Consider the following 288358-nt stretch of genomic DNA (forward strand, 5'->3'; position numbering starts at 1 on the left):
GGGAAGTGTATTCTCTAAGAATGCTAGCTTTCTGCGCGACTTGCTTCCCCATTTGTCTCCAATTTAATCAATTTTACCTGAACTACTAATCTTATTGACTAACTATAGTTATGTCCCACCTTATGCCCAACTGCCTTGTGAATTCCGTTTTCCCCCCACCTTGAACCTATCTTGCCCCATGATTTTGTTCTATAAAAGTCCCTATAAAAGACAGTCTCTGGCAATCTGCTCGGGACCCCTTCTGTCTCTCTTCAGACAGAAGGTTTTTCTCTCTCAATAAATATATTCTTCTCTTAACCTCTGTTATTCCTAAAATTCATTCTTTAATTTTAGAGAACATGAACTCATACCAAACATAGTAAGTTAGGAGTGTCATTCCCCTATATCATTGCTGATCTTCCTGTCCAAGCTGTCCAAGAGTTGGGATTACTGGCTAGTGCCACCATACCCAGCTAATATAGATTATTCTTGTAAATTAACACAGTAGCTCCTGGATTTTGTAGAAAAAGACTGGAGAGAAAATGAGATACTTTCAGTCTTTGATATTCCTTTATATTCAAAATGAATTTTGGCAGCAACAGAAAATCCATTCCATGGCATATGGATTTATTAACAATAAATATTAATAATAAATATTTATTAACAATAAATAAACATATTAACAATACCTGTTTGCCAAGAAAGTTTCACAAAGTCCGCTTAGGAGCGTGATATCATATTCCAAGGTATATTTTGAAGATGGACCAATCAGATTTGCTAAAGAATTGGATAAGAGGATGCAATAGAAAAGAATCAAAACTGACCTCTAGGTTTTGGTTCTTAGGAAGGGGTTAAATGGTGGGGAAGAAAAGAGGAAAGAGGAAGAGGAGGAGGAGGAGAAGGAGAAGAAGAAGAGAAATAGATGGAATTCTACTTTTGAATATACTAGGCTGAGATGTTTATTTTACACCTGAGTGGAGCTGTTGAGTAGGCTCCTGGACTTCTAAGCAGAAGATGAGCCTGGATAAAGACATATGGAAGACATCGGCTGTAAACTAACAGCTGGTATTTAAAACCATGTAAGAGAACTGCAAAGAAGTAAAGAGAGCTGGGATTTGAGCCCACTGAGGGAAAAGCTGAGAGAAAGGAGTGATGGGACTTTGGCTGAATGGGGGAGGCAGTCCCAGCCAAAAGTATCAAACTCAGTTAAAATACTGTGTCAGCTCTACTCATGGTTCAATTTTGCTGGACAATGGACAGTTTATAAAGAACATCTCAAGCCTTATGGTTATATCAATTGCATCTTGATCAGAGAGAGGAGAAATAGAGGGAGGAAAAGATAGAAAGGGATAAGGCTTGAGGTACATATAAACTGTGAATTTAGCTTCACGATAAATTGAATTATTTGACCAAAAAAGCTGTCAAGTCTTGAATTAGCAGTTCCTGAATAAATTTTAGGTGTTTTAGGTGAGTCCAAATGCATGCTAGAAAAGAGAACAACACTAGGCGGTACGTGTAAGATCTTTGATTGCCTTGCACATTATTTAAGCTTACTTCGTAGTCTTTTTCTCTGGAACTTGTTTGAGCTATTTCGCAGGCCTCTACTGCATGTGTTTCCCCGTGTCTCTGCTCTCTTCTCCTACAAACATGGGGTGGGGGTGGAGAGAAACCAAAGACACAGAACTAATTGCGTTCCTCTCTGTTTGTAATTCACCTATCTTATGCCACTGTGTGTTATTTGATTCCATCAAGCTTTGAACTCCAAGTCATTGAGAGGCACATGTTACCATTTGCTCAAGGCAGGTGGGAGATCAGGTACTTAGTCACTGCTTTTTTTTTTTTTTTTTTTTCATTTTTTCATTCAGTGTTGGGGCTTGATCCCACCTCACATGTGCTAGGAGATCCCAGACATTTAGATCAAAGAGTATAAGGAAAGCGTATAGAAGAGGTGTGAGAAGAAATAGCCGTAGAGGACTGTGTTCGTTGGGAAAGTTTATAGGAACGAGGACAGAGCACAGACGCAAAAATAAACACATGGCTCCACTCTTACTACAAACCTTCCATTCATTACCGTTTTCTCGCTAATTTCTCCCATTGCCTCTTTAAACCTGAGACTGACTGGGTCTGACTGGCCAATCAGAGCTTAGTTTTCCGCAGTCGCGAGAACCTCCAGAGCCAATGACAGACCGAGGCTCTTTGGTGGGGTGAGACTTGCTGCCTGAGAGCGGAATCCAGAGAGAGTGCAAAACGATTGGGCGGGCCTGAGGCTTGATTGGCAGGTGAGCGATCGCCAGTTTTAGAGCGGAAGCGCCGCGGGAGGCGTGCGCGGGGAGGGGGAAATAGGCGGGGAGATGAAGCTGGAGTTAGCCAATGGATGATGCAGTACGTGTAGACGGAAAGGTAAGTCACCATTGACGGCGCGGATATAGCACGTGGGCGGGGTTTAGGTGCAAAGCACTCCAGGAGCCGCGTCTCTGAGTGTGTCCTTTTCGTAACGGTCCGCACCTCCTCCTGGCTTCATTCATTTCTTCCTTTTTTTTTTTTTTCATTCACGGAGGTAGTGAGGCCTGTTCAGAAGCCATGGAGAGCGTTTTCCCAGCTGCCGGCTTCCTGTACTGGGTAGGCGCGGGCACCGTGACTTATCTGGCCCTGCGCTTCTCGTACTCGCTCTTCGAGGCCTTTCAACTCTGGGGTGTGGGTAACGAGGCGGAGGTCGGCCCGAGGCTCGGTGAATGGGCAGGTGAGTCGGACGCAGCGCGGCTTCCCTCCTGCCTCGGCCCGGCCCGGCTAGGCCCGGCCCGGCTCGGCCTGTCCACGGCCCCCTGAGCGGTTCCGGGCTCAGCGCCGGCGCCCCATCCCTCCCCAGCGCCCTCTCCTTCCAGAGGCGCCGCGTCCCGTGCTCCCGCCTAGCTTGCGGGCCCCGCAGCGCCTGCCGAGACTGCTTGGGGTCTCAGGATGCCCAGATGCATCCGTGGCTAGACTCCCGGAGTCTCCAGGGCCCTGGAGCTTGCTGGACGCGGGGGAAGTGTGCCTTATCTCCCTGGGGCTGGTGTCATTAAAGCTATTCCGGCTGCGCCTTACCGTCTCAGTCTGCCCCTTCTTGAGTGCTTTTAAAATAAGAGTAAGAACTCCACGTGTTAGGAAGAATAGGCGCTTTTGATTTGTTAGGGTGAGGATTGGGAGATGGGAGTGTGGGGACACAGAATTTCAGCAATTCCGAATCTTGGAACCTTGTCTCTTCTAGTTACGTGTAGTCGCCCAATGTTTGATACAATTTACAAAGTTGCCTGAAAAAAAAAAATCTCTGCTAAACAATTCCGAAGTCCCAGTAAATAGCAAGAACTATTGCTTCCGCGAAGCGATAACTCCATAATACAATCAGAAATGCTTTTTGCAAAAGGACATTTGTAAGAAAAAGTAACCCCGCAGAGTGAATTAAATAAGTACATTTTGTTCCATCCAGTCGGAGGGTTTTTAAAAGTGAAGGACAAAAGTCATTATCAGAAAAGTTGGGAAAATTACTTGTTTGCCCTTGCTTTACCATCCTTTGCCTTTAAAAATTTCTTTATTTTTCTTGCTTTGGCTTTAAAAACAGGTGACTGTTTATATTTGTGGCTTTCTGATATGACTGTTCATTTTCATGTTTTGTAATTGAATGTTCAGTTCCCAAGTATTTTTATTGAAGTTTGGTGTCTTCAGTGGTTGCTTGTAGACTAAATTCAAGTAAGATACCCAGATAATGTTACTTCTTGTTTACTTTGTTCAAAAGCATTTAAACAACTTAGTAAGAAAGTTAACCTTTGGGACTGTAACATAAACAGAATATTTTAAGTAGAAATGGCTTTGTGAGATCTTTGTGTCATTTGACACAACTTACGGAATAATACTTTTCACAATCACTTGTTATGCTTTGATAGTCTCTGAAGGGAAAGTGCTCAGTTTGATTTTGATCAAGATTATAATTTCATAAGTGACTCACCCAGGTTGGAAAATATGACTAAAGAATTTGGCAACAGTTGCACAAGACAGTAAGTCATGGAGGATCAATTATCAAGATAAAATTTGTAATTTTCTTTTCTTTTTTTTTTTTGTCTTTTTCATTTTTTATTGGTACCGGGGATCGAACTCACGACCACCTGCTTGCAAGGCAGGTGCTTATGCCACTGAGCTAAATCCCCAGCCCCAAAATTTGTAATTTTCGAACAAAGACTACTGTTAATAACTTTTTTTCTATTTAAAACTGACCATAGTGACCAGTAACTCCTATCTATGTGACTCTTTAGTGAAAGGCAAAGCACAAGTAGCTCTTGGATTGAAAAGTTTTAACCCCAGGGGAAAGACAATTGGTAAACAAAGAAGGGTTTATAGAGGTTTGAGAAATGAAATTTGAACAAGAACATTGTGATAGCAGAGAGGATTGGGGTGTTATTGTTGAAGTGAAATACTGTCAAGTCCGATTTTCCCTGGATTACTGAGAAATCTTTCTTAAGCAGAAATAACCAATTATTTTTTATAGCATTAAACATGATCTGGATCTCCAAAGAAAATAATTTTTTAGTCGTGCCATATTTAGGGAATCTTTCAAAAACAAAGAAAATAAAGATTAGCACATTTTAGACAATTTTTTTTGGTATGGCAGATTGAGCTGAAATGGTTTGAAAAAAGAACTAGCAGAGGTGACAGTTGAATAATTAGGGTTAAATCACGATTAAGAAATAGATTATTTGTTCAGCCGGTTACGATTTTAGAACTTCTATTAGTAAGTAGTACTCATAAGTGTTCTCCCTTACAAAATTGCTATCTTAATCTCAAGTCTGTTTATTATTTTTTTTTTTTTAAGTCTGTTTATTCTTGTGCAACCTTCTTTGAACAAATGTTAGTGACAGACAACATTAGGGAAGCTTTCCTTTCTTCTGACTCTGATATCTTCCTTTTCATAATAAATATTTTAAAGTATTGCATAGTAATGTATGTTGCATTGATAATATATTTTTATTCTTTCTGTTTGTTTTTGGCAGTGTTGGAGAGCAAGATTAGCACCATGTGCATGTAAGGCAAGTGCTCTCCTGGTGAGCTACATGCCCAGCCCTCCTTATTCTTAAATCTCATGCGAGTATGTTTCATTGTTCCTCCGATTTTAGTATCTGAAGGCCAGGGATTGTGGATCCTCTTTTTTTACATTTCCTATGTTAACTATCACATTGTTAAAGTGTTAGCTCTTCTAAACATGAAATGACAAAAAATTTGGTGGGGAGGGTAGGGGGGTGGGAGGGGGGGTGGGTGTTGAAATTCAAGTATGCTTTGTAATCAGTGAAAATATTCTAGGCTACAGATTCCTTAAGCTAGTTAGATTTTTAAAGCGGTACACTCATTACTTGTCTCACTTTCCTTCATCTCCTCAGTGTTCTGTATTCTCTCCAGTAACATTCCCACGCCAGGGAACCTTGGTTCCATTGGGCCCCTAATAAGTGCGTTTAGCCAGTTTAAAGAGTGAAGATACTTGCCCATCTGTCATTGTCACAGGGATACTGTATATCCTAGAACAAAGCTATCAGGAGAAAGGGGAGCTGCAGTGTGAAGATCTCTGTAGCAATCAATCAAAAGAAGATTGCTGGTAAGTATGGGCAGTTTGTACTGAATAAGGGAAGGGACAGTTACCATTGTAGAGCCACGAAGAATGTAGTCTGTGGAACATGGTTTGAGCACAGGTAATTTGCACTTGTGTTGTTTCCATCACTGAGTTCATCTAAAATGACTGCTATTGAAGTAGAGTGGATAGATACAGAGGCAAAGAACTCACACTTCCAAAGTCCTGATATTTGTAACTTTTAAAATTTGATTTAATTTAATTTTTGGCACAGGGTCTTGCCGTGTAGTTTGAGCTCTCCTTGAGTTTACTGTGTGTAGCATAGGCTTGCTTGTGTCAGTTGTCTGTCTGTCTCAGCTTCCTGAGTGTTGGGGTTGTAGATGTGTGCCTCGGTGCCTGGCTAGGTTATTTGATAACTTTAAACACAATGAACACAGATTTTTAGTTTTTAATTTTAGTGCTTTTTAAGTTTTAGCGTTTTTTCCAGGTAGCAGAGTAAAGGATCCACTAACCATTTAGTGAGTTCCATTTTTTAAAAGCTTTATTGAGATAAATTTCAACTGTACAATTTACCCACTTAAACTGTACAGTTCAGGATTTTTATGATGTTACAAGGTTGTGTAGCCATCCTTAGATCTGATTTCAGAATACTTTTTAAAGGAGGATACCTTTTACAGTCTTTTACCTGTCACTGTCACTGCCTAATCTCTATTCACTCCAGTCCTATTCAACCATTAATTTACTTTTGGTATAGATTTACCCATTCTGGACATTTCATATAACTTGAATACTTTAACATGCTTAGCATAATGTTTTCAAGGTCCATGTTGTAGTGTGGAATCATTTTTTATTGCTGAATAAATGCCCTTCTGAGGAGTAAGGTTTGAACCTTTGCCGCTGGGTTTCTGCTCTATGCATCTACACAGCAAACCGTTAAGATGTTGCAGCTTAGGTGCTGGTGAAACTCCCATGGTGGCTCCCGTGTTTTCATCTGGTTTTCGGGGAAACATGGTGGCTCCCATGTTTCCCCAAAAACCAGATGAAGGTGGGCAGAGAAACAAACTTAGTCTTGTGAGTTGTTGACTACTTGTTTGTTCTGCATTTCAGCATCCAGAAAGGAGTCCATGTGGCCAAATAGGTCAAGTTCTACAACTTGGAGTTAGCAGGTCAGCCTTAAAATACTAGTACTGTTAAAGGCTGTGAAACCAGAAGACCAGCTGGGAAACCAGACCTAAAAGCAAGCCTTCATCCTTGGACCAAATGAGAAAGTTTTCCTGGACTTAGACAGTACTCTGTACTCTCCCCTCACCCACGCCCGCCCTGTTGTCCTTGCCCTGTTTTTTCTCTTCTTTAATGTTCAATCCCAACTCCTCTGTTTAGAGGTCAAACCTGAAACCGTGAAAACTCACATCTAGACTTGAATTCTAACTTCCCTATTTACTAGCAGGTTCTATAAGATTGTTGTTTAGGGTAAATGAGAACATATTCTATGTAAATCAGGTGGTGCAGCGTCTGTCCTGTAAGTGCTTACTGACATCTTTTTATTAAAAATAATATTAGCTTTAGTAGCCTCATGCTCCAGTCATTTGAGCTGATTGTCAGAATAAGACTTGGTAAGGAAAAGGAAGAGAACTGTATCTTCAAAAAACTTTGGAAACCATTGCAACTGAGTGTTGAGTTTCAAAACTGATTTTTTTGTTTGTTGAGTCGAGGGTAATTTTTTCATCCACTTCACAAAAACCTGCCAGAAGATTTAGATGATGAGATTTGTAAGTTCAGAATACATGGATAAATGGATTTGAGTAGGTCAGTCCTACTGCCATTAAAGGCTGTTTACAGAAGAGGGTAAGTTAAAACAATTTTAAATAGTGGAGCCGTCATTTCATTTTCTGTGTTACCAGCACAGATTTAAAATACAGCAGTTCATCTGAACATGGTCCGAGAAAGAGAGATGAAGGTTGAAGTAGCAGGGAGTGAACCCTCCCTGGGCCCGGGGGAGAGAATGCTAACACTGTTCTGTTGTCTTGTCTCCCACGCACGCACAAACACTGTCATTGGATGCCTGCTGTGCGCCTTCTAAGAGCAGCAGCAGGATGTGGGGAAAGGCAGTCTGATGAGTGGATTGTCGCGGATGGACGGCCCCTTCTGTGACAACTGCTGAGGGGAGGGCAGAGGGCTGCCTGGGAAAGTGATGCTGAGCAGAGCCCTCCAGGGTGAGTGCGAGATGGCTCCAGGACAGGCGGAGGAAGATCCCCGAAAGAGCGTGCGCTCAGGAAAGCAGGCTGGAGTGGTGGGAGTATCTCGAGCCTGGAACAAGTAGGCGTAGGTGGAAGGATGTTCTCTGGGGCATAGGGCCTTGTGCATGTGCAGGTGCTTATACCACTGAGCTAAATCCCCAGCCCATGTCCTGCCTTCTTGAGACGGGGTCAGACCGAGTTGGCCAGGCTGGCCTCGAACTCACGATCCTTCCATCTCGGTCTGCCAAGTAGATGAGACTGCAGATGTGTACCTCCAGGCTTGGCTTTAGAATGATTTCTTTAATAAAAATATTAATTTAAGCCTTAGGCTGAGGGATGCCAGTTTTGTATACTTCTTGGTCACCTCACAGATGCCATTTCTCTTTGGTGGAGGTCTTATCACTGTGCTCCAAAAGTTCTCTTACTGGGGACTGAGTGATAGCATTGTTGAATGAGGCTTGAAACTAGGTTGTCGCTCTCTCAGAGTTAACTCCAGAATACCACATGTGACAGTTGAGTAGCCTGTCACAACTCTGTATCAGAGGGCTTTGTTTTGTTGATTTGGTCTAGCAAACAAGACATTTGGTATACTAGGGAGACCCGTGCTTTCTAAAAATTTACTTTAACACCAGAAGTGAGGTTATTTCTATTTAAATAACCTAGTTAAAAGAGGAAGGGAGGGAAGGATAGATAAGTTATGAATGTGAACAACGATTGCCTCTCAAGGATATTTCATAGGGCAGTGGGAAGCAGTGTAGCTGCTTTTGGATTTGACTTTGCAGTTAAGGGGTGGGGGCAGACTGTCTGACTTTGGCAAAGATCAAACCTTTGAGCTTAACTTCCTTCAGCTTTTAAATGGGGGTGACTTCAGTGTTGTGATAATGAAATGAGATGTAAGTGACATTCTGGTGGTGTCCTTTTTTTTTTTGTGGATACCAGGTAGTATGTATTTAAGAACTTTGATTTGTACAGAGTACTCTTTTTTTTTGGTCTTTTTCCTTTTTATCGGTACCAGGGATCGAACTCACCACTGCCTGCTTGCAAGGCAGGCGCTTATGCCACTGAGCTAAATCCCCAGCCCCCTGTACAGAGTACTTTTATTTGATGAAAAGAGCTTATTGAAACCAAGCAATGATTATAGTTCACTCAGCAGACTACTGTTGAAAATCCAAAGTTATAACCAGATCAATTAGGAGATGATTAATGGTACTGCAGAAGAATTCCTTGCTTGATGCAGACTTATTAAGCTGTTTCTTCATGTATGGCTCACCTTAGTAAATCAAAGATAGGGTGGACGTAGAAAAATTTGGTTATGTGCAGCTAACCAAGTCATCCTTGAGTCTTCATCTTCTCATAGGAAATCCCCTGGCATCTAACTTCAAAATACCCAGAACCCAGTCATTTCTAAGCCATCAAGAGCTCTTGTTTTAGTAACAGCCTTCTGTCTCTGTTTCTGCGTTGGCTCTCTGTAATTGAATCTCACACAGCAACTGGAGTGATATTTGGAAAATTTAGGTGAGATATATAATGCTCCACCCACATCTCTGGTAGCTTCTCATCCTGTATTGACAAAACCCACAATCCATCAGTTGCATTAAACGAGGCTTTGAACTGCTTACCTCCTCCCTCGGACCTCGCCTCCATGTCCTTCACTCCTGTTCTCCTCATGGACATGTCCTCCATGTCCATGCCCTCTTACTTCTCTTCTAGCCACACTCACCTCTTGCTCTTTCTTGAAAAGCTTGCCATGGCTACGTTGGGGTCTTTGGTTTTCCTCTTCAGAGAATGCCCTTTCCCCAGATACTGTACCCATGGCCAGCTCCTCTTGCCTCATTTAGGTCTTTGCCCACATATCCTTCCTGAGTGGAACCTGTTCTTCCACTTTGGAAGTGACAGTCCTCTCTGCCACTCCCACTCCAACCCCTCTTGCCCTCCTCTCCTTGTCCTCCTTATCAGCATCTGTCGCCATTTGCCTTCCTGCCTACTTTGCTCATGTACCAATGTGTACACAGGATTGAATGTAAGCATCACGAAGGCAAGGATTGTTATTTTTTTGTTCACTTTGATATGTCACCTGCCTAGGACAGTGCCTCTACCTAGTAAGTTTTGAGATATATATGAATGAATGCACAAATATCTATTAAATTAGTCCAGTGTTGTTGAGATTAAGGAATAATATATTTTTGAAGTGTTGATTGAGGTTAAGTGATTTTAGTGGATGTGAAATGCTTAGAACAACACCTGACACAGTACATGCTATCGAAATGCTAACTTTTCTTATGATTGTTATGTCTACTGTAACTTTCATCTGTAGGAGTGATTCTTATGTATACCTTTCTCATTTCTAAACTTTTCCTTGAGTTTCTAGTGGCTTATAAATTTGCTTCTGGATGTTCGCATGTTTTAAAATTCAGCTTTTCCACTCTCTCTAACCTGCTTGGGACTTTATTATTTTTGTTGATTTTATCACCACCCCCAGAGGTCAACATCAGGGAAGGCAAATTCAAGGGCCCCAGGCAGGTAAAAAACTGAGTTCAAGACCAGCCCAAACTATAAAGCAAGATCTTATCTCAAAGAACAAAAAATCAAATTATCTTGTGACTGGCATGTTTCACTTGGAAATGAGCTATTTTTTGTTTTTTGTCTTTTTTTGTACAAATTATTTTGTACACCTTTTTTCCCCCCTTTAAACTGCAAGTGCTACATAGCTGCAAAGCTGGACTGAAATACACCAAGGTCAGGTAGACAGAGACTGGTTGCAGAGCCATGATAGTAAGGGTGGAATAATAATTTTGAAAACATGAAACAGTGAGATAAAAATATGTTCTTGAGTGGTAAGAAGCTAACCTTCGTCTTTGGTTTTAGAAAATTTAAAGAGAACTGATACCCAACCACATTTGATAAATATCCAGAACCCAGTCATTTCTAAGCCACCCAGAGTGCCTTAGAATAGACCAGTAGATGACTAATAGAATAGTGTGAATAGAATGTAGCAGTATACTTATTATTAATCTGCACATCTTTCTGAAATTGTTGGGAAAAGATTTTGTTTTACTAAGAAAGATTTTCCCAATTTAAGTAAAACCTTGCTAATTGGGAAGACTGAGATAAATTGATGAAAGATTAAGTTCTAAGATATATTTCCTGCCCCCTGTCCCCCAACTTAAGGCCTGATAAAATAAACCCAAAACTTCTAGAACCCTTCTTTCTCTTTTCTTGTACTGGATGTTAAACCCAGGGTCTTTGCACTGAGTTATATCCCCAGCCCTTAAATAAAATTTTTTTTAAAATTTTGCAGCAAGAATCTTTTTATTTTTTATTTTGAGAGAGGTCTTAATAAATTACTAAATTGATCTGGCTGGGCCAAACTTGCAATCTTCCTGCCTCATGCTCTCCATAGTGCTGGGATTACAGGTGTGTGTCACCATGTCCAGGCATACTTTTTAAATTATTGGAGATGTGGAACCAAATTCTCTGGAAAATCTCTTGTGGTAAAGATACAGATTGGTGAAGATACAGAATCATAATTGCAAGAAAGTTAAAGGTAGAGCATTGAGTATATAGTTTGTTTCATAGAAAGAAATAAATACAAGTTGATTGAAGTGTATCAAAATTTAGTTGGCCATTTCCTGTGAAACCTGAGACAATGCAAAAGTCATAGAGACAGAAAAGAAACCAAAATTCCAGTGAAACCTGAGAAAATGCAAAAGTCATCAGAGGCAGAAAAGAAACCAAAAGAATAACAGAGCGGAAGGGGTGTTAGCAGCCTCTTCAGTTTAATGATTAGAGAAACATGTGGAGGTAACCTGCTCAGGTTACTATCTACTTAGGGAATGGCCAGGTGAGATGGGCAGAAGGCACAAAGGTGGCCATGTGTGTGGTACATAGATTAACAGCAAGCTCTGGCGGCAAAAGAGAGTTGCAAGGGATGAATTAGAGGTAAAGCAGAGCTAATCCGTGGTACCTGCTGAACATCTCCAACTGAATGCTCCAAAAATCCACAATTCCTAGAGCATACACAGTATGATCCACCGAAAATTTCAGCCTTTGGAGCATTTCGGATTTCATCTTTGTGGTTCAGGTGTGCTCAACCTGTAAAGTCTATGCAAATATTTGAAAATCTTTAAAACTCCAGGATCTGGAACATTTCTGGCACAAAGCATTGCAGATGCTCATCTTGTAATTGTGAGGATGGTGGCAGCACTAGACTTCCTCACACACGGCTGTAACTAGCAGGAGGAAAAACAGCCCTCTCTGTAAAAGGCCCTAAATTTGTGAAGAAATGACAGGCACCTCTGTGACCATTGAGGGGACCTTTATGCCATACTTTGGTACATCCCACAAGAATGGAGGTTTTATTCATTGCATGTCATGGGAAGAGCTAAGTTTGTCAATTCAGTATCTCTTCCCTATAGCCTCCGTCCAGACTACTGATTATGTTGATGGCACTGAATTGCCAGAGGAATATTGTATTGTTTTGATAGACAGTCCTCAAGGGGTCAGAAAAGGGTATATAAAGGGTATATGTCTTCTTGAAATTTAAATAATCAGTTTTAAAATTCCATTAACATTTCTAGTATGTTGGAAACTCATTCTCCAGATTGTTTTTTCTATATTGAGTGGCATTGACTACTCACAACCAAAGTAGCTTCCAGAAGAAATAATGCCATGACTGCTTTAATAATAGCTGAAATTCCAGTCCTACCTCTGCAAACAGTGTTGATGTAGTAAATAAGCTCCTCTAATCTTGCGCATTCTATCTTACATTTTTGTTGTGGAACATGTTTCTGCTGCTTACCTGTGTATTCCAGTACCTATCCTTGTTTGTCATGTGAAAGGAGTGGTGATGATTCTATGGGATAATGTAAAGAAGAATGAACAAATAAAATTAAATAAAAGCAGGCTAAGCAGATGAATCCCACACTTGGAAAGTCAAGGCAGGAGAATCACTCCAAGTTTGAGGCCATCTTGGACCTCATAGTAAGATAAGGCCAGCCTGAACTGAATAGTGAGACGGTGCCTCAAAAAACCAAAACAAAACCCCCCAGAAAGCATCCAGCTGGACAACAACATTCACACATTCTGAATTAGAGGAGGTTGAATTCGTGAAATGTTATTGTAATGAGGAATCTGAATTTACAAAGTCCTTTTTAAGTACTGTGAAATGATTTCTGCTGCAGCCCTATGAGGCAGGGTAGGGTTGATTTTGTTACTCTGTGGATTGTGCCAAGGACACACTGGAGACAAGTTTAAGGGTTATGCAACTATAAATGGCAGAAGAAATTAAATCTAGAATTTTTGGCTCCAAACTTCATGTTCTTTTCAGTTTACTCCAAAGTTCCTGAATAAGGGTGCTTTTCGCTGGGTGTGGTGGCCGATGCCTGTAATCCCAGTAGAAGGGCAAGGCAGGGGGATCACTTAAACTCAAGGCCAATTTGGGATATATATAGTACGACCCTGTCTCAAAAGAAACAAAAACCAGCCCCACGAAACAAAAACCAAAAAGTGGTTTTTAGGTTAATTTGGAATTAACCTGCACGAGCTCACAAGCTGGAGTGTTGATTCAATGTTGCTTGGGTGGGAAAGGTCTATTTATGTCATGGCAAAATCCAAACTCAAGTGGGTCATAGGACTCAGCTTGGTGTGCTGCTTAAAAATAGATTCTAGGGCCTCAGTACAGATCTTCTGAATCAAAATCTCTTAAGAGAACAATGCGGGGGAATTATTTTTTAACAAATCAGACTGTTCTTTATTTTTTTTAATTTTTAAAATTTTTTAAAAATGCCTACAGCACCCGGTATTCCCAGGCGGTCTCCCATCCAAGTACTAACCAGGCCCGACCCTGCTTAGAAATCAGACTGTTCTTAAGATGTCCTGTATTTAGGGAAACAGGCCTGTGATCAGGCAGGATGGTAGTAGATCCTCCATGGAGACTTTAGCCACATGTCTATTCTTTATATCATGGCTTGGTTTATAATAGTGATAAAACTTGCCATTGATTTTAGAAGTTAGTATTTGCTCTTAATGTTGACAGCCAACTAGGGATTCTGTTAGAGGCTAATACTCTGTGTGTTCTTGACAAAGAATTAAAACAAAGCAAAACCTTTGGAACCTCAGAATATGCTATGCATTGGGAGCCACAAGCAGAACATCAAGTGTTTACCAGTTAGAGGATGGAGGTAAAGGTAGGCAAGTCAGAAAGAATTCCTTGGGCGAATTCTAAATAGTACAAGTTTGAATTTGCTTTTGGTTTAAGTAGGTCCTCTGGGCATAGCTTGAAGGCTTTGGAAACAGTCTTAAAGAATTGAGACAACAGCGTTTGTTCTTTGTTCTCTATGTTGTGTGTGTGTGTGTGTGTGTGTGTGTGTGTGTGTGTGTGTGTGTAGGCCCCATGTCTTAATTTTAAATTACATTTAGAAAAAATAAAGTTTTAAGTCTAAGTCTTTCCTTAAATGTGGGCTTTAAAAGTTATTTTATTGTGCAATTAATGTAAGATACTTTTTGATGATGATTTTTTAAAGAACCAGTGGGCTGAAGAGGATAGTTAATTTTTTGAAAAAACTTATGAATGATGAAGAAGGAAAGTGGGCTTAGAGTCATCCAGAAGAAATCTAGACTTCAGTTAGCCATTTGAATGGAATGTGGTTACCAAACAGAAGAATCCTGTAATTTATTCAGTACAAAGGTACCCATTGTGCTGGTTATATGCCAGACCTGGACCTGGATCTGGCTGGACCTGGAACATAGTGTGAGCTGGCGACCCGTGGCTTCTACCCATAGGAAACAGATGTTGCATATACAACTGTAAAGAGCTTGTAGAAGCCAAATTTAGGTTTATTTTTTGAAGAAGAACATTTAATCCAAGGTGCGAAAGAAAAGTTGTAGAAAAGAGACAATTATGTTCATAATGGTAACAACAATGTTAATTAAAAATTTATTATGAACCAGGTGCTTTTCTAAATATTAGCTCATGTAATGTGCACATAACCTATTAAAGTTATTTCTATTTCTGTCTCCATTTTACTGACTATAGTGAAGCTAAGTATTTTAGCTGAAGTTAAAATATAGACAAGTAAGCAGTCTGCCTAAAATCACATAATCACATAAAGTGGAGGAGCCTCTGGAAATGCTTAAGGAGAACTTAACTGAAGTTTGAGTCTCGAACATATTCTTGTAGTCACTGTGCTAAACTGCAGTGGTAACTTAGAGATGGATAAGTAAGGTGTTTGGGAGTATTTCAGAAGTAAAAAGGAACATGATGGATGAAGACCTTGAAGTGAGTGAGGACATTCTAGGATTGTTTTTTTTTTTTTTTTATCTGTACCAGGGATCGAACTCACGATTGCCTGCTTGCAGGGCAGGCGCTTATGCCGCTGAGCTAAATCTCCAGCACCCAGAATTGTTCTTGTTAAAAGAAAAAAAAAAAAAAAAAAAAAGGACTGCTAGTCCTTGGAGGAAAGTCCTTTGAGGAGAGAGGCCAGAGATAAGATTAGAGATTTGTAAGCAGAAGGCCCGAAGCTAAAAGATGTGGTGGCCAGGGCAAGGTTTTGTTTATCCTAAGGCAGTGGAGACCTTGGCAGACTTTAAGCAGCAGAATATTATGGTCACATGTATATTTTGGACAGTTTCCTTTGGGATTTTGGAGAATTGACATGGAACAATCCAGGAGTTTGCTCATTTCTTTCCTATGTTGGGCATTCATGGCTTCCATCATTTTCACATAGATGCTAGAAACCATGTTCACATTCATAAAAAGATCAAACAATGAAGGAGGAAAAACAGCAACAAAAACAAACAAAAAGAGAAAAGTCCACTTCTAGGTTTGTGTTTGCTGGTAGATAATGTGTGGAGACAGAGTCCAGATTGATTTACCCCAGCAAGCCATCTGTAGCTTTATGATAGGGTAGTGGATAATCTCAGTGACCGTGAGACCTGTTTAGCCTACAATCATCAGTGTGCCTTCTGTGGGCTCAGACTCAGTTGGGAGCCACTAGATGGACCCAGCAGTTGCTCTGAGTTCTGAGCTCAGCTGGCCCCTCTCCTAGATGGCTACTGGCCAGCGGCTCTCCCAGGGGATGACAGCCTCAGCACTCGCCCCCAGCTAGTGCAGTCCTTTACATCTACTGCTCCCCTCCACCACTGTGGCTTTTCAGGGCTTCTGGGGCGCCAGCTGTCACCAAGTGGCCACGGGTTTGAACTGCTCCTCTTGTGCAGTGAGCCCTGTCTCAAGGCTTTGTTGGCCACCTCTGTTGAAGTTTCTTTCTTTGCTCTCCCCATGGGCTTTAGTTCTCACTTTAGATGCTTCCTGGATGCAGGAGACCAATTCCCTCCTTCATGTGGTCCTTGCTTTGCTATGTTTCAGTGTCTGGGTGCCAACTCTCAGACTTTCTCTGCACTATACCATCTTCCTGGAAGTCCCCTGTAGTTCAGTGAGGGAACTTATTATTTTCTATCTTAACAGAAAGTAAAGTGGGAAGTAGTACACTGGGGTTTTGCAAAACTGAAGTTCATATGCTGTTTGTTAGCTGTGAAATCTGTGATCAGTCCTCTTGTTTCTTTATTAGTCACTATCCTCACTTTGTTTATCTGCAGAGTTAAGAGTCTCTGGAAGTGCTATAGAAATGCACAGCATTATGCACAAAGTTTTGGGCCTTTCAATTAGAGATCTAGAAATAGAATAGTCCCATGATTTGATCAAATTGTGTGAGGTTCAGATTGCTTCAAGATTTATTTTGGGATCTGTAGCAACTTTGTTGTGATCAACACCTGATTTTCTTTTTGATGTAAATAATATATGTCACTTTTAGAATATAACTAAAAGAGGTTTTTTTTCCTTACAACTGTGCTTCTGAATTGAAAACTGAAGTAGTTTAACCACTTTGTTAAAGAAGTATCTTAAGCTTCAACTTTACTTTTAACATACATGAAAGAGGGAAATGGGATAAACATACAGTTAAATTACTGCTTATGCAGTGTCATTTTATCAGTGGCATATCTAGAAGAGTTCCATTCTTGACACAACTGTACTATTGATATAGGGAAATGAATTTCCCAAACTACTAGATGTCCAGTATGAGTTCATGTTCTCTAAAATCAAAGAATGAATTTTAGGAACAACGGAGATTAAGAAGCAGAATATATTTATTTTTTTTTTTAATTTAAATTTAAATTTTTTATTTTCATTTTCATTTTTTTTTGGTACCGGGGATTGAACTTGCGACTGCGTGCTTGTAAGGCAGGCACTTATGCTGCTGAGCTAAATCCCCAGCCTTCAGAATATATTTATTGAGAGAAAGAATACTTCTGTTTGGGAGAGAGACAGAAGAGATACTGACTGGGTTGCCAAAGACTCTTGTCTTTTCTTGGGACTTTTACAAAGCAAAACCACAAGGTGAAATGTCTGGGATGGGGAAAACATGGGCAGTTGCAAAGCAGGTGGGCATGAAGTGGGACAGAGCTATGGTCACCCAGTAAGATTATTCAGGTAAAGTTGATTAAATTGGGGACAAATGGGGAAGCAAGTCACCTAGCAGGTAGGCATGCATTAAGAGCAGTGACTTGCTGTAGGGGGTTGGGATGGTGATTTGGCTTCTTCAAGGTGACCCATACTTATTTAGCATATCAATCGGTAATGTTTATACTCTGGGTGTAGTGACATTTGTTTTGCCTTTTGTCTGGAGATCTGACCTGCAGCAGAGGTGTCTTATCTCCTCCAGTGTTGCACAGTATCTGGTCTTCTGCACTGGCTCTTTGGAAGGCCCAGCCTTGTCTGACTGCCTATAATATTTCTAACTAACTCAGCTGCCTGTAACACTATATAAGCAGTGATTACAATGATTATAATCAATTGTTACTCGAATGGAACCAAAGTCCCATGATTACCATCTCAGGCTAAAAGATAATTTAGTTCTCTTTAGCTAAAGGTTTTTAAAAATTATTTTCATCTTTATTTAAGCTCGATTCTTATGAGTTATTACATTGATGACAGAAGAGTACATTTTAGAAATTTACAGGAAAATACCAGTTTTGAAATGAAATACTTTTCAGAATGTGCCTGGAGTCTTAACTTTTCTGAGGTAGCAGAATTTAGGACCTGTCTATTGGTTTCCAATTCCTACTAATATTCACACAAAATATATTCTTTTGAGCTGGGTGTGGTTGTGCATGCCTGTAATTGCAGCATTTAGAATTTAGGAGGATCATTGAATTCAAGACAGTCTGGGCTACATGGTAAGACTGTCTCAGAAAGGCAAAGAAAAAAATTCTTTGGTAAGTGTGGGTTTAAAAAATATTTGTTAATATTCCTTCATATAGAACCATTTACTTTTCTCTCATGTGTACCTATGTTAGTTTGGGTTCTAGAAGCAGATGCTGAGATAGGGATTTAAGCTCAAGCAATGGATTTGGAAGATGATCTTAAGAAATAGAGAGTGAGATAGACAAAAAATTTGGCCAATAAAGGGGCCATTGGCAAGCGCTGTTGTCAAATGAAGCTTAATCTCATCGCAGAACTCTGAAGGTGGTGTAGGAACCACATTTCAGAGTTATCTTGCCTGGCAGCTTGGGTGTTCCTACACCACTGGTGGAGGGCTACTGGTGGGGAAGTGTGTTCGTTAGCACTTTTACTGTGTCTGCTCTGTGCATTGGGTGTTGCTGGCTTTAGCCAACGAAGTACTGGATCAAAGAGATCCATTTGCAATGTGTTCCCCAAAGGTATGGTGAAGGGGAATTTGGCAGGACACAGTTAGCTTAGATACAGTCCCATTGCACGTAATAATTGCATTCCATTTCATTTTCTTTAAATAAAGCAACAAAATAGGCCTGAAGAAAGGGTTGACAAGTTAATTCCTAGAGATAATAAAAGAAATGCAGTACTTCTGAGGCATTCATTGATGTGTGTTATAATCTTTTGTGTGGGTAGAGGTTTTGCCATCTTTCTGGATGGATGACGAATCGGCCTGTTTTAAGTATTTTAACATTTTCTATAAATGCAGATGGCCACTAATTAAAAACTGAATGGACCTCATAGATTGGTATCTGTGTTAAAGTACAAGTTAATCTCTTCCTCTTCATAATTTAATTCTGATCTGAATGGGGGATGATTTGTACTTGGTCAGAATGGGGTGAGTACAACCCTCAGGGAGATCTGGCAAGTATGTTTGGCTGCTTGTTAGTTGATAATCATATATTTCCTCGCTCCTGGGGGCCACACCTCGCTCAGTTTGAACTCATTTTAGGGTCCCTTTACTCTTGCGTGAGGTTGGTTTAAAGATGGGCATACCATGGCACTGGCCAGTGAGATGCAGGAGGGGAAATTCTGTGGGGAGGGTTTCTGAGAAGTCTTTCCTTAGTCTACAAGAGAGGCAGAAAATGTGATGCTAGGAGACAGACTTGGGAAGACTTCAGCACTATGTAAATGTAAGCCCCCTCCAAAATAAAATCTAATTCTGGTTTTGCCAATGGTCAACTTCTTGTCCATAGTGGACTGTTATTTAGTACAGGTATGTTATTGGCTATTGAACTGGGTGTTGTATTGGTTATTGCCTTTGTTCTTTGAGAACTACTGCTGAATGATTCAAGAATATTTGGCTTTTCATTGAACTCAATTTCTTAGAATGCTCGGCTTTACTTTTAAATTGTTTTAGCAAGTACATCATTAGCTGGGCAGTGTGGTCCACGGAAACTGAACTGAGTTAGAAAAGGATTATGACTGGGAATGAAGACACAAAAGCGATGCATGGATATTACTGTCCTTGGCGCATATTCAAAAGCCACTACGAAGTCAGTAGTGTCCATTTTCTTGGGGTATAGTCTTACTCCTGCTATTTTCTCCTATTCATGTATTAAAGTTACATGAACCTATTTCAGATACTCCTGTTTTGGAAGATAATCAGTGAAAAAGAGATTGACTGGTATTTAAATTCTTTTATTTTTGAAGTTGAAATGGTGAGAATACCACCCAAATCACTGAAAAGCTGGAGCAGAGACACATGGACCTTCATCCTTGTTGAGGCTGAAGAGATTTCAGGAGCCAGGAAAGACTGATGTGTGCATATCAATATTGCTAGAAAAAGATCAGTGTTACCTGGCATAGCAGTGGTACAGGACTTCAGAGTTTGTCTTTGTGTGGGAGTTCCCTCCTGGTAACAAAGGTTCAGAAACTTAGATGGAGAGGTGTGTGTGTATGGTATTCTTGCCCATTGCACTGAGCTATATCCCGAACCCTTTTCTTATTTTGAGACCGATTCTCCTAAAGTTGTCCAGTTTAGACTTGAACTTGGGATCCTCCTGCGTCAGCCTCCCAGAAGGCTGGATTTACGGATGTGTGCTGCCACAATCTGGCTTATGGTGATATTTGAATTAGACTAAGTGAAATTGCTTTATTCCTCTCCAACCATGCTGGCTTCTTTGGTGCTGTTTGTATATCTGTAGCACAAACTTTATACTTACTTGTCACTTTGCCTAGAATATCCTTTTTAGAGATATCTATGAATTAAATAAATGGGGAAAAGGGTTGACATCAGTCAGTTGTTATGGGGCAAATGAAATTCTTCTGGAAGTGAGAGACTAGGTCTGGCTTCCATTGAATTATATGAAAAACCTAGCTAGGAATTTTTGGTTTCTTTGGTGAATCAGTTCTAAAATAATATGAATAATTCGTGTCGCCTGAGGGTGTACAAGTCCCTAGGTTCAATCCCTCCACTGTAAACACGCGTGTACATAGACATACACACACAAACCCACCAACCTCCACAGTGCTTAGTGACCTTTTTGAAGATAGTCGCACTCAAGTTATTTTGCTCCACTTGATACTTTACAAAAATTAATTTGAAATCTCTGTAACCCAAAACTAAGTTAGCTTGGGTTATTATAACGGCATTCCTTAGACCCAGTGGCTTAACCGGTAGAAGTGTGTTTCTCACAGTGCTGAGGGTGGGGAGTCCAGGGTGGAGGCTGTGGGGCATGGTGACAGCCGTCTTCTCACACCTCCCCACCTTTGGGTCTCCTCTAAGGGCACTACTGCATTCGCGAGGGCCCCTGACCAGTGACCCCCCAGACACCCCACCCCAAGCTTTGGGAATTCAGGCTTCAACTTTCAGTCCATTGCCAAAGTTATATTTTGTCGCTTGATCTAGTGCAATGTGATATACTGGGTAGTACCCAGAGAGAGTTGTCCTATCACATTACATTTAACAAATTTACCAGTAAGTTGAAGCCTAAATTGTTGTATTCTAAAACAGTTTTTAGAATAACAGAATGCTATTGTTTTATAAGCATCTTTGAAAACTGCATATTTATTGACTTTATCAGGAAGCACAGTACTATCTTTATAATACCCTTTTTCCTAAGCGTATTGAAAATAGTGTATGCTACATTCTTTGGTTTATAAAGAAAAGGCATCTCTATAAAGAAAAGGCAACTCTGGATAAATTGCTAAATAGTGTCCTCTATTGACATAACTCTGAAATGATTATGCAAAAAAATAAAAATAAGCCTAATTTTTGCTGAGAGTGTGCTTTATGTTACCTCAGAAGAACTGAGTGGCTCAATATCCTTTTTTGTTTTTGGTACCAGGAATTGAACTCAGGACCTTGCACTTGCCAGGCAGGTGCTTAGGCCTCTGAGCTACATCCCTGGCCCCAATGTCATGTTCTTGTAGAGGTGTCTTAGTGGGTAGCCAGAGCCAGTAGTCTGTTAAAAAGAATTTCTGTTTGCCTGTGCTCTTGTAGGTTACTCTAAAGTGGGTCATTTCCACCACTGTAGTTCATCTTTTTTTGCTTCCTACCTCATCTTTTATTTATATTTTATAGATAGTGAGTTGGAGCATAATTGCCTTAGCCAATTAATGATTGTCTTTCATAATGGTTTTCAGGGAGAACAGAGATAAATGAAAATCCCTAAATATTACTGAAACATCTTTCCCAATAACAGCTTTAACCTCCTTTTTCACCATACTTTTTCGGGAAGTGCAGAACAGAACAAATTATAGATTTCACCACATTTTCTTTTTAGTTAACTGTGCCCTCCAGTGGAGAAAACACAGGCAATGAGATAGCTCAGGCAGTGAGCAGCAGAGGAGGGTGTCTCTGTCAGGTGAGATGCATGCTGCTGCAGAACTGTGGCCGCATAGAGGCAGCTCTTACCCCTCATAAACAAGAGCGGGTGCATGAGTCTTCCGGTATCTTGGCAGTGATTTGACTTAGTGCCTTTGATGCAGTACTTTGCAGCCTTTGGTCTTTCCCATAGGTCGTATTCATGCATGAAACATCAGACAAATCCGTAAGAGTTGAGAGTAGGAGAGATTGCAGTTTTCCCATAGGATAAACTCATATAACTTTAAAATTTTAAATCTTTTTTAAAGAGACCAAATAAAGCCCCAGATGAAGTGGGCACAAACATATTGCTGCAGCTGCCACAGTTAAAGCACTCAATACTGGGGGCTGACTTCTGCCCCACACTGCTTTGACCTGGAAGGCTGCGAGGCATGGGCCGGGAACACCGGGACGCCTGCACCCTGTCTCTTGGTGCACGGTGGGTTTCTGAACCTGTGAATGGGCCCCTGACAGACGGAGCTGCTACCGGGGCAGCTATGGGCTGGGAACCCGTCGGGGGAGGCACAGTTCTGCAGTGTGGTGATGCATGCATTGTGCCTGCCACAGGCTTGCTCAGAACAGGATTATTCCGTGGAGGCCGGGACAGTAAAGGAGCCTCGATCATTACGATATTACTGTGACTTCAGCTACAGAAGAATTCTTTGTCCGTATTTGTATTCTAAATAATGAATTTTTGTCTTCAGATTGGTTCATTCTGAACTGTAATAACTCTAGAGGGTGCTGATGAGCACCTATGACTTTAACATTTCATGTTGAAGTTGATTTTCATTCTAATGAATTTTTGGGGGGAGGAATATTAGGCTCAAACTCATGATCTTGCTCTTGCCAGGAATGTGCTTATGCCACTGAGCTAAATCCCTGGCTTCAATGAATTTTTCTTTGGGTATCATCTAGTATTTGGGAATAAAAGCATATTTTTTGCTGTTGAAAGAGGCCTCAGCAAAATACTTTGGTTTTCAAGATTGGTTAGTTGTTTTCCACTACATTTTGAAATTCTCTAAAACGCCATTGGATTCGTGGTGTTTCTGTAAACTACTTTTAAACTCTGCTTTTGAATACTTTTTTAATATTTCAAAAACAAATAACCTATTTCATGCATATAAAATATAAATCTAAGTACTAGATTAGTTGGTCATGTTTTAAACTTAGTTTGCAGAGATATTTAATCTTCAGAAAGAATTTAGTAAAGTTTATTCTGAAGTTAGATTTTATTGAATTAATTCTTAAGAGTCCCAAGTCATGTTTCTTCATATATTTTAGCAAGAGGAACACTTTGAAAGTATTAATGATGTATTTGAAGAAGATATCCAGACTTTTAAAGTGAGGAGGCTGTTGGAAAGTTGCCCCTTTAACTCACACGCCAAAGGCTGAAGATGTGCATTAGGGGCGATGACCGGAGCTGGGGAGTTAGCTCAGGGCTATGCATTCCCCTCGCATGCTCCAGGTCTGGCCTTCTCTCCTGCCACCATGAAAGAAGTTTGTTTGCTAAATGAGACGTCCTTAGTCAGAATATCTGTCATTTCAAAGACTGAATTTTAATGTGAATGTTTGCATTCTATAAGCACATGGAAAAATTACTCTCGGACACCATGACTCTATGACTAGGCCGAGAGCCATTTTACAAGAATGTACTCAGTAACCTGATATAAAAACAGTTTTATTCATTTAAGGTAGTGTTGTCCAATAGAATTTGCGAGAGTAGAAATATTCTGTATCTGTGCTTTACAGTTAAATAGTCATCAGCAACTGAAGACTTGCAGTGTGGCTAGTGTGACTGAGGAGATGAATTTTTAGTTTAATTTGAATTTAAAATGAAATGAACAGCCACATCTGATGGCTACTCTGTTGAACAACCTAGATCTAAAATCCCTCTGCCAGATGGTAGATACATCAGGAGTTGAATGATGACTTGGAAGATATATAAGCTTGTCCCTTCAATCCTTTGCACTGTTATAGGCTTGACTGGGCTACTATAACATGTAAACACTGTGATTTCAGAGAACCACACTTACATGGAAGACAGGAATCGTGTCACTGAAACTAAATTGATTCCTCTGTTTAGGTCTAGAATCCTGGGACTTGTTTTTTTTTTAAACTTATTTTATTTTTTTATCATTGGTACCAGGGATCGAACTCATGACTGCGCGCTTGCAAGGCAGGTGCTTATGCCGCTGAGCTAAATCCCCAGCCCCGAATCCTGGAACTTTTAGGAAGCCCACACATTAATTATACTTGCCCATTGGATGTGTCTCAAATCCTGAAGGTTTTTCCTTTGTGCTTTTTGAGTTAAAATATAGATAGGAATGAAGCGACTAATGAAAACAAGAGCACCGATAAACTGGAACTTACAGTTCCCTCCATGGCAACTTATTTGAAAGCTGCTGTGTTATTCTGAAATGTCCTTAAATGTAGCAGGTAAATCTTCAGGCTTTGGAGAGAAAACTTGGCCATTGAAAGGAGGTTATGTTTGGTAAATGATGACCATTACTTGAACAGTACTTTGAATGATTTGAATGAGGCTTTGTATTTTCCCAGAAGGTTGCAATTCTGTCTTTTCTTTGCAATACCAGCCCCATTTTTACAATGAAGGAAACATGATTTAATCAAGGATTTAAGATTCTTTTATTCAACAAACGTTTGTTGGTTCTTATAATCATGAGTAGGTCTTTGTTAAGAATCAAAGAGCAGTTCCTTCCTGGTTGCGACAAACAATTTAGTAGAGGCAAGAAATTTTAATATGTGTATATTTATTTATACATTAAGCTATAGGACCACATGCTCTGTAGTGTGTTCTGGGTGTGTGCATAGGATGCTTTGGAGAGCAAAGAGAAACACTTGGCGTGGTGTGACGGGAGGCCTTCAGGACTGAGGAGTTCCCCGTGAAGCAGACAAGGGAAGGACACTCTAGAACTAGAGAGGTCACGAACGAAGGTGTGAACGTGAGAATGTTCTGAATCAGAAAATAAATGTAGTATACAGAATATACCAGAAAATTCAGGTGCACCAGTTTTACCAGTGGTCTTATATCATCTTGACCTTGTTTTTTTTGTAGCTCAGTTTGAAGAAAGGCTGAGCTAAAAATAGCTCCTGCCACAGTGATAAAGCATTCAAGTAAAAATTGCAAGAATAAAGTAAAAACTAGTTCTAGTTGTTTGGCAACTGTGTGTTATTTGGAAATTGTCTTTATTTATTGAAACAGATCATTAGAGGCCCATCTTTGTTCTCGTAAGAATATATTGTATTCATTCACTGCTGTTTTTCCAGTCGAGAACAGTACTTGGAATATATTATGAGCTCAGGTATATATTTGGTGAATGAAGGAATGAGTGCTGGGTTACTACCCCAAAAGTCATTGTGAAGGCTTAAAAGGTATTCTTTAAAATTTAAGACTTCACGCATTTCTATTATTCAGATTATTCTTTTGCACATATCTCAGTTACCTATTGCTGCGTAACAAATGATCCCAAAACATAGTACTTAAAATAACTCACCCAACTCTATTGCTTTTAAAGTTTGTGAATTGAGAATTTGGGCAGGCTCAAATAGTGGAGACTATTTTTCCATCTTCCACCTGGCGGGGGCATTGCCATGCAGCTAGCAGATCCAAGATGGCTTCACTTTCCTATCTGGGGCTTGACACTGGTCGTTACTTGCAACATCTCAGTTCTCTGTGTGGCCTTTCCACCTAGTCTCTGCTGTCAGCTAGACTAATTTGAGCTTTCTTACATGCTACTGAGATTCCTGTTTTAAGGTTATGAAAATAAAGTGTGAGTTGTTTTAAGACTTTGATTCTGGAAGCTATATGGTATCAATTTATCCCATTCTGTTGATCAGAGCCAGTCACAGAACCGGCCCTGTTTTGGGTGGAAAGAAAAGACCCTACTTTTTGATTGGAGAAGAGCAAATTCCCATAGCAAGGTGGCAAAAGATAGAAAGTGTTGCTGCAGCTACCTCTGGAACGGTGCAGTCTGCCCTGCGAGCATAATAATCCCCATCTCTCCTACAGGCAAAATGCCCTCGCTGCCCCTCTAGACGTCTTATCCCATTAGGACATCACCTTGGAGTCTAGGATCTTATATTTTAATTTTAATTTTTGGTCTTTTTGAGACTGGGTCTCGCTATACATTCCAGGCTGGCCTTGAGCTCACTTTGTAGCCCAGGCCTGTCTCACACTTGCAGCGATTCTCCTGCCACAGCCTCCTGTGTGTACCACCACTCCTGGCTTGGAGTCTGTTATCTTATTACCTTAACTAGAGTCCAATGCACATGAAGTTTCTTAGGCAAGGCTTCTGTGAATCTAGAAATCTGTGAACTATTTAAAAGGATGAATTACGTATTTCTGAACCCCTCCTCCTACATCCAGCATTAACAGTGGTGGAAAACAGTGGAAAACGGCGGGAGCATCAGCGCCACGCCCACAGCGATTGCAGTCCTCCGACGCGTGCTGCCAGTCCTTTTTCTCTGCATATTACTAACCGTGGTTGGTGTCTACTTCTGCTTCTTTGCACTTGTTCTCCAATACATTGCTTTCTGAGACTTTCAGGTCCTGGTTTTTTGCTCTGCTGTTCTTCTTTTTTGTAAAATATGGGCTGTTTGTAGCTGAGTAGACTTTTCAGTCTGTTCCCTCCCAGTGTGAAGTAAGAGATGCACAGAGACTTAAAAAAATCATTTTGAACTGTTTGTCTCTCAGTCCAAAATGGTAGGACCTTTGTTACTATGATTTTCTTGGAAAATTTGAGAGTTTCTTATGAATTTTATTGGGGATTGATTCCAGGACCCAATGCCACATCTGTAATTCCTTTCCAAGAGAGACCTCTTTTTACTTTGAATTTTTCAGACTGTTGTAGTAAGACAGGGTTCTTAAGATTCTCAGAAGACCTTTTATATAGGTGAGGGGTGCCACTAGGCAGTACCTTAAATGGTTCCTGGATTTCAACAAAAGACCTGTGGGCAAACCTTCACATTGACTCCGAGACCATTTTCTTTGCTTTTTTAAAGTGGATTTTTTATTGGTGCATATTTGTCATACATACTGATCACATTTATCATAGGGAATTTGCACCCATACATAATAGATCTTAATTCTTTTTCCCCCCATTCCTCTCTCCTCCTTTCAACCCTTCTTCCTCTCTACTTTTTTTGGGGGGGGGCGCGAGGTACCAGGGATCGAACTCACGACCTCGTTCTTGCCAGGGAGGTACTTATGTTGCTGAACTAAGTCCCTAGCCCTCTTTCCCTCTACTTTGTTTCCATTTTTCCCTTCCATTCTGGTTTATTATTATTATTATTATTATTTTTTTTTTTTTTGGTGGTACTGGGAATTGAACTCAGGACCTTTGTGCTTGCCAGGCAGGTGCGCATGCCACTGGGCCCTACCCTTAGCCATTTTCTTTCTTTCTCTCTCTCTCTCTCTCTCTCTCTCTTTTTCATTCCTTTCCCCTTCCTTTCTGTCCTCTCCTTCTGCCTTGATCTCCTCCCCATTTGAATATATATTTTTTCCCAGCATTTATCCTCCATTTTGCTCCTTATTTACCCTTTGGGTTTTTTATACAAGAGAAACAAGGCAATATTTAAACTTGTGTCTGATTTATGTCACTTAACATCATGCTGAGATGCAGCTGTTTACCTAAAAATGACTTGTTTATTCTTTATGGCAGAAAACTCCATCATATATAAATACCACATTTAAAAAATCCATTTATCTGTTGCATGTGGACTGTTTCTACGATGTACCTATTATAAATTGTGCTGCTAAAAAACATGGGTATGCATATATTACTGTGGTATGATGCTTTTAATTCTTTTAGGAAGGTATCTAGAAGGGGCACAGCTGCATCGAAATGGGAACTTCTAGTTGTAGTTTTTGAGTAATCTTCACACTGATTTCCATTGTGGTTGTACCAATTTACACTCGCACCTATAGTGGAGAAGTGTTCTTTTTTCTCCCAGTCTTGCCAGGATTTGTTGTTAATTGATTTTTTGATGATAGCCATTCTTTCTGGAGTGAGTTGGAATTCCAGTTTGTTTTAATTTGTATTCAGAGACCATTTCTTAAATTAGAGAGACTGTCCTCAGCTGTCTATACTTTCTTTGAATTTTTAAAAAAATTACAAAGGTCCTTCGTTCATTCAGTTCTCTCTTCCTGTTTTATTATATATAATTAAAAGAAGCCATTTGGTACTTAATTGGAATATTTTCAGCTGATTCCACAAGTTAGGCAAATATTCTCTTATATATTTATTAAATTGGGTAAGTCTTGGGTTAATATTAGTGCAGGCAAGAATCTTACCAAATATTCCACCACTCTATTACATGACTTGCTCTTTCTCTTGTGTCTAATAGCAATTCTTAATGGTTCTGACCTGCTTTTCACCTTCCCAGCCTCTGCTGGACATTAGGTCCCAGAATCCAACAGTGCATGTTTTAGGTGGATGTTTTTGACACCTTATTGTTAGTTTAGGTCTCAGTCATCTTGGTGAGGAACAAATTAACCCAAAAAGTAATTGTTTACAATAACAGTCGTTTCACATCAATTCTGTGGGTCAAGAATTTGGGCAGAGCTCACAAGGAATGTCTGAACTCTGTACCATGTAGGGTCAGGTAAGATGGATTTGTTGGAGCAGGAGAACTCAAGGTAGTACGTTATGCGTGTCTGGTATCTATTGCTGCTTTTGGAAGGTTCATCAGGCCAGAGGATCTAAGAAGGCCTTACTCATTCTGGAGAGTCCCAGATCGCCATGTGGCTGCTCATTGCATACTTTTGACTAGAATTCCTTACATGTCCGCAAGATCTCTTAAGGGCCTGGGTCAGAAGACAAAGTAAGCTAGTCCGAGGAAGTTGCATATCCAAGGGAAGGAAAATATGTTTTATTTCCTTGATAGGAGGAATGGCGATTTTACCTTGTAAAAAAAAAAAAGCATAATTGTTACGTCATCTTTAAATATAATCTGTTGTGCCAAATACTTAGAAATTTGAGGGATTTGCTGTAGGTGAGAAGCTAATAAATGATAGCTTTTGCATGTACCCAGCTCGTAGATGTGATTTATTTGGCATTTCCAGAGTTTCAATTTATAAACCACATCAGTTTTTCAACATTAGAAGATTTCATCTGAAGGGTTGTGATCTCTCCTTGTAATTGGGTCCACGCGACCATATGAGTTAGAAATTGCCTGCTTCATTTGCTTTCAGTACCCATCTGGCTCCTGCTGGTATATTAGTGTGCATTCTTTGTTGCTGTAGGTGACTGGTTTATACCTTAGCTTTTTCAAAGGATACAATGATGAGTAAGACAGAAGAGCTTACATTCAACAGGCAGTGAGGAGCTATAATCAATGAAATGAGTAAACAATGTGATCACAATGGAGATGGAACAAAGCAAGAAATGGATAGGAAGTAACTATTATGTGAGTAGTGGGTTGGGTATTTAGCTAGAGTAGGCAGGGAGGATAGTAAAAACAGGCTATTGAATGGAGACCCTAGTGTTGAAAAGGAGCCAATCTTATGAATCGCTAGGGTAAGAGCATTCCAGGCAAAGGGAAGGGTTAGTAAAAAGGCCCACAGGTAGCCCTGGGCTTGGGGTGTTTGCTACAATCCAACGTCTTTGTTAGTGGATGTGAATAGGTAGAAAACATTCAAGGGAAAAATGGTAAAAGATAGAGGAGATGGGCGTAGATGAGATTGTAAAAGATCTGATCAGACATGGAAAGTGCTTTGGATTTTATTCTGAGTTAAGGAGTTCATTGATAATGTGTGTCCCGTCCTGCGAGTAAGTCCACGGAGACCTAGAGGGGGAGTGGGGATGAAAGGGGACAAGAAGAGACGCAAAGAATGGAGATAAGACAGAAGTCCGATCAAGCCTCGTTTATTCAAGGAATGGGTATCAAATATATAGGGTATTGAGGAGGAGGGAGTTGGGTTCTGAGACGTCAGCAGGTAATTAGCAACATGGCAAGACTGAGGGTCATAGGTTAAATCAGATTTCTCATGTGTGGGCTCATAAGCACAATCCCTGAATAGGCCAGGCCAGACAAGCTAGGCAGGGTGCTGCGTAACTACCAAACTTAACTCCTAGGAAGGTGGTGTGACCTGCAGATATAAGGTGGCAGCCATTACAGGGCTTCCCACAAATGTGATGTCATTACCTTTGCAGAGTGACCAGCCACTGTGCCCTGGGTTTACTGCAGTGGCCAACAGTGGAAGCAGAAGGAACATTAAGGAGCCTTGCAGTTGTCTAGGAGAGCTAAGAATGGTGGTGTCTTGAGCGAGGTGTGGTGCTTCAGAGGGTAAGAAGTGATGCTGTGTGGGATATACTTGCGAGACAGAGTACACAGCTCTAACAAAAGTGGGATGTAGAGAAGAAATGAATCAAAGCCAACTTCCAGGCTTGGGGCTTGAGCAGTTGAACACATGGGCGGTGTCATAGGAAGTTTTGATAGAGCAGCAAGCTTGCAGTGAGAATCAAGAGCTTTTGTCTTAACTGTTGTTACATTTGTAGTGCTTACTACAAAAATAAGCTTGTTGATCATGAAAGACTCCCAGCAATGTGCTTTATCTTTCCCTTAGAAAATGTTGCCATTATTTAGATTGAGACACCAACAGCGTTGGAAGGACTATATGGATGTATATTAGAGGATATATTTATAATTTGATGTGTAGCTGCCTACTGTGAAATGATTAGTGCAACTGAACACAATAAGGAATTAGGAAGTGTTTGTTTGAATTAGGAAGAATTGTGAAAACTTCACCTGGTCCTGAAATACTAATTTGTTTCTTTTTTTCTATTCACTTGGGTGTGGTCATAAAGGATCCAGTGTAATTCATTATTCATATTTATTTGCTATGGAGAGTTAATTCATTTTTACTGTTAAAATGGTATCATGTGGGTGTGATCCGAGCTACTTGGGAGGTTAAGGCAGGAAGGTTGCTTGTGTCCAGGTGTTTGAGATTGGGACAAGCTTGGACGCCAATAGCTTGGCCTCATCCCTGAGAGACAGAGATAGAGACGGGAAATGGTAGAATGAATAACAATCAGAGTATTCTAGGAGAGTTTTCCAGAGGCTTGTAACTCTTAGAGATGAAATCATCATTTATCTAAGATCAGAATCATAACTGAATAAGACAACATTGAGTCAGGTGTATGTATTAAAATGCTGCTTGGTGAAGGACAGTAAATTTATTTTTGCATTTTAGCTAACAGCTTTTCATTGTTAGGTTTGAATGTAAAACAAGATAATAGGTTTTCTGCCCCATCTCCAGCGTCATTTGGAGATAGCATTTTGACTAGATTTGCCATTCAAATCAACAGGGCTTAGGGATAACTTATAATTTTATTTTTAAATTCATATTTTAGAATATTATCATAGGATGGTGTTAATACTATGATATTATAATGGGGTTGGTAAGAAATAATCCTTTTATAAAAGGTGAATAAATGGTTTATTGCTATCACCATTTTAGAAAATGAAAATTATTTAAACTTAAAATTCAATATATATTATTATAGAGAACATAACTGAAAACCATGTAAAATATCTTCTCTCACCAATAAAATGTTCAGTTTTTCCTTTTTTGTGAAACCTTGAGTCAGAATGTACTGGTGAGTGAGAGTGTTTATATTCCAGTGGTGTAGCTGAACCAGACAGGTCTGCAGCGCAGTGGTTTATTTTTAGACCTAGGTTGCCATTTTTATCCTGCAAAAATATTCATCAGTATTATGCTGACAAGCCATCAGTTTTATAAATGTGTCACCACCAGATTTTGTTCTTTGTCTCATAGTCTCTCTGACTCTTTTTTTCCCTTTGATTTGTTTAAACTGTTTGGAGGAGGAGAATGTTTTTATTTCGATTCATGTATTAGATACTTCAATTCACAGATTTTCAGCATCCCACGGTTCATTCATCTATCTGCAGCTGCTTAGGCATCTCTGCTTATTGTCTAATAGAAAAGCAGTTGAAGATGACTGAGCTGAAGGCAGGGAACAGAGAAATGTGTACGTGGGAGGCTGTCTTCATGGGTCCATTCAGTTTCTGGCTGCCTTCTCCAGTACACTGGGTTGTGTGTGGTAATTGGTGGTGGTGGTGATTGTGTGTGCGTGTATGTGTGTGTGCGCATGCTCATCTACTTACACAACCAGGGCCTTAGTTACTTTGCATGGAATAGCTGCACAAGGGCTAAGAGTTATGTATATGACAGAAAGCCTACTGGCGTGGGCTGAAAGTGAATCCATAATTTATCTTTAAACCCACAGAACATAGAGCAGTGGTTATTAACATGTTAGGAGACATCTGTACTGCTGTATCAGAAAATTATAAACTGAGTCGCTAATAAACAGCAGAAATTTATTTCTTACAATTCTAAAGGTAGTGAAGTCAAAGATAAGTGGCTGATGAGGGTCAGCTTGTTGGTTAGTGGATGGTTCCTTCTTTTTGTCCTCATGAAGAGGCATATACTCTTTTTTTTTTTTTTTGTACTGGGGATCAAACTCACAACCTCATGCTTACCAGGCAGGCGCTTATGCTGCTGAGCTAAACCTCCAGCCCCTAGGCATATACTCTTAAATATAGTACTTAAATATCAAATTTAAGACCTCGTTCTTGCCAGGCAGGCACTTATGCTGCTGAGCTATATCCCCAGCCTACATTCATTTTTTTTTTTTAGCAGAGTATATTCATGGTCCGTTTTTATGAGACTTCCAAAGCAGGTTTAGTATACATGTGTCTATTTCTGTGGCAGTATTTACTGAGTAGCTAGAGAAGGGTCTGGTATATTAGTTACTGTGGTAGATACTAAAAAGTATAGAAAACAGGATTCCTAACTTGTAGAGTTTACAGCTATTTTAAGAAGGAATGATTTCATGTGGATATCTCACAGACATGGAGATATATAGCATTTTAGGTCAGAGTATAAGCACCGGAGTGAGAAATTCGGGTTTACAAATTATACAGGTCACTTTCTAGCTGTGTTACTTGGGCAACTTGTAGAGCTTTTCAGAGCTCTGGCTTCTTTATAAAATTAATATGTACCTCAGAAGTTATTGTAAAGATTTAAAAAGATGATGCTTATTTAACAGTGTGCTAAAAATACCAGGCACCTTTCCTAAAACATAAGCACACCCTAAATGCTGGTTAATTCATAGTAACAATAATAACAATGACAAGGTGACAACAGATAATGTATTTTTTCAGTATTCTGTAGTCCTTTAACAGCCAGGAATGCTTTCAGCGGTAAATAATGAACACTTGATTAAGGTGGTTTGAATCGATAATGATTTATCAGGCAAATCTGCGGTAGGTTAGGTTGCATATTCATCATTCAACAATACTTAATTGATAACCTTTGTGTCTGGTGCTATTTTAGGAACAGGAGCCTGTCCTGTCCATTAATAAAGACATTATGGCTATCCTCATGCAGCTTACATTCCAACAGGGGAGAGATGGAAAAAACCCGCAATATGGAAAGCTTCCTGCAGGAAGGCCCTTTTCAGTTATGCCATTAGGGAAAGCTGCAGAATTTTTTACCTGAAAGCTAGATGAAAGGAGGAAACAGCTGTATGAAAGAGTGGAGGTACCATCTCAAAATGAACTTTGATGAGGGCGCTAGGTTATCAAGTAGCCAGGAGCCATGAGTAAGATTTTTGTAAGTTTTCTAAATTTAAATATTTTTCATGTTATTTTCACTTTGCATAACACTTAGCAATTAGATACTTAATGATACTAGTATAGACCACTTACATATCAAATGTGCCAAACACATAAAATAGTAATGTTAGTGAAACATAATCCCTGATAGGCTACCGATATGCCAGAAACTACTCTAAGGACTTGGTATTTGGTGTGACTAATCTCTAGGTTAAGTATTTCTTCTTTTCCCATTTTACAGGTGAGGGAATTTTGGGGTAGCTAGGTGACTTGGAAGGGGGTTACTTATCTTTAAGGACAGTGAGGAAAGGAACAGCTGGAAAGACAGCATTTCAACATGATCCAGGCATAAAAGTAATGCTAAAGAAGTGTGTACTGAGTTGAATCCCAAAAGCCCAAGCACAGACAGGAAGGAGATTTTGAAGGCCAGCTTTGGGCCTGGGGTGACTCCTACAAAATAGTTACTCCTGTTTACCTCAACTGTGACTTTGATTACTAGATGCCACATTGCAGTGGTGGGTAGTGTCCTAGTGCTGAGTGAGGGTCAAGCCCTTTCCTACTCGGGGGGACTGTTAGACTCTTGCTGAAGCAGAGTATCCTGGTTGTGTGTTTTCTTACTTGGTTATCATAAAAAAGGAATTCCTAGTTTTAACACTGGCCTTCAAGTAGACTGAATTCCCAAGGTGTAGCACATTTAGGCCGCTCTTGATAGCTCCTACAGAACAAATGTGGGGACACGTCCTGTCTATTAAAATTTCTGTTTGGATTCTTGTACAGATCCTGTTCAAAATTAGAAGCTGCCAGCCTGTCAGAATACAGGTGCAGTCCACTCTTAAAACTTGGTGTAAAAAAATATAAATCCATAAAAATAGATGAAGTGTGGGAGGGGAATATTTGCATTCCAAAGATTCTTAAGGTTTCCATTAAGTTAACTGAGGAGGTTTGCTTTGCATATGAAGCCAAAGAACAGACTATTTATTCAGTATATCAATGTGGGACCACAGTTATTAAAGAGTAAATTACTTACATATATTTTATATTAAGGATTAGTCATGGTACAATGTTACACTCATTCTCAGAGAAGGAGATAGTTGTGTAGCTAAATTTCTTGTGACAAAAGGACAGACCTGTTGAGCAGGAGTCCCGCTGAAGCTGAATGTGGCCCTGTTGATCTTGTTAGACTGAGTGGCCTTTGTCAGAAGGAAACAGGTTCTGTCAGACAATATTCACATAAAATATTACAGTAGTCCTTAGAAATAGCTTCTATATAGCTAACTAACTGAAAGTGACTGTATGTATTTTAGTGAAATCCAGAGTTTGGAAGGCTCGAGGAAAGACTTAGTGTAGAGGGAATTTTGCTTGAACTTTGAGTCTTTTGAAATCTTTAGCATCCTGGAAAAATGACTCGTGAATCTAAGACATTTTGTTGATAAACATTGCTTTCCCGAAACATACCTCTTAATGCTGAGTTATAGCTGTGAACAGAGCTTATTGCTCTGTTTCTTGAAGTGCTTGATATTATAGTAAAGCCCTAAAAAATCCCACAATAATTCACCTTCTCTCCATCCTTTTGTCCATTTTGGTTTTTGATCAGCCCTTTTTTCATTCTCTGCCCAGTATACCTCTTGTCTCATTGAGGCGAGAGAGGGAGAAAGAAAGGGGCTAACTCAAGTGTACACCCAGCTCCCCTGCATCCCATAGACCCCTTTTCTCCAGAAGTGGAAGAGTAGGTTTGGTTCTCTTTGTTTTATATCTAGGAAGCCAGAATTGAAGTACTTTTCTGTTCTAGGCTTTTAACTACTAACTGAATTGAAGACATCAATGTGGCAGTAACCACATAGGAGTTTATGTAGTGTAATTGTTTAAACTAACTTCACATTTGCAGAACATAATTTTATTTGAACTTCAAACTTTAAAACATTTAAAATAAAAAAGCCATTGCACAAGAAATACATTTGATTATTATAGAAAAGTTAGAAAATACAACTAAGTAAAAAGAAAATAAAATCTATATTCTATGTAGAGATAACTACTGCCAAATTTTTGGTATATGTATGGTATTTTAGGGTCTTTAGATTTTTTTTCCCCAACACATGCAACACACACATTTTTTTTAAAATTATTTTTTTTAACTTTATTTTGAAAGTATACAACAGAACAAGACAGAATAAAGCCAATTAAGATCATACAGTGAAATTGGTACAGAACTTCACAGCAGGTTAACGGGATAACAGTAATAGGTATCACAGTATACTTTTGTTATCTTTATAATAATTGTTCTTTCAATCACGTATATCAAATTGAGATGAAATATAGAACACTATAGAACTTATCAAAACAGAATATTGAATAGAGTAGTACCATTAATCAGAAAAGAGCAAAACAGTAATAAAAATATTTGCTTTCAAAGAGATGGTAGAAGGAAGTCCCCCTTATTTGCTATGGTCAACCTCCCAGGAGACGCTCAGATTTCTGGTTCCCATTTGCTAATGGGCCGTGGTGGGGTGGGGTGGGGTAGGGGAAGTGGGATATTTGACTCTAGGCCCACACACATTTTTTAAGACCAAAAATGACTAGTAGTTATTCCTACTTCTGCCTTTGAAAACTGTCTTTTTTATGAGCTAGATTATTGGTAAGCTGCTTTTGGCTCATCATTAGGTAATGGTTATTGGAAATTCTAAGGGTCCTCTGGAGAAATAAACATTGTGGAAACAAAAATAGTCAATTTTGTTGCACACAGTGTTACGATTTGTTCTTCTTAACTGTCTGTCATAGACAACTTATACTACCAGTAGCTGTTCTTCTCTAGGGCCATGATTTTGATAGTTGTATTTCGTTCCTTTATACATAATATAGACATGCCATATGTATCATTGACATGGATATTATATGGGTTGTTGTATACATATACCATAATTATATACTATGTGCTATATATATGTACTCCTACATGTACATGTTTTATAATTATGTGTTATAATTTTGTGGTCCTTTATTGTTGGATAGATACCATTTTGCTATTGTAAGCAATGTTGCTGTACAATGGCATCTTTAAAGGTCATGTTCATTCTGAATAACTAAAATGAAAAGGCAATAAACTATTAAGTTAGTAAGGGGCAGTGGATTGCATTGAAAGGCATGACATTTAAAGAACTGTTTCAGGTGCCCTTGTATCTTAAGGATCAATGACCAAGTAAGAAAAACAGGGACAACTGAACATTAATTGAATCTAACACTGAATTCATAAGTTCAGCAGTGTCTAATCCTGTGACGAACTGACGTTGTTTCAAAACACTAAATAGCAGATTGTTTTAATTTCCAACATACCTGCAAGGTAGGTGAGTAGGTCAGTAACCAACGTAACTGTCACTTCAGGCAGCAGAGAGCTTGTTCTTTGTCCCTCTGAGCTCTAGTTCAGATACTGGAACATTACTAAATAATTTACATTTGAAACTTTGACTAGAGACCAGTACGTTTCTACAGTGCCTTTGTAGAATGAAAAGAGATGTAATACAGAGTTGTAATCGAAAAGTATCCAACATTGCTTATTTATTTGTTTGTTAGTTTGTTTACTTTTTTATGCAGTGCTGAAGATAACATTGATGGCATTGTGCGTGCTAGGTAAGCTTTCCACCTCTGAGCTACACGCCCTGCACAAATTACAGTGGAGATTACATGGGAGAGGAAACTCCTTGAATGGAGGAAAATTTGCTTTCTTTGATTGCATATTGCTTCTAGATAGAGATAGTTGCTACCAGCACTTCCAGACAGAGCTATGAGCTACCTAGCCACTGCATCTGGGAGAGTAGCTTACCTGTGAAGTTAGGTAAGACACACTTCAGATGACAAGCAGAAAATTATTTCACTGCTTGTTAGCATTTTCACCAAGGCTTCACAGGAGAAGTAAAAGTTACTGAAACTAGTTTTCTACGTTTCTTGTTAACATCTATGGGAGAAAAATTGAAAAGAATGTTTGACTAAATTACTAATGTTCTTGAATTTTGAAGGTGGGATAGGTATTGGCTTATTTTGTTTTGAATCATGGCTATGACCTGACCTATGGTGTTTTAAAAACTTGTGGATGGTTTTGTTTTTAAATCTGTTATGTTTTTGTATTTGTTTTAGAAATTAATGATGGCTGAGAAGCCATCATCATGACTTTACATCCGCTAGAGTTCTGGAATCATGGAATCTTTCTTGGCTGTTCATTAGTCTGAGCCTTAGAGTGTTAATTATTGGTCCATTTTCATTTAGTGAGCAGACTCAGGACTGAGAACATAGATTTCCTGACTGCTAGTCAAGCCTTACTACTTTCTGTAGAAAAGAAATCTCTGTAATTGAGAAAAAGAGTGTTGGATTATATTAAGCTCCTTCAGAAGATTCAGTTAGAAGCAAATTTCCTGGAGTGCACACTCTGAAAACTGTGATAGTCGTTAAGTTGCTTAGCATAATTTTATTGGCAGACTTGGTTTTCCTAAACAGTGGAAAGAGGATCTAGCTGGATGTTCTGTAACACAAAGGGATTGTGTGACAGAGTACCCAGGTTGTGGCTTTTCAGGGATGAGTAAGAAAATAAAGTGAAACAGACGAACGCTTTTCTTTTCCTTTCTCAAGTCTGTTAGGACTACTGTGATTTACTTCAAGATTGATACGCACAGTAACTTGTTTCTCAAACTGTGTTTTGGGGACAGCTGTTACGAAGTTCTCCACTGGGCCTGAGGCTTGACAAGTAGATTGATTTGATTCATCCTAGGTGTAAGCTACCTAGGAGTGTAGGAGGCTTGTTTGGATGTAACATCAAAATACATGCCTTTAGGGAGGTGTTTAATGCTTAAAGAGGAAGTGATTATTTATTGGGTGAGTAGCTCAAAATAGAGCTAGTATGTACATTCCTGAGATACGTCAAAAGCTAATGTTTCTTGTTTTAAGCTATAGGACTTAGAATTTGGACTCGTTGAAGTAACTTTTAAGTCAGAAGCCATTTACTGAATGTAAATACCCTTCATAGGAGTAGAGAGTATATTGTGTTTTTTGTTAAGCATGAAATAATCGCGCAGGACAATTGCTGTTTAAATGTTAACTGTACCACGTTAAGAAAATAAAACCAGGATTATGTAACTCATCAGAGGTAGGATCTCCTAACTTTTCCATCAATTTGCTTGTTTTCCTTGGTATATTTCATGCTAATTAGTCGTTAGTATTAAGAGCCAGTTGAAAAGTCAGGAAACTTTGATTCTATTTGTTTGCTTCCAGATATTTTGAACTTGTGCACATTATTTAGTGTGTCTTAACAGGAAGATTAGTCAGGGCATATCCTAGAAAGCAAATAACCAGCCACATTGAATGATTATTGTCTGTAGATCCTAAAAGTTAGGTTATTAGAAAGCAGGTGATGGAATGGCGAATAAAGAAATGTGATTTTCACTGTGAGGGGTAACTTGGGAACAGTGTGAAGCTGATTCCCTGGCGTACTCTGTTTGGGGAAACGCCTGGTGGACTGGCTTGGCTAGAGTTAAAACCAAGACCAGCCTGGTTAAGGAGGAGTGAAAAATAATGTTGGATTTTGTGTTACCAATAGATTGATTAATGAGGAAGAGACTCTTTGGGGGGTATTTGGGTGGGCACAGTATGTTACTCCCAAGTGTGACTGTTACAGATCTGAGTTTAGAAGGCAATTTTCTGTTGTGCAGTAGATTCATGTTCTGGTGACTAGATTTAGGATGATTTGAGTATTGGCCAATCATTTAACCTCTCTGAGATTGTTTCTTCATCTGTAAAATTAGTACCGTACAAAGAGCTTATTTATACCCCTCATGGGTTGTCTAGGCAGCTACTGATTGTCCCTCATACAATGTTGAGACAATTAAAAAGAGAGTTTGTGAAGTGGCTGCCCTTGTGTTCAGCACATATTAGCATTAAGTACATTCAGGTACACGTATAAGGGCTCATTTGCTCATGGGAATAATCCAGATCTGAGCTCCACTGTACGGAATAGCATATATCGAATCATATATTGATTGAAGTTTTTCTGCAAAATTAAAGGATGGGCCGGGGATGCAGCTGAGTGGCACAGTGCCTGCCTGGCAAGCGTGAGGCTGTGAGTTTAATCCCTGGTACAAAAAAAAGATGCAGCAAGAGATACAGCAAATTCCTTTCCTGATCTGGCCCTTAGTAAATCAAAAGCTAATCTTTATAACTTACAAAAAAAAGATTTAAAAAAAATTGTGGTCAAATTCTGATCATGGAAAATTAACCGTTAAGGGGCTGGGGATTTAGCTCAGTGGCATAAGCGCCTGCCTTGCAAGCAGGCAGTCCTGAGTTCGATCCCTGGTACCAATAAAAATGAAAATTAACCATTAAGTACTTTAAGGTGCACAATTCAGTGAGATTTAGTCTGTTATCAGTGTTGTACAGCCCTCACTCCTGTCTAGGTCTGAAATGCTATATATAGAAAGGGCAACTAGTGTTTGTATATAAGATGTATCCATACTGTAGTGTGTACCAGAATTTTGTTCTTTTTTATGATCAAGTAATACTCCATAATGAACATATACCACATTTGGCTTATCTCTTCATCTCCTAATGGATATTTGAATTGTTTCCACCTTTTTGACTGTTGTCAGCAGTATTGCTACAACTGTTTATCTATGTTTCTGTTTGAATACCTTTTTTCGATTCTTTTAGGCACACCTAGGAGTAAAATTGCTGTATTGTGTGATAATAACTCCATGTTTATCTCTTCAAGGGACTGCCAAGTAGTTTTCCTCAGTGGGTATACCATTTTAAGTATACCGTCTTCACCAACACTTGTCATTTTCCAGTTTTGAAAATTATGGCCAACCTTATTTATCATTATACTCTTAATTTGCATTTCTCTAAGGCTATTGATCTTTTATGCACTTGTTAGTTACTGGTATGTTCTGTTTGAGTAAATGTCTATTCAAGTTTTTTTTGCCTATTTTTCAATTGGAGTTTTTAATTGTTGAGTTGTAAGAATTCTTTATAAATTTTGGATTCTGGACCTTTATTATGATTTGCAAACATTTTCCCCATTCTGTGGGTTATCTTTTCACTTTCTTGATAGAGTCCTTTGAGGTACAAAAAAATTTTTGGTTTAGATACAACCCAAGTAAGAGAACGGAGACAGTAGAAGTTAGGTGGTAGGTGACAGAGAACTTGAACTTGAGCCCCACAGATCTGATGTTAGTAACACATGTCATTAACCACTCTTCAGAGTGCATTTGTATTAAAAATATAACCAGAGCCTAAACCTTTCCACTGGGGGGGGGGGTCCTCAATGACCCTATAATGCAGAAGTGGTAACTCTTGCCATTCGGAATTTCCACTCATGAGACCTTTAGACTTTAGCCTTAAAATTTGAGAATCTACTAGAAAGCTACAAAGCAGTTTGAGTCTATTTAATCATGCCAAGGCATGAGAATTAATGGACTTTTAATTCTTATACAGAGGTTTGCATGTTTAAAGAAGATGTGGCATTAGCCGAAATGAATCATTATTTGGAAAGGTCTTCAGTTAACCAAGTAACAGGAAAAACCCAGCAGCAGGTATTCTTGAGTTCTAGAGTCACCAACAGGAACCACAGAATCTGGCCTGGAAGTAGGATATTCACTGTCTTGAGCACATTCTGCTGTTCACAGCTTTTTATTTGTCTCTATCTAAACCCGTGGGTGCTTTCAGTGTGTATTAGTTTGGGTTGGTTTGTGTTAATTGTTCAGGTCTCAAGCTGTTAACTCTGTAGTCTCTGGTGGGTCAGGAGAAGGTGGTGTGGAGGGTGAGCACAGTTGCTCAGGGGAACTTAAAAGGACTGAGTAGCGTGAAGGGGACTCTGTATTGGGGAAAGAAAGGCCTTTGTAAACTGGGTGTTTTCTTTCTGTGGTCACCTGTGGTCTTGCAGAAAGATATGTACATACATCCCCACTCCGTGAGGCTGTGAGAAATGTCTGGGTCTATACATGAACTTACATTTTCTGTAAAATTATTTTTTATTGAAATAGGAGAACAAGTTGTAGTTGCCTTTTCTTATTCTGCATTGCTTCACTGTTTCTCTTTAATAAAAATGCAGGAAGTTGCTGCTGTTTTGTTAACTTGCACCCTGCATTCTTTTCTTCTTTGTTCTTTGTTAAATATGAGCTGGCATGTGTTAGGCTGTGTTAGCATTTGCTCTTAGGGACTTCAGTGGTTTCTAAATTCAGCACAGCTAAGCCTGTAGACTGTTTGCTTGAATCAATCGAGGCTATTTTTAGCAACAAAAGGGAATTGAAATAGCAATTTTCTTTCCATGTAATAGATCCCCAAGAGGAACACTGATGCAAGCTTTCTGTCATTTTTCTGTTCCTCCCCCTTCCCCCCAAGAGCTCAGAGGAAAGGCAGCTGTCATGGTTCGCGGCAGCATTAATCTTTAATCAATTGAGTGTTTTCTGCATTCAGGTGTTCAGGAGGAAAAAAAGGGTCAGAGAAGGAAACTGCTTGGAATAACTAAGCTCTTATGTGGGTTCTGCAGTCAGAGTTTGGTGGGTAGTGGCAGGGAATAGACAGAGGAGCTAAAAATAGTGTGTTTTGCTTCCAGTGTTCCTCTAGTCTATTTTTGATGTTTGATTCTGATAAGGTTGATTGGGCTCTTAAAATATCTGTTCCTAGCAAGTTCAGGACAAAAAAGAGTAGAATATTTTTAACCTATCCAAACTAAAATATTTTTGTTGACTGTATCAAGTCTGGAAGTGGAGCCCTGGTCAGTTGCCAGTATTTTTACATAATCTCTAACAAGCTAGACACTTTTGGATGCCAAGTTGGGATATTCTTTATAGCTGTCAGTTTCCATCTTCTCAAAGGCTTGCAAATTTGGGTTCTGGTGTTATATTTATCTGTGAAGATACAAGCCTTTTAAAAAATCTCCCTTTGCCTTCTCTCTTCTTTCCTCCCCTGCCGCAGTGCTACCCTTGGCCACCCTATGCTGCCCCGACTCTCGGGGATGGCTATTGCTGTTTTCTGCATGCTGTTGAAAGCTACCTTAACTTACCCACTTACTCCATAGCAAAGTGTGATCTGAGGACACCTACTATTAACCAAAAAGTAAATCTTAGTGACATAAAAATAGTGAGCCGTCACTACTTGGGTAATTTAGCTTCCTTTACTAAGCCGTAGTGGATCGGGATAGGGATATAGCTCAGCGGCATAAGTATCTGCCTGGCAGGCCCGAGGTCCTGAGTGTGATTCCCAGTACCCAAAAAAGACAAAAAGAATCTTCACTAAACTGTAGTGGTTAATCTCCCTTTTGCTCAGTCCAGCTCTGGACTATTTTACTTCGTACCACCCTGGCACATAATGAGCGAAGTAGTTCTTTCCAGCTTTGAAAATCAGTTCATTTCAAGGATATGCAAGGAATTCCTTGGAAGTATTTATCTATAGGTTCATCATCAACAGGTTAAATTTCTCTCACATTTTGGAAAATCTCATTTTTTAGATCATTGATTCTGGCTTGGTCTCAGGAGGGGCTGAAGAATATGTGTAACATACATAGGATATATATGTATGATAAAGCAGTGAGCAGCACCGTAAGAGGCGATTTTCCCATTCATAATCTTTCATTCACTCCTTTCATTCAGCAAAGCCTCACAAGTCATCTGCTGTTTACTAGGCACTGTCCTAGCAGTCAGACTGTGACAGCTACACATACCCTGGCCCTGTGGAAGCCGATGTGATGAACTCAGGAGGAGAAGTACAGAGTCGGGGCAAGTAGAGAGCTAGCTGCGAGGTCCCAAGTTAGTCCAGCAGTCAGGAAGGGAATAATGAATGGGAGGGGTGTTAGGGAAAATCTCACAGATACAAGGAAACACTAGTAGGAGCATGTTTCTATTTGCTTGCTCTAGCAAAATACTGTGGATGGGGTCATTTATAAGGACATTTATAAAGAAGTTCATCGTCTCACAGTGCTGGCTACTGGTGAGTTCACATTAAGGTGCTAGCAGGTTCTCTTACCTTGAGAGGGCAGCTCCTGCTTCCAAGATGGCGACTGGTTGCTGCATCTCTGGAAATCCCTGGTGTCATCAGGTGGCAGAAGACAGATGGCCTTCTGTTGGCTCAGACTTGCATGCTGTGTGCAGCTTGTTTTATAAGGGCCTTAACTAATCCCATGCACAAGGAGGAGCTTTTATGGCCTAGATACTTTTTAAAGGCCTTACCTTTGTGTGTGTGCATGTGTGTTATCCAGGATTGAACCACAGGGCTTCACACTGAGCTCCATCTCAGCTCTTTTTAGTTTGAGACAAGATCTTGCTAAATTGTCCAGGCAAGGCTCGAACTGGTTTTTCCTGCGTCTCTCAGCTTCCCTGTGTGCTGAGAACATAAGTATGCACTACCACACCCAGGTCTAGGCCTTTTTTTTGTCATGTTGGTACTGAGTTTCAGCACCCAAATTTCGGGAAGGAAAAAAACCCTAGAAGAGTGTATACATGGGATAAAAGGAACATTTGTGAAGGGAGAGTGTTACATTGGAGGAGCAGAAATCATTTCAGCGTGACTGAGGCAGAAGGTGGTATGAGGCAAGATCAGCTTATAAAAGACCTTGTGCAGAAAAGGGTGCTGGGGAGCTACTGCAAGCTTTAGGCAGGAAAATGACCAGAGTAGCACTGTGCATGCTCACGTTGGCGACCGCGTGGAGAATGGACTGAAGACGACTAAGGATGGGATCAGGCAAGCGGTTTGGGAGGGTTTTGCACTAGTTCTTGTGGGAAGTGAATGACGGGGGCTTCAGGTGGCGGCAGGAGAAGCAGCAAACGGGTTGGTGTTTCAGGTTTATGTAATTGGCAATAAGGCACCACCGTCCCTTCTAGGGAAAGCCTGAGATCCATTGTGTGCAGCATGAATGGAGTGAGAAGGGCTGAAAACTTCATTGCACAAGTCAGTTGTCTGTCGGGGGACAGCTTAGATGGGGTGGTAGTTGTGAGAATTAACTAGGTCATCCTGTGTCTGTGATGTACCTTGACCAGATATTCTTATAATGATGCTATTCAGTTTCCAGGATTTACTGATGTCTTACTCTTGCTTTTATGGGCAATAGAAATTTATTTTTCACTCACTTTAAAGACCACAGCTTTTGTGTATGTTTGATTCTCTGTGATAATCAGTAAAAAAGGAAATGATTAAAGTGGCATGTTAGTTCAGTGGTGTCACCAGGGATCTTGATCCCTTGTGGATTCTACCCTCAAGGAGGCTTCATGGTTCAGGAGATTCCTGTAGCCATCGCTACAGCTATGGCTTCTGCATTGGCTGGATGAAGGTGAAAAGGGGCCTTTTTTTGCAGTCAGCTGCCTTTCAAAAGCTGCCTTTTTAAAGCTCTGCACAACACTGATTGCACTTTTTCCCAAAATTTATTCTGATAGCCACACCTAGCTGCTTTGAAAGTTGGAAAATAGAAATTACCAAAGTAAACATTCCAGGACACAATATGCTGGGCTGAAAATAATTTTCTTTTCCAAAGAAAAGGAAAGAAAGGTTATTCAGGAAGGCAACTAGCAGGCTCTTACAGGGATTGTGTTTGACACCTGAGGTGGGGATGCTGAGGGTAGTTTTTGTATTTTAGTGTTGCTGTGAATTCTTAGTTTTTTTCATTGAAGAAACTACAGAAACCACATACTACTTCTAATTTGGATGACTTGCAAGATGGTCTTTGACTTTATTGAAAGTTGGGCTATTAGGGCAGAAACCGTAGATAACGGTTTACCAAGACTGATGAATCTTTTTATACCTGTCTGTCTGTCTGTCTGTCTGTGTGTCCATCCATCCATCCATCATTCATCCATGTATATCTGAAGTTTAACAGATGACTGGGTTACTTTGGTAGTTACTGCAAATACATTATCACGTGGCTTGGATCTCTTTCTTTCTCTCTCTGTCAGTCTCTGTCTCTCTCCGTATTTTTAACACTGTTTCTTTTACTTGAAATCAGTAAATCTACATTTACTGTAGATTTACAGAAATCAGTGAAATCTGCATTCTTTTAACACTGTTTCTTTTACTGAAATCAAATAAATAGTTAAAAATTTTCTATTATATTTGAAAAAGGGTGGCCTGTTTTAGGCAAATATTGAGTGATCTTTGGCAACACTAACTTTTGAGAAATTGGGATACATGAAGTTTGCTGGCTCAGTCTGTACTATTGTTGTATTTATAATAGGAAAGGACTTATTTTGGAAAGGCAATGCATATCCTGGTTAAAAAATACAAATGGTAAAAAAACAATAAAACGATCTCTTTTCTTTCTCTAATCTTCTAGAAGCAACCAGCAATACAGTTTTGATTTAGGATTGGTAAGTTTTGGTTAGCTTCCTAAACTTGCTGAAGTATTGACTCCCAGATAATGTTATCTTCGTAGAAAAAAAACACACTATTATTTTGGAAAACTAATAAAAGTTAGCTGGGCATAGTGGTGCATGCCTATAATCCCAGCACTCAGGAGGCTGAGGCAAGAGGATTGTTGTGAGTTCAAGGCCAGCCTGGGCTACAAAATAAGTTCAAGATCAGCCTGAACTGCAGAGTGAGATTCTGTTTCAAAACAACAAACAATTGTATAAGATAGATAACCGTATTACTGAGTTTTTTTGGATCACTGAACAAAACTGTTTGTACTCTCACTGTTTGAAAGTCCACTTTGTATGCTTCAATTTTGTAACTTGAACAACTATTTCTAAGATGAGAATATGTAATCTATTAACTAGTGATTTCTTACTGTTTATTTTTTAAATTTTGTATTACATGTATCCTTTTTCTTTTTTTTTCTTTTTCTCCTTAAATTTAAAACAAACAAACAAAATTGTTGAAGTAGGGGGCTGGGGATTTAGCTCAGGGGCATAAGCGCCTGCCTGGCAAGCACAAGGTTGTGAGTGCAATCCCCAGTACCAAAAAAACAAAAAACAAAAAACAAAAAAAAAATTGTTGAAGTTGATTGAGAGATTTTCTAACGATAACTACTATCTAGCACTATTGATGGAAGATAACATAGCTTTAAAGCAAAGAAGAGGTCTTTAAAAACAGAAATATGATGATTTTTATTTTCCTGCACTATTGTTTGTCTTAAATAAATTTAATTTTTCCCACATTCATAAATTTTTTTCATCTTATAATTGCCTAAGATTGACTTTGTTATATTTCTTTTTTTGTGTGTTTGTGTGTGCCAGGGATGGAACTTATGACTGCACACTTGCCAGGCAGGCGCTTATGCCACTGAGCTAAATCTGCAGCCTGTTACATTTCCACATTATTGTCAATACAGGGATGTGATTCTTGCTTCTTGATGCCTGGCCAAACAACCCATACAGTTACCAGTTTTTTGTTTTTTTTTTTTTAATATCCCAACTGGTTTCCTTTTGAATTAATAGAAACAGTAACAAAACCCAGCACTGGTTGAGAGTGAAGTAAACTTTTATTCTTATCCAAGAGAAGGGGAGGTGGGAGATAAACTCACAAATCATCAACCCACTAGAAGCTGGAACATTATAGATACAAAGTTAAAGGAATGAGGGCCAAGGATAGACCAATAAACTAGAAGAGTATTTGTCTTTGGGGAATAGGCAGGGATTTTCTGCAGTCTGGTAATCAACTCTTCACTGCTTTTATAGTTCTTTCCTGTCATTGTCATGGCAGTTGTCCAAGTGTCATGACAGGGGGGGGGTGTCATGGCGCGCAGATGGGATTTTTTTAGTCAGGGTAGAGGTGGCCCAGTGGCCACTCTGGCAGCCGTCTTAGATCCAGGTAGTGGTCAGCCTGCCTGAAGAGAGACTGTAGCCAGCACTGCTGTTCTCAAAGAGAAGCAAAATAGGGAAGGCTGGAAACCAGCCCGGTAATATAGACACCACTGGAGAGGGAGTAAGGAGAAGCCCTGGGCTTCCAGAGTTTTCTGTTTTTTCATATATCATTTTTGCAATTCTATCTTTTCTTAGGAAAAAACTTACTTGTCAGGCAATGTTTGAGTTATATGCAGCTGTGCAGCATTATTGGCTTGAGATGTTTTAGAAAATTGGAAAAATGATGTTTTTAATGTAAAAATATCACAAGGTAAATGTTTAATATTTATGTAATTCAAAAATCATTGTTGCTACCAAGTATTTTAAATCCCAATTATGAAATGATTTATAAGATATAAAGTACTCAAAGTAGATCTTATATATCACCATATTCTTCAGAATCATGCCAGTAATAGAGAGAGACAGAGCGAGATTCTGCAGTGAGTGCTGCTGACCGTACTCAGGGTCTCACACATGCTAGGCAGTGGCCGTACCACTGAGCCAGTCCCCCAGCCCAGCATGATTTCAGTTTGATAGTTGCTACTGCGAGATGATAGTAAAAACAGTCTTGCTGTGAGCATAAAGCCAAGTCTCTGCAAAGTCTGTCTAGTTCCTCATTCTCAACTGAACTTAGTAAACTCTAGTGTAATGTGTTTTCACATGACTCTGGGATGCATCTGGCCTTTGGCCTTTTGGAAATCCACTCTAAAAATTAGAAGAATGTGAAACAGAAAGCTGCATTTGGGTGAGACTAGGGACCCGTCTGTCATCCTCATCTGCATTCACAGCACATGAAGTAAAGAGAGTGGTACCTGACTTCCCTAGAAGCAGTCACCTTGGGCTGGGGATTTAGCTCAGTGGCATCAGTGCCTGCCTTGCAAGCAGGCAGTCGTGAGTTCAATCCCCGGTACCGATAAAAAGGAAAGACAAAAAAAAAAAAAAAAAAGAAGCAGTCACCTGTGTGGTGATAGAGGGGCCACCCTGGGAAGGCACACATGTTTGTCCCTTGGATCTCAGTACAGCATAGGCACTGGACACGTCAGATACTTCACAAAGGCAGGTTCAGGGCTGGGCATGAGCCAGATGTGCTGGAGACTCACAAGTTGGACAGAATAGAGGAGAGATCAGGGGAGTAGAAGATTTATAAATTTAATAGCTGCCTATCCCGAGGACACTCACAGTAAAGAACGTGACCAGATTAGATGACAGATTTGTCTTTCTTTTTTTTTTTGATCTTTTTCCTTTTTATTGGTACTGGGGATCAAACTCACGACTGCCTACTTGCAAGGCAGACGCTTATGCCGCTGAGCTAAATCTCTAGCCCCTGATTTGTCTTTCTAACACATGCTTTATTCACACATCAGTCCACAGCAGACTCTTAGTCTGTGATGCACACATGAGCAGGTATAAGGTCCCATTCCTGGTCCCTCATTTGAATATGAGACCAAATTGAATCCAACTCATTGAATAGAAGTTCAGATTCAATTCAAGTAACCCGGGAGAGTGTGTTGTTCTCCAGTGGAGACTGCAGGCACTCTGTCCCTTGAGGCTAGTGGGTATGGCTTGTGAGCAAAAGCTTAGCCACTCCTTGGAAACAGTTGCATCTGATTAACAGCGCTTTGAGGCTTCTTTATATGTAGTTGTGGCATTCTGTGCCTCATCTGTGTCCCCAGCTGTAGTAGTCAGGCCATCTGCACTTGGGTGTAACCTCAGCTTCTTTGGCCGCTGCTGTCTTAAACGAGTTCTTGAAAGCTGCCCACTTCAGCTGCCAGGACACTGTAACATCATCACAATTGTGACTCAGCCAATGCCATGTTCCTTATACAGCCCAGCTGCTCAGAAGTTAGAAGACTGGATGTTGTGAATGCTTTTAAGAGTCCAGAGAAAAGACAAGAGACTGAGTTTTGTGGATTTGTCAGTAACAAAGCAGATTTGTGTGTTGATTGGTCTCTAGTGAAGTCCACAGTCTAATTACTTCACCTGTGCACGCCTCGCTGGTATTTTAATGGCTCTAAGACAAGACAGGCCAATCAAGAAGGGACTTCTGAGAGGAAGCAGAGTGTAAGGAGAAAAAATATAAATATGTAAACAAATATAATTAATAACTCCAATAAGAGAGGATAGTGGATCTGTAATAACAGCATGGTAAGAGAGAAAGCGTCAGAATAGAGATGAGTTCTTTAAGATTGAAAATTGACAACCTAAATTTAAATATCAATAGAAGAACTTCGAAGATGAGGTTGAAAAGATTTACAGGAAAACAGAACAAAAGAGAGAGACAGACAGACAATTAAGATTAATAGAGAAGATGTTAAGTCCAAATTCTGATTAATAGATTCTAGAAAGAGGGAAGTCTGAGGAAGATATCAAAGAATTAACACAGAAGCTTCCTACAATTGAAGGTCATGAATTCTGAGGCCCATAAATGCCTCACACCAATGAATGGAAAAACACGTACTCTGAGATATACTATCCTGACAGTCTTAGAGTAAGTAATAACCCAGTGATGACAAAGCAGGTACCTTACAAATGGTCTGAAATAAGAACGGTGAAACACACTTTAAACAATTCCCATGATGAAAGATAATGGAGAGTTTTCTAAAAATGTTTTTGTTAAAAATGATTTCCTGCTTAGAATTCTATACCCAGTCATGCTATGATATAGAGGTTTGAATATAGACTTTAGGAAAATAGATATGTGAAGTAAAAAACTGTCTCACACTGTCACATAGAGAGACATGATGACTAAATACGGTGTGATGATTCTGGATGCAATCCTAGAACAGAAAAAGACATTCAGTAATGACTAAGCAAATCTGAATAAGACACGGGCTTTAGTTGTTTTAGTATTGGTTCATGAATTGGGACAAATGTACCAGAGTTACGTCAGATGTTAGTTACAGGAGAAACTGCACTTGGGGTGCCGGCAATACTAACCAGAGCTTCATTTTCTGGTATTTTTTTTAAGTCAAAAAGTGTCAATAAAAGTGAAAATTTATTTTAAAAGTTGTCTTTGTGCATTTGTGGGTAGCTATAGGCAGATGTGTTGCACCATTCTGAGGAAATGGACCAAGATCTAGAAAAAGCATGTCTTAACACGAGAGGCCAAGAAAGCAAACTGCAGAGACGATATTCCAGGAGACTGGGAGAGCGGGCATTCCCAGTGGGAGCAGAATACAAGCCGGAGGTCTCTGGGAAGGTGAACTCTAAGAAAAGGAAAGGGTTGATAATGTGAAAAATTGTACTGAGAAGGTGTTAGAGGATGGGGAAATACTCAGTGCAAATGGAGGAGTAAGACAGTTATGTGTCAGGGAAGACCTGAAACCATAATTATCTGCTGTTTGGCTCAGCAGTGAAGAATGTATTTGTTTAGCCACAATAATTGTGTAACAAACAATTTGAGTAAGTCTTGTCTCTTGATTGTGAGTGGGAGAGGCAACCCTTGGACTTAATCTTAACAACAGGAGTGTCTTTGGAATGGGCCCTCATAGTCTGTGCTGAGATAACTCATGGTAGAACAAGATGGGGAGCGGTTGTTCTAGAAAACAGAAAGATACCTGGCTAGACGTGGAGGCTTTGATATTAGCCCAGCTTCCCAACACCGGGAAGGGGAGAAGGGGTAGACATTGAGTTCTCTCATGTGGCTAGCTTTGTAATGAAACTTGATTACCACTCTGGAGACTAAGGCTGGGAGGAGTTTCCTGGTCATGTGCCTGTTCTGGTCCTAGGCCCAGGGAAGAGGCATGGAAGCGTTGGCTTTAGCCTATATGTCTCGTCATGTGGTTGGTCTTGATTTGTATTTTCTATAATAAAATTAGCCAGAATTTCTTATGAGTTCTTTGAGTTGTTCTAGTGAATTATCAAGCCTGAGAGGCTTGTATGAAAACCCCAAACTTGTAGCCAGTTAGTGAGAAGTGTAGGTAGCCGAGGGACCTCTGAACTGGGCATCTGAAGTGAGGTCAGTCTAGTTAGAGACCATGCTGGAAACTTGTGGGATCTCTGCTCTCTTGACAGTTAATGTCAGAATTGATTTATAGTATTCGGCTATGTAAAGGCTGACTCTTGACAGAGTGTTGTGATACAATTCATTGGGAGGAGGGGAAAATGAAGGAGGATTGGAAATTCTCATTAACTGTGAGTCAATAAGTCATGAAGAGTTGATCAATCAGGTGATCACAGTGTAAGCACAGGATTCAGAACATAGATGCAAACAGAAGAAAAAGCAAAAATAGTTGCTTCTGGAGTTGGTCTAGGAGGGCATAGAAAGCCAGAGTCAGTGCTGATTTTCAGTGTAAGCCTTTTCCAGCTCCTTTGTTTGTCTAACTATGTGTGTGTTACTTTCATATATGACACTGATTTTTAAGAGAGAACTTGGTTGTAGGTTCACAGTAGTTGATGAGGAAACAGATTTGGACACTGGAATGCGGTAGATGGGGTGTACTGAGGATTGTTTTGGGGATAATACTTGTAAGAAACTGAAGGGCGAAGAGCTGAGTAGAGGGAGAAATGAAACTGCTACAGGTGTGGCAGGTGTCATAGTTGGTGCCGCTGGAAGCTTTGAACCTGGGTTAGCCTTCAGAAAAGCCTAAGTGAAGGTAGGGAGGCTCCCCCTGTCCCCGAGTGTATCCAGTCATTAGACACATGCTACCAAGGGCAGTAAAGCAGCTCCCTGTGGGAGAGGGCAGCTGTGGAAGATACACAGTCACAGGTGAGCAAGGAGAACTCTGGGCAAGAGAGGACTTAATACTTCAGTGCTATAAGGGAAGATCTAGGCTGTGTCAGCTTTCTGTTACTGTAACAAATAACCCGAGATAATAACTTAAAAGGAGGAAGTAAATTTTGCTTTACAGTTTTGGAGGTTCCCCTCCATCATCAGATGGACTCCTTGCTCTTAGCCTCTGGTAGGAGAGCAGCGCTTCGTGGAGGGGCACCCGGCAGAGCAGATGTGCTCATACCATGCTCAGATGAGAGGAAGAGGGAGTGTCCTGTTACTGGCTCCTCTAGCCTCCCCCCACCTCCATGAGCAAAGGACTCTCTTTAATACATGAGTCTTTGGAGGGCATCCCAGATCCAAACTGTAACACCGGTGCACTAATACTGTCTACTTCTAATTCCAAAAAACTGGAGATCAGAAAAGGAAGACATGATATCTATTAGGCAAGTTTTAGATCCTCCAGGCCTGCCAGGCTGTGGGCTGTTAAGGACTGGTTTTAGTTTAAAAATACGCTACACTGCTGTAGGTTGGCCTGGGATTGACAATTTTGTAAACAGACATACACACATAATGGAAATTCTGTGTTCTTTTGAAATGTATTGCAGCCAGAAATCACAGACACAGAATATTGAATGACTGTACTGTAGTTTAATTCTTGAGCATTTTCTCGTTAAGGGATTTTAAGCCCCTAAAGTGAGAAATGTAATATCGCCATCAGTTCATTGCTGTAAATATATATGCAGTCTGCTCGCTCCCATTGTAAGCCTAGACAGAATAATCTAGTTACACAAGACTTTGTAAATAGACTTTGTAAATAGTGGTGTTTAGTGCAGAAGAATGTAAGACATTGTACTTAGAAAGCAAAGACCTTTGGGAAGCCAGGTTTGGAAAGCAACCTTAAATCTTGTGTGTTTTTGCAGTTGAAAAAACTAACCTAACTGCAGAGCGTCTTGCATTCAGCAGATGTTCACTGAGCATGGCTGCCTTGTGCACATCCCACAGCAAGGAATCTAGAATCTGGTGGAAGAGTAAAGCCATGTAGACGGAAGGAGCTGCTGTTCAAGATGGAGTGGTAGCATGCTGTAAGGCGTAAGGCTGTGTAAAGCACTTGGGGATGAGAGAAGAGAACGGTTTGCTTCTGAGTGGAGCTGTCAGGAGTGGAGGAGGTGGTAGAGCTTGAATAAGGCCTTAAAAGTCTAAGAGGGCAGGTTCTGAGATCTTGGAGAAAACAGAGAAGCTTGTCGGGGAGGGAGGGAGAGAGGAGGGAGAGGGGAAAGCTTTTCCTTCACTTGAGAAGCATTAGTGAGTCAGTAAGAGGGCACAGTATAAAAACTGCATCCCTGCACCTCCAGAAACACTAACGTGATGAAACGTTACAGAAAGACACCATTGCAGCAATCACGAGGGTGGAGGAGCCTTTGTAGGACGCTGAATTTTATATAGCTCACTCTTAAAATAAGTGTTTAAATCTTTAATAATGTCTCTCATAAGCAAAACTACAGTGACTGGAACACGTGGGTTACCTTTGTGAATGCTGGAGAACCATTTTTTTTGAAAACTGATAAAGATGAAAAGTCTCAACCACTTACTTTGTAATCCTGTACAAACTATCATGGTAACCAATTAACAAGAATAAATTCTCTATGGAAATATTCCAGCTAATAGCTAAAGATGAATGATTGAATTCAAGTGTCACTATTTTGGAATCCCTAATGAAATAATGGATCTCAGCAGTAATCATGAGCGGCTGCTAATATAACAAAAACAAATGTAATGTTGTACATAAGCAGTATCACTTACCGACGCATTCTTACCTGGCCTCCCAAAATCTAACCTGGAATTGACCAAGTGTCAATATCCAAGTATTTGGTGACAGAGGAATATGTTAAATTTTATCAGCAGTATGCAGTCAATAAAAAGCCAGTATAAAACTATGACCCAGTATCTTCAACAAATATACTGAGAAAGGAAGGTAGGGTAAAAAGAGTCAGAGGATGTCTTACTTTTCTTATTGCTAAGACAAAATACCTGACACTCAGAGTGAAAAGGCGGAAAGGTTTATTTAGTTCTCAGTTTTTAGAGGTTTCAGTCTGTAATAGACTGGTTCCAAGCCAGGGTGGCATGGCAGAGGGGCGTCCCAGAGGAGAACCAGTGCATGGCAGGCAGAAGACAGCAAAAACAAGCAAGGGGCCTTCATATAGTGTCTTTCTGCCTCTTTCATCTTACCCAGGCTGCTCAGGGTGGGCAGCACTCACACCCTTAATCCTAGGGTGCTTGATCCTAGCACTACATCACGAATCAGTCCCAGCATCCCACACTGTAGATCAGCCACCCCTAAAAAGCCCCAGCTAGGGCTGCATGAGGCTTTGGGGGTACACCTAGACCCAGCCCATAATAGAGGGAGAAGAGAGGAAGAGGGGAGGGAAGGGCTTGTGGTGAGGTTTTTAGATAGAACTGACAGATTTCATGATTCAGTAGACATGTTAACAAATTTGAAATACGGAATTTGTTGATTCCTGTTACAAATAAATGATTAGAAGCTTTTTGAAACATTTGGGGAAATTTATACTGATTAGATACTGGTTGCTACTTACAATTTTAGAAATATGTATAATACTGTATTTTTGATAGTAGATGCATACTGAAATATTTATGGATAAAATAATACGATGTTTGAGGTTCACTTCAAAATAATCTGAAGTGGGAGGAGGCAGGTGGGGTATAGATGAAGCAAGATTAATCTCAAATTGATCCTTGGAGAAACTGGACCATGGGTACGTGGGGGTTTGTTCTCTGAATTGTTTTGATTTTCTCTCCCTCCTAACCCGCTTCCCAGCATCTTTCTTACATAGTCCTCCAGGCTGTCTTGAACTTACTAGGTAGTCTAGGCTGGCCTTGAATTTGCCATCTCCCTGCCTCAGCCTCCCTAGTGTAAGTATTACAGATCTGCACCACCGCACCTGACTTTTTAATTCTAGCAAGGTTTTTTTGTTTGTTTATTTGTTTTTAATTCTGAAAAGATGATGGCTGAGCTGGAACATGATGAAAGCCTATGAGATACTGAAAGCTGTGACGAGGAAGAATAGGGATGTGTTTGGCATATTTTTGAATACACAGTGTAAATTAACAGAATTGGTTTTTTGACAAATACAAGGAATCACACAAGTTACATTGTAACTTATTTTCCATAATCTGTAAACGATAAAAGTTCAGGGCATTCCTTATCTTTTGAAGCAGGCAACTGTACTCTGAACTTGCAACACATTTGATTCCAGCATTCTAGGGAGAAGATACTGTGGTGTGGCCTGACCTATGATAATTTCTAAATGTTTCTGCTACATGAAGTTCTTGAGGTTATAAGAAATATGCTGTTACAGGTGGTGCATGCCTGTAATTCTAGCACTCAGGAGGCTGAGGTAGGAAGATTATTGAGAGTTCAAGAATAGCGTGGGCTACAAAGTGAGCTCAAGGCCAGCCTGAACTGCTTAGTGAGACTATCTCAAAAAGACAAAATAAAACCATACTTCGCCTTAGGAAACACTTCCCTTTAGGAAAATTAAATCATGCTCAATTTTAGTGCATCAGATGTAGCATAGTAAGTGTGTACTTAAGTATACAATAAAGGTAACACACAGAGATAAATATACAAGGTAAATAATGTTTTTTATGTCGCTGAAGTTTCCCTTGTACCCCTTCTTTGTCATCTACCTCCATCTCAAAGGAAGCCAATCTGACTTTTATCACCATAAATAGGCTCACCCTTTCTTGAACTTCATAAATGTAATCATCGTATGGTTTTGTGTCATACTTTTTCACCCATCCTAGTGTCTTGGATTCAATCATACTTTCCATATATCAGAAGTTCTTTTCTTGTTGCTGTTAGGTGTTCACTGTATGACTTTGCTTCATTTTCCTTATTCATTCTCCTGTAATTAATACTTAAGTACGTTCACCTACCAGACATGAGTAAAGCTCCCCTGAACATTGTTTTGGTGGTCACAGTTATTTCTGTTTTTCCAGAATAGCGGGGCCACAGGGTGAGCAGGTCTTTTTTTCCAGCAGGAGTGGTGAGGCAGGCACTGTGTCACTGAGCTGACCCCTGAGCATTTCTTTAGTCATAGACATATTGTCAAGTATGTATTGTCAAGAGATCATATTGATTTACTGTACACCAACAGGATATGAGAGTTCCAGTTGCTTTCCATCCTTGTCTGTACTTGATATTGCAACCTCTTTAATGTTAGCTGTTGGGAGGCGTATTCGACCCCACATGGGAACAACTGGTCTTGCCCTTTTTTTTATGGTGCGGGGATGGAACCAGGCCTCATGTGTGCTAAGCACACCCCCTGCCACTGGCAGGCAACCTCCAGCTATTGCTCTTTCACATCCAAGTATTGTTACAGGTTTCTTTTTTTTTTTTTTTTTTTTTGGTAATGTGTATTTAATTGGTGGGTTTTAGCTAAAAGAAATTCTCCCTTGTAGTTTTTAAACTGACCTATTACTATTTTTCCTTTTTCAGTTGTCACAGGTAGCACTGATGGAATTGGAAAATCATATGCAGAGCAGGTAGGTGATTTTTAAAGATTTTGCCTCTTGTTATGCTTAAAAATGGAATAATCTCTTACAGCAGTTCTGATTTTTGAAGTTAAAATAAGAAATATAATGTACAGCAATGTTTTAGAGAAAAAATCTGTCTGGTGACAAATACCAAGTTTGTGTGTGTAAACAAGAAATTTTAAAGCAAATGTCTGCAATGTAAAGTATAAAGCTTTCTATGCTGGTTAGTTAGAATTGTGAGAAATTTAGTATAACTTTATTGTTTATTGTAATTGCAGACAGTCTTCAGTTTTTAAAAATCCAAAAGATAGACATAGTGTTATAGGCAGTCAGATATCTAGAGTAGTTCGTAGTGTAATTTTCACAAGGACTGAAGGTAACATACTGGCAGACTCAGGCAAAGGGTTGAAGTCCTCTGCACTGCAGTTAAAAGCTGAACAAGTGAAATAGTTTCAAGATCATTGTACAAAGCAGGAACCTTGGCGCGGTACTCATTGGGTAAGCTTCCCTGTTGTGTCCCTCTGCAAAGGTGTTACCCAGTTATCATGAAGATGCTGGCAGGTGCATTGAATTCCTCATTTATTCTTATCAAAGTTACTTTCTTTTTTCTTTGAATCGGTTTTTTTTATCTTTTTAACGTTTTATTTTGAAGAATTTCAAAACTGCAGGAAAGTTGCAAGAACAATACAGTGGCCACCAAACACTTTGTTATCTTTGTTTTATTACCATTATTGTTATTATCATTATTATTGTTATTTGGCTGGACCACTTGTAAATGAGTTGCAGACATCATGACAATTTACCCTAAGTATTTCAGGATGCATCTTTTAAGATCTAAACATTCACCTTCCTACTGCAATGCAGTGCTCACACAAAAAGTTTTATCTGGCGTGTTACTGTTATATAACCTACAACCCACATGTAAGTGCCCCAGTTACATCCTTTGTAGTTGTTTTTCTTTGTTTCAAGATCTGTGTGAAGACTGCATTGTGTTTGGTATCATATCTCCTGGACTTCATTAATCTTGAAGAATTCCTTACCAGTGTTTTTTCTTTTTTATGGGTATTTTTCTTGTATAATAATGATACTTGAAAAACACTTAGCTGATTGTTTTACATACAAATTTAAATTTGATGGATTTTAGAAGGTGGGAGTGGTGGTGCACACCTGTAATCCTAGCCCTTGGAAGGCTGACGCAGGAGGATCAGGCTGTGTTTGAGGCCAGCCTGGGCTACACAGTGAGTTCAAGGCCAGCCTGCACTATGCAATGAGACCATGTCCCCAAGAAAAAAAGTAATGAATAAGTAAATGAATGAATTAATGAATTTGATCGTTTCCTCATGATTAGTTTCAGGATAAATATTTTTTTTAGCAAGAATGCTGTGCAAATGATATTTATCCTTCTGTGTTAATCTTGTTAGTAGGTACCTAAGTCCATTTGTTCCATTATTGATTATGTTAAGGTAAACAATTTATTAAGATTCTCTCTACTGTAATTCTTCATTGGAAAGTGAACACCATACACCATACATAAGGAGTATGTGAGATGGTGCTTTGAGACTATAAATATCCTATTTCTTTTGTCTAGTGGTTTTAAGATCCATTGGTAATTTTTTCTAATTATCACTACAGTCATTTGAAATGGTGATTTTTTCTAGATGTCTCCTGCATTTTTTTTTTGTCTCCTGCATTTTTAGATTGTGTTTTTCTGTAAAGTAGGGCTTTTTCTTATTTGTCCTACCCTGTTAAAAGTTTTTTTTTTTTAAACTATCAATATGGGCTAATGGATTGTTCAGTGGTTTTATAGCAGATTAATTTCCCAATTACCAGCCTTTGTTATTTTTATTAAAAATGTTTTTCCATAGCTTCATTTGCAGTACCACTCATTACTTAATAAGAGCTGACTTTAGGATTTAGGCTTGGAATATTACTTTACTAAATCACTTATAGCTCACAGCACCAAATTTATTGCTCATTTATAAATTGTGTGGAACAGTTCACTAAGTTTTGTGCAAACGTTTCTCTTGCCCTGTATTTATGTGTCCCTGGGGTAGCAATACATTTTTGTAAAGTTTTTTTCATTCTGTACAACACTTACACAGCATTGGGTAGATGCTTCTTAGGAGATTTTTTAAAAAATTAATTTAGGCAGTTAACTATCTTAGTTTGCCTTGGTTGTCCATAAAGTCTAATACACAAATAAAAACTTAAAAATAGAATATATTTTTAAGAATTGATAACATTTTAACTACTATTTTTGCCAGTCCTCTGTTTTTTTTTTTTTTTTTTTTTTTGTGGTGGTTGTTTTGTTTTCGAGATAAAGTCTCACTGTGTAGCTCAGGCTGTCCCTGAATGCGATTCTGTAAGCCAGGTTGGCCTCAAACTCATGGATTCTTCTTCCTCTGCTTCTTGAGTGCTGGGATTACAAACATGAGCCACTGTATCCAGCCTCTGATCTTTGTTTTATGTGTCCAACCTACAACAAAAACTTTTTCAGAGCTAAGTTTTAACTTAGAAAATAGTAGACATTTAACAAATTTTAAAACCCCAACAATATATACAGATCCAAAATGAAAAGTAAAAGTTACTCCACTTCTAAATCTCTTGGAGATTTAAATTCTTGATTTGTAAAGATAATCCTTTGGGGAATGCTTTCTGTCAATTACTTATTTTAGATTGCTTATTCATTACATTTGGGTTTTTATTTTTATATGAATTATCTGGGTAGTTTTTCTTAGAATGAAGATACATCTACTTTATGTTTTAAAATAAATTACATAAATGTGATTCAGATCTCTTACTTTTTCAGTTAGCAAAGCGTGGAATGAAGATTGTCCTGGTCAGCAGATCACAGGATAAACTAAATCAGGTTTCCAGTGAGATAAGTAAGTTTTCATTTCAAACATCCCCCAATACCAAAGAAATGTAACTAATCTTAAGTTTAATATTTTTCAAACAGATAGTGTTGACAAAACTTTTATATTGTTAATGACATTTTAAAGATGGACTGTCTTTTAAAGTTTTATTTATCTTTCAAAATAATTTCATGAAATAATTTTAGATCTTTTGTAATTTTCTTAAAATGTTTCTTACTGATTCAGTGAGTTCTATTATAGGAGTCAAACTGTATTTCATCACATTTTACTGAAGTGTCTGATTCCTTTTCTATTGCTTCATTTCAGTTTTCTTGAATATGATTTAATCTTCTGCTTTCAGTGTTTTTTAAGTAAACTGAAACATGTATGATTGAGGAAATACAAAGGCAGCAGTACACATGTAAGAGGGGAACTGTTTTAAACTCTGTTCATAGCTATGCTTGAGACCTGGGTTATTATACAGCAGATACTCTCTTAACTGGCTTCTACTTAACCAGATGACTAAATCAGTGCTGCTCACCACCTCAGTGAAACACACAGCTGGCATCTCCTGGGTGCTTGCTGTGGCGGCTAGACTTCTTGACGAGAGGCTTGTATACTTGCACCCTCCTGATCATTTCTTTATCAAGAATTGAGGTGTTTGTTCCCAAACTTATGCTGGATACATTTGTTATCCCTTATTCTGTAAATGATGAAATATTACTATGAAAAGGGGATTTGTTGCTGCTAAAAATATGTTGAATGCTCTGAGAAACAAAGGTGAGGAAAATGGTTTCCTTCCGAAATTCACTGTCAAATTAGAGGGAATCGAGACACAAGTAAAATGTTGGAAAGCTTAAACAAAGTGAAGAAATTTTGATGTCTGATTGTTTTGTAAGTGTTGAGGTTTTTGCATCACTTTATAAGAACTGAGAGTGCATTTGTAAATAGTGTGCGGGTTCAGTGCATGCATGAAACACTGAAGTTGCAGTCTGCGGACCCAGTGTTAAAGACAAGGCTTTGGCTGTGCTCAGAAGATTGATGAATGGATTGCATTTACATAAGGTATAAATTAAGTAAAATAGTTGTGATGGGCATTTATCTCTATGATGCTTTAACTTCTCTGAGGAACCCACACATAGTCCCAATTCTTTGAGATGACAGAGGGTTTCTTCTGTATTTTATTGACATTCGCACCAACATATATCCAGTACTTTATTATCCATTTGTTCCTTCACATGTGTCATTTCCTTTGGCCTGTCCAGCATCCTTTCAGGTCTATGTTTTTGTTATTGTTTCTGTCCAAGCCACGGCTGTTCCTAGCGGACAGATTGCGCACAGATGCCCTGCATCATTACTGTGGATGTGTGTACATGCCGGGATTGAACACTGGGCCCCGACATGCTAAACTTGTGCTACATCCTCCTACCCCCAAAGCAGATTTTTATTGGAGATTCCTAGTATTAATTATGTAAAAGTATTTTTTCAAAAAATTTATAAAAACCTTATGAGCACAGATCCTTACAAAGCTGAGCATATGGTATGTAGGTAGTCAATAGGTCTTTTGACATTAAAGATTTTAACATTCAGGATTTTAGCTCTGTAGATGTAACCTTGCAGGACCAAAATGTACAGTATTCCCCAATTTTTGATAAAGTGTGAATATGAATTAAGTTATGACACTAATGAGCCTGAGGTAGTTAATGAGCTAATAGGTGAACTAAATATACTGCTTGGATCTTAGTACTCTTTTTGTCTTTGTTAAACTCTTAAAGTGATAAAACTGTTTACTTATGTAGCAGTTTTCTCTCTGTCTCCTGTCTTGTCTGTCTGTCTGTGTATCTCTCTGTCTCACTGGGGATTGATGTAGAGCTTGGCTGGACTCACTATCTCTTATGACAAGTATATAGAAAAAGCTTAAATTTAAAAAAAAAAAAAAGCAAGTAATGTGGTCTGTGGGAAGTCAGGACTCTCTCGGAACTGAAATGAAGACTTCTCTGGATTGCCCGTATTGATTGAGTCCTTACCAGTTCAGGGAACTCATCTGAGGCAAAAACTGAGAAAAGGAGCAGGGTGTTGAGAAGTTAGAACAGAGACATTCAAAGCGGTAAACCTTGCTAATTAAGAGACCCTTTGATCTCTAAGGTTGCCATTTTATTGCTGTAGAATAGGGAGTGTCAGTGCCCTCCCAGCCTGGAGGTTGGGAATATGAACCTTTGGTCCCTAGTCAGAAGTCCTTTCACAGTCACAGTCTAACTCTTACCCAGCTGGGTCCCCAAAAGGGATTGAACCCAGATCCTTCATTCTGAGCTAGGTACATGCCCAGCTTTTTATTTATTTTTATTTTATTTTTTAAAGAAGCTCGAAGGGATTTACTAGGCAGAAATTTAAAGGTATATACCCAGAGAAACCGAGTGCAGGTCTTCGTGAGAGAGAGGCATGCTACAGTCTCGCAGCTTTTTATTTTCTACTATGAGACAAGGTCCTTTTAAACTGCTGTATTGCCCAGATGGGGCTCAAACTTGTGTTCTTTCTGCCTCCGCCTCCCAGAATGCTGGGACTACAGGAGTATACCATAATGCCTGACTAACAATTTGCGTGAATGAAAGCAACTCCTAGTTGTTAGAAATAAATGAAATGCTAGCAGGAAGTAAAAGCTTGCGATTAAGTGAAATGTTGACTTTTGAAATGCTGTGGTATTAATGAACCCACCATTTATCTGATATAAGGCAAGTTACCTCATGACACTCTTAGTAAGTGTTCCAGCCTGTACACAATCTGCTCAGTGAGTCAGAAGATATACTTTAATGATACTTGAGAATTTGGTTACCTTGTGAGGTAACATGTGACTGTTGGCCAAAATGTGCTTCTGGAGAAGATAGGTCCTGTTTAAATATTTCATTAAGGAACGGATAATAAAGACACTGAACTGACCTTTCTTAAAAAGAATATTTTTTTTCCTATGTTGGGAATTCTAGAAAGAAAATGTTTTTCTGGGCATAATATACATGCAAAGCAGACCATGTTGTCAGCTGAAGAAATACATAGGAGTCTTATAAGTTAGGGTAGGTTTTTAACTGAGATACAAATGATCTCTTTAGGAGGGTAACTTTTTTTTTTTTTTTTTAATTTTTTTTATTTTTGAGAGAGAGTTTCACTGTGCCAGTTCAGGCTGCCTTTAACTCACTTTGTAGTCCAGATTGGCCTGGAACTCAGAACAATCCTCCTGCCTTATGAAAACAGACAAAGTTATTACACTTTATACTAAGTGCCACCAAAAACACCAAAAAAAGTAAATAAATAAAATGAAGCCAGGCGTGGTGGCACAGTCCTGTAATCCCAGTACTTGGGAAACTGAGGCAGGGGGATCATTCCAAGTTTGAGACCAGCCTGGGCTACAAAGTGAAACCAAGGCCAGCCTGAACTGCATTGAGAGACCCTGTCTCAAAAAGACAATAAATAAAGAAAGAAAGAGAGCAAAGAGCTAAAGAAAAGAAACAGTAAGAGATTCTTATTTTGTGGCAGCATGGTAAGTTTTGGGTTGGCAGGGCAACACAGGGGCCAGAATAATAATTAGTCCACTATGATGGTGCTCCCTCTGCTAATGACAGTCAGATCGTGTCCTGTGGGCCTTCTGGTGATGTAATGATGGAGGATTGTGTATGAGCAAGTTATGCATCGGAAATCCCCTCCAGTATCCCACATTCCTTAAGACTTTGGATCTCCCCTTCTATCTTATGTGAGAGACAATATGGTCTCTCATTCTCAGTAAATATAGGCTCTCCTTCAGCCTAAGTTTCAACATTTTTTTTTTTTCTTTTTCTCTTTTTATTGGTACCGGGGATCGAACTCATGACCTCCTGCTTGCAAGGCAGGTGCTTATGCCGCTGAGCTAAATCCCCAGCCCCTAGCCTAAGTTTCAGTTAGCCAACCAATTAAATACTAGAGCCCCTTCCAGCTATAGGACTAACCATGAAATCTGAATTCTCTGCTAAATGACTCGACTCATGTACAAAAATTTGATCCATTCTAATATTATATTCTATTGGCTTAATACAGAATCCATTTTCACACATACTTCCTCTTTCTACCAATACAAAGTAGCAAGTTTAATAGTTTTTGTGTGTGTAAGTGATTAGTTTATGGAGCAGACCTTGCACTTGTCTCCCAGCAAATGCTGTGCCCTGGCCTGTGTGGGTGTGAGTAAAGATGGATGAATTGGAACTTGAGAAGAAGAATTACCGGGACTGGGGGTTTAGCTCATTGGCATAAGCACCTGCCTTGCAAGCAGACGGTCATGAGTTCGATCCTTGGTACCGATAAAAAGAAAAAAAGAAAAAGAAAGAAGAATTACCTTGCAAGAAAGCCACCCTTCTGTTAGGGAGACATGACTACAGGATCTTCAGCCAAGGAAGACTAATCTTAGAGTCATGAGGGACAGGCTGTTTCTATTTACACTGTCAAAGGACGCTGAGGTTGCTTAGGATTCTGGATTGGGTCTACCTGGATATTTCTGTTCCAAGTCTCAAGGTCTCACTTGTTTGCATCTAGTACTTAGACTTTTTCAAGGAGAACTGAAATTCAGCTTACATGGTGGTTCTGTGACTAGCACATTTTCTGTTTTTAGCAGGTTGAGTTCTATGACTGTAAGATGCAAAGGTTATTAAGATTTTTACCTTATTAGGTGTTTTCTGGTTCTCTCTTGGTAAATGTGAGTTCAAGTATAATGATCTGACCTCATAGCTCTTTGTAAAGATACCTGTCATCACTTGAATTAAGACAGACTGGAAGTCATCACATATAACCTTATTATCATTGCCAGCCAGGAGTATTTATTTTTAATTTAATTTTTAAAAGAATAAAACCAAAGTAAAACAGAATAAAACCAATCAAAACAGAACAGTGAAAATGATATAGGACTTCAAAACAAGATAATATGAAATCAACAATGGCTGCCATAATGCCTCTTGTTATCTTCAGAATAGCTTCCCATACCATCAGACATGTTAAAATCAAACCAAATAAAATAGAAGAAAACTTATCAGAACAAAACAGTGAAAGTGATACAGTACCGCAAACAAAGATAATAATAGGTATCAACAATGGCTACCATAATATATCTTGTCAGGCTCCTGGGCTTCTGCTAACCCAGGTTGCCCAGGAGGCAGTGGGGTATGAGGCAGGCTTCTCTGGACACCTGCAGCTTCTCCAAGGTGTGGCTGGCTGGTTCTTCTGACTCTCATTGGCTGTACATGGGAGAGACTTGACAGTGGCCTTCATGCATTTGGGAGCTGAACTGGCTGCTTCTCCCCCACCCTGTGCTGGGGAGAGTCAAGATTATTTATATATGAAGTATTTTTTTGCCAAAATACTTTGAAGTATTTTTATCAAAAACAAATAGCTAATGATTGAAAGCTGAAACGGGGGCTGGGGATTTAGCTCAGTGGTATAAGCGCCTGCCTTGCAAACAGGCAGTCGTGAGTTCGATCCCTGGTACCGATAAAAAGGAAAAAGACAAAAAAAAAAAAAAAAAAAAAAGAAAAAGAAAGCTGAAACGATTTTACAGTAAGGCATAATACAAAGAAAACTAGCTATAAAATAACCTGTTTGCTCACAGAATATAGAAATGGTGGTATTTACAATTTATGTTATTATGTGGCAGTCAGTAATTCTGATTGGATGTATGTTGATCAGCTTTGATTAAAAACAAACCATGATATTTCTCTTTGTAATTTATCCTTAGGTGTAAAGTTTTAGAATGGGTCTGTAATCCATTGCACATCTTAAAATACAAGCTTTTACAAATGTAAATCTTACTTGGCTATAGTCAGCAGAAAAAGCAGAGAACAAGGGTGAAAAATATCCATTTCACTTGTCAGTCCTTACTTGTGATCAAATCTGTGCAGCTAAGATATGAGTTTGACCAAGTCAGTTTGTTCCACAACTTTCTGATACAGTACCGGTACCATTGGTGTGATACCCTGTTATATTTAGTGCACTTCATTTACCCAAGGACCACAAGAAGAAATGAACACATGAAGAGCTTCAATGAAACTAGAACTACATGGTTTTAGATCAAAGAATTCATCTCAACATAGTCCCTAGAGTTGTATTCCTTTCGTCATTTCTGTAGTGACAGAAATATTTTTATTGCCCTTAGACTTCATATATTCCAGGTGCAAGGTCTGAGTAGGAACCCAAATTCCTCCGGTTTGCTTCTTTTAACTTTGGCTGTAGTGCTTGTAACTGTGGAGGTATCTCTCCTTCCTCTGTGACATCCAGATTTGTCAGTGTTCCTGGTCTTCCAGAGAATGATATGCTGCATTGCCTAAAAGATAAACACTGTGAGCCACAGAGCAGATCTAGGATAGTGTTCTGGGAGATTTCTGGAGCATCAGTTCCACAGATGGGCACACAGTCGTTTCCTTACTGGTAGGATCACTGTGCCTAATTAAATAAGATTTATTTTAAATGAAACAATTCTGGTATGGTCATGGTGACAAATTTGTTTTATCTAATTATATCCTGGTAAGGAGAAAAATGGACTCTTGTTAAGCAAATGCAAGTAATTATACTGTCATGTAAAATTGTAAAAAATTCAATAAAGATATATTGTATAATATTTTGTCATTGTTCTGATTAGTTTTGCAGACAAGGCCAATCAGTGTGTGTTATATTTTCTACATGATTACCATCTATAGGTTTATCTAATGATTTACTAATTTATGTCCCCGTTTCTGTTGCTGTCTAATAAACCTCCCCAAACTTACTTAGGTAGAGCAGCAGCCAGGGTCCCACAAGTTTTGCCAGATAGAGACTTTGCCTGAACTTGGGTAGATAATCCTCTCACTCCTCATGATTTTACTGAGGTTGCTCAGTGATTCTCTTCTGGTGATGGTCCGGCATGGCAGCGCCAAGATGGGTTCTCTTACTGATCTGGAGCTGGGGTAGAGGGCGGTGGATTCAGCTGGGACTCTTGACTACAGCGCTCAGACTGCCTGTGCAGTGTGGCCTTCTGTATAACTGGGTTTCTTATGTGGTAACTGTTTCCCCCCAGAGTGTGTGGAGAAGCAGGACCTCATCTCAGAATCCATGTGGTGCTGCTGTACTGTGCTGCTCACTTCAGGCCCGCTTCTGTCCAGTTGTAAAGAGAGGAAAGTAGACTTCCCCCTTGTCCCGCCCCTCCGTTCTCTTCCTCCCCTCCCTTCTTCTCCTCTTTCGCTCCACTCCTCTTCTCTCTTCAGTGCCCAGGGCCTCACCCTTACTAACAAGTGCTTTCCGCTGAGCTGTGTCCCTGGCGCCTAGATTCTGCCTCTTGATGAGGGAGTGCCATGGTAACTCTGGCCAAGAACATGTAGGATGGCTGATACTGTTGGAAAGTAAAATCTTTTTTTTTTTTTGGAAACTCAGACCTGCCCCAGTTTATAAGCTTCCCAGAGAATACTTTTGTGAATTATGAGGGATCAATAGGGACAACTTACAAAAACTAGTATTCATTTCCATTTGCCCAAGTATAACCAGCCACAGTGAGAGTTAGTAAAAAAGAACAAGAGAAAAGATACCTTCTCAGAAAAGTATTAAATTTCCCTGATAGGTTCCATTCAATCTTGCCTGTTTAATTTTGTTCTGTTGGGCAGCAGCATGCTTTACAAAGTGTCTGGTTTTGGAAAGCAGAGTCCTATAAACACTGCCTCAAGTTTCCTGGTCCTGTTTTATAGTCTGCTTTTGGTCCTATATGTGTTACTCTGGGAAGGGAACCTGCCACATAAGCTGATGCTCTGTAGCTTTATGAGTAGTCGTGGTACTGATTCAGCCTTGACTGGGGCCATTCTTTCACTGTATCTTCCTGAATACTTGGTTCTCGAACTTTTCTAAGCCCTGGCCAGGGACTTTAGGTAAACTTGAAGGAAAAATAGGAACCGCTGGTGGAAAAACTGATGGCTAATTTATTATAGTAATTAGCGGTGTCAGATTGGAATTCCCCTATTGGGATATTAGATAGAACTAATTAATAAGATTTAGTTAATGGTTATCCTGAGGGCATGAACCTGATTATGGATACTAAAAGCATCGAAGATTCTCCAGGGACTTCCTTAAAATATGTCATAAAATCACCATTTAACAAGGATATTTTATACTTAAGACATAATCTCAGCATCCTTTGGTTCACAGTTTTTGTGTCAGTTTGGCCCAGGAGCATGAATATGTCTCTGTTCATTCCGAGAAGTATTATAGGGGCTGAATCTTATTTATTAGGTATACCTTGCCTATACATAATTGACCAGGATGTTGAACTTTTCTTGCTGATCCAGTAGCTCTTCCGTGTTGGGGTCTGGATAAACAGCAGCTCCTGTAAGAGTTGAGCTAGTCAAGGTATGGAGAATACATTGCGAATCTAGTTATCCATTATCCCTTCCCACTCAGTTGTACTAACTGTTGATTATCTGGGGGCACCAAAGGCAGATTGTTTCTAAGCTGTGTGTTAACACACAATTTTATTATTCTTAACTTGAAGCTCAGATATGTGAAGACAGAATCACAAAACGTTGCCAGGAAACTAGTGATTTTATCAAAATATATGCTTAAGTCATAAATGCCTAAGATAAGAGACGATTATAGTCAAGGTTTAGAAAGTGACCATAGTTAAGATAAAGCATGACTTCAAGAAACAATAACTAGAAGATTTAACCTTTTCAGAAATGAGAAACTTTAATTGAAAATATCATTCATGGGGCTGAGGATACAGATCAGTGGCACAAAATGCTTGCCTGTCAAGCATGAGGTCATGAGTTCGATCCCTGGTACAAAAAAAAAAAAAAAAAAAAATCATTACCACTACAGGAGTTAACATGAAAGTCCCAGAAGTTAGCAGGCTCCTAGAAAGTGGAAGTGTCATGGCTGGTACAAAAAAAAAAAAAAAAAAAAAAAATCATTACCACTACAGGAGTTAACATGAAAGTCCCAGAAGTTAGCAGGCTCCTAGAAAGTGGAAGTGTCATGGGGGAATAAGGAGCAGAGCATTTGCTAACAGGGTGGGCACTGAAGGAACAGAGTGTTATCTTTATATGCTCAAAGATCAGTTTTTCCCTCAACTGGTTCCAAGCTTTCTATGTTGATCTCAATGAATTTCAAGTACCCACTTAACACATTATGACACATTAACACTCTCAACTTTAGTTTAAGGTATATTTATTTTATGTTCTGTCACAGTAAGATAATGCACATACTACACTGAATTTGACATGTTAACTGGACTTTCGTTATGAATTTTAATCTTCAGAAATTGTCCAGGTGGCCAAAATTCCTCATAACTTAACTTACAGTGTTGTATGTTTAATATCTTAAGGTCAGCAAAGAATCACAGAAATTATGTTTAGGCTGACAGTAAGAGCAACAGGATCATTACTGAAATCATTTGTCAAAGAGATGACATTCGAATTTCTCCACCGAGGGTGGGGAGAATTTTTCAGTTCAGATGATTTGTAGAATGTCCCACGTTCAAAAAAGTCAAGCCTGTGATAAAGGCATTAGTTCTCATAACTTTAGTTTGTTAAAGCAGTGATAATGTACCTAACAATGAAGCCATCTCTGTAGAAAGTGTAAAATTTCCAAGAGTGAAATGTTACATGAAATGTTTCATACTTTAGGAAGAGCAGAAGAAAGACATATAGCTATTTTTGAATTTGAAGTTATCAAGCCAGTTCTGATTTGGTCAAGGACTTCCTTTAATTAGAGTTACGCAAAACTTGTATTCTTGATATGGTTCTACATTTATTTATCTTTTTTATATATTTATTTTTGGTACCTCGGATCAAACTCACAACCTCGCGCTTGCCAGGCAGACACTTGGGCCACTGAGCTAAATTTCCAACCCTACGTTTATTTGTCAGTGATCAAACATGTTTTAAAAGTTTGTATTAGTACATTTTAAAATGAACATTAATTGCTAGCTATATGTCTAAATTTTCTTAAGCTTATTGCTTGATCTGGCTATTTCTATAAGGAATGCTTCTCTGAAATTGCGAGCACATTTAAAATGTCAGAATTCTTATGCTTATTGATAAATTTTGAGTTTTCTCCTTGAGATTTAAATAAGTACTGACCAGTCTTTGTAAGTTGTTTAGAATAGTTGTTGCTCTTTTAAATTTAAAGGGAATAATTGACTGTACTGTTTTAGTTTTCTATGGCAGTGTAGATTTTCTGTCTCTGTTGTATCAGTTATTATTATGAGAGGGGAGTTTAAGTCTTCAACTATAATTTGTGGACTTATTTCTCTGTTATGAGTTGCATTAATGCGTAGCTTCATATCTTCTCAATAAATTACTTCTTTATGAGATGCTATTCTTGATAATATTCTTTGCTCTAAAGTCTACTTTGTCTGAAATTTGCTTTCTTTGTTAGCATCATATATCTGTTTTTCTACTATTTTTCTAATATTTCTACTTTTAATCCGTATGGTGCTTTTGATTTTAAATGGGTTTCTTGTAGATTGCATAGAGCTGGTTTTGGGTTTTTAAAATTTAATTTGATGGTTTTTTACCCTAAAATTGGTGTTCTCAGGTAAATTATAATCAGTGTCATTATTTATAGGGTTGGGTTAAAATCTTACCAGTTTGCTCTTTATTTTCCATTTACCTCATTTGTTTTTTGTTCCTTTTCTCAGTTTTTCTTACCTTTTAGATTAATTACATGTTTTTTATAATTCCATTTTATTTCACCCCTTGATTTATTGGCTGTACATTTTTCTTTTTTAAGTCTTTTATGTACACACTTATTACTGTTTCTTACTCTTTTCATTGCTGTGTATAGATTATTGTAGTCAAGAAACCCTGTCTTCTGTAGTATCTTTTATAGGTTGTTCTGCAAAAGCTTTTATTTGATTGATTATACTACAGATTGAACCTGGAGCTTTTGCACTGAACCTTTTTCTGAATTGCCCAGGCTGAGCTCAGATTCATGATTTTCCTGCCTCAGCTTCCCAGAGTGCTGGGATTACCCATGGGTGTCACCATACTCAGCAAAACCTTCATTTTTGAAGTCTTTATTTTATACAGAATTATGTAGGTTGAGCCAAGGGAAGGTGGAATGTGAATTTAGACTGGCAACATAGCAAGAACTTGTCTTAAAGCAATAGCAAGTTTGCTTCACTGCATCTGACTTGCTTTTTTTTTTTTTTTTTTTTTGACTAAAATTCTGCTGTGCTTTTTAAAAAATTTTTTAAAAATACTCTTTTATATCTCCTTCCTTCTTTCTTATATAGTGGTTTGTTTATTTTGTGATTAGAGATTGAACACAGGCACGGCTGAGCTACATCCCTATCCCTTTTTAAATTTTAAGACAGGATCTCACTAAGTTTTCCAGGCTGGTATCATATTCCTAATCCTCCTGCCTCATGCCTCAGCCTTGTAGTAGCGTGGATTATAAGCATGTGCCACCATGCCAGGCAAGTTTCTGAGATGTATATAATCTATATGGAATGACTATTCCAGTGCTTTTAATATTGCATATCCTAACTCCTCAAATCTGGGCTGTGTGCCACAAGTTCCTCTGTTGTTCCTTACTACCTAGAAAATTTGTTCAAGCCGTCATCCAGAGCAGTCATAGTCACCCTGTTTGTTTCATTTCTCTGAGGGGTCACCATTCTGCGTTGTTGGATGACCTGTGCCTGGAAACCAATACTTCATGTATTTCATCTAACTTTTTAGTCTGGGGAGGGAGAGTAAATCTGGTGCCTGTTTTGTACCATCATGGTGGGAGGCCAGTGCATCTTTCCCTCTCTTTTTAACCATCATAGATTTCCTGGTGAATATAGTTTGTACTTTTGCACATAGCTATTACACATTTGGTCTCTATCAGATTCTAAAGAGAGAAGGACCCAGTCTTTTTGCATTTGTTTGTACCAAGCCTGGCATGTTTACCGAAACAGTGAGCACTTAGCAAGTATTGTGTTGTTAACTGCGGAGCTATTGTGAGACTTCATTGTAGATATAATCTTGCACAGAAAGATGCTTTTGATGTTTAGCTTATGTTCTAATTTTGGCACGCATGTTTCAATTTTCTAAGCTAATGTGGAACCCTGTTGCAAAGCTATCCAACTAAATAATTTCACCAACTGTAAGTTATTTCAACTTCATTACTGTTTGTTACCATTTACTCAGACAGAACAACATCTGCAATACTGGTGGATATTTGTTAGAAATGTGCATACCTACCAATTAGCTGGCCCAGCCAAATTAGCCTGTGTTGGTGGCATCTCCAATTAAGGCAGCTGCTTGAATGTAGCTGTTCTACAGCTGGCAGTAGGCATGGGGGAGTGTGCTGCACCATGGCCAGACATTGGCTGTACCTCTTAATTAAAATATTTGCCTGTGTTTGTATGGTTTATTTAAAACAGTTAGTGGTCTTTCCAATTGGATTATTGATGGCTCAATGACTTGTGGTTTGTTTTGTTTTATTCTAAAGTGCTGGCTTGGGATATGTAGGATGAAGTTGCTGTAGGTACCATTTAAGTAGATGCTGGTATTTCTCCTCCCACTTTGAAATTGTTGATTGTTGTTCTAAGTGGATAATTGTGATGTGGGGTACAGCCTTCGGCTATAAAAGAATTTGTGGAAAAGTATATTCTGGGAAATGTTTCTAAATCTCTGTAGTTTTATGTGGAGATGCTTTTGTTTTTCATAATAGAGAGAAGGTACTCTGAAACTTTTATTGAAAAGTATCCCTTTAACTTGATTTTCTATTAACTGTAGCTATAAATTTTCTTCTCAACTATCAATTGTTTGATAATCTCATTTATATTACTTTTTAAGTGTAGTTCTTTGTTACATACTAATCTTAAAGTATTTATCACAAACTAATTGATTATTTAAATGGCCTAGTGCTTTATCAAACATTAGAATCAAAGAGAGGGTGACTCTTTTCAAAGCACGGGGAATTTTTACAAATTTTGAATTATTTAATCCATTTTTTTTAAACCAAAGAATTTATTTAATGATACTGAGCCACTAATAGAACAATTGATACAGAACCAGCTTTTATATTATGCTATTTAATGCTGTGGAAATGTAGAAATTCTATGAAGGAATTACTTCAATGCCTGGTAAAAATATTAAACCACAAATACACATATATTCCCTTAAGTGGTACACTTAATTATATTTAGGCATGTGTAATTTAGAAAACATATTCTACACATGATAGTAAAGGTCACCTCTGGCTCGAAACTGTTGATAAGTTTAAAACTTTCTTTTTATATATATGTAAACTAGGTCTGAGAGAACCTGACTCCACTATAATGTTAAATATTCTTAAAATGTTGTAGCTGGATAACCTAGTGGTAACTTTTGAAAGGTGAGCCCCAAAAACGTAATATGCAAGGCATATCAAGAAAATTAAAAAAAAAAAAACAAATTTTGCATCAGAACCGTGTTTGAGTGCAGTTGCCTGTTGCAGTTATTATCACTGAATCATCTAAAAGATACATGAACATTTGCTTAAAGTTGATTGTTCCTTTTTGCTTTTAACACAGCTATATACCTAAGGAAGGCTTTAAATTAGTAAAACTAGTAACTAAATAAAACAAATCTATTAATACATATGAAGCAATCTTTGGTTAAAAACAGTCTTGCAGTAATGTTTGAGGCATTTCTGAAGGACTAATAAAGAACATCCATGGTTGATCTTTGTACCGCTGTGAGGACAGCAAGACCCAGACAGTTCACCTAAGATCACCCAGTAGACAGTAGTGCTCTTTGTGATGCACTAGGTGCTGCACTCTGTGAGACTTCTGTTGAGAATGGTGATTTGGCCTAGAGAGTGCCATGTAGCTCTGTGGCAAACAAAGGGCTTGAAGAGTTCTGACTGTTTGAGTAACAATCTCTCTATGTTAGAAACTTAGCTGACCTTCTAGAATGGTCCTGCTGTTTTCCCTGAAGTTTGCACATGAAGATACCCATTGGTCCATCGGGGCCCTGTGGAAGTGGATGACCTTAAGTAGTTTTTAAGTGTTCACTCCACCTTCTGGTTACCTTTGTGGTATTAAGCTAGAATCCTAAGCCCTCTTGAGTATGCACCCTGTTGTTTTCCAATCTTGAATCATTTATATCAGTTTGTTTGACCCTCATTTTTGAGTTGAATGGAAGGTATTGCTCTCACTTGCCATTTTTACTAGAAAGGCTTTATTTACCCTTTCTACACCACTTAGTAGAATTTGTATGTTTAGAGATTGGACCAGTGGTGTAGGGGGTCACACCTCATGGGTGGGTCCCAACTCCCCAAGTCCTTCAGTGTTGACCATTTTGATCAGATGTACATACAGCAGTCTCCCCTTATCTGGCAAGAGGGTGTAATGTTCCAAGACCTCCTATGGATGCTGAAATCCAACATTGAATCCTCAAAGTGCTCTGCAAAATTGCCATGTGGTACCACAGTTTGTCTGTCTTTCCATGTCTTAGGCCCTGGTGCCGCCTCTGCATTATGGCTCCAGTACTTTGGAGCCATCAGAGTGAGAAAGAGTTACTTGAACATAAACTCTACCTTGCCATGCAGCGCAGTTGATCCAGTAAACAGAACTAAATGACCAAGGCACAGGTAGCATATACAGGGCTGGACAGAGGAATGAGCCCCATCCAAAGCCGAACAGAACCACACTGCAGGAGAGTTCAGACTACTCAGAACCATGTGCAGTGTAAAACTTACAAATTGTTTATTTCTAGGCATCTTCTGAAAGAGAAACTGAAGATAAGCAGGGAACTTCTGTGTTGCGTTTTGCATATTGATAAAAGGGCCCACTGCAATGAAATTGCACCTCTGTAGAGAGCCCCGCAGCTGCTGTGCCAGGCCTGCAGCTTCCTCTCACAGGGCCTGTGAGTGACCACATGTGTCTCCCTGGGCCTCACCTTTCCTCCTCGGAGAAAGACAGGTCTGCGACTCCAAGAGCCACCCAATCTCTCCCTGGGCCCCTCGGCACTTATTTCCATAGCAGTTTTCTCAAATGCTTCAAATAGATATGTTTTGTTTGACCACATTTTATTTAAAAAGCTTACCTTATCATACAAATCTTAATTTACATTTCGTCTTTAAAAATGCAAAACATCTGTTCCCCTGGGCCCAACATCCCTGCTGGCTGATGGTCAGCTGGAAGGGCTTTGGGTGGCCCGAGGCCCGTCACACTTGCATATCCTCTCCTCTCCCCTCGCACAGTGCAGGCCAGCACACCTGCACTGCCGCCCACTGAGGTCAGGGTTTATAGCCTGTGGTGTTCCTTAGGGTCTCTTGGTGTTGCACATGGAGAGTGTGACTTTTTGTAAGGCACAGTAGAACATGCAGTTCATTTTCTTTCTTGGATTTGCCTTATTTTCAGTGAAATATATTTCTTCTAGTAGAATATTTTTTTAGTCTATAAATATTCTTCATACTTCTGCTTTTGCTTTTGTCTTATAACAAAAGCATACCTCCAAATGTTAGCACTGGGAACAGCATTAATTGGGCCCAGCAGCACACACTGGTAATCTAGCTATGTGGAAGGCTGAGACAGGAGGATCACAGGTGTGAACCCAGTTGGGCTACCTAGCAAGACACTGTTTCAAAGTGTAAATAAGAATTAAAAAATACAAACTTACAGCACAGAGGAACTACAGAAATAAACATGCGTAAGTTAGGAGTGATCAGAGTGAGAAAAGTACATCACAGTCTTGCCCAATTACTCCTTTCCTCCCCAGAGAAAATCATCTTAATTTCTAATACTGTTTAATTATGATTTTCTTGAACTTTCTATAATTACATGATACTGTGTTTTCTCTTGAGTTTTGGCTTCTTCAACTTGATTTTGTCTGTGACATTCATCTGTATTTTTACGGATTACAATAATTCACTTACTTTATACATCGTACAAATATACTATGTTTTAATTATTGTTGATGAACATTTAAGTGGCTTCCATTTTGGGGCTATTATCCCTAATAATGTTAGGGACAGTCTTGCACATGTTTCTTGGAACACGCATAGGTTTATTTCTGGTGGATGTGGACCAATGAGTAGTAGACTCATGCCCCTGGAACACTTGGTATGTCTTTTCCTTATGCTTAAGAGGTTGCTTTTTCTTTCAGGTTCTTTGGTTAACAGGTGTCACATAGGGTGCTTAAGGTCAGTGACAGACATAGAATTAGCACTTAGCCCTTAATTCCTTCTTTGCACTATCACCTTAAAAACAACAAAACTAAAGCAAAAACATCTCATGAGATTGTATCCAAGTATTTTCATGCCTTAACTTTTGGTTCTTTTTGTCAGTTTTAAACCTATTTGCATATATATTTCAAAAGCTAAACATTTAATCTTTTTACTTAACTGCTTTTTAAATTTTTCATCCTATAAAGTGTTTGTAAGTTAATTCACCTGAAAGTTTCACTTCGTTTGGCATAGTCCCAACTGATGAGTCAGTAATAGCAAGGAAATTTAAAATACATTTTAAAGATTACATTAACGAGGATAGAAACCAAATAAATACACTGAAAATTACTGCACTGATTGGAAAATAAACCATTTAAAAGTCTCCTTTCACCCCATCCCTGTTTTCTCTTAAAAGTTCATTCTTGAAAATATCACAGAACAGATGTGTGTTCATATAAATTGGCAAGCACTATCTTAAACAAATCATGAATTAAAATAGGTGGGGTTTTTTGGCATTGCCTTCTTTCTGTCACCCATTCACACACAGTGCTAAGATGTTACTAATTGAATTTTCTCTTGGCAAAATTACAAGTTGATTTTGCTAAAAGAGTTTAATATTATTTAAACATCATCTTACATAGCATTGCCTCTAAGACTTGTATTCTTTGCAGCTGCTTATGGTGGCTGAAGGAAATTAACTATGGCTACACAGAATATTAGGAATATTAATACATTTTAAAAGTAAAATATCCATTGCTAGCTTGTAATCCTGTGTGAATGGAACTAGATCTATGGGTGTGGTTACTTTTTCCTGAGAAGAAGAGAGCATCATGGGAATGTGGGCTGTTCCTAAGCTGTTTTTGAGTGTTTCTTGGACAGGTTTTTGTAAATGATTTCAGGGGGGTGGGCGGAGAAAAAGGTTTTAAACTATTTTGAAGATGTCCAGAAATTTCTTAAATATTTTACCAGGAAAATTTTGTCTAAGCAGATTTTAAAACATATTTCATAGTCTATTTTCGAAAACAGACTTCATGTTTTCGAGCAGTTTGAGATCACGGCAAAACTGAACAGAAGATACAGAGAGTTCCCTTGTTCCCAGTGCTCACACATGTGCACAGCCTCCCGACCCGCAGAATCCAGAGCCCGAGTGGTGCGTATGTTATAACCAAGGAGCCTAGCTTTACATATGTATGTAGTTGGAAAAGAGTAAAGTATTTTAATAGCTTCTTCAGATAATTGTGGGTATTCTTGATCAAACTGTAAGTGGAGGTTTCTTAAAGGTCAGCTGCAATATGGAATATAAACTCACATCAATGAATTTTTCATACTTAGTTACATTAAAATCCATTTATCTACCTTTTACTTTGAATAGAGCTTTTATCCATCTTGATTCTACAACATTATACAATAGAAAATATCAGTTCCTGAGTTATACAGATTTCTCAAATGTTCATTTATTACAGAACAATCACAACTGTTAGTATTGCTCTCAGTCTCATCAGAAAAGCCTTCTCTCACAAACCCATGGTAGATACAAGTTTTCCACAACTCACATTTTTGTTTAAAACTCAAATTTTATCATGGACAGCAAATACTGTTGGTTATTTATCTTGAAGTGACAGGCTCAGTGCATTCATTTTTGAGAATACATCTGCTAAATCTGAATAACATAGGTTTTTTTGCAGTTCTTTTTTTCACATTTTAATTACTATTAGTCCACATTTGCAATACATAATAATTAAGTTCCTCATAGGGAGTTGGCGCATGTACATAACACATCTTCATTCTTTTTACATCCCCTTCCTGTCTTCTCCCTCCTACCTCCCTCCTCATGCTTTCAGTTAAAATGGTGCTGCATTAAAAAAAAAAAGGAGGGGCTAACTCAGCTCAGTTTCCCAAATATATTCTCAAGGATAGAGATTTAATAACAATGATTATTACTGATTCATCAGCAGGTATTCTTAAATGAAACTGCCTTTTTTTGGGTTTGTTTTTTATTACAAGTTTGTGAAGAATAAGATGACTTCCAGTTGTCGTAGGTGCCACTGCTTTGATTCTTGTTAAGGTTCTAGCAGTTGTAGCCATCAATGTTTCTGTCACACAGTGAGGAAGGCAGGGAGTGTCTTAGTGGTTTAGACTCTCAGTGGTCACGGACCACACTTTGAGAACCACTACACTGAAGTAATTTAGGGTGTTGGATATTGTGTTAGCAGGTTAATCAAAAATGATTTGCTGAGGGAGGGTTACTTATACAGCATTTGCAACAGTCTTTGATATTATTTGAAATTTTTTCAAAATATATACATGATGGCTGTCAAACACTAGAAACAGTCATGAAGATAATAATTTGCAAATTTTGTCAGTAAGTCTTGTGCAGAGATTGCGGCATGTAGTTGACACCAAATCATTGGCTGTTGCAATATTTCCTATGCCTGTTTCGTTGGTAGAATCCTAACTAGAGCCCTGCACGTTTTACATAGTATCCCATGTTCTCAAAGGGATCTTCAGATCAAGGTGGCTTGTGTCAAGTTCTTATTCCTTGTTCTAAGAATGTTGAAGCATGAGACTACATCAGCCACCTTTGGTGTAGTGTGGTATATGTGAAAACTACATCCCAGTATGGGTTTGAGAGAAAAGGCTTTTCTGATGAGATTGAGGGTGATACTAACAGTTATGATTGTTCTGTAATAAACCAACATTCAGATTTTCTAATGCATAATGTTATAGAATCATGATGGATAAAAGCCCTAGTCACTGAGCAACTATTTTGAAGTTAACAATATATAGTATAGTAACTATTGTTAATTTCCTTTCAGCTTGTTTTGAAATCCCATATCGGTTCTACTGTTTTGTTTTCTTTTAATTTCTTTAAAATATAAAAAGATCTATTCAAAGTGTGAGGTAGACGGATGAATTTTAATTTAATTAAGTATGAAAAATTAACTGATGTGAGTTCATATTCCATATTGCGGCTAACCATTAAGAAACCTCCACTTACAGAGTTTTGATCAAGAATATCCACAATTATCTGAATAATTTAAAAGAAGAAAGATATTTCTTTCCTGTGTTAGCCAGAAAGGTGATTTTGGTCTTGACAAAAAAAAAAAAAAAAAAAAAAAAGTTAATTGCAATAAAGTAAATGTTTATTTCAATAGCTGTTACATTAAATTTTATGATTTTTTCCAAAGATTTCTTTTAAAATAAAAGACAGCAAGAAAAGAAACACACTGTTAAGCATCTTTTTCTAATTACCAAAATGAGACTGGGATGTGTTTCAGTGGTAGAGCACTTCTGTAGCACCTGGGTTTGTCTGGGAGACCTTGAATTCAGTTCCCAGCTCTGCCAAAACAAAACAAAGCCACATAAACAAAAAACCAAAATAAACAAAACCAAACCAAAATGACAGATTCATATCCTTGAAAGAGTACTTTTCCCTTGTAGTGAAATCATACCAAACCAGCACAAACACTTGTAAAAGTTAAAATTAAATAGTTAACTTAAAAAAATTAACATTTTGGAGGGAAGATAATATGATACTGACTTCTAATTTTAGCTGCCTTTATGCTTGAAACACAAAGGGTGGAATAAAGCTACAAATAAACCTCTTTAGCCTTCTAACTTGAGTTCAGTTACTCTGTAGGGAAAACAGGTTGGCCCAAATCTCATTTGTCACTTCATTTTTCAAGCCAGCAAAAGGGATTAAAAAAAAGTGCCTCAAGAAAAGTACCATGAAGAGACTCACTTAAAAAAAAACAGAAACATTTTACTGTGTGATTAAAACATAGGGAATCATCATCACAAGAGTGTTGTTTACCATGTGAAATCTGGAAGACTAGTTTATCTCTAACATATGATAAGGTGTTATCCAGATTTCTAAAGCAAATCAATAAAACCATCGTATCCTCTCGCTACCTAAAGCTGTGTATCTACTTCATAAAATCCCGCAGACACCAACTCTGAGTCTTCCCCAGACTGGCTGGCTGCCTTCCTCTAGCTGCTGTCTCTCCTTCCGGCCCTCCCCTCTCGTGGGGCTAATAAGCAGCTGTTGTGTCCTTTCCCTGCCACCTGTGGCTTTTTAGAACAGGTTGTGGTCCTCTACTCTGCCACCTCATTTCCTCCCTATGAAACAAATGTGTTCTTGCCACTTTCCTGCCTCTGCTATGTATTACAGCAACACAAGATGAAATGTAAACTTGTGACAGGGCACCTTCTCGGCGTGTGACCTGTGCATTTGTACAGAGCCCCGTACTTAGAAGGAGCCAACATTGGTTGTCACTATCTTACAGTTAATAACTAATCACTTTCAAACAAGGAGCCCTACAAGTTTAGTGTACACTATGTTGTATGAATTATATAGTAAGTCCTGCTTGTTATCTTGGCACGCTCATCCTCCACCAGCTTTCTTGTATGGTACCTTCTTTTCCCCATTTATCCCTGCATACCACGTGTGCCACCCGCAGGGATTCTTACAGCATGCTGTTCCTTTTCTCTAGTTTCTGCCTTTGCTTGTTTCTCTGCATGACTGATTCCTGCTTCTCCTTAAAAACTCCATGCAAACATTAGCTCCTACTTAAAATCTCACTCTGCAAGGGTGAATTGCTTTCTCTTTGATGCTTTGCTCATATTTATCAGAGCAGGAGTTGGGCTTGCATAGATCTTCTTTACCAGACATGACCGATTTGAAGGCATTAGTTATTGTCCTCAGGGTGTAGCCTGACATGTAGGTATTGCTCAGCATGTGTTTCTTGAATTTATTCAATCAAACATTTATTGAGCTTCTATAATGTATCATGTATTGTTAGGTTTTTTTGGATATAGAGATAAACAAGGCAAAACAATAGAACCAGACAAAAACCAGAAACATTGACCCTGCCCTTAAAGAACTTGCGGTTCAGGGAGGGACGTGCTTTGGCTGGCTCCAATGCTTTGCTCCTGAATACATGGCTAAGTACATGCTAAAGTTTTCTGGGCATACCTTAGATAATTCTCTCCTCCTTGAGTAGGGGACGTGATGTAATATTACAAGCTCTGGAATACAAAGAATCTTGACTTTGGCAGCTTTCCTAGGTCATCTTGTGTCAGTAGAGAAGGATGGATGTTAACAGGGTCCTGGGCTTCTGTCCTCATGTCTAAGGCATCATTGATGATGAAATAGTGACACAGCTTATAGCCATTAAGAAAACTTGTCAGTTAGACTAACATGCCATCAGTTGTATGCTATTCTGGTTTCAAAGATAAAAAGTGAATGAAAATGTGCATCTTGGAAAAATTAATAGTGATTCAAAGGTTAATCACAAGCAAAGTGAGTCAGAGAAATCCTTTGGACACTCAAGGCAAGGAAGGCTAAACATAGTGTATCATGACACTCATTTCATGGATGACACAGCAGTAAATCACTTCTCAGAGTAGAAGTGGATATTCATAATCAGCTTGAGAAAACACAAAGAGGTAAGAGTTAACATGATAGATAATACCTGTATAACAGCCTAATAGCTAGTGTGTTGAGAAAAGACAGCTAGCTACCTGTCAGGCCGCTGTCTTTGTGGAAACACTTGTGTAAGATTTGACAGTCTATAAAGCACATTCTGACATGCTGTTGTGGAAGGCTGGTGAGAAGCGTGGTTTACAGGCCAGGAGGTGGTGTTCTGGGGAGCCCAGAGGCGTGAGGAGGGGGCTCTGCCCGCAGCCACCGCACAGCACAGCGAGGCAAGCCCAGGCTTCCCGCCGCTCCTTGCTCCCTGCCAGCTGCCCTTGTACTGCCAGCAAGGTCACCCGGAATCTCAGCGAAGGGGTGTTAGGGTTTTCTTTTGCTTTCTGGCTTTTCTGCCCTTCTTCCCTCCCTCCTGTCTTTTCCTCTTCTCTCCTTCCTTTGTCTTCCAAGCATAAAAATAAACAACTGTATCTGAAAATTTCTTCGCAAGACCCTTATCCAAGTGCCCACAAGTCCTGAACCAAGTGTAGAGCTCAGTTTTCAGAGCGATGGAACCTTGTCATGTCCTGTGAATACAACAAATTCTCATGGAGAATGGTTTTGTTTTAATTGCACATGTTTGTTCTGGTTAAGGAACTGTGGTGAATAAAGACCAAAAACCTTGACGTTAAAAAAGATTCAGTTTGGGAATACTTGGGTAGAAATCTGACCAGCTACGGTTAATGTTTTGGTTTGATCAAAAGTGGGTCTCTTCATATAAGATTACAGTATCATGAATATTTTTTTAAGGACAGTGTGAAAAAATGAATGGTTACTTGGGTAGCGTTTCAGTAATTATAATTCAGTGAGCCTAAAAATGACATCAGGTCAGTTATCCCCTTGGAGGACACAAGGGCTCTTTGGAGCCACACAAGGCAAGTAAGCATGCTCTGGGGGAGGTCTCAGGTCTCATGCCATGGGGCAGGAAGGAAGGGAATCAAAGGCTGGACAGACAGGAAGGCAGCAGAAGGAGAAAGTGAGAATTTGGTTCCAGGAACTTTTGTTCTGTTTTGTTGAGACTGGGCCTCACTATGTAGTTCAGGCTGGCCTTAAACTCACTGTGTAGCTCAGGCTGGCTTCAGACCCATGGCGACCCTCCTGCCTCAGCCCCTGAGTGCTGATTGTAGGTGTACACTGCCATACTCAGCTTGTTTTCCTTTTAAAGTTACAGAGAATATAAAAGGACTCCTCAGGCTTCTACATCTCAAAGTAATATAAAAATGATGATTTTGAGTGAAAATGGAAAGGGTTTTTTTGTTTTTAGCATATCAGGTATGTTTAGTTACAGACTGAACTTAATGAGTTCACCTGTGTGGAGTTAAAACAGTTGAGTACTGAGTACTGTGTTACATCCCTAAGGGCCTGGCCCTTTCCCTCATCATCCTTTGCAGGACCGGGCCTGGGTGAGGGGCTGGGTGAGCAGCAGCCCAAGACTAAAATAGCCTCAGCCTTCACTTCTGTGCCCCTGAGGCCGACTTCTGCAGTATTCTTTAAGCCTGAATGGTTTCTAAGATTTCCTACATCTCAAAAGTGTTTGAATGAGAATGATGGATGGAAGAGTTGAGATGTTTCTCAGTGTATCATGTTTTAAAATGCCTAATATTACATTACGTTACTATGTTGTATGTGGACATTTCTCACCAGTATGTAGTGAATTTTTTTTAATTGAGAAAATAGTTTCAATAAGTTGCTTTGTTAACCTAGTGGTATTTATTCATTCAACATACATTTGGCAGCGAGACCGCTGCATTATATCAGACATTGTGGTATGTAGGAAGTACAGTGACAAAGAATGGTTGCTGTTGGTTAGGAAACAGAGACTGTTTGCTTGGTGCTCTTAGAAATGCCTAGCAGAGTTATAGAAAAGGTCTCCAAGGACACCCCACAAGAGAGAAGGTAGCTTTTCCTTGGAGGAAATAGGAATCGTTAACAATATGTTCACACAACCAGCAGTGGTACAATCTGAGTCTTGGCTTGAGTCTTAGAGGATGTTATCATATGGAAAAAATGAAGGAGAGAGTAAAGGTAATGGGAATTTTACAGTGGATAGAACTAGAAGCTTTATGGAGAAAACAGACTATTTGAAGCAGGATAGGAACAAATGAGAATCTATGGTTATGTAGCAATAGAAAAATTATAGATAATGCAAAATTTCATGTAGATTAGACTTTTCTCTGGCAGTCTCATCCTTAATAACCCTACTCCTTTAGTAGAGAAATTTGAGAAATGTCTTCACAAAATTTATAAAATTCTTCTTAGAAGAAGATTGTTAAATTCTTAAGGAGATGCTAATTTGTTGAGCAAAATGAAAATGATGATCATACCTAGAAATAAGGTAAATGTAAGGCTTTGATAAATAGTTATGAATTTTATTGGCTTGAACCTAGATGTGTGTCAGTTTTAATTGCTGAGAGGTGTTTCAGCAGCATCTTGAGCCCTTATGGGTGCAGTCCCCCTCTTGGTGTTAATTCCAGACTCGAACATGAAGTAATTCAGGCTATTCTGAGCCCAAGATGACTCTGTGTCTTACAAGTAGAACTCTTACTGCTTTTGGGTGATGGAGTAGCTTGAGGCCAGTGAATACATTCATTGTTGGGTAGTTTCTAGTTATAAATAATATTAGCTTTCTGGTTTTCACAGTTGCAGCTATTTTGTTTGCTGCAGAACCGTAGATACACTGTACAACGCAAGTGGGTAGTTTCAGCTTAGCCATTTCTTAGCTTCACTGTCTGCTAAAGCCAGAATTGAGTTTCTGTTTCCATTTCTAGCAAAGTGGCTGCCTTGAACAGCTCATACCAGTCATTAGAACTTTCTTGCATGTTGGGTCTTGGTCTTAGCCACCAGGACCTAAGGATCTTCTCATTTTTGAAAAAAAGAGAGGGGAGGACACAACCACAGTCATCTACAGCTGTAAGGAGCAGGATGCCATCCCATCCGGTCTCAGATACAGAACAGTTTGTCAGTAGACATCATCAGCAACAGTATTGATTATCTTTGCACAATGGTGGGGGTATTATAATAATGGAATTCTTTGATTCCTTTACTTAATAATTTACAACTAAAAGGTTTTACTATGAGGCAGCTATAAAGCATTTGAACAAGCGGAGAGCCTAGAGGGAACACCACATTGTCATTTTTCATAAATTTAATTGAGGTGCTTAATGCAAAGCCAGTAAAAACTGATACTAAACAGGTAAGAACAAGCAGTAAATTTTTGAAAAAGATCACTCAAGGAGACTTAGATTATTAGGAACATTAAAAGCTATTTTAAAGCTTAAATAATTAAAAGTAGGTCATTGCAAAAAACAGAAAAATAAAGAATAATCAGACTCTACTTCTGGAATCAGAAGCTACAAGGTACAAGCTGTGCAGTAGGTTTATACTCCCAGTGTGATCAGTCACTGGATGCGACCACACGGAAGGATGTGATCTTATGCAAGCCAGTCCCAAAAGGGGCTGATGCCTGAAGCTGACCACTGATGGTGCTCCCAGAGTCAAGGCATAAAGTGTTTCCTTGTTGGGGAAGCCTAGTGGTTCACCATCGCAACCTCTAAATTCTGTCCTGTGTGTATTTTTATCTTGCATACCTGTAGGGCATCAGTTGCATCTTATTACAGCTCTGCTGTGGAAGAAAACCAAGTCTGTGTTATTCCCTTGGGCCCTTATGGTGGGGCCAGGATGGGAGTGCCCAGAAGGAGTCACACCAAAGCCTTTGGTGAAGTTGTTGCTCTTCCACAGCGGTGGGCTGTCACTGTAACATGGACTGGTGACCTTATGAGAAATGTTGGAGTAGTGTAGGAGGGGCATGAAGGTGCCATGATGGCTACTGTACACCAAGTGTTGGTGTCTGTTTCTCTTCGAGGTGCTTAATATACCCATGTGTTGATGCTATAGGTTAGGAGATTCTCATCCCTTTAGTCTGCCTGATCTGTTAGCAGGTTCAGATGCAGTGCGACAGGCTACAGGAAAGGGAAGATGCCCCACCTAGGATGACTTCCCCGGTTCCTAATGAAGCCAATCACTTTCCACATCAGCCTATGAGAATACCCATCATAATTCTCTCTGATAACCTGGGCCTGTTCTGTTCTTAAATAGATGGTCCTGCTTTTGCTTCACATAACTTGGTGGTAAATGTGGGACCAGTCTATGGAATCCTCAGCCCATCCATAGATGAGCCTGATCAAAAGCACATTTTACCATGATACAAAGAGAAGAAATGTGAGGGGAATTTTCTGGAATCTTCTGAGGTGTCCTTCAGTCGGTGAAAAGAACATATCACAGAAATGCTGAGTTTCTATCTCTGAACATTATTGTCAGCATATGATATTTGGAATGGTTGTGGACCTTGAAATCAGGAGGAGACACAGCCTAAGAGAATGTTGGGTTATTTGTGTCATTGTTCAGTAACTGTATGAGACAGAGCAAAGTCCCTCTCTTGGTGCAGTTAGTTCTAGCAGGGGCATAGACCAACAGTCACCTGCGTTATTAAAGTACACAGTGCATCAGACGCTAAGTACATGGGATGGCTTAAAGCAGAAGGTGGATGAGCACTAAACCAGACTTGGGTCTTTGTAAGTGTGAAGCTCTGTACATACGTGAAGTTGGCTCTGTAACAAATTTATGTTTCATCCCATGGATTGTAATGACCTAGCACAGGCCAGTAAACTGGGAAATGACAAGAACATACTTGTTTTTTAGGAAAGAAATGATGTGGCAGAGTGGGAGGGGTGGTGGCATTTTTTATGTTTTACTTATTTATTTTTTTGGCACCGAGGATTGAACTCTCAGCCTTGCACCTGCTATGTCACTGAGCTAAATCCCCAGCACTCTGGTGACAGCTTTTAAAGTGATCAAGTAAGGCTTCTCTGAGAAGGTAACATTTCCATAAGGAGCCAACTGTGGCAAGAGATGATGAAGAGCATTCCAGCCAGAGGACGTAGTGGAGGCCAATTCCCTGCATTTATCTAGAGCACATTTAAGAAGCTGCGAGGGCCTGGGATTTAGACCAGGGGTACAGTGCCTGCTTGGCAAGCCTGAGGTCATGAGTTCGATTCCCAGTACAAATAAATAAATAGCTGTCAGGGGGAGCAATGGCTGAAACTGGGGAGCAAAGGAAGAGGGTTACCAGAGATGAGTTCAGAGAAGCGTCAAGCTCTTAGCGAAGTGTCTGGCTCTTCATCTAAGTGAGACACAAACCTTTGGAGGTCTGTGATATGATCTGAGCTATGTTTTTAAAAAAGTAGCCCTCAGCAGAGGCACTCAAGAAAAATAAAGAGGGGGAGCAATGTTAACTGGACTAGAATATGATTCTCCATAATCAAGGTATGAATTCAAAATTTTAATATCAGAAGCCATTTTGCTTATCCTAATGTGAACAAAAAGAAAGCTGCTGAGGAGGCTCATTTTTAAACATTCTTTCAAAAAATGTTATTGTTTTTAGTAGCAAAGCTATACAAGTCTTTACCATGACATACTAATGTATGTACATTCATCAAATCCTGGTTTGATTCAGGGGTTGTGAGGTGGTGGGATGTTTCTAAATGTGTCGTGTAAAAAAAATACTTTGCTTTTCAAAATAAATAGGTAACTTTGTCTTTTATTCTTGAATAACATTTTATATAAATTAAAAGGAACCTTGCTGCCTTTTGATTTGGGGCTTTTTTCCCTGTGTGAATGTGAGGTGGTAATGAAGTGAGCACTTTGTACTTCTGTGAGTCCTTTATATTTGTAGTAAGACGTGTTGAACCAGCTGTTGTGAGATGATAGCTTTCTATGCGACTATCCATTACACAAACACACCTTGTATTGTGATGGGAAGCATACCCTTAACACCAAGTACGGATTTTCTTGGCCACTTATTCTTCTCGCCAGTTGATGCATGGATTTCCACCTAGGGTCAATACTTTTCATTGAATCAAACTGAGAATCCAGCCTCTCACGAACCAGCTCTTTAGTTTTAAATATAAATCCTTTTAGATCAAGAATGGATACTTCCTATAAGGATTAATCATGCACACTCAGTGATGAGCTGACATTGACTTCGACTGAAGATTTATTTTTAGAAGCAGGGTTTTAAAAGTAGTTCTTCTGACTCCTCAATAAGTTCCAAAGAATAGTGTTCTTCACCTACTGGGGTCCTCTAAGAGAAGCAAGGAATGGGATGGCGGAGCCTTCCACATGCCAGTAGCCACCATTTGAGCCCCACGTCCTCAGCTGCACGTTAGTATGCAGAGACTCATAGAGGACTGGTAACTTGTTTGAAGTTATTTTGCAAATAAATGTGAAAATGAGATTGGCATCTATGCCTGAGTGAACTCAGAGCTCATGCTAGCTCTTAAAGGGGCTGCCTTGCAAAGGCGAAGTAAATGTTCTGCGTTAGCTCAGGTGAGTTTTCTTTCACCAGGGTATCATTTCTGAAGCTGTTACTTCCACCAGCTCTGTTTGGGCCTTAATAATTCTGTGCAAAGGAGTACAGTGAGGTCCTTGAGTCACTTCATAGATTTATTACTGTGTATTATGTGTGGATTTTTGAATATAGTGACTACTAACCACACTCCAAAATTACAGTAAAATCACAGTCATTTTCTTTCCGCGTTAATAAAATGAACTTATTTTAATGTCACACTTTAAGGTATTTTACATAAAGACCTTTTCCTGAAGTTATGATGCATCAATTTGCAATTAAAAGCACAAAGCCGGTCATACTTGAAGAGTATATAACATCATGATATGAATCATGGTTTATTATTTGTACCGAAGGGTCTAAAAAGTAGTTATCATTATTGATTTCTAAAGGGAGAGTTGATTAAGGGACATTCAGCCAACCCTGTGACGACATTGGAATTTTTAATTGCTGAACTATTGTATTGACTGTGGAGTATCTCTTAGTCTCATGATTGCCTAAAATTATCCTGGTCTAAATGTCATATCACATTGGGAGGAAAAAAAGAATTTAAAAAGATAATGTTATCGAATGCTTTCATCCTAACTGCTGTATATTAATTTATCCTACTTTTTTCTTTTTGCTCCTTCTCCCTGCAGGAGAAAAATTCAAAGTGGAGACTAAGACCATTGCTGTTGACTTTTCATCAGAAGATATTTATGATAAAATTCAAACAGGCCTGGCAGGTCTTAAAATTGGTGTTTTAGGTTTGTATTTTTGCCACATTTATAGATTTCTTGCATATGTTACTTGACTTTACTATGCCTTTATTTTCTCTTTGGATAGACATTAGGTATTTAGTGAATAAAATAGTGAGAAAGTTGTCTTATTGATGCAGTTGATCATTCGATCATTCTGTGTGTTTGAATCTTCATGTTATTTATATATTAACTAATGTTGTACAGTTTTCAGTTATTTTCCTGCCTGCTTTATTTCTATTCTCATTCTTCCTATATATGCAGAGATAGTTGTAATAATCCTTTACAATAGTTGATACCAAAAAAAGAAAAAAAAAATAGTTGATACCGAGCCACTTAGTTTAAAAAATAATGAAGGCTAAGAAAAGTGTTCTTAGCCTTTTGTTTTTGCGCCTGCCTGAAAAACCTTTTTAGACATTTTATTTCGTCCCAGTCTCACCTTCCCATGAAAAGTTTAATACCAAAGCACTGTATATCTGCTTGGTAGAAAAAGAGCAGGATTGCCCCCTACACCACATTTTGTTCCCTCTGAGGATCTGTACCTCAGCTGAAAGTGCACGGTTTCTGCAAGGCACATGGACATTGAGAGGCCTCAGTCAGTGAGTCAGTGTTCTATTTGGTTTTTTCCAAAGTCTTCTATTCTGCTTTGTTGCTCCTCATTTGTATTAGCAAAAGAGAGATAATTGGAGGCACTAAACTTTGTGACAGAAAAGATTCACCAGAAAACATTAAGGAGAAAAATGGCCTTTGATAAATTTCTCACAGTTCTTTGAGAGTCATTTCTAGAAACAGGGCAACTAGTTCAGAAAAGCCACATCCCCCCTAAATCCTTTTATCCTGTTTCCTGAATGGTGAGAACCAGGTAATTACCCTTGTTTTCTTTATTGGGCCATAAAGGAATGTAAATGAAGAGGAAAACAATTTAATGTTCCCTTACTCACGCAGACTCAACCTCCTTTTTCATCTTATAAAAATGATTTTTTGTACGTGTGCCAGCGTCCCACAAGGAATGTAAACATTACTTACTATACACATACTAATAAACCAAAACAAAAATTTTAAAATGCAAAAAAAAATGTTTTATATAGTTTCTAGAGAAGAATTGCATATTTTAGAGAATCAGTTATACACTGTAGGCCTAAACAGTACTCTCAGATATTTAGTTAACCCTGGCTTTGCCACGCTCTCTCTCTCCCATCTCCATGTCCCTTGTACCCACATCTACTCCCTCACTTACTGGAGAAGCAGTAGGTAAGTGACAGACGAAAACACGAGTCTAGTTTTGTGTGTCTCCATGTTCTTCTCTAAATACATCCATTGCCAGAAGTCTTTCACAAGTTCCTGTTCCTCGGTGTAGATCTGGGATACATTAAGTACTGCTGACATCCATGAAAATCCTGGCTGTTTTTAAGCCTTCAGAATAACAGCTGTGACTTTCTAGTTAATATAAACACTGCTCATTTCAAACTAGTGGTGATGGTGAACCTGGTAGAGCTTTCAGTGATACAGACAGCCCACCATGGGTTTCCATCACAGGGCTGGGAAATGAAGCCGGAGTGGTGACTAAGAGAGGTGTCGTTATTTGCCTCAAACTTGTATTACTGGAGAATGACTTTCCTTCAGAAGTACGCTTCTTCACATTTGCTCTTAGCTCTGTATAGAGTTTAGCAGGCCTTCACCGGGGGTGGTGAAACTAATGATACTCTGGGATTGTGGCATTGGAGACAGACAATATTGGCCATCAGGTTAGCGTCGGGCTCAGGGCTCAGGGCTCAGGTTGTGCAAGACGTTCCGCAGCTGCTCTTTCCTGACCTCCAACTGTTGACGGAGAGACCATGAGGTTAGGCACACTAGACAGATCTGGTAAGGCGTCCAGTGAGGAACGTTTGCCTCAAGGATTTTGTTTCTGTTTCTAGAATTTTGGAACTTAGGTCAGTACATAAGCACTGATATTTAGACATCAGGATTGCTGTTTTCTCAGGCTTTCTATGCTGATAGCCACTGACTGGTCTTATAGTCCAGCTTCTTTACTTTACAACTCATGGTTTAGTAGTTTGTGCCCTTCTTCATTCATTTATCTGTTAATTCATCAGTCAGTAAATTGAAGTTACAATGATAAGCAAAGAAAGCTCTACTGCATTATTTATGTTGTGCAGTGTTCAGTAGGAAAGAACAATGAACCAAATTGTGACCTGTTAGGTAAGTATCTTAAGAAGGACAGAGCCGGTGTGATAAGAGTTTAAAGGAGGATGGAAGAGTTGATTCAAGGGAAATAACAGTGACAAGGTCTGGCCTGTGCGGGGGAGAAAAAGGGAGGATACCAGAAATGTTCAAGGAGACAAAGCAGCATTTTGTGAGGGGTGCAGGCAGAATGAAGTGGGCGGGTGGTCTCAAGACTTCAGGATTTTGGCTGAAGCAGCTGCATCAGTAAGATCATTCACTGAAATGAGGAGCCTTGGAAGATAAGCCTTTGTGGGCCTGAGTACATTTAAGTCTGGGGTTCTTCTAAGGTATCCAACTAGGGGACACTGGAGTGTGTAAGCCTAGGACTCGGGAGCTCTGGCCTGCAGATGCAGCTGGGGGATCGGTCAGCTATGAGCAGTAATTTCAGTGAAGCAGCGAGACTGGGGATTGTCTAAGGAGAAGACAGAAAATGTAAAGAGAAATCTGAAGACTGAGCTCTTCCGAGTTCCCTTTCTTCCCATCGGAGGCTGTCTAGAATGGGTAGTGTAGAGCAGCCCTCTCTTGTGTGAGTTCAGCACTGTTCAGTAGACCTCTAACAAGGACCACATAAATAATTTGAACTGTTCTGGTAGCCACATTTTTAATAAGATTAAAAATAACAGATGGAGTTAATTTTAATAATGTATTTTATTGAACCTTCTGGATCCAGACCATCATTTTAGCATGCAGTCAATATAAAATTATTTAAGTGCCTCCTTTTGTTCATACTAAGTCTTCAAAGTCCGATGTGTTTTCCTACAGTTGTAGGGAGTCCTAGCTCTGCCTGGGTCCACATGTGAAGTGCTGGGTAAACACATGTGGCTCATGGCTGCTGCTCTGGACATTACCACTCTGTCATCTCAACCAGCTCTCGGTCTTCAGTTTGTGTGGCAGAGCAGTGGGTATAATTTCTAGATTTCTTGTATGTTTTAAAGCTGCAGTTTCCAGCCGAAAGGCAATTTGGCAATGTCTGGCAATGTTTGGTGGCATTATTTTCACTACTTGGCCAGGGCAGGGTGGGGATTTTCATAGTCCCTAGTGGGCAAAGGCTAAGGATGATGGTGAGCATCCTACGGTGCTCATAGGACAGCCTCCCACAGCAGAGGATGACTGGCCTAACATGCCACAGTGCTGTAGAGGAAAAGCCCTGCCTTCAATAACTTTCATTAGACATTCTCACTGAGTACTTAGTGAAACATGCATGACTTTGGTTTTGATTTCTAATTGGTTACAAATCAGTAATAAAAGTAACTGTAGTTAATGTTTATGTAATTGTTGAAAGTGTATAGTAATACTGTCTTAGTTATTTTCTTGTTGCTGAGACAAAATACTCAAAACCTGCAGGTAAAGAGGAAAGGGTTTATTTAGCTCACAGTTTGTAGGGGCTTCAGTCCATTAGTAGCTGGCTCTAAGGCAGGGTGGCATGGCAGAGAACAGTTCTTGGCACCCACTAAATAGCAGAAGCACCAAGGGGAGACAAGATAAGCCTCTTTCTGTCGCATATATTGTACCTACCCAGTCTGCTGGGGATACAGGTAGTGCCAGTCCAGTCAGTGGGTGATCGATCCAGCAGTCATCCACCCTTCCCGCAGCACCGGTAATCCCACCACTGCACCACGAATCATATAGTTTAGATTCAGCCGCCTCCAAAAATGCCTAATGACGGCATGAGGCTCTGGGGGACATCTAGACACATGCTATAACTAGGACCTTCATGTTATCTTATTAGGTGGGAGCTATGTTTAGTTGTCCTTGTGAGCTGCATTTTATGTTACTACTAGGTCATGTTTCAACTTTATAAACTTTTGTTCCTTCCTTCCTAGTATAACTCTCTGGGTAGAACTCTCTAGGGCTTGTGAGAAAAGGCTGTTGTACCCCCCCCCCCCCACCTGTTTTTTAGCTCCTTTAATTTTGTTCCCTTTTTCCTCCATCCCCATTCAGATTCCACATACTCCTGCTTACCTTTGTCTGGTCAGGCCAAAATCATCTCATTTAATCACCTCCTTCCTCACTTAATACAAACCTCACCTTTATAGATAAACTATATGTAGCTTGTTTTTGACCTAGAAATCCATATTAAGTCATAGGAAGGAATTATTTTCTATTGAATTTTAAACCAGTGATGATAAAAAGGAAAATAAATTACCAATATGTACTCAATTTGTTTGAATGGTGTTAAGCATCAAACTAAATTCATTGCTTAATAAAGAAAATTAGTATTTTCAGAATTACAAAGAGAAATGCTAAAGCCCTTTGTCATAAAAGAAACATTGTTTTCAATGAGATAATTGGAAAGAAAATAGCCACAAATTATGTGAATTTATCCTGAAAGGTCACCATGACTTGATGAGACACTAAATGCTGAAGGTTGAGAAGTTGAATTCTTAATTCCATTGTGCAAGAAAAAGTAAGCATCTGCTGTCTTCTTTCAGGCAAATGCCAAAAAATACAGATTTAAGCAAGCTTACAAAACTTAAACAGTTTAGAGAAAATGATGTCCTTACTTTTTTGAATAGGCAAACAATTGGTTAACACAGTACAATTGCTGTAGTGCTTGCTTGATCCACAGGAAAGACTCATCTGTGCTCCAAATTGCTTTGGAGGACTTTTCACATTATGTCACAGGAAGGTGTACTTCCCCAAGGCCAAAGGAGCGAGTAGCCTTGGATTTGAAATGTGCCACAGATAATACTTCGTTAAGGTTTCACTATTGTGACTTTTCAACTTTATAAAAGTGAGACTCTTTATTCTAGAAGAAGAAAAAGTATGATTCCTTCATTTGTGATCCTTTTTGTAAAAAAGATTAACCACACCTCTGTTTGAGTTTTAACGCATCCTAGACAAGAATTCTCCCATGCCAGATGCTTTCAAGATCCTCTCCACCCAGTCTTACGGTTTGTATCACTGTAGACTCAAGGGAATCAGTTGGTAAGGCACAGCCTGTGTTGTCATCCCGGCTTATTGTACTCAGGATTAACTGTCATCCATTTAACATTTTTGGTCTTACGCATACACACAGTCCATGATTTTAAGAAGCCTCCTTGTAAAAATAATAATATATATAGACAGTAATGCTGAAGAAGACCTTATTATTCTCTATTCTTTTTATGACCTTTTAAGTGAATACTGCTCCACTAATGTACTTGCTAAGTTATTTTTAAGTTAGTGTTCTCTTTTCCTCAGCTGATGGCAAACTCTGTCATCCTGCCCATGCAAACACTGTTGCCACTAAACCTCAGAGGTTTTGGGAAACATTTGTATTCGCCTTCTCCTTCTAATGGCTGTGTTTCCTGGAATGTTCTTGGACAGAGAATAGTCAAATACAAATACTACATGTATTAACCTAAAACATGAGCAGAGATACTTTAAGATTGGTGAATTCTGTCTCTGTATACACCAAAGTTTTTTAGCTTTCTTTAAAAGAGATCCAAAAGTAAAGCTAAACTTCACTAATGGATGGTTTTAAAATAGAGAGAATGTGACAGGGTAATAACACAGACACACCATGTTTATTTTTTATCATAATCTGTATTTTGGCAGACTTTACAAATGAAAATACTTTCTGGAAGATACTGAAAATTCTCTATGTGGCAAATACCAGTTTATTTTCATGTTAATACACAAATCTTAGGAGGTTCAATGTGTGCAGTTTTTTAACATTTTCTCTCACTTTTTTTTTCTTCTTCATCTTTTACTCTTTGATTTTCTTTTTCCCTACTAGAGTGAAATGTAAACTGAAAAATGACAAATTTTTGATCTGACTCTTATATCCCATGTTTGATTCTGAGCTGTAGGTGCTTCTGAATTTATGAATTTCTCAAGGGGAAAAAGTCTAAGAGCTCTCTTTATTTCAAGCGTGTTGGGATGGGTTTTGTGACATGACATGAGACTACATTAAAGTAAGTCAACGTGCATTTGACACAAGATAATTTGAACTTGTGCAATTTATTGTACAGTGCGTGGTCATTGTTATTTTTTTTTCACCTTCAAAATTCAGGAAAACCCTAAAATCATGTGTCCTCATAGCATCTAAAGAGTCTATTTTAACATCAACACTATTCATATAGGGGTGAGGTATTGCTGGAGGTCTTAGGTTTTGTTTGTTTTTTTTTAGTTCATTTAAGCAGTTACTTTAGCCAATTTCCATTTGTTATGTGAATAAAAACAGTGCTGAAACGTGGAGCCCTAAAACACAAGGCGGTTTATTAATTCAGTTTTCTATTGTAAAATTAAATTTTTTACAAATTCTATTTCCAAAGAAATATAGTAAACATAAATTTGCAGCAGTTTTAAATCCCAGCTTTTAGGTGACTCAGAAAGTGAATATGCCTGCAAATAGTTCTCTGATGCCATCATCAAAAGTCTGCATGCAAATGCCCTGAAGTCAAAACTCTTGCTTTTCCAAACAGCTACTATGTTTTCCCAGAAATACGACTTAACCAGAAAATAATCAGCTTTGAAAATCAGAGATCAAAAATGCCAGCCGCAATCAGCCTATCCTTGCCTTACGGAGTAGCAAGACAAGAGTGAAGTATAGTCCCCTGTGACACTGGTCATCCCCATGGTAACAACCAGCTATAGCTTATTTTCCAGTTAGGTCTTATTTTTTGGGAAAAATGATACTACCACTGGCCACTTAGGCGAAGGCGACTTTCTTCTCAATTCCCTGTTCAGAGGAAAAGTCACTGGTTAATGTAATAAAACACAGGCTTCCCAGGTTTATGTACAATTTGGTAACACATTCTTATAGATTGGTTTCAGTTTCTTACAATGATTTTAGAAATCCACATGTATCCCATTTGTTTAAATGAAAGCTATGCATAAAAATTTTTAAAAGTCTAGTTTTAAAATGTTTTCATATGTCTATACCTTGACTTCTGGTTTTTCTTTTTCTTTTTTTTTTTTTTTTTCTGAGACAGGGTTTCACTATGCAGTTTAGGCAGGCCTTGAACTCGCTTTGTAGCCCAGGGCTGGTCTCGAACTCACAGGGATCCTCCCGACTCAACCTCCTGAGTGTTGGGATTACAGGAGTCATGTTTTAAATAGCACTGAGTTGTGTTTTAAATAGTGACCCTTCTGCCCTGAACCTACTATGTTTTAACATAAGGGGAATTCCAGTTGGAAAACACAAGGGCAAATTAGTTCTGTAACAAATACCAACTAATGTAAAAAAGTTCATTCTAGTGATAGTGTGTAGCATTTTAAATAAGACATTTTTTTTGCCAAAAATAAAAAAGAAGAAGAAAAAATCCAAAAGTATAATTAGCTGCTTGGAAAGGACTAGTTGGTTTCTACTGGCAAACTTGGGTTGGGATCCAGAGGGCTCTCTTACGTCTCTGTCCCCAAAGGATCAAAGAAAGGAATAGATACAGGCCCAGGAAAAGGGACCAAGGACAGTGAGACAAACTTGTCTAGGGTTGCATAGAGAAAAAGGAAATCGGCTGGGGATTTAGCTCAGCGGCCTAAGTGCCGGCCTTGCAAGCAGGCAGGCGTGAGTTCGATCCCCGGCACCAATAAAAAGGAAAAAGACAAAAAACAAAACAAAACAAAAAGAGAAAAAGGAAATTAGCACACTAGGTAAGTATGCAGCTCCCTCCCAGTTGATTGAGGAGGAGTCCTACTCCTTCAGAGGGTCTGGACTCTCTGAAACTGTAGATTATCTTCTGTTCTCAGAACCTTCAATCAGAAATTGGTTTAAATTGTTATCTTTCTTTGCAATAGAGAAGCGTAGACTTAAAGAGGAAGATGTAGATTGGTGACAGTGTGGTCCTGAGATGGGGTCAGAGCAGAACAAAATACAGTTAGTTGAGACAGCACGGAAGATAAATTTCACCTACTTGGAAATACCCTTCTCCACTTTGTTCCCCTGAAGCCCCGTATAAATGGCTTAGGCTCCAGAAAGAACAGTCTGTTATATTATAGGAAAGGACTGGAGGAATGTGACAGGTGATAGTCTGGGAAGGAAGGTGGACTTTCTCTGTCAGTTCCAGGATATGATTTCTGTGCCTTTGAAAGGTTAGGGTACTTCTAAAACTTTCCTTTTGTAATACTACAATTACATTCTCTCACTAAGCACCCAGTGTTAGCATAGATGTCACAAGTTCAAAGGCAGGGTTTCCAACAAGACTGTTCATGTTTCAGAAGCCAGTTGCAAATTTGCGGAATCCTCAGCCACGCACTTTTGACGAGCTGACTGCAAATTTCTGGATTCTCATGACTCTCAGCTTTAGCAATTCAGCTAGAGCCAGTCACAGAACTCAGAGAAGTGATATGCTCATGATTTCAGCTATCTCGTGAAGGATGCAAACCAGGCTCAGCCAAATACAGAGGCATAGGGGATGGTCTGGGCAGGTCCTGAACACAGAGCTTCCGTGCCCTCTCCCTGTAGGTCAGGACACACTCTTAGCATACCAGTGTGTTCCTTAGCCAGGAAACAGCACGGAACTTCAGTGTCTCGAGCTTTTATTGGGGTTTCATTGTGTAGGCATGACTCCTCACGTCACTGTCCATGTGATGGAACTCAGTCCCTAGTGCTCCTCCCTTACCTGAAGGTTGAGCTGGCTCAGAGCCCCAACTCTGTTCACATAGTCAGTCTCTTTGGTCACCAGTCTCTGTCGTTAGTTATCTTGTTGGCATGAACTCAAAATATGATCCCAGGGTTCACCGTTAAGAATATAGACACTTCTGCCAGGGCATTTCAAGGTTTTAACACCACCTCTCTTCAACAACCGCCAGACAAATCAGTGTATACCACCTTTCCTTGTCTGTTTTTAAAAAGTATCCTTGGGTACAGTGTGATATTTCAATATATAAGGTATATCATCTCAAATGTTGTTTCATTGTGCTAGAAATATTGCAAATTCCCTCTAGTAGTTATTTTGAAATATATCATTAACTACTGTCAACCTTAGTTATTACTTCATTGTGCTTTAGAACATTGGAAGTTGGGGCTGGGGATTTAGCTCAGCAGCATAAGCGCCTGCCTTGCAAGCAGAGTTCGATCCCTGGTACCGATAAAAAGGAAAAAGAAAAAAAAAAAGAACATTGGAAGTTATTTCTCCTATCCCACTGCACCTTGTGTCTATGGACCATCCTCTCTCTGTCACCCCTTCAGCCTACCTTTCCTAGCCTTTGGTAACCACCATTCTAATTACCTGCTTGTTGATTCATTTAATCAACATACCAAATTCATTAAGCAAAATTCTAGAGCTGTAGCCATGAATGAAATAGACATCATTTCTGCTCCTAGACGAGAGTCATTGAACAAGTAGTTGGGAATGTGTAGCATGGAAAGAGAATGTTAGAAAGATAAGGCTATTACCAGTGGTCTCTCCGAGAAAGCGTGCAGGTTGAGACTCAAAGGCTAACTGACAAATGCTGGGAGAAGAGATACGGGAAGAGTTCCTGGGTCGGAGAAACGGCAGGAACAAACTCCCGTAAGAGCATACGCTTGGCATATTGGGACTGACAGGAGACCTATAAACCTGGAGCGAAGTTTTCAACATGTACACAATCAAGAGAGGAGCCTGAAGATGAAGCAGAGCAGGTGTGTAAGTGGTAGAAAACTAGGTTAATACATTTGAACTTGTTAAAGAAAAACTTGAGTGAAACTGCACTGAACAGTTGGTTTGTGTACAGGCTGCTTCGCAACAAAAAGGTTGGGAGACCTCTGATCTGCAGCATCTGTGGACAGAAAGTGGAGTAAGATGCCCACGCAGCTTGACTGCTTACTGCTCTGTTTATCCTGTTCGGACATGGTCTGACAGGTTGGGCCCTGTAGTTAAGGCTCAGCCACTATGATTGGCTGAGGACCCACCTGTTGGTTACAAAACCCTAATCCTTGTAAACTGAGTTGCCATTTTGTATGCAGGGACTGTAGGCTTCGTAGCATTCTTGAGTCAAATTTAGGTTCACATATTGTTGGAAGTACAATAGAAAACCACATTAGAATTTTTGAGAGATCTTTTTGACTGACAAGTGGAGAAAGGTGAGAATTCATACAGAGAGACCAGTAAGGCTGTTTCAGCCATAGGATGATGGTTTATTATAGGATAGGAAAGACTTCATTGAGAGAGATGTTTTGGAAACAGAAACAGGACCTGTGTCCTGTGTAGCCGCTCTTAAATAAAGAATAAGAGTTACAGTTTTGTTTAAAATCACTATTGTTAGCATTCATTAATTACTTTCAATAAAACATGCACCATGCTAATGAATCTCATTTAATCCTCAACACTGTAAGGTAGATAATAGTATTTCTATGCCCATTTTACAGGCAAGAAACATTTCGACTGCTAGTAATTAGCAGCTTCCAGGTTTCAACTTAAACTGAATGGAATGACATTTGTCTAAAATAGAAACCTTTGGATCCAGAGCAAATTCTGTACAGAAAAATGGTGATTTTACTTAGGAATATGTTAAGCTTGAGATGGTTATGAGAAACCAAGTGGAGATTTAGATAGACAGTTTCATCTTTGGATACAAATTTCCTTCCATACTAGAAGGGAGAATGTGTTGAATAAAGCTGGGGATAGCCAATTATAGTAAGCAGAATAAATATGTGGTTTTACACACACGCGTACACACACATAGACTCAACAAGAGCATTATCTGACTAAGTATAGTGACTTGTAGTTCCATTAGATGTATTGACTGGGATTGGATTTCTAAAGTGAGCATAAGACTTTTAGAATTTAAATTTATTTCCTTTCACTTAAAAACCACTAAGGGCATTAATTAAAGCAGAGCCTTTAACTTAAAACTGGATAATTACCTCTGTGATTTCAGATATGTAAATAGAACTGTAAGTCACAAAATTGATAAATGTTCCTCCCATTAGCTAACATTTAACCACCAACCTCATGTCATTCTTCTTTCCTCGTTCCCTCTTCCAATTTTATGTATGGCAAATCTTCTCTAATTTTGAAATGAAGATCACATAGCAATTTAAATTTAAACATGAAAGGAAATGTTCTGTTGTGGTGCTTCTGGCTCAATCTTAATTTTTCAATTTCTGATTAAAGGCACTGCAAATTTAAAGCCTTGTAAACTCTCTTTTATTTGGAAATTGCTACTCACAAGTGTATGAAAACTGTAAAGTTTGCAAAATGTTTTACATGGTGATCCAAATATCATCTGTCAGTTTATGAGCATGTGCTAGCTACAGCAATATGTTAAAGAAAGCAGAAAAGGGATTTCTTTGCATCACTCCTCACTGCCTGTAGACTGTAAAACGGGTCTACTTGAATGCAGTAAAGTGGGTGGAGGAGAAATTGGGATAAATTTAATTAGCTGTTCTGGTGAACTGCTGCCCAGAGCTCTATCTTCCACAAAGATCTGTCTGCTTGGATGCTGTTCATATATAATCAAAACAGGACACTTTGTCTCAGGCACAAGGTAGGAATGGAGTAAATTTTTGTTGAATAAATGACCACATAATGTTAACTACTCATGTTCCATTTGTTACATATTAATATGTTCCAGAAATTAGGTTAAAAATTTTATACATGTTATCTCAATGAGACAGTTTAAAGTATTATCCCTGTTTCATATATAAGAACAATGAGGAAATGGAGGCTCCCAAGATAAAAAGCATTTGCCTCTTATTAGGAGCTAGGACTAAATCCTGGTCCTGTTGGACTTTGCAATCTTGTCACCTTTTACATCCCCGCCCCACTCTATGCTGGGGATCAAACCCACAGCCTCACACAGGCTAGGCAAGTGCTGCTCTACCACTGAGCCCCATACCCAGCCCCTTTTCCACAAACTAAGCTCAAAAAGTAAGGCAGAAGTGGCTCCCCTTTTGCATATTCACTATCACTGAGGCATACATTGCAAAAATTCTGTTTATTTAAAAATATAATGAAGTGACAGCACCTTTGAAGTGGTTTTTGTTAATGACCTCTAAATGCTGGAACTGGATTAGTGTATATAAATACAAATATAACTGAAATGTAGTATTAACCATTTTCTGCTTTGATATCAAGGAAATAGAGGAATATTTTGCATTATCTGATTTAAATTTGGAAACTCGGCTATTAGGCAAAGTATTTTTAAACCACATTAATTTCTTATGTTCCAAATTAATCTAAAGGAAAAGAAACATATTGAATGTGGTGTGTATGTTACTCATAGGAGTGGATTTTCATATTCTTGTAATTTAGTGTTGTTTGCTCCTTCCCTACACCTAACCCAGATAGCAAACTAATTTGATAATGACATCATTATGTCTCTGAGGCAGCTCTGTTTGATAAACGAGTTTAGGTCTGTGAGATCAGCTGCAAGTGAACTTAGGAACCAAAAACTTGTGAGTGTTCTTCAAAGTGTAAGATAGGGGGTTGATTATTTAGAAGTGACATGGTACAGTTTAGAATATTTATTTAGCATTTAGGATTACTCTGGTGAGTAATTCTAGTGAGCGTAGTTTCAGCAGCACATCAACAGTGTTTTCTGACGTTCTGAGGGGGTGCTGCACGGAGTCTCTCTGGAGAATCCACTCACCGTACTGGGTCCATTCTGAAAATCGCTCCTCTGCCTGCCCCACGTCTCTTTCCACTTCCCACATCCCAGTCCGTAGCCTGTCTCCTTCCGGGAGCTCTTCCTAGTCATAGAGCCCACCAGTGAGGCAATGATGGGAAAGATTCTGTTAGTGTCTGAGGTCCTGTGGTGCTGACTGGAGCAGCAGCAGTGAAAAGAAATCCATTCACAGACGCCCTTTGTTTTCTAAAAGACACAATACATCAGACAAGCTAAAGGGTTTTTCAGGTCACTGGAAAAATTAAATCCGTCTCTGTGGGCCTCCCTTGAAGAACTGAAGACAACTCACTATTGATGTGCAATGCTAATTTAAGATGCTACAATTTAGAAGGGATTGTCAACTGCCGCAATAATGACAAAACAACTCACCAAGTTGCTTGGTTTTATGAGTTCTATAAAGAACCTTGTAATATATAGAGATGGCATTGCCCATACCCATTCTTAACAAGATTAAATTATAATGGGGATATTTCCATCTTTCGCTCCCACTCAAAGCCTGTTTTCTTTTTTTGCTGCTGCCTGAAAGCTTTCTGCCTGCTGTTTGGTTACTGCTGCCACCTAATGTCTCCCAAATAAAATTGCAATGGGTTTGCCTTTTCCTAAAGATTCTCGCTATCCTGCAGTTTCTGGAAATAATTATTTGAGCATAGAGGGGAATTCAAGCCTTGATAATTGAGTCTGCTGAAATAAACCGACAATAAAAGATTAGCAAGAGAAAAGGCCTACAAATTTACTATCATGTACATGTTCATGGGAGCCACACAAAATATGAAATTTAAAGAGCCAGATGGTTGAAGCTTTGGAGAGAAGAGAGAAGAGGGAATATAGGCAGTTACCAAGGGTAAAGAAATATTTTTAGGGCAATGAATAGACTCAGGAGAGTCAGTAGCCTGTTTCACTGGGTTGGAGGTGTGATGTTTGATGTTTAGTCTCCTGTGATCCAAGTTTAATCCGCCTTGGTTAAATGAAATTTCATGAAGGCAATTGTGTTCCTCTTCGGTGGATCCAGTCCTTAGTAGATAAGAGAACTCCAGAGAAAAGCCTCACCCAGAGTCTGCTGACCCCTCTGTGCCTTTAATTTCAAAGAGCATACCAAGGCATCATATTTTGGAGTACCATTTTCTGAGTGTCAACAAGAACAAATTGTGTTTGTCTTTGTGCTCTTTCAGTACAAGCACTCAGAAGTAGTTGGTTATTGTGGAAAGACGGTGGATAGCGTACATTACACAGAGTAACTGCAACCAGTAAAGCAAGAAAGAAGGGGTCTTGATACTTAGTGTAAGATGGATGGCCTCCCTGACCACTCTGGAATGTATCTCCCCTTAGAAAACTGGACTTGATGCTCTTAATGGTCTATTCTAGCTTAAACGGCTTTTTAAAAATTGTGGATGGTTATGTTAATAAAAGTATGGTCCTTTTATGTGATATTACTTACTTTCTTAGGCTAAGCTTGTTTCCTTAATGACCTGTGTTAACTATTCCCATTTTCACTGTTTGAATACATGACTTCATCGCTTTCCTGTGTTGGTTTAGCAGAGGCAGATCGGAGGACTGTCCGTTGCTAATGCAGGCTTAACCAGAACAATACTTCCTGCCTACTTGGTTATTTCTGGGCTTCCTTAGCTCAGTATTGTATTTGTAGTGCATATTAAGTTCCCAGACTTAAAAGACCCACCCAGTCTGGACTTTAAAAGATTTATATAATTATATTGTTTAATTCCCATTAGTATTTTGAAATATAGCATTAATGCTTCTGTGGGTTACAAAGAAATCTTAGGATAAAATGCTTTTTAGATATAGGAGAATGAAGGGAGACAGAATTTGCTCTCCATGATGCAATTTGTTTTAATTTGTAAAGGGTGTTATAATTTGACAAAAAAACTTTTACTTTCTTCAAATTTTACTTACACTGACTTTGTAAAGAATTATGTCTAGCATTTTAGTAGATACTTTGATTTCTCTCAAACATACTTTAAATGAATTACTTACTTTTTATAATTCCATACCAGCTAAAGCAAAGTCAAGTGAATATAAAATGTTACTTTCAACTAGTTTGGGCTTCATTTGTTAACAGATTTTCTGGAGAATTGATTCCTGGGGCCCCTGCTGGAGAGAGATCCTTTTGAACGAGATAAAATTAATTTAGACCTCCTGTTACTGTGTCTAGATGCTATTCCTAATTTGGATGGGTGTGAACCCTAGTTAAATACAGTTCACTTTGCTGTTATCCTTTGCTTATGTGTAGTTTTCAGACAGTGTTCAGTGGTCTCGTTCAAACCATGCTGACTGAATTTTGCAAGTAAATTGGAAACTGCCTGAAGTGACTGGCCTACTTAAATGTAGAACCTTTACTTAGTCCCTTTGAACTATGAGTTTTGTTAGTCTGTCGAGCAGTTACTGTTACTACTGTGAGTTTTATTTGGCCCAATTCTTAGCGTTAGTGGACTGATCATAAGTTTATTATCTTTTGCAGTTGAAACCTTTCTTTTTTAGTACTTGAGTATTATTAAGTGCTGCTATCAGATTTTTATTATCCAGTTATTACCAATCACTTCTTCTGAACTGAATCCTGGGTAAAGAAATATGACAGTGTTAATATAGTGATTAAGAGCCAGGGTTCCAAAGTCGGATTTCCTCAGCTTGAGTTCTGCCTGTTTGGTCTTTGATCTTAGGGAAATTTATTTAATTACTATAAACTTCATTTCTGAGCCTAAATAGGAGATAATGAAAGAAATTCTACCTAATAGCATTCTTGTGGCGATTAAATATAAATAAGTTGGTGAGTAATCTATTTCATTAATTACTTAGTTAATACAGATTCAGAGATACTAGATTCATTTTTGATTCCAGTAAGTGTTCTCTGTGTGGTGAGTGTCTTCGAGTTTGTCTTTCCAGGGCTAGAGAAAATCACAGGATACCTGATTATTAGAATATATATCCAGCTTTATATATAAATTTGTATATTCATACCAGTAGTCTTATAGCTCTAACTAGGTTAGGTGACTGGGAAGTAGAGATACAAGGGGAAAAAGAAATACACAGCCTCTGTACTTTCGTTAGGGAAGATTTGTTTGATTCTTTGGCTGAGCACCTGTAGCTTCTTACTGAATTATAAATGCTATAATGTCACTAAGCATCTCTTTCTGCTTTTTCTTGTTCCTAGTATATATGTCTCGCACAAAACGATAGGTATCTTTTGAGTGACTAAAATCTCTCATGTTAGAGGTGAATAAACCGAGATACATACTGTACATGACTTAGCCTATGTTACATGTTTTCTGAAATACTTACAACTAGGTCTTAAGTTTCCAGTTTCCTGTAGTATAATTCTCTCTAGTCTTCTAGTATTGCTAAAGAAGACTTTATATAATTATAGAAGAAGATTTTAGCAATACTAGAAATAATTGCACTGTAGAGAATGGGTATGGGAAGTGGAGGTGAGTAGAAGTCCTTTTGACAAAGATGAGATGCTAAGTGTAGACAAATGGGCTTAATAAAGGAAGAAGACATTTGACTGGATTTTAAGACCGATTGAGGTAGAAAGGTTTAGGAAAGGTCACTCCAGACATAAACCATGTTTTACCTAATCGTAGATATCATTTTCAGCTTAATAGTTTTAATCCCATTATTTCGGGGAATCTTGAAAATACATGTTAGCTGGCTAATGATCTTGTCTTATTTCAGTGAACAACGTGGGAATGTCCTATGACTATCCTGAATACTTTTTGGAAATTCCTGACTTGGACAATGTGAGTTTTTCTTTATCTCTTATAGAATACATTCAGGTATTCGTGAGAGAGTTTGGTGTAATGATTCAGACTGTGAACACTAGAGCCCAGCTACCTGAGGCTCCCATCCTGATTCTTCTGTTTATTACCTATATGCTTTGTCTGTTTCCTTACCCATACAATAGGCAACATCATAGGGATGTTAAGAGCATTGAATGAGAAAATATGTATAATCATATACAGCACCAGAATCAATAATAGCTCTAGTTTTGTTATATCAAAACAGCACTATTTTGTTATGATTTTAAAGTCAATTTAAAATCATAAATATGTTAGGATGGTTAATTTAGGTGAACCAGCTCCACTGAAATGAAAGCCACATCTTTAATGCATCTGTAATCCTTCAATGAAAACTAGGAAGGCTCATCATTGAGGGACTGTGTAAATTTTTAAAAACTGGAAATCTTTAGATCCAATTATTTCTACTTTCCATGTTAGCAGAAGGGAAATTGTAAAGTGTTGTGTATTTTAGATGCATCTTTCCATTTCCAAATTTTATTTGTACATTTACCTTAGATTTTGCCAATTAGCATGAATTACTGCTTGTGTTAGAAAAATACTATCACAATGAGACTAAAATAAAATCTGCCTCTCTTCCCCAACTCCCGTTCTTTTTCAAGGTCTCTGCAATATCTGGTGCATTTATCAGATTACCTGTGTATATGTCAAATATTTTCATTTCTATGATAAATCAGTATCAAATTATCATTTTTTGCAGGTCATCAAGAGACTGCTAAATATTAATATTCTTTCGGTTTGTAAGGTAGGTAAGCAGTTCATTATAAATATGTCGTCCTCTTTTTGCTTCTTTCTATTTAAGAATACAGTACTGATTCATTCACTTCCATCACCTCTTGTTCAGAGTAAGCATATATTCCAGTTGAAAGTGGTCTGTTAAGTCGTCAGGAAATAGAAAGAACTGACCACCCAGTAGGTTTATTACTTTGCTAAGAACTGAATGGTTATTAAGTATATTTGACGTGCAGACACTATGGTAGGTTCCAGTACTACAAAAACTAACATAGGCCAAAGATCTGTTTTATATTACTCGCTGTTCACCACTGATAAATTATTTTTATCGTCTCTCCCTTGTAACTCTCTTAAATGATAAATTAAATGTTGTAGTATAGCATTGTATGGAGACTGTGGGACTGTAAAGGTAGAGTGATTTTTATTAACCACACATAATAGCAGCCACGCATGTGTTACAGCCATGGCAGAACAAAAAAGCTTCTCTACTATGAATGTTTAAAGAAAAGTTCTCCTTGTGTCTTCATGTCTGAGAGAAACCATAACGCTTACAAACTTCCTCTTACATAACATAGTGTACTTTAATGTATGGCTCTGTCTCTCACTAAGCAATATGTGTGTTGTTTGAAAGTGTTAATTCAAGTTTTTTTTTTATGACAGAACATTTGGTAGCTTGCAGCTTAAAGGTACTTCAAATGAAATATTTAAAAAGTCAAATTTTGTAAGTTAGTCAGTCTCGCTGTATTTTTTTGGTGCCAGGAATGGAACTCAGGACCTGACACTTACCAGGCAGGCACTATGACCCTGCGCTGTATCCGTGGCCCTGTGTCTTTCCATTTGTTATATATTGAGGTGTTCTTCCTCTTCTTCCTCCTCTTTCCTGCTCCGCCCCCCACTTTCTCTCTCTCATTCTGTTTAGCTAAGATAAATGAGTAACAAGTGGGGCTATGAATAGATTTGAAGTGAACCTAACATGTGTAGAATTGTGCATGCAAAACATGATGAATATGAGCATATCTGTACAGTTTTAAAAGCTTTCTCCTTAGCTGATTTAGATTATGTAATCATTCTTTAATCATCTATGTGGTTTGAAGATAATTAAATAACTACCATTTGTCAGTTATATTGTGCCTTGGGCAAATTATTCAGCTCTGCGCTTCAGTTCTTTGGCTGTAAATTGGGGATGATAATTATCTTTACCTCACAGAATTATTGTGAAAATTAAACAAGGTGATACATGTAAACTTAGACCAGATCATAGTACAGACTCTAAAAGTATTACTGTTATTGTTAAACTCTGAACTGACAATGACTCTTGTAAATATGTGCAATGTATAATTTTACTTTTTTTACAAAGCAAGGTTTTTTGATCAAAATTAACCACTCCTAGCCTATAATTTCTATATTTTTGGATTTTCTTTTAGAAATGACTAATGTGTACTGTTACTTCTATCTATCTTTTCTGTACATTTGGCCGAGTATTTGAAAAATCATGAGTGTTAAAACAGTGTACATGTGTTTCATGATATATTGTGCTGAATTAATGAGAAGATACGTTCAAGTATTTAAATTTTAGTTTATAGAATTGTCAAGAGCTGCAGATTTGTCTTCTGATAGTTTTGACTGGACCCACTAATACATCCTCTTCTAACCCCCTGCCTATCTGTCCTTACCTTTGGTGTGGTCTTGCAGCATAAAACTCTGGCCTCTTCTGCCCTCCAGATTAGACATTCGTGCCTGGCACTCTTCAGAATACTGACGAGGAAAGGAGGGTCCTTCCTGGTCAGAGTGGGAGTGCTGGGCAGCTGGGCATTGCTGAGCGTGGATCGGCGTATGTGGCTATGATGCCCTCCCCTCCTCGCCTAAAGCCCAAACAGTACCAGGGCACACGGTGACTAAGGCAGCACAAATCAGCAGCGCTGTGAAAATGATGGCGAGAGCCCATTCCTGGCCCCTTGTGACACTGCGAAATGTGTCTCCCCATTCCATTCTTCCTCTTCTCCTTTGTCACAGACACTTGTTCACCCTTAACATGAGTAAGCAGAGACAGATGGTGATTTCTTAAAAGAAAAAGAATTCAAGACTGTTGGTTTGTGGAATTAATACCATCTGAAAGACAGCCAGTTCAGACTGTGGGGAGGATCGGTGTCATGTCACCTTTGCCGACAAAGTAGTGCCTCTTCACATCTGCAAGTGGTGTCGGGGAGCAGTGACAGTAAGCAGTGCACAGCCATGAGCCAGAAACCAGGAAAACGAAGGTAGGGCAGGGTGTGCAGAAACTTGAGGTTGTGCTTGTTAGCACAAGAGCATAGGAGTTGTAAGTAGAGATCAGTTGTAGAGTTAGCTCTGGGGCAGAGTGTGAATGGCAGTGTGTATTTTATGCCACATTTATTTATCCCATCTATTCTAAAAACAAGGACATTTACCTTGGTGAAGTGTTGTGTGTGGTGTTTCAGGTTAGTGCTCTCTTGTGATTCCATGATTTGCCCTCTGGCATATTTTGATCAATCTCCCTTGTTTACTTGGCTGTGTTGTGTTTTCATGGTTAGAGCCACGTATTCATGGTGGCCGAACATCGGGGGAACTAGAGCATAAGTATAGCCTAAAACCACAACAGATTTACCAGAAAGCTCATGAGCCTCTGCTCACCCTGAAGGCAGGCCCAAGTTCTGTCTCCTCAGCAGTCCAGTGGTGGCTGAGGAGTGCACCAAGAGAGACGAGCGAATCGGCTTGTCCTGTGACTTTGGGCCCATGCTTTCATTTGGAGATGTGGCAAGGCCTGCGCTACCGTGAGAGGCCTGCGTGAACTGGCTCTGCATTCCTGCAGATCCACATGCCCCTGCCCTTCATTGAGTAATCAGAGGATTATAAAAACCATGCAAGTTTCATTCTCTAATAGATAACTATAAACGACCCTCAGATTAGAGGAATTGCAGGTTACCACTACATAAAGTGATGATGAGGGAGAGTTACAAACCAGAATAGTTTTGCCTCTAGACTCCTAGTGTCTAATTGTAAACAGCTCTCCCTGGCCATTTAGCTTTGGTGATTTCTCTTTAATATTCTCCAGTAATTTGTGTTTATTCCTTCCTTCCCCCTGAGTAGCTTTACCTAACTGGCCTTCCTGTTACCAGGGATGCTTAGAAGCCTCATTGTCTGCTTTTCCAGTTTTGCTCTTAAATCTTTTAGGGTTGAATTTAGGCTTGGTCTTGTTTTCTGCAGAGCAGTAGTATAGTACAGAAGTTCTACGTAGGTAACCAATATGGTAGGTAGATCAGTCTCAGACTGGAAGAGAAGTCCTACCGCACAGAGCTTTTACAATTTCAGGTGCTCTACGGCTACAATCTAAGGTAAATATTGTCAACAACAATGTGCTTCATTTGAGAGATACAAATTAAAACAACACTGAGATTCCATCTCACCCCAGAAAAAAATGGCTATCATCAAGAAATCAACCAATAACAAATGCTGGAAGGGCTATGAAGTAAAAGAAACCCTTCTTCACTGTTGGTGGGAGTGTAGACTGGTATAACCACAATAAAAAAAAAATCAGTGTTGAGAGTCTTCAAAAAACTAGGATTAGACATCCCATTCAACCCAACTATCCCCCTTCTGGATATTTTCCCAGAATTAAAAACATCATACCATAGTGACATGTGTGCATCCATGTTTAAAGCAGCACAATTTGTAATATCTAAATCTTGTAAACAACCCAGATGCCCACCAACCAAGGAATGGATAAAAAACATTTGATATTTTTAATACAGTGGAGTACTAATCAGCCATAAATAAGGATAAATTGGAAACTTTTATAGAAATGGGTGCAACTTGAGACCATACTCATTATTATTGAAATAAATCAGAGTCACATGTGTAAACCTCATATTGCCTTCCTAGTGTAAGAAGCTGAAAGAGTTAAGAGATCCAAAATGTACAACTGTTACGGTTTTTGTCTGGGTGGTTCCCCAAGCCTCATGCAGTCATGAATGCAGCTGAGACTAGCATTTGTGATTGGTTCATTGTCCAGCGCTGGGATTGGCGGCGTGAGTACTGCACCAGCCCAAATGTGGGTAACCAGCGAACAGTATAGGGGAGGGGAGGAGATTGCTTTTCTCCCCCTTTTTGCCTTTTATTCTTGTTGTTTGTGGCTGCCATGTTAAGGCAGTTATACTACTAATTGCTATTAGTTCATTGAAAAGTTTGTGTCTATATTGTTTGATCGGTTTTTTATGCCTATATCTAATGAGGAATTACTTTGAAGATAACAGTATACAATGTAACCATTGTTACTCTCCTACAGTCTTATTTTGAAAATTTTTACTATGTTTTTGTTTTTTTCCCTTAAAAAAAGATCACTTTCATTCTGGAGGGTTTTAGAGACAATTTAAACCTCATGATATTGAACCACACTCTTCTGAAATAATTCCTGTTTTTTGCCTAGAGACAGCTCCATCCCAGAATATGGAGAGAGTTTGCAAATGAAATTGTTGAATTGGTATTGATTGCTATTAGGAAAACCATGGAAAATGGGTGAAGTACCATAGCTTCCAAGTAGACGAGTATGGGTCTGGTTTCAAGCAGGTTACACAATGAGTCTCATGTCAATTCAACGTCAAAGCAAATCTTGTTTATGCTGAGTGTTTCTGATTTGAGAACATTTGTTTTATTGGGAGTTGCCTTTCTTCCTTCTCTAGGCTATGCTATTCTTTGAACAGCATTTTAAGACCTCAGTGCACCTTTTCAGATGAGCACTGTCCAAACTTAAACCGGCAAATGGAAGAGGAGTGTTTCTTCCCATGATCCTCAACCCTAAAGTGGAAATGGAGCTTGGTCAGTAATATGGAATCTAGGAAATAACCCTAACTGCAACTGAACCCCGTAGAGAATCCCAAGTTACCATTCTGACATGAAGGAAAGCATTCCAGCCTTCTTTATTACCTTTTTTAGAGCAGAGAAGGAAATGGTAAGGCTGTGAGCTAACAGAAAATTTCTGAACAGCATTTATTTATAGTGAATTGCCATTGAATTTTTGTATTTGCTTTATTGAGGGATGGGGTGGGGGAATCTCAAGCAAAGAATAATGCTTCCATTTTTCCTTTGTCAGACATTCAATCGATGTACAGACTTGAAACCATGTCTTATTAGGGCTGGAGGCGGGGGTGAGCAGGGAGCCTTCATGACCCCTCCAACCAAACCGAATTAGCTCTCAGGTCTCATGGTTCCATCATACACTGTATGGCTTCCCTTCATTTAGCATTTCATTTTTAGCATAGAGCCACTCTATAGATTGTAAGCACTTTAGGGTTAACACTGTGGACTGTCTGTTCCTTTCCGTATCGTAGCCCATATATATTGCAGGTGTATAATAGATTATTTATTTATTTATTTATTTTTGGTACTGGGGATCAAACTGATGACTGCATGCTTAAAGGGCAGGCGCTTATGCCACTGAGCTAAATCCTTGGCCCTACAATAGATATTTCGAAAAATAAGTACATGAATTTTAAAACTGAAAGTTCTTCAGTCATAGAGTGCTTGCCTGACACATATGAGGCTCTGGGTTCAATCCCTGGTACAGAAAAAAAAGGTTAAGTTTAAAACTGAAAACTCTAGATCTAGTTCTTTGAGCATAAGATCATATTGATTGTTTTTGGTCCTAGAAGGTTGCATTTGAAATTATTAATATAATAGAAATATTAATATAATAGAAATATCTTTGTTCCTACCAGAGTAGAAAGGACAGAAGGTTAGTTCCCTTTCTAATTCTAGGTGAGAGATAATAAACCAGTGATCTTCAGGCTGGCTAAGATCTATCTACATGTTTTGGTTGACTCTGCTTTCAAAAGTAGAAAATTTCATACCTAGAACTGTAGCTTCTCTTGGCAGGAATCTGAACATCAGATAATAGACCTTGGTTGCTGAATGCCCACAGGTGACAAGAGCCATGTCAGGCAGCCCTCTCTGGGTCACTTCCGTCCTCCCTGTCCTCAACAGTCCCCACTGTGTCACTTGCCTCCCTCATCCTCATTATCACCGTGGCCCTTCCAGGCATTGGAGGTGGGATTTCTCTGTTCCAATGACTCTCAGGTGTTCAGTCTATTCACCCTAAATATCAAGGATTAGAATGGCTTTGTCTAAATCAGCCCCTTCCACTTACTCTGTTTGGGTCACTATAACAAAAAATACCTTAGGTGAGGTATCTTATAAAGAAGTGAAATTTACTTCACATTGTTCTGGAGGCTGGGAAACCCAAGATCGAGGTGCCAGCAGATTCACTGTCTGGTGAGGGCCCTAATCCTCACAAGTGGTGCCTTCTTGCTGTGTCTTCACACGGTGCAAAGGGCAAATAACCATCCAGTTTGTCTTGTAAGGGTACAAATCCCAGTCGTGAGAGTGGATCCCTTGTAATGTAATTATCTCCCAAAGTTCCTGCATCTCCCCCCCCCCACTAGGAATCAAACTCAGAACCTTAGGCTTGCCAGGCAGGTGCTTGTGCCACTGAGCTGTATTCCCGGCCCCAGAGTTCCTGCATCTTACTGCCATCACAGTGGGGATTAGGTTTCCACCTGCAGATTCTGGGGAGACCCAAATGTTCTGACCATCTTCTATTCTTACGATTCTCTGAAATCAAAGTACTCAAGAGTATGAGGCCCTTTGCATGCTTGAAAAGTTCATTGTTTTCTTTTGTACCACTGTATATTATTGTATGTCACTTACCCAGAAGTGCCTAATACTGTTCCCTATCCGTGGAGCAGATGATGATTGTTTGGATGAATGGACAGATGAGTGAAAAGCACAGAAGCATTTTTCTTCCTACACATGAATTTGCCTCTGGCATGTGATGCAGCACCAGTAGGGGGAGCCCTGGATTAATTTGGAAATCCATGAGACTAGGCCATTCAGCAGTCTAATTGCTAAGATGCTAAGTATGCGTCCCAGCACCCTGCTCCACAGATTTAAGATAATGACGTTTGGAAACTAATAAATTCTAAGGAGAATATGAACCACAGCACTGATTTCCACCCAGGGGTTTTGTGATGCGGATCACCAAGTTAATATGTAGAATCTTCTAATCCATTCTGAAATCAGCTATCATTATACTCCTAAAATTTTTCAAATTATTGAGAACATTTAGCCCTCAGGGTCTCATAATAATGGGCTGCTTCGGGCATAACTACAAAATGATGGATTTATCAAACTGCGAGACAACCACTCTTGCCATAGTTTCTTCTTTCAAAAGTGAAGCAGTTGTAGATTGATCCTGAGGCCTTTCTAGTTCAAAGTGAGTCTAATTTAAGGGAATAATACCTTACACTTGGGTCAAATGTAAAAACCTGTGAGAATTTTAGGGATTATTTTCTCCTCCCAAAATCTATCACTTTTGACAAGTCAGCTGACTTTGGAAAAATTTAAGTAGCAAGAGCACTTACGATACTCTAGTATGCTGATCTTGGTAAAACAGTATATAATGATACATACATTCCTTTTTAAAATTTGTGTTTAGAGTTTATAAAATACGGTTTTCAATTCATCATTGCTAACTGTCATGCAGTCCTGTTCTGGAAAGTTCTTTTTTTCTCTTCTGTTATTTTAATGTGGATGAAACTAGAATTTGTTACAAAACCAAAATCTTTTTTTGTAGCATGAAGTCCAATTTCAGGTTAAAGAGTGTGAGGCTAGAAAAAAATGGCGAAGAGAACTCTTCTATAAAGACTTAAGCATCAATAGGAAGGAAAATCAGATAATACTTGAAGATCTCCAAGCATTCTGAAAAACTTTATCTAATTAAGCTTTCAACCCCCTGTGTAGTAAATATTCTGTTAGCCATACAGGTGAGATTCTAAGAATTTCTAATTAAGTTGTGTTCTTGGTACCACAGAGCTCAAATTATACAGTTTGCCAGAGGAAATGTGTGCCATGTCGTTCCAGCATGACTTCCAGGGGAGTTACCATCCAGTTTCTACAAAACGGACATTGTGGTTACTTTACGTAATTCTCTTTTCTTTTGTATACTATGATTTCTCAAAATCATTGTTAATTATTTTCATTGAAAAGTTGTTTAAGGTATTTGCATCTAAGGAATTGTTTCCTTCTGAATCGTGTGGGTTCTCTTTTCAGTTGCTTAGATTCAGCCCCTATTGGATCTAAACAAGTTTCTAGGGCGGAGGAAGGCAGAGGTGGACAGAGTGACTGTTTGTGTTGTTCTGATTCTGCATGAATAGCCCGGGTCCTAGGGCTTTGCCTTATCCTGGGCAAGCTTCGTTCCCTCTCACATCTGATGGGGTGCATGTGACAGCATTTGTTTCCATACTTTACTAAAATGATGTAAATTCTAGTGTAATCATTTCATTCAGACCTTTGTCTTGAGCATTATGTGACAGTTTTCTTCATACTCTTCAAAAAAAAAAAAAAGGCCAAATGTCAGAGGTTACATGATACAAAAGTAATTGGTAATGTATCTGTTTTTATTGTTAAAGAGTAGAAAAAAGTCTACATTGACTCCTTGGTATTTAAATTTCTTCTTTAAACTATTGATTATCACTACAGAAGTAAAGGAAAATTTTTTGTTAATATTAGGGGAGTTTTTGTTGTTTTTTTTTTTTTAGAAATAAGACTATCTAATTATAAAAGCAATACAAGATTGCTGCCAAAAATATAAGATGCATGAACACTAAGGAGAAAATAAATCCTGCATAATCCCAACCACAGATGGTTACATTGTAGTATAACATTTTGAAGGCCAGGCAGTGCATTTTTGAATTATGTATCTCACCTAAATGATTCAGTACTACTGATTTTTTATTTTATTTATTTTCTAAACAGAGTAAACATAGCTGTACTTGTAAACACCAGTAAGTATTTTATTCTTAAAATTGAAAATGTAGTTTAAGTTTGTATATTTGTGTAGTTTAATGCCAGCTTCCCTATAAGAAGTATAATGTCTGAGTGTGATAGAGCAGAGATTTGTCCCTCTTTCGTCTTGGTACCTGTATTTTTTTCCTTTTTTTTTTGTTTTGTTTTTTGTGGTGAAGATCAATGAAGCCATCACTAATAAAAGTATGTAAGTAGGAAACACTTGTCTCTTCTGCACAAATTTGAAGTACTCATTGTAGAAGTTCTATTGCAGTGACTTTGATCTGCCTTAGAAAAAACGGAAATAAAATTGCTTGCTGTACAGTTTTTGGGAATCTCAGTATGGGGGAAAAATAAGGGAGGTCAGTTTACTACTTCTTGTTTCATATTCTTAACCACTGAACTTACAACTTCTGGCAACCTTATTTTAGAAATATATTAAGAACCACACATTTCCTGGTGCAGCAATTATCACCTGCAGATGGCCTAAAATTAGCATATTGAATTAACTTCAGAAACAGCTTGTGAGCTGTGAAATGGAGTTCAGATAAGATAGTGAGATTTCACAGAAATGCTTGGCGTATTGGTATAAATAAACAGATACCAAGATGCCATTCCCTGCAGAGTGAAATAAGATTACTAACAGCTCAGTTGAAAATACCCTATGTAAAACCCGATGTTAAAGAGAATTTAATGTAATGTAACATAGTGAGGTCTCTCTACTTATGTGTAAATATTAAGAATGATTTGTATACACATACCCAAATAAGAAGGCTTGAAATTGAATTTATTATGACCTACAATCTGATTAGAAGGAAAGATAATTTCAGTGGAGATGAAGGCATTAATCAGTGTTATAAAAGTATGCTGGTTTCACATTGACTTTTTCAGGTTTTTCAGTATTACTCTTATTTGACAGTTTAAAAAAAAAGATGTTCCATTTTATGGCCAGGAGAAATAATTTAGACTCAGATTCTAGAAGACGAAGCTAATGATCTGGGGGGAAGAATTTAACTTTCCCGCGTCTTTGGGTCTTGAGCATGCAACAGGTATTCCTGGCTTTCAAATAGCCAGGCACCAGAAGCACTACTCCTTCCCTTGTGTTACTAAAATTTACTGAGTTTTAATTTACACGTGTAAAGTATTTTGTGATCATGCCCATACATACAAAGCAATCAGGAGAACATTTAATGGTTAGCATGCTATTGATATATAATTTTGTAAATATGGTTATATCTTACAGGGTTTCATTTTATCATTTTCTGAATAGTCTTTACAATTCAGAAACAATATGTAATACATGGCATGGTGTAGAAAAATTAACTCATGTCCGTGAATTTCTGTTTTCCCAATATTGCAACCAAAAGTTATACCCTATTGGACTATTTTTAAATGTGTAAATTTATATGTTGGGGAAACTGAACTTTGAAACTATATGACCACTGTTACGGTTTGAGTCTAGATGGCACCCCAGTGCCTGGTGCAGTCATAGGTGGCGCTTTTTCAAACGTGGCTGGATCTAGAGTGTATGATGCTGGGATTGATTCCTGGTGCAGTACTAGGATCAAGGGCACTAGGGTTCGGAGTGTGAGTGCTAAGCACCCTAAGTAGCCTGAATAAGACATAAGGGATGGAAAGAGTTATGTTCATCCCCCTGTTGCTTTACTATCCTTCACTTGCTATGAAGTGTTCCTCTTCTGTGATGCCTTGTCCATGCCACTGTACCCTGGAGCCAGTCAATTATGGACTGAAATGTCTACAAACCAGGAGATAAATGAACCTCTCTGCCTTTAACTTTGGGTGTCAGGTATTTTGTCTCAGTCACAATAGAAAGGTAGCTAAGACAACCACTTACTAGTATTCATATGATCCTGGGTCCTGGGCCAGCATAGAAGAGTCCATTCACAGATCTTGTGGACTTGGGGCAGTTTTCCAGGGTGTCTGTGGCCTACAATCCCAATCTTTCTCCTTCTCTTTGCATAGGAGGGCTAAACCGACACTGGCTCTTAGCCACTTTACAGTTAACAAGTCTCTTTTCCTTCATACACACACACACACACACACACACACACACACACACACACACACACACACACCCTACCTGGGGTAAGAGCATTTTTATTACCAGTCTTTTTCCTCATTCTGTTTCTGTGATCTCAGGGCATTGCGAAATTAAATAATAGCTTTTTACAAAATGTTTGGGGTACCTCTTTATGATATATTAGCTAAGTATTGTGGTCCCTTGATGAAATGTGCTAAATAAAAAAAGTTTTGAGTACTCTTAAGAATGTTTAAATCTATCCTTTATAATAAGATATTCTATCGCTGTTAATATCCCTAATGTACATCTGTCTTGCTAGTATGGAAAGCTGTCTGATATTTTGTGTAACTGCACAAATAGATATATATAACAGGGTGCACATACATCTTTACTTCTCTGTATATTTATTCATTCATCCAACAAGTAATATTTTAAATGTATAATTCTATACCATACATTATGTATTTTTATGACTGTTCTCCTTTTACTTTCTCTTTCTCCTAGACCTTCTTTTCTAGCCAACCGCTATTTCTCTTTTTAAATTTAACCAAAGCGTAATCTGAAGGTCTGCCTGATTCTCATATAGAACCGGTCCTTCCCCTAAGCATTAGGGTCTCTGTCCCGCACAGCAGTGTCCCGTGATGGTTTCACTGTGTCTCTTCTCCTGCTGGACATGGCGCTCCAGCAGAGAGCATGGGCTCAGCAGTAAGAGCGTGTATTACATGATGCCGCTCCAGACTCTAGGTTGATATGCGCAGGGCATTTTTAAGTGCTCTTTTATCTCCTGGATTTTATAAAATACATCAAATGTATTTTGTGATTTCAGTCTTTAATATTCTCATTCATGTGATTATTGACAAATTTTTAATGCTTTACTAAAGGATGATTTACATACCATAAAATTCATCTGTCCTAAAGTGTTCAACTCAGTGACTTAGTCAGCTTACAGTGTGGTGCAGTTGTCATTACGATTTAATTTAGAACAAGTCCACTACCCCAAGAAGATCCCAATTGAGGTTTTTTTTTTAACTTAGTAGAAATTTCTGTGCAATGAGAGTTAACTGGGTAACCTCCAAATGTGTCATTGCTTGGGGTCCAATCTGTTTGGGGCACACTGTGCTTTCAGACAGGCTCACCAGGTAGTTAGTGGCGCTGCACTGTAAAAGAACAGTAAGGGACAGGAGTCCCCCTGAAGGGTCTCTGTGACGTGTGCTCTGCTGGGTCCATTATGTTTACGAAGTGTGACCCCAAAATAACAGTGAATGTTTAAACATAGACCACAGGTCTCCCTCAAGACCTCACTTTGAACACACTTACCCATCATGCTTGCCACCTTCTGCAGCAGTTCTGAAAGTTCTGTTCTGGACCTTAGTACAAAACTTGTACTATCCTGGCTGCCTCAGTGTGCGGATTCAAAACGTGTACCTGTCACAGTCATTTTGACTTCAGGAAAGAGCCAGAAGTCCACAGTGCGAGCTCTGGTGAGTGAAGTGGGTCAGGACACAGCGCACGCAGTGTCTTTGGAGTCTGGTTTCCTATTGGATGGCGCTCGGCAGCAGCGTTCACTGTGCTTCGCTTGCACCTCACAAAGACATAAAAGAGGACCGAGAACTATTCCAGAAGGTGGCAAGAACAGTGAGATAAGCACGGTTGAGTGAGGGCCAGTGTTTAGAAGGCGATTAATTGCAACGTTATCTTTTACTATAAGAAATTTTTGAAATTTACACGTTTATTGTGTATTTTGACCATCCTGAGTATTACATCATGTGAGATTAAAAGATAGTAACACATAACACTTGCCTTTTTCATTTAAAATGTTAGGATTTCATGGAAGAGGAAGAACTAAACTAGCTCAGAGTCCCCCTGACTACATACTGTGCTTGCCTTAAACAGTTAGTGGTTATGCATTGAGCAGTTGCTACATGCTTTTGTGAAAAGAGAACTCTTAGGGAATATAAAAGCAAATTTGAAGGGTTAGTACTTAATCTGAGGAGAGAGGAGGTGCCTCTGTTGAAAAGATAAAACTCTAAAGTTAGCCTTGCCCAGGACTTGGTTCTGTAAAATTTGTTTTGAAGCCAGGGCCATGTTCTGAACCGGGTCAAGTGAATGTAGACAGGAAAGTGATAGGACTGTGTTTGAGAAGCTGTGAAAGAGGAGCAGGGCCCCGAAGTCTGAGCGTGGTGGCCCCAAGAGGAGAACGCAGCGTGGGTTCTGATCCTTACAGCCTAAATGGAAAGGCAAGGATCTGGGGGAGAGCGGAGGTGGGAGACAGAGAGCTCCAGGCACCCTTCTGCAATGGGGGAGTCAACTCCATTTAGAGCAACAGAACAAGCCTGGGTTTTGTCAGAATGTTTTGTTTGACGCCATCAAATTGTGAGTGGGTTTTATTGTGACTGCTGTGATAGCTAGCTCGGCGGTGACACTGTCTGTGAGAAGGACATAGAGAATGCAAAAGGCGGCGGTCAGAACTGGATGGAAGACCAACTCGGACCCTGGTGGATAGAACAATACCTTTCCACCAGGCGAGAAAGATACTTCCTACCCCATTCTTTGCTCCTCCAACAGGGCTGATGATCCCACTTCTCCTCGGGCTCCCCAGTCCTCCTTGCCTGGTGTGGTGCCAACACCCCACGTGGGAGGCCCTTCCATGATGCCAACAGACCATGCGCCTGAACGAGGCCACCCATGGGGCCTCCCATGACCTGGTCATCCACTGTGGTGCCCACTCAGGAGTGACTCAACCAAAGACCGAGGGCATCTCTTAAGACTAGTTTTTTTTAATCAGGTTTTATTGGTATATTTTATATATACATAATGATCATACTTGCCATAGAGAATTCATACCTGTACATGTTATAATCTGGTTCTTTTTTTCCCATTTGCCTATCATCCCTTTAACTCCTCCTTGCCTTGTTATACTACAAAAGCTTTATTTCCTTTTGTTTTTTTTTTAAGCTTTTCCCTTCTGTCCTTCCCAATTGTTGTACTTCTCCAGGAGCTCATGGTACTGTGACGGGGTGTTTTCTATCAGCATCACAAGGAAAACTTGTTCCCTCTTCCTATCAAAGAGACAATAGTTTTGACACAGAGAAGTGGGACAAAAAAAAAAAAATTGCAGAAAGTACAGTTTTCATTTGAAACACAAATTGTGAAAATAAAATTGTCAGCTCTTTCAGTTTAAAAAAAAAAAAACAAACTATGATATCCAGGCCTGATGCTTTGGGAACTGCTTATTTGGTCTTAAAATGTTAACGTGGGTCAACACAGATAAATAGTGGTACTAGTTAGCATATTGGTTTAGGGGCTGGGTGTGTAGTCCAGCAGTCAAGTTCTTGTTTACAGTACACAAAGCCTTGAGTGGATTCCCAGGCACTGAGGGAAAATACTGGTTTAGTTCTGTAACAGATGAGTAGTGGCTTAAAGAGGGCAAAGTTCATCTCCTTCTCAGGTAATCAAGGTTTTGCTGAGCAGCTCCACCACGTTGTGGACCCTCCTTTCCTCCTGTTGCTTCACCACTGTTAGCGCATATCTTTTGCCTTCCTGTGATGAGGATACACTCCATTCCTTCCATGTCAGCCACATCGAGCCACCAGAAAGAGTAAAGGGCACAGGAAAAGACGTGATTGTGCTTGCACACAGCCCTCATCTTTAAGGGCATGGCCAAGAAGTTGAGACGAGGTCTTGCTGAGTGACTAGTTGCCCATAGGGTGGGCTCAAAGTACTTACATTCCTCCCGCCTCAGTCTCCCCAGAGTGCTGGGATTACAGGCTGGGATGTGCCATCATGCCCAGCCTCTCTGTATCTTATCGGACAGAACATGATCATCGGCCACATTCACCTGCAGAGAAGTCATAGAAAAGGTGGCCTGGGGGCGTGAATGGAGGAGAGGAGAGACCATAGGTCTCCAGCTGAATGCTTCAGCTGCATTCTGTGAAAGAGTGAACATGGGAGCACAGTTGGCACTACCTCTCCATCATTCTGTAAAGATGAGTTTAATATGAAAATATGGACTTGCGTGTAAGGAGGAAGGAGCTACAGGAAGCCTTAGGCCAAGCTTTCATTTGTGACTTCTTCTTTTTCATCTGGATTTAACCAAATCCATATACCTTTCCCTGAAACGAATCTCCCATGGTTTTGAAGGCACACCTGTGCTTCGAGCTGGCAATGTATCGATTCATTTTTTGTGACACAGTGTCAGTTTGAGCTCGTATTTTCATTGAAAAGCGTATGTGACAGCTCCAGCATTTTCATGTGAATTGAGCATCTTATAGTACTTACCTGGGTAAAGACTTGGTTGGCATTTTCTTTCTTCAGAGATCTCTAAGGGAAAAAAATGCCTTCTCCTCAGAGTATAGATATGTGGGATTGTTTTGGCGTGCGCACGGATTTTATTAGAAAATGACATTTGTGTCTTCGGGAACTAATGGAATCCAGGAGTCAGGAATTCCAATTCCAACTTCAGTACTCAGCAGTGATGCCACCTTGACCAAGCCATTGGACTTTGGTATTTTTCTTGGCTAATAATGTCTCAAAAGAGTTGAGAAGTAGCCTCCCTCATCAGTGTCCCTATTTGATCAACAGTAATGAGGTCGTTAAAAATGCACATGTCATCAGTAGATTATTGATTATTGGAAAACCACAGATAATTTTCTTTAAGGACAAGTTTTGCTCATAACCAACTGGATCAACGAAAGAAATCAGTGTGAAAGGTATCTTTAATATTTGCCAACACGTCACTGTATGACATTCTTCTAACGGCTTTTTTTCTTTCTGAGAAGAGATTTGAGTTCTTGAGATTAGAGAGTTTAACTAATCATGGTAGGCAGAACATTTTTTGTGACAACATATGTCCTTTTCTGAGAATGCATTTTGGGAAACATTGATTGTACCACAGATCTTTTTATTCTTTGAAGATCTCTACCAGTATTACATTTTGGGCAAGACTAATTTTAACCAAGTTCAAAAATGTTCCCAGTGTTATCCAGTAATTTCATTTGGTTCCTTTTTATGCACTCCTGATACAGCCAAATTATAGAGTCTATAAAATATACGGCTGTCTGTAGGAGTGGTGAGTGGTTCAGTGATTCCCTTCTCTTTTGTGTGGGAGGGTTTCCTTCACTCTGTCACCTGTCCTTGACCATCATCAATGTTTTGTTTTCTCTTGCAGATGACACAATTGGTGCTGCCTGGCATGGTTGAAAGGTGAGTCATAAGCTCACACACGAACACTATGGGCACAGAGCTCATTATTATTTATAGGGAGAACCCTTTCTCTGAAAATTTCATTAAAATGACTAATGAACCTAACCTCCACGTCTTAGCACCAGGCAAATCACACGGTGGAGCGTGAGTCACTGGTGGAGGAGGCCTTTTCCACTCGACTCTTTCTTTTCCTCTAGGGTTGTGGGGGTTCCTGTGGATCAGGATTAAAAAGACAGTCTGAGTCACCATCACCAACTCAATTGCCTGCTATCCTGAGGAGGCGGCCAGAGTTCCTGGGATATTCCTAGGAATGCCTTCTTAAAGCTGTATCCTCTCAGAGCCTTTACCAATGGAGGCACCGACCTCTGCTTTTGCAGTTCTTTCGGGGAGAAAGGCTGTGTGAGGCATATAGGCGGGTTGTGATTATGATGTCAAATCCCTCCATGGAGGGAAAGGCAGTATCTGCTGCCCCCAGCTGTCCTGCAGCTTGAATTGGCTACCCCCAAGATGTGCTGGAGGTCTTTTTCTTGAGAGACACATGGTAGAGTTTTTACATTTGAAACAGTGGGCAGTGTAAAATTGTAAGTAAGCTTTGTGCCTTCCTTGGAAACGCCCCAGTGATGGCTCAGCCTTCAGAGAAAACCTCGTGAAAGAGCAGCCAGCTTGATCATTTGCTGAATTTCAGGCTTCATAGTCTTCCTTCCTCTGCAAAATAGCCTGGAGTTTGGAAGAGACCCAAAGGAATTTCAGCTTTGCAGAGGGAGAACCTGAGACCCAGCTAACCTACACCTGACAGGAGACCTTGGTGACCAATTCTAGGCAGACATGACAATTTATTTGTGTTCATTAAGTATTTCTGTGCACCAGGTGTGCCCAAGCTTAATATGTGTTCAGTCATTTAATCATTGTAGATGAAGAGACTGAGGTTAGGAACCTGCAGAGATGATGCTGAACATCTACAGAGATCATGAAACTTTCTCAACCAAGTTCTTTGTAATTCTATTTTGTCTGTACAGTAAAATTTCCCTTTAAAACTATTACCGCATATTATCCATTGACAGTGGAAATGAGTTCCTGATAATCAGATATGGGAATGGTTGTGGTCAAACCAGCCCAAAGCCCTAGAATAAGAGCAGAGTTAGGGAAGAAAGAAGAGAACCTAGGAAGAGTGAAATTTGGCCCCTCATCTAAATCTGAGTTTTAACATCAGGAGAGTAAATCCTTCCATGAGAAATGAAAGACTTGGGCTGGGATGTGTGGCTTAGTGATAGAATACTTACATGCATGGAGGACACAAATGTTTATAAACCAGAGAGGTATTGTAAAAGAAATTAAGTGTGTTGGTGAAAAACATTTTTTTAAAATGATGGTTGTGGAATCATTTTGCAGAGCATAAAGTATTGGGTTCAAAGAATTGGAGAAATCTAGTGGTGTAGGTTACTGGGAAACAACCCTCTCATTTGACAGGTTACAAAACTGAAGTCCAGAAAGATAGAATACTACACTGTGGCACCCTAAGTTAGCTAATGGCACAAATATAAAGAGCCAGGAACTTTACTGCAGTCTCTACAGACCTGCCAGCCATCGGCACAGTTACAGTAAGAGCATCAAATAAAAACAGACAGTGCAGAGAGACGAATTCATTTAACAGGCTTTGACTGAGTGACATCTATTTTGGTGTGTTCAGAAGGTGAGGTGGATCCTTGTCCTTAAGAGATCAAGTTGTGTTTTGACCCAAGTTGAGAAATGACTTGGGGGGACCATCAGAAGCTGTGGGATGAACCTGATCTTCAGGGAAAGTGACTGTCTTACACTTCAGGGGCTGGTAAAAATGTGCAGTACATGGATTTTATGAATCAGTCCTTTTGGTAAGGAGAACATTTGCACTGACTTGAATTCAAGGAGTTCCTAGGTGTAGTCACAGGCAACCCTCCACATCTCGGTAAGTTAAGGTGGTGAAAGTTTACTTTTCCCTCCCATACCCACCTTGTCATTCAGGAAACTGAGGCGCCTTCCATCTGGGGCTTCATTATTCTTTAGTCTTGGAGTTTTTATTTCATCCAGCTAGGAAATGAAGGAAGACAAATTGGAATGATGTCAGGGAGGTTTTATGGGCCAGTCCTGCAAGTGGTGTGCATTACTTGTGCTCGTATACCTTCGTCTGCAATTCAGTCTGCCACAGGCTGCAGTGAACTGCAAAGGAGGCCAGAAATGTCAGTGGATGCCCAAGAGGAAACAAAAACTCCCAAGTGAACAGATCGTCTGAAAGCGGTCTTAATTACACATTATAAGTGGTTTTATTACAGGGTGCTCTTTACACCATCCCCAAATGGCCCATTTCTGTGGTTGCTTTTCATAGGATTGAGGTCTCTACTGAGTAACAGCAGTGTCCTTTAGAAAGATCTTTTGTTACTTAACGTTTTTGTTTTTTTCCTTTCACTGATTCTACCTCTAATATATGAGATTTTCCAAACCCTTTAGAACTATAGCCTCGGGCCAACTGACTATCGCTAAACAAGTATCTATAATCAAACTAAGTATTATTACCATAGAAGTAGAAAGAGCATAATTACATTATAGAGGAAACTTGCCCTTTCTACTTCCCTGGAATTATAAACATTGTGTACAGCTGGAACCAGGAGGTGGTTGCCATAACAACCATGGAAAAGCTAAAAATAGCCTCTTTCATATTGTATTGCTTAAGGTGGAATTATGACATGTTGTGGTGTTTTAGGGCAGGTAATTCTCTTTCATGTGCTAAATGTTTGCAAACTTTATTCAACAAAGCAATATTTGTATAATGTAAGTATTTGGATTGCTGCCTCTGATTATATTCCCTGACCCCCATGTTCCAGGATTCTTTTCTGACGTTGAATTCTATGTTATGTTTCTTTGTCTTTGTGAGTCTACTAGAGAACTTTTTACTCTAATTCTAGGATTATGTTTATGGTTAAAATATATAAAATGACCCTGCTAGTGTCTTCTTGGATGTGAAGAATTGAAATGAAGTCTTGTGTGTGTGGTCCCCTCTCTGCCATCAAACTCTGTCCATGCTGATTGACCTGGCGGCACCAGCTCTTTGTACAGCACCGACACGTCCACACCCCTCTCTCCTCACCTACGCTGTGGGATAGGACTGAGGTTTCTTGAGGAAGGCAGGAATCAGTGACTTATTTCAAAGAAGACCTATACTTCCTCTGTGACAGTATTTTTAGAGGAGAACAAGGATACTGCAGTAGTCCCCCGTTAAGTAGTGGAGCACTTGTAGAACAAAAGCTTGGCAATTTTTGTAAACCATATAACAAAGAGTCACACCTGGAATTGCACAGGTCTAAGGGCTTAACTTAAGAGTACAGAGCTATAGGAAGCTGTAAATGCATGTACCAAATTTTGTAGATTAGGTGAGTTTAATGTTTGGCTTATGACAGGTATGATAATGGAAGAAAATATATTTATATGAAAAAGTGCTTCTTTACCAGCAGTTGGTGTTTTCTGCTTTGATTTTGCAGCATTTTAGTTCTAGTAGATTGGAAAGCAATTTGTGTACTGAGACACCATTATGTGCCTGTTAGCAAGTAAGCAGTGTGATGAATTAAGGTTGTATCACAGAAAATATTGCTTAACTAGTTTATTTAGATGTTTGTCATAACAAACCCAGGAAATGCTGAAGTATGGAGCAACGTGAATCTTCTTTATAGAATTTGTACAAAAACTCTTAACGTACCTTCCAATATCAGAATTGTTCCCCCGTCTTCAGAAAATGAGAGGTTAACACAGGTTTGGTTTTGTGTTTGTTTCTGTGTGCAATTAAGCGCAGCCCATTTTGTCCTTCTGCTTGATATAACAGTTGTCATGAGTCTGGCTGTGCCATGGAAACCAGTTTGACGTCACTAATTCTGCTTAGATGGAGGATTAGAGCTAGACAAAGTAGTTGATCTACCGACGAGTCCTTTTGTGCTTCACAGTTCCAAATGTTCCCTCCCATTTTGACATAAAGAATAGACACGATGTATAGTAGAGGATTAAGGAAGGCTATACCAGTGTGTCACTGGTGAGTCAGACAAAACTGAGTTGAGTATTATCCTGGGGGAGGGAAGAAAGGGGGAGATGGAGGGACGGTGGGGAAAGAGGAAGAAAGAGATAGAAGGAACTGTATGCTGTTGTGTGTGTGAGCATGGGTAGGTTTTTGCTAGACAGATGTATGTCCCTGATGGGAGGACAGAGATTTGTAGGTGAGTTGCTTTCTGTACAATTGGGTACAGAAAGTGGGTACAGTTGGGTACAATTTTATTTACTTAGGTGTAATGCATTTTTTGCTTTATGTAGCACTTAGAGGGTCTTAAATTTGTTTTAATATATTTTGCAATGCAAATACTCTGTTTTGCATAAAGTACTCTAAAATTCTGACTATCAACTCACCCAGAGGCCTCTGTCCCCTAGAAATTATAAATTAAAGTAGAATATCTGAGTAACAGTGATCTTTGCTGCCTCAAGGAATAAACAAGTGAAGGAGTATGACCATGTAATTGTGACATACCAGATTATTGATGTTATTGTTTTAGTGGTAAAGAAGCTTTTAATATCTTAAATAACTTTTCCTCTATTGAAATCATGGCTTTGGTGAGTGAAGTTTTAAGGGTCTGTTTGATGAGCTCAAGATTTAATTTTTAAGAAGTGTTCGATAAGGTGAAACTTTAACCTTTAAAGACTTTTAAATTGCATTTCATTTGTGAGTGGGAAATAAAACATACAGTATCTTTGTTCAAGGGCACACACAACCACCCTAGCTAGTTGGAGTATAATGGAGCACAGAATCCAGCTGATAAAACCTGTGGTGATAGGCTACAGCCTCTGTGAAAAACATCATCTTCATCTACTTCACCTGGCTTTCTCTGTACTTGCTCTGTATGAGTGAGGATGTTGCAATTCCTGGTTATATGAGAACAGGCGAACCTAAAAACCCAACCTGCGAGGCCTCTTGGAATGTGTTGCATTTTAGCGTCTACTTGATTGGAATCTGACCCAGTGTAAAGATGACATTTTCCAATATATTGAAAATACACATTTCTCTCTTTTTGCACATTTACTAAGATATTTTACATATCGTAAAATCTGTCTACTTAAAGTATATAGTTCAGTGGCTTTTAGAGTATGTACAGAGCTGTGCAACTATCACAATTTCATTTTAGAATATTTTTAGTACTCTAAAAATATAAAGATAATTAAACATCATAAATTAATCCTATATTAAAAGACTCCTTAACAGAGTGGTTTTCATTCCATTTTTATCAAAGGAATTTCTCATTCTTCTAGATGAAATAAAATGACCAGCTATTAATTGCTAATTCACCAGGTTTTAGCTTAAAGGGCCTCTTTAATACAAACTTTCTTAAGAAACAAAAGGCTTGTCTGTATCAAAGACAGAGAAAAGCAAAAACTACAAGAATGATGTCATTAATCCATTGACCAAAAAAACAATCTTAACATGTTTAAATTTGAAGTTTTATTTCTGTCATCAAAATGTTAATGGATTTCACGATCTTGAGTGGTATATTTTGCCCACAAGGACTTCTGTTTAAAAACAACAGCAAATACTCGTTTCCAGTGACACACATTCCACGGTGGACCTGGACTTTCCTTTGATGGTTGGAGTGGCATCTAGCCTAGAGGCTGGCAGATGGAGTGAATGACCTTTGGGGATTATTTCTCTTCAGATTTACGTATAAAATAACTTAGATGTCATTTAATCATGTTTTCTCTGCTGTTTTACATATAAAGGATGTGATAGTCCCTTATTTATGTATTTATTTAAAGCAAGCCTTGAAGTAAATTCAAACACAAAAAGAATGCCTGGTTGAAGGAAAGGAGGCCAATATGAAGGGCGAGGAGGTGGGCGAGGTCAGATTCCCGTGGCTGACCTGGCTGAGCTGTATCTGTAGCTCAGTGGGAGTTCTTGGCCCTTGCCCTTCCTCTGAGCCCCAGCACTTTGGAGGGGGGGCACCTCTCCTTTGAGAGTTAACAGTTTGGGAGGGCAAAATTGGTGGTTAAATCTGACATTTCTACAAACCTAATTCCACATAACAATCTATATGTGGTTGTGAACAACTGATATATTTACAACATTGCTTTTCTCCAACTATTTTTCATTTACTTCTAAAATTGGAAATTCCTGATAACTGGCTTTTAACTTCCAATAGTCTGTACAATTTACAGAAAAAAACCAAGCTTCGCCTTTTGCAAAAGAGTAAGTTTAATAAACTATAGAGTCATTAAACTTTAGTTTTAGAGTCAGCTTGAGTACCCAAGTATCTGCGACCCAAGCCAGTCAAGTCTGAGGACAGGGCCTAGCATCATGCATCGCTAGGTTTTGCAAAGCACTTACTTATTACACATATTTGAGGAAGAGTAGCTTTAGAGTCTGGGACCTCACGGTTTTGTTGGCAGGGGGTGCCCATATACATGGAAGGGTTATATATGACAGCAGGGTAGTAGGTAATGATCCCCGAAAATAAAGGTGTGGGCATCCCTTAGTAGAGTTCCGGGGGAGGAGGACAGTGCTTGGGGTGAGACCTACAGCCTTGCACTCCTAGGCACGTGATCCCTCACTGAGCTTATACTCCAACCCCATAATGAAAATCCTTTCTGCATGGCTGAGGGGACCTCAGAGATCAACTCAGGAAGACGGTGGATCTCATGTGGTCATGCCCTGGATTACCAACACTGGGCAATGAGCTAATTGTAAAGAGCTATTTTTAGTTGATTAAATTATGCCTCATTCACTGACCAAGCGTGTCATGCAGTGATGAAAACCAGGGAGTTGTGTGTTTGAAAAGCAGTTAAGTTACTTTGCTTCAAATAATTACATATATATCTTGATCTGTAATCCACAGATAGTTGTGTTTATGCTTTTACTCCATTGACCTGGTACATTTTCCTTTTTAGATCTAAAGGGGTGATTCTGAATATCTCCTCTGCCAGCGGCATGACCCCCGTTCCACTCTTGACCATCTATTCTGCAACCAAGGTGAACAACATTCTTGTAAATGATGTCAGTATAAGAGAAACGAATCATTTTTACTCTGTGCAGTTAACATAGATTTAAGTCTCTTGAAGGAAAATGCCCAAGCACTGGGAATGTATGGGTAGGTATAGATTTCTAAGGGAACACCAGTGTATGACACCCACAGATGCTTATTTTGCTCCAGTAGTTTACTGATGTAAAGTAATACTTGTGCTTTCCCGGAAGAGCTGGTCCAGGCCAGCTTGCTTAGTGGGTGAGAACACGGCACTAAGGGGTCTAAGACTGGAGATTTCAGACGTGAATGAGTCAGCTCCATACAGCACAGAAGAAATGCATCCAGTCAGGGCGTAGATGTACGCAGTAGACAGGATGCACTGGGGAGAGTGTGGCTTCTGCCACATTATTCAGAACTCATGAATATCTGTTGTCACTTCTAGCGTGTCACAAGAATTTTTCAGAGCTCTGTGCAAAATGTCATTATTTCATACATCACCATTTACTTCCTCACATTGCTCCTAGAATAATAATTTAGGATGCATCTGTCCCTGCCTGCGGGTCAATAGCATCACCTTCAGATACATTACTGGGGCACAGAATAGATTTCTGAAGGGAAAAATGTCACTTAAACATTGAAATTAAGCAAGCTTTTAGGGGGGAAATAAGCACAGCTAATATGTAATGTGAATTTGCAATATGTAATGGAGGAGAAGGAGCAAAAGACGTGCCTTCTTTTTCACTTAAGAAAGCCTCAGTCATTATGATCTTTTGAAAACCTTAGCACGATCTCCCAGTCCCTGGAGCCTGCTTGCTGTCCGCATCTCTGGAACACACCAAGGGCGTGCTTTCAGTGACACCCTGTGTGAGAAGCGATTCTGAGCCTCCCACCTGTTCCCCATGGACACAGTCTTTGGCTGATTGGGGCGCTGGAATGTGGTGTGCCAAGCCTGAGCTTAAGGAAGGGATAGATTACATTCTGAATCACTCACAGGTAGATTTCAGGTTGCATGAGCAGAAGAAGATGGGCTCTCACATCATCTCTACATTCTTGGATTTTATACCATCTTCTTTTCACAACAACAAAATTTCCCTAGAACACAGTTGAATAGAATCTGTGTTATGTTTCTGCTTGTCTGACAAGTAAAGAGTAGAAGTGCATCTTTCGTTATATAATATAAAAATACTTCTTCTTGGAAAGTAATTTTCTGGGGAAGGGGAAGGATAAGGAGAACCTTTTCCAGTCAAAATCAGATTTTGGGGTAAACATTGTGTTTGGTTAAGATAATACTTGATGTGGTAACAGGAAAAAAACCCTTGAGATTTTGAGGTGTTATTAAAGTATTTCTTCTGCATTTGAAATGATAGAATGATGAAAAGTGATAGGGCTAAATGGTTAATTATTTTTTGTTTCCATGGCTACCAATCAGGCATATTGATGTAATGTGTGCTTCTTCTTACTCCCCACACCCTCTCAGGCTTTTGTAGATTTTTTCTCTCGGTGTCTCCATGAGGAATATAAGAGCAAGGGCATCTTTGTGCAGGTGAGTGGAGTTTGCTTCTGTTAAGTATTCCTGTTTTTGTGTGGTTGCCACAGCAACAGTTGCTGTCTTGGCAACGAAAGAAAATCACATTTCTCAGTAAGGGAACGTGACGTTGCACACCATTAAAGCTATGGGTTCTTTCTTCTTTACGCACTTTAGTCAAGATTTTTAAAAATCATACCCTAGAATTTTTAAGTAAGGGTTGCTCAAGTAGAATTAAATGCAGAGTAAGCAATTGAAGCATAATTATTGTAGGTTTGAGAGAATCAAATTATTGATAATCTCTTCTATGCAGAAAATATATAACATAATATTTACCACTTTAATCATTTCCAAGCATGTGGTGAGTAGCACTGAGTACGTTTATATTGCTTGGCGATCAGTGCCACCTTCCATCTCCAGAGCATTCCTCATCTAGAACTGAAGCTGCATGCCCATTAAACACCAGCTCCCCATTTCTCCCTCTCCTCCATCATCAGCAACCACCATTCTACTTTCTGTTTCTCCCAATTTGTTCTTAGTACTCCTCATGAAGGAATCACATGGTATTTGATGTTTTGTGGTCAAATCATTCAGTCCTCTTAGCACCATGTTTGAAAGGTCCACCCATGTTGACCACGTATTGGCATTTTCTTCAGAGGCCAGGTGATGCCTCCCACGGTTTGTATGATACCACATTCTGTTTAGAGACTCTCTCACTGATGGACTTGTGTGCTGTTTCCACATGGCGGCTGTTGTGAATAATGTTGGAATAGACAGGGCACAAGTCTTATGGATAGGTATACAGAAGTGGAATTGGCAGTTCCATAAATCACCTTAAAATTCTGCAAAATCCCTTAATTTTTTAATTTTTGCTTCTGTAAGACTGTTCACCTTATCAGCTGTGTCATTTTACATTCCACCAGCAGATGACAAAGGGGTTCCAGTTTCTTCACCTCCTTGCAAATATTTGCTGTGTTTGGTTTTGTTTATATATAGGTGGGTGTGAAATGGTATCTCATTGTGATTTTGATTTGTCTGTTGATGTTAGCACCACTTGGGGAACCTTTTTGGGGTACTTCTTGGCCAGTTATGTATCATCCTTAGAGAAATTTCTGTTTAAATCGATTGCCCAATTTTTAGTAGGGGTTTTAGTTGAATTTTAGGTGTTCTTGATTAATTTGGATGTTATTAGCTATGACTTCTTTTTGTTGTTGTTTGTCCTTTTGGTTTTGTTTTTTGTGGGCTATTTTGTTGTTTTGGTGCTGAGAGCTGAACTCGGGAACTCCCTTATTAGATATATAATTTACCTATATTTATACTCTCTCTATGAGTTACCTTTTCACTCTCTTGATAGTGCTTTTTAATGTACAAATATAGATATATCTTTTTAATTTAAATAATAGCTCAAGTTATCTACTTTTCCTTTGCTCTCTGGTATTTTGGTTGTCATAGCTAAGAATCCTTACCAAACACAGTATCAAAGACTTTTCCCCCCGTTTTCTTTGTAGAGTTTTATGGCTCTAGCTCTTAGTTAGACCTTTGATCCATTTTGAGTTAATCTTCATATAGATCTTTGAGTTTACTGTGTAGTTAATACATTCAATGCTGTCAGATCCAATACAAAATAAAAGAAGCAAAGGTAAGACTTTCTGTGAGGGTTTATTGGAGATCTGCTGTTGTTTAACCCAAAAAAAAAAAATAATTGCTCACAGTATTTCTGTGCTTAGGCACACTTTTAAAAGTTGCAGTTGCTACCACTTTCCTGGTCTGTCCCATCATCTGCCTGTCTCTAGCCTTGGTGTCCCTGTAGCTATTTGAGTGAGTAATCTTCAGACACAATGCTAAGTGTTTAGTCTGTATCATTTTGCTGCATTTCACACAATCCCGTAAGGTAATGTGTGATATGGATGAATATATATATATATATATATTTTTTTTTTTTTTTAAATCTTTTTGAGACACTATGCTCTTTCACTCTGCTATTTAAGCTGGCCTCGAACTCACAGCAATCCTTCTACCTCAGTGTCTTGGGTGCTGGGATGATAGGTGTGTGTCACCGTGCCCAGCTTCATCTTTTTTTAAAGTTGCTGAAATTGAACTTTTAAAAGGTTAAGCAGTCCGCTCCTGATGGGACCAGAAAAGTGCTTGACTGCTTCTGCCCAGCTCAGTCTTTATTGCCCATGGGTAGTCAGGGCCTCAGAGTTTGCTGGCTATGGCTTCTGAGTCTTTTTGATCATCCATTGAGAGAGGATGGTAATGGCAGCAAAGGCTGGATGACCGTTTCCTCATCTTCCAGGGCCCACCAAGAGGCTGTGTCCTCTAAATTCCCACCTCAGCTCTTGTCCAGGGAATGCTGAGATGTCATAGCTACCTGGCATTATTTTGGTTTGCAGTTTCCCATATAAACAGGATGCATGGGAAAGACAGAATTTTCTAGAACCCAAGATTTCAGCACTGAGCTACCATACTCCCCTTGCTCTTTGTTCCTGGGCACCATGGTAATGGTAATGAGGCCTGTGGCGTAGGTGGTATTGTGGTAACAAGGAACCCAGGGAAGCATTCCTGGGAGGTAAGGCATCATGTGCCCTGTGACGTACCCATTTCCTTCTGTTGAGTCTGTTATAATCAAGCTCTTAGTTCAATAATTCTTCCACCCTCATGAGACTGGCAGGCATCCTAATGACCCACTGGGGGTGACCTGTAAGAGGGACCAGAAGCTGCAAGAGTTTCAGTGCCACGTGGCGGCGTTAGGCCTTGTGAGCCCGGGTGAGCAGCTGCTGAAATCCCATTCATAGAAAGGACCATCTCCTTCCTCATTGTTATAGCCTGCTTCCCTCAGCGTTGTTTGTCTTCAGATTCTCTGCCCACTAATCTGACATGACTGAAAATGACTGGAATAACACATTAGTATTTGTCTCCTGGAATAGTTTACTTTGGTAAACTTTTCTTTTTCCCTAGTAGTGGATCTCAGTTGTGTAATCTCAATGGTCATTGTCTTTCCGCATATGGAATCATTTGAGGTTTAAATCTGGACTAAATTTGATGAAAAAAGATAGATGTTGGGGGAGACAGTTGCCATACATAACATGAACATGGATCAGTGCAGGGGCAGAACACAAAAAGAACCCTGCATTTATTCTAATCAAAGAGGGAAAAAAATCTGGTCTGAGTGAAGCACAATTAAAAATTGATTTTTTTAATCAATTGGCACTGAAACACAGGTAGTGTTTTGTGGCTCCAATTTTTGAGGACTAGGAGTATTAGCCAACCCTATCCTGCATATGTTTCCCAGCTGATCTTCCTTTCCTCCGTGGTCATCCAGCAGGGTGCCTTGAAGTTTTGCACTAGATTTGAACCGTACAGGCTGTGTCTTTCTCACTGTCCCTTATTCTCCCCTGGGCTCAGGCCAGAGTGGCCCTCGAAGTGCCCCGTGTGCTCTGCCCTTGGAGCCTCATGGTCACCTTTCAGTTGCCATCCCCACCCCGATCCTCTCTGGGCTACACTGCACCTGCTCCTAGCGTCCTCCGCACCTGCATCCTGGATCTGTCCATTTCTCAAGGCTTTGGGTCCCACCTGTTGCCTGGCTGGCCTGCCCTAACCCCTTGGTGCACTTGGAGCCTTTCTTTGTGCTCTCCCTGCATCTCTGCTTAGCCCTGTTGCCTTCTGTCTTTTCCAGTTCAGTAGTGTTGAAAAAAAAGATTTGTATCCTTGTTTCTGGGTGGCTGATGGCAACATAGCTGGGCACCCTGGTGTCCTGGTTTCTGTGCCCTGCCTCAACTTCTTTCTTGTAAGAGCACTTAAAATTCCATCTAAGAATTCACACTTGCCATTATATAAATATTTCCTGGAAATACAAATAAATGGTAGTAACAGCTGATACCGTGCCTAAGCAACATAGTAAGCTCCTGTCTCTTAACAAAAGAAAAAAAACAAAGAAAGAAAGGAACAGCACCAACTTGTTATATAAATTCCCTGGAGCAGAATCATGGTCCTATTGGTGATTCTATTGATTTTGAACAAAGAGTAAGATAACACATTCGTAAGTGAACTTTATTAAAAGGTTTGTGCTCTTGGTAAGGACTATTTGTTCTCTTTATTATCTTATGATTAAAAATGATTTTTTAAAAAGTTGCTTAAATCTGTCAAAGGGCGAAACTCACAAGTGACGAGCATGGCCAGGTTGTGGTTGCTTTTTTCCTTTCTCTCATGGCAATAGGGATCCAACCCAGGCTCTTACCTGTGCGAGGCAAGCACTGTCCTACTGAGCTAACAGCCTTGGCCCCTCTGATTTTTGAGACAGGGCCTTGCTGAGTTTCCCAGAGGATTTTGACCTTGTCACTCTTGTCTAGGCCCACCTCTTACAGTAGTTTTTTATCTTCTAGCAAACTATTCAGTGTAGGATCAGGTATTTTTGTCTATGCTATTTTTTAACTTTTCTTTGAATATATCTAGAAACTTTCTTTGTTGTCGATGACATTGACATTTTTGAAGAAGACAGCACTGCTCCCCTATTCTTTTGTTTGTTTGGTTGGTTGGTTGGTGTGTTTTAGTTTGTTTGAGACGGTGTCTTCTGTAGCTGGGGCTGGCCTTGAACTCACCATCCTCCTGCCTCTGCCTCCATAGTACTGGGATTACAGGTGTGCACCAATACACCCAGTCTATCCACTTGTTTTAAAGGAAAACCTTCATTTGGAGTATGTCTAATGGGTGCTATTTAGGTATGCTTGCCAGGGTATGCTCCTGGCTAAAATACCACCTCTGGGTGGCATGTTCTTAGGAGTCTCCAAGGGAGACAGTGTCCAGCTGCTCTTCATTGGGGTGAACCGTGGCCCCCCTGTCCCGTCGCCCACGGTTCCTGCTGCGTCACTTGTACCTCCCTTGCACTAAGTGTCTGGGTTGGGGGCGCACTGTGAAACGTGCGCAGATCCCGCTTCCTGTTACCGCTTCCCCTCAATTCGCATCCACTGGTGTCTTGGCAAACCTGCCTTCTAGAGACACTTGGTGGTGTGACACAGAAACACTGCCGGCGGGGAACCACACGTAGGTGTGAAGAGGAGAGGAGAGACATGCATTATCAAGCATCAACTAGATGCCCTCGTCAGCCGATTGTGCTCTCCCACTGGACTGAACCTTCGTTTAGTTCCATTTTACAAATGGGGAACTAAGGATCAGTAAAGGTGGTGTGACCTGTTCCATGTACCAAACACAAGTGCTATTTGGGAGGCAGTAAGGAAACAAAAGGTAAATGAGAGGGAGATGGATTTAATCACTTTACACCAGCAGTGAGTCCCAAATTAGAAGTAAATACATCACATTATCCTGTTCTACATTTCTTCAATCAACAAATATTTAGAAGGCCTGGGATTTAGCTCAGCAGTTCAGCACCTGCCTGGCAAGTATGAGGCCCTGAGTTCAATTTCTGGCACAAAAGAAAGAAAGAAAAATAAATATTTAGGGGGTACCGTTTCATCTGGGAACTAGGATACAATGACAAAAGAGGCGTCTGGAACCTTGCTGTGGTTGGATTTACATTTGGTGGGAGAGAGGCAGTCAACAAACTAAGGCATGAATATGATGCTATGGAGAAACCAAAGGAGGCCATGTGTTCCACGGATCAGGAAATGTAGGGAGTTTACTCGCCTGAGTGTGTGACCTGGGCGAGCACAGCTTTACAGTCTGTGCTGCCGCCTGGGCCTGGTGGCGCACACCTTAAGACTGCACCCAAGAGGCTGAGGCAGGAGGATCACTGAGTTGCAGGCCAGCCTGTGCTACCTAGTTCAGGGCCACCCTGGGATACATAGAGAGACCTCATCTAAAAAAAAAAACAACAGTAAATATATTCTGCACCAGTCTTCCTGTTTCTTTTGGAAATGTGGCTCTGCACCACGCAGTTTTCTTCTTTGGACCTGGAAGCCATACTCCTGGCGATGCCGCCAAGTAGGAGCCAGTTTGGCAGCTGCAAACATCCCCTTCGGTTTGCTTTTCTGGCTCCATACAGTGGGAAAAGTGGAGAAGCAGGTAGAGACCACATGAACACAGAAAAGGTGGTTGTAGATTTCAACTCCTCCAAAAACTAACTTAATTTTCTCATCCTTAGCAAGAGATTGCGAGAGAATACACCATTTCAGCCAGGTGCATACCTGTACCCCAGCACTTAACTGACTGAGGCGGGAAGATCCAGCCTAGGCTACAGTGAGTTCAAGGCCGGCCTGAACTATGTAGCGAGATGCTGTCCCAGCCCTCTCTCCACCCTGCAGAGAAAGAATACACGTTTAACCTGGAGCTTCCCTCAGGTGTCAATCCTTTGGGCTGCAAGCCTTTAAATCACTACCCTTCGGGCTTTTGTTCCCTGCAGTGGTGAGAGTTCATGGTTTTGTTAATCCAGTCTAAAATGTGGTTTTTAGTCAGAATAGATTATTTATGTTTCATCGATGAAATTTAGAAAACAAGAAAAATGATTTTAAAACTTTTTTTAAAAATGAAAGGTACTGTTTTTATACTGTTAAAATATTATCACTGAAAGTAACAATAGATATTTGGCTTGAAAAAAACCAGAAAGCTAAGTATTGAGAAGTAACTATCAAGATTGAAACCATAATTCTCCCTCCTTTTTTCTTGTTAATTGCCGTGATAGTAAAAAGAGGTGATGGGGTGGCCCTGCAGTGCAGTGGAGGCTAAATAGAACTATAAAGTAATACAGTGAAGGTTCTCCCTGGGAACACTTGTGTCTGGTCAAGTGAAGCAATTTTAAGAAATGGCTTCACGAGAGTAAAACTAGATCTGCTGGGATCATTAGACTCCAACCAGGAGACTCCCCATTTTTGGTCAGTGGTGAGGTCTCTTCTCATAGCCTGTGACAGTGCTGTTGTGCCACAAGATCTGTAAGGCACAGGTCCCCTCAAACCACTGACTGTCCTGAAGGAGAAGACACCAGAGGTGAATTCCCTTGATGGTCACATAGTCTCTGGAAAATAGTGTTTGCACTCCTTTTATGGGATAGAAAGATTTGGCCACATTCTTTCCATGTTGACCCTTAAAAATATAAATATTAGAAAGTTTTAAAAATAGTTGGTGGAACTTATATCTCATGTGCTTTAACTGACAGTGTTACATCTGATACGGTAAACCAGGTGCTGTGTTCTCCAGTTACATGGGAATTCAGTGCTGCGCAAGACCCCATCGCTAGTAGTGTTGAAGCTGGAATTTGAATGCACGTTGGTTTGATTTCAGCCAGCACTGATCACATGCCCTGCTGCCCCTGTCTCACATCCTGCACACAGCCTGTCAGGAAGCCCTGCCAAATTCAGCCCTGAACCACATCTGGGCTCTGAGCCTTTCTGCCGCCGCTCTAACCTGAGCCACCATTATCTCACCCAGGACAGCCCAACACCTGCCTGCCTGCCTGGCCTCCCCACGCCTGTCCCAGCCTGAGGCCCCTGCAGTCTGCTCACCGTAGCAAAATTGAGGCATTTCCCTCCTGTGCTTAAAATTTACCCATGGGGGCTGGGGATTCAGTTCAGCAGCAAAAGCACCCGCCTTGCAAGCACGCAGTCATGAGTTCAATCCCTGGTACAAAAAAAAAAAGTAAATAAATAAAATAAAATTTACCCAGGGGCTTCTCATCTTCAGAGTAAATAAAATCATGGTTCTTAGGACCCACAATGTCTGGATTTCAAACTTCCACAAGATCTTGCCCTCGCTCCTGCCTGTCTGGCCCCCTTGTAGTTCCTGGAACACCCAGAGCACATGTGTGCTTGCCCCACGGCCTCTGCATGGCTCCCCCCAGTCTCAAAGACATCCCCACCCCCATTGTCCCTGTTGGCTGGCTTCTCCCTTCTCTCAGATCATCCACCACTTCCACCACTGATTCCTTTACCCAGGTTTAGGTTTCTTCCTTTTCATTACTGCCTGTAGTATTATATACACACTTTTTATTACTCATTTTTGATCTGGGTCCCTCTACTAAAATATGAACGCTATAAAAGGAGGAGCTCTTTGTTTTGCTGCAGAACTGTATTCCTAGTGCTAAAGCGTGTTCTAATATGTACTCAGGAAATAATTTATTAATAATAATGATGATGGGGGCTGGGGATTTAGCTCAGCAGCATAAGTGCCTGCCTTGCAGGCAGGCAGTCATGAGTTCAATCCCTGGTACCGATAAAAATTTTAAAAAGTAAAAAAAAAAAAAAAAGATGAAATTATTAATAATAATAGTGCATGCTTTTTGTATGATCACAGTTTTTCCTTTTGTTCTTGACTGATGCATTTGTAGGCTCATTAGCAGAATCTGTCAAGAGTTTCCTTTGTTCAGAGCACAGTATTTTGCACACTTTCATTTTGGGCTTAGGGCTAAATCTTCCATGTATTATCATCAAGGAGCCGTGTCTTCTATGCCGCACAGCAGAGATCTCTGTACCATCAGAACTATTCTTTTTCTAACATTTTCTATTCACAAAATAATCAAGGGGACTTTTGTGGAAAAGTTCATTTCATGGTCTGCAAGTCGAGTATTACAAATTCCAGAACCAGCACACATGTGTATAACCACTCAGATTTTCTGGAGGACTTCAGCTCCTGAAATGGGAGGGTGATACAAAGGTTTTTAAAAGCACAGTTTTCTGCTGTGCCTGGCAGAGGAGCCCCAGTCTCTGCCCTAAGGATCTCTGCTGGCTACACTGCTCAAAAAAGATGGGTGAGACACCATCTCTAGAACCCCAAGTTGTATGAGGCTGGAAAGCCTCGTCACGGATTCTTCTGATCACTTTTAAATTTAGGAAGGTATATTTAGTGCACAGTTACTATATATGAAAAATGCTGTACTGGACGACGTTCCAAGGTTCTGCGTTTGGTTCTTGAATATTTGTCATGCAGCTCTGAACATCTTTCTTTCCACTGGCCTACGGCATTCAGTTGTAGTAGCCTTTTTGTTCTGAACCAAGACCCTCTCGGCTGGTTTGAGAAGACAGATACCTAAGCAGTCTAGGCCAGTGAGTGAGAAGAAAAAAGCTACAAAGTTGACTCCAGGGACTTTTTTAATAGGCTAAGCAAGGACAAAGCATCAGACAGCATTTTCCTTTATGGCCTAACCAATTATTTTCACTTCAGGATTCTATATTGGGAAACCAGAAAATTTGCCTACCTCTCTAGCTGTCAAGGTCAGGCTTCTATTGGTAATGGCAACTTGTTGAGCTTAAAGAACTTTAAAATTCGTTCTGTCCAAAATATTTCCTGCAAAAGGACGAGTGTTTTCTTGACCTGATTCCTATGATGTTTTCCTGAATAAGCAGAGAAAAGAATTAATTATTGTTTCTTTGGCTTTTAATTAACCGTTTAAGGGTGTACCTAGATGACAGAAGATGCCTCTTTACTTTTCCATAGCTTTTAATATTTTTACATCTTTGTGGCAAGTTGCTAAACTGACGCATTTGACCTGGTTTAGATAAATGATCCCAGTTAAGCTTGAGAATATCTAAATTTTCGGCTTAAACGCCCATATTACCAACTTCCTGGTGTGTGTAATTTTCCTGATGGCGACAGTGGAAGGCCCCAGTACTGCTGTTCGTTGCTGACTAGGTGGAGTGCTGTTTTGCTGATTCTTTCAGTAAATACGCACAGTGCTCCTGCTGCATGCGCACCGGTGCTGTTCCCAGAGTGGAGGATGAGTGGTGAATAAGCCCATGTCTTTATGGAGCTCTTTTTCTAAAATCTGATGCCACTCAGGGATTGGATTTAGTTTCTTTACTTTTCACCTCGTTCCTACCACTGCTTCACACGTTTCCAGTGTTTGAGCCACACTGAACTTCCTGCAGTTCCCGGAAAACCACGTTCTGTTATGTCTCCCCTTCTTAGCTCCTGCTGTTCCTGTTCTTATTTACCCAGCAAACTCCTCCACCGCCTTTAGGGCTTAGCTCAAAAGCTGTTTCATGTCTGAATCCCTCTGGTCTCCCAGGCCATGTGGAAACCCATGATGGACAGAAGGAAATTCCCTTTCCAAATACACTTTACATTTCCTGCTTGGGGAAAGGACAACTGTACTTGGAGCCCCTGCTTGTGTCTCTTGTCTCCAGACCCAGACCCAGGGGATTCTCCAGTGTCGTCACTGTTGGGGTGGAGGAATAAATTGGCTTGTGGCACCATCAAGTGGTTCAGTCAGGCATGGCAATTTCTGCAAGATCAAACTAGCCCAGCTTATGGCTTTTATTCAGATGGGATGGAAGACGGGAGGCTGGCAGAAAGGAATAAGGACTTGTAATTGAAAGGCATAATTACCAGACCATATTTATCTTGAGAAGTTCAAAACATTATAATACTTGTAGCAGGCTTCTAATCTACATGTGGGATTTTTTTTTTTTAATCTAGGCTTTTGTAACCTGTAAACTTCTAGAGACGATTTACTTCTGTTCCCTTGTTATTTGAGATCAGAGTATGCATATATATTCTGCTTTGTCCCGTTCGCTTCTCAGCTTTGTTTGATGGATAAACTTGACCTACTCATTTTCATATTAATATCAGTCTGAAATATTTCTTTGGTCTGTGCACTCATATCCTTGCAGCAAAATAAGTAAAATTAGACTTTTAATCAAAAAAATTTTTGTTCATTAAGTGAGGGATAAATATATAGTGGCCATCCCAATAAACAAACTCAGAAAAGCCGGAAGTTATGTAACCAAAATTGGCCCACATATTGAAGTGCTTTGGGGAAGTTAGTTTCCTTAGTGTGGGTTTGTGGCTACAGGGATCAAAAGAGGGAAAGACAGAGGTGACGATGGTCAGACCCTTGTGGCTCAGTTCAGTGGCTCTGAACTGGGCTGGAGTTTCAGCTTATGTGTTAAGGGGTGGCAGGTTAAAATCCTTGACTACTAATTGAAAGTGGGAAAACTACAAAATTACCAGAGTATACTCATATACACAAAAGCCCAAAGTGTCATAAATCTATTCCTTCAGGCATCAGCAAGAAGGAAACCCATAGCATGAAGCAGATCTCAATTTGACTTCTACTTGGAAGGTTTCTGTTTTGAGCACTGTGTGCTGGAGCAAACCTTCTTTCACACATGCATCATCATAGTTCATACCCTTACCTTCCACACTGGTGAGATGCACAGAACATGTCCATGCACTGGTAAACTACCATACCCGAGGTGTCACAATTGTAGGAAGAATCTCTTTTATCACGACTGGGGACCTGTGACAGGATTTCCTTAGATTCTGTGTTGACTCACGTCCTGAATATAGCAAGAATTAGCCAGGAAGGACTTAACATTTGCGAAACTGCTCTATCAGGTCCTTTTAAGACGCAACCTAGCAGGTGTCTTAGTTTCTCAGTTTTGATATTGTTGTGCTGTCTTTTCTCAAAACAGAACAAAAAGAGGTGGTCCTGTTCTATGAATAGCAAAGTTTATGAAACTCAGAATGATTAGAAACTAAGGAAAGTGGTAACCTGGAGCTGAGAAAATGAAATGTCTATTTTGAAAGGACTAATGGTGATAAAACAAGCTTAAGTAACCATAAATTATAGAGCTAATGAATATCTTCACAAAGGTAAAATGACAAAGATTTCATACTCTGTAACCATGATCTACATAGGCGGGGAAGAATGTCCTGTCTTGAACCTCTGTTGTTTGGATCACAGTAGAGTATTTTCTTTTTAAAGGTTCAAAAAGCTACATTTCTGCTTATTTTTAACTTTTTTTTTTTAGTCTCAAATTCTGCTTACTTGATAAAACTGACTTAGTCCCAATTTGTTTGATGCTACTATGTGTCGTACCAAGATGGCTTTGGCTAGCTGCTTCTGTTCTCTCCTCTAAGATACAAACTTCAGGTTTCATTAGGCTGTTTCTACCTGACCAGCAGTCAGTCAAATCTTTACTCTGTTTACTCTGTCAGCAGTCAAGCTGTTTACTCTGAGTTTGTGACCTTCCTAATCACTGGCATGTCTGGGGGTGGGGGTGTCATCTTTCTAGAGTGTCCTGCCATACTTTGTTGCCACAAAACTGGCTAAAATCCGAAGGCCAACTCTGGATAAACCCTCTCCAGACACGTTTGTGAAGTACGCACTGAATACAGTAGGCCGGACGACTCGTACCTGTGGATACCTGGTCCATTCTCTTATGGTATGTAGATTTCTAAGTCCCAAATCAAACCTTCCAGTTCGAGATTTTCGTTCCATTGAGTCACGAATAATTTATTGTACATGCTGACCAGCTGTCTAGGCTTACCGAACCTATGTTTTATTTTGAACTATACACCCAAGAGCTCTGAAATTGTGCTTGAAATCAAGTAGCTGTGTAGTAACACATAAGATCAGAGGCTTTAATCGACCGCACCTTGAAGGCTATCACATCTTCCCCGATTCTTTCCCTAGGCCTTTCTCATCTCAGTGTTTCCTTCCTGGATTTACTTTAAAGTGCTCATGAGGATAAACCTGGCTACACGAGCTCATGGTCTGAAAAAGAACAAGAAGAACTAAGCACTGATACCTGCGCTGAGAAACTTGGCCAGATGCTTCTGCCCTGCAAAGTGCTCCACCTGTCCCTAGAACCTGTGGTTTTCATTTCTGTAGAGACCTGGCATGGGGAAGAAACAGAAGTTGCTCTTAGCATTTCTGACATCGTCTAATGCCACCTGGAGAAATTTTGAAGTGTAATATAAATGCTGATATCAAATAGATGTAGAAGAAGAACTACCAAGAACAGCTTTGTAGAAAGACACGTAATTATAACATGTCAGAATGTCAAGAGACAGGCGTAAAATTCAACAGTTTTCCTCTGGTCCAAGATGCTAATGATTGTTATATTTTCTCAGAAATATATTACAAAATGTAATGACTTAGGTATTTTTTTTTTTAACACTGAGGGAATGGGGATTCATTAATTCACTTATGGGCAGACAAGCTGCAATTTGCATAAATCTGTAAGGTTTTCTAAATATATTATCAGTTTGTACATTTATATGGAACTCTTTCTCAAAATTAGCTAGTGACAAAAGTATTTGTGGCTAGCTAGACATAGTGGTGCATGCCTATAACCCCAGCACTTGGGAAGCTGAGGCAAGAGGATTGCCATGAGTTTGAGGCCAACCTAAGTTATAAAGTAAGTTTAAAAAGCCTAGCTCAAAAAAGCAAGACCCTACATCAAAAAAAATTTTTGGTGTGTGAAAAAAAAAGTTAACTTCTCACATGTGAAGCCTACGAAAATATATGCTTTCTTATAGTATGTATTATTTCTCCTCAATTTTAATGTAAGGTGTGAGTGAATTACAGAGGTAAATGGGCTAAAATGTGCACAGAAACTGGCAGCTTCCTACAGTGCCACTGAAGCCTAGAACTAGGAGATGAACCCCCGGCCGCCTTTGTTTCTGCTGCTCCCGCGCTGCTCACTTATGTAACCCAGGCTGCTTCTGTAACGGCACGAGTTATCACGGGTGCTACTCAGGTTGGTAACCTATAGCTTTTGGTGGGATCGGTCCTAATAAAAATGCTATAACAATAGTGTTGAGTGAAAGTATTTTTAATGCTTGAAACGGAGGCCATAATGCAGGCAATTTAGAACTAGAATATAACTTGCAGTAGGGTACTTTAAACCATTTATTAGTGACTTAAGTGCTCTAGGCCCTGCTTAAAAACAAAAAAGCATCCTGAAGGAAGGTTTTCTCAACAGACCTAGAGTGCCTTTACCTCCGAGAAACATTTTTCTTGGAGCAGATTCCTAGTTCCTAGTTAGTTGTGTCCGGTCTTTGCTCTTCAGTGGTTTTCTTGCTGAAGATGTAAGGTACTGTGCAGTTGTGTACCCAAATTGCCAAATATGTATGAGTTACTTACTCTGGGGAGGTATCATTAATAAGAAACAGTGATTACAACCTGAAGAAGAGAAGCCTCTGACCATGGCAGCACAAGTAATGTGGCCACAAGCCAGCAAACCAGTGGTCATCAGAAATTGGAGGAGGCAAGGGACAGATTGTCCCCTAAAAATTAGGGGAGATAAAGGACCCTGCCAAAAGCCTAATTTTGGAATATAGTATGGCTTGTGTCTAGATGCACCCCTGTGCAGTCATAGGTGGGGGCTTTTCAGAGGCAGCTGGATCTGGAGTGTGTGATGCTGGGATCAAGGGTGTGTGATTACTGAATCAGCGCGCTGAGAGTTTGGCATAGTTACAGGCAGGATGAAGGGTCCCTCACCCGGGTCATCAGGACTACCCACCTGCTGCTAACCCAAATGGAACAGGAGAAGAAAGAGGTTTGCAACTGTTGCTTTGCTTTTGCTGCCCTTCTGCCTTGTACCTGCCGTGTGCCGATTCCCCTCTGGCAGGCCCCCCTCCCCTAGAGCCAGCCGGCGATGAACGGAAACCTCTGCAGACCTCTGCAGACCGAGCTGCAACAAACCTTTCCTCCTTTCACTTCAGGTGTCGGGTGTTTTGTCTCAGAAATGAGAAAAGTTTAAGGCAGAATAATAGTAACTGGCTTTTAGACTTCTGGTCTCCAGTGAATATGAACTAGGAAAGAATAAATTTCTGTTGTTTTAAAGCTACAAAGTTTTTGAATGTTTTACAGCAGCCCTGAAAAAGTAATACAAATGTAAACTTTTTATTATTACCCATTAGAGTTTTTTGAAACTCGTTTTATATCCAGATACGGTTGGTTTTTGAAGTGTTCCACGTGTGTTTAAGGTTTATTTTGTCATTGTTTTCTGGATGAGACCCTTAAGTCAAGCTTGTTAATTGTGTTCACATCTTTTATCTGTTTACTAACTTTTATCTGCCCCTCATATCAATAATTAAAAAGATGTTTTGAGTTCTTTCACTGTAATGGGAGACTTATCAGTTTCTCTTGTTATATTAATTCTTCATGCATTTTATTGTCAATAAAGTTTAGAACGGTTATGTCATCTTGGTAAGTCGCACCCTTCGTATTAGGCAGCAACGGCCTTATAGTTGATGTGTTTTGCCGTCAAGTCTGTTTCGTGCGATACCCAGGGCTGTCCTTGTTTTGGTTAGTACATGTTTTCTCAGTTCTTTTACCTCCTATCTTTCTGTGTTTGTTTCAGCTTCAGTTCTCAGAAGCCAGATAAACTTTTGGCAGTTTTATGTGATATTTCTTCTTTTGTAGACAAGTTCATTCTATTTGTACTTACCACCTCTAAAACATGATTCTATCATTATTTGGTGGCATTTGTCTCTCCCGTGTTTTTTCTCACTTTCTGACGAGCTGATCGTTTTCCTTTTGTGTTTCTCCCTATGTATCTTCCTTACTTTTTACTCATCGCTGAGACAAAATACCTGATGTCCAAAGTTGGGAAAGGAAAGGTTTATTTCTTACAGTTTTTGGAAGTTTCGGTCCATACTCAGGTGGCTCCAAGGCAGGGCAGCGTGGCAGGGCTGCAGCTCATGGGGGCTGCAAACAGCAAGGAGGAAAACTGGCAAGACAGAGAGACGAGCCTTCTTCCAGCCATTACATTGCATGCTGGCTCCACCCCTAGGTAGGCGTAGCCCCGACACGATCAATCCAAGGGCTAGACAGTGAACCTATCATAAATGCACAATGCACGCACATGAGGCCTGAGGGCCACCGACATAAATCATGACAACTAGTTTGGAAATCTTGCATAGTATTTTTCTTCTGTTCACTCCTGAACTTTTTTTAATGCATACTCAGTAGAATCTAACATTATCTGGTTTTATTACCCCTTCTTTTTTGGAGGGGGTACTGGGAATCAAACTCACAACCTCACACTTGCCAGGCAGGTGCTTGTGCCACTGAGCTAAATCCCCGGCCCTGTACTCCTTCTTTAGTAAGAGACTTTAGAACATTGTAATTCTTATCAGCACATTCCTAATTTCTATGCTATTGTGGACAAACATTCTAATTTGTTTTTCAAAAACTCATAAATTAGAAATTTTCATTATTTTGTAGCTATACCATTGTGCAAATCAATTGCTTACAACATACCTCTCCTTCTTATGTCCTGGACTTTATTGTGTCTGTCATAGCTTAATTAGCACAGTATTTTGCTTTGTTGGTATTATTTGAAATAATGGTCTGATTTAGAGTTGATAGCATCTTAAAGTTAATGAAATACCTGATTACCTTGTGGATTTATGGCCTCCGCTGTTAAAAACTCAATATCAATATGGTGTCCTTCTGTGCGCAGGACATCTCTGGCCTCCTTGACAGTGCGATTTGAGTTGGTGTTCAGTTTCATGCCAGCTCATCTGAATGTGGTACCCTTTCTTTATCCTGCTTGGTTTACAGGATGCTTCCTGTATGTATGAGTCATATCTTTGTCGTCACTGAAAAGTTATCAGACATTACCTCATCGTCCCTATCTGAGACCTAGTTACACACATGGCGCTTTACCCCGCCTCCTTCACACTCTCCATCCTTGTATCCCCAAGCTGCGTGCTGCCCAAATTCTTCACACGCACATTCCAGTTCTCCAGTTTCTCCATATGTCGGCTATTAAATGTATTTTGTTTTATTTTTATTTATTTAAAAAAGAAAAAACAATAGAAAAAAGGTAGAATAATGCAGAATTCAAAAAATTAACTAAGAAATTGTTAGTTGATCCATTACATGTTGTCATCTTAGAAACAGTTGTTCAGCTTACAAAATAAGCATAAAAAGTGGATAGACACTCAAACATTGACAGTGCAAACCATTCTGTTCAGTGATCCAATAAAAATTTAGTGATATGGTCATCTATGTTACACACTTTCAAAAAAATTTTTTCCTGACATTTTCCTCATGGTATTCTGTTCTATTTTAGTCTCATACATCAGCTCTCCAAGGTTTAATTCTAAATGGAATATATCAATTGGAAAATAATTTTTAAATGCTATCTCATAATCCTGCATATAATAATAATAGAAAATGTCCTTAGCACTTAATTTTTGTTCATAGCATGGTAAAAGAATTGATTTTTTTTAAAAGAAAGAACACATACAGCATTTCTCATTAACAAGAATTAATCAAGAATTAAATTTGAATGATGAAGTACTGGTACATCAATACATTAAAACTATTTACAAATGGTATTTCAGAGTTTTGATCTGCTGTATTGCTTGTATAACCAGAAATTCAACATGATCATACCTAAATGTTCTGCAAATTATGACTTTAAAACTACTGACATGAATATAAGTTCTTTCTGAGGTATCTTTTCCCTTTTGTGTCTCATTCATTATTTTTCTTCTAAATTTTGTTTCATAGTAATCTTTGCATTTTGTGAATTTATCATTGGTTAAATGAAATTTTAAGTTCTAGCACACTGTTTTTAAAGAATGGAATGTAGAACTGGTGAAAAAACATTCCTTATTGAAGAAAAGGCTTTTTATAGAGTTTGTAATTTAATGGTTTAATGCTGATTTAATTTAGAGTATAAAGTGTTCAACATTTGATATAAAAATATTAGAAAAATGAAAAAAATGTATTTTAATTTTTTACTTTTTTAAAAGTTCTATTTGATTCTTTTAAACCTACCTAATCCATCTTAATAGTTTCTTACTGTTCGTGTTTTTAGGACATCAGTAATCAAAGTTCATGTGACTTTGACACATTGGTATTTTATACTCTATGTCTGGCGATTTCCATGTTGTGAATTCATGTCAGTCTAAATTTGCTCTTTATTTTCTGGTGGCTTTCACTTGACGATTCATTTTGTTTTTTATTTTTATTATTATTACTTTAAAGTTGTATTTTTAAGAAATCTGGAAAAGCATTGTGAGGATTCACTTTGGATTCTTTTTCAGAGACAACTTTTTATTCACTAAACCCAGAGCATTCACACCCAGTTATATCCCCAGCCATTTTTATTTTTTATCTTCAGACAGGTTCTTGGTAAGCTGCCTGCTGCCGGGCTTGAACTTTGCACCTCCTACCTCAGCCATGTAGAATCACAGGCATGTGCCCCCATGCTTGGCGTCTTTTGTTTCTTTCCTGAGCCTGGGGTCCTAGTGACTTTTTGTTTACTTACCAAGAAACTGGTAAGAGTCTCAGGCTTAGTTCTCAAACTGTCTAATGATTTCAGTAATTATTCTTCTGTTCCCATTGCTGGGTTTTGGCATTTTCCTTAAGGGACAGCTGCTGATTTCCTATTCTTAAACTGCTCACAGCCTCTAGCTCTGATTTCAAGTTTTTAATATATTTTTTCCCTTTTGGTTTAGTTTGTTTTCTTGCCCTTAGAGAGTTCACTGATTTTTTGTGACTCCAGCCTTGCATTAAAATGCTTGGAATGGTAACACATTCATTATGCAGGAGTTTGAGTCCTGGGCTAATTATTCATTTTACTTTTCGTTAGGTAGGAATTCAGTGTGGTGTGAGCAAATGGATACGAGATAGACCAGAACAGGAAAATTTTACATTTCTACAGAGAACAGAGGAGACCAGAGACCACGCCTCACTAACATTCACAGGGACTCTGTGTCAGCTCCGTACTTTCGGTCTCATTTTGCTGAGACTGGTGTTACAGGTGAACATGCTTCTGTTGAGCTTTTCTTTCTCTGCCCCTGCCTCTCTTTTCTCTTTCCTTTGCCCTCCCTCTTCTGTCTGGTTTAGAAATTGTGTTAATCAGTTTTCTGCAACTGTAACCAAAACCTCGCAAACAATCAAGTTAAAAAAGGAAAAGGTTTGTTTTGGCTTACAGTTTTGGAGATTTCAGTCCGTGGACTAAAATTGGTTTGGCTCCATTTCCTTTGGACCTAAGGCAAGACAACACATCATGGCAGAAGTCTTACTGACGTATTTCCAAATGAATAGGCTATATTTTTAGAGCAGTTTTAAGTTTACAGGAAAAATGTGCAGAAAGTAGAGTTCCCATACATTCCCTTTCCTTCCCCTTCCACAGTTTTCCCTTTTATGAGCACCTTGCATTAGTATGATGCATTTTAGCTGATAAACTAGTATTAATTAAAGTAAAAGGTTACAAGCTTGCCCTTCCCATGAGCCAGCCCAAGCCATGTGGATCCCAGGAGGAGAAACAAGAAGCCAGTTTGCCCTTCAGGTGAGCCAGCCAGCGTGTGGGCTGGGAGACCAGAACACTGCCCCACCCCACTGTTAGCAACTGAGATTCACGGACAGCTTGGTGCTTGTATTGTTTGATTGACTTTGCAGGCCTGGGGCAAGTAGTCTGAACATTCTTTGAGAGGATGACAGTATGCAGTATAGCAAATACGGCGGATTTCCTTCTGTCTTGCTTTTGAAATCCAATATTGTTCTCACTGTTTTGTTTTGGTCTGTTTTATTGGTTGTTTTATTCAATGTTCTGTTTCGATTGGTTTTATTCTGTTCTGTTTTGTTGAATTTCATTATGTCTGATGGTATGAGCAGCAATTTTGAAGATAACAAGAGGCATTATGGTAGCCAATGTTGTTTCCCTATTATTCAATTTGAAGTACTGTGTCACTTTCACAGTTGGTTTTCATTGGTTTTATTCCATTTTATTTTGTTTGGCTTTATCTTCTTTAAAATTAAAAAAAAATAAAGTGTATAAGTTGCACTAGGATGCACCTGTTTATGGATTTTAGCAGGTGCATGTTGGATATTTTCTACTGTAGTATAACGTGCAATAATTTCACTGCCCTGAAAATCCTGTCCTCTACCTACTGATCCCTCCCTTTGTCCACCTTAATCTTGTGACAACCACTGGGCTTTTTACTGTCTCTCCAGTTTTGCCTTTTCCAGAATGTCATAGAGGTCGAATCAGATACTATATAACCTTTTTGAACGGGCTCTTTCACTTTTACTTTAATAGTATGTGTTTAAGCTTCATCACCAAATATTTGGTAACCCATTCTTTGTACCACTGAATAATGTTCTTTTGATATTTTGTCACTATTTTATCCAGTCATCTAATGAGGGACATGTTGCCTGATTCTAGTTTTAGACCTTAGGAACCCCATGGTTATAAACATTTGTGCATAAGGTTTTGGGGGTTGGTTGTTTGGTTGGTGTGTGTGTGTCTGTGTGTGTGTGTGTGTGTGTGTGTGTAGACAAAATTTTCAACTCATTTTAATTTCTAAAGACCTTATGATCCATGCTATGTCTTAAAAGCAAAACATCCACTGCTTTTATTTACTACATTTGATTCTTCAAAAATACAATAATTTTTGGTGGTTTTGAACTTATGTTTTTAATTCACTCCTTTAGTTATTTAAATGTATCAAACATACTTATGTGCTACATCTAATCATCCATTAATTTTCGAAGGTGTGTTTCCGTTGTTTCTACTGACACGCTAAGGGTGCTTTATTTCCCTGTGTCTTCCATGCTTTTTCATCAGAATTACAGACAGTCCTCAACTTCCAAGGATGTTATGTCCTGATATATTCTGCACCAATTGAAAAATATCCTAAGTTCAAAATATGTTTAAAATACTTGACCTCCTGAAAATAGTAACACAGTAGACCAGGGATGATCCCATAGTGAGAGCCATGACTGGCTACCACTGTCCTACATCGTAAGAAAGTGTTAGACTACATTGCTGATCCTGGAAAAAAGCAAAAGCCAAATTTGAAACTACAGTTTTTACTCAGTAAGTGTTATTTTGGCACCAACGTACATTTCTTAAAATTGTACATTGAACCATTGTAAATCAGACTACACTGCAAATGAGTTGAGACTTCATTAAGTAAAATGTTCATGGGAGGATTTATGTCTGCATGACACATGGGTCAGTACCAGTTTTGATCTGCTTTAAATTAAAAGTCCCAATCTGTACAGTTACTGTGATTTCATTGGTGGTGATGCCCTCCAAACACACTTTTGGAGGTAGGGCATGAGGATTATGCAAATTTTAGTCAGCCCCCTAAATCTGTATCTTGTTAGGTTAGTGGCTAACAAATTCTCAAGAGAAGCTTTCCCTTTGCACCCTGAATTAAGGTCAAGAGAGGTTTTTTCTTGCTATTTGCCTCCACAGGCTTTATCTTTTCATGTCTTTATTTTACCCTGGTTCATCCTGTCCCTGAGTATATGGCCCTTTTGGGTCCCAGCTTTACACAGCTGCTACTGCAGCTCCCTGACATGGCCTTTGTCCCTATCCTGTCCCAATCCATCCAGCCGCCTCCAGGGATACCCAAGCAAGTAGGCCCCCAGGGGCAGTGTACTGTATGTCCCAGCCTATTCACCTCTGGACTCAGGCTCCCACCTTACTGTTGGACTTGGGAAACATCTTTGGCACAGGCTTTTCATGTGCTGAGCAGGGCATGTCACCTTGCCTCTGTGGGTGTTTTGTAGCAGACCACCCTCAGGATCTCCAGCCTGTCCCATCTTAGGAGTGGGTTCTGTCTGCCTTGGTACATCGGGTCAGCTTTTACTGTCTCAAGTGTGCTGATGAGTTCACTACCACAAAGCCACTGTGCTGTCCCTAGAAGGACAAGGATGCCACACCATTAAAAATCCTTCCAGAATCATATCGTATAAATGCAATTTCTGCCCAGCTGATAGCACTGGAAACCTGAGAGGTACAAGGTGACGTTTTAAAGCACCCAGCTTATCCAGAGTATCATTCATGTCTAGGAAGACATATTTCTGACTTGTGCACCCACCGTGGTCCAGTAGTTGACTGCATTTGATGTTGGACAAATGGTCATGATTACCAAGCACTACACAGCCATAAAAAAAGAAATAAAACCTCAGATGAGTGCATTGTTCAACAGTCAGGCCGCTTTTGGTTCTCTCAGAGCTAAAAACAATCTAGTCACATCAATTTAGTTTAATTTCTTCTTTGCATCTAGAAAGTGAATAATTTATCCCAGGGACCAGTCATTAATTTAATCATTTGATGTACTTCATTATTTATTCAGTAATAAGCTTTTATTGATTATTTGCTGATAGGCATCCTAACCACTTGGAAGAGAATAGAACCATGCCTTGAATATATACCTAAAACAAATGTACTTGACAACAGTTTCAAAGTAACAGTGTTCCGTGAGCTGAAAGGTGAGGGATGGGAACGAGGGTTTCATGTTTGTCATAGGCTTCATGCCTTATGCAGATTTGCAGCTCACATTTATTAGGCCTCTCCAGACCCGTGTGATCTGGCTCCTTCCTCTTCATCTCACAACTCTTTGACTCCATCTATTCCCACAGGAAGCTTCTTTCAGTTTCTCTCTTACTGCGCTACGTGGATGGCAGACTCGCCTGAAGAATTCACAAATACTTTGCAGTGTGACCTTGCAATAACTTGCAAGAAGTGGAGTCTCTCCCCACTCCTTGAACCTGGGCTGTTTTATCAACAATGCCAATACATGAACGGGAAGTAATTTTTGCACCACTTCTGTGCCTAGGCCTTAGGAGTTCCTGTGTGTTTGCATGAACACCCTCTTCCCCTGTCCGCCTCTTTGCTTTCCTCCCTCCCTCGCTCTCTCCCACCACTATTAGAACATGCCTGTGGACTTGTTCCGGGGTGTGACAATATGCTGCACCCACCAGCTTCTGCTGCTGGTTAAACCTGGCTCACATCAGCAGAAATCTCAGCCCTAGGACTCAGCAGGCCTTACCCCACTAGGTTAGGTCTGCGATGATAGGGTCTCAGCAAATGTGGTAACTGTAGTATTTTGTTTTATATTCACCTCTTATGGTACAATAAAACCCCTGAGAGCAGGATCCAAGTCTCTTGATTGCTGCTTTTTCCTCTAGCATGTATCACTGTGCTGGCTACAGTCAGTTCCAGTATTTGTTGAGTTAATGAATGAACCAGTGAATGTGTGCATGAATCTTCGCACACAGTCTTAACAGATGACGAGAACTAAGATTCAGAAGGTTTAAGTAACTTACCTGATGTCAACTACCACAGAAGGAGATCGAGCTGCATGTGGTGGTGCACTCCTGTAATCCCAGCCCTTGGGAGTCTGAAGCAGGATTGTTCCAAGTTCAAGACCAGCCTGGGCTACCTAGTGAGACTCTGTCTCAAAAAGACAAAAAAAGGAGTAATGGGGTCAAGATGTAAACCAAAGCTTATTAGACATCACAGTTCATACCTGCACTTGACATTCAGTTCCGGTTTTGAAGAGGAATCTGCTAAGCCATTTAGATAAAGCAATCAAGAATGATTTATGAGCCAGGCAATGTAACTCAGTGGTATATGCCTAACAGAGATGAGGCTCTGAGTTAAATCCCCAGCAATACAAAAAAGAAAACAAAGAGATACAGAATGCAAGGTCAATACACAGTTACCAGCTCTTCCCTTTGAAAGTTACTGAAAGATACCAGCTGTGAAGTCCCAAAAAGTGCCTCCATATGCTACACTGGGACTAGCCCTGTGCCAGGTATTTGCAGACAAGTGACAGGGACATGTGTGGCATTGTAGTTAAGTCTTCCTCTGTAAAATGGGATTGATTACCCCCTTATAGTAATAATGTGATGTCAGTTTGTTCAGAAAATCAGATGTGCAGCACTTGACCCACGAGAAGCTCTCAAAAATGTTAACTATGGCAGGGTGCATGCTTGGAATCCCAGCTGCTTGGGGGTGCTGAGGCAGGAGGATCTCAAATTCTAGGCCAGCCTCAGCAATCCATCTCAAAGAGCTAAAGATAAAAACAAAATACATTAGGAACTCAAATCAATAGCACAAAAAAGCTAGTTACTATTATTTAGATATAAGAATGTGTAAATGGTACCTACTGTTTTAGAATAACTGACCGAGTATCCCTGAGCCATCTAAATGCTATGTAGTACTTTAAAACCTTCTCTATAAAGCCTTCAATGACCACTGGAACCTCTCAGATTCTCTCCTGCACCCTGGATTTTTGTCTGCTCAACATGATGTCATATGCAAAGATACTGTCCTGTAATTGTTCCTCACAGTCACCCTGTACCTTGTTGCGGGGAGATTTTATCTCCTGCAGCATCTACAATCCTGCCAGGCATTGACCAAGAGGAATTCCTGCCTGCAGTCCAGAGACGCAGCCTCCACCAGGATGTTTAAAGTTGGCAGAGACATAAAAGCCTTGTAGCACACGTGCTACAGAGTTGGCAGGTTCCCTTCTCATCTTCCCTCAAGCTGGGAGCTGTGAAGTCGTTGGTGGTGAGGCACAGGCTGGGAATTTCTCTATCAGTGTCTTCATTAGCATGATGTGCCATTATTTTCCTTGGGTTGGATTGTCTCAGGAATACAGCAGCAGGTGCCTCACAAGCTACATATGAAGGAGACGGGATTCTGGCAAGACTCTGGTGTGAAAATTGGCAACCAAAAAATAGGCTGCAGTATGGGGCTTACTCAGAATCATTTTTTTTAATTATTTAAAGGGAAAAAGATAAACATTCTAAGGGTACAAGTAATACAGAATTTCAAAAAAAAAAAGCAAGAAATCACTAGTTAATAGATTACATATTGTCATCTTAGAAATAGTTGTTCAAGTTACAGGATTAAAGCATACAAAGTAGACATTCAAACAGTGAGACTGCAAACAGTTGTGTTCAATGATCCACCAAAAACTCAGTAATGGTCATCTATCTTAACACACCTAGACACACTTGCAGTTGTATTCTTTAGAGCACTTTTTTTCCATCTCTTTTTTACAACAACATTTACACATTTTGGGTTTTATTACTCCCATAGTTCTTACTGCTTTTCTTTGGAAGAGAATAAAACCAAATATGACAAAACAAAGCAGTCAGTCAAAACGAAGGATGGAGATAGCACATAATATAAAAACAGAGTACAAGGTTATCAACAATGGTTACCGTAATGCCTCTTGCTAACTTAAAAAGAATTGCCTATATCATTAGGTATAATAAAATTGAACATAACAGTACAGAACAAGACCAATAAAACCTAAACATTGGAGACATTACAGGACTTCAAAAGAAGATAATAGTCAAACCAGAATGGGCATCATAGTGAATCTTATTGCCTTCAGTGTAGTTGCCTATACCCTTAAACTTGATACTATCAAACAGAACAGAACAGTAAAATCAGTCAAAACAAGATGGTGGGAGCAATACAGGGCTTCAGATCAAGTTAGTAGGAAATCAAAAAGTTACTATAATATATCCTAATTTTTTCCACTCAGAGTCATTTTTACAAGCTACCAGTCCTTGACACATCTGTCAGTTTTGCCATCCAGAGGATGAGGTAATTGGTGAGTGGAGAGTGGTCACCTGCAGAAAGCAGGCAGTTAGGAAAGGCACAGAATGCTCTGCAGGCACCGACAAGTCGTTGTTAAATGTAGATTGCTGCAAGCTGCCCCTGGGATCCTGGTGAGGCCTGGGAGTATGCATTTTACCTGGTGAACCTGATACAGATGGTTTTCCCATCATGAATTGAGTGCTACCCTCAAAGCAGAGGCAAGCAACCCCTGAGGTTGCAACAAAGGCTGTCACAGTACTGAGAAATGCAAGGTTGCAACACGAGCCAGGGGCTAGGGAGAATTAGGACTCAAATCGGAGGCAAATCAGTTACTCACAGAGGCCACCCCAGGCCAGCCATTTGCTAGCCATTGCTCTCAGTCTGGTATGGTTCAGATCTGGAATGCCCCCAACCCAAATTCTCATGGGCCTACAGCCAGGGCTTTTGGAGAGTGGTTGGATCATGAGAGTGCTGTCCTCATCAGTGGAAACAGCAGCTGAGTGTCCTGCTGGGAGGTGGGGCCTAGTCAGAAGAGGCAGGTCACCGAGGTATGACCTGGAAGAGCCTGGCTCCCTCCCTGATGCCTCCTTTTTCCTCTTAGCTTCCTGGCCACCATAAAGCGAGCAGCTTTTCCACCACCAGGCCCCTCTGCCACGCCTCTTCTGCCTCAGAACTAGTCAATTACAGACTGTAACTGTGAGCCGAAATAAACCTCATCTTAAGTTCTGAGTGTCCCAGGGATGAAAAAAAGCAACTAAGACACAATACTACAACACCACTGTTGCAGTCCAGACTCAAAGGAAACAGAAGCTACGTAGCGGTTTGGACAGGTTTTTAAAAAGCAATTAAAGAATTATCATCCATTCTAGGGGCTTATGCCACAGGGAAAGGAGAACTCTAAGAACACAGGCATAGTAGGCACAGGGAGTGGCTATGACAGGCTTCTAGGTTGAGGAAGGACACTAAAGAAGAAACAAGTTTAGGACAACTGCCATGGCCAGGGTTAAGACCCAACCAGAAGCAAAATGGGCATGTTTTCTGGGTGCTGGAGAAGTTCGCTGAGGGACTGAGCACAGAACTCACTGGGATGTTGGGACAGTGTCCCCAGATGGGTACCAGACACTGCTGGCCTGCAGAGCCTGCTGAGAGGATTAGCGCCCTTGGCTGCTGTAACAAATTCCTGCAAATGGGACAGCTTGTAACAACGGAAGTTGATTCTCTGGAGGTCAGAAGTCCAAAATCCAGGTATCAGAAGGGACCCACACCTTCTAGAAACTCTGGCATAGAATGTGTCCTCACTTTTCCCAGGTTCTGGAGGTCTACGGTGTTGCTTGGATTATGGCAACAGAACCCCAGGCTCTGCCTCTGTGTTGACTTGGCTTTCTCTCCTCAAAAGGACAGCGTTCTTTTTTGGAACCAGGTACCAGGGAGCAACCTCACACTTGCCAGGCAGGCGCTTGTGCCACTGAGTTATATCCCCAGCCCCCAAATGCATCTTCACTCGACAACATTCATAGCTTCTGAGTAGACAAAAATTAGTGGGGGAGGGCCACTATTCAACCCAGTACAGAGGAAGGACCACACAGAAGCAGGAAAAAGAGGGCTTAACTATGGGCTTGATGTTGGAACCGATGACAAGGGAGAACTGCTCTTGTATCATAGGGAATCAGCTCGGGTGAGGAGCTGAGAGACAGATAGTTATCAACTCACACAGCTTCTAGCTGTTCAACTGCTGTATGCACCCTTCTATACACATTTGAACTTCTGTAGAATACAGTTCAGTTTCCACCTAACAAGATCTAGATATCTATCATATAAACGGTGAAGTTCTTATGATTACCCTCAAATTCCAAAACTCTATTCACTGCCAACTATATTAACAACGTCTCAAATTCAACCATAATCCCACTGAATACTGAATTGTAAAAATAACCTCTGCCCATAGATAGACAGATATATAGATTATAGATAGAGAAATTGGTTATATACAAACAAGCACATTCATTGAAGAAGAACAAAAGAAGATATAAAAACCTTGACTAAGCCAATAACAAGGAATGAAATTGAGGCAGTAATTTTTAACAATCTCCTAAGAAAATCCCAGCACCTAATGCGTTCACCAGCAAACTCAACAAGAACTTGAGGGAAGGTCTAATGCCAATACTCTGCAGATTCTTTAATGAAATTGAAAAGGACTACTTCCAAACTCATCCCTAGATGTTAGCATTGCCCTGATTCCAAAACCAAAGAAGCCACTAAAACAGGAAAGTACAGGACAAGCTCCTGAATGAACATAGATGTAAAGATTCTCAACAAGATATGAGCAAACAGAATGCAACAAATCATTTAAAATACCATATGTCAGATCAAGTCTGCTTCATCCAATGATGCAAGGATGTTTCAACTTATGTAAGTCAATAAATGTAATATATCACGTAAACAGAAGCAAAGACAAAAATCACATGATATCTCGTTAGACACAGAAAAGGTCTTTGGCGAAATTAAACATACCTTCATGAGTTTTAAAAGCCTTAAAGAAAATAGATATCAAAGAACATTATCTCAATCTTATAAAAGCCATTTATGAAAAAGCTACTGTCAACATCATATTAAATGAGGGGAAAGTTTTCTCTAAAATCAGGAAGAAGGCAAGGATGTCCACTATCACCACTCTTGTACACTACTCAACTTTAGCTAGAACAATCAGGCAAGAGAAGGAAATAAGAGACAGATATAAGAAAGGAAGAAGTCAAACCATCTCTCTTACACAATATGATCTCCTATATAAAAGACCCAAAAAATTTCACTGAAAGACTCCTAAAACTAAGAAATTCAGCAAGACAGCAGGATACAAAATCAACACAACAGAAATCAATAGTATTCTGTAAGCCAATAATGAATCAATTGAGAAATTTGAAATTTGGAAAATAATAGCTGTAAGAAAAATTAAATACTTAGGAATTAACTTAGCAAAGGAAGTGAAAGACATAATGGAAATTATAGGACTCTTTAAAAAAGGAGATCAAAGAGGATATCAGAAAGTAGGATATCTCCTGTTGCTCAGCAGGCAGAACCAATATATTCAAAATGGCTATACTTTCAAACTTGATGCAAATTTAATGCAATCCCAAGCAAAATGTCAACAGCATTCTTCACAGAGCTAGAATTCACAGGGAACTAGAAGAGACCTAGAAGAGCAAAAGCAGTCCTGGGCAGCAAGAACAAAGCACGAGGCATCACAATCTTGAAATTCAAGTTATATTACAAAGCCACAGTGATAAAAACAGTATAGTAATCACACAAAACATACATGCAGGGCAGTGAAACAGAATAGGGCATGCAGAAAACCCCAGGCACATCCATCCACCTGATCTTTGACAAAGGAGCCAAAAACACATGCTGAAGGAAAGGCAGCCTCTAGCAAAAGGTGTTGGGAAAGCTTGGCTCTGCATGTACAGAAGATTGAATCTAGATCCATAAATCTCGCCATATACTGAACTAACAATGAATCAAATATCTAAATATTAAAACAGAAACTTTTAGTTTGCTGGAAGATAGAATGGGTCAAACTTGAAGATAGAGGCATAGACAAGTGCTTTCTGAACAGAATCCCAATTGCACAACAAGCAACTTTAAGAATCAACAAATGAGATTGTATCAAATTAAAAGGCTTCTGCACAACAAAGGAAACCACCAACAGAATAAAGAGAAGACTTACAGACTGTGACAAAAGTTGTGCCAGGTCCTCTTTGGACAGAAGACAGAATAACCGAAGAACTCAAAAAAGTAGGGCCTCCAAAATAAAAATCCAGTCAAAAACCAGGCAAGTGAAATGAACAGACAATTCTCAGAAGCGGAAGTACAAAGCACTAGTAAATACAGGAAGGATTCTTCAACATCTCTGGCCATTAGATTTCATCTCACTTCAGAAAAAAATGACTGTCGCCAAGAAATCAAATAGGAACAAATGCTGGTGAGGCTGTGGGGGAAAGGAACCCTTCTGCATTTCTGGTGGGAATGTAAACTGGTACAACCTCTATGAAAAGCAACGTGGACATGCTTCAAAAATCTAAAACTAGAAATTCCATTCAACCTAGTTATTCCCCTCTGAAGTATTGTTCTCAAAATAGTTAAAGGACATCACATTACAGTAATACATGCACAACTGTTTATAGCAGGACAACTCATAACGACTGAATTTTAGAAGTGACACCATGTCTATCACAGCAGATGAATGAATAAATAAAATGTGATATTTATACATAATGGAGTACTGCTCTGCTATAAAAAAGGATAAATTTTAGTCATTTGTAGGAAAATGGATGTACCGAGACCGTAATTTTAAATTATATAAATGAAACACGCAAGCTTAAATATTGCATGGTATCTCTTATCTAAGAAACCCAAAGTATAAATAAACAGTGAAATAAAGGTAGATAATAAGAGATAGAGAGATTGATTTTTTTTTTTTTTTTGGTCTTTTTCATTTTTACCGGTACCAGGGATCGAACTTACGACTGCCTGCTTGCAAGGCAGGCGCTTATGTCGCTGAGCTAAATCCCCAGCCCCAAGATTTATTTTTTTGCAATGAGACAACACCCAAGAGATGGAGGGAAAGTAGAAGAGGGGAGGGATGGAGAAGTAAAAAGAATTAAGGTGTGTTCCGTACACACGTCAGCTCCACAGTAAAAGAATCATTATGTGCTGAAAAGCCACACTGAGAAAAACAAAACAATGAAGGAAATACATGAAGCTCATACGGGCTGTTCCTGCCGTTGGCCATGAAACCATCGAAGCTGTCTGTGGCTGCTTTTTTCCTGTATTTCCCCTGCCTTTAGCCAGATACTCAGGTAACTGATTTCTGAACCGAATCTTTATTCCTGAAGGATCCAAGTTGTTGATTGTTATACTTTATATGTTGTTTTTACTGTCATTCTGTTCACATTTCTTTGAGGCATGAAGTACTATATAGTACCTCAGAAAATCCCTTGGACCCAAGTGTTATGTAGCAACAACACAGTATCCTTTTGGTAATTGAGATGAATCATTTTAGCCAAAAAAGTAATGCTTTATTCTGCCTTTTTATTCCCAAATGGCCAGGTGGCGACTCATATCTCACCACTGGTTTACCCCTGGTAGAACCCCTTAGGGTCCATCTTAAGAACTCACACTCGCGAATCAGTAGTGCTCAGAGGTGCTGGGAGAGGGAGCAAGTGGAATACTGAATATATTACCAGGAGCAGGCATCCTCAGTTCCACCTCTTGATTCCGGTTAAGGGGCAGGGATCACCATATCATGGTTTCTCATTCAAAGAATGCAGTGCATCCAACAATACAAGTCCCAAGAAGCATGGAGCCTCCACCCTTCCCACCCCCATAGCACAGAAATTTGCCTTCTTTCACCTTAGAGGAAATATCTCAACACGTTCCACGTTAGTGAACCGCCAGTAACTGTACTGACATTGTGGGCCCCTGAATTTTTGTGGTATCTAACATATTTCCTACTTCCTTGTCATAGCCAGTCAGCGTATGTTCTTCAGGATGCTCCACGGACTGTTAGCATGGCAGATGGTGGAAGAATTGAGATAACCCTTCGGTAAGACTACACGAGTGTGCTGTTGGTCCTGCCATGCAGAGACAAAGTGGTTCTTGTAAATTGATATGGAGAAAAAGACATGAGCCAGGTCAAAAACGGAACACCAAAAGCAATGTTGATTGATTCAATGAAGATAGTTGGACAGCAGCTGCATGGTGGTTACCACTTGATTGTATTTACAATGAACTTCAATTATTTTCCAAGATCCAGATGACTTCTGTATAGGTCGTGGGGGAATTAAATCAGAATATGAAAGGTACCATCATCTGATTCTTTCAAGCCCCTGTGGCATTTATCTCTAATTTTTCCATGCATGTTGCATGGTTAGTGTTATCATTTTAGTAGGGAGAGAAAAATTTCAGAGTTTCTATTTAGCCTTTTCTACTAATGACCCACTATCAGATGTAGCGTTCTGTTAGTTGCTAAATATGTATAACCCAATTATATCATCAGGAACTGGAGAAACAACTGCGGAGGGCATCTATGGACCAACTGGGAAAACAGAGTCAAACTTAAGCTGAAAGAGGCTGGGGATTTAGCTCAGCGGCATAAGCGTCTGGCTTGCAAGCAGGCAGTCATGAGTTTGATCCCTGGTACCGATAAAAAGGAAAAAGAGAAAAAAAAAAAAAAAAAAAAACAAAAAAAAACTTACACTGAAAGTCCATCTCTCACCTGAACACCATAGCCCCTCTCTTACTAATGGAACACACTGGTGTTTTAGGTTCCAGGAATTAGTTTCAGGGAGCCAGTGTCTAGGAACTCCTAAAAGGACTGGGTGTTTATTTATCCAATATGCAACCATTCTATTAAACAGCTGTATTTACTTCAGTAAAGGCTTGGAGGGAAATGGACACTATATTCTTGTGTCAGCAGAGCAAGGTCCTTTCTCAAGCAAATCAGGAACTGTCTTTAATCAAGAGGTTTGGGCCTCTGGCATGACTGAGGTCTGGAAACTCAGTGACAGATCATACCAGATCTGTAGTTAGGTTAGATCTTTTGCTAGTAGACCTAGAGGGCTTTTCCTCCTGTTACAGGGACCAAACAATTCCCTAGTAGGCTGCCCATCTACTTCATTTCTTAAAAACCATCTAAAAATCATTACAGGTCAAAATATTCTGATTATTTTGTTCCTGTTGCTCTAGGAGGGTTGAGGTGCTTGCTTTTGCTAATTAAGAACAGACATTTGGCCTCATTATCCAAAATAAGGGAGTCCAACTCAATGGCGGCATCCCACATGGTCATACCTCACCTATAAAAAACCAAACACAGAAAGCTCCTCAGGGATGTAACCCTCCTTGTCTAAAGTTTTTCTCATTGCCTTTAAGGAGGTGTTGTCCTAAAGTACAGACATTTGGACGTAGTTCTGTGTTTAGTGGCAATGGGACAGAAAGAGAGGCAATGAATTATGGTGGGTCTTGTGGACAACGAGCCACTCTTTTCACATTACCCGCCACAGGTGAAGGTTTCAAGCAAAGCATTACTGGTGTCCTCAGACACAGGAAGGCAAGCTTCTTCCATTGCTAAGCAAGGCCCAGTGTGACTTGGGTATCTAAGACTGTCCATGTCCAAGAAAAATCCCTGTTTCAAAAGCTGAATCTTCTTGCTTCCCAATTAATTAACTTCCACGTGAGAAAATCAGCAAGGCCACAAACTGAGTGGGCACTGGAAATGAGCTCCCAGGGAGGGGTCAAACACTGCTAGCCACTGTGTGCTCGAGAACTCAGCTGAAAGAAACACAATGGAATTAGGAGCAAGAGCCCCATCCTCCTCTAATGCCCCTCCAAAATCCTCTTCTGATCAAGAGTAGTCCACTAGCCCAAATGGCAATGGAAAGTTATTTCAGTACTCTGAGCCAGGCAATGAAGGGAGAGTTTGGAGTTGAGAATCAGAGGGTTAACTGGGAGCAAACCTCACCTTCATTCCCTGTTCCAAGGTCTCTACCACCTGCTCCTCACAGATGCTGCAGATGAGTAAACCAAGATCCAAATAAGGATGCCAAGACCAGGAATAAGACCATCCGAATACTACACACTAGCATGCGTGTAGGATAACCAACCATCTCAGTTTTCTATGGACTGTCCTGGTTTTGGCACGTACAGTCCTGTGTTCTGGAAAATCATTGAATGCCACATGAACTGGATTGATTTCTCACCCTATTGTTGCCCTCAAGATTTCCAGCATTTCTACACATCAGAGTTGCCTTGGGTTCTGCTAAACATGCAAGTGATTCTTTTTTTCCCCCCAGCGATTTCAGTAGCAAACAGGCCATGGATTTTTTTTTTTTTCTTTTAAAGAAATGTACTTGGAGGTCTGACAGGTGTTAATCACTGCTTTCAGGGACTCCTCAATCCAGACTTCCTTGTTCTTGTTCCAAAACTATAATCATTGAAAGGAAAGAAATCACATCCTTTGGGAGATATAGTCAAGGTTCCTGAGCCAGGAGACATTGACAAATTACAAGTTGATGGGAAAAAAAGTAAAAATTACACTCACAACTTGCTCTCCTTTCAGTTCTAGGATAAATCATTTTTTCCTTTCAATGTCACAAATTGTAATAAAGAATAATGGATGCTGTGAAAATTACACTTGACAGTGACAACAATATGGAACATTGATGAGTTATGCTGAGCTACCCGCAGGCAAGCAACATCCAGTATGACATATTTTAAAGGTTTCCACAGTGACCATGTTTTTGTACCTCTCAGAAGACAACTTGAACAAAGTACTAAGTCAGTGGTAGAGTTACTATTTTTAAACAATAAGGTCCAAGCTTTATCAAGAATACTTTCAAAATATTTCTTAGGACCTCAGATGGAATGAGGAAACTCTGGGTTCATTGAATTTCTGTTCTGATCAGGGACTTGTGATTATTTGGGGGTTTTTGCTTTGTTTGGTTTCTTTTGGACAGGGTCTGGCAGGGATTTATTTACTATAGGCCACATCTAGTTAAAATTCTAAAATACAGTACACCTTTTAAAATCCTACCCAAAAGCCCTAATCCCTGTAACATATGTAAAATGCGGAGGGAAGAGGGGAACCAGCAGAGATCACCAGGCTCCTGTAAAGGCAACTAGGCATGGACTTTACCATGCCTGGATTCGGGTAGAGAGCGGGATCAGTCCGTCTGCCCTGAACAAAGACAAGTGCGTCCTTCTGTGGAGATGGAGAGAAGGCGGAGGACATTAGGCAGGAAGAGCCCAGTGAACATCTGTGATTAAAGTTTTCTGGCAATCTTGCATCCCAGTAGGCAGTCTTTTAAAGTGTTCCATATAAATTTTTGGGTGTTCCCTGAACCTGCGAAATTCCTCGTCCTATCTTATCTCCTTTCCTGTGCTCATCCACGACCACACAGTTGAGTTCCCTGCAGACAGTGGTGCCTCTGCTGGCAAGCAGGTTGGGGGCTGGGAGAGTCCCGTCTGTTTGGAAACTTGCATTCTAAAAAGAAGTGGAGTACTTGCCCTAGAGTATACACTTAGGAGAAAGTAGCATCTGAAATTTGAATCTGTTTACTCAAGCAAAATTGGTTCAGCACAGGGAAGTAGAGACGAGTAAGGTGTGATCCAAGGCCCGTGGTAAATGCTGTGATCGAGGTATTGCCCATACTGCAATTGGAACACAAAGGAGGCGCATCCTGGGCTCTCCTTGGTTTCCAGACTTAAATGCAAATTTTTTTGCTTAAACACCATAACCTAGACCTCCAAACTCCTTCACCCTTCCACCAGCTTTACTGGGACGAGATCGTTCTTTCCCGCAATAGACCAAAGATGCTGGGGCTTGGTTGTCTCCAGTTTCAGGCAGTTTCATTCTCCTCCTAGCGGACTCATCTCCAACTCCACCTACCCCACTTCACAGGCAATCAGTGAGTCAGGTCTAACTGTTCTCCCAGCAAATCGGCCCCTGAGATGCCGGGAACGCGCAGCTGCCCGGATCCCTGGCCGAACACCGGAAGTAGAGGGGGTATGTGTGACGTCAGAGGAAGTGCATATCCCCAAGGCCTGCGATTGGCTGTTGGTGGAGCCCGTCCTCACTTTTTTGCGTTCCCCGGACCACAGGCCGTGGAAAAGGGTCAGGAGCGGAGGGGCAGATTCAAGGGCGAGCGGATTCAAACCTGCCTCTCCGCTCCGTCAGCAGGTGTGCCCTCTCTTAATTTTACCTCTGGGTACCCGAGGGTGGGGATATGAGGACGGCGCTAAGGTCTGTCCCTTTGGACTCTCATCTCGGGTCTCCCGGAGGAAAAAGGTTTGAATGAAAGATGCGAGCCTCTACCAAGGACCAGTTTCTTTCACCGGCGAGGCTCGCTTACTCTGCGCCTTATCTATGAGGGAAGTATTGGTGTCTGTTTATTGAGGAAGAAGCGGGGACTCAGGTGAAGTCATCTACCACAGGGTTGTGCAGCTGGGCAGTGACAGATCCAGAGTTCCTGATCTTTGCACTGAAATAGGGTCCTCAGGCTTTTTGCATGAAGAATCCTGGGGTGGAGGATGGCGTTGGCTAAGAGATTCTTAGGCCCCACAAATTAATGAAACTTGAGGCTTCGCAGATTGATTTGAAAGGAAAATTAGCATTATAAATAAAACCCTGCCTAGGATGCGCACCAAGACCAGGTGGACATGTCGTGTCTGGACAACCTAATGACAGAACATTCCTTTCTTTGTGTAACCCAGTTTTGTTTAACCAATGGCCTTGCAATTTATAGATTGAGATGTTTAAACTCCCTTGTAAACCCTTGATGTTGCCCACTTCTCCAGACATGATGTGCTAAGTCTGGCTTTTGCACCTCCTACTTGCCCTCCCTGTAAAAGCACCAAAATGCCACCAGGTCAGGCTCTGATTCTTTGGTAGAGATCTCCATCTGGCCCACTGGTGTAATAAACTTCCTCCTAAACCTCCTTGGTGCCATTTCTTCCGTATTTGGTCCATTTTGTCCTAAGACTGGGATTTGGCCCTGAAATCTGTGTTTTCAACAGCTGCTTCTGACAACTAATGTGTTGGTCCCATGAGAACAAAGCAAGAAAATGAGTGTGGCATAGTCCCCTGGGGGGCCAATAGCAAGCTGTCAGGTTAAGCTTTTAAGGCCCCAGGTCACATGTCAAAATGGGGTCTTCATGCATCTTGTGGAACTGAAGAGTTATTTTTGATCGTGTCATTAACTCATTTGGGCGGATCGTAGCCTCAGTCATCTCCCTACCTATGCTAAGCATGTGATTTTGTTTTTGCTAGGACTAGGGAAACATGTTAAACATATAGATTCTTTTTTTTTTTAGTATCTTTTTTTTTGGGTCTTTTTCCTTTTTATCTGTACCGGGAATCGAACTCAGGACTGCCTGCTTGCAAGGCAGGCGCTTATGCCGCTGAGCTAAATCCCCAGCCCCAACATATAGATTCTTGGACCCAGTTTAGCTCTCTTGAATCAGAGGTCCAGGGGAAAGGGGCCTGGGAATCAATAAACATGGTATAAAGTAAGCTTGTGTCTTTAAGAACTTGAGATGTGAAGCTTTCCTAGACCCATGAAGAAGTGGATCATAAATTCAGGTTATGGGGCCTGACTTCTTTTCATTGTGTGGCTGAGGAGGCTTCTGTATTTAGCATGGGCTAAATATTCTTGGCAAAATTACCAACAGTATTACTGGCATTATAGGATAGAATTTCCAATTAGCCAAAGACTGAAATTTAGTAAAATTTGAATATGAATTGATACAAATTGATTTTCTGAGTGACATGTGATCCTCATACATATTTTACCTTTCCTATCATTAAAACAAACACTTTCTAATTTAAATTTAAAATTTTCATTCATTAAACTTTAAATTTTTCTGATTTTACTTTGTCAAGTAACAATTGTGTATATTTATAGGGTATAGTGTGATGTCTTGATATATGTTTATGTTATAGATCAGTTAAGTCAAACTAATAAACCTATCATCGATTTTACTTAATTTGTGTTGAAAAACACTGATTGATTGATTGATTTTTTGGTACCACGAATCAAACTGAGGACTTCATGTTTGCCAGGCAAGTGCTGTACCACTAAGCTATATCCCCGGCCCAACATTTGAAGTCTACTCTTAGCAATTTTGAAATATACAGTGCATTGATAGTATAGTCATTTTTTTTTTTTTTTGTCTTTTTCGTTTTTATCAGTACCAGGGATCGAACTCACGACGGCCTGCTTGCAAGGCAGGTGCTTGTGCCGCTGAGCTAAATCCCCAGCCCCTATAGTCATCATTTTGTGCAGTCGATTACCAACACTTACTTCCCTTGTCTAATTGAAATGTTGTACTCTTCCATTGATACCTTCCTTTTTCCTTCCACCCCTTTTCCCTGGCCACTAGTAATCATTCTATTCTTTACTTCTAGGAGTTTGACTTTTTTAGATTCTGTACATAAATGAGATCATGCTGTCTTTGTCTTTCTGTGCCTGTCTTAACTTCATACGGCATGAAGTCCTCCAGATTCTTGGGTACTTTTAACAGCTTCCAGGAAGGTTTGATGTAGCCAGTGATAATGGAATGTGGAAATTCACTTGACAACTGAATTTTAGTCTCTTTCTTAGTGTCTGGGAGATGATATGAGTATTACAGCTTCCTTGTTTCCTCCTCTTGGAGACTAATAAGAATTAATGTAGTTAATGTAGATTCTGCTGTTAGAAGCATACACTTTTCTGTGAACCAAGTAAAAGTGCCGTGTTAAGCTCACAGAAGATAAACGGGGAGTCCCAAGTGAATTAGGCTCCTTGATTGAAATGTGATGACAGAAATTGATTTCGTATAGAAGCACTGATTGCTATTGACCCTTCTCTTCAGCCCAAAAGGACTGTGATTACCCCTTAACAGGCCAGGCTCAAGATCCTCACTAAAAGTGTTTTTTCCCCTTCTTGCACAGATACCATTGTGTGATTTGAATCAGGAATGAGATCTCCTGGGAGCTCAGGGCAGCAGTTTTTCTGGTCAACATGGCAGACAAAAGACGGCAGGTGCGAGTGCAGGGAGCCTGGGCAGCCCCTGCAAAGAAACAGCCTTCTGCTCAGCCAGGCAAGAGCTTGTGGGGATTCTGTGTGTTCATGGATGTGGGCAACCCTTCTGTTCGCTTATTTATATCCTTTGGTTTACAGTGAACTCTTATTCCAGTTGCTATTAGGGAATTGTTTAAAATGCGTCTGACTTGTTTGATGATGAGCTTAAAGGGTGGGTCTTTCATGTTCCATATATTGAGTCAGTGCCCTCAAAGCTTTCAGTGTGCTGAAATCCTCTCTTGACTTCCCTGATTAATATTAGATGCGATAGAGGTCATCTCTGAGGGTTTCACTGGCCCTTGCTCTGTAAAACATACTGAGAGCATACTTGTCCCTATCTTGCGGCTGTTCTTGCTTTTAGCTGCCGCTGCTGGGAGCTGTCTCCACCAGACACCTGGTCAGACCTGGAGGAACAAGGAGCATCATCCTTCTGACAGAGAGTTTGTGTTCAAAGAACCCCAGCAGGTAAATTCTTGCTTTTTCTTCAACAGTAACAAAGATTGGCTTGTAAAAGCTGTCTCTGTGTAGCAGGTACACAAATAGTGCCTCAGTAAAGTTACTAATGAATAGCAGAGCAAAAAGATTATAGAGAAGTATGAAATATTTCAGTTTCCTCGTTATGTTTGAAGATTCTTCACATTATGCCCCAAGCTGTTGGTCATACATTAGTCTCGGGCAGCAGGGAAACTTTACCATGAGTAGAGACAAGGTTACACCATAACTAGGGCCTCCACGTGCAATCAGAGTTCTTACAGTTCCAAAACCATGCTGTCTTTAGTGCTGTTATAGCAAATGTCTTTGTAATTGAATTGAAATTTCAGCGCCAGCAACATGCCTGATTTTTAAACTCTTTTTTCCATAGCGGAGAAAATATAAAAAACAAAATGTGTACTTTTTGGGGTAGTGCTGGGGATGAATCAAGGCCGTATGCACTCTATTGCTGGGCTATGTCCCCAGTCTGTACTTTTTAACAATATGGAAAGCAAAGAGTGGAAACAGTCAGGCATTTTGCTATAATAATGACTACATAAATAATTCTCACAAGTCTTATGTCTTCAGTTTTTTTTTAAAAAAATCTTCTTTATGTAAAGAATCCTTTTCCAGAGCTTCTGGCCAATATACTTGATTAATTCTAATTTCCTGTCTGCAAGTGTGGGGTATTATTGTTTTAAGACGAACAGAAAGAATGGTAGTGAAAGACTGAATTAAAAAAGAGTTGACCCAAAATGAGAGAATTTACAGTGAATTAGTCTCCCCGCTGGTTGAGTCTCATTCCGAATTCAAATCTGCCTGTTCCCTTGCAGGTAGTACGCCGAGTCCCAGAACCACGAGTGATTGAGTAAGTAAGCTGAACTCCTGCAACTGTTGCCTGTGAGCTTTCCGTTACCCTAATTCTTCATGTAGGAGAGAATGGCCCAAGAAGTGTCTTCATTTTCAGCTGGGATTTTTCCAAGCTCTGCTTTAAACTTGAGCTTCTGAGAATGTTTTCTGAATTTGCTGATCATACAGAAAGACGAAACAAGATCTCTGTGTATTAAATTTTGACTTGGGAGCCAGTGACATAACTTGTCATCAGTGCCTGCCTGGCAGGCTCGAGGTTCTGAGTTCAATTCCTGGTATCAAAAAAGAAAAATTGACTTGGGTGTAGATTTCCGGGCCCTCCTTCATTGACTCCTGTAGACAGTAAAGCAAAAACATTCCTTCATTAGAGACAGAGTCATTGGGACTTGGATCTTTGTGACACCTTTATACATTTCTCACCAGCAGTGTTTACTACAGCTGCCGGCAACCTAGATAACCATACAGCTGATTTCTTCAAATGATATGACTGCTCCAGAGCAATTTAAATGATGCTAAATAATCCTCTTACATTGATCTGTAGCTAAAATGTTCTTATCCAAAATTTGTGAGAGATATTTTATTACTTTAAAATTTCCTACTCCTAAAAAAACTCTCCCACTCTTCAGTTTCTATCTGACATCGATAAATTATCTTTAACAACTGTCCTTTTATTTTTAGGAAGTTAGATGTGAGGCTGGGCACGGTGGCGCACTCCTGTAATCCCAGCACTTGGGAGGCAGGAGAATCATTCTAAGTTCAAGGCCAGCCTGGGCTACAAAGTGAGCCCAAGGGCACCTGAACTGCACAGTGAGACCCCGTCTCAAAAGGAAAAAGAAAAGAAAAACAGATGTATAGTTTTTCCCATGAGCAATCTGTTATACTGTTTGACTTTTTTGGAGGTTGGCTTATAGATTAGAAGAATTTGAAACTAACACAAGTATATTTTCCAAAGGAGGTGTAGTTTTGGCTTTGCCACTAGTTAGCTATATGGCTAGTCCTTTGGAAAGTTCTTTCTGTTTCTGTGAATTCCATGATTCTTGTCTTTAAAGTAAGGATCTAAATTTTATGATCACTTCAAGTCCAGGCTAGTTGTAGTAATCTTTAATTATTTAAAAAATACCACTGTGGCAATGCCTGCATTAGTAATAAAGAGAAAAGACAAAACTATAAAACCCCTTACAGAGTGGGAAATTATTCAGAGTGGGAAAGAAAGGGCAATTTGGAGTTTCTAAATTGAAAAAATGAAAAAATCCATTGCTTTTTACCCTAAAATTTGTTAATTCTGATTATCTAAACTTAACTGTGTTAGATTTTTTAGTACACAGAAATGTGTTCCATAGTGAGCTATTTTCTAAAACTTTTGTAACTGTGAGCTGAAATATACTATATTAAATGTACTGTATTAAAATATTGTATTCATTCTCTGGGAACTGTACAGAGAATCATATAGAAATTGATACATACAGTGTGTATGATAACTTGTGCATGTGCATTTGGCCTAAAGGGCCTCACGCGTCTGCCTAAGAGCCCAGTGGAAAAGGGTCAGTCAGACACAGTTGTCTGGATGGATGTCCGTGTCTGCTCTGTGTTGATTCTCTCATCATGGACCTCATGCACTGCTCATGCTTTTTCACACTGATGAAACAATAAGATTTACTTTTCCACCTGCTGTGTGTAGGCACTGGGAGACAGACCCATCTCTTGCCCCTAGGGGCCTGCAGTCTAGTAGATGACACACACGTGTGGACAAAGTTTCGTATACCATAAACGTAGCAGACCTGTACTCCTAGCCGCACAGGATGAGTTTGGTATCTTACTTGCATGGTTCAAAGATCAGCAAGGATTAGAGCTGGCACTGGGCTGGGTGGGGATGCCGAGTGTGGGAGCGCTCCAGCGGGTGGGGTTGTAGGGCGAAGATCCCAAGCGCTTGATTTTTAGGCAGCAGGATGGGTCTGTGGGCGCCGCCATCAGGAGGGGGAGCTAGGTCGCCAGGACCTTGACCGCAGCTGTGTGGAGCCATGAAAAGGTCTGACTCAGGGGGTGCTCGCCAGCCTCAAGTCTCTGAAAGCAGCGGAAGCCTGGAGCCCAGCTGGGCTTGCTGCCCTGCAGCATCCTCCACTCCACACTACCAGAGAGGAGGCGCCCTGTCGTCTCCATGTATACCTGCTGTGCCATGGGTTCCCGGCTCACATCGGCCTAAAGTACAGGCAGGGTATAAAGGGGTAAACCAGGGCTTACCGTATCCCATTTCCTCTCCATGCCCTGACCCCCCCGGGGCTCTGTTCCCAGCGACCCCCTAGTGACACACCCCATCACGTGACCTGCAGCACTAGGTGGCAGCGGTGGTGCCTCTCCCTCACCGGCTCTTACACATTAAGTGACCTTAGTGAGCCAGGGTGTGGGAATCCAGGGTGAGCTCTCCGCGGCCTGGACGGTGTCGTTTTGCCTCATCCTGACAATCTGTCTGCTCTGTTTCTTCAGCAGCGAGGGTGTGTATGAAATCAGCCTGGCACCCACGGGCGTCTCCAGGTGAGTGACTCCTCAGCAGAAGGTGACCGCCTGTCACCAAGCGAGGCTGCTCTCTTACTTGAAATAGGAAACTTCTTCCCTTCAAGTACTTACGGAATAAGGATCTGCTCCTGTCTTTCTAGCATCGAATAGGTTTCACAGCGTCTCTATCAGACATAGTAAGTAAGTACTGCCACCCTAGTTTCTCGAGTGAGGAGTGAGGGTTAGAGATTGAGTCCTTTGTCCTCGTTAACGTGGTAACTTAATATTGCAGGTGGCTTTAACGTTGGCTTCTCTGAGTGCTGCGTTACATAATTATTTTGTATTTTAAGAATGACATATTAATTATATGGAACTATAGCACTACATAAGAGCAGAGTGGAATAAAGTTAAAGCACATATTAGGCATTAGCCATTAATTTTTTTTAGTCATTATTTTAAAAACCTCACCTTAATGCATGAGTATAATAATCTGTTACTATAAAGTAAGGAGACACTGAAGAGAAATATATTAGAACTTATACATCAAATCAGTTGCATAAAACAAGGCTTCCATAAAGTCTTTTTGGGGGGATTCAGTGGGCACCTTTGCTCTGAGATTCACCAACTCCCCCACACACTTTGGAGGTGGTGTTTCATTTTGGGACAGGTCTCACGGAGTCACTAACTTGCCCAGGCTGGGCTCGAACTTGTGACCCCCTTGCCTCAGCCCGCCATGGGTGCTGCCATTGCTGTAACCCTTTTAGAACCTCTCTTTAAAGCAAGCTTGGCAGCCACACAAGTGCAATTGCACTATTTTGATGATAACTCGTTGTTTATCAGGGATGGTGTTGGGAGGTTTGGCTCTTTGCGAAAATCAAACGTGTACTCACAATGGAGATTCGCTGCCACCACCACTACTCAACAGACTGTCCTGGGGTTTCTGTCTGGGGGTCCCTGGGGTACATCTTCAGCAAGATGTCCAGAATGATGAGCTAAACTGGCATTGTTGAATTAAGCAACGTGTTCAGTGAGGGAAAGAACCCTCATTTGGATATGTCTGTCTTGTTATAGTCATAATTGTCTGTCTGTCTCTAGAAATGCCATAGTATCCAAAAGCTACCACTTGTTAAGACTTTTTTTTATTCTGCTTGTTCTTCAAGTACCTTATGAGCTAGATGTCATCTTTGGCTTGCAGACCAGAAGCATGACACTGAGTTCTGTTGCTGGGGGAAGTGGAAAGATAATTTTGTCTTCCCGTTAGAGGAGGATCCAGTGAACATACTCTGCTGGGGTTGGAGTCTAACTAGCCATGGCAAACCCTTCAGAGCTTTCAGTGATATAAACAGTGCACTGCGGCACGCGTGCCATAGGTTCGCCATCACCGGTGTAACCCATCTTTTCTGTGTTGCTTAGTCAGTGTTTCTTTCTGCATCAAGGGTGCATTTATATCCTGGCTTTGTCGACTCAAAGGAAGCAGACGGGGTGTTGGAACAGCTGTGTCGGGATGTCCCCTGGAAACAGAGAATGGGCATCAGAGAGGGTAAGGAACCGCAGAGGCTGCGGTGGCCGCTCCCTGGCCTCCCTCTCCCAATGCCTTCTGTGACCGCAGCGGGTCTTAGCAGATGCAAATCCCAGGACTCAACCTTGTTTATGTTTATTTACTGCCTCTGCCACTGCGAGTGTTTGGTGTATATATTTTTACAGTTTTTTTTACTTACTGACTTTTGTTCTGATTTTACTTTCATCAGAAGAGTCCATTTTCCTTTAGTTTTCTTCTCTACCCTCCTGACCTTGAAAAGGTGAAACATTTACTAATTTGATTGGAACTTGCTCCAGCCTCTGCTGGCCAGTGGCAGTCCGGGAACCAGCAGTACCTGGTATTCCACAGGTGGCCACTGGGGGGCGTCTAGGCTCTAGCGTGGAATTTCCTTCCTGGAGTATTTTCTGTGGAGGAAGAGGCAGCCTGTGTTGGCTTCATTTTTATCACTCATCAGAATAGGAATCAGTTTTTTCAGGGAAGCCTCCCAAGAGTTTCCACAGTTGGAAACGTTCTTTGCTTGTTCTCTCATTCAAAATGATTATTAATTTTAAGCACGTTACAATTGAGTAGCTCCCTAATCCCTGGTTTTCTTACCTTGAAAATTGAGCTAATAAAAACCTCTCTTCGCTGTGTTAATTAAATGAGATAATACATGATAAGTGCTTAACGAAATCCCAAGTACATAATAAGCCTTCAATGCATGTTAGCTGCTTTTTTAAAATTAATTTATTTTTTCTTTTTTCGGTGCTGGGTCTTGAACCCAGGACCTTGTGTATGCTAAGGACCTGCTGTACCCCTGAGCTACATCCCCAGCCCTGCTTTTTATTATTATTGTTCCTCTCACTGTACTGGTTGTGGGAAAAATAGCAGATCTGTGGTTGACTCCCTGTCTAAATAAATTAAGAGATCCAAAACTTCTGACTAAAATCAGCTACACGCTACAATCAGTCAAACACTTCTTCCTGCATTTGGAATAATTTGTTTTGGGGGACTGGAAATCATACCCAGGACCTTGCGCTTGCCAGGCGGGTGCTGTGCTGCCGAGATACATCCCCGGCCTTCGTTTGGAGCCAGCAGGGCTTCTGCAGTGTTGGGCGCACGGGCAGACGGTTTACTTGTTCTTCATAGGGCTGTCAGTGTCACAGATTCCTGCCTGCGAGCGCCTCGGCTCCGTATTCTGCTTCCTGAGACTTTGCAGTGAAACAAGCCACCCACAGTCTCATCTCAGAACCTTTTTCTGGGCTGGTGCTGCCTTAGCCTCTGCCAGCCCTTAGACCCATGTCCTCTCCGAAGGCAGAGCTCTGGGGCAGAGCCGGCCTGTAGCCACTGGCCATGTTGCTAAGCCGTAACCCTGGACACGTGAGCGGCAGAGGTTTACGTGGGGTCATGTGGAAGATTCAGTGTCAGCACAGTGGGCAGCGTTGCGGAAGGGCCTAGGTAGAGGAGAGCACCCAGGAAATAGGCAGTAAAGGGAGGAGTCCCAGAGGGGCCTCGGAACAGCCCCCAGCTGCTAAGCCCACATTTCACTGTCACACCCAGAACCCAGTCTCCTTTGCAAAGCCCCGCCTTTGAGCACGGGAGGTTTTGTGGGGTGTTACCACGTGAACAGCAACACCCGTCTTTCCTCGTCCTTTGTGTTTCTCTTGGCTTCTTGACATCACAAGGCATAGAGCTGGGTCAGAGTAGGTGCATCTTAACGACCGCCACACTGTCTCAAGAGCCCTGTTTTTCTTTCTTAGATGTAACTTACCTGCAACCAAGACTTACAGCATGGTATGGAGAGCTTCCTTACACTTACTCAAGAGTCACTATGGAACCAAACCCTCACGTATGTTGAAATACTGTCCTTGGTGCGGTTTTATAGACGATAGAAGTGTAAAGTACCATAAACTAGGGCTGGGCTATAGCTCAGCGGTACAGTGCTGCCTGGCAACTGCAGGGTCCTGAGTTCAATTCCCAGAACCCATAAATAGAGTACTGTAAACTAACAGTAAGGCCTGGCAGGGGTAATTGATGGTTCCGAATTCAAAATAGTGCTCAGGGTTCAAGCACTGAGGTTTTGCGCTTGTGATCCTTTCTGTCTTGCACCATAGATGAACTCAGAGTGAACGAGAACGCTGGCACTGGAGTCCAGGGTTTTGGGAACGTGACTTTTTCCTGCTGCTTCTCTTTCCGAGCTCTTCTGTCCCTGACTCCTTGGTGCACAGCGTGGTACTCATTGATTTGCTGTGTGTCTCCATCCTTGTGGCTGGCCCGTGAGCACAAGGTCAGAGTGTCTTTTCCCATTTCTCAGGCTCTTTCCCTATTTGTCTCCCCACTCCCAGTCTGGTTTTCTTTTTTTCTTAACTTTGTGTTCATTTTATGGCTACATTTCTCAGACTTGAGCTTATTACCACTTGGTTTGTCTCTACTGCTGCTTTTGTTTTTAAAAATTTCCATGACAGTAGACAAGAATATTTTCATGTTCAAAGTAAGCTTGTCCAGAAAATGGAGCTGAGGTCCAAGAAATAGCTCCCTGTTTAGTTCCTGGAATCTTGCCTTTGGCAAATAATGCCATGCTTTATGGAAAGAGACTTTGAAGAAAATGGAGTTTTGCCCAGGGCATTTGGACCCACAGAAATGTGACATGGTTGAGAGCTGCTAGTCCTATGTAAGCAGAGGCTACCTCTTTCCTAAAGTGCACAGGATAAACATTGTGGGAGTGCATGGCCTTTCATGGAAGGACAAATGCGTGGTCTCTAGGGCTGCATTTACTGTGAGACCTGGGGAAGTGCGGAGACCTTTTGTATCTGAAGTTGATTTGTAAACAGAGAATTCCACTCGGCTGGTTCAGTGTAGGCTACTGCCGTGTTCTTGTCAGATTTAATTTACCTTCCTGTCCACAGTCCTGGCAGAGAGGTGGAGGATTAACTCGGCTGTGGAAAGAAGTTCTTTTCCATTCATTCTAGTTCATCTCTTAGAAAGATTTCTCTCCTTCAGGCACGGTTGACTTTGGGGTTGGCCGAATGCATTGTGGGGCTGTCCTGTGCATTGTGGGGTTCCACAGCTGGAAGCCAGCAGCACCTTTCCCAGTCAGAGCAGCCACACTTGACTGCGGACCCTGCCCCTTGGCTGCCGAGGACACAGCCACCCCTGGTTAAGAACCATCATTTAACAGGAAATGGAAGTCATTACCCAAACTGGGCTTGAACGTGTGATCCTTCTGCCTCAGCCTCTCAGAGTCTGGGATTCCAGGTGTATGTGACCCCACTTGGCAAGAATTTTTCATGATGTGCTATTTTTCAATAATGTAATACATACTTATTAATAAAAATTCAGAAACTACAGACAAACATAAAGCTATTAATATTTTGGGTAATTCTTTCACCTGATATTTTAGTTCTGATCATTTTTAGCTTAGGCAAAAATATGTAGAGTTTTTTTTTTTTCCTATAAAAATAAAACTGTGTTTTGCTTAACTGCTTATCATTACCATGCTTTAGTATTATTAAATTTCTTCTACAATATTATAATAGTTGTGTAGTATCCCATAATGTACATGTATCATAATATATTCAAGGAAGCCCCTTTTGTTGAGTATTAACTTTTTCAAACTAAAATTCTTTAATTTGGAGTTTGCTACTGATAGATTAATACATTTATATACTAATCTCAACAAAATTACACACCTGTAATCCTAGCTACACAGGAGGCAGAGGCAGGAGAAGCACAAGTTTGAGCCCACCCTGGATGACTTAGTGATTTAGTAAAATCCTGTCTCTCAATAAATAGAAAGGACTGGGGATGTAGGTCAGCGGGAAGGCCCTGGATTAAAAATAAAAACAGAAGCTACTGCCTTCATCTTAATATCCCATGGCCTGGAATCAGGTTCAAGATAATGTTTAAACCCCATTTCAGTTTTTGTTAAAATTGCATCTTATATGAACTCAGCACACAGTCTAAAGTGAACCTTTGACTGGCTGCGAGTCCCAGCAGCGTGACCTCCCCTTTCTCCTGTCGCAGGCCTCGGTGGTCCCTAGGACTCTAGAGCCCTCTCTGAGATTCTCGACTGTGGTGACTGATACTCTCATACTCTTCCTCAAATGTCTTTTAAGGGTAGAATATGTTCACTGAACAGAGATGACGCCGGATTTTAATTTAGACATCAGTTCTGGAGAATCTATATAGAGTATTGGTTAGAGAGTCTAAATTAATCCTCTAGATCATTATCCCTTTTTTTTTTTCTTTTCTCCGGTTCACTACCAAAAATAACTAAGAAAAAATACATAGCCACTTAGAATGCAGGCTGGATGTTATCAGGGAGCTCAGCCCCTGAGCAAGGCGGGGAAGTGCTAATTAGATTCTCAGTCACACAGTGGAGAAGCCACCTTCCTCCTTTACATTCTTGTCAAGTATGTAAACCAGGCTCTGCTTTTGAGCTCCAGAAGAAACATTTAAACCTGTAAAACAAATAGGAAAGGAAGCTCGCTGACATTAGTATTGGAGCTTCCATTTTGCAATTTGTCCTCTTGAACATAGGTTAGTTTAATAACATTTTTGTTTTATTAATCTAAGCTTTGTTCGTTGTTGTCCTTGTTTATTTTTAAAATCTGCTGGGAAGGTAGCTCTGATCCGCACCAGGAGGCTCAGCTTTGACCACAGCTAAAGGTGCGCTGTGGCCCTGACACCCTTACCTGACAAGGGCTGTGCTGGAAAATATTAAGCTTTCCTTTACTGCCCTTCCACTCAACACTTCGAAACCCAGAACACAGGCTGAGGTACCAGTTCTCAGTGCTGTCACCTCCGGGGCCCGGGGTACGTGTGCATGTGTGTCCCCGCAGTCAGTTTCCACAGCACTGAGTAGGTGACATTTCACTGCATTGAATTTGCACCGATGGTGCAGATGTGCAAGTGGATAAAACTGGCGGCGTTTTAGCATGAATCTAGCACTATCACAAGCCTGAGCTAGCAGTCATTGTGTTCTTCCCTACCATACACTTTGTTTCCAAAAATAAAAATGCTAATTTCACTTACGAATGTCCCTTGATAAAGCAGTAAACGTTATTAGTTTTATTAAGTCTTTCACATTGACTGCGTGTCTTCTTAATAGTTGGTTTAATGAAATTGAAAGTGTGCACAACGCACCTCTGCTGCAAACCAGAGTGTGGCTGTCGGGGCGGAAGGCTGGGCCAGCTCCTTTTTCACTGTTTCTCCTCGGCAGAACAGCTGGCAGGTCGGTGGGGAGATGTTTCCTCATAAACAGAGTTGTGTCACTGCAAGGGAAACGGTGGATTGGATTTGTTACTGATGATGAAATTGTTTTCAGAGACTTCAACAAAAACAACATATTTCTTTAACAGATTGAATGCAGTAGATACAAAAATCAGCTAAGTCAGACATTTAAAAGATTTATAAGACAGTGCTTTTTCCATCAACTTTCAATACTGCAATTAGTTGTTTTTCAGAAACGAACATTTATGTTAACATATAGTAGGTTTGTTACTGCATTTTAAATGAGTTAACCAATAGTTTATGTTTTTCAACCTTAATTTTTAATAGGGAAGCAGTCTGTAGCTTTAATCCCTATATACAGAAGTCCTTGATGGACCTCAGTAATTTTAGTTGTGTGAAGTTTGAAAATGATTGTCCTAACGTATTTGTGAAGCGCTTGAAAGAGTTCAGGTGAGACAGAATTCTAGCAGGGACAACACAAGCTACGCTGGCTGTAGCTCCCAGGTACACCAGAGGTCAGGGGTCACAGCTTCTGTGGACGGTGGCCAGGCGTTTATGAACACAGACGACTTCAGTTAATGGGGTGCTCAGCACATGGGCTGTGGAATCACAGTCTTCTGTAGTTCCCACCTTTTATATGTTAAGAGCATTCGTTGGAAAAGAATATTTTCCCCTGCAGGTTCTGTCTTTAGGAAGTTGGCCCCTCCAAGGATTAAGTGTCTTTTAACAAAAGCAGTTCTACAGGGGCTGGGGCCATAGGTCAGTGGTAGAGCACTTGCCCACTATGTGTGAGGCCCTGAGTTCTGTCCCCAGCACTCAGGAAAAAACCAGTTCACCACTGAAGTGCAGAACAGGAGTTGAATGGAGGGGCCCTAGCTGGAAAGCTCTTTCAGACTTAATTCTGCCCACAAACCACATGAGGCCACGTGTCAGCTTCCCGGCTCTGCTTATCACCTTCACAACTTCCCAGGGTGACTTCCTGCTGTACTGGTGTCTCCTCCACGCGAGGACACGTGTTTACAGGAAAAAGATGAGACGTGTAGACAGGCCCGGGTCCTCTTGGCATTGTGCTGCCAGAGTTAGTGTGACAGAGGTGAATGGCTTCAAAGCAGAAACGGTGGGAGGGAGGAACTCTTTCTGCCTTGTGTTCATTCATCCTAAGTGACCTGCTTATTCCGTGCCCCATTTATAACTTCACCCGCCCTGCCTTCTCCTTCTGCTTCCACGCGGCCACCGCTCTGTGTCTCCCGCCACGGCCTCTGCCCTGTCTCGGCCTGTTGACCACAGTGGCACCCCGTGCTGCACACGCTGAAGCGCCGCATCGAGGAGAACACCGGCCACACCTTTAACTCCTTACTCTGCAATCTGTACCGCAACGAGAAGGACAGCGTGGACTGGCACAGCGACGACGAGCCCGCGCTGGGGAGGTGGCCCGTCATCGCTTCCCTCAGCCTTGGCGCCACGCGTACTTTCGAAATGAGGAAGAAACCCCTGCCTGTGAGTATTCTCGTTGTCCTCGTGCTCTTCTTGCTTCCTGTTATTCTGTGAAGAAAGCAGAGCTCCTAAAAGCTCCAATATGCTGGCCCAGAGGACAGGGCTACGTGTGTTACCCATGAAACATTTTTAGCTGATTGCATCCCCCATTGTGAACTGTTTGGCTTCCAAAGTGCCCATTCATGCTCTGACTTAGCCAACAGGAATTGCCTGCCCTGTGCCACAGGCTGGGCCTCATTCCCATTGATGGAAAGGGCAGAGAGACACCTGTTGGGGACACCGAGGCTGCTGGTTCATCCCAGTGACTCCAGCTGTGGCTGATGCTTACAAAGGGGCCACACAAGGGTAGGGGACGTAGAGGGAGGGGAACAAACCTCAGGAAAGAGGCCTCCGCAGAAGCCTTCCACTGTAAGTGCTCTTCGTGGGAGCACAGCCCGCTTTCTGTGAGGGGACAACCCAGGGAGCCGTACCTTCTTAACCTTCTAAAGACAGATGGACCCAGGCCTCCTTCAAGAGGAAACTCCAGCGAGATCCGCAGAGGTGATGGTCCACCCAAGTTCAGGTGGAAACGCAGCCACTAAATTGTGTAATGATTGTGAGTTTTCATCCCAGCTCTTACACTAGTGTACACGACATGCGAGTTATCCTACGGCTGTTAATTTTTTTACTATGTTTCTCGGTTCTCTTTAGTTCTGGGGATCAAGCCCAAGATCTCCTGCATGCTAAGTACATACTCTCCCCCTAAACTACTCACCCAGCCCTAATTGTTTTAAAACTGTGGAGCCTTCAAATGAGGAAGATGGATAGTAGCAACTCCCAAGACAAGAGCAGATTATCCAGAAGATTATCTTATTTGCAGGGTTTGTGTCTTTCTTCCAACCAGGGCTCCTGATTAGTCAGCTTGTATCATTAAATCAGATTCGATCAGTGTGGAAGTCCAGCCGGCTGTTTTATGGAGATGACCTAATTCGGGCCACATCATCATTAGTCAGTGCTGGGTCTGTTTTTCATCAGCTACACTTCTCTGAGAATGCAACTAATGGACCCAGGCTGCTTCCCCGAGGCCCATTTGGTTTTCCAGGCATGGTATTTGAAGCATATTGAGTTATTTTGCGTATGTGCCATTAAGCACTGTTTGCCGGTATCATTTCCATTGATTAGGTTCCCTTCGCTTTTGTTTACACAGAAACCTCGGTCATTGTTGTTAGGGAATTGTCAGTTGCCAGTGTTTTATTAAGTTAACTTGCTCCCTGAGCACTGTAGCTTTCCTGGGGCCCTCGGCAGGCAGCCTGCTCTTGTGCTGAGGAGTCCGAGTTGGGAGTCAGACCACCCACCCTTTGCTGTGTTATTCTTAGTTATGGTGCTCTCCTACACCGGCACTCCTTCATTAAATCCCAAGTTCACACACGTGCGGAATTCACCTCGCCCTCGCTGAAGACTCCTGCTTCTTGCACTGCAGAGACATCACATATCTCGTTATTTATGCTCAGACCCCTTCTCAAGCCAGCGTGTGGAACACCTGCTCGCTGCCAGGTGTGGTTCTGGACCTGGGCTGCAGCTGTGCATGAAAGGCAGAAGCCCCTTTCTCCTCCAAGACCCCGGCTCCACACGCTGGTGCCTCGCGCTCCTCCCCGGTTCTCTTTGTAGGTTCTGATTGGTGCACACCTATATGATAAGTTGTTTTTGGTACAATCCTGCTGTTCCTTCGTCACCGTTATTTTGTTTGAGGCTAAGTATTTAAGCCTTGTTAGTTTCTTTACATATATTCACCACCACCGTTCTGAAAAAAAAAGGGAGGGGCCTATTTATAGCACAGAGTATGCTTTCTGGGTAGTTAGTTTTACTATACAAGCAGTTTTCAACTGCTAAACATGAACAGTGTTCAGTTTATGAAATACTGAACACTTCTTCTCTCTCTCCAGGAAGCAGAAGCTCTTGGTTTGCTCATATAAAAACCTGATTCTCGTGGTACACACCTGGATGATCATGTGTTTGAGCCCAGCCTGAGCAACTTAGTGAGCCACTGTCTCAAAATACAAAATAAAAAAGCTCTATGCAAAGGTTCTGGGTTCAATCCTCAGTATCTCAAAAACAAATAAAACAAAACAAAAACAGCCTGGTTCTTGGTCCTGTGTTTCAGTTATATTGTAGGTTAATGCAGCGACACAGAATATACAGCATTCTAGTTTTCGTTTTGTTTTGTTTTATTTTTACGTGTAGCATGCTTTCTGTAGGCATCTGTTTGGAACAAAATCTGTGTTCTAGCCTCTTCAGGCTGCTTTGATGGACACAGTGGAGGCACAGGCCCTGATACACTCAACCTGGTCAAGCCCCCAATGTCCACCAGCAGCAAGAAGTCTGCACTGTCACTAGGAAAGCCAATTTGATGAAAATCTAGGCTGATAAGTCGGGACATTTGTTTGAGGCCTTATAGTTGACTGAGGAAATGGGCTTGGGAAGAAATACAAATATGTCAGTACCACAAGCTCTTGGCTCGAAAGTTTTGGCTTCTGGCCTTGTAGCCATGATGAATTTGAAGCTTTTTTGTGTATCTTGTCAATTCTGACTTTTGTTAAAGATGAGGAAATTGAATGTTAACATATTTGCAGTAGTAATCACACATTCATGGATACAGCTTAGGCGTTCCATTGTTGGGTAAACAGGACAGAAGTTTAAACTTCTGAAAAGACCCCTTCAGGTTTCATTGCCAGATTCCAAAGGCCTGGGGTTCCACAAATGTAACTCAGCTAGCAGTGCAGAAGCCTTCTTTTGACAGCCATGGAAATATTTCTCAGGGTAGACTTCATCTTACTATAAACAGTGCTTTTTCTGGAGGGTGACAGGAGAGAGTGATGGCAAATCTTTGTCAACTTTTTCTAAACTCTGAGAATGTGACTCATGATTCATACAACCCAAAGTAAAAGTATAAATTAAAAAACATAAATTAGGTTAATCTTCTGTGTGGGATTTGTAGGAGACTGTGACTCTTAGATCTGTATTTCAGAGTGCCACTGTAGACTGCGATTTTCATATCTGCCAACAAAGACATTTGAGGTATGTTAAAGGTGGTGGGAGGGAACCCTTGAAGCTCTTAGCTTTGACCTATCAGATGAGTTGATAAGACGTGGGGGTCCCAGTTTCTCATCTGATACAGCCAGAGTCTTGAGATTTCCTGCCCTTCATGTAAATATACAGTTTAAAGGCAAAAGCATTTGTTTTGCTTACTTCCAAAGAGAAATAGTCTTAATTTTTTTTCCTTCAATTCAGAGTCCCCCCTCCCCTGCAGCAGTAGTCTGTGTGGCAGTCTGGGGCCTCGAGCAGATCCCTGTAGCCTCTGATCTTCTGAGAGCTGGCCCAGCCCTGCATGCATTTCTCACGGTCACCCCTGCACCGTGGGGGGGGGGGGAATCTTCGGTTCCTAAGTGGTGTTTCTCCGCTTCATGGTGTAGGCAGCCAGCATCCAGTGTACCACACCCTGGGATTAAGCATTATAAGATGTTGATTCTTGTTTTGTTGTTCCCGAGTTCAAGGCTGTCTTTTCTGGCTCATTCGTTTTGACTTTAGGGTAAACTGCCATCTCCCATAATGGTACCAAGGTCCTGCGCGTGGAGCATAACTGACCTGTTTGGTCTTGCTCGTCCATTCAGCCCATCTCTTTTGTGTAGTTCACATCAGAGGTTGAGTGAAGAGCATGATACCTATATCCTGGCCAGTGCCAGGCCATCCCGTCTGAAGCCCTAGGTGAAGCTTACCAAATACACCTTTTAGTTCATGCTATTGGGGTAGGTCAGGAAAGCTTTTCTACACTTCTTCTCCCTAACCTAGCTGTACTTTTCAGACCACACTGTGTCTCTGTTTGCAAAGATTACCCTGGTTCTTTTCCCAGATAGCTTTAATTCTCTACAGAAGAACAAACTGGGAAAGGAACTGCAAAAGCCATTTGGCAGGCTGCTATTTCTCTGTCGGTTACCATAGAAATGGTGATGGCTGAGTGGGGGGGTTATTAGATAATAGCAGGAAGTTTGTGATACACTGGAGGTTTAGATGCCAAAAGCCTGTTTTTCTACTAGATTACCCTGAACGAGCTCTTTTCTTTATCAGCTGAATTGCGCAAATGTAAGGGGCTTCTTTCCACCTCCAGGTGATGAGCTGAGGCAAGTTGGGTCTTTGTCTAGCCACTCTTCTCCGGTACCTCCTAAAGGATGCGACTGTTCATCTCGCCAGGAAGAGATGGTTGTAGAAGCATCTCCTTCTTTGCTCCTTTGGTGCCTCCTTTGCCGATTTATTTATCTTTTAAGCCCACTGCTGGGAAGAGTGGAGTGTCCAAAGCCAGCCTGATCATAAATATTAATATTTTTTCCAGGACTTTAGAAAACAGTGAGGATCTTGAGATCCAAAAACACCACAGTATGGAATGGCTTAACTCTGACAACTAGCTAAGCTTGAAGCACGCAGCATTTCACGGAGTAGTGACTGAGTCCTGCTGCTGTGATTCCGGTTGCCCGTCCTGCTCGGTAACCCATCTACTGATCCTGGCATCAGTTGCAAGAAGTCATAAGAAATATCTGAAAGAAATTGTTGATAACCATAGTTCTTTTGGAACATTCCCTGCTGAATTGAGAAAGTCGGGTCTTGATTCCTGTTTGTGCTCCCAACCTTGGTAGCAAGCCTTTATCATCTACTTCCTTTATACTTAGTCCTTTCAGGGCTGGAGATGTAGCTCAGAGGTAGAGTGTTTGCCTACAGTTACTCCATTTTTTAAAAATGGAAATCATAATTGGTTGGTAGTTCATAGGAATAATGAGAGTTTCTCAGTGAAAGTGGTTGCAGTAATGGTGAGATTTTAACTTACTGTAAATGGTAGATATCACAGTGACATCAGAAGTTGAAAAACGGAATGAAGAGTAATTAAACTGAAGTCTGGGTTTCCCTTTGCTGAGAGAGAAGAGTGGAGGTGGCTCAGGGCGGGTGGGGCAGCCTGTGGATCAGAAGTAGTGACTGGTGTCCCAGCAGGTCTGTCTGATCGTTTGGGATATGAGTGTGTGAATGAGTGTGTGTGTGTGTGTGTGTGTGTGTGTGTGTGTGTGTGTGTGTGTGTGTTTTGGGTAAGGACAGGAGATCCTGCTAGGTCTTGAATAAGCTTCAGACTTGAGATTCTTTGGGAGCTGAATTTAGGGTCTGATATCAGGCTAGAGTTCCACAGCTTCACAGTTTCTGGAAACAGTGAATTTCTGCCAAGAACCTCCCTAGTCTGTACTGCCAGTGACAGTGTTGACTTAGGGGAAGCAGCTTTTCCTAAGTAACTCACTATGTTTCGGTATGTGCCACGGTTAGGTATGGGGTCTCCTTGCAAACATGATTCTTTTGAAACTTATGGCAGTGGTAGAGGTTCTTATACCCTAAGAACTATTTTCTCCCTTTTGTCAGGTTATACACTCTGGAGGATGACTGCCTGGCTGAGGCAGTGGAGAGCTTAGTGTGTATGTGGAAGGGGAGGGGACCGTACCCTGCATCTCAGGGAGCCAGCGTGAGGAACAGGCAGGATAGGAAACGCGTGTTGGGCCAGTCAGGCAGAGACTGGTGAGCCTTAAGAAGAGGCAGATTGTAAGCGCAGCAGGAAGCCATCAAGTATATGGCTGGATTGGCAGTTTTAAAAGATTGCTTTGCTACTACACAGAGCCTGGACTAGAAGGGAGCAACAGCAGAAGCAAGGAGACCTCTTCTGAGACTGTTAGACCTTTTCATACCTAGGGAGAAAGGGGAGGAAGAGCTGCAGGACAGAGCGCATGGCGGAAGCTCGGAGGAGCAGGAGGCATGGAAGTAACGGTCTGCAAGTGACCAGAAGGGGAAAGGAGAATACCTGCCTCTGCCAGCACTGGGTTGGATGAAAGGCGTGACCTGGGACAGTTTAGGCATGTGCAGTCATTTGGGGACAGCCAGGGCTCACTTAGGACAAGGAAGAAGGAGCCTTCAGAACTCAGGAGGTTAAAGGGGATTCTATAGAACAACAGGGAGGATCCAAGTCTGGTCAGATCATGTCCAGGGGTCATCGGGAGCAGTGTCTCACGTTGAGATGATCGGTAGGGCTTGAGCCTTTGCTGTGATTGAGGTCAGTTGGCTATCAGGCGGGGCGGAATTTGTTTCCAGTTCTTAGAGGATGCAGGACCTTTGTTTCTGTTGTTACAATCTTGGTTAAAGCTCTTTGAAGATACCTGTTGTAGTCAGAGTTTACAAGGGAATAAATTTAATACAGGACACACAATTTAAAGGATTATTTTATAGTATTCATCCAAAAAGCAAATGCAAAAGAGTACAGGAGATCCATCCATACCCTAGAGACCCAAAGAATCCAGCAGTGTTCTGCATGAGTCCAGCTGAAGACCTAGAGCCCATGGCAATGCTCTCCATGAGTCCAGCTGGAGGCCCAAAGCCCACGACAATGTCTCACACAAGTCTGTATCAAGGCTTTGCACTCGGAAGGCCCAAAGGTCAGTGGTAGACCCTAGAAAGTCTGCACCAATGTGATGAAGGACCTGTGCCGGCAGCTGTGTGATCTGCACTGCAGCTAGGAAGTGATGCTCAAGGTTAAGGACCAGCGCTCCCCTGAAGAGAACAAAAGCCATCCTCAGCAACAGCAAGCACCTGCGCTCCTCTGATGATGAGAACTGCCGAGTTCATATCAGAAAACCCATCAAGACAAGCTTCTCCAGGAGAATCAGCAGCACGCCATCTTCTGTTCTAGTTCTCTTTTCATGCTGTGGGCAGCCATCCTCACCCAGCACCACACTGATTCAGTGCAGCTGGGTGCTACAAGCTGGCCATTAGTTAACCCACCACCCTACTACATTTAAGCCCAATTCTTAGTTCTACCATATTACCAAAGATGCAGTCCTTATTACAGCAACTCTGCTGATTTGAAATACACAGCCAAAATCGCCAGAATGGCCAAGATTTGTATAAAACCAGATTTGTTTTTGCTTACATTCAGTAACTTCCCATCCTGCCCGCAGTACTGCATCTATAACAACTGAACAGCCAGCGCCTTCAGCAGGTGTTTCCCTCTAAGTGTGACTTAGCTTTCAGTGTACCCAGTTGTGAGGGAGGCAGGAGCAGCCCTGCTTGTTTGGGCTGTAGTGCTCTGCTTTCGATGCCTGTGGAGGGAGCTTTGCTGCAGCCAGCAATTTCCCAGGCCTCCAACCTCTTCTGTAAGTGAGGCACTGGTGGGCTCTGTTCCCAAGCTAGTAAGAGCTCGGTTGTAGCCCAGGGCCTGTAATCCCAGCACTCTGGGAGGCTGAGGCAGGAACACTGCAAGTTCCAGGCCCGCTTGGGCCACTTAGTGACTTAGTAAGACCTTATCTCAAAAATAAAGAGTGAAAAGGGGTTGGGCGTGTACAGTAGCTCAGTGCAAAGGCCCTACGTTCAATCCCTGTACTACAAAACAAAACCAAACAAAATCCAGGGGTGTCCTTGGTAGCGGATGGTTAGCTGACCCTGCAGGCCTTTTCTGCTTCCTTTTCTTGTTCATTTCAACAGAATCTTCCAAGCCTGAGGAATACTGGGAAAATTAGGACAGGGATTGGTACAAACCCAAAGATCTGTGTGAATTTAAAATTGATTTGAACCAATAACATCAGTGGGTTCAAAGCTATATTTTTCCAGTTAACCTCTTACTTAAAGATCTTGTTTCAGAAACAGCTGCTTCTGTTTTCAAAGTAATGTGTTCAGATCAATGCCAAGGATGTGGTCATTTAGATGTGGGGTTGTGTCAGCAGAAGAACTGTAGAGATGACTTTGAGAGATCTTCGTTTTATTCTCTCCATAATTTCCATAATTAATGTGTCTTGTTTATGTCAACTTTCACAAATGTATTACCCCTATGAACAAAAAATTGAGCTGGGTTCTCAACTCAGTACTGTGGGAATGACTTTGCAGCCTGAGTACAGGTGCACGCTTCCATGATTTGTGAAGCAGTCTTGAGCCCAAGCTGGTTTTCAGGGCCCAGGCTGCACCATAGTATGGGGAAACAAACTGAAAAGAAATGCTCTTATATTGACAAAAAGGGCATTGTTGGCACAGCCATACATTGGGAGTTAGGGCGAGTAAAGAGACATTTAACTCTGGAGATAAATAGCTGCATTAGATTTTCAAATATGTCAGTCTGCAAAAAAGCCTTGACTGTCCTGTCCAATAGTCTCACCATTTACCTCATCCTTGGGCCAGAGAGCTAAGGAATTTGCTATTGCATCTATCGCTATGTTGAGATGACCTGTTTGAGTCTATGGATATTCTGTCACCTTGATTTCCTTCTTGATTTGAAGCACAGATTTGGGCTGGAGGTGTAGCTCAGTGGTAGTGCACACACTTACCAGATGCAAGGCCCTCTGTTCCATCTCCCGCACCATCACCAAGCAACAAGAGCGATTCTGGAATAAGTTGTCTGTGCCATAATCTCCCTTCTCTCACTGTTCAGTCTGTCTTGAGATATCTGCCCTCTAGCTCTTGCCCTGTACCTGCTGAAATTACACGGTGCATTCACCTAGCATCAACACCTTGGCCTTTCCTCCTCATCATCTCTTCCCTTTATGGTAGCCTTGGTCACCAGGCTGTGTGTCTGTCTCCCCTGGGTGTGAGTCCAGAGCGTTGATTCGCTGCCCTCTCTTGGTCCTGTTGGCCTTTGAAATACTGTCTTGTCTTTGTTCTTTCCACACTTCGCTCATTGATATTTCTGTGTTTCCTTTGAGGTTTTTTTTTTTTTTTCTCCTTTACATTCACCCCCTTAAATCCGGAAGTCAGGATTATCTGCAATTTTCTTTTTCTGCATTGTTTTTGAGGAGATCATAAAATGGCTGTGGATTGTAAACCCCGTATGTGTAGCATCTCCAGTCTCGTTTATCATTGTGTCTCCAGTGTTTAGAACCAGGTACGTGTGCTTTGGTTGAATAAGCAAATAAATAGGATCTCATTTGTTTTTATAACTTAACCAGACTTCTTTTGGGATGACTTCCGAATTTCTCAGCTCCAGGTTTTTAATCTCAATTTCCAGTCACCTCTTTCTACATGTTCGTGAGTCATTTCCACCTAATAACAGCACATGTAACTTCCAAACTGAGGCTGTAAAACTGGATTCATTGTTGTTCTCAGAAAAACTCCACAGTTCTGTCTGCCAAGTCTGCTTATATTTATGGTATCACCATTCTCTTGGTTAATGTAAGTTATTTCCGGCTCTTCCTTGTTCCCTTGTTTCCCATAAAATCAATGCACAAATTATCTCTTTTCTTTGAGAAAGAGCCTCACTGTGCTGCCTAGGCTGGCTTCAAAACTCATGATCTTCCACTTCAACCCCTATAAGGAGTCGGGATGATAATTGTGTACACCATGCTTTGTCCTTTAATTCAGTCATTCTTTTGTTTTTTGTTTTGCTTTCTTGAGACAAGGTCTTGCCGTGTAGCTCAGGCTGGCCTTGAATTCACAGCGGCCCTCCTGCTTCAGCCTCCTGAGTGCTGGGCTTAGAGGCATGTGGGCACCACACCTGGTCTTTAATTCTTTCTTGAATGTCTAAAGAACTTATCCATCCCATAGAAATCATTGTCATTCCAGGCTTTTTTTATTTAACCTCATGCTCCAAAGACTAGGCTTACTTCTTTCTCCTTGGTATTCTTAATTCCCGTCTTTGCTCCCCTGATCTGCCCAGGTCCAGTGGCCAGGTAGTATTTTCCGGAACAGTTCTTCCCTGCTTCTCTTCTTCCTCTCTCCATCCCTATCAAATTTAATGTGGTACCTACTGTTGAGTCAGGCCCTACGCTTAGCTCCGAGGATCTAGTAACAAAGATGACAAATGCAATCCCTTCTCGGCAGTCATCCAAAACATCACAGCTAGATTTTACTCCATGTGCAGTGGGAAGTGACAGAGTTAGACTTGACCTGGTTTCGTTTCTAAAAGCTCGCTCTGGTTGCTGCGTGTGGAATCGCTGGGGAGAAGCCAGAGTGCGAGGCTAATGGAGGCCGTTGCCGTAGTGTCGGGGAGGCTGCAGGCTCAGACTGAGGTGTGATGCGGAGAAGAGAGGTGAGCGGATTTGAGGATACGCGGGAGAACGGGCCAGCAGTGGTGGGTGGGAGTAGGACTCAGGAATGACTCCCGCGGTTCTGGCTTGAGCAGTTAGCGGATGGAGGGGTGATGAACTCACATGGAGGTGCAGAGGGATTTCTTCATTTGATTTGTCCTGATTTAAGGAGTTCCTTACTCTACGTGCTTGGTTCCAGATGCCCGCCATTTGCACACAGCCATTAACTGTGTAAGTCGGGCTCAGATGACAGACTTGGGCCAGCGCTGGGATTATCAGAACAACAATGTAAAATGCTAATGGTACATAACAAGCGTGTAATGCTAACTTTGTGCCTACCTCTTCCTCAGAAATCTTAGAAGTTGATGTGGTTATTATCCCCACTGTACAGATGAGGAGACTGAGACAAGCGTTAGATCACTGCAGAGGTGGCTCAGCTGACCATTCATTGAATTAAAAGTACTAATATAGATCATATGTAAGGCTGTGAAATTGCACTCTGTAGTTATGGGCAGGAAAAGGAGCGCATAGCTAAGCTGCAGCTCCCTGCTTTTGTCTCTTAAAAACTCAAAAAAGTCTTCATTTCCTCCCACCGAGACAAGGCTAACATGGGACTCCTCGCCAGCCGCTCAGGCCTGCAGTGGAGTGCAGAGGTCTCTCACTGCTCCCGGGTGGCCGGGCGCTCCTTCTGCCCACTGCCCCCTCGCTCCCCTGTGGCACGCTCCCATCCGCTGGCGGACTCAAGGCCCCTCCAAGCTGCGAGGGCGGTGGAGGCACAGAAACTAAGACCAGACCCTGCCTGTTGAGCACTTCCTGTGGGTTTGGGAGGTGAGACACAGGGTGCAGGCACCCACTTGGCTTTGTGGGGCTTTTCTGCTCGTTGGTATTTTGTTTCTATAAGTAAAACAGTAGGGGTTGTCTTAGGTAAACAGTTCAGCACTGAGGGTCAGCACTGACCTGCAAACCCAAATGTCTCACTGTTTAATTGAGATCAGTCATAGGGACACAGGGTTTGCTTTTCAGGGCCTTTTCTGGGCTGGGATGAGGAGTGTGAAAGGTGAGTCCTGCGGGCATGCCGCCTGCAGTGGCCAAGGAGCTTCCAGGCCACTGGGGTGAGTGCCATGGGAATCAAAATGGACGGGCATGTCTTAGGCCGCCAGCAGCACCACTGGGTAGGCCTTGGGCTCAGCCGGCTTCAGACTTGTGGATACTGTCCAACAGCTTCATCTTCCATGTTTTATTAGTGCATGTTTGTAGCACACAGTGGTTACATTCCTCACGGGGAGTTGGGCCACGTACAGAACACATCCTGATTCTTTTAATGTCCCCTTTCCTTCTCCACCCTCCCCCATCTCTTGGATCTGTTCCCTTTTGCCAAAGCGCTATCTCCCTGTTTCCTGTGATCTATCTTTTTTTTGGCTCACTAACTTATTTATACTTCAGGTTTCTCATATAAGAAAAACCATGCTATAAATAAACGTGCAGCTGATTTTTTTCACTCCACATTGTGATCTCAGGAAATCCGTTTTCCTACAGTTGACTCAAGTTTGTCCTTCTTTATGACAGAGTCGTACTCCAGTGTGTATGCATAGCCCATTTTCCTTATCCATTCGTCTGTTGATTGACATACAGGCAGCTTCCAAGATTTAGCAATTATGTGTTATGCTGCTATAAACATGGTATCCATGGATCATGGTAATGTGACATCCTCAGCTCTTTTAGGAAGATACCCAGAGCGGGAATAGCTTGGTCAAATTTTTATTTTTAATTTTTTGAGGAATTGCACAGTATTTTTAAAGGAACTGAATTAGTTGCCAAAATTATAATTCAGGGGATTCCACATAATGACCCCACTTACCAGCCTCCTCAGAAATCCCAGAAGATAAGTAGTGTTGGGGGGAGTGCGTGTAGGTCAGCTCCCCGTGTGCCCATGCCGGGCCGGGTGGCTGCTGGTGCATGCAGTACAGTGTACAAGGTGCCATGGCATCAGGACTGGCGGTAGTGCAGGGGAAGAAGAGGGTGTAGAGCTTCCTACAGAGAGCACAGTACAGATCGGAAGGGCTTTAGAGCCAGGTAGGTCGTGTTCACACGGCAGCCCTGCCTCCCACCAGCCCTTTGTGCTAAACAAGTGCTTCGCTTGTGATAAAGTGGGCAGCCCTGTCTCCTTTCCTCCCTGTAGGGAGGACTTGCCAAAATCAACAGCCTGTCTCTGGATCTTGACCTACCTACTCCACCATGGTGACTGCTGTCTAAAAAGTCTAACTGGAGGCCTGGGATTAAGTACCTGGAAATTGCTAGAAAAAGAAAGCGGTTTGGGGATATTTTAGTGGTAAAACACTTGCCTAAGCTTGCATGAAGTCCTGGGCTTGTCCCCAGCACCACCAAAAAAAAAATAAGTGTGACAAACCAAAAACTCCAGGTAGCCCAAGGAGTTAAATCTAAAATGTGTAGCTTTGTTTTTTAAACAAAGAGGAAATGCAGTTGTATATTTAACTTTCCTCAGGGTAAGAAAATACTTTCTAAGCACAAAAACCTTGAAGGAGCGCCAAAGAAAGCTCCGTGGAGTTGACTCTAGAAACTTCTGAACTCCTGTTAAATAACGTAAACTCAGTTAAAAGGCAAGTGGCAAGCAAGAAAAGTGTTTGTAAAACTTACGACACAGTGCAGATGTCTTACTGTCCGTGATTACTGATCAATCAGGAAAATGCTAGCTCCCCACACGGCGGTGAGACAGGACACAGCAGAGGGGTCGCTCACAGCAGAAACGGGTAGAGAGTGCGGCAGCGGAGCTGGCATTTGTTCCCATTGTCAACTGACAATTGATAGGTGCAGTCATATTTTCCTGATGGAATCATAAATCACTGCAGTTTTCTTAAAACAGCAGTTTGACAGTATAAGTCAAGCACCTTAAAGCTGAGACCCTTGGGCCCAGGAATTCCACTTTTAAGAATATATCCTAGATACATATATATATTGCTTTATATTTACTCACAGTAATCTTTTTCTCCTTTTTAAAAAAAATAATCCTGGGGCTGGTGATTTAGCTCAGTGGCTTGAGCGCCTGCCTGGCAAACACAAGGTCTTGAGTTCGATCCCCGGGACAATAAATAAATAAATAAGTAATCCTGATATGTTAACATCTCAGTCGTGGTCACAGAGTAATTGTGAGTTTAGAGAAGGACACACTTGTGCAGAGCGATGTTACATAACATTCAAAGGCGTAGAAAAATGTTCACAATGTGTTAAAGCACAGAGCGTGTGCTTGTACACGTGGAACGTTCTGTGTGTTGTGTGAACTCCCTTCTGATGTGTGGTGGGTCCTGAGCGTTTGCCCAAGACCACACAGCCCTTCCCACCAGGCGTTTCTGAGAGTGGGCAGACAGACATTGCGCAGGTAATCCCCAGCTGCCTCTCATACTAGTCCGCTGGTGTTGCTTCTGCATTCCTGAAAGAAAAACTGTAACAAGGATTTTAAATCAACGATTTTAAAACGATTTTGATTTCCAAGACATTGTTACAGCAAAAGAAAGGAGTGACTGCATGGAGAAATCTGAGTTTTATACAGTGAATTGTCTTCTGATAAAAAGGAAAAGTCCTCCACTGGATGTTTAGTGATATAATAGTAAATATGCCCAGATCTTTTCCTGAAATACCATTGTCCTAAAGGAAACCGAATGGAATCACATCTTGGTGAGTTGGACTAAGAGTCACAGACCTCTCAGCTTGCCATGGCGCAGTGTAAGTAAGGGTTCAGATGCACGGGCAGTGACTGAAGAGGGATGGAAAGGGTGATCTGAGTTATTAGAAAGGACGGATCTTTTGCTTTTAGGTTTCGAGGGTGTGGAAAACCAAGAACATCACTAACAGGGCCCACCTTGTAGAATGATTGTGATCCTGTGCGCTGCTTTTAACCAGTATCGGGATGGAAAATTTCTCTCTTAAGCAATGGTTCTTGGGAGTGTGTTTTGTTTGGAAGAAAGTCTGGAGTAAAGGAGAACTGTTAAGGGACTGTTGTGGTAACCTAACCATTAATGACCGTGGATGTGCTCCTCTAGACAGACTGAGATGCTGCCACCACTGCGTAGGCTCCTGCAGCCCAGCTTCCACACCCCGCCACCCCTACCCTGTCCCTGGCCTTTCATCTGCATCCTCGGTAGAAAAGGTCCAGTCAAAGGGTGGCACCACGCTTTGTTGCCACTCTCAGCCTCAAAAAAGAAAGTCACTTTTGTGAGCTCTGCTGCACTGACAGGTTCCCTTGAACTCTTTCCTGTCCATCTCCTCCTGCAAAGGAGGACTGCCCGGGGGTGTGGGAAGGGGTGATAATGAACCTACCTCGAGTGAGGTGTCACCCCTGAAGTGGGCACTTCCTACTGCGTCTCCTCCATGGCCTGGCAGGGCAGCTCCCTCCCTAGGGAAGGCTTCCCTTTTCTCTCAGGTGTGAGGGGTGGTTATGTTGGAGGTAACATATTCAAACCCACTGAAGCTTCCTCTCCTTTGAAAACTCCCAAGCCTAGCGTTAAGTGGAGTGTGAATCTGCCATACTTCATGTTTCCATCCGCGCCCACGTCTCCCTCTTGCATTTGGGATTCTCTTTCCCCTTTGAGGTGCATTCCTGCTTTGTGTTTCCAAGTGGAATTACAGGGCTCACTTCTCCTCCACTGCGCCTCCTTCCTAATGGTGCTTTTGATGTTCCGAGCGATCTTCACCTCAGAATTATTTCCAAGTTGTGGTTAGGTGTCTTTGCCCTGTGTTTTACCTTGCTCTCCTAAGTGTCAGCACTTAATTTACATGTTCAGGCTGTCTTCCCCTCTCTGATTATGTGGGGGGTAGCAGAAATTCTGCTTCTAGCTAAGTTGACCCTTGTCTCAGTAATGCCTGCACAGCCCAAATTAAGGAGTCTGGGCCCCTCTAATCTTGTGGGCGCTGCGTTCCCTTCTGTATCTTTAGTAGGACGTATATCTCTTCTGTCTGGCGTGGTTTTCTCAGGGAGCCATCCCCTGCCATCTGTCATGAAATGGAGCATCCAGAGCTGGGGGGAGTCACCTCCCATTGCTCACAGATACTCCTGCAAGCGAAAAGGTGACAGACACAATTACGATGGATCACTGAAACCAAAAGTTATTTCAAAGATCGCCTCTATCTTCTGCCTGTAAAATTAGGACTGCCCCTGAAAAGTCATTGCCAAGTGTTGGGCCCTGGAACTGACACTGTTTATGCAAGTTCCGTATTGTTTTGATTTTGATTTTCCTGTGGGAAACAGTTGTAAACAGTTAGGTTCTTAGAAGCACCCACAGAGTAATAAACATGAACAGTCTTGTACTGCAATCCATCCACAGTAACCTCACGTAACCCTGCCTCGGAGGTGAGGTACACAGCTGGGCCCGGCAGTTCTGGTGCAGCGGAGGTGAAGAAATCGGGGAGTCAGCACTGCCCCCATTCTCAGTCCTTGATGTGCCTCCACTGCGTCGAGCAAGGGAGTTGTTCACGTCCCCTGTTCCCTGTCAGCTGTGAAGCAGGAGTGGCTCCACCTGTTGATTGCCTTGCAGCCTGTGCTGGGAATACTCTCGACAGCACTGGACGAAAATTGACACTGCAGTCCCCAGCAGGAAGGGGCAGTGTAAATACAAGATGTTACGCTCTAATTGTTCAGGAGCCACACTGTTCTGCTCAGGTCAGAGCATGCCTCTTTGAGAAGGTCTTGGTGTTTTCCGTTCAGGAAAGAGACAAGAGTGGGTCTCCGAGACACCGGAGTGGTCCTGGGAAGAGCTGTGACTGGTTTTAACATAGGTGCCAGGTAGTGCACTAACACCAATGTGAAAAGAGTAAGCAGCGTTCACCCCACCGCGTCTTGGTTAAGAGGCATTTTCCCCGCACGGCGCTGAAGCAGAGGGTGCACAGGAGACAGTGGGAAGAGGTCCTGTTATCAGTGACTTTCCGACCGCCCTGGCCAGGTCAGGCTGCTGTGTGTTTTGGATAATGATAACGGTAAAGCCAGCACTTGCTGTATTCACTGTGCACCAGACTCCCAGGGTTTACACGTACTGCATCAGTTGAGCTCACAGCAGCCTTGAGTGACCGGTGTTATCATCCCCATGTTACCACTGAGCAAGAGAAGTGACATCACCTACCTCAGGCCAAACAACTACCCAGCGACAGAGCCAGGCAGGACCCCACAGTCTGGCTGAGGAGGAGTAGCTTTCGCTTCTTTTTCTGCTGTCAGGTTCTGTCGCCATCAAAAGCAAAACATTCAGTTCCCTGAATGCTGTTTTCTAGGAAGAGAATGGAGACTACACCTACGTGGAAAGGGTGAAGATACCCTTGGATCACGGGGCCCTGTTAATCATGGAAGGAGCGACACAAGCCGACTGGCAGGTGAGGCTGGCTGAGGGGGTTCATTGCAAGTAAATGTGGTCAGAAGCAAGTCTCAGTAAGGGCTAAGAGCCAGTCAGTGGACATCACCTCCAAGCATCACCTCCAAGGTGGCTGCTGTGATAGGACTGTATGCCCGAGAGGGCCCCTGCAGCAGCGGTCCCGCAGAGCTTGACGGACGTGTTCTGTACCTGTGCTGCCCACTGTCCTAGCCACTAGCCCTATTCACCATTGACCACTTACAAAGTAGCAAGCATGCTAACGGGCCTCATTATAAACTTCACGAATTAAATTTCAGTAACTTCCAGTAGCCAGAAGCTGAGCTAGGCCATTTTTAAGTTAACGTGTGTTACTGTATAAACACTTAGCAAGAGAGTGAAATCTCTTTGGCCTGCTCTATTTTTTTTTTAAAAATGAGATTGGAAAAATGGCAGGAATCTGAGAAGAGGAGCAGTAATTAGAAAAGATGAAAGTGTCTTGGGGCTGGGGATTTAGCTCAGCAGCATAAGCGCCTGCCTTGCAAGCAGGCAGTCCTGAGTTCGATCCCCGGTACCGATAAAAAGACAAAAAAAAAAAAGAAAAAAGAAAGTGTCTTGCTGTAAGGGTGCTGGCACAGCGCAGGGGGCTTGGCTGGGAGCTGGGGAGGAGGTCACATTTTCCATACAGCTTTACAGCCTCTGAGGCCGGGATAAAATAGAAACATTTCTATAGCCTCATAAGTAAGTTGTAAATTGCTTTGAATTTGAAATGTGTGTTTATGCCCAAGAGTTATTTATATTTCCATTTAGCATCGAGTGCCCAGAGAATACCACTCCAGGGGACCCAGAGTCAACCTGACCTTTCGCACCATTTATCCGGACCCCAGAGGGGCGCCCAGCTGACGCAGCTCCGCGGAGAAGCCTTTGCAGGCAGCGGCTGAGCCTGCCCTTCAGCAGGGAAATACTTCAGGAAGCTGCCTCAGCTTACCCCACTGTGCAGCTGTTTGGAGGACGGTGGCATTTGCGTCCCAGCTCACCATCCTGTCCAGCGAGTCCCCGGCAATTCAACTGCTAAGGTGTCCACTGTGGGAAGTTATTCCCAAGCACACCTTAGGATCGTGCTTTATCTTCAGGTAAATTAAAAACCACTGTGGCCGTGTCCTCAGGTGATTTGGGCCGTAATCTGTTTTTCTCTTGCCCTCCCCCTGTAATCTGAAGGAATTTCAATGGTCCCCTGTCTCTGGGAAAAATCTGCACATGTTTGTCCTTGTGATGTCTGTGGAGCACAGATATAAATACATGTCAGCAGCCCTGGAGCCTTCCGTAGGCAGACAGCTGCAGAAACCCAAACAGAGGTGGCTTCGGGAGCTTTGCTGAAGTCTGCCTTGGCAATGTCACTTCGTAGCCTGTGGTTACTGTAATGGAAAGCTGTGTATTCAGGGAGCACTGTTTTTAGCTGTCTTCCAGAGACACACTTGGGAATAATCCATAGGAAGCGTGGAGCCAGGCTGCTCCAGTGCTCCCTGGGGCAGTCACCTGGGTCCCTATCGTATCAGAAAGTATGGTCCCTCAGGGAAGGAGGAGGAGCTGAGGGTTCTGGCAGAAGCACAGCAGATGCCCAGTTAGTGGCAGCTGTTCCACAGGGATTCGTTTCCCTGGGGAAGCACCTGAGTCACCTAAAGCCAGTCAGATGGGAGTGAGGAATAGAGTGAGCGAGCTCATGGTCCCCTCGCCTTCAGTGCCTGCAGCCCCGTGACAATGGCTCTTTGTGACTCAGCATTCCCTTGCACAGTCCCCGAGGTTCAGAGGTTAGCTGTGATGTCACCGAAGTTCCCAACACAGAGCTGCGTGGCTGCCCCTTCTTGCCTCACAGAAGCTTGAGTGTCCTTGACCTCTTCCAGTGTGCCCGGTAAACACTGAGCAAGAGGTGGAAAACCCCAGAGGAAGACAGTAAACTTACACAGAAGAAAGTAGGCAGAGGAGTTGGAGCGGCTCTCTGCCCGGCAAACACACGGCGACCTCTTGCTCTTCATCCTTTCCTTCCGTGGTGTAAGACCAATGACCCCCACGATCATGGCCAGCGGTGGGGCGCTCCACTCAGAGCTGGAGCTGGGCCGAAGCGCCATGCACGACCTGTCTGTCTGTCTGTCTGTCTGTGTGTCTGTCAACGTGTGTAGCTTCTTTCTGTGAGATATACTAAGCACTTTGTACACTGAGCATCACAGCAAACCTTCCAGGGAAGAAGGTATAGACCCCCATAAACATCAAATCCCCTATTAAAGCCAATGAAACCTGCCGGGGTGGTACAGCCTGCTCTGGTTTGGGGTCTGTTGCACAGCCCTGGGAAATTCTTCTTCCATTCTTTACTAACTCGAAGAACAGACAGATGGTCCTGGGTCTTTCAGCATCCCCCCTCTCATATAGGGTCACAATGTCCTCCACTGCAGCCTGGCATCTGATCACTTGTCACACGCCCCTGTCTGTCAGGGGAACAAACTCCTCCAGCAGACGGTCTGGCTACCACCGCCTGGGTGCTGTGGTTGGAGAGCAGCACATCTTAGCCTGTGTTTCTTGCTGTCACTGTGGACTGCTGCTTATTTCTACCGCTGAGATAATGTCCTCCTGAAAGGAAGGGACAAGGAGGTGATTGCCCCAGAAGAAAACTGCCACGTTTAGGAGTTGACAGGAACGCCAGGTGGTGGCAATGACCTGCCTACGCTCAGCAGGTCAGCCCAGCCTGTTGCTGAGTGCATGAGAAACCCGTGCTCCTTGGAGTGGGGGAGGCTGTTTCTGACACTATACAGAAAGCAGAGAAGGCACACAGCTGTAGCCTGAAGAAAAGCAGCTTCAGGGTTCTCAGCGGCTTTTTTCTTTTTGTTTCAAGCACTGTCTTGGGATCGTGTCTACGTAATCTCTGATCCTCTCCATAGCAGGCCAAGAAAGACCCTTTTCCCGCTGTAGAGATGAAGACAAGAGTCTCTCGGGGGTTCAGGAGAGCCAGAATGCAGACAACAGGCGAACCCTCAAACACACGCACTTCCTCAGGCCTGGCTCCCGCCCGGCTGCCTGCCACCACCTCTGTGTCACCTGCTTTCTTGTGGGTCAGGGCAGGTATCGCATTTCATCTCTGCTCACCCAACATGAGATCTTCAGGTCAAAAGCTGCTGCCTGGTGATTGGTCACTTAATTGGGGAGATTCATTTCCTTTACAGGCAGGTAAAGGTTCCCCTGTAGTCCCTTCTGTCCTCCTTGGCTGAGTGTATCCGGGGCCCCTGAATGACACCCAAACTCAGCATGAAGCTCTTTATACTTAACAACACCACAGCTCTGGTCAGAGAGGCAGGTCAGGCTTCAACCAGCCCTCCACAGCAGGCCACTTCCCGCAGAGCTCGGGACTCCATGGAGGTGACCCCTGGCATCTGATTGAATCCCTGAATGGAAACAGGGTCCAACTCCGACCCAGGTAGACGAAGCCAGCAGCTCTGCTGATGATTTGGGTCCCAGCCACTGAACTCTGAGCCACCCACCTCACTGCCTGCTGTCCTTGAGGCTGCTGGGCCCTTCCTTGGTTCTGGCAGGTCTGCCCCAATCAGTGATGGCACTGGCTCCCAAATTGTGTCAGGGCCACCTCGAAAGAGTTAAGGTGGCCGCAGGATGGGGAATGCTCCTGTTGGAGGTTTTCAGAGCGTCCTGACAAGTGATGTGTTCCTGCTCTGCTGGGAATACTTCTTCTTGACTTCTGGCAGCTTTTTCTTGGCTGCAGAATATCTTAAGACCCACTTTGCCTTTTCTGGTCATAAACACTTGTAGTGTTGAATCTGAAGTCTTGATTATTTTATTTTTCTTAACGGCATCTTTTGAAAGCAGAACGTTTCCATAGTGATGCAATCTGTTTGTTTAAATCTATACTTATACGTGATTCCACCTACATGTTCCCTTCCTAGGGACCAGTTTACAACTGGCCTGGCCCCTGTGTCTCCCCCTGGAAGAAGCCCCTTGTGAGACCCCCGTAGGATCCGCATTACTGCAGTCCAGGCTTAGAGGCGATTCCTGTGGCTAGGGGTCAGGAGGGCAGTGGCTTTGATGTTTATTTATTAGAGTGGAACACAGTGTGATGGTGCTCTTCCCAGCTCCTGCAGCAGTCACGCGCCTCTCCTTATAAAAGCCTTCTCCAGCCTGTGAGCAGAGCCCGGAGTGGAAGTGGGTATTTGTTTAGTGTTAAAGCTGGAAGTGGGCAGTGTCAGAAGAGGAGTGTGTGTGTGTGTGTTTGTGTGTGTGTGAGAGAGAGAGAGACATCCTGCTGTCACTGTCCCTCCTGGGGACCGCGATGTTACACTCCCTGGACGCCTCACTGCGCCTGCAGGGAACTAGGCAGACCCAGCTTTGTCCCTTAGGGAGTGGGGGTGGGTGAAGGAAGGGAGGTCTGCAAGTGGCTGCTTGGGGACATTGCCTCACACCCTGAGTCATTCCTCAAAGCCTTCCCGTGGGTTTTTCTAAACGCATAAGGAAACTGAGGCACCTAGAGGATTTACGGGATCCTGGGATCCAAGGACAGCGCCCATGGGGATCGCTGTGGTCCCCGGGCTCCCCCACCCTCCCCCTCTGTGGCGGGCAGCTGAGGTGGCCGAGGCTGGCTGAGGCGGTGCCTCCTGGGGTGGAAGAGCTGAGCTTTCTAGGCCCCTTCGCAGGAAGCAGCGCTGAGACGCCTAGCGGGAAGCAGGAGGAAGTGGGGGGCTGCGCAGGCTCTGGAGGGCCGCGTGACCGGGGTACAATTAGCCGCCCACTGCAGGAAGGCTGTGGGCGGCGCTGTGACAACTCAGCCTGCGGTGCCCTGAGGGTCCCAGCCTGCAGCAAGGGCTGCCTCACCCTTCCTTCCAAGGTGTCCCCCAACCCCAACCCCTAGCACCCCAGAAGCCTCTGATGAGTAGACAGAGCCCGTTTTCAGGGCCAGCATCGGGACTCCAGCCCGGAACTGGGAGAGGGGCGATGGGGTCGCGCAGGAAGGAAGCCCACGCCTCCCAAAGGGATCTTCAGTCAAGGGCAAGATCTTCCCGCCCAAGGAATGTTTGTGGGTGGCTGGATGAAAGGTGCCCTGGGGTTTCCTAAACTGGCCCAGGGTAACCACACTGCTGGGGCCACCCAGGCAGAGGAGAGGAGGGGGCGCTCACCGGAGGGCTCCTGATGCCCTTTCCTGAGGGCTTAGCCTCTGATTTCTTCCAGCACAACCCTGCACCCATTAGCCTGTGTTCACCTGGCCAGCGCGCAGTGGGAGCACTGGAGGTGAAGCCAGGCTGGGAGAGGGGGTGGAAATGTGTGGCTCCTCCCACAGCTCCCTGTCCTGCCCAGAGACTGGAGCCCTGGAGCCCTTGCTCATGCCACACCACGGCCATTTGTCTCCCCAAAGCTCCCAGGTTGTGGGCTAGGGTTTCCCGTCCCCGCTGAACAGATGAAAAAACTGGGTCCAGTGCACAGCACCCAGGGAATGAGGCAGCCAGGGCTGCAGACCCACATAAGGGCCTAGTGCACCTGCTCTACCACGTGAATGACGTGGTCATGAGAGTGAACCTGGGCCCCGGCAGCTGGGCCACTAGAGGAAACTGAGGAGCAGTAGCGACACCCACCCTCCCCCCAGCGTGTTGGGAGAGATAGAAAGAGCCTTGGCTGTGTCCTTCCATAGTCACCGCAGACGGCCAATCAGCTTCTGAGCCTCAGTTTCCCCAGCCATGCGATGGTCAGGGACACGGTCTTCTCTTGGGGGCTGTGCAGATGTTGACATCAGACACGTCATGTAGCCCACAGGAGCGTGCTTAGTAATGTAATTCTTTTAAGTGCCACATTTGGCAAGTCCTGGTAACCCTAGCCTTAACCCTGTGCAGGGAGAGGAGTGCCTCTGCGGCTGATGGATGGCCCTGTGCCTCCACGCTTCTCCCTAGGGCTGTGGGCTCCTCTGTGTCTGCCTGGCAGGGTTGGGTGTGGAGGGAATGGAGACTGAGGAGAAGGCCAAAATGAAAATTGCCTGTGAGTGGGGCTGATCATATTAAGATCCAACTGCACTTAAGCCTCTGGTAGGAAGTTCTTTAGCTCAAACTGAAGAGCGCTCCCAGATGCCAGAGTGGCCTCTAGACGCTGCTGGGCTCTTGCTGGTCAACCCCACCACATGCGCCCCCAGGTAATTGCCTCTTAATGCACCATCCTTGGCTGGGTTCCAGGATCTCATCTCCTTGCCCCAGGGTCAGTTCTTGAGTTCTCACAGCCTGGAAGGCCAGTCCCTCCCACCCCCAGCCTCAGACACACCCTCACCCCCACTCACCACCTTTACTTACGTTTTCTGGGCCATCTCTAAACTCCGCACTGAACACTTCAGCCTGTAAGGTTAAGCAAGATTGCCAGGGTGGAATTCTGTTCCAGACCAGGACTTTTATGTCCAAAGATTGTGTGTTACATGTGGTAGAGGCTACAGAAAAGGAAGTCACAACCCTTCTTTTTAGAGAAAAATAAACCAATGTGGCTTTTATTTTCTCTTAAAAAAATCAGGATTTTTTTTCCTCCTTACCACAAAAGCAGTGTGTTCCTTGCAAGAAATTAAAAAAAAAAAGATGAAAAGAAAACAAAAATCATTGTATAACTTCGTAAGTGAGGGAGGACTTGCCTTTGTGTTTTGTACAATATTTTCCCATACACTAGTGGACCTTGAGAAAGTTTCATCATACTAAAATTATAGTCTTGTAGCCCTTTTCTACTTATGTATATTAGTGCATGATACTACTTTACAACTTTATTTTGAGTGTTGTGTATAGTTGCATTGCTATTTAACCAGGTCTTGTGTGTTAGTTAGGTTATTGTGCTATTGGTTGTTTTCGGTATTCACGATTGTCCTGACCTGGAAATCGTGAGAACACGTGGTAGCAGGTTGGTGGTGTAGCTAAGAGCCACACTGGGCTCACTCAGACCTCAGTTCAACCAGGTGACACTTTTATAGAGCTCAAGTGTGTGCGAAGGCCTGTGTGGACTGCTTTATGTACATGAATGGCAGGTTTCCCAACCCTCACACCAGCCCACTTTGCAATTGCAGAAGGGGAGACACAGCTCGCTTCTTATCTGCAGCGTGGCCCTGTGCAGCCATCCTGTCTGTGGCTAAGCCTCTGAGCACAGGGGTGACTTTCACACAATAAATTCCTCAAAATGGGGTGGCTGGCTCAGCTCCCGAAGCTATGCATATTTTAAGGCTTTGAGTATTGTAATAAAACGAATGGCTTTCCAGAAAGGTGCACCAGGGTGTTTGAGTGGTGCTGGAGAAGCTCCCGCATGTGCTGAGCACCAGCTCCGTGCCAGGCCTCACAGTATTCCAGAAAGCTTCCCTCTTGAAGGGGAAGCCATCCTGGGCTGGCCCAGGGGAAGCAAGACCTTGGCACACTGCAGCCAGTGTTGGCGCTGTTTGGTGTTGACAGAAGAAGCACGCAGTTGAAGACCCTCAACAAGTAAAGTAAGACCCTCAATAAGTAAGTACAGTAAACTCCTGTGCTGACAGGACTTCGCAGAAAGTTGGCAGTGCAGGGCAGTGGTCAAGGAAGGCTTTGTGATGGAAAGGCACCTGGGGAACAGGGAGTGACAGCTGCAAGGCTCAAGATCAGGGAAGGCCCAGGGGACAGGAGAAGGGATGACCAGACAGGAAGATGGCCGGATCTGGCCAGGAGCCTGCGCAGACAGAGGCATTGGCTGGAGAGAGTCACTGGGAGAGGAAAACGAGGTCATCAAGATACAGTGAGGGACGGACCGCAGACAGGGAGACCTGCGACCCCAGAAGGGGAGCCTCAGAGCCAGGTTTGCAGTGTGGCCTGCCGGGCTCCTCTGGGAGGGGAGATGCTGGGTTTTCTGGTGACAGCGACAGCCTTCTTCCCTTGTGTGCTAAAGCAGGAGAAAAACAGGCGGCGCTGGGCCTCGAGGTCAGACTGTCAGAGAAAGCTGCTGGGAGGCCTTGGCTTGTGTCCCTGGGCAACCTGATTTCTCCCTCCTCCCTCACAGGGAGCGGTCTGCACAGCAGGCGACCCTGCCAGCTGCCAGGAGAATCACTGCCTCCCCCATGCAGCCAGCAGTGGGCCCTGGCCTCCTAAGGCGTCCTCCCTCCTGTGCAGAGGACATAGGAGCAGATCTAGGGAAGGCAGGCAGTAGAGAGTGGGCAGGAGAGGTCAGGCCCCCATGCAGCTCCTGCTTCTGAGCAGCCACGTTGGAAAAACCATTCTCTCCCTTGGAAAGAGTAAGGGAGGCTGGGGGAAGGGTGGGTGTGACCTTTCTGACACTCTTCCCTCCCGGGGGAGTGGCGTGTACCTTTCCTCACTCCCATGGGAGACAGCAGATGCATCCCCGTGCCCGAGCCCGACATCACCCCTCCACCAGCCCAACCCAAGGTACTTTGGAGGAAGGGCTGCCAGCAATCTGCCTGACACACTGGGCAGTGCTGTGGGGAAGCACTGGTGTCCAGTAGACCTGGCTATAGTCCCAGCTGACCCGCTGGCTACTGTGTGGCCTTTGACAAGTTTCTCAGGCTGTTTCTCCACCCATGAAACAATGTCGTTGCAAGCATCAAATAAGGTGATGTCTGGTTGGCTTGGTAGTGGTAGGGGGAAAAGCGTGCAGACACGAAAGAAAAACCCCACAAGTACACATGCGTGTGCACATCTAGGGGAGACCAGGGTGGGGCTGTGGATAGTCACCCTGCCACAGAACAACTGCCGTGCCCACAGGTCTCAGACCAGGACACGGGAAACAAAGGACCTGCTCTTCTGCAAAGAGACAGGGTGGTGTGTACAGAGGGCCACTGTGCAGGCAGACAGAACCCAAATCCAGGTGTTCCCACAGAGAGGGAGGCAGCCAGAGAGGAATAAGACCCCAAGAATGATACTGTCCTGTTGCAGCAGCAAGTACAGTGACACTGATGGATGCCCACCCACTGCCCATCGGGGACAGGGGCCATAGAGGCAGGTAGTATCTGGAGGCAAAACCTGGCCTGCATCCCCGCAGCAGGAGGCCAGCTGGGTGGTCCCCTGTCTGCCCCTGGGCAGAGCCCTGCCCTGCCCTTTTCCTCAGGTCTAATGCAGCACTCGAGCCAGTTTCATGTTGTTTTCTTATTTGGCTACAACTCGGGGTTTAAAAAGAAAAAAACTCACACACTCATGTGCCCACACAGTGAAAATGGAAGCTCCACGGAACGGGTGAAAGCAACTATTTTATGACACATGTTTACTCTGATATTTCATGTTCTGCTGTAGATGACGAAACTGAAATCTCAGAGGCTGGGACAGGGTGGAAGGCGTGGTCACCAGGCCCGAGCTGGAGGTGTGCTGCTCTTGCTGCAGTTTCTGGTGTGAGGTCCCTGATGCTGCTGCCCCATCTGTGGTGTTTCAGGGTGCTGCTTGCCTGTCTTGAGTACAGGGCATCCGTGAATTGGGTCTCTATGCCTTCTTCTGTCCCCATAGGTGCGTTGGTTAAGCATCACAAAGTCTGCCACCAGCATAACCAGTAGCCAGGCCCCCTTGGACTGTAGCTGCAGTGGCCTCAAAGTGCCGAATGTCTGAACCTAGGGAAGCACTTGTTTAGGCAGCCCTGGGTGGGTGAGCGGAGTGCCCTGGCACTCTCCTGACCAAGGACAGTCTTTCAAACAACTGCATACTTTTACGTACTTGATCCTGCAATGAGTGGGGCTTGGCTTCTTCTCAGTGACGCTAATCTCTTCTGGGGACCTTCCCTGGCCCCAACTTTAGACGGACTTCTTTTCTTGGCAAACTGCAAGTTTTAACATCTTTCTGCTCTGCCTTTTGATTCCAGTTCTCACTGTACCCATGCCACAGCCTGAATGTTGTGCTGTTTTGAAATTTCCTCTGCCAGATAAACTAGTCCATTGCTTTTAACTCAGCCCCACACCAGGTCTTCAGATAGCATTAAACCATAGATAGGTATTTTTTGCCACAATGTAACATGAATGGCCTCTAGTCCAGCTCCCAAGAAAGTTCTTATTTCCATTGGAATTCTCATAAACACAAATTTTACCATCCACATTTCTAACAGCGTTCTGATCTTTTGACTTCCACCAAAATTTCTCGTCTAGCTCTGTTTATAGCATTCTAGAGCTTTGCCCACCCTCCTCTCCAAACCTTTCCAAACTTCTTCCATAAACCAGCTCCAAGGGCTTCTGAACTATATGACCAGGTGTAGTTCACACCAATGTCCCTACTTCTTTATGCTAATTTTATATATTAGTCAGCTTTCTGACACTGTGGCCAAATACCTGAGAAAACTCAGAGGGGAAGTAGTTATTTTGGCTCATGGTTTCAGATGTTTTAGTCCATGGTTCCAAGACAGAAGCATCATGGTGGAGTGGCATGGCAGAAGGGCACGGTGGAGGAAAACCGTTCACCTCCTGACAGCTGGGAAGCAGAAAATGGGGGGAGAAGGGGAGCAGAGAGAAAGGGGCTAGGGACAGGGATATACCCTCCTAGGTCACGCCCCCAGCCAGTTCCATCTCCTAACAGCACGTTCAGCTGTAAACTCAGGAATGATTAAGCTACAATGAGGTTAGTGCCCGTGGTCCAGTCACCTCTGTAGGCCATGCCTCTGACCATTGCTGTCCTGGGAATCAAGCCCTCAGTGCATGAGTCTTTAGGGCACACTTCCTATGCATAATAGGAAAAAAGGAGTGGGTTCAGATGTCATTTACATTTCTCTTCTCACTCGAGGACTCTACTGACCAGAGCAGAGGACAGCTGTGTCCTCCTGGAAGAGCTGGTGAGTTGTGAGCTGGTGAGAAGTGGCCCTTGGCTGCCGGTTAGAATTCCAGGCACTCCTCCAGGCCCAGCCAGCTCCATCACCAGTCTTCCCACTGAACCCTTCCCTGGGCAGGTCCAGGTGTCACTATGCGTGAAGTACAGATGAATCAGAACAGCTTTGCCAACTGGCAGCCCTGGGTTCAAATCCCATCTCCACCACAGCCAGGCTGTGTGACTTCAGGATAGTTCCCTCCATCTCTGAGTCCATCTCAAGCAAAGCTTGGAAACAACAGCATTTGTCTAGGAAGATAAACCAAAGGGAGGAATGATAAGTACAGAGAAGGCATTGGTACTGGGCACGATGTAGATGCTCAAGAAAACCCATGCCTTTCATTCCCGTCCCCTGTGAGTCCCTTAAAGGGGCAATGGCTGCCATTGCTCTCTTGAGAATGGAAAGGGAGAGACCTGCCACTGGAGAGTCTAGAGAGAGGCCGTCCCAAGCTGGGTGCCCTGGGAATGGCCCTGTCCACCCTGACTATGTCTGGAAAGTACAGCAGTCACCTCCAGTGTCCCCAGGCAGCTGAAGGGGAATGCTCTGCCCTCACATAGGCAAGTAGCTGTTTCCAAGCTAATTGTGTGCCCTATTGCTGGCCAGGCTTCGACCGTCACGTGACAGAGTCCCCGTGCAGCACAACTCTTGGAACCCAATAAAGTATCCACCCTCCACAAAGGACCTGGGCTTTACCCTCACGTGTTCTCGTAAATCATCTCATTTGAGCCTTGGAGCCCACCTCGGACCCCCAGGATGGTGCAGGCGTCCCAGGGTGTAGAGAGCTTCCGAGCAGGGGCTCAGTCTGCTGCCGCCCAGGACCAGGGCGCCTGAGAGTCGCCTTTGCAGATGTCCACTTGCCCACAGCCCTTTACTGTGCCGCCCCTCCCCCTGTGGTAAATAACAGAAAGAGGGGTCTGAGCAAGCCAGAAACAGGTGTAGGACGAGGGCACATGTGTCATCAGGGACTACTGGCCCTGGCCCTTTCCCAGAACTTGGAAGACGATCCTTCCTGGGCCTCTGATTCTGAGAGCCTAAGCAACTTGCCGAAGGCCACAGAGCACTGATGGCAGAGTGGGAGACCCCGTGCCAGGCTGCCCTTGCAGCAGTGGCCAGGGACTGGCTGGGAAAGCCTCCTGCCACTGCCTCTGCCATCCTGCTGTTTGCTGATAGCCACAGGACCTTCCTTCCTAGGTAGAAACTTGCCTTCCTCCATTCCTCCTTCTATCTCTCCCTTTCTGTTTGTTCTTTCTTCATCCTCCTCCTCCTCCTGTTCTCTCTCTCTCTCTCTCTCTCTCTCTTTCACTTTCTAGAAATAGGGGCCTCATTATATTGCTCAGGCTGCACCTCAAATTCCTGGTCAAGTGATTCTCCTGCCTCAGCCTCCCAGTAGAGACTTATACTTTCCCTCTGGAATATGAGAAAGGCCCTACCCTAGAGCTCACTGCTATTCCCCTGGTTTGAATCCAGGGTCTTTACCCTGAGTTACATTCCTGGCCCTATTTTATTTTAAGACAGAGTCTCATTAAGTTGTCCAAACTGGGCTCGAATTTGCCATCCTCCTGCTTCAGCCTCCCCGGTTTGCACCACCACACCTGGCTTGGTGGGGCTTGCTTTGCACAGTTTGTGGTCCCACCTTATAGTTCAGTAGAGGCAGAGAAACATCTCAGGTTTGGCAGCTGCAAGCCAGGTTACTAGCTGGAAATGTCCTGGATGGCACTTTCCCTACAGTGGTGTCAGAGCCTGGCCTGCTAGGGGGCAGCAAGGCTTGAAGTAAAGTCTAGGACTTGGTCACAGCCGGACTCTGCCCTGCTTTCTTGCTGCTTGCTGTGTGGCTTTGGTCTCCTTCCCCACTCTGGGCTTCTTAGTCTTCTTCTCAAGACGGCAAAGATACTCTAGCAGTGGAGATTGCGGAGGGAAAACTCCTTTGCAAAGCTCAAGGGTGCGGTCATGTGGGATCTTATCCTCAGCCACACAGTGACTCTCAGGCCAGTGGGCCCAGAGGGAGACATTGAGATCTTCAGGGAAGCCTGTGAGGATGACAGCTGGTGGCTACTGGGTGGGGGAGCTGGACCAGCAGGGGCCCCTTTGCAGGGAAATGGCCCCAGCTCTTCCCATGAGCACAGTGGGGCCGGGGATTCTGGAGGTTTTCTGGGCCCCACTGGTGTTCCCTGGGGCTCATCCCTGGAGGAAGGGGTGGCAGGGTGCCACCCAGGGGATCAGCTCTGCCCTGCCAGGCTGGGCTGCCTGCCAGCAGCTGGTATCCCATTGCACCGTAGACAGCAGGGCCCAGATTAGGCAGTGAGCTCATCCCAGCATGAATACGCCACCACACAGGGACCCAGGGGTCTGATTTGGGGTGTCCCCGGGGGTGCTGCTGGCACCTCTCCTCACTCTCTTTCTGTGCCTCTGTCTCCCGCTGTGGCTCAGCACACTGACACCCCCTCTAGGAGCTTGCTGGGGGATTGTCATGGCAACCCTCCAGCAAAATTATCAAAACACTTCTCAGGCTCACAATTGTACCAGACGAAGTGCTAATTCTGAGCAAAGCAGCAGCAGTTGGTGGAGCCAAAGTCACAGGCTCCATGCCTTCTCTCACTGAAGAAGCATCTGCCACAGGCCCGCGGCGGGGCAGGTGGGCATCAGCAGGAGCTGAGGGTGCAGCCGGAGGCAGGGCCACCCAGAAAAGGCCCCGCGCTCGCCTGCCAGAGACTTTGTGTGTGTTGTTGTCTCTTTCCTGCTCTTTATGTGGCATGTGCAGCACACACATGCACACACGCACGCGCGCACACACACGCACACTGGCTGGAATAATCATCGCTCTTTTCAGTGCCTGGAGCCCTGCAGCCCATGCTGGGGAGACTTCTGGGGAACATGGGGTGGGGGACACACCCTGACCAAGGCTTCTTCAGCAACAGGTCTGGGCCAGAGCAGTAGAACAGCCACAGAAAGGGGTGTGACCCTCTTACTTACCCCAGGGAGAGCAGAAGGGGACTTGTGAGCCACTTCAATCTAGTACTTCCTGCCTGGCCCTGCGTCCTCCAGCATTCCAAGCCCCGGCATCCCCGCTCCCATCAGACCCAGCCCCAGGACACTGAAGGCTCCTTGGGAATGGGCCCTGTGAATAGCAGGAAAACTGGATGCTTTTTTAAAACCCTAGCTCTACCCAAAGCTAAGGCATGGGGTGGGGAGGTTGGAGGAGGTGGTCAAACAAGCCCCCGCCCGGGCTGCCACACCTGCAGTCCTATGGAGGGGCCCTGGCTCTCACTGGTCTCTCACTGGAGAAGCATCATCTGCCTTTTGTGCATGGGTCCCCTCACCCCACATCCTGAGCATCAGAGGGCCCGGTGGATCTGAGTTGGGCCACCTCCTGCCACACAGGTGGATGGCCCGAAGCACACAGGCAGGAAACACTGGTTCAAGGCCATCTTGGAGTACACGGTTGGTGGAAAAGAAAGCACAGCCCATGAGTCTGAGGTCATGAAAAGCAGTGTGTGATCAGGCAGACTGGCGTGGAGCTGGCTCCAGCCCTTAGGATTGAGTGACCTTGTAAAACACTGATCACCTGAGTCCTGTCTGTGAGATGGGATGAAACTAGGGTCCCCTCCGAGTACTTGTGAGGGATAGTTTGGATGTGGCCGGTGCTCGGGGCCAGAAACATGGTAGGCGCTCAGAATGCATTTCTGTGTCCTCCATAGACCCAGACTACAGGCCATGAAGGAGGACTAGCTTGCATCTTCTGTAAGGCACAGCCTCTGCCTACAGTGGCCAGCTGAGGCGATGTGACGTGTGCTACAAAAGCAGACACTGACCTCTCCCGGAGCTTCTGCAAACTCAGCCTGGCACAGGGGGCCAACCAAAGCCAGGATCCAAAGGCCCAGGTCTTTCCGTAGTCCCAACCCCTGCCTGCCGCAGAGTACACTGTGGGAAGAAGGATCTGTTGAAAGCACAACAGGGCCACCTTGGGCATTGGCAACACCCCAGTGGGGCTAGAATTGGCCCATGGAGGCATGGCTGTAGCTCACCAGGGTGCTCGGCCTCCTATTTTATATTGTGAGTCAAGCGGGGAGGTTTGGGCCACTGAGAGCCCCAGATGGCCTCCGCAGCAGTTCACTGGAGCCTTTCCCTGCCATCTTGTTACTGAGGTGGGGCCGGGGAGGTTGGGTGTGAGGTCATGAGAACCAAAGGAGCTGGCATCTCATGCTCCAGACATGCAGGACACTGCACAAGGTGCCTCCTTGCTTTACCCACTGGCTTCCGGGGCATGACTAATGCTGTCCAGCTGTGAAAGTGACAACTGAGTCCACGGCTGGGCTTGGGATAGTCTCAAGATGTGTCTTCTCCTAACCTGATGTGGTTCTTGGCTGCCTCCTGTGGGCATCAGAGGTACAGAAGGTAGCGGGTCGGCACTGTAAGTGGTGTGGGAGCTCTGAGCCTGTCCCCCACCAGGCGCTGGGTTGGGGATGGAGCCCAGGCCTCATAGCCTTGTGCATCCCGGGCCAGTGCTCCACCACCGGGCTATGCCCCAGCCCTCACGCCTCATCTCCAAGAGGTTTTAGTCTCTCCCAGAACCCAGCTCCCTCCGTCTTCCTAGAAGCCCCTGGCAGCAGGGCCCTAGGCCAAGGAAGATGATCTCATGGCTAATTTGGGATTAGCTTGCTGTGAATCACCACCATGGGCCAGGACTGGGGGGCCCCATGCCTAGGGGAGTGGAGAGGGATGACTTAAGGTACCTGTCTCCCTGGCCTGGAAATTTGGACCCTGGGGGAGCTGCATGTGTTGGAAAATATCCTTGAAGGAGACACCATAGCCCCCTCGCTAGCCTTCCAGGAGCCTCGGGGCAGGGTGAGCAAGGTGGCCGGCTGTCCCACAGGGAGCAGCAGTATGGGGTACCCGGAGAGGCAGAGCCAATGCAAACAGTCCAGCAGGGAAGGCAGATAATACATACATCAACAAACACGAAGAGCATTTAGATACTGATAAATATGCTGTGCACAGAAGAGGACAGAGTGGTTGAGGGCACCAGGGAAGCCTTCAGATGTCAAGAGGAGGAGACGTTTGAGCTGAGACCTCTACAAACAGAAGGGCAGTGGCTTGTCCCGGGCCATGCAGTAAGTTTCCGTGCAGCCAGCCAGGACCCATGGCCAGATCTGCATTCTCATGTCTCCCTCCTCCCTTCTCCAGTTCTCGTTCTCTTGGACTCTGACATGGTCTCTCCGTTATCTTCCCACCTGTGGGACACTGTTATTCCAAGTACCTGACTGGCTTGTCCCTAGCTTAGGGCTGTCTTGTCCTCCTTCTAGAAGGGGAGTCTCCACCCGGCCCTGCAGTGTGGACACCACCTACACTGTCGTGATGGCTCCACGACTTCCCCTCCATCCCACAGCTCCCGAGTCTCAGGGGCTGTCATCCACCAGGATGTCTCAGGGTGCTCTTAGGACAAGGCTAAGGTGATACAATAAAAAGAACCAACCAATCAGAATAGTCTTTGCTATGCAGTTCAAGTTGGCCTTGAACTCACTTTGTAGCCCAAGCTGGTCTAGAACTTGCAATGATCCTCCTGCTTCAGCCTTCCAAGTGCTGGAAGTACAGGCATGTGTCACCGTTTCAGGCCAGAATAGTTTTTAAACATTTAGCTGATTATTCTCTCAGAGTTCCAAGGGAAGAGTTTCAAGATGGTAGATGGCTCAGCTCCCCATGCCCACATTGTCTTTAATACAAAATCTCTTCATTATTTTATGCTGAGCCAGAGTGATGCAGAAAATGGGGCTGTCTTCAGCAAGAACTTGCTCTTGGGCAGGCGAGGCAGAAGTCACACTTCTGTCCTTGTTCCACAGATGGAGCTGAGGCACACAATCCCCTCTAGCCGCAGGAGAATTGGGAAATGTGACCCAGTTGGATGGACAGCTAACGTTCTCTGCCGAAGTTCACCTTCTAGAACAGGAGTTTGTGGTGGTGGTGGTGGGGCTGGCTCCCTTAATCCTGTGCCTCCCCAGTCCTCAGCTCTGCCTTTCCAGAAATTCTACTGCGCGTACTGTTTTGATACAACCATCATACAAAATGTCAGAAGTTCCTCTTCTCTGACGCTGCTTCAGCATCACAGGCTTTGCAGTCCAGCCTTGCAGTATGTGGCTGGGAACAATTTCTCCACAAAATGAGAAGGCTTCAGGTTTGTCTGTGCCACCAACCACACCCAGAGTGCCTTTCCTAACACTGTGTGCCACCAAATTTCTTCCTTGTATAACCTGTGTCTTTCTTCACATTTACAGTGAAGGTTTCCCTAAGGACACCTGCAACGAAAGTTCTGGGTAACAACAACTTCATATAATGCTTTGCTAAAGGGTGATTTTTTTTTCTCTTCTTAACCTCTGGCCTAACAGACAGGCTTTGCTAGACTCTGAGACAGTCTGATCTCCTCCTCTTTGGGCGAAAGCAGTTGTCTGGATTCTATATTTGGCCAGCTAGCCCAACTTGTAGTATCTTGCTGCATGTAGCATCATGCGGCTGATGCATGCAAGCCTTTGGCTCTTTCCAGCAATTTTCCTGCAATTACAGGCTCAGGAGGCAGTGATTGGTGATCTTGATTGTTGGCTTGATTTGGTTGAAAAACACCTAGGAAATTAGTGGGATTCACTTTAGGCTGTGCCTGTAGGGTGTTTCCAGAGACAATTAGTGCATAGGATAGAAAACCGAGGGAGGAACCAACCCTGAATTCGGGCAGCACCGCCCAGCAGGCCAGGGGCCAGAGGAAAGAGGAGAGGACGGAAGAAAGCCATCTGTGCTCTTCATCTCTCTCTCTGCCTCTGGGCTGTCATGAGGTGAGTGACATTTCTCCTTCATGCCCTATGACATGGTATTTCTGCCTGACCATAGCTGTAAAAACAATGGACCTAGCTGACCATGGACTGAAACCTCTGGAACTGTGAGCCAAAATAAATTTCCTTTAAGTTGACCCCCCCCATATCAGCAATAGAAGGTAACACACATATGATCTCTTCTCCAAATTATCACACGTGATGTCTGCAGTATTTTGTCCCAGCACAACAAGTCACCAGCATTCTGTCCTCCAATATCTGTTTCCTATCTCACCACTCAGGGCAGGGCTATCACCACGGCAGTCTGTACTCCTGGTACCAATTTCAGTATTAGAGTATTGCTAAACTGTTGTCAGAAGGAACTCCAAAGCACAGTGGTTTTAAGGTTATGAAAACTGATTCACGTCTTGTGGAATGTAAAACTCAGGCCTCATCCAGGTGGGTGGTGGGTTGTGAGGGACACCCAGAAGACTCCACAAGGGACCCTTCCCCAGCTCCTCTCCCTGAAATGTCCCCCATTAATCAGTCTAGGCAAGGACATAGAAATCAGCCTTGATTCTTCCCCCAGCCTCATATCTTACTCAGGCAGATCCCAAAATGGCCTTTCCTAGGCCTCCACCCTAATCCAGGTCTTCAGTACCCGATCTCTGACCCAGGTGATAATCTCTTAAGTAAGCTCTCTGCCGCTTTGCTGGCTGCTCTCCAGGCAAAAGACTGAATGGAGCTTTCGAAACCATGAATTGTGAGACCTTCCAGTGCCTAGCTAGGTCCTTCAAATGACATCCTATTTCTGTAACATGGGCTCAGGGCCTTAAACAAAAAGGTAACTCCATCTCATCCTCCTCATTCACGCTGCTTCAGCTACACGAGGTTCTTTGCTGTTCATGAAATAAGGCAAACATCTTCTTGCCTTGGTGCTTTGGTTTTAGGGGTCCCTCTGCCCAACCACTCTCTTCCCCCTTTGTTACGTGCTGGTCCCTTCTTCATCTCCCACGGAGTGAACCACAGCAGGGTGGTGGGCAGAGGCGAGGGCTCAGAGCCTCCCTGCCTGGGGCTGCAGCTCAGCTCTGCTGCTTGTTAGCTGTGGCACCTCGGGCTGGCTGCTTGGCTTCCCTGTGCTGTGCTTTTTCCAACTGTAAATGGTAAGAAAGGTAGAACTTGTTCCTCAGGGTTCCTGAGAAGATGAAATAATATGACTAATATTTACATTCAAGGAACTAGTGCCTAAAAGCACGTGGGCTGGTTCACATTAGCAGTGGTGCTGTTACCGTCCTTCAGGTGGCAGTTCCATGTCACCCACCCACTCTCCTCCTCTGAACCCTGCATCCCTGTCATGACACCCTGCTTCACTGTCCCCACAGCTCCTGCTCTCATTTCTGTCTTTATGGTCCATCCCATCCCACTAGAATGCCCCTTTCAGGAGGACAGGACCTTATCTTTCTCTTTCCAGCCCATTTCCTTTCTAAGTGAGTACACAGTGGCTTTCCCATAAACCTTTGATGAATGGATACCAGCAAATGGAGGTCAAATCCCAAGATTTCCTTCACAGTCCGTGGCCCTGTGGGCTGTGGTCAAGATGGGGCTCAGCAGGCACTGGGGGGTTTGACTCACAGTGCCTAAGCTAGGGCCTTGATGCAAAGGGCTCCGGTCTCCACGCCACCTGGTTCCCTGCTGCGGGTGGCCTGGTTACCCACCCATCAGGGCCTCCCTTTTCCACAGGGAAACTTAAGAGAATACTAATTGCCTCGCAGGGCTATTATGAGGGATGAAGCAAGATAATGTATGTAAAACGGAGCTCATTGCCTGGCTGGGAGTGAAGCTCTCCAGATGGTAGCTATTATTATTGTTGTTGTTAGGGCCACAGCCCAAGTGTTATTTTTCAGTCAAGAATGGGGGTTCCTGGGAGGCTTGGGGGGGGCGAGAAGTGAGGAGACAGAGAAGGTGTTTAGAAAAGAATCAGGATGGAATAATGGATGTGTGTGTGTGTGTGTGTGTGTGTGTCCGCGCGCGCACGTTCCTGGGAAGAAGTGGTCAAGATTCAGAGAAGCCCGCCCCTTTTTCAGCTCGGGGAGCCGGGCACCCTGACTCTGCCAGCTACCAGGAGAACCCAGAGCCGTTCTGCAGAGTCTGCGGCGCAATAACCAGCGCCTGGAGTGTGAGCCTCGGGAGCGGAGCGGGAGCGGGCAGGGAGGGGGATGGGACCTGCGCCCCGCGGCCACTCGGGCTGGTGCAGAGTGGGGTTGGTGGTTCCCAAACCTTTAGTGCCAGAGCGGCGGCGGCGCCGATCCCGGGGCCCTAGTGGTCTCCGGTCGCGCATCATCCCGGAACCCTGCGGGCGCGGCCCCCCTTCCGGAGCCGGGTTGCTGGGGGTGGAGGGGGGCGGCGCCGGGGAAGGGGCCGTTACTTTCCCAGAGCGGCGGAGCGACGTCAGGCGGAAGGGCGCGGGGCGCGCACGCTTTAAATGGCATTCGCTGTCATCCGAGCTCGCAGCCGTGTGGGCAGGAGCGGGCTATATAAGCGGCGAGCCGGGCGTCTGCGGGGCAGACGGCGACAGCAGCGGCGGCGAGCGCCTCCGAGCGCAGCGGAGGAGCAGCGCGCCCGGAGCCCCGCGCCCCCGACGGAGCCGCCCTCCCGAGGAGCCCCGGCCCGGGCCCGCGAGGGCCGCCGCCACCCCGCAGCAGATTTGGATCCCCCGCCCGGCGAGCCCCAGGCTGCCGCCTCCCGGGGGGCCCCGGCGCAGCGGCCGCCCCCGGAGAGCCCGGCCACCCCGCCACCCGGGCCCGCGGACGCCGGGGACGCCATGGCGGCCGCCAAGCCCGCCGAGCTGGCGGGCGTCTGCTCCAGCTACCAGGCGGTGATGCCGCACTTCGTGTGCCTGGCCGACGAGTTCCCGCAGCCCGTGCGGCCCACCAAGCTGACCAAGGGCAAGGGCCGGCTGCGGCGGCCGCGCCAGTCCCGCTTCAAGACGCAGCCGGTGACCTTCGACGAGATCCAGGAGGTGGAGGAGGAGGGGGTGTCCCCCATGGAGGAGGAGAAGGCGAAGAAGTCGTTCCTGCAGAGCCTGGAGTGCCTGCGCCGCAGCACGCAGAGCCTGTCGCTGCAGAGGGAGCAGCTCAGCAGCTGCAAACTGAGGAACAGCCTGGACTCCAGCGACTCTGACTCGGCCCTGTGAGCGGCGCCACCCTGCGGGGACGCGCGCTTCGGCGACCTCCCAGGGACCGGCGGGCGCTCCCGGCGAGACCCGCGCCCGGGGACCCCTTGGCGGCGCTCGGCCCTGCGCGGAACGCGCTCGGGGACGCCGGGAGGGCGCCGCTTTCTTTGCCCTTGTAAATGTTTATTTTTTAACTCTTCCCAGTACGAACTCTGCGGTGAGTGTGTGCGGGAGGGCGTCCCCTGCTGAGTCCGTCCGGTGTCGCCAGGGTCGCCGCTCCACGCCCTATAGCCTCTGATGGTTTGCAATTACGATTTTGCACACCGCTCCACCGTGCTCCTCAGCGCACACCCGTCACACCCCGACACACTCTCTCTGAACACTTTTATAATCGTTGAACGAGCGGATGGGGCCTGGGGCACAGTGTGGCTGCTACCGTGGCCAGAGGATTGATATTTATTTTTGCATTGCAATTGCTGAAGGCGTTTATTTAACGATCTTTTTACTTGGATATGTCTGTGAGCCTCCCCAGAGGAGACAAATAAAGTCCATATATTTACACAGTGTATTTCTCCGGACTCTTGACTTCTTGAACCTTTGGGGCTCAATCTCCTAAGACGGGGAAGTAAGGGAGGCGGCGCGGGGCTGAGGAGCCGAGGAGGCTGGGGAGGCCCAAGCGGTGGCGACTCTGCCCGCGTCAGTCTCGGGCACTAGGTTGCGCCCCGGTGCGCAGTCCACGACCTGCGCCCCCAACGCGTCCACAGCACATCCAGGGCGTGCCTGTCACCCAGGTCTGTGGGCATAGCCAGCGACCGGGCAAGGGCGGGGCCCTCCGAAGTGCCAGGGTCAAGCCCTCTTACCGCGCCTACCGCAGGAGACCCGGCTCATCTTGAACCCCGCCCTGGCAGCCAGGGGAGGGGGAGTGACCGGAGCCAGCCGTGAGGGCCTCGGGCGAGGGTATTTGGGCAGTGGGACTAGAGCGAGGGCGAGAATGTGGGTGCGCACTGGGCGTTGCGTGCAGATGAAACCTCCCACCCTGCGCACTGAACTCAGCCGGGTCCCCCGCGCCCCTGCGCTCTGGAAGCAAACTGAAGCTGCTCCTGTTCTCGGGACACTTCTTTCACACCTTGTGGATCCCCTTCAGAGGTCCGGGAGGGAGGTGGGCAGCGTCTTTGGTCTCTGCGTCCAAAGACTTTGGAGTCCAGCGCTCGCCCCGCCCTGCCCCCCTCCTCTGTTTACAGAAAACTCGCCCAGCGGCTCAGCGACGGCCACGTGGAGAGTAGCCATGTGAGCTTTTTCCATCACAGGAGTCTGTGTCTTTCCAGGGCTTTTCAGAGCCACCTTGCATCCTTGTCTGCACCCTAGATCATCTGGGTTAGCAGAGTGGCAGTGCCACCCAGCACCAGGTAGCAACCAAGGCATCTGGGGTAAGGCTGTCCGTCCGCACCCGGGGTCATCTACCCACCCACCCACCCTCTCGCTGTCGCTGACCACCAGGCTGCCTCCTCTCCAGGTAGCCAGATCTCTGTGCTCCTGGAAGTGCGGGTGCGTGTCTGTATGCTGCTAGCAAGCTCCCCCCCCCCTCCCCCCACCATCAGAGAGGACTCTGGTCTGCCTTTCTCTCCTTCCGTCCCAACTCTTGAAGGCCTGGGCTCAGCAGAAAAAGAGAGCAGAGGAAACAACAAAAGAACAAAAATAGAACCCTAGGCCTGAGAGGATGTTCTCCCCGCTGGCTCAGAGACAAGAGGACAGGCCTGGGGCCTTGGCGACTGGGGTCTTTTGGCCCTTGTCCCAGCCCCAGAGAGCAGCGGGGCTCATTGCAATGGCTCTATTGTTTTGGGGAGCTGACAGGAGGCCCTTGGCTGTGGGGGGAGGAGGGGCGCTTCCAGAGGCAGCTGTGGGTCGGAGCTGTTTATTCTCTCTCTGCAGCTGCCCTGTGGGGCTGGTTTGAGCTTAGAGTAGGGGTAAATTTCCCTCCTCCCCTGACCCCGGCCCATCCTCTCCTCGCCTCGGAAACTGGCAAGAGCCAGCGAGACTCTGCTTCTGCCCCTTCTCCTCCCGCTTCTTCAGCAGCAGCTCCTGCCGGTCCTCTCCAAGCCTCTGGAGGACACAGCCCCACCCCAGCTGACCTAAGGGTCATTAGGTCAACACGGGCCATGTGGGCACCCTGTCCCATCCCTCTGGTACCCTGCCTAGCCCATACAGAAAGCAGGGCCACGTAAGGGCTTCTGAAATGTGTTAAAGTGAATTAAAAGGCAGGGAGGAAGCTCAGCACCCATGTTGCCTACTTCTTTGTTTGTTTTAAAAATCATTCTAGTTTTTATTATCCAAGAAGTATGTACTATAATGCCAAAGAAGTCATTCATACACTCACCACCCAGAGACAAACAGATGAACCTTTTGAAGGTTATGCATATATGTGTTTTCTTTTTTATGTTTATTAGTACGTGTTTGCAATACATTTATCATAGTGAGTTGGAACATGTTCATTACACATCATTTTCCCCACCCCTGTCACCCCTCCCTGCTCCTCCCAACTTTGGTTCCCCTCTCATTTGCAAAAGCTCTGATTCCTTTCTTTCCTTCCATTTTTTTCATCTCCTGTCTCTCCACTCCCTACCTGTTCTCTGCATCTCTTGTTCCATACACACACACATATGTACACATATACATATATACATATGTGTGTGTGTGCCTGGGATTGAACTCGTGACCTTGTGCTTCTAGGCAAGCACTTTGCTGTTGAGCTAAATCCCCAGCCCTTCCCATATATATTTTGGGGGTGTCTTAGTTACTTTTCTCTCATTGCTGGGACAAAATACTTGACACCCAAAATTAAGGAAGGAAAGGTTAATTTAGCTCACAGTTTGTGGAGTTTGCAGTCCACAATCAGCCGGCTCCAAAGCAGCATGGCATGGCACAGGGCAGAACTTCAAGGCAAGACAAGACAACAAAAATGGCAAGAGCAAAAAGGGGGAGAGCAAGTCTTTTCTCCCTTATATTGTAAGCAGGCTAGTACCACCCTGCTCCCAGGGCAGGTGCAGCACACAGCCATGGCCATGCCTTCCTCTTGCAGAGGCTCAGAATGTTTACAAAGTGAGGACTCTGGCCCCCTGCTGAGTCACCTAGTTAAACTTTTCAACTTCTCAAGTTGACATAATGTATCAACCATTATAATCCATCCCTTGTCAACTTGGCAACCAGACACATTTCTTTAAACAGATCTCCAGATACAAAGACATGCTTAATTCTTATCATTTGACAACTTGAATAATATAACATAGGTTTAGCAATCCTTAAGAATCAGTATTAAGTCCATCAACACTGTGTTATATTAGAACCATAACATTTTGTCCCTGGTCCCCTGAAGACTCTAGTACATTCCTTTATGCAAAAAACCAGGTCCAAAGTCTCCTCTGAGATTTAAGGCAAACTCTTAGCTGCAAGCCCTGTACAAAGAAAAACAAAGTTAAACACTTCCAACATAAAATGGCACAAGATAGACATTTTCATTCCAAAAGTTACAAACAGAGGGACCAAAGCAAGCCCCAAAATCCAGCAGAACAAACATTAAGTCCTGAAGTTGTCCATGTCCAGCATCTGAAGCAATCTTTTAGGCAAACTGTGAGCTCCAAAGGGCACGAGTGATTACTGACACTTCTGGTTGTTGTAGCTTCCATGGCTTTTTTCTTCAGTTAGCTTTGCTCTCTCCTTGCAGATTTCCTTAGAAGATTCATGTTTCTAGCTTTTCCAAACTTCTGAGTCCTCCACAATCACATTCACAGTTTCATACATTGGCTTCTCAGGAGCACACTGTCAGCTTCCCAGGTCTTCTGAAATCTGAGTGGAAGCCTTTTTAGCTGCAGAATTCTTGCATTCTGTATGTGCCTACAACCAGTATCACGTGGATGTTGCCAAGGTCTGCCGCCAGCTGGAGTAGTAGCCAGGCTTCCCTCTCTCTTGGCTGTAGGGGTTGAGTGCTTGGATCACTGGACACTCTGGATCCAATTCTGAAGAACAAATTTTCTGTGTTGCTGCCATTCTGGGACATGGTGCTCTGTGGCTTTCTCCTCAAAGCAAAGTCTTTCCCTTTTGCAGTTTTGAGGCTGCAAAGGGCAGAGACTTGCTGCTCCTTGTGATGCCCTAAGGCCATCTTTTGTATTCTCCTCTTCCTTCTTAGCAATGGAGATCTAAGCTCTATCTTTGTAGTCCACAGCTTATTGGAACTTCCTTTCTGGCCAAACTCACAACACTTTGAATTATTTTGCTGGTCTCTTTGCTCTTGATTCTCAACATAGATCTGGCTAAAAGGCCCCAACAATAGCCACGCCATTGCCTCAACATTCAACTGCCTCGAGATTTCTTCTGCCAATTTAATTAGTCCACCACCCTCAATGTCAGTCTCAAGCAAAGTCTCTGGAGACAAGCAAAATACAGACAAACCGTAGCACACATTGTCTGGAGTCTAGCAGCCAATGCAATCTTTCTTCCCAGAAGAAACCCCCCAAGCTTGGTCTTTACTGGCAGGATTTCTGTCAGCCTTCTGGTCTTTTGAGCTTTGACCAGAATCTCCCGTGAAGAATAGTCTAAGACATTCCAGTGCTACCCTTTTAGGCAACATCTCCAAACCTTTCCAAACTCTTCCCACAAAGCACTCCCAAAGGCTATCGAACCACATGGTCAGGTATAATCACAGCAAGGACCTCACTTCTCTGTTACCAAATTCTGTCTTAGCTACTTTTCTCTCATTGCTGGGACAAAATTACCTGACACTCAAATTTAAGGAAAGAAAGGTTTATTTAGCTCACAGTTTGTGAAAGTTTCAGTCCTTAATCAGCTGGCTTTAAAGCAGCTTGCCATGGCACAGGGCAACACTTCAAGGCACCACACAAGACAACAAAAGCAGCAAGCATAGAAATGGGGGGAAGGGTGCAGAGAGCAAGCCATTTCGCCCTCATATTGTAAGCTACTACCACCCCTGCAGCACTGACACCATCCCCTTGCTCTCCTCTGACACAGGCTCAGGATATTTGCAAAGTGAAGACCCTGGCCTCCTGCTGTGTCATTTAGTTAAACTTTAAACTTCTCAAGTGGACCCTGTATCAACTATTACAGGGGAGGGGATTCTTATATAAGCTGTTTAAACTTGTGTGTCTGATTTCACTTCTTAATGTTATATTCTTGTGTGTCTGATTTCACTTCTTAATGTTATATTCTCAAGGGACATCCATTTACCTGTAAAAGGCCTCACATTTATCTTTCCTTATGAGAGTACAAGATGGGTTCATACTCCACATGTGCTATTTTTCAACCTGCTTTTAAACTTAAGTAACTTTTTGTTTAATATCAGTATGCCTGGATCACAATGGTTTTTATAAAATTCTATTGAATAGGTACTCCATATTGAATTAAGCCAATGCCTCGCTCTTTAAAATGGGTGATGCCCTCTAGTCCCAGCTTCTTAGCTGGGCCATAGCTGGCAGTTCTGAGGGCTGATGTAGGAAGACGTCAGACAGAAGCCTTGATTGAGAGAGAAGCCAGCAGGGTGAGCAGGAAGAGAGCCAGGGAGCTGGGGAGGAAGGAGGCTGCTTAGGCAGACAGAATAACAGACACAGAGAGAAGGTAATGAAAAGAGATGGAGATGCATGGAAAAATGGGGTCTGGAGCCAGAAAGTGTCATGAGACAGAAAAATCAGGATCATCCTGGGAGAGAGGGAGGTGGGAGGGATGGAGGAACGGAGGGAGGGAGAGCAAGGGAGCTTCACAGGAGCAGGAGAGGGGGAGACAGGAGAAAGAAGTGGTAGGGGTCAGTTTGGGAGAAGGCAGGACTCGGGGTGCATGAGAAGGAGTGGGGCAGGCAGACGTGTGTCTGGGCGCGTGGGAGCCTGCCCAGCCGTCCGCAGCCACAGCCCTGTCCAAGAGCTGCCTGCTTCCTTCCCTTCCCCTCCCGGGCCCTGGCCCAGGATCCTCGACTGGGTGATGACATTTCAAACAGGCCGGAGCCCAGACAAGGCAGGCTAACAAGTGGCTGTCTCTGCCCTGCCTGGCAGCTTCTCCTAAGTATTTCTCTCTGGCCCAGGGAGTGATTTTATCAGGGCATTTCTTGGATTGATTTAAAGGTGAACTTGGCCTTTGCAGCCTGCTGCATGCCAATTCTGGGCCCACGCCGGGTGGGGTTCTCCCTGTAGACTTGGGATTCCCTGTGAAGTTTGGAGTCTGCCCTTGGGAAGCCTACTGTGGGGAGCCCATTGACCCTGTGGGCTCTGGAAGAACAAAGCATGCATAAATGCTGTCATTCGGTGGCAACTCCCTGCAGGAACTCCACTTGCATCCTAGTAATGGTTTCCAGATGAGGGGGCCTGAGGTTGAGAGGGGTGAAGTCTCTTATCCAGTGCCACACAGCTCATCTGTAGATTTAATTCCAAAGTCTCAGGGCTGTCCAGTTCCTTACTAAAAGCCCCGGTGGCAGCCCTGAGATTGAGCTCTGCTGGTGTTCTGCTACCTGCAGTGTAACAGAGGAGCAACTACTCTGGCTCTGTAAGCCATCACCCTCTCAGGTTGCTGCTATCGGCTGCTGTCCTCCTCCACGGCGTCCAGGCCAGGGTGCTGTGGCAGAGCCATTCCTGGGAAACATGAAGATTTCCTCACTGGTAGGTTTAGCCCAAGAATTTCCTGGTAGCTCTGGTGTAGCTTTCAAGGCCTACAGTGCAATCCATGGGACACCTTCTCTCCCTCTCTCTGTCGCTCAGGGCCACCTCCGGCCTTGCCTTCCTCCGGCCCTCTCTCATGCCACACAGGCGTCTCCTCAGGAGGTCTGAGCATGCCCCATCCATCTTGGCATTTGTTTCTTGGAGAACCAATGCTACTGCCCCTCCAAGTCCCTCAGTTTCCTGCTGCTTGGGAGCCTGTCCTTTGGCCCTCATCCACGCACAGGGCAGGGCAGTGGGCATCATTTTAGGGATGACTCTAGGGAAACTGGCATTTTGGGGTGACCTGTGTGTACACATGAGGTGAGGGGCTCCCATCCCTGCCTGTCCCTAAGGCCATATTGACTTACAATGACTTGATGGCCTGTTTAGCTCCACGCCCTTGGTGGAGATTGCTACTTATTCACCAGCAGTGACATCCGGGGACACATAGCCATTCTACATGGCCCAGACTTCTGTGTGGCCCCTTCTCTCACGCTCTTTTCCCTCCCACAAATGGGAACTATCTGTGCTGGCAATCCACTGATGGTCAAGCCAATAATTTCGGAGATGAATTGCTAGAGAGACAAAATGGAAGATCCCCATGTGACCTTGTGAATGGAAACAGCCTGCCACTCTGGAACGATCACCGTGACTACTAAATATGGCAGCACACTTTTTTTAATCTCACTTGAGCCACCGAGTCATTATGGAACGTCTTTATGATGACACCTTTCCCTAAACATAAATAAATAGAAATTAGTACTGGCAGCAGGATGCCAGCCCAACAAAAACTCTAAAGTAAAAGTATCCTAAAATATGGTTTTGCTACATGCAAGGAGGGTCCATATCCTGTGGGCTGGAGAGTGGGTGACCCTTGTTAGCCCTTGTCAAAGCATTTGGTGAAACCATTTTGAAGACGATTTGGAAGCCATCGTACATTAACCAAGTCCATAGCTCTAGAAGAAATGGTTGGAAAGAGACGGAATATCAGTTCGCACTGCCTGCTTGATGTCTATGCTAAGACAGACAAGCAGAGAAGGTATCTAGGACATGAGGCTTCCAGGGGTGAAAGCTGCACCCTCCTTTGGAGCCCCCGCAGCAGGAGTTCAGACTGAGGTTGTTCAGCACCTTTCTCAAAGACCACCCAAGAAGGAAGGAGGCCCTGGGAAAAGTCCAATTAAGACTTTTATCTGCCTACACGACCACGTTGTTTTAGATTCATTCCAAAGTAGCCAGTATAGAATAAGAGAGCTGAACTAGACCAGAAAATTAAGTAACTGATGAGCCTTCAGCACTGACTGAGCAAACGTCTTTGGGGGTGGCTACTGGCACCTGGGACTGTCTGGAAATACTTTGCCCAAAAGTCTTTGAAGTATAAGGAGACGAGGGACAGGAAGTAGTGATTATGATCATTCGACTCCCAAACAACCCTAGGGAGACCAGAACTTTCAGTGCCCTCTTTGCTGCAGATGTAGCCAGAGAGAAAAGGAGAATTTCCAGAATGGGGTTGGCCACAGCAGCCAACCGAGGGCCGTCCTCCTCTCCCAGGGTCTCTGTTGCTGTGCACCAGTGTCTTCTGGATTTTCCATTCTTCCCTTTTCCCAGGGTGTGTGCATGTGTGTGTTCCTTATCCCTGTCCACTGCTATGGTCGGGGGATTTTGGGTGGTGGTGGTGGTAGTGTTGATGGTGATGGTAACAGATGGCTTGTCTTGCCATCTGTTGATGTGTCATTAGGCCATGACAAAAACCACCTGCAGTTCTGGAGAGGCCTTCTTCTCCCTGGCATATTCCTTCCCTTTGGTCTGGAAGTGTTGCTTGATGGAGCTTGGGATTTATTTCCTTGAAAGAGAGTGAATGTGTCCTGCTGTGGGAAGAAGGACTCATGGATACCTGGAAGCTAGCGGGCCAAGCACAGTGGACACTGCTGAAGGTGTGCTGACGTCTACTGTGCATATCCTCCTCGGCACAAAAGCAGGCTCAGCCCCTCAGCTTCCTTCACGGTGAGCAGGGTCACAAGCTTCTCCACACTGGAAAAAGCAAGAGATGTGCGCTCTGTGCTGTGTCTATACCTCAAGCCCATGAGCGTGTCACTCTTGTGCTCTTTTTCTCTCCCGCCTAACAGAAGATGGGCATATCTATGGCCTGCCTTTGGCCTAGCATGAGGGCAAGGCCTTGAAGGCCTCATGACACTGAGCCGCCAGTGGATGTGGAATCACACTCAAGAGGAATATTAGCCAAGAGAGAAAGAGGCTTCTATCGTCCTCCTAAGCCACTGCTTTCCTGTTAGGTCTCCTTAGTGCCTGGCATTAGCCTGACTAATACGAAGTTCTTCCCTCAATTGTGTCTGAGCCGTCTCCACCAGGCTGAGCCAGAGCAGGATTTCCCAGGACAGGGAAATGGCTCATTCTTTAGACTAGGATGGGGACATCAGATGGGCTGCAGTGCTGGGGGTGAGAGGGAGATGAAAGCGGCCCTGTAAGAGTCCTTAACTGGGACCAGGCTGTACTAGACCCTCGCCCTCCTCTGTTCCTCTCTTGCTGTGCATCCCAGAGCAAATTGTTTCCCCTTCTGTCCCTGGGGGACTCCAAGCTTTAAACCCTGAAGTTGACTTAAAGCCTGAGGCCTCTCTCATCCTGGGGACATCAGGTAGTAGCATATACAGAAACCAGGCATTCGGCTGCCTCTTGGACAGATGGGGAGACGGAGGCATGAAGTAGCAGCATCTCTGCTTCTTTCCTGTTGGCGTAGGTATCTGTGTATTTCCTGCCAAGTACTCCTTTAACTACACTTCATTTTCATTAGTGTTTATTTTGATTTTCAGTGTTTATTTTGATTTTCAGTGTTCTGTTGATCCACTGTATTTTTAGTTTGTATTTCCTCTTTAACCTAAGAGTTGTTTAAATGCTAGTTGTGAATATCTCTAGTTGGAGGAATATACTACTTTTCTCATGTAACTATTCTTTTTCTTAAATTTCATTGAGGCCAGACAGTATTTTCTGTAATATTTATCTTTTTGGAGATTATTTTTTGTGACCTAATGAGAGCTTCAAGGTCACATGAATGGATGACGCATTTAATATTTTCATGTCAGGTTTTCCTACCAAATTATATATATATATATATATATATATTTTTTTTTTTGTCTTTTTCCTTTTTATCGGTACCGGGGATTGAACTCACGACTGCCTGCTTGCAAGGCAGGCACTTATGCCGCTGAGCTAAATCCCCAGCCCCCCAAATTATATTATTAACGTCCTCTGTATCTGTGATCTTGACTATATTAGCCAGGTTTCATATTGCCGGGATAAAATATACAATACACACAATTTAAAGAAAGAGAAGTTTAAATTTGGCTCATGGTTTCAGGGCTTCAGTCCATACTGAGCTGACTCCAAGTTGGAAACATCATCGCGGAATGAGGTGTTGGAAGAAAGATGCTCAATTCATGGCCTCTGGGAAATAGATCAGGAGATAGTCAGAGATTAGGGCCCAGGATTGGATATAGTCCCCAAAGGAACATCTCTATGACCCACCCAAACACTCCCAGGTCTCTTAGGTGTCTCTGAAGCCAATCAAGTTGCCAGTCAAGATTAACTGTCACAAATCAGTAGTATTCACCATAAGCTGTCCTTCTATTCTTTCTGGAGACAAGATTATACTACATTTACCAACCCTCTTTATAGATTAGTGGCCCACAAATTAAGTTCTAACCAATGGGATGTGAGTAGAAATATGTGTGCTGCTTCTAGATGTAGGCCTTTTATAGAGGCTATAAAAATACCTCTTCCATATTTTATACCTTCTTTATGCCACCCTAAACTCAGATATGATGGTGGTTCATGATAGAATTGTGGGGGACAGTGGCTGAAAAGATAAGAAGTATGAAATATAAATGACTTTTATTTTGAGAATGTGGAGAGAGACACCCCCGATATCCTGGGGTGTGGTATCTCCCCCGGGGATCGGCCATCTCTCCGTGGAACATGTGGAGTGGGGGCATATAAGTAGCCTAGGTTTGGGGTGGAACCTAAGGGGCATTAGTGATGCACAGGTAGCCCATTGGCACTCGTTTGGTGCCAGAGGTAAATTCCTAGGGGTGGGGGAGATGGAGCTCCTTGGCTCCGCCTGAGGCTTTACCGGCTACAGTGTCCTGTCTGGGCCAAAACTCTTTCAGTTCCGCTTCTGTGATGCTAATGAGAATGCAGTCCTGGAGTCGGTAGACTGAACCTTAAGCAGACTCCGGCCATCTTGGAACACTTACTTTTTTCTAGTGAGAATGAAACTTTCGTTCTTTAGGTCATTGCTTTGTTGCCTCCTAACCTCTTGCTCTCTCACCATCAAAAACGCTTAGCACAACAAATATAAAACTTGGCACAGAGGCTGTAGTCTGAAACCCAACAGTCAAGCCGTAGGGACACAGATGTAGGAACACTCTTGGCTAAATTACAGATGAAATCTCTCCTGTAGGGCCCTCAAAGACAGATCCCAGCCTCCCAGTCTGCGCTTCAAAGAGAAGTTGGGAAGAGCTGGGAGGTTAGCACTGGCTGCGCCTTGTTACTTTTAGCAAGGTGTGCAGAGAAGAGAGACGACTTCTGTAAGTATTTGCCAGACTTGAAGCAGAGATGAAAGGAAACGGTGTCTAGAAAGGCAGAGGCTTCTGGAGGTTGAAAAAACCAACTGATTCTGTGGCCCAGTGAGCAGAAAATCAGACAGTTGTTTTAAGAGCCCGTGGCAGGCACAATCCAGTGAGCAGAACGCACAAGGGATCCAGCCTCCAGGCAAGCATCGGTCTGGGAGTGTTCATCTCACTTCAGCCTATTATTCCGGTGGTGTCAAAATAGCTGTCGTTAATGTGAGACAGAAAGGTGAGACTTGCACCAGGCAGCAAAGAAAAGAAGCAGGCCTGAGGGCTGTGTGGGAAAATAGCAGACCGTGTGACTCCCAGCTCCTGCAGTGCCTGCAAGCAGATCAGCTTCAATCTTAATACATCTTCCAAGAAATTATTTTTTTCCTTAAGAAACTATAAATGCTCATGATTTCCCCCAAGCAGCTTCAAGGAAAATGTATTTCCTGACACCCACTTCTGATGAGTACAATAAACAGACAAGGGAGGATCTTCCAGAAAGCAAAACCGAAGCTGCCAGGGCGTGTTCCATCCTGAAGACAAGGTCCCCACAATTCCTGCCCGGGGAAGGAACGCTGCGCATCACCCACACTGTCTCTTCTGAATGTGGGTGCTTATTGACACTTTCCCCACTGTCTGTTGGGCAGGTGGGCAGCTCATCAGACCACAAGGAGCCACGTCTGCACTCCTGGAGAGGTCATGGGTGCAGTGACTGGAGGGACTCTGATTTGTTCTTCATAGACAAGGGTTGAGTGTGTCCTGTACCAGGGGAATGACACATGCAGGTAGGTGGGCAGTGGCCAGAGGGATGGGCCGTGGCACACATTGTTAGTGATCCCCGAAAGTCACCCAGAATGTTCCCAGTTGGCCCTTCCTTTGCACTTGGGTTTAACCAGTGACAGATCTTCTCCAAGAGAATGTGAGTGCAAGTCATATGTGCCACTCTGGATCCAGGTCAAGATCATGGACATGCCAGCTGCACAATGTCACTACCTTCTTCCAGGAGCAGACTGGATATAGCAGTCACTGGGCTCCTTCTATCAAGCAGAAGACAAGGCCACCTCAGGTCCTAATGGGACCACAACTTGGAAGGAATTTGGGTCCCTGCTCTACTGAATGGAGCAAAGTTGTCTGTCCCTCAGGGCTGTTACAAGAAAGGAGACGACATTGTTTTGCTGTGCTGGAGGTCCTTTGTATGCAGCAGAGCTGCGTTACCTTAAATGCACATTACTTTTGCTTTGCTGTTCCTGTGATCCACTATGCGGAGGTAAATTCAAGTCTTCTGCTACTTGTGTGCTTGATCTTGACCTTCTTGCATTGCATTGCTGTAATTAATGCCCTGTGAATAGAGTAACTAGGTTGTCTGTTGAGTAGATATTCATAATAGTTATAGCTGCATTTGAGTCAAGTGGCACTGTAATATATCACATAATTGCTTGTCCTTTTTGCTTAATGACTTTAAACCTGAAATGCATTTTGTTTGCTAATCAAATCATGACATCATAATTATTTGTATTAGTTATATCTCTTGCATACAATGTAGAGCTGGGTTTTGTTTCCGGGTTTAATCTGAAAATATGTTTTAAAAAGCAAGTGAATTATAACACGGGAAGCAATCAAGTTAGTGAAGACCACTCCGCCCAAATAAAAAAGTCAAGGGCTACATTTGTTTGCTGGTGAATTCTACAAGCATTTAAAGAATTAACTTCTCAAAAGCATTCAAGACATAGAATAACTGGGGCATTTCATAACTTATTTTATGAAGCCAATGATACCCTGAGACCAAAATCAGGAATATCAAAAGAAAACAACCGACCAATATCCCTTTTGAATCCAGATACTACAAAAATTGTCGACAAAATACTAGCAAATCAAATCCAATGGCATACTAAGAAGATTAGATACTATGACTGATTGGATTGTCCGAGGGATGCAGTGTAAGAATAAACTCAACAATGGTTCAATATAAAATCACTGTTACATTCCATTAATAGGACAAAGAGAAAAACCACATGATCATTTTGGTCAATGCAACAAAATCATTTGACACAAGTCAGCATTTTTTCATGATTAAAAACATTCAGAAAACTAGGAATGGAAGAAAACTTCTTCAAACGATATAGGATATTTCTTAAAAACCCACAGTTAATATTGAACTCAATGATGAATTACTGGAAACCTTCCCCCTAAAATCAGAAAGATGACAAAGATTTTTTTTTTGAGATGAAACAATTATAATGTCCATTATTATGTTATAAAAAAGACCTAGAAATAAAATCCTTGAGCACAACAGTGGTAATTTAAATTTGCTACCCTCCCCCCATGATGTTAGGATGATAACCACTGCAAAGCTGATATGTCTGGTGTCAGGGCAGGTTTTATTCTCCAGCCAAAGCCTGACATAAAATTAAGGCCTTCAGGGTCTCTGACGACTCTGTTGGCTCTGGATGAAGCTTTTGAGGTCTTCAGGAAAAGTAATGGACTCTTGATGATCCAGGATGCGAGTGCAAAGAACAACCTGGGCCAAGGGAAGATGTTTGCTTTTGCCACGGCTGTGCAGCGTTGTATTGGGAGTTCTAGCCAGAACCATTAAGCTGGAAAAACACAGAATGTATCCAGATTAGCAAGAAGTAAATCTACCGATGTTCATAGATGACAAGACCCTATATATATATATATATATATATAGAAGAAACAATGGAATATTAGAGCTAATAAATTAAGAGTATTTGCAAGGTACATTTTTTTTTTGAGGCAGGGTCTCTCACTATGTTTGAGGCTGGCCTAGAAGTCATTGTGTAGCCCAGGCTGGCCTCAAACTGATACCAATCAACCTGCCTCAGCCTCCAGAGTACTGGGATTACAGGGATATCCCACCATGCATGGCTGCAAGGCATACTTTCAACACATTCAAATAATTTTTAGGGGCCAGGGATTTAGCTCAGCAGCATAAGTGCCTGCCTAGCAAGCTCATGGTCATGAGTTTGATCCCCAGTACCAAAAAAAAAAAAAAAAAAATCATTTTTATACTCTATCAGTGAACAACCTGAAAAAAATTAAGAAAATTATTGCATTTGTGCTACATCAAAAAAATTAAAATACTTAGGAGTAAATTTGACCAAGGAGGCATAACGATAAAATACCATTAAAAGAATTTAAAGAAGACCTAAGTAAATAGAAAGATAGCCTATGTTCCTGGATTGGAAGACTTAATAGTATTAAAATGGAATATTCATCAAATTGATCTGCGGATTCAGTGCAATCCTGTAGAAATTCCAAGCCTTCTTTTGATTTCTATGCAATTGTGAGGGACCTTGAATGGCAAAACCATCTTGAAAAACAAAAGCAAAGTTGGAAGAGACCTTCTAATTTCAGAATTTACTACAAAGCAACAGAAATCAAACTGTGTCACACTAGGAAAAATATATGGCTCATGAAATGGAATTGAGCATTCAGAATAAATAGAACTATGATAAAGTGGTTTTTGATCAGCATGCCAAGATCATGGATAAGCAGTTTTTTTGAAGCTGGAACAGTTGGCTTCTTCCAGGCAAACAGCTGCAGCTGGACCCTTTTCTCAGGGGATAGTCCAAAATTAACTCAAAATGCATACAAAGTCTAAATAGAAGAGTTAAGAAAATTTCACAAGGGTGAACCTCTAATACACTGGCTTTGGGAATAATTTATCAGGCACAACACTAAGTCACAGCAACTAAAGAACAAAACTACAGGAGTTGGGCCTCATCAACATTAAAAGAACTCATGCCTCAAAAAAACTCCACCAAAGTTATAATAGATAGAGTAAAAGGGAAAGAAACTGCTCAGAGGGAAATTATATTGTTTGATCAATCTTGCATGCCTGTATCTGGCAGCCTGAGCAATTACTTTGAGGATAACAATATGCAATATAACAGCCATTGTTAAATTCCTATCATCTTGTTTTGAAATCATATAACGCCATTGTCTTTTTGTTGTTGTTGTCATTTTTAAAGATTCTTTGCTTGCTTCTTGATTTTTCTCTCTTTAAAATACATAATAATAATAATAATATAAAAAGATACCACCAAGAGCCAGGCATGGTGGTGTAAGCCTGCAGTCCCCACACTCTCAGGAGGATAAGACAGGAGGCTTGCTGTGAGTTCAAGGTCAGCCTGAGCCACATAAACCAGTTCAAGGCCAACCTGCACTAAACAGCAAGACCCTGTCTAAAAAATCCAAGCTAAAACAAAAACAACTCTTCCCAGAAAATGAGTAGACAACCGAAAGAATGGGAGGAAATATTTATGAATCATATATCTACCAAGAGATTGTATCCAAAAGTTATAAAGAACACCACTCAAAAACACAATCTGTTACTGTTGGTGTCAAAAATGTCTCCAAAGCCTCATCATGTTTGAAGGCTTTGAGGAGCTAAGTCAGTGGTGGCAAACCCACACTACATACAGCAGCAGGCTGCTTGTATCATTGAAAGTGCTAGAAGTTTTCCCAGCGCTGAACAAATGGATCATGAAGGCTCCAGTGTTACGCTGTGGATTAATCTGTTGATGAGTCCATAGCTTAATGGGCTTTTTGGGAGAGGGAATCTAAATAAATAGAACAGCTCACAAGGGAGGCACCTCCAAGGGCTGGATCTTTTAGGGCTCTTTCTCTCCCTCTCTGCTTTCCTGTTGCCATGAAGTGAGCAGCCTCGCTCTGCCATGCCTTCTGCCATCAGATTTCTCCCTGTCTCCGGCCCACAGCTATAAACCATGGACTAAACCCCCGAAACCATGAGCCAAACAAGCCTTTCCTCTTTAAATTGTATGTATCAGATATTTTCTCCCCGAAATGAAAAAGTGACTAACCCAGCCCAACTGAAAAATAGGCAAAGGATTTAAATAGATATTTATCCAAAGAAATGTGCTCACTTTAGCAGCACACATATTAAAACTGGAACAAAGAAGTACTAGGGGCTGGGGATTTAGCTCAGTGGCATAAGCGCCTGCCTTGCAAGTGGGTGGTCCTGAGTTCAATCCCTGGTACCGATAAAAAAGAAAAAGACAAAAAAAAAAAAAAAAAAAGAAAAAAGAAAAAAAAGAAAAGAAGTGCTAATGGCTAAAATATCTTGTGAGTATTAGGCTCTGTTTGGCTTTGCTATTTTATCCTTTTATGAGCAACTCAATTCTGATAGTGGGATTTTGGCTGCTCAAAGAATTACATTTTTACGTATTTCTTATATTTTATTGTTTTGCTTTTCTTCATTATAGATTCCAATTATGTATATGTTGGCTCTCTTTTTCCTTTTTTCATATTTATCATTTTTCTCTCTAGTTAAAAAACCCTACTTTGGGGCTGGGGATTTAGCTCAGCGGCATAAGTACCTGCCTTGCAAGCAGGTGGTCGTGAGTTCGATCCCCGGTACCGATAAAAATGAAAAAAACAAAAAAACAAAAAACCCCACTTTGAGCCACCTCCTTGGATTTGCATTTCTATTTCTGTCCTCTGTTTCCATCACTGTGCTGGCCCTCGGTTCTCCTTCCAAATGCACTTTCATCTCTGGCACGATTTTGTTTCTCGAACACATTTTTCAGTCCTCAGTCATCTGCCCTCAGCTCTTCCCATGACTTCCTTCAGTGGCTATATTTTTGCCTTGTTGTTCTCTTGCACAGAGTCAATTGTTTTGATTACAATTTATGACTTCAGGAAACATTGTTTGCTCAGATTCTTCATCTATTCCGTGGTAACAATTTTTTTTCTTTTCTGGCCAGTGTTCTCTGTCTGGTAGGCTTGACTGACCTTTCCCACCCTTTTCTTTCGTTATCTTCATGTTTATTTTGTGCTAATTCACTTAAAAATTCCATGCCTTGGAATGAGTTGGATTTTTATCTCCAGCAATCTGTAGCAGGCTCTTTCGGGGAGTGAAATTTTGTAGGAATCACCTGGCGTCTCCTGGCACCGGGGTGCCCTGCTATTCTCCACGTTGCTGGTCTCAGCCCACCTCTTATTACCCATAACGAGGTTGCCCAGCTTCTTCTGTAGGCTTCACATCTGTACATGTGTTGCATCCAGGGTACCTGAGTGTGTGACTCCAGAGTAGAGATTTTCAACCTCCTGGTGAATATTTAGCTCATCTGGAGACACCGTTCGTTGTCACAGTCCAGGGTGGGGGTTGATGCTACTGGCAACTAGTGGGAGGAATCCAGCCTCTTGCTAAACCTCCTACTATGCTTAGTACAACCGAATAACAAAGGATTATGACGCCCCACATGTCAGTGATGCCTAAGCTAAGAAAGTGCTTTACAGGAAGCCCTTGGCTATAGGTACAATCTTTTTGCTGGGGTTTTTGGAAATTGGCTCCCCCTTGGGCTGGTTTGTGAATCAGCAAATCCTCCCTAACCTTTGCTTCCTGCCCCACATAATTTCTTTCCATGGGTGCAGTAATTTTGTCTTTGAGGATTTCCCATGAAATCTTTGCTCTGGCCCGTCTTTACGTGCTCCTGAGCCTGAGACTTGTGTAACGGAGTCTGTATTATTTTCCTGTTGACCGGCTGCATGATTGAACTTCCAAGAAAAGAAGGGAATTTGCTACCCTCCCCCTAACCCCACCCCCTGCTTCCACATTCTCACCCAGATCTCTGGAGGGACACTTTCAAAGTTCAGCCTGGGATGTTTCAGTTTAACCAAGGACTAAGAGTTCAGGCTTCCGAAGCACTGACAGCCCATCTGGAGTTATGAATTCTCAAGGAAAACGCTTTTACCTGCATCTCAGTCCTGAGGTTTCTCAGCTGGTTTTCAGTGTGGGTGGTGAGGGGGGTGGGTTCAGCACCCAGCACCCAGCGTATCCCGTCAGGGGAGCTGACTGCAGATCTAGCTCTATGCCTGCAGGCTAGAGGGGGCTCCCCCTGCTCCCCCATTTTGGGTGGATCTGGAGTCAACTCTAGGGTCTGTCAGTCAAGGAGAAACAAGCTAAGGTTCTCAGGATACAGCAAACGCCCTGAAGATAAATGGCGCCCCCATCCTGGGTTCCTGGTTTCACTTAGTTTGGGCTTCTCTGTGTTTCACACTTCTTAGCCAAATCATTAATATTTTTGGAAAATTCTTATTTCAACCAGCAATTTTTGTTTCCAGAGTGAGGGTCAGTGAGCTTCTGACTTCTGCTTCTCTATCCTTCCCTTCCTAAATCTTCGTTTCCTTTTCTCTAAACTGGAAACAGCCAGCTGTGGTGGTGCAGGTCTGTGATCCCGGCACTCAGGGAGGCTGAGGCAGGAGCGTGGAAAATTCAGGCCCAGGTTGGGCAGCTTAGCAAGACTGTCTGCAAATAAAAGGGGTTGACGATTGTTGCTCAGTGTGACTGAAGGCGCCAATCCCTAGTACCAGGAGGGGAAAATATGTGCAAATCATAGAAACAGTGCTCGGTAGAAAATAAACTGTCAAAAGAAAGAAAGAAAGAAAATAAACCATCAGGCGCTAGTTTCTCCCCAGCCTCCTTCCCAGCTCTTCCTTCTCCTCTCCTCTGGAAGGTGGCAGAGCCTGGGGAGAATGTCCGAGGACCCCACTGCGACCCCGCCCTGCCCTGGCTGGGCTTCCCGGTGTCCTGGGCGCGGGTCCCCAGCTGCCACCGCTCAGATCACAGAGCTTTCACTGTTTCCTCCCTGGCTGGAAAAGGGCCAGAAATAATGTTTCTCACTGCCAGCGCCGCCCCCAGCAGCTGGACGCCTCCCTGCCCGCCTGCCGAGGGGAGGCGAAGCCCCCAGAAGCCTGCAGCTTCTCAGGCCTCAGTCTCCCCGGGACCCTCATCCCTCCGCACCCCAGGCGTGAGGGAGGGTTGGGGGTGGATAGTTTTAGGAGCTTTTAAATTTTAAATAATTTCAGATTCAGGGGGATAAAAAAGTACAAAAACACTACAAAGAACTTCCTATGCCTTTAGGTCAGAGTCCCCAAATGTTCACCCTTTACCTTATCTGCTTTGGCTCTTGTATCTCTCCATCCATCCTTCCACGCGCGTGCACATATTTATTATTAGTATTACTATATCGCTATTGTTTTCTGGACCACTTGAGAGATAATTGCAAATAGGAAGCTCCTTTACCTTTCAGTATCCCTTAGTGTATGAGGTGTGAATATTTACATTTTAAAAAATTATTACGGTAAAAGACACGTTGCTATCAATTCCCTGCAGGATACCCCCTCTCACTGTGAACACGTTTATTTCATGGTTCATGTCATTTTCTGAAAAAGCCGGGAAGCTCCCCTTCTATGAGCCCAGTTAGCTGCACTGTCTTGGCTGCTTTGATATCCTGAATCAATTAAAAAAGCTACTTTTCACGGCCATTTTGACTGTGGGGAAGAGCCAGGCATCACAGGGTTCCCGTTCCCGTGAGTATGGTGGGTGAGGCTGCGGTTAAGGTTTTTATGAACCTTTCTGCCTTTCTGCTGGACAGCGCTCAGCAGCAGTGTTCACTGTCTTTTTGATCACACCTCGCCAGAAGACACTCATGAAAGAGACTCCCAGAGCTGTTTCAGAGGGCGGCCAGAACAAGGAGATAGGGTGTTCAAAGGGAGAGGGAGGGCTCTGAAGGAGAGTAATGGGTTTTAATGTGATAAGTTTTAAAATGTAAGCATTTACCATGTCCTTGATTACACCTCATCTATTCCTAAACACAAGGAAATTTTCCTTCATGCATAACACAGTTATCAAATTCAGGAAATGAAATGAATTTAACACTATCTCTGAGATAACACTGATAATTTTCTAATTGTCCCAGTCTTGTTCCATTATAGGAGAAAGGAAAAGGAGGAGGAGGAGGAGGAAGAAGATGAAGAAGAGGAGAAGGAGGAAGAGGAGGAGGAAGAAGAGGAGGAAGAGGAAGAGGAGAAGGAGGAAGAAGAAGAAGAGGAGAAGAAGGAAGAGGAGGAGGAAGAAGAGGAGGAGGAGGAAGAGGAGGAGGAGGAAGAGGAGGAGGAAGAGGAAGAGGAGTAGGATGAGGAAGAGGAGGAGGAGGAGGAGGAGGAGGAAGAAGAGGAGGAGGAGGAAGAGGAGGAGGAGGAAGAGGAGGAGGAAGAGGAAGAGGAGGAGGATGAGGAAGAGGAAGAGGAGGAGGAGGAGGAGGAGGAGGAGGAAGAGGAGGAGGAAACCTTTCTAAGCAGCCCTCTAACCTGGAATGGTCCCCGGCCTCCCTTTGTCTTCCGTGGTCTCAGCGTCTTTGAGGAGAATGATCCAGGCATTTGTAGAATGACGCTGGGTTTGCTGACATTTCCTCCTGTTTGGGTTCAGGCAGCAATGCTGCAGGATGACACTGGTCCTCCTGTTGTGTTGAAGTGAGGGACACGTGATCGCAGTTTATCCCATCACCAGCGAAGCCAGCCTTCATCATTTGGTCAGATGCTGCCCGTCACACTGCGCGATTCTAAAGTCATGGCTTCCTCCACTGCGGCTAATCAGTGATTCAGGAACATCGACCTACCCTGCCCCTCATCAAACCTCCACCCTCCAGTTCTAATATCCATTGATGTGAGTCGGCTATTGCTATGTATCTGCCGATCTGTGACTTTTTATAAACTCTACATAATTCCGTATTTATTGATTGGCATTCTAATGGCATCTAATTGGCATAGTGAAGGATTTTCCTCCCCCACCCTATTTAGTTGTATTTTAGCTTACTGATACAATATGGACTCACGTTTTCTTTCATTTAACACTTTATTATTGTCACTATAGTTATTTATTGTTGGGAGCCGCAGCCCCGAGCCCGGTCGCCTCACTTGGCGGACGTGAGGCCTGTAGTAAAGAGTGAAGCCTGAGGTAGATTACCCCTCCCATCGAATATGTTAGTTTCCTGCTTACCGCGTAAACAACCCACTCAACAATATAGTCTGCCTGGCAACTGATGATGTTAGCCAATCAGCTTGCCTTGCTTACTTTAACATGATTGGACACTGTACCCGTATATATACCGGTGCCACCCCTGGGCGGAAGTAGAAGCCAGATAGAAGCCCAGAAGTAGAAGCCCAAAAGGAGCCGCGGAGAGCGGACCGGTAGAGGCTTTGGGGCAGACTGAAGCACAAAAGGAGCCGCGGGGAGTGGACCAGAGGAGGCTTCAGCTGGGAGAACCCAGGGCAGGCTGTACGGAGAAGGAAAATAAAAAAAGAAAAGGTTGTCCACTACCAGACTTTGTCGTGTGTCCTTCCTGCCGGCCGGGAGCGGACATCGACATTTGGTGGCCCGTACGGGGACTGATCACCCCCGCGACGTGGAAGTGGACAACGCTCCAGTACAGAGCTGCGAGACAGGTGAGTTGGGGATAAGCCTGGGCTCTGGGTGGCGCGCACCTACAGGGCTTTTAGACTCCCCTCAGGCTCACGCGTAAGTGGCGGATTCCTTGGGCCTCACGCGGTGAGTAACATATTAAAAGATGGGAAACATGTTAGGTAGCAACACTAAGAGCGAGGGTGGTTGTGGAGAAAGCTCTCAAGAGCTTACAAAAGTACGCAGGGTATCTGAGCAGGCCCAGTCAGGGAGCTCCCGAGAGGTGTCTGTCAAGGGGAACAAGGATGCTAAGGAGGAGGACGGGGCTCTAGCCTCGGAGTCGTCTGACTCCGAGGACGAGGGAAAGTTGAATGGCAGGGAGGCCAAAGAGACCAGCTGTCAGGAGCCTAAGTCGCTCAATAAGGAGTCGCAGGGTTCTTTTCCAGCGTCACGCCGCGAATTGCGCTCTGCTCAACCTGGTCTGCGGAGGAGTAGAGAGCTCCTGAGTGGGCCCCGGCGCGAGAGGGAGGCGGTCCCTCGCCACGAGGCGGCCGCCTGGGAGCTCCCTCCCCTTTCGCCAGAACAGGAAGTGATGCACGGGCCCCCATTTTCCGCCCAATCACGGCCGCTGTCTTATGCTCCGCCACCGGCGGGTCGGTATTTTTACAGGCGGCTTTGGCAGGGGGGACGCTTGTCTCATGAGGTACATCCACCTGGGATAGATAGTGGCCCCTACGGGATATTTCCTGTACAAGTAGCTATGGGCCAGGGACGCAATGTATGGGAGCCTTTTGAGATAAAGCAGATTAGAGAACTTAAAAATGCAGTTACAACCTTTGGGCCGACTGCGCCTTACACCATTGCCATGCTGGAGAATCTGTCTTCTGGGCCCCTCACCCCCGCGGACTGGATTCAGCTGGCAAAGGCGTGTCTGCCCTTGGGCAGTTACCTGGATTGGCGAGCCTGGTATGCAGAGTTCTCTGCCGAGCAGGCTGAGAAAAACGCCAATCGAGGAAACCGGGGGTGGAACAAGGAAATGCTTATGGGAGAAGGTCGGCACGCTGATGACCAGACCCAGTTCCCCGGCGCTGTCTATGAGCAAATCAATGCCATAGGACTCCGCGCCTGGAAGCAAGTAAGTGGTGCTGGAACAGCCTCCTTGTGTCTTTCAAAAATAATTCAGGGTACCACAGAGCCATTTGTTGACTTTGTGGCCCGAATGCAAGATGCTGCCGATAAGATATTTTCTGATCCGGGAGTGGCTCGACCGCTGGTAAGGCAGCTGATTTTCGAACAGTGTACAAAGGAGTGCAAGGCAGCGATAGCTCCTCATAAGAACAAGGACCTCAATGCCTGGATTAGGATATGCAGAGAGATAGGGGGGCCGCTCTCCAACTCGGGAGTGGCTGCTCTCCTGGCCGCGGCTATACAGCAGAGGGGACCTCGCGGGTTAGAAGGGGAATGTAAGGCTAAAGGGTGTTTTGCCTGCGGGGAGCCAGGACACATTAAACGTCACTGCCCAAACAATGCAGATGCTAGGCCTCGCCCTAGGAATGAAGAACCATATGTTTGTGGGCGATGCAAGAAGGGATCACACAAAGCTGAGGAGTGTAGGTCGGTCTTTGATGCTCAGGGCAACCGTATTTGTGGACAAGATGCTAGAGAGCCAAAAAACGGCCAGAGGGGGCCCCCTTCACAGCCGGGCCCCCGCCCCAGAGACAGGACAGCTCAGGGTGGCAGCCTTCAACAAGGGCCACCCCTGGGTCAGCAGGTGTGGACCTCAGTGTCGCCTCCAGACTTATACAGAAGGTCACCATTAGGACGGATGGCGTTAGGACCCTAAATGACATGCAAAAGCTATTAGGAGACATTAATTGGATTAGGCCATATTTACATATACCAAATTCAGATCTCAAACCCCTGTTCAACCTTCTGAAGGGAGACCCAGATATAGCCTCCCACAGGAGGCTCACTCCTGAGGCAAGAGCTGCCTTACAGAGAGTGGAGGAAGCCTTAGGTGGGGCTACCTTACACAGAATTGAACCGGGGCGACCCTTTGATGTCTGTTTGCTACAGACTAGTCTACAGCCTACAGCGGTGATTTGGCAGAAAGGACCACTACTGTGGATACACCCTAAGGTCTCACCTGCAAAAGTCATAGAGCATTACCCGGAGGCAGTCGCTTCATTGGCCCTTGAAGCGCATGATAGAGCTGTCCAACATTTTGGCTCAGGACCACAAGCCATCCGAGTACCCTATACCGCCAGCCAGATCAAGACCCTGGCTGCCTGCATAGATACCTGGGCCATTCTGAGATGTGTTTTCCATGGGGATATAAACAATCAATACCCTAAAGACCCTATCTTGTCATTTGTCACTCAGCACCCTATAATTTTTCCAAAGGTTACTGCCTCTGAGCCATTAGTCCCAGCAACTACAATATACACAGATGGCTCCAAGACGGGGATAGGCGCCTATGTGATCCTAGGCAAGCCCCCGGTTACCATACAATTTGAACCAGATCAGCCTCAGGTGGTGGAACTGCAGATCGTTAAAATGATTCTTGAACGGTTCTCAGAGGCCATTAGGTATGTGGTCAATGCTATGCAAGTGCTTGAGACTGCCGGTTTAATTAGATCCACTTCCACAGTGGCTGGGCTGTTCCTGTCTATCCAGACATTGCTTCAGAACAGACACCATAAGGTCTTCACCACCCACATAAGAGCACATACATCCCTGCCAGGGCCCATGGCACAGGGGAATGCGGCTGCTGACACTGCCACTCGCCCGTTATGGATTTTTACCTTACTAACACCAATCGAGCGAGCCCGTGCCTTCCATGATAAATTTCATGTTAATGCCAGGACACTAGCAAACCATTTCCATGTTTCTAGAGCAGATGCACGAGATATCGTGCGACTATGTGACTCCTGTGCCACATACAAACCTGCCATACCGATGGGAGTAAACCCTCGAGGTTTGATCCCTGGTGATGTTTGGCAGATGGACATCACACATATACAGGAGTTTGGGACTCTTAAATATGTTCATGTTTCCACAGACACCTGTTCTCACGTCATATTTGCAACAGCAGAAACAGGTGAAAAAGTGTCTAATGTGATCAATCATTGCCTGGCAGCTTGGGCCGCATGGGGCAAACCAAAAATATTAAAAACTGATAATGGACCAGCCTATATAGGCAAAGCTTTCAATGAGTTCTGCAAAATGATGGAGGTTCAATTAAAACATGGTATCCCATACAATCCCCAAGGTCAAGGAATCATTGAGAGGGCTCATAGAAGCCTCAAAGAAATTTTACAAAAACAAAAAGGGGGAGTAGGCCAAGGCCTGGCCCCAAAGGCACGATTATCCATGGCACTATTCACACACAATTTTTTAAATTTAAATAATGATAATCGCTCCCCAGCTGTGGAGCACTGCAACCCTTCCCCCAACCATAAAGGGTGGGTGAAGTGGAAAGATGTCCTGACAGGACAATGGATGGGCCCGGATCCGGTAATCAGCTGGAACCGAGGCGCGGTTTGTGTTTTCCCACAGGAATCGGGACGAGAACCACTGTGGATACCGGAGAGACTGACACGGACAACAAAGCCCTCGACTAAAGATCAGACCTGCCCTACTGGAGATCCATCACAGACCAACCAACAAGATGAATAGAAATAGCGGTAGCCCGAAATGGACAAGAAGATCCTCAGGCATATGCATGGCTCGCTCGCCTAGCCTACGACCGAGTCTAGGGACGGTGAGCTTCCCACACTCCTCCTCTAAAAAATTATGATATAGCAGGGTAGATGAGTCAATGACGGGTAAGAGCGTGCCTCCCCAGCATGACTCGACCTAAGCCAGGCCCTACCCCATCCTGCACGTAAGCCGCTGGACTGTTAGATGCTGCCCAGGTCTAAATTTCTCTCCGAGGGGATTTCTTTACGGAGAGAGAATGAGTGCAAGCTTGTGTGCATCCAGGTTCCGTCCAGTTTGTGCCTGGCCCTAGAAAAAGGACGAGGGCCTCAGGGCCTTGGCAGACCATGGGACGGCCGACCAGGGTCTAAGCCAAGGACCTACGGTGGGCCTACGCATAGGGCATAAGCCTCTGCACCCAGTCCAGGAAGGGCTACGATGCGCACATTCATAAAAAATAAAAAAGGGGGAGATGTTGGGAGCCGCAGCCCCGAGCCCGGTCGCCTCACTTGGCGGACGTGAGGCCTGTAGTAAAGAGTGAAGCCTGAGGTAGATTACCCCTCCCATCGAATATGTTAGTTTCCTGCTTACCGCGTAAACAACCCACTCAACAATATAGTCTGCCTGGCAACTGATGATGTTAGCCAATCAGCTTGCCTTGCTTACTTTAACATGATTGGACACTGTACCCGTATATATACCGGTGCCACCCCTGGGCGGAAGTAGAAGCCAGATAGAAGCCCGGAAGTAGAAGCCCAAAAGGAGCCGCGGAGAGCGGACCGGTAGAGGCTTTGGGGCAGACTGAAGCACAAAAGGAGCCGCGGGGAGCGGACCAGAGGAGGCTTCAGCTGGGAGAACCCAGGGCAGGCTGTACGGAGAAGGAAAATAAAAAAAGAAAAGGTTGTCCACTACCAGACTTTGTCGTGTGTCCTTCCTGCCGGCCGGGAGCGGACATCGACAATTTATCTTTTTAAAATTAATATTATTGGTACATTTTAGATACACGTAATGACCACGTTCATCACAGGGCATTTGTACCTATATATAATAAACCTTGATTCTTTTTTTTTTCTCTCTCCTCCCTTCAATCCATCTTCCCCTCCTTATCTACAAAAGGTTTGTTTCTATTTTTCCTTCTGCTCTCTTGTTTCTTTTTTATAGATATTTATCTTGAAGTTTAAGTTGTCCTGGACTTGCTCAGTGGAAGTCCGTAGTATTTTAGCTATTGTTCCCTTATTTAAATTAGTGCTCTATTGTTTTTTCCTGACTCCTAACATACTTCCTAATGTTTTCTAAATGAGTGAATGATCTATAAAGTGGCAGTAATAATAGTTACTGTCCCAGCGTTTTAGTAAGAAGTAAAGGAGCTATTATGTATCTAGATCTTAGAAAACCAATAACATCCACAGTAAATGTTCACCCCAATTACTATGTACCAGGTGCTGTTTTAAAGCCTTCACACATACTAATTCATTAACTGATCCCGTGAAGTAAGTGGCATCATTTCCTTCTGTCCCGGAGAAAGAAACTGAGGTTGAGAGCGAGGAGGTATCTTGTCCAGGGCCACACGAGCTGCAATCCAGGGTTTGAAACCAGATCTGTTTGCTGCCCAGCCTGTGTTCTGACTACTGAACCACACTGCCCCCCACGCCACATACACGTGCCGGAGAGCGAGACTGGATGAGATATGAAGTGGGTGGGTGGATTGGGGATGGAGAGACACCAACGGGCCAACAGGAGGACGGATACACAGGTCAAGGTGCAGACCCCTGAAAGAGTAGAGCCATCCTCTCCCGGCCAGAGCCCCGTCTGGCCTGTCTGCTGCCGATCCTGCCCGCATGCCCTCCTCACCAGGCTCATCGTTCCTCTGCCCACAGCATGGGCTGCTGAGCTCCCCGTGCCCCTGACAGGTCCTGACCAGGGTCTGAGCTTGACTCCGCCCCTCTTCTAGCACTACAGCTGCTGCAGTTCCGCGTGTCTCACTTGCTCGGTCCACGCACATCTGTCTCTGAGGTCCACGGAAACATAGCAGGTCTGCCTTGGTCGCCACTGCAGCCCCTGGATCTACCTGACTTGTGGTAGGACCTCACTAACCTCATGTGAGTCAACAGTGTTACTTTCTCATCCACTCACCCTCTGAAGCTCCCCAACGTCTTGTGTAAGTGTGGTGATAACCAGAGAAGGGAAGCCCTGTACCCCAGATCCCACACTGGACAAGGAGCAGAGCTGGAGCCCAGACCAGTGCTCAGTCCACCTATGGTCACCTGTGTCCCCCTCTGTCCTTAACTCAGTATTCGGATCCATGGAAATTCCCCTGACTGTCTGGAAATCCATGCAGGGAGTTTGGATGATAAATAGTCCATAGGGAAACGGAGCTGTTTATATCCCTCATACCTCATTTTGAGATTTGGTTGTTCATGGTGATTCACACTGATATCAGTGCCCTCAAACTGACAACTGCCCTTGCTTGCTCAGCCCTGTTGGTAACCAGAGGAGACATTTCTGGGAAGATGCCCTCACATGACCCAGGGAAGTTTGGATCCACCTTTAGCAGGAGGTGTCAGGGTTAAACCCAGTAGAGACGAAGCCTGGGAAGAGGCGATCTGCTGTCATTAAGTGAGGCAGGAAAGGAGTTTCTCTACCAGGTTTACCAATAGGGCCAAGAAGAAGGTGAATAATCAATTCAAAGCAAAAGGTTGCTTATAAACCAGCAGTGGGTCAGAGCCAGGCAGCAAAACCCAAGAACGGGTTCTCTGTATCAATGTCACAGAGACACCCTACGTGAGTGGAGATAGACAAGCAGGACCTAGATTATGTTCAACCACAAATTCTTTAAGGAACACTCATTTTCATAAGCATGCATCCACCCAAAGCAATACTGGTGTACACTGGGCCTTAAGATCCAATGTCTTAGAGAAAGGAAGGCAAAATGCAACCTGGGGTTAGGCATATCCAGTGTCAAATATATAGACAGGGACCCAAGTTTTGTGAAATAATCCAATGCTGTTTATTCCAAGCAGCTAAGTAATTGTTGGGTAGTATCCTGTGCACAAAATGACTCCGAGTAACAGTTTTAATGTATGAGTGTTCTGCATGTGGTTTCTAGGTGTATAAATACCCTGTATTTTTGGCTGAATTAGACTGAAAAAGAAGTCCCCGTGTATGTAATAATACTTTGCAAGTCATGATGCTCAATCAAATACCATGGTCATGTTCTCAGTAGTCTAAAATACACTTGAGTAATTTGCCTCAACCTCTGTAGTGGCTAGGGTAGGATAATTTGATTGCAGTTGACGTGAAAAGGAGCTCCCCAACTGAAAAGAAAAAAGAAGGTTGCTGAGGAAGCTGTTCCATGTAGAGAGCAAGATATCTGGGGGAAGCAGCCTAAGGACATCTACTCCTCCATGTTTCTGTTGAATTAGTCAATGTCATAGAATTTTGTAATTCTTCATTAAGTACATCTTCCCATCTTGGATTTCATCTTAGTTGTTCTCTGGTGAGCAGATAGGATCAGTAACCAGAGGGAAGTCAAAGGAACCAAAGTACCAAGACTTTGCTCTGAGACTCATTAGAATGGGTCTTCTGTGAGGGCAGAGATTTGTTTCTTCTGCTCACTGTGGTGTTCCTATCTCTGAGCACAGTGTCTGGAAGATTGAAAGTGTTCTGCAGGTACTTGGGGATGTCTGTCCTGAGATTCCACAAGGCAAAGATGGGCAGAGACTCTGTCTCAATAGGCACACGTTGGAATTGAGGGAGAATCACGTTAGAGGCTGGCTTCCTGTGGCCGCCATCTTCATATAATATGGCTGCCGTCGGTCCATAAAAGTGTTAGCAAGGGTGATTCTTTCCCATAGCTCTGAGGAGAATTTAGCCCATTCCATATCTCTTTCCTAGTTTCCAGTGGCTTCCAGAAATCCTTGGCTGATAGATATATCACTCTTCTGTATCTTCTCTTCTTTTAGGACATTTTCACTAGATTTAGAGGTCATCCTTATAACCAAGCAGAAGATACTCTTGAGATCTCAACTACAAAGACTGCTTTTCTAAACAGGTAGATGTTCTTTTCATTTTTCTACTTGTAGTGCTTGGTATTGAGCCCAGGTTCATTCATGCATTTTAAGCAAATATTCTGCCACTGAGCTATATCCCCATCCTTGATATACTTAGTTTTACGGGAGGAACACTCATCTAGCCCCAGTATTAGCCACACGAATCCCTGGTCCCAATGATCCCTGTCTCCAGGCATTCAAATCCTTACAAATTTAGGTGGATCTGTGCAGCCAGTAGAACACAGCAGCCACCATGTCATAGGCAGCTGGCTACCACCACACAAGTGACCCTGGAAGCAGCTCCAACCGGACCAGCATCTCAGTTGCAATTTTATGTGAGACTCTGAGCCAGGAGGTCCTGAGTAGCTCCCAAAGCCCCAGCATATGAAACCTGAGATAATGCATGTTTATTTTTTAAGGTAGTAAGCTTGTTATACAGTAACAGCTTATAAATCCAAGTTTGGGTACCAGGTGTGGGAAAGTGTTATAAAAAACATCCAGAGATCTACAAGTAGCTTCAGAATGAGGCAGCAGACAGAGCTGGAAGGACTTGAGGGACAGTGTTAGTGCAAATGGGAACGTCCCAAAGAAGCTGCTTAGAGAAGCCCTGTGTCTTCTGTAGGGGCCTCTCTGGTGGAAGGGAAAGGGGGGTCTTACAGAAAATTGGAAGGAAGGGGACCCATGTAAGGGGTGAAAGGAAGTTTACGTTAAACGTAAAGAAGTGGACACTGGATAGATTTGCAGATCCTAAGCCTCTGCAGAGGTAAACAGGGCTAAAAATAAGAAATGAATCTGACAAAGATCAAATCCAAGGTATGGAGAGGAAACAAAAGGTGTGAAAGTGAAGGCAAAGGTGTGGCTGACAGGTCTTTTGTTAAGACTTCAAGAAAATCTGCAATGAGACCTGAGAAGACTATTAATACAGAGAGAAGAGCCCTCTGACATCTTAAGGGTGTGTCTCTCAAATTCACTGAAGCCTGATATGTGTTCTAATAAACTCAGAACTCTTGTCTCTCAACAAAAGCCCAGAGAAGGGTTTGACTTGATAAGAATTCAGTAAAACCTGACTTTTGTGCGACAGAGTTACCTCAGTAGGATTCACAAAAGCCAGGTGCAGTGGTGCATGCCTGTAATGCCAGCTGTGGAGGAGGCAAGGCAGGAAGATGGCAAGTTTGAGGCCTTCCTGGGCAATTTAGAGAGACTCTATCTCAAAATAAGACAATAAAAAGGACTAGGGGGTAGCCCAGGGGCAAAGTCCTTACTGGCATACATGAAGTCCTGGGTTCAGTGCTCAGCACCAGGAAAGAGACAGAGAGAGAGAGAGAGAGAGAGAGAGAGAGAGAGAGAGAGAGAGAGAGAGACACAGAGAGAGACAGAGAGACAGAGAGAGACACACACACAGAGAGACAGAGAGAAGAGACAGACAGAGAGAAGAGACACACACACACAGAGAGAGATTCATAAGAGACATAGGAGGTCATGAAGAAATCCTATCCACTGAAGCATCACCAGCTTGACTGAAAAGGACAGAGAAGATACAAAATGAGAAGAATGATTTGGGGCCTTAAATTTTATAGTTATCAAAGCACGCTACCCACCTCCGCTGAATCGCATGGCGGAGAGGTGACTTAAAGAGCCATGGAGAATGACTTCGGAGTCTCACTCAAGGGACCTACGACATTCATACAGTCTAGACTTTATCATGGCTGGGCAACGACTCCACTGTGTCTTGTTTGCCTCTTGAGCAGCAGTGTTATTCTATGCCTGTCCTATTACACACTGGATGAGGGGGGCAAGGGAACGGATTTCTGCAGTTCAAGAGCCCGCGGATGGAGAACAGTGTTTGAGCAGCTGTACGTGGCTTCCCTAGGAGGGTCGTCCATTACTGGAGCCAATTTAGACAAGGGGATTCTAGGCTTAGAGCTGGTGCTGAACTAGGGGGAGCCTTTGGGGTCCTGGCATGGGGTGAGTGTGTCTCACATGTGGGAGGGATGGGCAGCATCAGAGCAGAGAGCAGGTTATGGTAGCCAGCGTCCAGGAGGACCCCCAGCATTCGTCACCTCTGGGTACTCACGTCTTGGTGAAGCCCCCTCTCACCATGAAGCAGTGCTGGTCTATTGAGCAGCAATGTAGGGGAAAAGTGCTATTCTGTCACTCCTAAGTTAGTAATAGAAGACGTCTCTGCCTGCTTATGTCTCTGTTTCTGTGTCTCTGTGTCTCACACACACACACACACACACCCTTGTTACTAGTGTTATTGTGAGTGCTGTGTGTGCAGGGTTGGACCACGACTAGCCCTAAGGTAAGGCAAGTGACACCTATTGGTCACAGGAGATACCCATGCATCTGTGCCACCAAGAGAGGGAGGGCCCCCTTGCATTTTGCATATTTTGTGCTTCACTTGACTTTCCCTCATCCTGGCTCCGGGTAAGAAAAGGGGACAAATAAATACATCAGTGTCACTTAGAACCATGATTTTTGTTGTGGGAGAGTGATGGATGAGATTAAATAAAAACCCCATATGCCTAACTTTGAATCAGAAATATCAGCATCCGTTCATAAGGATTTTCTCTTCATGATTTTCCCCCCAGCAATGAGAACAGGTTTCTAGTTCTGGCTACCAACAAGTCCAGAAACACTGACTAACCCAGGGGCAAGGAGCGCCCCTGTGCTAGACTGTGGATTTTAAATACTGATTGCCCCACAAAGTTACCATGGATCTTTGGGATATTAGGGGCAAGCCAGGACAGCTCTTCAGTCTGAGGGCTCAGGACTAACTTGATGGAGCTTCAATAAGGGTAACATAGGGAAGGCTTCCAGCACATCAAATATGTTTAATTCCATAAATCCATAACTTGATGATACAAAGTGAATCTCATGAATCATATTTGGAGGAGACCAAGGAAAAAATCTATATTTGAAAATGCAAAATACAAGAAGAGAATAAATTACTTTGCTTTGCCTATATAAACTGTACTCCGGGTTTAGCACTTGATGAGATGTTTTTCTTTAGAGGAGTATTTCAGCTAAGTCATGCAGAAGGCCTGCCAGAATTCGAACCTCACCCTTTGCCAACCTCTCATCCTTACTGGGCCTCGGTGATGTCACCAGCCTGTTTAGCCTCGCTAGAAATCTGCAACCAGCTGACAGGAAAACGCAGCCTCACCTGTAAGTAGTCTTGCCAGAGAATCAGAATTGAGTTTCTGAAGAAGCCTCCGAATCCAGTGATAAACTTATAAGAAATCCCAAGAATAGAGAAGTGCGTTCAATGACAGTGTGGAGCGTAATCAGCAAAACCCAGTATGTTCTTTCAGTGATAACAGAAACAAAATGCAAGAAAAAGAAAAGCTGGAAGGGAAAATGTATAGAAACTCAAGCAGCCAACTGGCCAGTATCCATATAAAGAACTCTCATTAGCATCCTGTTTCAAGCAAATACATGCTAAGAAAAACTGTAAAGGACACCTGGGAAGATGGCCAGACTGATGAGAGTCATGATGGTGTAAAGGGGTCCTTGCTGGTATTTTGTGGTGGGCAGTACGGTTGTGTTTTAAGAAAGGAGTGGATTTAGCTCAGTGGCATAAGCACCTGCCTTGCAAGCAGGCAGTCATGAGTTCGATCCCCGGTACCGATAAAAACAAAAAAGATTAAAAAAAAAAAAAAAGCAATGTACTAAAATCCAGAGGAAAGAGAATTATGATGTTTGCTAAGTAATTCAGGAAGCAGGGACATGTCCAGAAGATCAAGGGAACAGGATGGGCCATGACAATTTTGTTAATTGCTGACACTTGAAGCGGGTAGGTGGGAGCTCATTAGACTACTTTCTCTTGTTCCGTGTCTACCTTTCTAATCATAGTCTACAAAAAGAATAAAGTCAAATAAAGAATAATGTCACAATAAAGATTTTTCAAATGAAGCCCCCTCTAACCAAGCATTGTCTAAAGGAATCATAGGCAGAAAGGAGATTATAGAAATTATTATAGAATTTTTATTAAAGATGAAGAAGGAATGGTAAAAATGGTGAAGAGTTTAATCAGAACCAACAGATTCTGTAAAATAATGATCGCAGTGTCTTCTGTACCTGAAGATCACAGATTGAAAACACAGTAACAGAAGCATGTATCATCAGTGGCGCTAAGGTGGTCTAAGGTCCTTGCATTGTCGAGAAAAATCTAGTATATGTATTATTGGAATCATATTATAACTCCTAGTGAAGGGTGTCTTCTACTAATTGCAGGAAAAAAATGGGGTCATATTCAGTCTTCCTAAAGGGAAGAAGAAGGAAAATTTAAATAAAACATATAGTGGATGGACAAATAGGAAGCGCAGAGTAAGTGGTGAATTTACAGCCAGCTGCATGGGTGGGTGGATTTAATAAAAATTGATAGACTAATAATCAAAAAGCAAGGATGGTCCAACTGGATGTAAAATATCAAAATAAATGTTATTTAGAATACAGGATCTAGGGTTGGCCATGAGTCAGTGGTAGAGCTCTGGAGTAGCATGTACTGGTCCTGGGTTCAAATCTGAGAACTAGAGAGGGAGGAGGAGAAGGAAGAGAGAGAGGAGGGGGAGAGAGAGAGGGAGGGAAAGGGAAAGTCTAAAACAAAGTCACATTGGGGGAATGAAAAATTATGCCATGTAAATAAAAAATAATTGTGCAATTATAATATTGGACAAAACAGACTTCAAGAATAGAAATAGCAAGCATTACTAAAGAGTGGCAAACTCTGGTCACCATGGGAGGCCTGCACAGGGCTTACTTCGGGGTTGTAATCCCCAGAGCAACGTGGGGCTCATGGCCGCCATCAGTGGTCAGTCACTTTGTTCAGCAGTGATTATGTGGGCACTTGCTTTGTAATTGCTGGATTTAGGATCTGTGGTACCTTTGCTTTCAGTCTCCTTCTGGGTCATATTTCACAACAAAGAAGTTTCTGTGGTTCTTGTTGTTTCAATGGATGAATGACAAGGGCGGTTCTATTCCAGGCCGTCTGACATCAGCACATAAGCCCTTAATCATGTTAATTCTGTGTTTACAAATTACCTAATAATAGTCAAGAGCTTTATATGTGTTAACTCACTTAACTTTCTGCACAATCCTATGAAGTAGGTTCTATTTTGTAATCCCCATTTTAAGATAATACAGCAACTGGGACGTAAACAAGGGAAGCTTATGGGTTGGAGACCTAGAAAGTGGCAGAACTGGGGGCTAGGGATTTAGCTCAGCGGCATAAGCGCCTGCCTTGCAAGCAGGCAGTCGTGAGTTCGATCCCTGGTACCGATAAAAAGGAAAAAGACAAAAAAAAAAAAAAAAAAAAAAAAGAAGGTGGCAGAACCAGGCACTGAACCCTGGGTCCAGTTCCAGAGCCTCCTGTGAAGACCACGGTGTCGTCACTCTGCACACATGAAAAGGAGGCTTTGGAGTGTGCCAACAATAAGTTTTATTTCTAAATAAATTTCTGCTATCCGATTGGAGAAAAATTCTTATTGAAAGGCAATTAGCCTGGAAGACTGGAGTTAATTCTGCAGAAACGTGGAGAGATCATCCTATACGATATCAGCTTTTACAAAAAGAATGATATTTATCATGGGTTTGGGGGTGTGGAGGACACGGGTAGACAGACAGACCTGAGAGACGGAACTAACAACCTGGAAACGCGTGCCCAGAAGCTTGGGAGCCTAACTGCTGGACCCCACAGTGTACACCTGTGATCTATGCACCTAGGATCGCTGCGAGTTCGAGGCCAGCCAGGCTACACAGCAAGTTCAAGGGAGCCTGAACTATGTGGCAAGAAACCACAAACAAACAAAAGCAAACAAATAAGTTCAGGAGTGTAGTCCAGATAGAGAAGCATTCCAAACTGGTAAAGAAAATAGAAACATTTCATATCTATCTCCTGTGCAGGAAAAATGACTTTCCATAAGGAGAAACATAAACCCAAACTGCTACATGGCACACATCATATGGGGATATAAATTCTGAACATGTGTAAAGCCGCTTTAGAAGAGCATATAGGATAAACGTCTTTACCTCTTCATGTCTAGCTCTTATGGAAATTAAAGCAAATGAACCAAAAATCCCTCTGAATGATAAAACCTCATACACCAATAAAAGGATGAGGTAGAAAATTGGAGACTCATGCAACTAATCAATTACATCCAGAATTAAGTGTGTCTCCTGTTTAATAAGAAAAAACCCCAAGTCAATAGAAAAATGAGTGAAGACTTTGAACTGGCAATTCAGGAAATATAATAAATAAACATACAGGCTGTATAATTAACAAATAACTTTTCAGTACAAGTGTGTCCTGTCTGTCCTGCAGTCCTGGTACACATGTGTGCTGGGATTCCCTTATTTTATCTGGCAGCCTCACCAATAAGATGCGATACCTCAGCCGTACCACAGCATAGAGATTATAGCAACCATAACATTCTACACCCATCAGCTTAGCAAAGCCAACCAAGTCTAATCATACTTGCTGATGGGCATGTAAATGTGTGCAATCATACTGGAGAAAATTTTATGAAAGCTACTAAAATTGAAGCTTTTCCTTGCACCAGAACCAAACGATTCTAACTCCCCAGGGTCCAGTGAGAAATCTCCCCAGGTGTTGGTGAGAAGACACGTACAAGGATGTTAACTGCTCAAAGTGGAAGAAGAGAAGAAGAAGAAGAAGAAGAAGAAGAAGAAGAAGAAGAAGAAGAAGAAGAAGAAGAAGAAGAAGAAGAAGAAGAAGAGGAGGAGGAGGAGGAGGAGGAGGAGGAGGAGGAGGAGGAGGAGGAGGAGGAGGAGGAGGAGGAACAGGAGGAAGAGGAGGAGCAGGAGGAGGAGGAGGAGCAGGAGGAGGAGAAGGAGAAAGAAGAAGAGGAAGAGGAAGAAGGAGAAGAGGAAGAAGAAAAAAACAAGAAGAAAAGAAAGAGGAGGAAAAAGAAGAGGAGGAGGAGGAGAAAAACCAAAAAGGCACAGACAGCCTCCCTGTTCCTCAGTAGGTCAAAGCTGTATAAGACAATCCCGTAACCACATTGTCATAATTATGTAACAAACAGCAAGCTAAGCAGTGGTTAAAAAGTGAGTGGAACCAGGGATTTATCTGAGCAGCATGAGCCCCTGCCTGGCAAGCGGGAGGCCATGAGTTTGATGCCCAGTACCAAACAAAGTGAGTGAGTCAGAGCCTGACAGTTATGGTGAATAACTGATATGGTGAATGCAGATGGGCACCTTACATTGAGCGACTAAGGCAAACTTCAAATGAATGTTAGGATGAGATTTAGATAAAGCACTCAGAATTACAGAACAAAAACCACAGAGTAAGCTATGTATCAATATAAATGCTGGAACTAATTCCATCTTGTACATGTGTTTTGGGGTTCCCTTGAGTGAAGGTGAATGGGGTGAAGGACAGATGAGCTTTCTACTGCTTCCCTCTATAAAAGAAGACAGAAACAGAAGCAACTATGATGAAACAGAAACCTGCTCCATACAGGTGATGGGTCGGGGTGGACGTTGTGGCATTTTCTATGTTTCAGTGATTCTGAAGAAAGAGTTAGGATTTCCAGGAGGTAAATGATCCCGGGGTTCAGGGTCCTCCGGCTTGGAGGTGCTGCTTGGCATCTGTCACCTCTGACTCAGGCGATGGGACTTGTGACTTTCCGTGGGTCACTTCTGAAGCACCCCGGCCTCTACTACCTGTCTGGGAACACACGAGAGCCCTTTCTGAGAGGGCAGTGGGCAGTGGGCAGGGGCAGTGAGCGTCCCCTCACCAGCAGCTGCTCTCAGGTAGGCAGGTGGGGGGTGCAGGGAGGGAGCAGGGCTGCAAGGACGGTACAGAGAGGTCTTTCCGGGCATGGGCTCTATCTGAGCTGAGGTGACAGAGGACATTTGGAAGTCCCTGTTCATGCCTGACTTGTCTCAGCAGGCTCTGCAGAGGGCAGAGGCTTCCAACCCAAAGGATGTTTCTGACCTGTCCTGACCTCAGCCAGACATTAAGTGCAGATGTCTGTCTGTCTGTCTCTGTCTTTCTTTGTCTCTGTCTGTCTATCTCTCTCTCCCTAGGAGGGGCCAAGGGACTCTGAAGTTGACTCAAGGAGAGCCACAGAGGAATCACCAGAGTCAGTGGGGACACCAAACAGTACCTCCAGGTAGGTGAGGCATCTAGACCCTGGGGACCCTACTGATTATTTACGAGGTGGCCTAAGCACATTCGCGTCATTGGGCTGCCATCACTGGCATCCATCTCCAAATTTTCATCTTTGGAAACTAAAACTATAAAAAAAAAAAAAAAAAAGGAAACTAAAACTATGTACCCATTAAACAAGGGCTCCTCATTTGTACCACCTACCAGCCCCGGTGGCCTCCATCTACCTTCTGTGTTGGCTCTTCTGGGAAGCCCAGACTAGAGGAGTCATACAACATTCATCTTTTTCATGGCTGGCTGATTTCTCATAACCTAATGCCCTGAAGGTTCATTCATCTTGTTGCAGGTGCCAAAATTTCCTTCTTTATTAAGGCTGAATAACATCCCATTGTGTGGCTATGGCACATTCTGTTTGTGCATTCGTCATCTGTGGGTGGACACTTGTGCTACGTGTGTTAGCCTTTCCGTGTATAGGAGATCAGGGTGGGTCAACTGGGAGAGCCTGCATAACGCAGGTCACAGTAGCCTTCTGGGGTTACAGAGACTCGAGGACAGAAGGTGAGAGGGGTCACTTCCACAGAAGGAAACAAGAGAAATCCAAGTTAAAGTAGGCAAGAGTGGCCTTCTGGCAGCCCCACTGCCTCTACCCCTGGTCCTCCTGTCCATCCCCCAGACGACCATGTCAGTCCATTTAAGAAATCTCCTGGCTCCTAACAGCTACAGGATAAAGCTCAAGCACTCCACAAAACCCTTCACACCAGCCCTGCCCAGTCGCTGCACCCTCACTTCTTAGTGTACCTCACATCCAGCAAATTCAGCTTCTTCTAAGTCATGTAGCATATCCTGAGCATTTGCATGCAACTCTTTCCCCCTAAAACACTGTTTTGGGTTTTTGGGGTTTGTGTGTGTGTGTGTTGAGAATTGAACTCAGGACCTCACACTTGCCAGGGAGGCGCTGTGCCCCTGAGCTACATCCCTGGGCCCTAAAACACTCTTCCTGTGGTTGACTCCTCCTCATCCTTCAGAGTCTGTGGTCTGAACCCTCACCTCACAAAAAACCCCTTCCACAGTGCTTAGACTGTTTGCCATTGCATATGGAAAGAAGTGTAGGGTTGGGTGGGTTGAAGGCTGGTTAATCCAATGGCTGAAAAATATCGTTTGGGATCCAGGAAGCCTCCATCTTCCCTCTCCACAGCCTCAGGATCCTTTTGTCTTGGATCCCCTCATCAGCAGCTCCAGCGATGTTATTACCAACGCTCTGGCTGGAGGCAGTTTTTGTGGCCTTCCTTACCCTTTTTATGCAGTAGAGACAGACTCAGTTCTGGAAACAGTGAAGATGTCATTATGTGAGTTCCAAGGGGCAGGGTCAGAAATAGTCTTTGCACTCAGAACCACCCCATCCACAGCCTGCAATCCTCTGCTCCCCAAAATACTTGATGCTGAAAAAAAAATACAGTCTACCAACCCAACCCTTAAAAATGCAGTAATGTCATAAAAGCGAGCTGTCATTTCTTCTCTATCAAGTCAGTGGGGACAACGTAGCTGGTTGGTATTGGGAAGATAGGCGCTTCCCCTGGCTGTCAGAATTGGCATGGACAGTGCCCCATGGCAGCAGCATCCACCATGCCAGAAGACAGGAAGCATTTAAAATATCCACAGAGGAGCTGACTACCAAGGTTACAAGAAAAACTAGATATCGTTAAAAAGCAAAGTAGATCTACACATATTACAATATGCTGTTGGCTGACTGCTAAGTGAGAACAGCAAGCTGTAGATAGTATTTGTATCAAGATACAATTTCTACTTCTTTTGTGAGGTTGAATGACAAAAACTATTTCAGGCATGCAATGCAATGATTGACATACACACACACGGCTAAGCGATCACTGATACCAAGCTAATGAATGCATCTATCTCATCGCCTAGCTGCCATGCTCGCATGCGTGAGAGCCTGTGAGGTCTCTTTTCTGGATAGTTTTCAGGGTACAGCCAGCATTATTAACTGTGGTCACCACACTGTGCATTAGAGCCTCAGAGCTCGTTCATGGTGTTGTAACCAGAAGTTTACGTCCTTTGACCAAGAAAATATCCTTTTCGTGCTGGTGCGTACTACCTGATATGTGTCATGTGGGGTATAAGCCATCCTGAAGGATTTAACGAAATTTAAATGACCAAGTGTTAAGGTGAGGAGAGCCGGTGTAATAAACAGCCAGAGATCCCTTATGGACGCAATGGAATTTTTTATTTTTGGCTTATCAAGTTAAAAATAGGTGCCAGTGCCTCTTCTTTCAAACAGTGACCTCTATCCTAAAGTTCTTCTATTTTGCATTTTCTGGATTTCTCGTACTCCAAAGAAGAAGGTGCAGCCGGGGAAGGTCTGTAGATGGCTTCCTGAGATCAGAAACGGACCCCTTTCCTCCTGCGCATGCTCAGTGGCCCACCCGTCTCACGTGGTACTGTGGTTTGGCTCTCGTGTTAGAAGCGTGGTCCCCAGGGTAGAGGTGGAGCTAACGTGATGTCATTACTGTCGCTCTGGCTGAGGTGGCTGCCCTCGGAACAGACGAGGGCAGTTTTTGTGAGACTCTGAGCTGGTTCTCTAGAGATGGTTGTTATAAAGGGAAAAGGATTCACCCCTACCCCCAACCCTGGCTTCCCATGTTGCTGTGTGGTCTCTCACATGGACCCCTGCCGTGGCCTGCTGTCTTCAGGGGCCCCTCGAGGGTTCCCCCAAGGATATGAGTGGAGGCCAGTATCCAACTCCTGGACCTTCAGAAGTGTGAGCTACTTAGACATCTTTGCTTTCCAAGTTACCCAGATTCAGGGTTTTCCTAATAGAGACAGAAAACAGACCAATAGGTGTGGTCAGCAGTGAGGATGCCTAGAGGAGCAGCAGGCTATAAATTGGAGTGCACATTTCTATTGCTTCTGCAGGTTTTGAATATCATACTTGAGCAGATACTACTTTTGTAAGCATGCACTTGAATCAGATTGGTTAGATAATCCTAAAACTGGGTTTTTTCTGGCCCCAGCAGGGATAGGATAGGTTGTGAGTGCAAACGTCTCTAGAAAGTCCTGTCTTCCCACTGTGATGGACCAGTCCTCTCTGGCCTTCCATCTTTTGGACATTTTGGTCAGGGTACTTTCCTTGGTCCCCTTGGGAAGGTAGAAGCTGGACCCTGGGCTTTGGTGACCTCCAAGAACTTGCTTCTCTGAATATTATAGGCAGAACTATGGTGCCCTCAAAATGTCTCCTTCATAACCCTGGGAAACTGTGACTATGTCATGCTGTAAAACAAGGGGAGATTAAGGTTGCAGATGGAATTAAGGCTGCTAATCTGCTGACCTTAAACAAAGGTTGTCTGAAATTGTCTGGATATCTGGGTGCCCAGTGTAGTCACGATGGCCTTTCAGTAGGGATAAGGAGGGATAGAGAAAACCAGTGATATGACAGGGTGGGAAAGACTCACCAGGTCATAGCGGCTGTGAGGGTGGTAGGAGGGGCCGTGTGCCACAGAGTGTAGGCAGCCTCTGGGAGGACAGAGAAAGGGACCATCCTAGGGCCCCAGAGCACCTTGATTTAGCTCCAGGAGAATGGTTTTAAACCTGTGACCTCCCTAAAATAATAAATTTCTGGTAATTTTCACAACAGCAATCAGATATGTTTTTAGGAGCCCACTTGGCCATTTGGTGAGATCTCTCTCTCTCTCTCTTTCTCTTTCTCTCTCTCTCTCTCTCTCTCTCTCTCTCTCTCTTTCTCTTTCTCTCCCTCTCTTGTTTCTCTCTCTCTGCTTCTCTGGTTGTGGAGTCAGGGTTTGAATCTAACCTCACTGTCCACCAGCTGCATGACCTTGGGTAAGTCATCTGCTCTGAGTCTTGATGTCCTTGTCATTGGGACAGGAATAGTAATAGCTAGGATTCTCTAGGTACAAGACAACAAATGACGACAACTAACCAGAGACACGATGTCCTTTCTGTGTCTCCAGGAGGCCTACCTCAAAATGGTCAAGGCCTGTCTGTGGACTCCCCATGTTTGTCTATTTTTTCTGATAGGAATGTTAATTTTTATTGATAAATCATGATTTTTTATCGAGCACCTAACAACTCATAATGACATTCCAATATTTAAAACAAAACCCTTCAGAATCATCTGTTTGGGAAACCCCCAAGCTTCACTCTCCCAAGAGATGAAGCCTCTGGCCTCCATCTTTCCCTGGCCTTTACTTCAGCCCTATTCACTGAGATATGCAGAGCTTTTTATGTTTATGGCTAAGCATATTGAAACAAATGTTCCTTTAATTGGCTAAAAGAATGTGATCAATGCGTCTCATAGCTGTGAATGAGAAGTGTCCTGCATGCTGATGGTTGGAATGGAGAATTGGTCAAGAGCCCGTGAGGTTCCAGGGCTAAGACATTAGATAACATCTCAGCTAAAGCCATGGGACTTGGAAAGAATTACATCTTCCTGGCAGTAGTGGTGTCCACCTTGCACACATCGAGCTGGCCTTATACTGCTAATTGTAGAGCCCTTGTGCCTGATACAAAATTGTTCTTTTTCTCATTACAGCCAATGCCTGAAAAGTTTCTTTTCTCTAGCACTCTGCCGGGACCGATACACAACTCTTTGATTGATGCCTATAAAAGCCATGAGTTTTTGGACTCATGGCCTTTTTTTCAACAGGGAGCATTGGTCATCCCAGAGTTTCTCAACTACAGAACTTTCTATCTGTATTTTGCATCTGTTTGCCATGTTTCCAGGTGGGAGACCATGAAGGTTTTGGTAATCTTGATTGATAAATAAAACTGTAGTTCCTGGAAAAACAATATTTATTTCAACAATGCTTTTTCTGTATGCAAAACAGCTTCTCAGGATAGGAGATTTATCAGTGAAACTTTACAAAGCTTTCTTGGGTACAGAAAAGATCTATAACACCATATTCACTGCACTCTATCAAAAGTCCAAAGCAGAATGTCTTGAAGAATCAAAATCTGGTGGTGCAGTGCCTGGGATACCAGCGCTCTGGAGAGGCTGAGGCAGGAGGATCACAAGTTTGAACCCAGCCTGGGCAAGTGTGTGACTCAGAGCCCCTGTCTCAAAATAAAACCAAAACAAGCTGGAGGTGAAGCTCAGTGCAGAAGTCCTACGTTCAAGTCCCAGTACTTCAAAAAGGAAGCAAAATCTACAAACAAAACTACTGTCACTCACTAATTTAATAGAGTGGTGAATCCTGGCTTCATGATGAGATACATTTGTAAATAGAACAACACACATGTCACTGTCATTCCCTCTACATGCCGGTGCCTCAGTGTTCTTTAAGGTCAGAGACTCAAATATCATCCAGGAAGTGTTAATTTCCCTTTATTAGAGTTCAAAGGAAGAATCACTATGTGTTTCATGGAACAATGCAATGGGAGAAAAGCTTTGCCAAGTATTCATCTGACAGAGAATTAGTATCCAGAACATGTAAAGAACTCAAAAAATTGAACAACTAAAGAGCAAGTCGTTGGACTGATACATAAGTAAATGATCTGAAAAGACACTTCTCAAAAGAAAAAGTACAAGTGGCCAATAATGTATTTAAAAAATACCTTTAGTCATCAGGGAAATGCAAATCTAAAACTCCACTGAGATTGAACCTCACTCCACTCAGAATGGCTGTTACCTGGGTACCATGGTAACCTTGATTTGTGAATTTAATTCATTGCATGGTTCTGGGGATCATGGCCACCTTCATGTTCATGCAGAGAAGACAGCCGCGGTTGTGTTCATCATCTGATGTGGAGTTTGCAGAAGAGAAATTTTGGTGGATGATTCTGTTCAGGAACTGAATTTTCTATGAACAGAAACATTCCTGAGCCAAATATTACTGTAAATAACCAAGCACCAAATAATATTAAAGGCTGACCAGGATGAAGCAGGAAGAATGAACTTTTGTACACTGTTGATGGAAATGGTTACAGCCACTGTGGAAGTCAGTATGAAAGTTTCCCCCCAAATGAAAAGCAGAACAACTATATCATCCACCTACACCAACCTCTAGGAATATTCCCAAAGGTAATGAAGTCAGTCTACAGAGCTACCTGTATACCCATGCTTATTCTAGTACTATTTACCTTCATCAAGTTATGGAACTAGCCTAGGGGTCCACCAACAGGTAAGTGGATAAAAAAAAAATGTGATGTATACACACAGTGGAGTATTATTCAGTCATAAAGAAGAATGAAATCAGATCATTTGCAGGGAAACGGATGGGACTGCAAATCACCATGTTAAAAGAAATAAGCCGGGCACAATTACAAATATCACACATTTTCTCTCCTATGTGGAAATTAAAAATAAAAGGCCACCTGAAAGTAGAAAAGGAATCATTAGGGAAGGAAAGGGAATCGAGAGGGAGGAGGAGAGAGGAGGCAAGAGGAGGGCCGGGAGTGTGGGCACAGTCAAAGCATGGATTATGTAGTGTACCGCAGGCATGTGTGGAAAGGTCCAGATGAACTCATTCATTTGCACAATTATAATGTATTAATAAGTACCCTTTAAAACAATTTCTAGGCAGTGAGTTCTGTTTTCATGTGGCTCATGAAAAGCCAGCACCACATCACATCATTCCAGAAGACGCACTGCCTTCTGGTTTGGGAAGGCACTTTTCAAACCAGCCAGGAGTCCCAGGAGCTCTTGGGGCTCTGTGAGTGCTTTGCGGATCGCTGCGTGGCCAGTGGAGGCTCTTGGGGGGCCTGGCCGGAGCTCCCTCCCCAGCCTCCCTGCTGCCTGGACCCCCGTGCCCACACCTGCCATGGCTCCTGCTCCTGTCCCGGGAAGGGAGGCAGCTGTCTCCTGTCACTTCACCCTTTCCACGTGGGGAGACTTGCGTGTTTCCCCTTGCTGGAGAGACCTCACTGCGGGTGCTGAAACACCTCACTACCTGAGGCTCAAAAGCCCACACGAAACGGCTGAATCTCTTATAATGCAAGAGAAGACAGCTCTTCCAGTGTCTGCATCCTTGTGTGACCCCGCGCCGTCTGGGCTGGGGGGAAGCTGTCATCCCTTTCTCTCCCAGCTCTTGAATCCGGGAGGCCGAGATGTGGACTTAATACGGGAAGCCTCTTGGTATTAAGTGTTACTGTTGTTATTATTTCTGAGCAAGGGAGATTTCCAGCTGTTTTCCCTTAAGTCTGGAGAAGGGGCCAAGAAGGGGCGCTCAGGAACAGGCCAGAGGGATTTGTGTCTGGCTGAAGTAGCATTGCTCACCAAACATGGATCCAGACCAAAGCGGGATGAGCCTGTGGACATCCTAGGCTTCTGCTGTCACCCCTCAGAGGGGCCTTAGCTGCACTTGGGGGGCCCTCTGACCAGCATTTTGATATAAAGTGGACATGTTCTAGAATATTCTCCCTTGCTTTCTTAAAAGATGGGTTGTGGCAAGCTAGGAGCACCCCCATGGATGTCATTGCTTTATTTCTAGGTATAAATGAGGTATTTGCTTACTGAAGAAGACGTGAAAAATACTGAATTTTTTAAAATCACCTTTTGCTGGTTTTTCTCCTAGATCTTTTCTTGTTTAGATTTTCATTAGTGTGCAATATATAATACTTTTTTCTCCTTGATGTAAATAATCTCTTACTACCCATGGGGTACTTGTATCTTTTTTTTTTCAGACAGGGCCCCATTATGCAGTTTAGACTGTCCTTGAGCTTACTTTGTAGCTCAGGTTGGTCTTGAACTTGCAACAATCCTCCTGCCTCAGCTTCCCAAGTGCTGGGGTTGCAGGCATGCACCACCACGCCTGGCTCATTTTATGAGACTTTTTCATTTACAGTTATTGTTACTGGCTGCAGCCTGTCATCGGTGCCTAGAACACAGCCTGTTCCCAGCATCTTGGAGGATATGGTGACACCCACAAGGAGTCTCCTCAGTGTCCTTATGGCTTCAGAGAATGGGGATATGGACAGGGGTTGGCATGGTTTCTGATGGAATGCCCACTTCAAAATCTCGAACACAGATGTCAGAAAATTAGGTGTAAAATTTTTCTGTAGTCCCAAGCCTCGAAAATAACTACCACTGCTTGGTATATTATTTCCAGATTTACCTATGCAGTTACAAAAATTTACAAGGCTATGTAAAAGTATTACTTAAGCACAAATAGAAAGTTGCTGTCTGCAGAGTTGTGCAACTCGTATTTCTGCTTCCTAATAAGTCCCAGTGTTCTTTCCCCAGCAGTGCATGTGAATTTCCCATTCTTCGTAATGGATGCCTAGAATTCTGTAGCTTAGTGATACCATAATTTATTAATTCAGCTCCCAGCAACCATCACATGGGTTGTTTTAAATTTTTCTCCTCCTAAATGAACCATCTTGCACAAGCCTGGAACTTCTGTAGTAGAAATTCTCGACTCCTACGAGGTCAGCTTCTTAGCTTCCACACATGAATGAGAATGAGAATATGCGCTATTTCTGTCTTTCCATGCATAGTAAGTTTTACTTCTTTTTCTTTTGTCTCTTTTGAGATAGGGTCATGCAGTGCCCTGATCTTGAACTTGCAGTGACCCACCTGCCTTGGCCTCCCGAGTGCTGGCATCACAGGCGAGCACCACCACACCCGGCCACGCACAGTGTCTTTTGAAGATGACATCCTGTGTGATACGGGAACAGCAAAAAGTGATTTGTGGCTTTGAACAAATAAGAGGCACAAAGCAGTTCTGCACAAGGGTGGGAGCGATTGATGTTCTCATTAGCTGGTTGTTTTTGCTTTACCCTTATCTCGCAGGATGTTATCAATCTTTAAAAGATGTTGCACACAGAAAGACAAGAAAGTTCATCTTGTAGAGACAAGAGAAGTGATCAGCAGAGCGAGGGAAGGTTGGGGGTGATGGAGAGATGATGGTTGGAAGGTTTTGGGGTACAGCTGAATTGCAAGAATCATCTCAAGGCTGGGGATTTAGCTCAGCGGCATAAGCGCCTGCCTTGCAAGCAGGCAGTCGTGAGTTTGATCCCCGGTACTGATAAAAAGGAAAAAGACAAAAAGAAAAAAAAAAAAAAGAATCACATCTCAAGTTCAATAACACACTATAGCAACTCAGTTTGCAACAATTAATTGAATATTTCAAAATAGCTAGTGGAGAGGATTTTGCTTGTTCCTAACCCCCCCAAAAATGTTGGAGGTGACAGATGTATCAGGGAATCTGATCTGATCATTACATCTTGTGTACATGTACTAAAATGCCATATTGTACCCCATAAATATGTACAGTTACTGTGTCAGTTAAAGATAACAATATATTTTTTAAAAATCACCAAATGGACAGTTTTATGAGATTGAATTATGTTTTGCTTTGTTTCGTTTTAAGCATTTCTTTCATGGCGAGTAGAGTTAGCTTAAATATCTTTTATTATGTGTCCTGGGTGCTTTCATTTTTCTTTCTGTGAACTATCTACTCATTCCCTTTGCTGCTGTCTGTCAACATTATTTCATCTTTCTCTTAATGGTGTGTCAGAGTTCTTTGTATATTAGGAATACTAATCCTTTGCTTGTCATTTGTTCTAAACATTGCTTCCAAGATGTTTGTCATTGAGTTCTCTGTTTTGTCTGGCCATCTGTTAATTATACCTAGTAGTTGCTGCTAGGTGTAAGTCACAGGTCCTGTGAAAATTGCTTTCTATGAATTACCTCATTCAGTCTTTAACACAAGCTATTGACACGTATTGTCATTATCATTCCCATTTAACAGGTGAGGAATTTGAGACTCAGAAGCTCAGTTTGCCTGGACTGCGGAGGGGTTTGCACCTAGGTGCCACTGAACCTCTGTCACCCCAAACCCTATCTCAGGTTGTTTTCAGCAAACCTGAGACAAGGATTTGAACTCAGTTTATTTGGGAGCTGAATTCAGGAAGCGGTGAAGGGGTGGAGAAATGAGAGGAGGCAGGAAGGAAACCAACACCGCTTGTGCTCTGATGAGCAGGTCCCCAGTGTGAGCGGCTGGATCAATCCGTTTGGCGATCCCAGGAGCCTTACTAGCCGCCCATTTATCTTTGTGCTGCCCAATCCGCTGGTTGAGCTCAGCATCAAGGAGGCCTTAATTCTGACACTTATAACCTATGCTGGCACTGGACGAGACTGTCCTTGTGGACGAAGGGAAACCCTGGGCACAGAGCCACAGATATGTATGGCACGGAGTTTCAAGTCAGGGTGGGTACGGGCAGGCCCTGCTGTTACAATGGCCACATTCGTCTTGAAGATACAAGAACAACAGTGGGCATTTTTGGTCAGTGCTTATCCACTAAAGGATAACGTCCTCCCAGTGCAGCATAATATAATCCCTCCCGATCATACAGCTCCTCCTTCCTACCACCTCGGGTCTGTGGGCGGAAGACAGGTGGAAGCCTCTCTGCTCATAATCTGGGAGCCCAGCCCAAAGCTAAGCTCTGGTGCTCATCTCTTGGGAGCTTTACTGTCTTTCTTGGCAGGGTGCCCTGCTGGGAAGGGCATGGCCTCGGTGCCTGAAGATTCTCCCCGCAGGGGAGTGAAAGTCTCCACTTGGTTGTTTGTGGCTTTGAATCCATTTGCCAAAATGTCATGATACACTCCCCAGTCGTGGAGTAGAGACCCTCTTCACCACTTTCCCCATTTCTTAACTTCCCCAGATATAATGTGCCGCCACGCTCCCTGTGCTCTTGATTATGTGTGTGTGTGTGTGTGTGTGTGTGTGTGTGTGTGTGTGTCTGACCATTGCTGCTCATTTGGCTGAGTCCCCAGCACCCAGACCTGGCAGCCTAAATGCTCTAGCAGGAGCCTGCAAGTGAGGGGTCTGGGGGTCTGGTCCCCACTTTGTCATGGGGTGGCTGGAGAGGGTAGAGGTACCAGCTCTGACCTGGAGAGCTATGTGAGACCAGAGCCAGCAGGTGCTCCGGGAGTCACGCCATGGGGGACAGCGTACAGGTGATCAACGCCCAAATTACCCCAAGGTTGGAGGCCTTGCAGTGCTGTACCAAGTGTGGACCAGAGGACAGGCCTCTGTGCCCTGGCCAGCAGCCTGTGACTGACTGGTAATCAAGACGGCACTGAGGAGAAAGCTGCCTTTGGCTGAGGCATCCCGAGAGAAGACAGTGGCTGAGGGTGCAGCCAAGTCCCCAAGCCGTAGGGGCATCTGAATGGGTCCTACTCAGAGCCCTGGTCTTCCATTTGGCCATCTCTCAGGTCAGCATGTCTCCCTCTTCCAAGCTTTCAAGGGACTGAGAGCACAACTGGGACACAAGCACAGGTAAAGAAAACACACAGTTACTTGTAATCAATTAGGAACAAGAGGCCAAGTTTGAATTAGAGATCATTTGTAAGGAAGAAGAAGCACATTGCTTTCACGTCCATATCCATCCAGAAACATTTATTGAGCACCTACTATATGTGTGGAACTAGGGGTCCTGGCTTTGACTGTGTGTACAGTCTGACCCAGGAGACAGATGGTCACGGTGGAAATGTGTAAAAGGCTCTTGGGTGCCACCAATGTGCGAGGAGCAGTAGGGAAGGACAGAGGAGGGTGACAGGCCGGGGAGCTCCTCCAGGGGGTGAGGAACAGGGAAGGCCTCTCCTGGGAGAGGGGAGAGTGCTGTTTGGCTGGGACCATGAAAGGACATGGTCCCTTTCGAAGGCTTGTGTCACATCTGTGAATGGTTTGTTCGGTGTCATCCTTCAGAGTAATTATGAGGGGCGTTCCTGCAGCGTGTGCCAGGCCTTGGATTAGAACCCCAGCACTGCAAAAAAATTAAAATAAAGATTAAACAACAAAACAAAACAAAATAATCATGAAACACTCAGGAGGGACTTGATGGGGTCTTGGTGGGGTCTGGGGAGACTCAGACAGGATGTGGGCCTGCCGCTGGGTGATCACGGTGGCCTCTCGGTGCCATTTGCTAGTGATAACAAAATGTACTTCTTAGAGCTGCAGCGAGAGGGGGCAGCATAAGTGAAACCCCTGGCCCTGCTTCTGCACGTGGTGGGTGTCTAATACGGATGACCATCATACACTCATTCCAGACAAGGGTGCAGTTATTTCATCATCTTTAGAACCAACTCAGGTTAAAAGAAAAAAGACACTGCGTGTAACGATACCATTCAATCTCTCCCCGACCTCTGTCCCTTAGTCTGCCTCACTTATTAGAGGTGGAAAATGACTTCCACTCATTACAGGAGGCTCCTGCTGGCTGGGAGAAGCCAGTCCGTGTACCTCGGGCTCATGCGACCTCTGGGTACGAACAGGGTCAGCCGTGGGGTCCACACTGCCACTCGACTCAGGGACCCTGGCCAATGACATGACAAGGCTCTGTCTCCAAGGGTACCAGGGAGGGACAGGACACCACAGCCAGGCTGAATGAATTAACCACAAACAAGAGCTCGTGACGTCCGAGAGGATATTTCTCTGTGTGCCTTGCCAAGATATTCATTTCAAAGAAGGCTCTGGCTCCTTCGGCCGCCTTTCCCAGCGCCCACGTGCCTCCCTCCACGGGATGGAGTTGCACAACTGGTTTTCCAAGCAGAGGTAGGTACTGTCCCCTTCCTGCTCAGCCTCGCCTACCACAGGGAGCTGCTCCAACCCCAGCCACAGGACCTAGGCGGCGGACAGCAGGTGGCCTGTGTCTGGGAAATGACTGAGTGCTCCTGTGGGTCTCCTGGCTCCAGGCCACCAGAAGGGTGGCCCTGGGAGCTGTGTGTGGCAGGGGCAGGAGTAGACCTCAGTCCCAGTCTTTGGTTCAGTGAAGGAGCCAGGGACTGTGGGGTCAGAGGGAAACTCAGAGCTCGCAGGACAGACAGCCAACTGCCACACTGTGTCTGGCTCCCTGCCTGTCTGATGGGGAAACTGAGGCTCAGGGATTTGGCTAAGGTAGTGCATCGAGTTCTTTCTAGCTTCTTCCTCCACTGGTTCTAGTGGGAGGGATGAGGGAGGGTGAGCCAGGAACGTGGACCGCAGTGGAAGGCTCAGGAGGGAGCTGGCTCTCCAGGGAATCCTACCCCCAGGCGGGACAGGCTTTGCAGAGAGATTGGCCCCTCACCCAGCCTCTTTTCTTGGATGTCACACTCCTGCAAGGCCACCGTGAACGCTCGTTTCTGGTCTCTCTGTACCCCTCCACGTTCCCTGGCCACCCTTCGTCCCCAGGTGAGGGTGCTAGCAGGCTGGGCTTGGGGAGGGCGACTAGGTCCTGCCACAGAGCTCAGGAGACATCCATGCCTTTGCAAGGAGCTGGAGAGACCTTTGCAAGGGCTGGTGAGAAGGGCCCACCTGTGAGCCAGACAGAGGACCCTTGCCAGACCCCAAATGCCCAGCGCCTTTATCTTAGACACCCCAGCCTGCAGAACTGTGAGAGCTGCATTTCTGCTGCTCAGGGGCCACCTGCTTCATGGTATTTCATTTTGGCAGCCACAATGCACGATGCCAGGCCCCTTCTTCTTAGGTGGTCTCTGGTTTAAAGGCACCGCTCTCAGGGAACAGGGACAGCCAGGCTCACAAGGAGACCTGAGAAACTGGGCGAGGGCAGCCTGTGTTCCCTCCTGGCTGCACCAGTACTGGCCAGGGCGGCTCTTCCTGCTCCTGCCCACAGTGGGGGCTGTGGTGCTCACCACCCCTGCGCTGCTGCTCGGGGTCCCTTGGAGTAGTGGAAGGCAGAGCTTAGAAACCGTAAGTGTGTCCTCAGGGAAGGGGTGATTGTAGTTAATGATTTATGCCTGGGGGCCGTGTTTCCTGGCAGGAAGCTGGCAGGCAGGGCAACCAGAGAGATGGGAAAGCTGGGGCCGAGGCTGAGTTTCCCAGGGGAGCTGCAACCTGGCCCATTTTCTGCCACAGAGCCTTTGCTGACTGTAGACAGAGCTGTCTTCCAGCCTCTGCCCGTTCACCCGTTGATTTCACAAATATTTACGGAGTCTCCTCCACCTAGTCCCCAGGCACTGGGCTGCCACCCTCAGAACTCTCCATGAGGTCCCTGGCCTGGAGGGGCTCAGCCTGATAGTACAGGGAGGGAGGTGCAAGCACGAAGAATAATGATCATGATTACAGTCAGCACCAGAAATATCCTTCTGCCTCCTGAGCAAAGTAGGACCCAAAAACATCGCCTGGATCCCCTTTGTCCTCTTCCTTACAGCCAGTGCGTCCCTGGCTTCCCAGTGCCTCCAAGCCCCTCACCCCTCACAAAGCTTTCTCCTGGGACTGCTGCTTGCTCCTTTCTGTTCTGCAGCCTCCCATGGTAGCCACTCCTTGATGACAATGCTTAGTGCTTATGTGCCACAGGGCCTTTGCATCTGCTGCTGCTTCTGCTACCCAGAAAAGCCATTTCCCTAGCACTTTACTGGGCTCAGTCTTTCTCATCACCTTAGCATTAAGTAGCCGATAAAGACACCCCCACCTCCCCAGTCATTAATTTGCAGATGGCTATTGGACTTCCTGATCACCCAGCATCAGCAGACTTGGCATAAATGCATGTAACTAGTGCCTATTGGTGGCCCGGAGCAGGTCTCTGCTTCATTATGGATGTAGGAAGATGTGGCCTAAGTTTCCCCTGGGCTGGGCTCAGTGTCCCGCCACATCCTACATCTGGGAACAGAGGGGAGCAGAACAGGAAGTAAAATCTGGGTCATGAGCCCACTGAGCCCCCCTCCCTTGTTCTGCCTCTGTCTGAGCCAGGAAGGTCACCAGGCCAGGCCCAGGAATTGTCCCTCTCCTGGGGGAGGAGGAGGTGGCAACGCAAAATTCCCAAAATAGGGTGCGCCCTCTTCCCAAGAGAACAGAATGGAGATAGCTTAGCAGGCGAAGGTTCAAGGCCCAGGCGGCGTGGAATCCCGGCAGGAGCCGGGATGCGCTGGGAATAATACTGCGCTCTTGGCAAGCAGCGATTTTTCCTTTCAGGCCCTTTAATGGACGCTTCTTCCTCCAGCCCCTGCAGGGAATTTCCAGCATCTGAAAGAATCTTCCTGGAAACTAGTTTTCCCGGTTTCCACCTCAAGGGTCAGTTCTGCACACCCACCACCCACCACCCACCACCCGACAAAACAGGACGGTTAAATTCCCTGTCCCCCGATCCTGAGGACACAGTTATCCGTGGTGTGGAACTCTTTCTCATATGGCCTTGGTCCTCTCAGTCTCCTCCCTGCTTTTAAGTTTATAAAACTAATTCATACTGAAGTGTGAACAGCTCCCTTTGCCTTCTAGGAACAAGAGCAGGGAATTTGGTTTTATTCCTCGTGTAATTCCAGTGTCAAGCACAGGGCCTGGGGCCAGGTCCTGTTGTGTGCATAATAACACAGATGACAGCAATATTAGTAATAAAAAACAACAGCTCACAGTGACAGAGTGCTTTATAATGCTATCTGCCCTGCTAAGTGCTTTGAGACATCGGTCCATTTACCCCTCGCTCCACATGGTGGGTGCCGTTCCAAGTCCCATCAGGTGGAGGAGGAAACCGAGGCTTGAAGGAGTTGCATAACTTACCCTCTAAGAGCGGTGGAGTTCGCACTCAGCCCGAGGCAGCCCGGTTTCAAAATACAGCCCTGCACCCGGCAGGCTGATAGTGTGAGCTGAACTCTAAACTCCTTCAGAGCCTCATCCCAGCCCTACATGAGTCTCTGCGGTGGGATTCAGCCGCATCCATGGGCTTCCCTGAGTGGGCGGGTGTGGTTCCTCCAGGGCGCCCCCGAGTCCCCCGGTAACTGAGGGGGCCCCTCAGTGGTTCAGTGCACTCCTCTCCACCTTCCTTTCTGTTCCCACCTGACTGCTGATGACTTCTGGAGCCTCCAGGGTGCCCAGCTTCATGGTGGGTCCCAGAAAAGACTTGGTGAAACCAAGCTTTGTTGGAGACCAGGGAGCCCCACTTTGCTTGTGTGCTAAGCCCTGTTTTTAGGAAGTCTCCTCACTTTCCCTTTGCCCCAAGGCCTGGCCTTTTCTTCAGGCTCCAAGTACCGGGTGTCCAGTGCTGGCCTTCCTGGTTTCTCACTCCAGGAAAGCAGGAGGACCTGAGAAAGAGCCCTGCCGTCCCCTGTCCTGTCTGGGCCCCGTGCTGTCCTGGAAGGGGAGCTGCTTGGCAAAGCCCACAGAGAAGCAGCTGCAGGGCCCCTGAGCTACAGAGGCTCCCTGGGTGGAGCCGAACCCCAGCTCCCCGCCCAGCCCTGGCCCCCCTTTCAGGAAATCCTCACCGCTCCCCTGCCCTGGTGCATCACTTCTAGTTGGGGTTCCCCTGACCTCTCCACTGTCTCCCCTACTTTGGCTACTGCCGAGGGAGACGAGGACTGGGCTGCTGGTGATGGCGGCAGGTCCCTGGGTGAGGCTGGTTCCCCTGAGGCACCCAACCCTCTTCCCTATCTTTTGTCATTCACTCAACTCTGTGCTGCTGCAGCTTCCCAGGCAGCCATGGGGCAGTGCGACTCCATCAGGACTGTTCTCCATGGGTTAGATCCAGTCCCAAGGCAGAGCACTAATAGTGGGGGCTCGGGACGTGCAAGCTGCAGGCCTCAATCTGTTGGGGACAGCTTAGCACCCTATGCATGTCCACTCAGCTCTGCTGCTGCCCAGCTGGGTGGCCTCGGACAAGTCACTTTACTTCTCTGGACCTCAGTTTCCTCATAGGTCAGATGGTCATGATCCTGTCTGAACACAAAGCCCAGCAGGGAAAGTACTGGGTGAATAGTGGGCTACCAGCTTGGCTGTGGACTGACAGCAGGAAGCCATCCTCATGCAGGCCATCCCCTCCCCCACCTCTCTTCCGGCCCAGGCCTCGCCAGATGGCAGGAGCGGGGAATACAGCCGAGCTGCCTGCTTCGGGTCTATTTTGAGAAGCCTCCTGTTTCCCTTCCTGCCTGGGGCCATGTGGTGGCTTCAGGTCTTTTCTGCTCACAGGATGGGCTCACAGAGCTCAACCTTGCCCTTTCTCTGCTCCTCATTCCCAGCCCTTCCCAGGATTGCCCCCCCCCCCCACATCCTGGCATCACAGCCCACAACAGCAGAGGTGAAGGTCAGCCATGCAAAGGGGATTTGAGGTGGGGGGCTGATCACTACTCAATGTGAGGACGGTGCTGGCTCTGGGCCCTGGTTGCCCTGGCCTCTCCTCTGCAGAGCTTGCTCTCAGTGGCTGCTGGGTCCCCAGTCCCAGGCAGTAGTGTTCAACACAGGATTAGGGGTGCAATTGTGGAATCATCCAAAATCCATGGTGTCATGGTTTATGTCAGTGGACCCCAAGCCTCATGAATTATGGACTTGACCAAATCTAGCATTTGTGATTGGTTCACTGTCTTGTGCTCGGATTGGTGGTGTGAGTTTCATCTGCCTAGGGGTGGGGCCAGCACATGATGTAATGGCGGGAAGGTGTGTCTTTCTCTCTTGCTGGCTTGGGCTTGCTGTTTGCAGCTGGCCATGAATGGTGGCCCACCATGCCATCCTGCCACTCGATGCCAACTGAGTATGAACTGAAACCTCCCAAACTGTAAGAAGTAATTCTTTCCTTCCTTCATTTTGGGCATCAGGTATTTTGTCTCAGCAAAAAGTAACCAAGATACATCATTTCCCCCAGAACCATGTTGGGTCCTGAAGAGAAACACAGCCATCCAGGATGCTGGCCAGCCAAGAGGTCAAGCAGGCAGTCCTCTAGCTTTCAACCTGGCTCGTCTGCATTCCAGGCCAGCAGAGGAAGCAGAGGCTACACAAGTGCTCAGTCACCATGCCAGAAGCTGGGAGCCACCCTCAGCTCGTCTGTTATCTTACTTGTTTCTGCAAGAGCTCTGACCTCAGCATGCCGGGCTTTGAGTTCTATCACGCACTAAATCCGTGACCTTTTATATCTCTGTGTCTCAATGTAATTTGTTATGGTTTAGATGAAAAATGTCACTCAGAGACTTCTTGGACTCTTAGGTGGGGCTTTTGGAAAGTGATTGAGTCACAGGGATGACGTAACTCACTTGCTGTTAGGAGACAGGATCCAGTAAGAAGAGGCGGATCACTTGGGGGTGTGACCTGGGAGAGTGTATCCCCCTCCCTGGCGCCTCATTTTTCTATCTGTTACTTGACGGCCATGACATGAGGATCTTTCCTCTACCCAGGCCCTCTACCATGCATGCTACTTCCACCTAGAGGCAGCTGATCATGCAGGCACAGAGATTTCTGGAACCACAAGCCAAAATAAACCTCTCCTTCTTTAAGTAGGATGTTGGGTATTTGTTACAGTAGCAAAGAAAGTGATCAATCCTCACTTGTCACTTTTGCTGTCTTCCACTGCCATAAACAGTCACCTCTCTGCCACCCTGCCTTGGAGTCCGTCAATTATGGACCAAAGCCTCTATAAACCATGAGCTAAATAAATCTAAAAAAAAAAAAAAAAAAAGGTGAACAAGACACATTTTGGTACAAAGAATGGGGTGGTTGCTAAACTACATGACCATGTGTTTTAGAAGATTTTGGAACTAGTTTATTGGAGTTTGGAAAAGATTTGGAGGTGCCAGCTAAGGAAGCCCTAGAATGCTATTAGCTGAGCTTCTGGTCAGAACTCAGAAAACCAGAGCACTGATAAAAATTCAGATGGTAAAGACCAGGGAGGTTTAGGAGGTTTCAGTTAGGAAGGACTCCAGAGGTAGTTGGACTCAAGACTATATGTGCTGTGATCTGGTAGAAAATTTGTCTACCTGTTTGTTCAACTTCTGAGACTTTGTGGGAAGAGATTAAGGGTAATAGACTAATTAATCTGGCAGAGGAACATTCAAGGCAGCCTAACATTCAGGTTGTGGCATGGGTACTGTTCATTGCTTTTTACTGAGAATCAGTAACAAACAGTACAACTATATGACTTTTAAAGTTTTCAGTTTTTGCCAGAAAGCCAGCACCTGTAAAGTTAGGAATCAGTAAAGTTTTTGGCCAGAACAATTTGGTTACTGAAAAAATTAACATTAAAAAGAAGTCAAGTACTTTACATCAGGACAGTAGAAAGACTGCCCTGAGGGCATTTGAGGAATCAGCAAGACTATACTCTTCACCTTACAATGTGAGGTGTAAAAGATTTTACTTTGAGAAGACAGGGCACCCAGCTGGGGAAGGGCCTCTTAGAGAATTTGTTTCCTGCAAATTTACTCATAGTGCTTAGCCAACCAGATACTCAGAGAGCTCTATAAAAATGATCCAAGGAGACCTGGCTGTTACTCAAACTGGCAGCAGACCTTGGTGTCATCCATATGGTGCTGAATTTACAGATATGCAGAATGCAAGAGTTACGGGCTCAGGAAGGTTTCTGCCCAGATTTCAGAAGAAGGCCTCGGGCACCATGCAGAGTGTCCTTGAGAGGACAGTGTGTGAAGCTGTGAGGGTGAGGCTGACAGTGCAATGGAAATGCCCAGAATGTGAAATATCTGAAGAAAGCTGCCAGCAGTGAGCAAAGCCACTCCAAGAGAGAGGCCATGAAGGATGCAACTGGCAGTGCTGTAGGAGAATGTCACCCATGCCATTTGAAGCACACATCTTTGTTCCACGTGCTGACATGGAGCTATATGATTTAATGTCTTCCTTGCTGAACTTTGGTCTTGCTTTGGTTCCATTTTTTTTCTATAGTCCTATTCTTCCCCTTTGGAATGGAAATGTTTACTTGATGCCAGTGTATGTTGGCAATTTTTAAAAATTTTTATAGGAGCTTATAGGTAACAGTTTGCCTTGAGTCTCAGAGGAGACTTTGGATTTAGAATTTATCTATAGTTCTGGAAATGTTAAGACTGTAGCAATGTAAAGACGGACTTACATGCATTTTGCATAAAGAGATGAGCATGAGTCTTTGAGGGGCCATGAGTAGAATGTCATGGGGATCAAGAATGTCCCCTAAAGGCCTCATGTACTCATAGGCAGGGCTTTGGGAGAGTGATTGAATCACGGGGGTTGTATAGCTGACCTAGCTTTTAGAAGGTGTGATCTGATCAAACTGGCAGGTCACAGGGAGAGTATATCTTCCTCCCTGGTTCCTGAATTATGCCTCTGCTTCCTGACCACAAGGACATGGGCAGTTTTCTCCACCCAGGTCCTATCACCACACCACTGTTCTCTGGAGCCAACCGACCATGCAAGGACTCAGACTTGTGAAACCTAAGATAAATAACCCTCTCCTCCTCCTTGAAGCAGTGGGTGTTGGGCATTTGTTCCCATAGTGAGGAAAATTATCAGGACATTATTTGTCAGCTAGAGGCAGATAAGTACCTAAGTATTTTACTTGATGTTTCTGTGGGGAAGAGAGATTGAATGCTGCAGATAGTGTCTGGCTGTCTTAGTACTTGGCTTTTTCTGCTGTATAACAAAGTGGATTAGGCAATTTATTTCTCACAGTTCTGGAATCCGGAAGTCCAAGATGAAGTGCAGGCAGACCTGGTGCCTGCAGAGGATTCCTTTTCCGATTCCAATATGGCACCTGGCTGCTGTGCTCTCTGAAGGGGACAAACACTGTGTACACTCTCAGCAGAAGGAAAAGGGGGCTAACATGCCCCCTTCAACCTTTCATTTCATTTCATTTTTTTGGCACCGGGAATTGAACTCATGACCTTGTGCTTGCCAGGCAGGCACTTATGCCGCTAAGCTAAACCCCCAGCTCCTCAACCTTTTCACATAATGGTACTAATCCCACTTTTGAGGGTTGAGCCATCATACCTTAACCCTTCCTAAAGACCCTCCTCTTAATGTACCATGTTGACAGCTAAGCTGGAACACCCATGCCGCATGTATGCTAAGACACCTCTGTGAGGATGATCACCCTCAGCCACTCACATGAAAGGTGAGATTAGCATTAGAGAGTCACACTGCACAGGAACAGAGAGCCCTGGGAAGTGCCACGCCCACTTCCAGCTGCAACAGATACGACCCAGGTGTCACCATTTGCTAATGTCATAGAAGGTATTAGTTAGCCTCACCTACCACTACAAACAGATCACAGAATGTGTAAGGATTCCAACACAACAAAAGTTTGATCTTCTATGGAAATTCACAATAGAAGCTTGTTTCTTCTGTCAGTTCTCCTATTTCATTGATTCATTGCTTGATTGTACAAGAGGGTGGACCTACAGCCTTTGCACTGAGATACATCCCCAGCCCTCTAAAAATTTTTTAAAAAAATTATTATAAGACATGTTTTCCTTGTTGCTGACTTGCCCAGGCTGGGCTTGAATTTACAGTCTTCCTGCCTCAGTCTCCCAGTGTGCTGGGGTGTCAGACGTGCACCACCATGCCTGGCTTAGTATTTCTTCTGATAGTGCTAGTCTGGCATTGCACATGCAAGGCTGAATGACTCTCAATCTGCCTGTGGCTCTCTGGGCAGTGAAGATCCTGGCTCTCCATGTCCCATAGCTTCATCATTATTTTGGCCCTTGTCACCTGCATGCCTCTGACAGGAAGAGCAAGTGAGAACGAGGAGGAGATGCAGCTCTTCATGCCCTCTTGGCCAGCCCTTAATCACATGGCCATGTGTGAGAACAGGGCTGAGAGCAGAATCTGGCTGGGTGTCCTGGAAGGACAGAACGTGGATTTGGGTGGACTCTGATCATCCCTGTCATACAGTGTGTGAAAACATGAGGGTGGATGCCCAGGCCACTGTGCAGGGGCTGCTGGCTTGGCTGCCCCATTCAATAGCTTGGACTCGGCTGAACAAAGCCTGAGAAATTCACAGCTTCCGGTCCCTCCTCCCTCCTAGACTGCTGGAGAGAGAGAGAGAGAGACAGACAGACAGACAGACAGACAGACAAAGAAACACAGACACACACATACAGAGACGGACAGACAGAGAGTAAGAGTCCAGTCACGATCAGAGTGAGATGGGGTGTTCAGTGTGGCCTTGGGATCTGTGTTAGGTCAGATACTTTTCTCCAGGGCCTGTGGACTCTTGGGGCTCTGGTCTGGGGTTCCACAGCCTCAGGAGATCGATCAGACCTAGGCAGGCTGCAGCTCTCATCGCTTTTCGAGGAGGGCTGCACTGTCCCCAGTAAGGTCCTGGCTTCTCAGGCGGTCACAGCTGCTTCAAGGGGAAATGTCTGAGACCCTAGCACCATCCAGCGAGCCGTGGCTATGCCTGTTTCCACAGTCAAGTGCTCTCAGCTGCGCGTGGAAGGGGCTTTGCGGGTCGAGCCTCCCTTTTCCCCCAGACTTGCAGCCACAAGAAGCAAAAGCTACCGCCTTGGTGACCCTAGCTGGGGTGAGCAGCATGGCTCGGCCAGAAGAGTGGGCACCCCGGGTGACTCCTCAGCTGCCTGGCACCCTCTGCCTGCCCCACACCAGGCCAGGAACCTCAGGAAAGCTGAACAGGAAGTACCCTTACTGACCATCTATGCCAGTGGTCCTTAGCAGGGCTGTTTGGGGTGGGGGCGGGGCATTCGGGGTACTGCAGTGATTGGGAGTGAACTGGCATTTTGTGGGCAGACACCAAGGCTGATGCAGACTCGGGCTGTGTGAGAACAGCCCCACATCCTGTGCAGCCTCTGTCCAGCTTTGAGCTCCTGGGAGTCTTTAGTTAGGCTCTGCCCAGGGGCTCCCCACAGATCAGGTCTGCAGTGGACTTGAGAAACAGCCCAGATGATTCTCATGCTGCTGGCCTGCAGACCGTGCTTTGCAAACCACTGCTGTTAGAGGGAAAAATGACTTTCGAATACCTACGCCTAGAATATGATTCCCTTTTATATCTAAATGCAAAGTAGCTTTTTTCTTCATATTGATTTCCACTTTATTTTCCTGGTTGCCACTATTGTTCAAATCAGACTGTTATGTTCTGACTGGAACTTTACCAGGTCCTATTCACCATCTTAAAACATAGTCTTCAGAGGCAGTGCCACCAGAGACACCCAAGCGCCTGTTCTGCCTCTCTGTACGCACAGCCATGACCTTCTAAGTGAGTCTTTGAACCCAGACCAGCATCTGATTAGCTCAGTCTTCAGGGTGGTCACACCATTATGCAAACAGTGTTGAAACGCTTGCGACCTTAGTAAGCACTATTTTTCTTCTATTTCTCCTTGAGGCTAGAGTTAGAGCCTTGTGTGTGGGTGTCTGTTGCAGTTTAGTGAGAAGGTAGTTTCTCGTTTCTACACATTTCGGTTTAGAGGGCTAACGGGCATCACTAAATATTTATTATCAAAAAGAAGGGGCACTAGGGGCTGGGGGTTTAGCTCAGCGGCATAAGCACCTGCCTTGTAAGCAGGCGGTCGTGAGTTCGATCCCCGGTACCGATAAAAATGAAAAAGACAAAAAAAAAAAAAAAAAAAAAAAAAAAAAAAAAAAAAAAAAAAGAAGGGGCATTGTGTCTGTCAGGGCTGAGGTGCCTGGTTTAGTCCTAATTCTGCAGTCATGGCCTCGGGTTTGTGATGGTGCAGCTTAAAAAATTGTCAGTTTAGAGCTTATTCACCTGCCCTCTTGGTAAGCACCTGCAGCCAGGGCCAGGAGGAGACCCAGAACTCCCAAGATCTGGCCATGGAGGGACTCAGGCAGCTTATTCACCCATCCTCTTGGTAAGTGCCGCGGTGAGAGCCAGGAGAAGAACCATTACCTGTGAGCCTACTGCCATGCGGGCTGAAAATCAAGCACCCTTCCCCTGCCCGCCCCCTCCCCCCATAGTTACTGGGGATAGATGTCTCAGCATCTCTTGACAGGATGACTGCTATATGCAGTATAGCAAATATGGCGGATTTCCTTCTATCTTCTGTTCGAAGGCAGAGGTTGTTTTCACTGTTTTGTTATATTTCTTTTGTTCTATTCACTATTCTCAATTGGTTTTATAATGTTTTATTTTTGGTTTGATTTTGCTATACCTAATTGACTGGACAACTATTGTGAAGTTAAAGAGATATACCATAGTACATATTACTACTATCCCAGTATCCTACTGTGAAATCCTGTACCAATTTCACTGCATTGTCTCGATCGGCTTTGTTCTGTCTTGTGCTGTTGCATTTTTACTACGTTCAAAATAAAATTTTAAAAAAAATTTCAGCTCAACCATGATGTGAAAGCAATATGCATTCAGTAGAAGCTGTACTTTGAAGTTTGGGTTTGGGTTTTCCTCCAGGGTCGTGAGACACAGTATGATTCCCTTGCAGTGCTGGGCAGGGGCAGGGAGCCACAGTCTCCAGGCATCCTGGTGACCACAAGATTGAAACAACCCATGCTCTGCAGTGCTGTGATGTTTGGTAAGTTAGATGGATTGAATGAGTTTCCCATTTACTGATATTTTTGGCTTAGGATGAGTTCATCACGATGTAACCCCACTGTAAGTTGAGGATCGTCTGCAGAGTAAAATACTCTCCTGGACAGGAAGAATGACTTGCGCGAAGTGGGTGAGAAGTCCTGGCCCACGAGCCGTCTCCGGCCCAGTGCTCTTTCTAGAGAGAGAAGAAGTAACCTCTCCTGAGAGCCTGCTGTATGCAGAGCAGCTGAGCTGGGGATGACAGGGCACCAAGCAAGTCAGCTTTAGCCCCATCTTGCAATGGAAACTCCGCTCAAAAAAGTCGGGTGATGCACCCAAGAGGCATAGAACAGTAAGCTGTGGTTCTGAGATTCCAACCCAAGACTCTGATTCTGCAGCCAGCAAGAAAGCTGCTCTGACCCCGTGTGAAAGAGGGACACCTTCCATGGCTGCTGTTTTCACCAGGGAGTTGGCAATTGACACACGCTAAAGATGTGCACAAGATCCAGGAAGACCAAGTCAACAGAATCCACTGCCTGTCTGCATGGAGCCTACCTACAGTGTAGTGGAGAGGACAGAGTGTAAGCAGTTAATGCAATGATAATATCCTACCAAGAATAGAGAACGAGGAGTGTGTCCAGACTGTCCCAAGTCCAGGGTCCCCATGGGCCTGAACTTGGATCAGCAGTGGCATTAGGAGTACAAACCCTACTGTGAGCTGCGTATGCAAGGGATTTAGGTTGCAAGCTCCTTTGAATCATCTGGAAACCAGCCCCAGGCTACCTCACCTCATCTGTGGAAAAATTGTTTTCTGTGAAATCGGTCCCTGAAGCCAAAAAGTTTCTAGCAAGCCTGACCTGACCAGGGATTGAGGGCAGGAAGGCTAGACTGGGATTAAGAATTGGGAAGGTGCATGAGAGTTGGTTTATGAGGAAAAAGTTTTGCATCCACGGAAGCAGGAGGTGAACTGGAAGCAGCATCCCAGTGCATTTGATCTGTTTCCTTGCTTGCTTTTTCTTGTGGGACTAGGGATCAACCTCGGGGCTACGGTTTGGGAGGCGAGTGATTTGCCACTGAGCTATGGCCTCAGCAGTGCACCGTTTTTAAGAGCAGGGAAGAGGTCAGTGAATGTGGAGGCAGAGAGTAAGAGAAGAAGCAGAAGTGGCAGGGTCAGACCACAAGGGTCCATGGTGCCATGGGAACAGTGTGGCTTTTCTCCTAAAAGTTAGGAAAATTCCATGTTATGGGCTGAATTGTGTCTCCCTCAAAAGATGTCAATCCCTAACACCCAGAACCCGTGACCATAACCTTAATTTGGAAGTGGGATCTTCGTGGAGGACCAGGTTAAGATGAAGTCCCTAGAGTGGGCTCTAAGCCAAACACTGCCATCCTTAACAAAAAGGGGAAATTGGGACACAGACACAGGGAAGACTGCATAAAGACATAAGGAGAATGCCGTCTACAAGCAGAAATGCTGGAGGCCACCAGAAGCTACTGGAGGGGAGCAGATTCTTCCTAGTAGTCTTCAGAAGGGAAGGAGGGACACCCTGAGCCCAGAGTTCCCGCTCTAGACTGTGAGAGAGCACGATTCTGTTGAGTCATGTGGTTGGTGGTCCTTCATTTTTGCAGTCTAGGAGATCAGTCCTCCTGGCTTTGAACAGGAAAATGGCACGATCAGATCTGGTGTTCTGATATGGTCTTGCTGATCCGGTGTGGGGAATGGGCTGGAAAGACGTAAGGATGTCAGGAGGAGAAGCCCAAGTCTTAGTGATAGTTGGTGGCTTGGTGAGTGTGGGCAGGGTGGTGCTGGAGGAAAGCACGTAGGCATGGATAATGCTAGAAAATAGTTTATACTTTGTTGTAAGGATGACTCCAAGGACTCTGGCTTTTGCCAAGAAGTGAATGGCAGGACCAGTCTGGAGATGACTGGTCCAAGTTTGAGAGTAAAAGTCATGGGTTTATGTCTGAATCTTGAGTGCTTTTTAAAGGTATTCACTAGCTCAGGAGATTGTGTCCTCCACAGGAAAGTTTGGACTGGAAATAATGTGTGGGACCGTTATGGAAAACAGAATACCAGACTTCCTCAGACAGCGTAAGGGACAAAGCACGTACTGCTGGAGAGATGGAGAAAGCCTTTATTTAGCTAGAAAGACTTAAAGAAGCTGCGCATTGTAACTCCTCAGCCCCAGAGACAGTGTTACAAAAGTTTTTATAGAGTTTGTGGTGGGAGAGAAAACAAACTCAAACAACAACAGTTACTCAAAAACTATAGGTTTATAACTTTGGCCATCTGGTTAACCTCAGTCAGTTAAGGGGTCTAACCAAGGGATTGACAAGTTAGGGGGTGAAGTCTCAGGAGAAGGAGGAGGAGGAAGAGGAGGAGGAGGAGGAGGAGGAGGAGGAGGAGGAAGAGGAGCAGGAGGAGGGAGACCCCTGTGCCAGCAGGTTAGAGGGCTAATGAACCCACCCTGTATCACACCGGAAGTGGAGCCCTGGTGGGAGGAGGGAGCCGGAAATGGGCTCAGCCAAGGGCAGAAACTGCTGTGGTCCCAGAGCATCCTCTGAAATAGACCAGTTTTTTACTTCAGGAGCTCATTCCAAATGTTTCCAGACGACCCTGACTGAGGGCTCAGCTGGCACAGTTTGGGAGACTAATGCTTCTCCACAAAGATTTTCAATCTTAGCTTTGCATTATACTTGTGGGGAATTTTTGAAACTCTTAGTGTCCAGGCCAAACCCAAGACTAATTAAACGAGACCCTCTGGGGGGTGAACCAACCTATGCGCATATCCAGACCCTCCACTGCGGTAATGGCGAATCTTTTAAATCTTTCAGTGATAAAAGCAGCAGGCTGTGGCGTGAGTGGCCTAGGTTCATCACCCCTACCTACGCTATCTAGATGTGGACTCTTTCCTAGATCCTGCACATCTCAAACACACGGGTGCTCAGGCCCCATATAAGAAATGGGGTAGTATTTGCACCTAACAGATACAACCCTCACACATGCTTTAAGTCATGTTTAGGTTGCTTATAATACTTAATACTACATAAATGACATGCAAATTGTTATATTGTTTGGGGAATAACAACAGGAAAAATGTCTAGAGATCTTGAGACTGAGGCTCTGTGGAATGGTGAGAGGTGACCAGGGCAACCCCACACTCCACTTCATTCACGTTCACTCAGTGTGGAGCTTGATACTGTGGTAGCTTGGCATAACTGACGCCATCTTGAGCCCTGCATTTAACTGGTGCCCTGTATTTGACCCCAAAAATTGGAAAATTACTCAGGACATAAGTCCCATGAGAAAAACAGATTGAGCTGTACACAGAGGAGAAAAATTAACCTGTTCAACAAAAGAAGCATGCTATAGGTGTCAACCAAAAATTAATGAAAGATTCTAGTGAAATTATTTCCAACAGGATGTCTTTTTGTGTTTCTCTTCTGAAAACTCTAACTTTCCAGTTTGGTGACACTTGTTTGGACCCTGAAACGGGGCGGTGAGGTGGGGGAGTCCTGTGTAGGAGTAGTCCTGAGCTCAGTTAATTAAATTTCAAATTTATCAGTTTGGCTGCTTGGATTCCTATATTGTTGTTCACGAACCCACCTCAGATATGAGGCAAATTCAAATTTCACTTTTTCAGATTTTCTGAACGTTTTTCCCCTGGATGTCTCGAATCTTTCCTTGGTTGAATCCATGGATTTGGAACCTGGGATGGACGTGGAGAGCTGATTGTATGCATGCCTGTTTTTATGGTCAAGCACTGGTTTCCCATGGGGCTGTGTTCCAGGGTGGGCTGTCTGGACTGATTTTGAAACACCTGCCCTCTACCCTCCCGTCTACTTTTTCTTTCCATTTCCTCCATTTTTCTATCCATTTTCTCCCAATTTCTGCTAGGGAGGGCTTGGGTGGAGCATACAAGCCTGAAGGGACACAGAGCATCTGAGAGGAAGTGGGATGGGGACCTAAATGCCTCTCTAAGACCTGTCCAGGAGTCACCACGCCCTCACCCCTCACTCCCACATCCTGTCCTGTAGGCAGGGTTCCTGAGCCTCCGGGGGAATCCTGCAGTGTAAACCAGGCAAGTCCTCAGAGCTTCCAGGGCACTTGCCTCTGACTCTGCTCTCTGAGGTCTGTAAGTCAGCTGCAACCTGTTCAGCCACATGCAGTTTTTCATGCCATTTCTTCCTTTCCATATTTTTGTCTCAAAAAACTGATTGTTTCACTGTGCTTGGGAAGGACTCAAAAGTAGACGTGTAAATTCCAGCTTCACCACGCCAAGATACCTGTGAGAAATACCTTAGGATACAGTTCTCTGTGGCCAGAGTCCCACCAGGAAGGTTTTTGGCTGCGTATACTACAAACCTGAACTGATGGTAGCTGAAACACATATGGCTTGTTTATCCTACACGGGGTGCTGGAACTGAGCTGCAGAACAGAGACAAGGGGTTCACAGTGCTGGTGGCTGCAGCTCTGTAGTTCCGTGTCTTGAGCAAAGGACGTTCATTATCCTTCTCCAGCTTCCGTGAGCAAACAGAAGGGAACAGTGTGGCCCTGGGAAAGCCACTTCTCAGTGTCTGTCTTTAGTCATCGAACTGCCATTGGCACCGTGTGGTGTTTTAAAAGCATGGCGTTTGGAGCAAGGCAAACCTTGGTTCAAATCCCACCTGGGCTATTTCCTGGCTGGGTGTCCTTGGGACACTTTCTAAACTACATTGGGTCTCAGTGTCCCTGTTGGTGAAAAGATGACAACAGACCTTTGGGGGGGGGTGGCTGTTATGATGCTTGAATGAGACAAGGTATATAAAGGCTTTAGCCGGGTCTCACTCAGCAGGGACTCACTAAATGTAAGTCCCCTGCTCCCCTAAGGTTTCAGCCTGGGGGCTCCAGCCCTTTGAGTCCTGGTGGCCATTGAACCAGCAGCCTCCTTGGGTCAGGCATCAAATGGACCCCACAGTACTCACTGCTGCTTTCGTTAGGTCTGGCAAGCAAGAGTTAACAATTTTCATGATTAAATGAGTGTTTATTAAGCCCCAACAGTTTCTCTCCACTCAGTCATTTATTAATTAATTAATAGTCCACTAATTAGTGGATGCCTTTTACATCTATGGCTTTTGAGTCCCACAGACACGGATTTAAATCCTGGTTTTACCCCTGCTGTGGGATGTTGGAAAGATCCTGAACCTTTCTGTGTCTTCCCACTGCGGCTAATGACAGCCCCTGGCATGGCAGTCAGCATGCGGTGAGTGTGGCATGGTAAGTGGTGACAGCTCAGTGCTGGCCTGTAGTGTGTGCTCTGTAAGGAAAGCCAGCTTTCACCGAAGGCTCCCAGGGTACTAAACTTCTCTAGGAACATCAAACATACCAGGCCTTGCATCCACTCTTTATTGCTGTGTACCAATGACTAGGAACTGTCTGAGTCACTTCCCCCACAGCCTCAGAGCTGGGCGAGACACCTGACACCCATAACTTGAGGGGGAGACAGTTTATTTTGGCTCCCATTTTAGAAGTTTCAGTCCGTGTTGGGCACCCTCAAACATGGAAAGTGCATGGGCACAGGGCAAGACATTTCTACTGCTGTCCTGATGTGAAGCACTTGGCTTCTTCTAAATACTACTTTTAAAGTAACTCTGCTGTCCTGGGACAAAACTTTACAGGTCCCCACTTTACAGGTGCTCGCTTTCTGGAAAACTGAAGACTTTCAAAGCCATTTATTTGTGCTCTTTATTCTTGATTTTCTATATAAATCTCGCTAAAAGCAGCAAACAATAACCATGCCACAGCCTGAACATTAGGCTACCTTGATTTTTCAAAGGAAAGGTTTTGCGCCCCCCCCCCCCAATTTTCATCCAGATCCCACCTCCTAACAGCAAGTCAGCTGTGGTGCCTCTTTATCCAATCTTCTAAACACATGAAGCTTTGCGAACCATTTTAAGTCTACACCGTAACAGCAACCTACAGGCTCAAATGACACACTTTTCTCAATCTTTGTGGGTTGGAATATGGGTTTAGCTGGGTCTGCACCAAGGTCACTCAGAGGCTGCAATCAAGGTGTCAGTTGGGGTCTCTCCAAAGTTTGGACTGGAGAGCAATTTGCTCCTACATTGGCAGAATTCAGTTTCTGAGGACACAAATCAAGGACCTCAGTTCCTGACTGATTTTGGCTGGAGACCACCCTCAACTACTTGTCACATGACATCTTGCTCCATCTAAGCTAATAGGAGGGACAGTCTACTACAGAGTAAGCTCATCCCCAAAATCACACGCCTTCATCTTTGCTGTCTTCTATTGGTAGAAGAAGTAACTATATTCAATCTACACTCACAAGGAGAGGAGCACTCAAGAGCATAAACACTAGGAGATATAGATAATCAGAGGCCAAGTTGGGTGGACCACAGTCATTTAATGGTCTACTTGACCCTAGAGAGTAAATACTGTTATCCCACTTCTTGGATGAAGAAGCAAAAGATGAGCATAGATTCAGATCGAAGAGGTGGGTTCCTGGAGCTCATTGTGTAACTATTATTATTACCAAATACTTACTAGTTTGTGCCAAGCCCTGGGTATGGGTGTCACAGAGATAGATAAGGAAAAGTTCCTAGTAGCAAGTGTGGGAGACCACCACGCTGTGCTCTCCTGAGAAACAAAGCTCCTTACCTTGATTTTTCCCTGATCTCTCCTTCATCTCTAATCACTGAGATATGCAGAGCTGGCTATTTTGAAACAGATGTTACCTTAATTGGCCAAAAGAATGTGATTGAGTCCAGCAGAGTCACAAACTTGTCTTACTGCAGCATGTGGACAAGGATAGCCCACCTGCCCACACTGCTGGCTGGAATGGGGGCTCGAGTAGGAGCCCATGAGACTCCAGGGATAAGATATTAAATACTATCTCAGCTAACACCATAGGATTCAATAAGAATTACACCTTCCTGGCAGTAAAGGTGCCAGCCTTGCATACATCAAACTTTCCATTGCATTGCTAGTTGGAGAGCCTTTGTGCTTGGTACAAAAGTGCTCTGTTTCTTCTTACAACCAATGCCTGCAAAGTTTCTTTTCCCTGGCCCTCTGCCAGGACTCCCTCCAGATTGATACAGTAGAATCTTTTGGACTCATGTCCTTTTGTTCCACAGAGAGTATTGGTTATCTCAGAGCTCCTCAACTGCAGAACTTTTTCTTTGGCTTTACTTTGTATGTGTGTGCATTGTTGCTAGGTGGGAGACCCGAACCCTCTGCAGGGGTTTCAGTAGTTAAGGAGCTCATAGTCTTGTGGGGGAGCCAGAAACATAAACAGATGCATGATACCCAGCAAAGTGCAAGCCAGCAACAAAACCTTACCAGCACAAAAAGAGGATTTGTACTCATCTGCAGAGCACAGTGGACTGCCAGCTCTGGGGTTGGCTTCTTCCCGTCCTCCAAGGCTTTCAGGCTGTTTCTCATTTTTTCTTTCAGCACTGAAGATTGAATCTAGCACCTTTGTGCTGAGCTATGTCCCTAATCTTTTTTCCCTTTTTAGTTTTGAGGCAGGGTCTTGCAAATGTGTCCTTCTGTCCCAGCCTCCCATAGTGCCAGGATTATAGACGTGTGCCATGACGCCTGGCTTCTCAGTCTTTAGCTATCATAGGACAGCAACAGACACCCACACTTTAGAAAAAATGGAAGAAAAGCATTAAAATAATTAATCTCTGGAAACGTCCTAAGATTGTGTCCTATGACTGTCAGGAAAAGCATGGAGTTGGGTGGCTCCTCTGCTGAGTCCAGTCAGCCAAAATAAGTCAGAGTGGAGTCAAACTGTAAGTGGACACAGGGGTAAGGGGTGAGCATCAAGGTTCATGTAAGTGATTGGGTATGTGTGACTGTGCTTGTATGTGCTTGTGCGAGTCTTTGTATGTGACCGTGTGTTCTATATCTGTGGTCGTGTTTGTGAGTTTATGATTTGTGATTGTGTATACACATGATTGCACGTGAGTGCATGATTGGGAACATGCAATTACGTGGTGATTGTACATGTATGACCATGTGTACATGTGATTATGTGTATTTGTGATTATATTCATAGGGAAGTGATTGTGTGTGTCAGTGTGTGTGACTTGTGTGTGACTGTGCCCATGTGGTTGTGTGAGGTACGATCATGCGCACTTGTGATTGTAGCTGTGATTGTGCGTTTGTGGGGAGTGACTGTGTGTGTTGTTGTGGGTGTGTTGACTGTGTGAGTACCGGTTTGTTCACACGTGACTGTGCTGATGAGAGGGTGCACATGGAGGGTGACGTACGCCAACCTGTCCGGCTGTGCCAGGGTGCCAGGTGCCCTTGAGCTCAGGGCTCCGGGGGTGCTGGGGGCAGCCACAGAGAGAAGGGGCTGGCTCTGCTGTAACTGTGGCCTTCATTTTGTCCTTTTTCTTTCCTCTGGGGGCAGGAGCGGGGAAGTTCCTTGAGCCTTCCTCCCTGCTCTGGACCAGGACACCAGACGGGCTGAGGTGGGTGACTTCATAGCACCCTTCCCAGACCCACCCCCATCCCCCCCCCCCCAGCTGCTCTGTTGGCCTCCGGGAAAAGCGGGTCGCACCCCAGGAATGACTGGTCTCTGGAGCAGTTGCCAAAGCAACTGCAGATGGTTCCTAGGGTTAGGAAAGCGTCCTCTGGCATTTTAGCAGACGTCTTTTTTTGGCTACTGTTTATAACTGGGCCCAACTCAGCAGGATCACTGTCATCCCTGGGGACCTTCTCCAGGTTTACCATCACCATCTCAAGACACTGATCATTGGGGACTGCCAGTGACCTTGATGGAGGCCACTTCCTCGGGATGGATGGCCCTCCTGCAACCAAACTGACTTCTGTAAAAGGACCTTGTCTTCTTTGGTTCCTAGTGCTGTATGATCTCAGGCAATACACACAACCTCTCTGACCCTTAGAATGCTGACCTGCAAAATGAGGGCGGTCACCCTATTAAGCAGTGATTCTTGTGGGAGTTAAATGAGGTAGCCAAAAGCCCTTGGCAAGGTACTAGATAGAGAAGTGACTTCACAAACAAGGCTGGCTTGCCTGGGGCCAGAGGGTTCTGGATGGGGGACCCAAGGTGGCCCCTCAGGGAGTGCAGAGGGACAAGGCGCCCCCTGCAGGGGCTGGAGACCAGAGCCGTGGGGTGATGATTCTCTGCTGGGAGTGGGGGTGCACAGGTGGGACCTTTACAGGAAACTCTTCCTAATAAATATTTATAAATGTGAAGTGGTATTACATTTTGCAGAAAAATAATTGTGAGAATCCCTGTTTTAAAAAAGGTGGATGGAAAGTATAAAAGGAGAAAACTGATAATTAAAAATTATAGCTTGGTGCTCCCAGTTTCAGTCTGGAATTCTCCCTCGGTGGGGGAGAGGCTTTTCAGCCATTTGCGATCCTCCCTTCTGACCGGCTTTGTTTTTTATGGTGTAAAATCCCGCTCCTCCTCTAGCCCTATTTAAGCATCCGGTTCAGCAGTTCCCGTCCTAACGTTATGCGACACCCGCCCCCAATCCGAGGGGCCAGTGTGCCATTGGCAGCCCCTCCCCTTTCCCTAGACTTTCTCCTGGGCTTCCGGTTCCAACCCCAGGGGGAGGCCAGCAGGTTGCCAGGGAGCTGCCGGGACAGCTGCTCAGGGCCGTGGGTCTGTACTCTGCCAGGGCACCTGTTCCCCTGGCGCAGATCAGCCC

General features: G+C 43.2%; 3 protein-coding genes and 1 long non-coding RNA gene across 11 annotated transcripts; all 4 read left to right on the top strand.

Moving 5' to 3' along the window:
• Positions 1–2408: 2408 nt before the first annotated feature.
• On the top strand, positions 2409–161097 carry Hsd17b12 (hydroxysteroid 17-beta dehydrogenase 12). Of its 3 annotated transcripts, none has more exons than XM_063227794.1 (11): positions 2411–2719; positions 56587–56633; positions 59434–59509; positions 88158–88265; positions 104697–104761; positions 105519–105563; positions 121612–121646; positions 128589–128670; positions 130140–130205; positions 142148–142297; positions 160761–161097. In XM_063227794.1, exons 1-11 carry the CDS (start codon positions 2560–2562, stop codon positions 160800–160802), a joined length of 876 nt encoding a protein of 291 aa, XP_063083864.1. In that variant the 5' UTR covers positions 2411–2559; the 3' UTR covers positions 160803–161097. The 3 variants fall into 3 exon arrangements, with proteins under 3 accessions (XP_063083865.1, XP_063083864.1, XP_003465129.1); XM_003465081.5 differs by lacking the exon at positions 160761–161097 and adding an exon at positions 142549–143673 and having other exon boundaries at positions 2414–2719; XM_063227795.1 differs by lacking the exons at positions 142148–142297; positions 160761–161097 and adding an exon at positions 152263–152775 and having other exon boundaries at positions 2409–2719.
• A 3717-nt stretch (positions 161098–164814) lies between these two features.
• Positions 164815–198630, top strand: Alkbh3 (alkB homolog 3, alpha-ketoglutarate dependent dioxygenase). 6 transcript variants are annotated; one of them, XR_001200198.3, is made up of 11 exons: positions 164816–164969; positions 167721–167869; positions 168212–168315; positions 169155–169189; positions 171673–171720; positions 173118–173221; positions 174961–175049; positions 179720–179929; positions 196261–196359; positions 197145–197467; positions 198127–198630. XR_001200198.3 is itself a non-coding variant. In XM_023563017.2 (10 exons), exons 2-10 carry the CDS (start codon positions 167791–167793, stop codon positions 197235–197237), a joined length of 858 nt encoding a protein of 285 aa, XP_023418785.1. In that variant the 5' UTR covers positions 164815–164969; positions 167721–167790; the 3' UTR covers positions 197238–197504. The 6 variants fall into 6 exon arrangements, 4 of the variants coding, with proteins under 4 accessions (XP_023418785.1, XP_013002873.1, XP_003465180.3 ...); XR_001200199.3 differs by having other exon boundaries at positions 198236–198630; XM_023563017.2 differs by lacking the exon at positions 198127–198630 and having other exon boundaries at positions 164815–164969; positions 171676–171720; positions 197145–197504.
• A 17622-nt stretch (positions 198631–216252) lies between these two features.
• Positions 216253–217677, top strand: CUNH11orf96 (chromosome unknown C11orf96 homolog). Its single transcript, XM_005001560.3, has one exon. The coding sequence runs from the start codon at positions 216420–216422 to the stop codon at positions 217128–217130; it is 711 nt and encodes a 236-aa protein (XP_005001617.2). The 5' UTR covers positions 216253–216419; the 3' UTR covers positions 217131–217677.
• A 49251-nt stretch (positions 217678–266928) lies between these two features.
• Positions 266929–272687, top strand: LOC106026550 (uncharacterized). The gene is made up of 2 exons (XR_001200193.3): positions 266929–267054; positions 272063–272687. It is a non-coding gene; the product is annotated as an uncharacterized LOC106026550 (long non-coding RNA).
• Positions 272688–288358: the final 15671 nt, after the last annotated feature.

The sequence above is a fragment of the Cavia porcellus genome, unplaced genomic scaffold (assembly GCF_034190915.1).
Source record: "Cavia porcellus strain 051 isolate PalLab524CR breed Dunkin Hartley unplaced genomic scaffold, mCavPor4.1 scaffold_17, whole genome shotgun sequence".
Taxonomy (NCBI): domain Eukaryota; kingdom Metazoa; phylum Chordata; class Mammalia; order Rodentia; family Caviidae; genus Cavia; species Cavia porcellus.

Excerpts from the sequence above, each read along its gene's own strand:
- Alkbh3 (XM_003465132.5), top strand. The coding sequence starts at position 167,791 with ATGGCAGACAAAAGACGGCAGGTGCGAGTGCAGGGAGCCTGGGCAGCC. Across the intron at positions 167,870-168,211 it reads ACAGCCTTCTGCTCAGCCAG|CTGCCGCTGCTGGGAGCTGT; the intron begins GCAAGAGCTTGT and ends TCTTGCTTTTAG. Across the intron at positions 175,050-179,719 it reads CTATGGAACCAAACCCTCAC|TGGCACCCCGTGCTGCACAC; the intron begins GTATGTTGAAAT and ends TGTTGACCACAG.
- Hsd17b12 (XM_003465081.5), top strand. The coding sequence starts at position 2,560 with ATGGAGAGCGTTTTCCCAGCTGCCGGCTTCCTGTACTGGGTAGGCGCG. Across the intron at positions 105,564-121,611 it reads ATATTCTTTCGGTTTGTAAG|ATGACACAATTGGTGCTGCC; the intron begins GTAGGTAAGCAG and ends TTTCTCTTGCAG. Across the intron at positions 130,206-142,147 it reads GCAAGGGCATCTTTGTGCAG|AGTGTCCTGCCATACTTTGT; the intron begins GTGAGTGGAGTT and ends TCATCTTTCTAG.
- CUNH11orf96 (XM_005001560.3), top strand. The coding sequence starts at position 216,420 with ATGGCATTCGCTGTCATCCGAGCTCGCAGCCGTGTGGGCAGGAGCGGG.